This window comes from Spermophilus citellus, assembly GCF_964194105.1.
Source record: "Spermophilus citellus genome assembly, chromosome: 9".
Taxonomy (NCBI): domain Eukaryota; kingdom Metazoa; phylum Chordata; class Mammalia; order Rodentia; family Sciuridae; genus Spermophilus; species Spermophilus citellus.
Window position 1 is genome coordinate 29,464,959 of NC_138191.1, and position 288,358 is coordinate 29,753,316.

The 288,358-nt window shown below is 40.3% G+C and overlaps 2 protein-coding genes and 1 long non-coding RNA gene across 3 annotated transcripts; all 3 read left to right on the forward strand.

The window, feature by feature from the left end:
• Positions 1-46,424: 46,424 nt before the first annotated feature.
• On the forward strand, positions 46,425-197,649 carry LOC308656940 (myomegalin-like). Its single transcript, XM_081308319.1, is given in 47 exon segments — positions 46,425-46,779; positions 92,306-92,382; positions 94,638-94,761; positions 100,719-100,894; positions 101,187-101,304; positions 128,349-128,483; positions 129,221-129,340; positions 129,571-129,663; positions 129,792-130,004; positions 131,234-131,392; positions 132,594-132,707; positions 132,892-133,029; positions 134,153-134,332; positions 135,230-135,424; positions 137,449-137,616; positions 137,789-137,870; positions 140,566-140,657; positions 145,418-145,534; positions 145,765-145,902; positions 146,877-146,989; positions 148,504-148,646; positions 159,740-159,828; positions 165,980-166,212; positions 168,886-169,318; positions 170,142-170,334; positions 171,237-171,353; positions 172,430-172,949; positions 174,515-174,750; positions 175,767-175,818; positions 176,828-177,051; positions 177,688-177,840; positions 179,718-179,903; positions 181,143-181,205; positions 181,872-182,123; positions 183,549-183,680; positions 184,174-184,293; positions 185,683-185,872; positions 186,463-186,587; positions 188,764-189,003; positions 191,287-191,403; positions 191,951-192,177; positions 193,160-193,300; positions 194,332-194,470; positions 194,767-194,813; positions 195,928-195,961; positions 195,964-195,978; positions 196,591-197,649. Coding segments are annotated over 47 exon segments (7,260 nt in total). The 5' UTR covers positions 46,425-46,638; the 3' UTR covers positions 196,737-197,649.
• On the forward strand, positions 73,002-75,205 carry LOC308656957. Its single transcript, XR_014023814.1, has 3 exons — positions 73,002-73,130; positions 73,612-73,641; positions 75,020-75,205. It is a non-coding gene; the product is annotated as an uncharacterized lncRNA (long non-coding RNA).
• On the forward strand, positions 118,812-127,442 carry LOC308656944 (uncharacterized protein). Its single transcript, XM_081308322.1, has 2 exons — positions 118,812-122,839; positions 123,730-127,442. The coding sequence occupies exon 1, from the start codon at positions 120,036-120,038 to the stop codon at positions 121,188-121,190; it is 1,155 nt and encodes a 384-aa protein (XP_081164448.1). The 5' UTR covers positions 118,812-120,035; the 3' UTR covers positions 121,191-122,839; positions 123,730-127,442.
• Positions 197,650-288,358: the final 90,709 nt, after the last annotated feature.

Here is a 288,358-nt window from a genome sequence, read left to right on the forward strand (position 1 = left end):
CTGAACTCTTAAATGCTTTGTTGTCCTATCCTCCCCACCCCTACTTTATATTGGTAATTATTAGGAGAACTAAAATAGGAAATGGGAGGCAAGATGACAGTTTGCCCAAGAATACAGACTCCTTACAGTCCTGCAAATATTCAGGCATGCCAGAGGCTTTTCTGAGTCAAACTCTTAGGATGCCAGAGAGAATAGATTCATTACCTTTTTGGTCATATCTGGAAATTCAGAGAACAGTGCCTCTGGAGCCATGCTAAAGAGAGGAGAACCTGTATCAGAGTCTCAGCAGAGACTTTGAGCTTTCTTAGCTTCAAACTTATCATCTGTAAGCAAGTATAACTAAATCAACATTGCCACATGTAGGCATTATAACGCTTTTTGCAAATTAAAAAAAAGGTCAGTGGTAATTGCAAATAATAACAGTGATTGTGTCATTTAATAATAAAAAAGATTTTATTTCAGAGCTAGAAAGGAGCTTCAGGCTATAAATGTCTAATTATGGCATGTCTGCCTTGTTTAAACCTTGATATATATAAGTAGATGGTTCAGTGTCTGAGGCAGTGTCACCTCAGAAAGACCTTTTCCGTGATCTTAAAACAGCCCCAGGGGGAGATTTGAGCTCCTGATTGCTACTGTCTTAAAGTTTGTCTAATGTTTTCTGGGATGTCCAGAAACCCTCTATCTCCTTGGAGCTCATGATATAGCCCAGTTGCTGTGGAAAACGACAAGAAAGGAGGTAGAATACCACAGAATCAAGGAATGTTTGAGATGAAGGTAGCTAATAAGGGAAAGACGCTTCCTTTTCTGAGGGAGATTTCTGTCCCTAGCTTGTGGTGAGTCATATCTCTAGGAAAATAACTCATGTTCTGTGACCAGCTAATGCATACCTCTGCGTTCAGGCAGGATTGCACTGGAACCTTCCTAGACTCCATCTCCGGCTGGTTACCTGTGGGTGGGTGATGCAGTCGTGTACGTGGGAGGACCTCCTCTCCAGATTTTCCCTATAGTTGGTTGGTTTTATTCAGAGCCTCTCATTGGGATGAATGCGGGATAGAAGGTGTGGGAAAGCGTCCTCTAAGCCCCCTCCCCCGTTGCCAACATCATTTCTTTGAGTCTGTGAGAGGCGGTGAAGACCCAGGGATGTGTTCAGGCATCGTGTAACCTGGGCGGATTCAGCCAGGAGCACACTGGCTGTCGGGAGCCCCGCCTCCCTCCTCGCGGTTGACAGCTCAGCTGGTGTGGAGCAACTCGTGCCAGCCAGTCGTGTCTCAGCCTGGGAGTGTGTGCGCGCACCGCCCGCGCCCGCTGCCTCTGGCCCCAGCTTCCAAAAACAGCTCCAGCGCAGCTCCGCTCAGCGTCCAGCTTGCTCCTGAGAACAGTCCCTCCCTTGTGCCCGTCGCACCGCACCGCACCGTTAGCTGGAGGTTCAGCCACGTCAAACTGGTTTTCTGAAAAAGCAGGTCGAGTTCTCTCTTTGCCTCCGACGCCGGAAGAAGGAGCTGGGGAGGAAAAAGCTGGGGCTTTTTGCACTGGAGATTCCTGAGCAAGGCTTCTCATTTTCCCAGGCTGCTTCCACTCCCGGGTGAGGAGCGCCCTGAGAGTAAGGAAAGAGCCTGGAAAATGGAGCAGACGTGGGCGAGGTACGTGAGCTGCTTCTTTCTAGCTGCATCAGGGAATTAGTGGCCCTCCTCTGTCCCCTCCCCCAGTGCCCTTAGGAAGAGGTCGCCCCTCACCCCTTGGGGCCTTTGACCGGTTCTCTTTTTTATCTGTTCGCCCTCTCTGATTCCCAGTCCATCTTTCCTGGTCCTCCTGCACATGTTCTGTTCTCTGGTGCTTCCCTTGCTTAATGAATCTTCCTTCCACATACTCTAGACATTAAAAATACCCAATGAGGTTGCCTGGAAGTTTGTGTAGAAATGTATGTCTTTCCCTGACTTGGTGTCCTCCTTTTCCATAGACTAGAGGGACCCCACTTGGTTTTTCTTTAGAGATACCTTTAATTTTTAGCACTTTGAACAATATCGGATTCATTTGCACCCTGCCACGTTTTCCTTCTCAACCTCACCCTGCGCTAGTCACACAAAGGCAAAAGACTGAGTGAGCAGAGCCCAGCAACTGCTCTTCTATCTTCAGAGCCTCTAGTTGGAGCTGACTTTCCCCAAGAAAATAAGACAAAGAGTTCAGGGTACCCTGCATTGCTCAGGCTGGAGCCAGGGCAACAGTCTGCTTTTAAGTCAGACTTTGGAGATATTTGGTGGAATTCTGTTTTCTCCAACCTCCACTCCCAACTCCTTCCCCTACATATTCTTTAAGATGGAACTCCTTCCAGGGAGGGGTAAGGATAAGGGACCCTCTGTTGAGACAAAGACTTAATTTTTGTTTTTAGGGGAAGTGTAGGTGGGGAGACTATATGTCAGAAGTGTTTCCATCATAGACACATCTACAGGGTTTGACTTTGGAGAAGTGAGGTGGGGCCAATGAACATTATGATTTCTGAGAGAGTGAAGACTAAAACTACAGAAGGTAAATTGTGGGTTTAACAGTACTTATACAAAAGACCTGGTGGTGGTGGTGTGTGTGTGTGGGGGGAGTTAGTTGATTGTTAAGCTCAACAAGAGTAAATAGTTTAATGTGAATATTAAAGAAAGGGCAAAATGAAGCATGGGGTCTATTGCCAGACAAATTGTAGATTCTAGATTTTTAATTGTTGTTCCTACTTTTCGTGTTTCTCTGCTCTTTCTACTCAAGCATTTCCTGTCCTAGAAGAGTGTGCTCTTTAGGGAATCACTAGATTAAAAAAGTGCAAAGAGACAGGAGGGGACTAAAAGCCATGCCTTCAGGGGTACCCAAAAAACCTGAAGCTCTTTAGTCTGGAGAAGTACAGACTGGAACAGGGGAAGGATGTGGTTGTTCTCTTCAAAGTTCTGAAGAGCAGTTGTTGATGGAGGGATTAGATTAATTTAGAATCTCTTAGGAGGATGGAACAACTGATGGGAGCAATTTGTGGGGAGGCAAGTAATGACTTAGTATAAGGGAAGACCTTGCTAAACAGCTACCTGAGCAGTACAGAGATCCCTGACCTTCAAGTTATTTAAGCAAAGGCTCTATGACCTCTTGATGGTAATGATAGTGAGTGTATCAGAGATTCTTTCCATCAGTGTTTTTCATACCTTAAACCAAAAGTAATCATGTGAAAGGTTTGATACCTAGCATTGCAAAAAAAAAAAAAAGTATTATTTGTTAACTTTCAGAAGAATCACAAATTATATGTTTATAATCCAATTTTCATGAACTGAGCATATGCACACTATGGTGAGCACTCAGATAAAAAATGAGAACATAGCCTGCACCCCTGAAAGCCTTCTTATGAGTCCTAGAATAACCATGACCCTTATATTGAACACCATAGATTCGTGTTGCCTAATCACCTAAGCACCGCCAGGTGCTCTGCCACCGAGCCGCACAGCCTGCCCTTTATTTTTTATTTTGAGACCGATCTTGCCAAATGGCCTCCAACTCATGATCCTCCTGCCTCACCCTCCTCAGTAGCTGGGATTACATTCGTGTGCCACCACACCCAACTTGCCCCTTTTTTTGTCCTTGGGCGGGGAGGGGACTGTGACCCTCTCTCTGTTTCCACAGAGTGCCTGGCGTCTAGGCACTTCCATTTACAGAAATGAAGTCATACATTTTTTACTTTTTATCCAGCTTCTTTCACTCAATCTTATGCTTTTGGGATTCTTCTACATTATTGTGCTCAGTTATTGTTCATTTGTTCTTGCTTCTAAATAAGATCTGTTGTGTGTAAATATGTCAGTTTGTTTATCCCTTCTATTGTTAATAGGCATTTGAGCAATTTCCAGTTTGGGTCTATTAAAATAGTGTTTCTATGAACATTTCTGTACATGTCTTTTGTGACCATATGTACACATTTCTGTTGGGTAAATAAATAGAAATAGAATCACTGGATGACAGAAAATGAATGTTCAGCTTTAGTAAATACTGCCAATTTGTTTTCTAAAGTAGTTACGAAAGAGGTTTCTAAAGAGAGTGTCCAAAGGGTAGTGACAGTGAAAAGGTGCTCTACATCACTCATCATGAGGGAAATAAAAATTAGAACCACAGTTTCATATCACTACATACACATTGAATTGCTGAAATTAAAAAGTTAGAAAAGAACTGAGGGTGTATGTTAGTGATAGAGTGCTCGCCTAGAGTGCAAGAGGCCTTGGGTTTAATCTCTAGCACTGCCAAACAAAACAAAACAAAAACAGAGAGAGAGAGAGAGAGAGAGAGAGAGAGAGAGAGAGAATATACCAAATGTTGGCAAGACGAAACCCTTAGAATATTCACACTTTTTTTTTACCCTACCCACAGTAAGAAATATCATTTACATTGTCACCAAGTTCACTTACAAATGTAAAAAACTGAAAGTTTCATGTAACAGTACTTAAACTTACTATGTGTTTTATACTCTGATATTTTCTATTCTGTTCTTCTTTAGAAAACAAATGCTGGTTATGACTCAATTTATTTCACCACCTAATTGGTCACAGTTGGAAAAATTGTATAATTATAGCTGTGGTTAGTGTCTCAGATCCTTCTTAACTTACAGATCAGATCAGTTCATAAGTATTTATTACAAATGCAAGAACCCATAGCCAGTCACATTGGTGCATGCCTGTAATTCCAGTGACTTGGGAGACTGAGGCAGGAGATCATAAGTTTGAGTCCAGCCTCTGCAATTTAGTGAGGCCCTATGCAACTCAGTGAGACCCTGTCTTAAAATTTAAAACAAAAAAGGACTGGGAAGATAGCTCAGTGGTAAAGTGCCCCTGGGTTCAATTCCCAGTAGAGAATGAACAAAAAACCCCAAACAGGCCCCTCTGCTCGATGCTAAGCACAAAACAATGAATGAGACTGATTCTCTGCCTTAGAGGGTTTATATTCTTATCTATAATTTTTAAATGAGGCTAAGGCAGAGAGGTATATTGACTTCTCTGAGAGAACAGTGGAAAAATACAACCTAGGGGGTTCTGAGAATAGAAATTATCTTTAATTCCTACCATTTATTAGACTTTTGTTGGGTGCTAATCCCTTTGCATGCTTTATTTCACCTAATGTTCAGAATCCCATGAGGTAAGTATTTATATTCTTCAGATAAAGAAATTGAACTTAATAGAGAACAAATAATTTCCCCAGGGTAACGCATACAACAAAGAAAGAAATGAAACCTAAAACTATTTAATTCTAAAACTTGTGCTCTTTTTAATTTTTTTACTTGAATTTTGTAGGTAATTCAGTTTCTGAGTTGATTCTGAAACTGGCTACTTGTATTGACTCCTCTTAAATTTATGAATAAGCCTAAGACTGTGATTCTATCCCCAAATTTCATTCTGGGAAGCTCTGGAAAGTCTCTTCTCCGAGAGGTACTTCAGCTGACCCACCACAATCATATTCTGCTCAGTCTCCCCACAGAAGACAAAGTACTAGGGATTTGAGTTCTGAAAATTGCCTTAGCTGGGCATGGTGGCACACACATGTAATCTCAGCAACTCTAGAGGCTAAGGCAGGAGGATCATAAGTTGGAGGCAGGCTTTAGCACCTTTGTCTCAAAAAAAAAAGGCTGGGGGTGTTGTGGATGTGCTTCAGTAGTAGAATGCCCCTAGGTTCAATTTCTAGTACTGAAAAAATAATTTAGATATCTAGAAGTAAAGGATATCTAAATTGTTTTAGATGAGAATGTTTCCCCACCTTCGCAAGGGGCTGTTGCCTGAATGTTGCCAGACTCTGGTTAAATCAGTGGGGAGAGTGTGGTTGGTTCTAGAACAGCAAATTTCCCATGGATATGCCAACCTTACAAAAAGCTGGTTTGGTTACTAACTAATCAAATTGAAATCCATAAATAGGGTAAAAGTTGTCAAAGGAATAAGTTCACGGAGATGATGAAGAACTTGACTACCCAGGTAGTTTTCCTTACCTCACGGATCTAGTATCAATCAGGAAAGCTTCTACTGCTCTTGAGTTTTTAGCTTCTACTTATCTAGACTAGCAACTCCCTGTGTCTTCTGCTTTAGAGACTGTGGATATTTCAGAGTCAGTATTTGTATTAATTTCCTATTGTTGCTGTAACATCGTACCACAAATTAATGGCTTACAACAGCAGAAATTAGGGCTGGGGATGTGGCTCAAGCGGTAGCGCGCTCGCCTGGCATGCGTGCGGCCCGGGTTCGATCCTCAGCACCACGTACAAACAAAGATGTTGTGTCCACCGAGAACTAAAAAATAAATATTAAAAAAAAATTCTCTCTCTCTCTCTCTCTCCTCTCTCACTCTCTCTTTAAAAAAAAAAAAAAACAGCAGAAATTATTACCTTGCAGTTCTAGAGGTCAGAAGTCTAAAAATTGGTCTTTGAGGCTAAAATCAAGACATTTAAATAAATGTTTGTGAACTGGTCTGATCTGTGAGTTAAGAAGTGTCTTGAAACATTGGCAGGACTGTGTTGCTTCTGGATGCTCCAAGAGAGAATCTATCCCTTACCTTTTTTAGCTTTTAGAGGCTACCCACATTCCAGGCTCCGTAGCCTCTGTTCAGCAATGTCATCACTCTGGGCTCTGCTTCCATTATCACATCTCCTTCACTCATTTTGACCCTGATGTGTCCTCTTACAAAGACCCCTGTGTTTACATTGGGACCAACCAGATAAACCAGAATAATCTCACCCCAAATCCTTCATCCCTTTTACCAAGTCCCTTTTGCCATGTAAAGTGGCATATTCAGAAGTTCTGGGAATTAAGTACATGGACGTCCTCGGAGTGCCATTTAGCCTGCCACAATTGCTACATGCTGGAAAAGTCATTGCTAATTCTCTTCCACTTTCTGTAAATAATATTGGAAATCTGAATAAAAGTCAAATCCTATGTTAACCTTATACTACTTCTCTGAATCAAAAATAGCAACAAAGGGACTGGGGTTGTGGCTCTGTAGTAGAGCAATTGCTTGGCATGTGTTAGGCCCTGGGTTTGATCCTTAGCACCACATATAAATAAACGAATAAAATGAAAAATCTATTGGCAACTACAGAAAAAAAAAGCAACAAAAAAGTGAACTTGAAATATTTAAGGGCAGCCTGTAAGCCTGAAGTTTAGGAAAAGAAAGCAAATTAATTATCCTTTTTTGTTTTGTTTCATTTGATTTAGTGAAATGCAAACATTAATTGTATTTGCCTGTTATGTCTGTGACAATTTTGGAGAAGGGAAGTAACATTCAAGAAAAATAATGGTCCCATTTCAGAATTTGATTTTTTTTTCTCTTTCTGTAACACAAGATATTCATTTGATAAAGCTGTATCATACTTAACAGATCCCCATTGATAAATTATTTGTATTTATTCTGCTCCATGTTAATACTTAGCTAAAGAGGAATGGGAGACATTTATATTTTTTTGAATTGATGATGAATTAGTACAGAGTCCTGTTTACAAAAACATAGTTATGGCCAGAGATGGCAATTTGCCCCATATTACAGATGAATATGCTGAGGCTAGGGAGGTTATGTGATATTCTAGTGTTCTCAACTAGTATGTGTTAGGTCTGGGTAATGATGATGTCTTTACTTACTATGATGATGGTATTTTTTGTATAGCATTTTGTATTCGGAAAATGCTTTTTTCATATTTCTATTTCTCAAACATGCTTGGATGTTGAATTTCCTGTTTAATATTCTGCTGTGCTGGTGATTAGTTTATTGGGTTTTGAAAAGGAAAGTCTGAATTGGCAACTATGGTCTACCTTGACATAGTTCAGAAGTTGGATTTTGACTGGGGGAATTTGTCTCAATCAGTGCTTTCACTCCTTGCTTATTTCCCACAAACCAGATCTATGTAGACCCTACCCCAACCCCTTTTTTTGGACTGTGTGCTCATGGTGGATTTAAAGTACTGGATGATTGGGAAGGGGTTACTTTTCTTTGGAAATGTGAGGAGACTGGGCTTTATCACAGTGCCTTTTCCATCCTGGGTGGCTGGCCTGACTGTGGCTAAGGGATTGTTGGTGCAAGACTATGTTCGCCATCCATCCATTCAGTGGATGCCCAGAGACAACACTCCCATTGAAATTGTCCCAATTTTATAAATAAAATTCTAAACTGAGTGCAGAACATTCCACGAGTTGTTTCAGGCAAAAGTTCAAATTATATTTAAAGTTACAAGAAAGTTCACAATAAAGGAGATGTCATAATGACCCAAGATGGCTCTTTCCGATTCTATTTTAAAACATTCAGATGCACTGAGGACTTGTTGTCCTCTGAGAGCATCTTCTGAGTTCTGTGGTTAGCAAGACAAGCAGGATCTGATTTTTTTCCCCTTGAGTCTTTCTAGCTAAAGCATGGTCTACCTTGAAATGGTTCTGGGCTCTATAAATAGTCACAGACTATTTATAATGAATTTTATAATATAAATAATAACTTGTATTTTAATAACACTTTAATAGTCTGTGATACATTTTCCCTTAACCTGTCTTATTATTTCTGGTCCTTTCCTGCTTGTTACATTTTGCAGAAATTTCTTTCTTTTTTGGCTTTTCCAAGGCCAGATAGGGAAGAGGTATCCTTCTATTAGTTTCTTCTCATCGTGTTCAGGGTGACAGGGGTACACAGAAGCAATAATTGGGAAGCATTGATGACAAAGGAAATTGAATAATTTCTAGCATTTCATGCAATTTAAAATTATATTTATTTTCAATTTCATAATGTGGTATATTATTATTCATAACATAGGAGAGCAGTTATGTGGAATTACTGTACATTACTTAATCATTCCCTATGCTGAGGCCTGTAGTTCTCCAATTTTTACCTATGATAAACAATTGATAAACATATAAGTGTATAAAGCATTGTCTTCTATGGAATTATTTTTGAATGATAGATATTCAGAAGCAGAATAACTGTGTCAAACATTTCCAGTTCTTTTTTTTTTTATTTTTTTAATCGGTAGATGGACTCAATACCTTTATTTTATTTTTATGTGGTCCTGAAGATCGAACCCAGTGCCTCACACATGCCAGGCAAATGTTCTACCACTGAGCCACAACCCAGCCCAAAACATTTCCAATTCTTGAAAACATATTGCAACATATTTTGTTCAACTTAAAAATCTTTTTCAAGACTGGAATCCCTTTATTGCAGAGAAAGAAACTGAGACACACTGACATAAAGAGGTGATTCCTGCTTTTTAAGTTTTATTCATTTTAATTTTTGGAACTTTTTTATTCCTAGGTGAATCAAGTAACACTCCCAACTTTTACCCTTCTCAAGGGTAAACTGCTTCATTGTTGCTATCAATCTTCATTAGTATCTCAAAGTATTCACTGAAATGATAATAAATTTTTCATCTAAGAAAATAAAAGTATATTTAAGTTACATAAAAATTATGCATATATATTAAGATGTCCATTTCGAGGAAAGAGGAAAAAATATGTGCTGTATATGCTTGTGGAATTGTGGGCAAAAGTCAATATTATGTTTTTATAGCAGGAAGAAATTTACATTGTGTTCACTAAGTGACAGCATATAAGTTTTAGAACTGAGTTTGTTTTAGAAACATACTTAGATATTTTTAGGTTATTGTCACCATGAGAACAGCATTATTGCCAGCAGATGTAGGGAGCTTGTTATAGAGTGATGGTCACTCTACTTACCCTGAGCTATAATTATGATGTGTGGACCTTAATATACCGGATGTTCCCACCCATGCACGTAGCCTTGCTTGCTAGGATAACTTTGTTCATCCTTCGAAGTTAGTTTCATCATTACTGCCTTTTGGAATTATTTTTGAATGCTAATTCTGGATATTTGCTGTATCCTACTCTGTTATAGCTTGTACCTACTAGGTTTATTTAACATTTTCCATGATCAAAATTTAATGAAAAAAAATTTAATGAAAGAATGAACTGTTATTTGTCTCTACATCTTCAGCATCTAACATTGTTTATAGCACTTAGCAGATCCTCTGTGAAGATAACATTCCCTGAAAGGCTGATGTGAATATCTGTGGAATTTTTTCCCCATGATTCCACAGATATTCACATCAGCCTTTCATTCATATATATATATATATAATTGTTTAAGACATATACATCAAGCTCCTTTTATGATTTAGACTTATTAAATACTCAGTATATGATAGGGAATGGCATATAAACCCTTTCTTCAAAGAGCTGATGTTCTAGAGGGATCCTTAGGCAGGAGCATGTATTGGTGTTATGCCTTGACCTCCAGTTCCTTAACTTGACTTTACTTCAGTTTGCTATAAGCACAGGCATCCTTTGTCTCTTCTTTGCACCAGATTCCCCACCTTCAAAATCCTTAACTCTAAAATTATATTCCATGACCACAGATCATCTCCCCCATTTTGCTGTTCTTTCTGAATGTTCAGTTTACTGCATCACTGAATTCTGTTCCTCAGCTCCTCCATTTGCTCATGCCCTCCCTACTGAGCCTAGATTCAGGGTCAGCTATTTGAATCATGTTCTCAGCACTGCTTTAGAATCTCTGACATGTTTATAATCCCCAATTCTTGGCCTTTTTCAATTGTGTTATCCTCTAGACTCCTATAAGCGTTGTCTTAGTAATTATGAAACCATATGGAGAAAGAAGTCTCTAGGTTCATTCTTTTTAATCTCAGATTGATCTGTAATGCAAGAAATTCTCCTTCTCCTCTCTCCTACCTCTCCCTGCTTCCTTGCTATACCCTTCCTCCCTGGACTTTTCCTTTAAAAAAACATTCCTTACAACCTTTGGTTTCAGTAGTGTAAATGAAAGCAAATGATCTGTTCAACATCATTTCTTTTTTGTAGAATTCACATAAGCAAAACTAAAGAATAATTTAAATAACTAAAATCATTTTCAATGTTGTCTTTAGGTGATAACATTTTAAAAATTATTCTGATTTTTCTCTGTAAACCTTTCTCCTTTCTAAAATTTGTATAAGTAGCAGGTAGTTCTTTTAAAGTCACTAAAAATAGATAAAAAGTAAATAAATGATGAAAGATGATGTGAATGAAAAGGTAGATGGAAATGGGGAAAATCACCTATGATTTTTCACCATACCCCACTTTTTCACCATACCCCAGTGCCTTGGAACTATTAGTTGTTAGTGGAAACTGAGGACTGCAGAATGCATTGCCAGTACCAAAAGTAAAGAGTAAAATATAAATTCTAGAAGCAGGTGGGGAGACCATACACCACTGGTGAACTGACAAAACCAAAGTAGATTATTTTCATGTCTCTTTTGAAAAAGTGATATCTGAGGATAGATAGAGGGGAATTTATTAGGTATTTGTATGTCTATTGACTTCATTAACCAAAATGAGAAAAATAATTACAGAAACAGCCTTTATCTTTTTATAGTATTAAGTGATTTCTATGAACAATGATGGAAAGTACCAAGAAAAATAGTTTCCTTTAGGATGAAGACTTATAAACAAAATGAAGATGAAGAAAAAGAAAGGAAAGAAAAAAAAAGAACCTAAACAGATGAACAATGATGTTGCAGCTCCCTGCAGCTATTGTGAATTAGAGCGATAACTACCACTCAGAGTTCTGTTTGGTTGTGGTCACTCTCAGTGAATAGTCTGTGTTGAGTGAAGGGTGTAATTGCAGCCTGTACAGTAGAAAAGTGGATGTTTCTGGATCAGTGCCAAGTTAGTCCACCCTTAGCATATGGAGGGAAGCTCAAAGGGATGCTCTCTCTGTGCTGAGGGTCTTTGCCAATTCAGCATCCTTGCTTGCAGAGGTTATAATGATAGGTTTTGAGATGAGAAAAAATGATAACCTCACTGTATTTATTATATGTAATAGTTCTGTGCTCTGCATCTGTGACTTCTATCCTATTTGCATTTGAATATGTGTTTTTGCAATTCTGGTGCCAAATGGGAGGTATTTGGCAACATTTTGAACATAGAAGATATATTCACTGTCACTCTTGGCAAGAGAAGAAAAGATCTGAGAAGGAGAAGTTTCAGAGCATGTTCATAAATTGTCTTTTGTACTTTGATTGTGTCTGTTTCCATCACCTCTCTTGCCTTTCAGTTTATTCCCGTATCCATTGGGACAATGACCGTTGTTATCACAGAAGGAGTTCGGGGAAGATGTGAATATTTTAGAGAAATTTAGTTAGAGATGGGGAAGTTTAAAGTAATGGCTGACTAACTTTTTCAGGATAGGACCTATATAAGTAGTCATACCAGCTACTTCCCTTTTAGGATTTTAATTTATCATATGGCATCTGTAACCTGAATACTCAAAGATTCAAGTGCATGATGTATTCATCAAGGATAAGTTGGTATCCCAAGAAAACAAATTTGTTTTAAATCTAGATCTCCTGTAGATTACCCACCCTTCCTTTCTTCTTGGTTTCTCAGGTGCCATTTCCCTGGACTCAAGGCAGATATGAAGGAGGCTCTCACTATATGTATAGATAAAAATAGGACATATTGGGAAGAAAAAAGGTTTGGAGTCAGGCAGGATACCATTGTCAAATTCAAGCTCTGACACCAACCAGCTGTGTGATCTTGGGCAAATTATTTCATTCATCCAGGCTTCTTGCTTCCTCTTCTGTAAAATAGTGATGACAGTGCCTAAACTTCAGAATTTTATGAGGATTGAAGGATTCCTGGACACTCAATAAGTTATGGAGGCAGCATTGGTGGTGGGTGGTGATGGTTGTCCATAATAATAATGATGATCATTGATTAGTGTTGAGAAGAATAATAATGTATGAAAACATTGTTGAGCTGTAAGGTTATGCATAGGAGGAATAGAAATTATTACCTGTAGATGTCTTTGTGTTTAATGTGATACTATTTGTGAAATCCTACAATTTACAAATTGTCAGGGCCAGAGCATGACATATATAAAAAAAAAGTAGGCCAAAGTTCTTTTATTCTAACCCTTTTTAATGTGCCAAGATTGGGTGTGGATATAATTTTAGGGATGTGAAAAATGGACCTTTGAAATATTTCTTTCATTTGAATGAACATTTAGCAACTCACAACAGATGAGCTTTAAGATGATAGGAATTAGAGCAGGATGTGTGCTTGGTTCTGTGCTTCCATACTTAATACTGTGGAGACTTTGATAAACAATAAACTTCAATCTTCTTGTCATGCAACATACTTTTTTTGATAAGATCACGGTGAGCCTTATCCCTTACATATTTCATTTTTTTATCTAGGTGATTAATTAGAATGAACAATATAGTTAAATAAAAATACATTCTCCAATTTAAAAAAATAGGAATCATTGTGTAAAAATAGGGGGGAAACTCACCTGTATTTTCTCTCTCTCTCCCTCTCTCTCTCCCTCTCTCTCTCTCTCTCTCTCTATCTATATATGTGTATATAGATAGATATATGTGTGTGTGTATTTATGTGTATATATAAATATGTATATATAAGTATATATAAATAAAAACATGTTTTAGATGTTGATGGACCTTTATTTTTTTATTTTATTTTATTTTATTGGTTGCTGAAAACATTACAGCAGAATACAGCAGACACTAGTATGGCAGTATGTATAAAAATGGACCTTTATTTTATTCCTGTATTTATATGCAGTGCTGAGAATCGAACCCAGTGCCTCACACATGATAGGCAGGTGCTCTACCACTGAGCTACAACCCCAGCCCCTCACCTGCATTTTCTTCCACTCCAAACCCTCAGCCTTTTTACTTCTCCAGGTTCTTTTCTGGTCTGTACCTATAGGCGTCTTTGTAGTAGTGCAAATCTTAGTCCTGACCTTTTTTTTTTTTTTTTCAGTTTAGTGGGGGAAATCCTTGTTTTATTATTTGGCCTCCCCTTTTTCTCTTAGAGATAGCAGTCTCTCTCTGCTCCTTCCCCGTTTAATAACCACCATTTAAAGGAATCACTGCTCCCTTCCCCACATATTGTCCCATGGCAGGGAAATCCTTTCCTGGAGCCAAGAGAAGTATAGGATGGCAAGGGCAGCTTTTACTCCACACATGGTGGCAGGGAGGCGGGCGCTGGCAATGGCTGCATGTTTTCTATTGCTTCCTGGCCATCCCCCTAACCCTCTTCGGTTTCGCTCCTCCACTGAGACGACTCCTGACTCTTTCTTCGGACATTATTATTAAATCACTTTTGGGGTTTGTGTTAGATTTCTATCACTGTATCATACACTTCAGATAAATGAACTTAAAAGGTAGAAAAGTGTATTTGGATCACAGTTTCAAGAACCTCTGCAATTTTAAACATTCTCCTTCTCTAACCAAAATTGTCAAGTTTTTCTTTTTGAGCTGCTTTCAGCTCTCAATTCTCACTGTAAATTTGGCTCAAAGAGCCAGCAATACTCATACTAGCCTGAATATGGAGTTGCCTTGAAATTTCCTCCACCAGATTAATTAATTCATTACCTTTAAACTCAGCCTAGCACAAAGTCTCAGGTAATGGGTAAAATGTAGACAAATTGATGAGTTCTTTTTCTTTTTCTTCTCTTTTCTTTCTTTCTTTTTCTCCCAGAACATAACATAGGTAGCCTCTAGTCCACTTCCCTGTAGAATCCCCATTTCATTCTGGAACCTCATGAGCAAAGAGCCTTTACTGTCCACATTTCTATCAGCATTCTGAGTTGAAGCTCTTACCAGAAACAACCACTAAGCTCCACTTACTGCATTCTAGACTTTTCCTAACCTGCCTCTCCAAACTTCCAAATTTGTCCTACAAACCAATTCCATCAGCTTCTGAACCATATGGTTAGGTTTAGTCATAGCAACCTCCCTAATCCTATTACCAATTTTCTGTGTTAGCTTTTTGCTGCTGTGACAAATACCTGAGATAAACAAAAGAAAAGGTTTATTTTGGCTCACTTTCAGAAGTTTCAGTCCATGCTTTCTTGGCCCTGTGACTTTGGGCCTGTGGCAACACAGTACATCTTGGCAGAAGCACATAGTGGAGGAAAACTGCTCACCTCATGCTGGTTGGGAAGGAGAGGGCAGGGGGTGGGGGGATACAGAGACAGACAGACAGACAAGAGACAGAAGGGACTGGAATCTCAGTACTTCATTCAACGACTTGCTCCCAGTGATCTAACTTCCTTCCATTAGGCTCCAACTCCTACCAATTCTACCATCTCCTGGTAGTATCACAGGCTAGTGATCAAGCCTTTAGCGCATGGGCTTTGGGGGGCATTTAAGATCTAAACCATAACATTGTTTTAAGTAGTTAGATGACCATTCAGACCTGGGGAGCAAAATGGAAGCACTGAACACAGCCTTCATTATCCTGTTTTTGTCATGTTTCCTGTGTATTTATAGCTATGCTTGAAAAACCAGATATAGTCTTCTCTGTTTTCTGGAGATTTCCTACAACCCCTACCTGCCAGGCCAAAATTAATTATTATCTCACTTATGTTCTAAAATCATTGTTAAATCTGATATTGTCTCTTTGAATCATGTATCTGCCTCCCACAATAGATAGATTGTGAGTACTTTTATGACAGATATATGCATTTGTATTTCCAGGGCCTGCTATGTAAACAACTTCTCAATAAATATTTGTGAAATGGAATTTAAAAATCTATAAATGAAAATGCATTCTACTGTCACGTATAAACAATTAGAACAAATAAAAAATTAAAAATCTATAAATGGCATTCAGTGCCATAACTTTTGCTCTAAGTACTGCTTAGAGCAAATAATAATAAATAGCATGTTGTTTTTCTTCTTCTGAGTTTTTGTTTATAATAAGAGAACTATATCAAAAGAAACTGGAAAGATAGAAAATGCCTCCAGGAGCTAGCCTTTGTTCCCTGACTTGAAGATGCTAAGTGATGATGATGGTAAGTGATGAAGTGAAGCCTAAACAACCTAAGTGTGTGTGATTGGCTTAGGGAGGGCACCCACTTTGGGAGTTTGCACACCCATATGGGGAACAATAACTGGGTTAATTATTTTAAGACTAAAGAGAAGAAAGCAGTGGAGAGTAGACATACATCAGCACTTTAGAAATGGTTTTATGATCTAGGCTGGGGTTGTGGCTCAGTGGTAGAATGCTTGCCTACCATGTGCGAGGCCCTGGGTTCGATCCTTGTCACCACATATAAATAAAGGTATTGTGTGCAACTACAACTAAAAAGTAAATAAATATTTAAAAAACAAATGACTTTATAGTCATTTTGTTCCTGAGATAGAACTCTCTCATATAATTCAGAGACTCGTTACAGAGCCTGATTTGTAATGGTGACTGCTGCTTTCTCATGGTTGTGAATAACATGATGTGTGCCTCCGCTTAGTCCATAAATTAAGCAGGCCAAAATAGGACAATGACATCAAATATGCAAGGAAGGTCTTATACCTGACTTACAGAAAATATTTCACTGCAGGTTCTGTTGTGGTGTTCCTCTTTGCTAAGGAAGAAGGAGCTCAACTCTTTACCTACTGCCACTACCAAAGTTATGAGAGATCAGACTAGTGGGACTAGGGAGATACTCAGATCTTAAAGGAGCCATATTACTAGATATTTCAAGCCAAGAAAAATTGATTGCCTTGGATATTCCTTGCCATAAATGAAACTAACATTCTTTTAAAATTACAGAAAGGAGCCACGTGGTGGCACAAGCCTGTAATTCTGGAGGCTTGGAAGGCTAAGGCTTGAGGATCGAGAGTTCAAAGCCAGTCTCAGTATAAATGAAGCACTAAGTAACTCAGTGAGACACTGTCTCTAAATAAAATCAGGCTGGGGATGTGATTCAGTGGCCCAGTGCCCCTGAGTTCAATCCCAGGTTACCCTCCCCCTCAAATTACTGGAAGGAATCATCATGCACAGTTTGACAGTATCAGAATATCAGGGGGTAGCAGAAGGCTTTCAGAGAGGAGCAATTATTTTTCTGATCATTCCCAACCTAATCACCCTGGAATACATTAGGAAAAGATAATGTGATATTAAATTTTGAAGTATTGATTCTAATATCTTAGCTACTTATCAGCTAGTTAAGAAAATATGGGGTTGTATAATATGCAGAAATCAAAAAATGAACAGCTTGTGGGTGTGTTGTGCTTGGAAAATGGTTGGTTCTTCCAATTAAGCAGAATAGTGTCTTGGTAAGAACATTCATTTGTATGAGTTTAGTGAAACTGGTATTAGTATTGACAGATTGATGAGGTAGGGAGAATGAGAAAGAACACTTATAACTCATTTATACAAGGAAAGCAAAATTGAAAGTCAAAGCATCTTGGGGAAAAGATTATATATGGACATGTATGTAAGAAAGCTGTAAGGTCCTAGACCATGTAAAAAAAGAAAAAGGGGCAAGCTATATGGACATGCTATCTGAACATGAGTTATTTATGGACTGATGTTAAGGAAAGCTAGAAACACTTGACTTTGAGAAAGAGTATGCAATTTTTGTTCTGGACTTGGGTAATATGGAAGAATTTACCAATATATCTTGCTGGTTTGGGGGGGGGGGGCGCTGGAAGTGGGAAAATTTGGAGTCTGTCTCTACCATACCCCAAATTCTCTTTGCACTTTGGTTTATCAGATGTTGTCATAAATTGCAATCCCCTAGGTATATGCTCTGTGTTTCTTCACTTATGAACCCCTTCCCTTGGGGGCATCAAATTCCTTCCCAACCTTTTGGAGCAGCTGAGTGACCCCCACTGCCTGGCAATAAGAGAGGGAACTTGAGCTGTTAATAGAGCTAAAGTGGTTTTTAAAAAATCTCCTGAGAGATTACAAGTATGCCTTTTTTTTTTTATTGGTTGTTCACAACATTACAAAGCTCTTGACATATCATATTTCATACATTAGATTGAAGTGGGCCTTTTAACTCAGTGCTTGTCTAAAGTAACCTCTCTGTCCTTCCAGTTATTAATTCACACTAGACAGGCAGCAAGCTCAGAATGGCTGTTGGTTGGGAGAAGGTGAGGTATCTGGGAGGGCTGATCCTCATTGCCTTGTTATAACATGCTCTGATCTGTAATATGGGATCTGCAGACAATGAGGACTAAGTGAGATCATGTCTGGAAAGTAGCCCAGATCCTTAGAAAGTATTAAAATGGGTTTTATGGTTAAGTATCTATTAGACTAGAATTGCGTACTGCCATTACTACAAGGACCTTAGAAATTCATGTCCTTCTTTTACAAATATTTGAGGAAACTGGATCCCAGATAGGTAAAACTAGTTAGTAGCTTGTCACCACAAACTAATGAATTGTGTGTTGAAGCAAGTAAGTTTCTTAAGATTATGTCTTAAAACATGATCAAATTCTGTCCACATTTGGTCTGTACTTATAGCCTTAGAAGTCTGCAGGGAGCTTGTTGGGCACCATAAGTAAGTGAGCAAGCTGGAACTGCCAGGACAGGGAGTGGCAGGGACTGTAGCAAACTTTGTGTAAAGGAGACAAGTTGTCTCTGAATATGCAGACGGAGTGTTTTGGGACTCTCTCATTCTCTAGGGGAAATTAGAATTGGCTTCACCTGGCATGAACTAAATAAAACATGTTGGATGGGCCGGATTTGGCCTGAGGTTGACCTTGTTCCCAAAGGTATCAGATGCATGTTCACTTTTGTGGATGCTCAGTGATTAACAACAGCTAAGTATAAGTTTTTCCTCTACATCAAGACATTGTTTTTGATGAATAGTTTTGACATCCTTCCCCTGCTTTACCTCAACAGAGGGAAATCCATAACCAGTATACTCCTCTCATGTTCTTTACTGTCAGGGAAACTTTTTAATGAGAAGGAGAAAGGAAAGGTATAGGACTAGAAAGAATCACAAGCTGCTGATCTACTTTTGATTAAAGAAGAATTACCAGTTGTGTTCAGTCCAGTGTGTCTGTCAATACTTACTTTTTTTTTTTTAGGAGCATCCAGGAAATTTAAAAAATGTTTTTATTAGTGGAGTATAGTTATACATAATAGTGCAGTTCATTTTGACATAATCATACATGCATGGACTGCCTGGTACTTTCACGTCCATCTGGGGCTTAACAGTGAAGATTTATGCCAAGATCCAGTCCTGAGACAAGGAAAAAAGAACACTAACTTCCAAACAAACACTAGATTCTTCTCTGTCACTGTGCAAATATCATCTGCCCTTTAAAAAGAGAAGCCTTCTAAGTCTCTGTCTACAGAATTCTTTTTAGCTATGACTGACTGGGAGTACCCAAAAGCTTTAAAAAATAAGTTAAATGTCAAAAACATTTCTCTGTAGAATTACTGCAGTCATCTCAGTTTCTTTCTTACCCACCCACCCAGTCTATTGTCAAAACAGTAATCAGCCATCTTAAAACATTGGTCATTGGGTTCATGTCTCTCTTTGATTTACAAGACTCCAGTTGCTAAGGGCCTCTCAATGTCCTGAAAGGCTTTATATAGTTGGTGCCCCCTGCACAGCCCTCCCATTACATCACTGACCTCACCTCCTCCTACTGCTCAGCTATTTAGACCTCCTTACTGCTCTGTACACTCTAGAATGCTTCCTCCTAGGAGTCTTTGAATTTGATGTTGTCAGTTTAGAAGACTCTTTCCCCAGATACCCCATACTTATTCTGTTGCTTCTCAGAGAAGCCTTGTATACTAAAAATTGTAATCTCCTCTGCCTCTTCTAAGCCCTGAATTTCCTATCCATACTCCCTATTTCCCTTCTCTCTCCTTCTTCCTTTCCTCCTTTCCCCCCTTCCTTTCTTCCTCCCCTCCCCATCTATCTTTCTTTCTGGTACTGGGGATTGAATCCAGTGGTGCTCCACTACTGAACTACATCCCCAGTCCTTTTTATTTTGAGATAGGGTGTCACTAAGTTGCCAAGGCTGGTCTTGAACTTCCAATCCTCCTGCCTCAGCCTCCCAAGTCACTGGGATTGCAGGTGTGTGCTACCATTCCTAGCTTCAAATAGGAATCAACAATTTTATTTATTTGTTTGTTTGTTTATTTATATTTTGTAATGCCCTCCAACATGGTAGGCAAGCACTGTACCACTAAGCTCCATTCCCAGCTTCTCTCCCCCTTTTTTATAAATAGTTATAATAGTTGTCCCCAACTGCTATGGCACATTTTACTTACTTGTATTTCCTTATTTTAAGTTCCATGAGTGTAGGAGGTTTGTCTGTCTTGTTCACTGCTACATTTGTAGAGCTTAAAACAGAACTGAGGAGCACAGTAGGTGCTTGACAAGTATTTGTAGGATGCATTTTGAAGATTTTTAAGTTAAGGATGGTGGTGTTTGCTGAGCTTGGTCAATAAACCTCTTGCTACTGGATCGTGGTGTAACTAGCATTTCCATTGAATAGATTTTGTCTCTTTTTCAAGTTTTCTGTGTCAATTCTATCTCCTAAACATATCTTGGATTTTTTTGACTTTTCTGTATCTCCACTGTTTTTACCTTAGTTAAAACCATCGTGAGCTCTTGCTTGGAATATAGCCTCTCACTGTCTTCTTTTGCCCACTCCAGACAGTCTCACTCAGTAGCCGGATGAGCTATCTAAAATCTAAATCTCTGGTCCTTTGGCATTCATTCCCTAGTTTGAAATCCTTCAGTGATTTCTCATCCCACTCACATAAACCTCAATATCCTTAACCTATCCCACAGGGGATGGTGTGGTCTGGTGACAACAGTGACTTTCTCTGTTCCTCTAATAGGCCAAGGTCCTTCCTTTTTGACTTAGGATCTTTGCTGTTTTCTCCCTTTCCTTTGTTGTTTGCCCCCTTCTTACTCTGGTTGACATTCCCCTTTTCTGGAAATGTCCTTTCTCCGAGTCCTTATCCTACTTAAGTTCCCTTTATTTGCCACAATGATAATGAATACTTGCAAAATTATTTGTTTAATGGCTGGCTGTATATGTAGCTAGAGCTTAATGAATATTTTTTTTTGTGGAGCAATAAATGAAAACAGCATATAGATGTTGTGTCCCCCAGGGACTGGGGGCCTTTTGAAATGATATCTTATTAATTAATGAAATGTTTCTCTCCACAGAGATTATTTCACAGACGATGATGGAGAGATGGTACCCAGGACAAGTAATGCAGCAGGTAAGGATGCCATGGACTTTGTCTTGTTACATTCTTTTTAAAAAAAAATTTTTTTTTTTTTAGTTGTGGTTGGACACAATACCTTTATTTTATTTATTTATTTTTATGTGGTGCTGAGGATTAAACCCAGTGCCTCGCATGTGCTAGGTGAGCCCCGAGCCTTGTTACATTCTTGGTTTCCTGTTAATCATCATTCTTTTGAATTTGGGGTCTTTTAAGTTCATTATGACAGACTCCTCAGACTTCTGTGAAGTTCCAAATTTGCACATACCACTGCAGCAGTGGGAATTATATAATCTCCACTGGGGAATTATGTGCTGCATAAAATTATATGTGCTAGGAAGCAGCACAATGCAGTAAATCATAATTGAAATACTTATGTGAATGCTTTGCACTTTTAATGATTCTATAATTGCCAGATTAAAGTCACTTGTAAAATGATTAAAATAAATTCTGCCACTAAAAGGAAATCTCTACCCTAATACACCATTAAAATGGTTATAATAATATTGTCAATCTTGGGGATAAGATTAAATGACAAAAAGCCCTTGGTATAGAGACTGTCAAGGAACAAGCACTCTGTAAATCTTATTATTGTTATTAAAGTAGTCATAACAATAGCACAATCATTACTGCTGTAATATTAGCCAGAGATCTACTTGAATTATCAAACCAAAGTGAGAGACAGCTCTCTCTTTGGGGACCATTTTTCTCAAAACCTTACTCCATATTGAGGGTTTTACTTACTTGTTAAGTGATTGGCCTTTTGCTTAGTAGCCTTGAAGCATTGATGGTTCATGTGTATCACATGGAATGAAGGTTTAATTGGAACCAAGTAAGGATTTGAGAGTTATTGAAAATTAGTATTTGAACCTGTGTATGTTAAATTCAGAAATTCCAAAGGTTATGATACTCAACATTTTGAATGTCTGGGTCCTGCATTTTGAGGAGAATATCAAAGAATTAGGGCAAAAAAGGAAGGGGAATGGATGAAATGCCCACTACCAACAGACATTTGGTGAGATGTTTTTATTTACCATTCATAATACATGTACGAGCTTTGTGAGGACATATTATTATCCCCATTTTTATAGAGGCAATGAAGCTTAACAAATTAAGAGATTTGCTTAAATTCTCACAACAGCAAGTGGTCAGGATTCAAATCCCAGCTCCTTATGATCTGCTCTTTCCATCATGTCTCACTAATCTCCATGTAATATATCTGTTATTTATTTATTTTTGTGGTACCAAGGGTTGAACCCAAGGGTGCTTAACCACTGGGAAACATACCCAGCCCTTTAAAAAAAATTTTTTTTAGTTGTTGATGGACCTCTATGTTATTTATTTTATTTTATATGTGCTGAGAATTGAACCCCGTGCCTCACACATGCTGGGCAAGTGCTCTGCTACAGAGTCCCAGCCCCAGCTCCTACCCAGTCCTTTTTTTATTTTTTATTTTGAAACAAGGTCTCACTAAGATGCTTAGAGCCTCACTAAGTTGCTGAGCTTGGCTTTGAACCTGTGATCCTCTAGCCTCAGCCTCCAGAGCCACTAGGATTACAGGCGTGCACCACTGTGCCCTGCTTTCACTCAGTAGGCTATTTAATTTCACCTAAATGTGAAAGAAATCCTTTTTTTTATATTAAAAAAGAGGCATTTGCTTAGAAACATTCAGTATGTCAACGGGACAAATGCAACAAAACACCACCATCATCATCATATGTTGTTGTTATTTAAAATCAGAGTGTTATACAATTAACAGAACAACTATTTTGTGTAAAAATAATTGAAATCAAAACATCAAAAACAATTGAAAATGACTAGAAATATCATCTCCACGTAAAACTAATTTGTGCTGTGCACCAATAAAATCTGCTTTAAATTTCTGAGCTAAAGTTACTTAAAATTAGTATTTGAACCTGTGTATGTTAAATTCAGAAATTCCAAAGGTTATAATACTCAACATACCAGGCAAGGTTAGCAGCTATTGACAATGCCCTTAATAAGGACAGGGCTCTCTAAAGACACACTTAATACTGTGTTAATTTTATAAAAGTTAAAAGACACTGCACAGTATTCAGTGTTGAAACAAATCATTTAGTCTTAAGTTTCAGAATTCTTTTTACAGTCAGTGATTTAAATACTTTAGGGCAAGGAAAAAACTGTCCTGGAACCACTTTATTGAACATCATCATTTTCTTTCATCATCTTTCTCGTCACCAGCATCTTTTGGATCCTTCTTTTTCCTTTTGTTCCTTTTCTTTTTCGACCTCAAAAAAACCCCACCCTGCATCAGACTGTCTTTTGTCCCAGAATATAGAAAAAGCCTTTTTATATTTTCCTTTATCTTAAAATCTGTACTTCCCTTAAGGCTGTATATTATCTGCAACAATTACTCCTGTTTATTTTAGTTTCCTGACATCACTAATGGATAGGCCAGAATGTGACTTGCAGTGGGGTTGGGGACAATTTTCAGAATCAAACAAGAAAAAGGCTGAAGGAGATCTCTTTGGTGCATGGGGCCCTTAAAGCTCTCTCTTTCCCCCTGCCCTTTTGCAAGGGGGAATATATGTTTTAATTTCTCCATCAAAATTGACCTTGTTCAACTTTATTTTATCTTCAAAATTTTTCTTTCTCTTTAGTAGACAAGAATTTCCATCTTTTTTGAGCATTTTTTAAAATTATGAGATTGACTGAACCACGTGGTTGCTTTTTCTTGTGCTCTATGTTAGTCAACTTTTTGTCACTGTGGCAAAATACCTAAGAAAATCAACTTGAAAGGAGTAAAGATTTATTTTGGCTTACAGTTTCATTTCATAGTTGCTTGGCTGTATTGCTTTTGGGCCTGTGATGAGGGTACATTGTGGCTGGAGTACATAGTGGAGGAAATCAGTTCACCTCATGGTGGCAGAGAAACGAAGAGAGAGGGAAAGGGGCCAGGGCCCCCAAAAATCTCCTTTGATGGCATACCTCCAATGATCTAACATCCTTTCACTAGGCCCCACATTCTAAAAGTTCCACCACCTCCCATTAGTACCATAGGCTGATAGCCAAGCCTTTAGCATCTGAGCATTTGGGTGACATTTAAGATCCAAACCAGAACATGCTCCTTCTGCCAAGTTTGCAAAAAGAAAGAGAGAGGGAAGGAGAGAAGGAAGAAAGAAAAAGAGCATATATTCTTTTTCCTTAGGATCCCCTTTGCCCCTGTGTCTAGCTAATTTTTTATTGAGATGTAGGGTGGTCAGGGCCTGTTTGTTCTCACTTGCTCTGATGCTATCTGTAGAACTCAGTGTATTGCCATAGCTTTTATTCTTTCTAATGTAAAAAAAAAATAATTCAGTCATAAATGCTCATTTTTCTCTCCTCTCAGCCAAGAAACAATATATTTTCTATGTCTTTTATCTTTTACCATAACCCCTGCCCTCCCTGAGTCTCAGATCCTCTTGTGTTCCATGCTAGACCATGACCCTTATTTTTTCACAGTGTCACTGCTCAGAACCAGGCATAGGGTTCACAGGCCCTCCAAGAACAATACTTCTGTTGATTAATGGAATGGTTGAAATTTGACCCCTTTGTCTCATTCCTCCTGAGTCTTAGACTTAACACAGTATTAGCATACTGCTAAGAGAGATGGGTGGAAAGAACATGGGATTGGTTTTGGGCAAGCAAACTTTCTGATCCTTTATTTACTCAGGAGTAAAATGAATTCAGTAATCACATTGGTGTATTTCACTAGTTGCTGTGACTCTATAAATGCATTAATTCATGGGAAATTATTTTGTAACCTATAGTGCTGTATGAAGATATTGGTTGCTACAATTATTATTCCTAAATAGTATCCTGAAAAACTCTCATACAGAGATTTGTAGAAATACTTCTTAGCTAGTAGCTTTTTTCTTTCCTTTTTTAAAAAGTTAAATTTTTTTTCCACAATACCTTTATGCTATTTTTTTTAATTTTAAATGATGCTGAGGATTGAACCCAGGGCCTCATATGTACTAGGCAAGCACTCTACTGCTGAACTATAGCCCCAGCCCTTTTCTTTCCTTTTAAAGACTAGTTTGGTTATTTTTTGTCATGTAACAAACTACCCCAAACTTAGTGGCTTGAAACAGGAATGGGTCCTGCAGATGCGGTGTAATCTGTAATCTCAGTGACTTGGGAGGCTGAGGCAGGAGAATCTCAAGTTTAAAGCCAGCCTCAGCAATTTATAGAGGCCCTTTCTCAAAGTAAAAAATAGAAAGGGCTGGGGTGTTGCTCAATGGTTAAGCACCCTTGGGTTTAATCCTGGGTACAAAAAAAAAAAAAAAAAAAGAAAAGAAAGAAAGAAAAGATTGTCAGCAGGGCTGGGATTGTAGCTCAGTGGAGCACTTGCCTCGCACGTGTGAAGCCCTGGGTTCCATCCTCAGCACCATATAAAAATAAATAAATAAAAATAAAGCTATTAAAAAATATTGTCAGCAAACTTCAGCCCATAGACCAATATCCATTTTTTTGTAAATAAAATTTCAGTTACCTAGTCCTGCTTATTCGCTTATGTATTGTCTGTGTCTGCTTTGAGCTACATGGGCAGAACTGAGTAGTTATGACAGAGACTGTGAAGCCCATAAGCCTAAAATCCTTTCTGGCCCTTTAAGAATAAGTTTGCTTACCCTTGGCTTAAAACAATACTGTATTATTTCTCACAGTTCTCTGTTGGCAAACTGGGCATTTTTTTTTCTGCTGTTCTCATGTGGGATCACTGAAATGACTAATCTAACAGCTTGCCTGGGCCTGAGGGTCCAAGATACCCTTGCTCACATGTCTGGCATTTGGTGACTGGGTATCAGCTGGGGCATCTTAATTTCCTGGAACGTGGCCTTTCCTTTTCCAGTAGGTAAACTGGGCTTTATAGCACTGTGGTCTTGAGGTGCTAAAAAGGCAGGAGCAGAAAAAAGCTTCTTACTATGAATCATAGTTTCTGGGATTCATACAATATCATTTTCATCATGTTTTGTTATTCAGAGCAAATCACTGGGCCACCCCAGATTTGAGGGCTGGAGAAATAGATTCTACTTAATTGGAGGAGTCGGAACACCATATTGCAAAGGAGCATGAACACAAACCATGTAGTTTTTCTACTAAGAACCATTATTAATATGATCTACCTCAGGCTACTTTATATGAATTCTTTCTATGTGGTCCAGAATGGAAATGCTTTTTGTGGAAACCATAATCTTCTGAAATGTGCCACCTAGAATGATCAAGGTGCCTTTATTATATAAATTTCATTGTTGTTCTTTTTCACTGACAGCTTTTCTTAGTGACACTAAAGATAGAGGCCCACCAATGCAGTCACAGACTTGGAGAAATGGTGAAAAGGTCCCCTTTGGACAGACACATTTCTTGAGAGCATTTGAGAAGCCCCCTCAGGTGCAGACCCAGGCTCTTCGAGACTTTGAGAAGGTAAGTCACACGATAGCTCTAATCCCAATTAAAAACAGTATGATGGAATAGTGATGTCTTTTAAAAATATGATGTGTACATTAGCTGGGGTTATAAGCATAGTCATCATAATGGTGTTTGAAGAGCCTATGTCCCATAAGCATATGCTCTGTTAGCTGTGTGCTGGTGGCTGTGGTTTATGGATATTTGCCTGTACCAATAAATTTTTGTTTTACTGTTTGTGGTTTTTTTTAAGTATTTATTTTTTAGTGGTAGTTGGACACATACCTTTATTTTATTTATTTATTTTTATGTGGTGCTGAAAATTGTACCTAGGACCTCGCACGTGCGAGGTGAGTGCTTTACCACTGAGCCACAACCCCAGCCCCACCATTTGTGTTCTTGTTTACTTCTCAGATGAAGTCAGGAAGTTTAAGTAGCACCCTGAGATTCTGTAGCTGCGACATAGTAAGCCCAGGAGTCCCAGTCCAGTCAGCTGTCATTATATTCTCTATTACTGTCTTGGACCATTCCAGAGATCTGAGTATTGTTTGCTCTATGAGGTTTCTCAGAACCATTTGTATCTCATCAAGCATCTAGCCATGTTGCTTGATATTCCTTGCTTGTCCTTAGATTTGATCAAGAGCAATGACTGATAGTGTAATATAGACCCCCAGCTCTCCTGGAGCTGGGTTGATCCCAGGAAATCTATACAATAGGACCTGTCTGCTGGGGTCATAGGGCCCAGAAAGAGGCACCCATAATGTCTTTTACCCATGTTCTAAAAAAAGAAACAGCTCTTTAGTGCCCTCTGGGGGTTACCCAATGGGCAGGCCTCACATGAGTACTGCGTAATTAGATCCTTAGATCCTGTGGTTTTCTTTTACTCTGGAATTGATCACTTTGGTCATAAAACAATAAAACTCCATTTTTCAAAAAAGTTTTGTGTTGAAATGGTTTATCCTGTCTTTTCTCATCTTGTAGTTATAAATGTTTTCCTGGGACTTCAGTTATTTGTACTAGATACTGCCATGGCAGTAATGTTCCATATAACATGTTAGGAATTGAACAACTTACTCTTGGTCTTCTTGATCAGAGTTGTTTGTCATGGACACTAATTTTTTTAAAAATCAAAGAATTCTCAGGAATATTAAGTGACTTTAAAGACTGGGCCTCTGAAAGCTGTGTGTCTGGTTGTGGGAGTGGGGTAGTAACTCAGGCCCCTCCTTTTCCCCCACCTTTTGGATCTGCTACTGCAGAAGGGCTGAGAGCTCCTTGTTTGGGGAGCCTTGATAGGCAGTCTTCCCATGTGTTCCTTGTGGCTGAGAAGTGACTGGGAACACAGACATGATGGGTGTTGCCTCCACTGAAAGTTTGAATGGCTGGATGCTGTGGGGCTGAGCAGGGCTTAGCTGACTTTCAGATATAAAGTCCTGAGTCCTTTTCTCTTAGAGTTCAGATCTAATATCATGGATTTGTCCTTATTTCTTAATTTGGGGAATCACTGACAGAAACCAAGTTAGGATGCAGAGAAAAGGCCAATAAGAGATAGTTAAATCTCTCTCCTCTGTACATCAAGTAATAAGTAAAAAACGAGACTAAAACACTTCTTTGTCAGAAACTCATTGCCAGTCCACCATGCTGTGTTGTGCTCATGTATGTGTTCATTCTTATATTCATTCATTTAGTAGATTAGTACCTGCATGAGAGGACTTGAAAATTGGAGGAAACCTTAGTTAGAAAAAAATATAGGAAGGGTCAGGTTACATTACAATGTTCCATCCTTAAAGTGACAGAACACTATGACATTTTTTTGTAAGATTTTAACTGTGCATTCTGGAGTCTTGGGATAAAGGATGGGTGATTGTACTGTAAAACAGGAAGTAACATGTTAAAGGTTTTGTGTCAGAAAAGGGTTAATTCCTCCACAGCTTGAAGAAGATGTCAAAGGAATGCAATCTGAGATGAGCAGCCAGGAATCTGTATTTCATCTATTCTTATTTAATCTATCCATGCAACAAATGTTTGATCACTTTAAGAAATTGTTCCTGCTCTTCAAATAGGTACTGTTTATTAGGAATTTCAGACATTATGTTACTTAAAGGTGCTGTCATGGAGATAAGAACACTGTACTCTGAAATTTGGGAGAACATATCTAATTTTATTAAAGGAATGGTGAAGGGCCTTCTACCAGTGATTATCTCTTATGGCTATACAATGAAAGAGGTTTCCAAAATTGTGTTATATTTTGCTAGTCAGAGAGAGAGAAAGTGCAATACTCTAGACAGTGAGAACATTTTTGGAGAAGAAAGAGATATACTTGTGAGTGAGCCAATGAGAGACTGGATTATATGGAGATAAGAAAGGAGAGCTTAAACAAGGAGAGAAGTAAAAAATTAATGCATCAGTAAGTTGATTGTTTCTAAAATACTTGCTGCTTTAGGAAATTTGGGAAAATGCCTTTGATTCCAGAGTAAAAGTTATAGACTAAAAGTGAAAAAACGGATACATTATGTAACCAAAAGATAATTGATCAGTTAACAAGCGAAAATGATAAGGGACAGTTATGTCAATGCAGGGGAAAGGGATAAGAAGGGCAAAACTTTGAAGATATGATGATTTCTCTTTCCTTCTCTACCCTCAGTGAACAGCAGGACTGGGGTGAAGAATAATGGGGAGGGAAAGAAGAGCAATGCCTTGGGCCCTGCTTTGATTCACCTTTCTAGGTGTCAGTTAAATTGTAACTCCCAGCTCTGTTTGTCAGGTTGAGACCAATAGATGTTGTTTCACAGGATGAAAGGAGAGCATCACTTAGTATATAGCCTTCATTTGTGTCTTTGAATGTGTGAGTGATTTAATTAATTTTAAAGCCTTGTCAGCTTTGTTATAAAGAGTTTGCACTGATAAAGGGATCTCTTTTCTTTCCAGATCTGTATATTAGATCAGTGGGTTATGTGCTTAAGTTGCCTTAGTTTGTCTTTATAAGACTTGAAACAAGCATCATTGTCCTCATTTTCCAAAATAGAACCAGGGCTCACAGAAACAGTGACTTTTTCTGAGTTCTAGAGTTTATTATATATCACAGTCATCAATCCTGACAGATTATTAGGTCAGATATAAATTTTAAAGTTGAATATAGTGGTGCTTGTCTTTATTACCAGCGACTTGGGAGGCTGAGGCAAGAGGATTGCAAATTTGAGGGCAACTCAGTAACTTAGTGAAACCCTGTCTCAAAAAAAAAAAAAAAAAAAAAAAAAGGCTGGGGCCATAGCTCAGTGGTAGAGAGCTCTACTGAGCTCAACCCCAGGACTATAAAAAAAGAATTAATTTTTATATACAAATGGACATGGTCAGTAGTTGAGAAAAAAAATCCTTGTATGCTAAGGAATGGTCATAGCACCCATCCCAGCTCCTGCATCTAGTGATCACTTTCTACATGTCAAGTAGTGTTCTAAGTATGTGATAGTGTTACTTCATTTAATATTTACAATAACTCTGTGGAAAAGGCATTACAATTATTCCCATTTACAAACAAGGAACTACAGGCACAAAGAATAACAAAGAAATTTGTCTGATATTTCATGACAAGAGCCTGAAAATAATACCTGTCCCTTGTTCGACCTAAAATAGTGAGTTTTTTGAGGCAGTGGGGAGCTCACTTGGTGAAGTATGGTACTAATGAAGGTGTTGGCTCATCTGGAAAAGGAATCGTAAGCTCCTTCTATGGAGAGTGATGTAGATGAGAATTCCACCAGAGTTCTCTAGGTAAACTGTAAATCCACTTTTAGCGCTCAGTTTTCTCTCTCACAGAAAACTCCATTAATTACTCCATTATTCTGACCTACTTGTAATTCAAAGCTGTTTTATACTTCCATGTCTTTGTTACTACTGGAAAACCTTCTCTCATACTTCCCCTCGTTAAAGCCTTCTCACTCTTTGAGTTTCAGCTGTAGTGTCCCCTGCTTTTTTTAGGATGCTTTCTGTAACACTCTAATGATAGAATATATACCCAGACTATAAGCTTCTTGAGGACAGAGAACACCTCTTGCTTATTATTTTCTATTCTCTAGAATCTGGCATAATTTAGTATGTAATAAGCACTCAGTAAATGTTCATCAATTAAACTTATGGAAAAGTTCTGAAGATTGGGTATTCCACTGGATTTGTATTTCTCTTGCCACTACTTGGTATTCACAATAAGTGAATGGTTCTAAAGTGGGTATTGGTGGTAGAATGGAAAACCAAGAAATGTACATTTATTTCAGTTTAAACTGGTCATATTAGAAATGTAAAGGAAGGAAAAAATGTAGACTTCTTGAAATAATATTTCACAGAACTTATTAAGAGGATCATAATAGTAGCTAATAATAATAAACACTGTTTATTGAGTGATTTTGTACACCAGACACTTTTCTAAATATTTATTTTATTTCAGCAAATTTTGAGTTCATCTTTCTATAAGATTGTTATTATTATGACATCCATTAAACTATAAAGAGAACAAGGATCAAATAACTTGCCCTAATTTATAAAGTGGAGAAGCCAGGATAACTCCAATGATTTCAAGGTTCTTGGGGAAATGAGAGGATCATCTGGGGAAGGAGAGGTTCCATTGGTGGAATGTGTGCAGTTTTGGTTTATGGCAGAAGCCACAGAAGAGCCCTGAAGGGTAGGGGTCTTTGTTAAATCAAGAGGAGGCCTCCACTGCTCCATTCTGTTTACACATTTTCTAATAATGTTGTCTTTAACATGAAAATGCTAGTCAAACCAGCTGTAGCATTCTAACTGTAGACTGAAGCCAGCTTTCCCTGGTAGTCTCAATCTAACCACAGTGAGTCAGCCTGTTGAGATCCCACCCAACCTGGCAAACTTTTCCACTTGGGTCTTGGGTGGGGGGAGAAAGAAGAAAAAAGTGCTAAAATGGAGAGGCTTTTAAACTTTTTACCTTTATGGAACGCTGATTTATCAGAGTCTGGATATGCTTTGCTAATTAGGTGAATCTGGGTCATGTCAGTGCTGCCTTTATGTTCTGCAGTTTCAGTGTTTTTGAGTGTTTCTCTGTAATTATAGTCTTGGAAATGAATGCTACCAGTGAACTGCATTTTAATTTTAAAAATGGCATTTATATTTCTGTAACCACAGTGTCCCAAGCATACTAGTTTTGTTTCCACTTGTGTCCTAAGATACTCATAAAGTTATTAGATGAGAAGGAGGGAGATTCTAAACTTTCCGTGTTCATAAGCATAGCGCTTCTCCCTGTTAAACATGACTCCTCAAAGGCCTTCTACAGAACTTTAGTGACATTTGTTTCCTGAGCAACATTGCCAGAGATAGGTAACACATCAACCATGTTTTTCCTTAAGTACTACAGGAATGACTGAGACATATGCAAGTTACCATTCACAGAGTATAAAACCTGATGAGTGGCATCAGAAATTTAAATTATAAAATATTTTATTTAAACAATTTTAAAGCAGCAGAGGATGAGATATTTCAAGATTGGAATAATTGATGAATGAAAATATGTCTTTAAGACCATTTTTTTTTGTCCTAACTATCAGGACAAAACATTTCTCTAGTTTTTTGTGTATGTATATACATGCATATAGAAACACACATATTAGCTCACATTTGGTTGTAAAATTAATAAAGTAAATTTATCAAAAAGAATAAATCATAAAAATTGAACAATTTGTGTAAGGTATGGCTAGCAACACAGAAAAGAGAGCAACCACTTCCACAGCGAATAAGGCTTTAAATTAGAATAATTCTTCATTTTTGTAAATTTAATCTCATTACTCTGTCCTCATTTCTTTTCTTCACCATATGAAGAGAGCTCTATTGGGGCTGGAGATATGGCTTAGTGGTAAAGTGCATGCGAGGCTCTGGGTTCGATCCTCAGCACCACATAAAAGTAAATAAATAAAATAAAGGTATTGTGTCCAACTACAACTAAAAAAAATATTTAAAAAAGCCCTATCTTCCTTCCTGTGGACCCTGTGGAATTTCCGTTGTTATCATAATTTCTATTCCAATAATAAAATTTAAAAATAACAATAAAAAGGATACTAATTAATATCTATTGAGTGCTTACCATGTGTCCACCTCTATGGATGCATTTGCCTTGCATTATCTTATTGGGTTCTCCTAACAGGCCTTTAAAGTTGTTACTATCATTATCTTCACTTGGACACAAAGATTCACTGAAGATAGGAAATGACTAGGAAGTACTGGAGCTGAATATGAATATAAGTATACTGATTACAAAGTCTGACCTCTTAGTCATAGTTTTATTATGTTTCTCTGTGGACAGCTGATTCCCTTATACATTTATGGGTTAACTCATTTATCCACTCAGTATGTGAGTATGTGCTACATGTCAGCCCCTGTCCTGGCTGTTAATCCCACAGTGATCAGGTGTGAATGTATGCAGTGATGTGTGTTTAAGGGTGAATGTTATCCAGCATTGTTTTCTTTCTTTCTTTTTTTTGGCCTGATCTTATATGTTACTCTTTTTTTTTAATTTATTTTTTGTAGTTATAGTTGGACACAACACCTTTACTTTATTTATTTATTTATTAATTTTTATGTGTTGCTAAGGATCAAACCCAGGGCCATGCACATGAGAGGTGGGTACTCTACTGCGGAGCCATAACCCCAGCCCCAACTCTTAAAAATTATTGGTTTTGATTAGATTCTGACTTTTAGACTTAGATGCTCTCAGAGAGGGCTTGGCTTGGCAATGTATTCCTGATTTTTTTTTACCTCTTCCATTCTCTTGGACAAAAGTTTAGCATATTCTATAGTCTCTTCCTTATTATTATTATTTTTTTTAGTATGTTGTTTCCCTAGGGCAAAGCTGACATTTGTGTGGTTGGACATATGGAATAACAAGACACTGAATCTTGGGTGATCTGATCCTGAGTTTATTAACTTCTTAGTGTAAGGGCTTTCTAATAACATATTGGTGGATTTCATTTTCTTTAGAGAGGTTGAGAAATTTGCATATTCTGCCAGTTCTTGGGCCCCAGGTGATGAGGCATTGTGGTATGAGTCAGTCCAGGAATATCTTTCTCTGCTTTTTTTTTTTTTTTAAATAATACTCAATTTGAAAAGTTGATTTACTTTAACAGGAAGAAGAATAAACCACTAACATGGGATGGGAGAGCGAGAATAAGCAATGTTCCATGTAGAAGAAACAATATGAATCAAGATGCATATGAGAGAAAGAACTATAATTAGTCAATATCCTTAGAACATGGGAGACAAGCAATGTGGAAAAAAAAATTAAGACTGGAGAATAAGAGAGAGAGGATAAGAGAGAGAAGCCAGTACATGTGGCCTTATAAGTTCTGTAAAGGCTTTACATTTTATTCAGGCTCAATGGGAAGTACTTAAAGGTTTTAAACAGGCAGTCAACATAATCATATTTGCTTTTTAGAAAGGTCTCTTTGGCTTCTGCATGGACTCTGGATAGGAGGACTAAAGCCTTGAGGCAGAGAGAATGGTTAGGAGGCTCAACATCCAAGGCAAAAGTTGATGATGATGCCAGCAGAGGAATGAGATAAATGAACAGATGAAAGAGAGATTTCAAAGGCATAATTGACAGAACTAAGTTATTGATTTGGGTGTGAAGGAATCAGTGAAGGCCAAGGATGACCTACCACCAAGTTATCTCCCCATACCTATCTGAAACTTAGTTGTTACTCTGCTGTAAATTTCCAGAGTACCTTGAACTTTCCTTTTAATACTATGAATTATCTATGGTTTAATAGTATAAATGCTATAGTTAATCTTTCCTGTTAGAATCTGAGCTCCATAATATCAGATACACAATGTCTTTTCACTACTAACTATAATGATTAGCAGAGTTCGGGGTACATAGTTAACATTACCTGCCTCCCTTTCTTTTCTTTTCTTTTCTTTTTGTTGTTGTTGTACTTTGCCGTGTCAAGCTTTCTTGACATCATCAAATTGCTTGAGCAACTGCTAATTTATGCCATTCATTGGGAGAAAAGAGAACAGCTGGAACAAACACAGTATTTTTATGATCATTAAAACAACAGTACAAACCAATAAATCAATGAAGTGATTTTCATTTTGGGGAGAAAAGTAAAGATCTTTCCTGCTCTTCAGGAGCTCTAAGTGTATTTGGGGAGACAGCCAATATTAGATAATCCTAATAGATTGTGGTAAAAACCACAATAAGAATAGGTGCATAATGCTGTGAAAGCACTCAGGAGGAGACCCTTGTCTAGCCTTAGGGTCCAGTAGCCTTCTTTAATATCTAAGTTAATTACTTAACATCTGAGCTGAATGAGGAGTAAAGAGGAGGGACATTGCATGCTAATGCTGCTACCCCTGCAAAGTCCTAGAGGCAGCAGAAAAATAGTTCAGAAATAAGAAGATTTTTGTCATGGCTGGAGCACTAGAGTGTTGATTTGGGATCATATTGGCGGTGTCTCTCTCAACTCACCCTCTACTTTCGGTTAGTGTTTTGCTGCTGACCAGTCTATGGTAGTTCATGTACCACTGTGAACTCTTAGCTCTTACGACCACAGCAGATCCTAGTCATGCCTTCAAAACTGCCTTCATGTCTTGAGAAGGATTGAAAAAGGATTATTGAAAATCTTGAGAAAAAAGTTGAGGCCATTGATTGGCATTTCCCCCTGAATTCTAGTAGCTCAACAGATAGTCTTTCTGAGTTGAACCAGGTGGACAAACATCATCTCCTGCAGGTATTGGTTGGGCTAAGGTGAGGGAAAATCTAGTTTGGAGCCTAAAAGTCCATGGAAGCTCCAGGCAATGCTGCAGCTCAAATGTCATTTCTACCATGCAGTTCATTTAGTTGTCTCTGGCCACACTATTTCTGTCTGGGCTGTCTATTTTTGGTGGTCAGGGAAGTTGTTATTTGTTTTGTTTTGTTTTTATATAGTTCACAGTGCTCTGGTGTGGTGCTGATGACGACATCTTGCTATTCCAGGATTGGGGGTGGTGTGGTTGTCTATCTGTGGTGGGGAGAGGCAGCAGGAACATCATCTGAACCCTCATCCTTTATGCTCATACTAAAGCTGTCTAAGATAGGGTTTGTTAATCAACCTGTTGTTAGCTCTCCTGTCATCAGTCCAGTTATTTTAAGAAAAAGCTGTGTAGAGGATGTGCTCTGAGTTTTAGGGGAGAAAATGAAATGGTATTAATAGTTTAGCATATAAAAGACTCTGAAACTTTAGAACTTATGTAGAAATTTCAGAAATAGAGTTTTAAAAGATAAATTTGTTTATTGTGCAATCTGAAAAAAAAAAGTGAAGTCTTTGTAGCATCCCCAGTCTTTCTGAGGCAGGTATCAGTAGTTGGTTTCTGGAACAGTAAGCAGAAATCTCTGTGTTAGAGTAAAAGAATTGATGAGTGGAAGACTGAGTTGAATGACTTTGATTTACATTTTCCTTGTTAGAATGTGATATGCAAATGTTATAAATATTCATTAGGACAGCCTAATGGGAATGTTTTCCTTGTATCAAAATATAGAATAGATTATATATTTGAATGGATAACATATTTGAATTTGTTTTATCTGGAATTATAATAAAACTTTAGCTATGAATAATCATTATTGAAGGCCATTAAGAGGATATTCCATGTAGCCTTTCTGTTAGTGCCCCACAATTTAAATAGGATTAACATGCAAAATATTTAGACATGATCAGTTCTTTTGGGGGGCATACTGAGGATTGAACTTAGGGGCATTCAACCACTGAACCACATCCCCAGCCCTATTTTGAATTATATTTAGAGACAGGGTCTCAATGAGTTGCTTAGTGCCTCACTGTTGCCGAGGCTGCTCTTGATCCTCCTGTCTCAGCCTCCCAACCTGCTGGAATTTCAGGCATGCGCCACCATACCCAGACTAGACATGATCAATTCTAAGCCTTTAACTTTAACTAAGTTGAATTGAATTTAAATGTACAACTAAATCTTTTTTATAGAAAACCTTTATAAAGGGAAAATGATTGAGGAAGTTATTTCTCCTAGCTTTCGATTCTTTTTTTTAAAAACAATAGTTTTATTGAAATATAATTGATATCCCTCACAACTCACCCTTCTACAGTCTGTAATTCAGAGTTGTACAATCATCACCAGTGTCTTTATCCAGAACACTTTCTTCACCTCCAGAAAGAAACCTCATTCCATTATTAATCACTCCCTATTTCTCCTTCTCTCTAGCTTAGCTCCTGGGAACAACAAATCTACTTTCTCTCTCCATATATTTGTGTATTCTGAATATTTCATATAGACAGGATTATATACTATATGACCTTTTGTGCCCTTCTACTTTTTTAAAATTTTATTTTTATTTGTTTAATTAGTTCCACAAGGCAGTGTGCCCATTTACTTTATTTTTTATTTATTTATTTTTTAGAGAGAGTGAGAGAGGAGAGAGAGAGAGAGAGAGAGAGAGAGAGAGAGAGAGAGAATTTTTAATATTTATTTTTTAGTTCTCGGCGGACACAACATCTTTGTTGGTATGTGGTGCTGAGGATCGAACCCGGGCCGCACGCATGCCAGGCGAGCGCGCTACCGCTTGAGCCACATCCCCAGCCCCCCATTTACTTTAATAATAAAATGCCATTGTGTTTTCAGGGTTCCTCCATGTTGTAGCATGTATGGGTACTTCATTCCTTCTTATATTTGGATAATATTCCAGCATTTGGATATACTAAATTTTATGCATTCATTCATCAGCCCAAGGACACTTGGGATATTTTCACTTGGGTCTATCAAGAATAATTCTGCTATGAATATTTGTGTATAGGTTGTTATAGGGTCATATAGCTTTAATTCTTCTGAGTGTGAAACTAGAGGAGGAATTGTTGGGTCATATGGTAACTGTTATGTTTAACCTTTTGAGGGTCATCTTTGGTTTACTCATCTTGAAAGTGGAGAAAGTGATTTTTTATATAGGCTCAGATGGTCAGGTCCTCCAAGGACAGAGGGATAATTATTTACAGTTCAGGATGCTTTTTGGTAAGATGTTGGAGACCTGAGGTACACGGGCATGTTAGTCAACTTTCCAGTACTGTGACCAAAACACTGACCAGACAACTTAGAGGAGGAGAAGTTTATTTGGGGCTCACAGTTTCAGAGGTGCAGTCCATGGTCAGTTGACTCCATTTCTCTGGGGGCCAAGGTAAGGCAGAATATCATGGCAGAAGAGTAGAACAGAGGAAAGCTGCTCACCTCATGCAGGCTGGGAGGAAGAGAGAGAGAGAAAGGGAAAGTGGACATAGGAAAGATGAATCCTTCCCAGGCATGTCTCCAGGCATGTCTTCCACCTCTTCAAGCCACATCCTACCTGCCTGTTACCACCCAGTTAGTCCAAACTAGGATAGTCTGATTAGGTTACATCTCTCATAATCTTATTGTTTCATCTTTGGATATTTCTGCATTAACACAGGAGCTTCTGGGGGATCGTTCCATATCTAAATCATAAAAAAGGGGAAATACTGTTTTAGTCACAGGTCAATCTTAGGCTCACAGGGGATATATAGTCTCATGACCGAAACCCTGATGAGTGTGCAATATGGAGTCCAACTGGGAAGTTGTAGTCTGTACTCTTCCTCTTCATGAGCAAGTCAGCTAAGGCTCTTGATGTCTCTTTTTCCTAAGTAGGGAAATGGGGATAATGATATCTAATTTGTGTACTCCAAAAATTAAAGTGAAGGTACAATGAAATAATATACGTTGAAGTGTTGTATACATCATCAAATCTCATGTCAGTGGTTGTTGTGGAAAAGACAGTATAATTGAATCCAGCTAATTTTATAATATAAGTCTAAATCATTAAAAAACAACCAGGAATTAAATTAAGTACTCTTGCAATTCAGATTTTATCAGAACAATGTAGAAATTCTAAGATACATATATGTATTATGAATTTCTACATATATGTATATTATATATACATATTTGCATTATGAATAAAATCCCTTCATCTGCCCCAACTCTTCCTATCTGCCTCTCTCCCTCAATCCAAGACAAATTGGCTTCCTAGGTTATATTGACTGGATTCTGAAATATAGAAAATACTTCCTAGCCATTTGTGAGCCTTTGTTATAGAGCTATCTTGAAAATAAGACAGTAAGAAAAGTTAAAAGTTTAAACAGTCTATTGGAGATCATCTTTGGGTTACTGCTTTTGTTTTGGAAATATGGTATCCCTTACACTTACTTACCTCTTCTTGTAGCAAAAGGCAATCAGAGCACTCAGTATGAGTAGATAGACTCTTATTACCTTTTTAGTGCTATAGGAGAGCTCATGGGTATTCTGAGACTACTCAAAAAAGGATAGCTCTCTCAGTAGAGAACATCTTTGGTAGAGTTGTTTCTAGGAGAAAGTATGTGTCAAACATAGATTCTCGGGATGGCCAAAGATCTTAAAAGTTCTCTCTAGCTGAGATGTGAAGACTCTTAACAATATCACTGACGAGTGGTTCTTCAGTTTTAGTTAAGTCCCTTTTGTGGCAGGTATATTGTTCTTTCTTAAAAGTAAGTACCTGGCTAGGGTTTTGGCTCAGTGGTAGAGAGCTCGCCTAGGATGTGTAAGGCCCTGGGTTCGATCCTCAGCACCACATGAAAATAAGAAAATAAAATCAAGGTATTGCATCCAACTACAACTAAAAAATAAAAATTTTTAAAAAGTTTTTTTTAAAGCAAGTACCTACTAAAGATTTGATATTTAAATATATGAAAGGAATTTGGCAATAAATTCAGTACATTCAACTCTACTATAGAGAATTTATCCTTATATCTAGTTGATAACTGTCTACTTAAAAAATTCCTCATTTCATTCTCTTTAAAATAATTAATTTTTTAAGAAAAATTATGAGCTATTTTGTTACTTTCAGGAAAAAATGTATAATATATACTGATTCTCACTTTTTTTTTTATCATGCCAGACAACTGAGTTAAGGATATGTTAGTACCACACATTCTGAACAGTATGAAAGATGGCCATTAATTTTCAAAATGCCTTTCATAATGATAAATATGAAAACATTCTCTGGTTTACTCAAAAAAATTATGAGCTGTTTCACAAATGTCAGGAATATACAAATAATAATGAATACTTGTCAGTGTATCTATTATCTAAATATGAGCAACCATTCTTTTCACTCTGTGTGTCTCAGGTGGAAAAACAAAACAGCAGCATTACAGATATAGTTACAACCCTCTTGGTGACCTGTCTAGATCCCAATCTCCTGATTGCAATCCTACTATAAACTATTATTCTGTAATTGTCCACAAATTGCACAATTAGAAAATAACAGAACCAGAAGTTGAACCTAGATCTCTTTGGTTCAAAAGCTATTGCACATTCCACAATTCTATACCACCCCACCTAGATAAATGTGCATAATATGATCACAATTGCTATCTACTTGTAAATGTATAATAAAATGTTGAGGTTACTTTAAACACTACTCTCATGCTCCTTGTTTACTATATTAACTTATTTTAAATATTTTTATTTTTAAGGAACGTAAAGATATGAATTAACACGGATATCAAAGTAGCAGAGTTTGAATTGTGGAAGTTTTATTATATTTGAAAAGAATGTGTCTATCATGGTGATTAATCATTTCTAGTGAAGTGGAACTTTATTTTTAGGAGATTGGTAAGAGATTTATATGTTTTCAAGCAATTCCATTATAAGAGCTATATGGGGGGTCTGAATATGATTAAGCAAATGTGGAGTTGGGTTTTTTAAAGGCTGACTTGACAGTTGGTGATGTTAATGGAGCATGACATACAACAGCTGGGTTGTAATCCTCCTACTATTGTTGGCATTGATGGAGTCATTATTACAGTATTATTTCCAGTCTTGGCTAATACATTATGGAAGAGGTAGAAAGAAGAAATTAAGAAAGGAGCAGGGTCAAGCCATTCATGTTTGAAAAAATCGTTTTGAGAGAAAAGTATAGAAATGAGATTTACTGAGAGAGAAAAAACAAAAGTATAAACACTGTACAAGTCCCAGAGCCTGCAGTGTTTTATTGTCTAAATAATATGGAGCTTCTGAAAATACACTGGCCTGGGAGACCTGATTTGGTAGGTTGAGTGTACAGTCCAAGTATGTGTGGTATTGTTTGGTAAAGCTACAGAAAGCGAAGTAATAAGACAAAGCATAATCAGTAAACAAAGAAACAGAACAATCTTGCTTGTAAGCAGTTCCCAGTTCTTCTTACCCCCACTGCCTTTCTCCTTACCTGTTTTAGTACGATTTGCATTGCTATGATCAAAAGACCTGACAAGAACAATTTAGAAGAGGGAAAGTTTATTTTGACACATGGCTTCAGTGGGTCAAACCATGGTTGGCCAACTTCATAACATGGGGCCCAAGATGAGGCAGAACATCATGGTTGGAAGGTGTGGCAGAAGAAAGCTGCTCAGTTCCCATCAACCAGAAAGCAGAGAGACATCTCTGTTTACCAGAGAGAAAATATAAACCCCGTAGGCATGCCCCCAGTGAGCTATTTCTTCTAGCCACATCTTAACCACCCAGTTAATCCATATCAGTGTGTTAACCCACTAGTTAGGTGGCAGCTGTCATAATCTTATCACTTCACCTCTGAACATTCCTGCATTTTCTCACACATAAGTTTTTTGGGGATACCTCATATCTAAACCATAACTTTGTCCACATTGAGAACCAGGACCTGCCTCAAGGAGCAAAGTCAAGGCTCTTCACCCTGACTTTCAAGATTTCCCCAATGTAGTTCTTCACGCCCTGTAGTCTCTGGCCCCTTATTCCAAGATGGTGTGTACCCTTTGCTTCACTCCAGTTGGCCCTCTGTACCTTCACTTATATTCTACATACCTGGATTGCTTATAACCTCTCCCCAGATTACCCAAACCCGATTTAATCCTTTAATGGGCAATAAGACACCAATTTTCTATGGAATCTTCTCTGGCAATCTCTCTTTCCTAATTTCTATTGTTATGGTTTTTTCTGTGTTATACAGTTTGTATTGTCCTTTGCTTACAAATTTAATACATTATTCTCTATTTTTTCCAGAACTCTTATAGAAAGACCAGATTCTGCATTGCATTTTAACATTAGTTTGTTAGAATAATTTGTTTATAAAATACCCCTTTTAAAAGGAGGAGTGTCTTTAGGTATGCCCTTTATCCTAAAATGTCTTCTTAATCTTGTGTTCAGATTGGGTTTTATTATAATTAAATCCAGGGAGGACAAAGAAATCAGCAGTTTAATTTTCATGCATTCTTTTATTCAACAAGTATTTATTGAGTACCTATTGTGTAGCAGGCACCATTCCTAGCACTGGTGATAGAGAAAAAATAGGTCAAATTCAGCTCTCTCATGGCATTTACATGCTAGGGGGAGACAAGATATGTAAAGCTAGTAAATGTAATATTTTAGAAGGTGGTGATACTATAGAATTAAAAAAAATAATGAAGGGGGATATGGAAGGCTGACAAGAAGCATGGGTGGGTTATAGTTTTAAATAGGGAAGTCACCTATTTGAGAGGGTAGCATTTGTGGTTTATTTATTTATTTATTGCAGTATTGGGGATTGAACTGGGGCCTAGAGAAGGTGACATTTGATCCAAGATGAAGGAGAGGAAGAAGATCCTGTAGCTTTCTAAAGAAAGAGCATAGCAGGCAGACGGATCAGTTATCTCAGAGACCCCGAGGAGGAAGGGTGCTTACAGTTTTTGAGAAAGAGCCAGGGGAACCACTATGGCTGGAGCCGGATGTATAGGGAGAGAGTGACAAGAAGAGTACAAGAGGGAATCTGAGATGAGGAGAGAGGCTCCTGATCATGCAGGGCCCTGGGGCCTTATGGGCTGATGAACCAGTATCAGCCTTTACTCTGAGGTAGACAACAGGGGTTTCTCATGGATGAGTAACCTGACATTTTAAATGAGTTACTCTGGTTCTGTGTTCAGAATAGACTGTAGGGGAATTAGGGTTGATGCAGGGGAACCAGTAGAGGAGGCTATTCAAATAATTTGGGGTAAAGATGATGGCATCTTGGAGCATAGTGGCAGAAATTCCAGTGGCAGTGGTGCTACATGGAACGTGTGTGTGTGTGTGTGTGTGTGTGTACTCAAACATACTGTATATGAAACAATAAGACTCAGACAGATGAGGTGATGTATAAGAAAGAGAATGAGCCAAGGAAAACTTAAAAGAATTTGGCCCAAACAACTATAAACTCTATAAAAACTATAAACATTGAATTGATACAAACTGAAATAGGGTCCAATGAGGGAAGATCATGTTTGCTGGGAAGAAAGAGGATTCCATTTTAGATATCACAAGTATGAGATGTCTATATTCAGATGGAGATTTCTACTAAGAAGTTAGGTATAAATTGGAGTTCAGGGAAAAGGTGAGGGTGGGCATACAATCTGAGAAATTTAGGTGACAAAACATCATTTTTCTACAATTACCATTTTCACAAATGTATTTTCTTTGTAACTATTAATACAAACTTTTTACATTATAAGAATAATCCAGGCAAAACATAATATTTATGGGATACTTATCCATTCATCAATTCCACAATACTTGGGAGTGCTTTATAAATACTGAGGAGTATAAATACTCCTTGCCAATCTTTAAAATCTTTGAGGTGACTTTAAACAGGGTGTGGCAGCACAGTGGTGTGACTGTTACTGCAGATGTGGTTTTAGGGTGTTGTGGAAGCTGTAGGAACAGATGAAGACATGTAATCATTGACACTTTCCTTGGGTGGCTTTGACTAGTAGGGAGTTCAAACACATGAAAAATTAAATACCTCTAAACAGTATAAATAACCTTCCAAGATAATAAAAGCAATATCAAAAGGCATCACATGAACCACTTGCTGATGTTAATATTTTTGCCTTAGGGAGGTGTTCAAGAGAGGAAGAAACTAGAGTAGGAGGCAAAGTTTTATTTGGATGGAATTTGAAACAGGATTTGAAGGAAAAAAAAAGAGGTGAATGTCTTAAAGACATGTGGTGGTATTTTCCCTTTAATCTAAAAGTGATGAGATGACTGTGAAGAGTTTTAATTAAGAGATATGGCAGGATATATTTGAGTCTTGAAAACATTATTTTGGCTCTAATATGGAGATGGCTGAAGTAGAAAGGGACTACCACAAAAGTATTTGCTATGAAGTTTGTGTTGAGTATGTGACATTCAAGTTGAGCTATCTAGCAAAGAGTTGGACGTATAGGACTAGATCCAGAAGGCTGATTGGAGATTTAGGAGTTATTTGGGAGGTAAAAGTTATGGAACTAAAAGTGGATAAAATCTCTAAGGGAGAGAGTGTGAAAACAAAACAACAACAAAAAAGCAAAAGGCTAAGGACTTACTATCATTTAAGCACCAATTTTAAGGGGCTGCCCCCCTAAAAAAATACACACAGAAAAGGGAGCAGAGAAATAGGCACAGGAGAAAACAGGCATAGATGTCCAGAAATATATAGGTTGAATAAGAATAGCCTGAATTCTTACAGTTTTATTTCCCAAAAATCTTTTATTAATTTTTTTCTTACATGATAAAAGAATCCAAATTGATAGCCAAAGCTTGATTAAACACTAATCTAGGGTCTGGCAGCATGGCTTTCTTTGAACAAAATGGAAGTGATAATAATAGGTTATCCCTCTAAGAACTTAAAGTAGTAAAGGGCCTTAAAAATCACTCCATTCCCAACCATATCATTTTATATATAAAGACAGCTGGGCCTCTAGAAAAGTACACTCTTAAGCCCAGTTAGTTACAGAACTGGGACCAGAGAAGGTATTTTAAAATTTTATTTATTTATCTAAGATGGGGTCCCACTATGTTGTCCAGCCTAGGCTGAACTCCTAGGCTTAAGTGATCCTCCTGCCTCAATCTCCCAAGTATCTGGGACTACAGGGTGCACCACTACAACCTCAGAAAAGTATTTTTTGAATTTTAATTTAGATTTTGCTCCTCATGGTCTGTAAGCCCAACATATTAATTTATTCCAAAATTTCAGATTTAATGAAAATAGTTAAATAAATTTTAAGTGTGTAGGTTTTTTCAAAAGGGTGGAATATTTTGGCTTAAATTATCAACTCTCCGTGAAGAAATGTGTTGCCTACTTATAATCCTAATCTATTTGGAAGAATGCACAGTTCTAATTCTGCCCTGCTGAGGTCACTTAATTCATTCAATCTTTTTCTTTCAAAAGCAAAGTTCTAGTTCAAGTGCTAGCAAAGCTTTTCCTAGTATCACTTCAGTAAGAACTGATCATTCTTTCTTCTATTTTTCCATAAAGTCAATGATTTTTTTTTTTTAAAGTACGGGTTGAGATTTATCAGCTGCTCATGAAATCAACTTAGCAGGTCACTCAGAAAGAGAAAAAGAAGAGAAATATTAGAGCATATCATGCATAATGATAGTAACAATTACTTTGTGAAATATTTATTTCAGTTAAGTGTGTGTGTGCGTGCGCCCGTGTGTGCGTGCGCGCGCTGCATTGCAGTTTGAAAAACACAGTCTTGGAGAATTGTAGTGTAAAGCATATCTTAACATGTACTGATCAGCTAGCTCTTTGATGGTTGAGACTGTCTTCATCAATCTGGTGGGTACTCAGGAGATATAGACTTGAATCATTTTACGGAAGTTTGAGAAAGAATTGAAAATATGAGAAGCAAGTAGGTTGGGAAAGTGAGTGGTTGACATATGCATAAACTTGTTTCCTTTACTTGGATGTTAATATTCATTTTTAAAAAATGTATTATTATTGAACAAAGAACCTGTGTTTGATATTTGTGCTGTGAGGTTGTCTCCTAGTCACCTTCAATGTCCCTGTGATGTGGCATAAATAATACTTCCTGCTAATGTTGCAGCTGTCACTCAAAGATCTTAAATTGCTTTATGAGCAGGATCTGGTGAGGAGTACTTGGCTCCACTTGGCAGTTGCCTGAGTTAAGAGCCAGTGACTGGCTGAAATCAACAGGCTCCAGGAGAGTGGCTCCCTCCCTCTGCTCCTCCTACATTCTCTTCTCCCCATCCCTTCTTCCCTAGAGGGAGGTGTCCTTGACCCTCTCTCTGTGTGAGCTCCTGTAACTAGTAAACAGTTTGCAAAGATCCCACTCAACTAGAAGATTCACTTTCTTTGGAGGTGCCTGGAGGTGGGAGAAGCAGGGAATAAAGGCTATTAATGTAACTGCTCAGGGATTGAAAATCAGGAGAAAAACTGAAAGGAACTGATCAGAGGTGAGCTCTGGATCACCTAAAGGAATTAGAGACTCCTTTGGTTTGTAGCTCCTTTAAAATTTGCACCTAATGGGCTGGGGATGTGGCTCAAGTAGCGCACTCAGCTGGCATGCGTGCAGCCCGGTTCGATCCTCAGCACCACATACAAACAAAGATGTTGTGTCCGCCAAAAACTAAAAAATAAATATTAATATTCTCTCTCTCCCTCTCTCACTCTATCTTTAAAAAAAAAATTGCACCTAAAAGGATATTTGCAATGTGGTCACCTTTTTGTGGGCCATTTTGTGTACATGTGCTCTTCTCCATAGAAATCTTGTTTCTGGCCACACTTTCTTTTTAAATTATTTTATTTTATTTTAATTTTATTTTTTTGGTACAAATCAGCCACCAAGAGCTTAAAGTAAGTAGCCCCTCCCCAGCACTCCACACCCTTTTATTTTCTTCTCTTCTTTGCAAGCCCTCCGCCACAGTCACATTGAATTACTCCCCCTTCCCATTTCCTGGAAGCATCTGGGGGTCAGCCCCTCTTTTCTCCTGGAAACTGTTAACTGCCTACACTTGGGCCTGGGAGGCTCCAGGAGGGTGACAGCCTAGTCCTGGCCTGGAGTCGGGTTACACCACTTGTGTCTGAGTTCACACAGCATGTTCCTCTGTCAGGGATTCCGCAAATATCTCCCTGAGGTAAAAAAGGAAAGTGCATTGCGCTCCAGCACCCAGAGCAGGGAACCCAGTCCCAAATCCTGGAGCAAGCGCCCGCGTCCGGGGCCATGTCGCCGTAGCCCCGGCCTCCCTTGGGGTCCCACAACCTCAGCAGCGTCCCAGCCGGCTCCATTCATGCTGTGGTGCAGCTGCACCATGTTCCTGGGGTGAGGGGGTGATCGGGCATGCTCCTCCTCATGGGTTGCCCACCATGTCTAATGGATATCGCACTCTGTCCCAGCACCTCAATGACCTGAAGAAGGAGAACTTCAGCCTCAAGCTGCGCATCTACTTCCTGGAGGAGCGCATGCAACAGAAGTATGAGGCCAGCCGGGAGGACGTCTACAAGCGGGTGAGTGCAGGGGCAGCGGGAGCCGCGGGCTAGTAGACCTGTTGCTATCTTAGGCCATTCCTAGCTGGTTCTGTGCTTGTCAGTGAGAAAGACAGGATTCAGTCCAGATCTGATCACCTAAACACCGTGTGACCTTGGACAAGCTTATTTCACTTCTCTTGTTCCTGTTCTCTACTTTCCTTTTGTGTAAAGGAAGGGGGCTGCATTAAACCAGAAGGAACTCTCAAACCCTGTTGTGGAACAGCCCAGAACAGTCATCCTGGAACAGATTTAAAATGTAGATTTCATGCTTCACTCCAGGGATTCTGATTTAGTAAATCAGGAGGAAAACTTGCATTTTTAGGCCAGCACAGGCAGTGACTCAGGCAGGTGGATTACATACAGGCCACACATTCTGCTATTGAAAGGTCCCTTCTAGCTCTGGATCAGTGGGGCATAGGATGATGCTGTGGAGGAAAGGGAGGCGCTGAGGACAGTTCTTTCCTTGAGAAATTCATGTTTGTTTTTGAAGATGATTAGGCTTTTGAGACAGGATCTTGGGCACTTTTAGTCCTAGGAATAGTTCACCTTAGAATGAAGGAGAGAATACCCATGGGATAGTGGTGGGCTGACAGGTGGGGTAGAAGAGAGAATGGGCTTTCCTTTGCAGGGAGGGCTGTCTTGATTGATGGGTCAGAATGTGTTGGCTGAGTTCAGAGTGAGATGAGACAGCACCTTACTTAGAGGTGATGGGTTACAGGGATTAAGATTCCTAGCTGGTTACCACAACATTGATTTCTTTAGACCTCTCAATGTCTGGGCAGGTGGATCTGAAGTGGCCTGAATAACCTGGGGCTGGTTACTTCTGACCATATCAGATATTATAAACTCCTGCTTTTTATGGCAGAAGACTACCCAGACATTGCCTGTCATTTTATTTGTGTGTCTTATCCTATCCAGAAGAAGGCTGGGAAGCATTACAGACTGCTGAATAACATCTTAGATCTGGAAAATAACTGATGTCTTTGAGACCTAAAGGATAATTTAGTAAATTCAGTTAACATGGACTACTAAATCTGAGGAAGTTAGCACTATTTCCTATTTTTCCTGAATTTCCATGTTTAACCTGAATTTTTCTGAAATTCACCTAGGTTCACCTTTCATCTTTTATGTGGCATATAGTGAGTGTTCTTCTTGGAGCTGCCAGAGGTCAGGAAGGCTGGTAACTCAGAGATGGAGACAGGGGAGCATAAGTGGCAGTATATGCTTCAGGGTAGGAAGGTAGGAATGGTAAATAAATTTGTTCCCTGTGCAGAGGGAGAAAGTTTTCCCATCAATCCAAAGCAAGACAGAAGAGGCAATTTTTTACGATTATTTGAGACAAAGGATTTTCTTTTAGCTTGAATAAAACTATTGCTTGAATAATTTTGCCTTATCCTCTGCCCTGCACTAGCTAAAGAGACCATCTTCAGGGAATACGTTGGGTGGGGTGTGAGAGGGCACCATTTCTCTCCTGGAAAATGTGGTTGATGAGATAATAGGAGCTACAGAGGGTATAGGGGTAGTGAGTCACAGCACATTGTCACATGTAGAGGTGACAACCTTTTTACTCCACTCTAGTCTAGCCCCTGGGTCTCATGCAGAAAGTAGGTATTGCCCTATCTCTACCTTATCTTAAGTTTCAAGTAGAGTGGTCAGGCAGTATTGTACTGTATGATTTGAAGGATTTCAAACTCCTGTGTCCTCTCCTTTCCTATCACACCAAATCTTTTTCAATCTGCCTGTCACATTACTCTTCTCATCTGACTGGTTATTTGAAAAATGCTACAGGTTTAGGTTGTAATGCTGTTATTATTTGAGAAGCAGAACGTATACAATCACTTTCAGTTATTAACATCACAGTTGAAATTGGTCTATTATACTAGGAAATGATAAGGGATTGATAGAAACCAGGATAGTTCTGTTTTGATGGAAGGACCAGAGATTAGGAAACACTTGAGTTAGGACTCATGGAGAACCAGGGGACCTAGGCAAGCCACTTAACCTCTCTGAGCCTGTTCTAACATCTATAATATGAATAAGACCACAGGCACAGAAATTTATTCATTGTATGAATAAATAGCACCATGATTGATGAAATAGAACTTGTGTCAAAGTACTTTGTAAACTTAGTGTCATATTAGAAGATAGTAGTTGTATTTTTAGAAATAGTTATTCTGATATTTAAAAATGAAGTTGAGGTTTGACTCCTTGTAATCTCACCCTCATATATATTCCCATGAATGCATCTTATGTTCATGCTTGTTATTTACATCATGATTCCACAAGGTTAGAAGGATTAATGATCAGCAATGTTGGTGAAGAGACCTCAAGGGTAACATGCCCAGCCTTACATGGTAAGTCAGATGGTTCAGATGAGAATTAATTTAGAGTACTGTTCTGTTATCAGAGTTATCTTGATTTTTATTTGGTTGTTGGAAGGATGTTTCTTTAAAAGTAAATATGTAAAAACATTAAATCATATTCAGTTGAATTAGAATCTGCAAAAACTTGAATACTGTTTACATAATTCTTTTTTTTTTTTTTTTTTGATACCAGGGTTTGAACCCAGGGGCCCGTAACCACTGAGCCACATCCTCATCCTTCTTTTTATTTAAAAAAAAAAAAGTTTTTTTTTAGTTGTAAATGGATCTTTTATTATTTATTTATTTATATGTGGTACTGAGGATTGAACCCAGAGCCTCACACATGCCAGGCAAGTGCTCTACCACTGAGCCACAACTTCAGCCCCTCAGCCTTTTCTGTTTTGAATAGGGTCTTGCTAAGTTACTTGGGGTCTCACTTAGTTGCTGAGGCTGGCTTTGAAATTGCAATCCTCCTACTTCAGCCTCCCGAACTGCTGAGATTGCAGGTATGTACCATATTTGCATAATTCTTTAAAGAAGACCAATGCTTATACAACATAAAAGTAGTGCAAATCTGGGCTGGGATTGGGGCTCAGCAGTAGAGCGCTTGCCTAGCACGTGTGAGGCCCTAGGTTCAATCCTCAGCACCACATAAAAATAAATAAATAAAATAAAGATATTGTATCCAACCATAACTAAAATATAAATATTAAAAAAGTAGTGCAAATCTATTGTGAATATTAATTATTAATGATTAATATTGACATTAATTATTTTATTGTTTCTGTTGAGATATTGGTACTGTCTTGGTGAGAGGTTGCAAAACACTCCACCATAACTTCAGAGAAACTTTGGGAGAAGAGGCCTGGAGAGAGGGTGCTGTTCTTTTCTTTCCAACTATCAAGTCTTCCTTCAGGTGTTTGAGAAAGAGATTAAAATGGATATAATTCTTAATTGTGAAGGTAGCTAAATAGATTTTTATTTGTAAGAGAAATTGTAAAACCTAGAGTGCTAGCTAAAAACCTAGAAGTATCAAATTCAAAGCAAGTTAACAGATGAAGACTTAAGGGTTTCTCTTTTTTTGGCTCTTCAGAGAATTGAGAGAAAACTCTTTAGATTCATACTATCCGTGGATTGATAAATAGTATTAAATTATAATTAAAAGTTGGTTCTTTGAGATTGGCTACTTTTCTGTTGAGTGTTTAGGTTATCCTTGAAGCTTCAATTTTTATAAATATTAAATACATATGTATGTTTATGCATGTAAAGGATGAGTCGGCTTACCCTCATTATACGTAAACTGGGACTTATGCCTACATGATTAGGTCCCACTGCTCCTTTCTTGGTAGCAAACAGTAATTGTAGGTTCAGTTTTTTTGGGGAAGACAATTTTGAATCTATAAAGCAAGCTAAGAAGTAATCATTGTAGCACATATATAGCTCCCAATTCTGGAGTAAAGGAAAGTGAGAAAATTCTGTGAGTGGTTCACAGCTGAGTATGGCCCACTCCTAGGGAGACTGGCTTGTTAGCATTTCTGAACTGCAGCTGCTGTGGTAAATAATTTCTGGGTGGCAACTTGGCTGACTTCCTCGTTGTTATTACCTAATCCTTCATCTTCTCATGTTAGCAGAGTGTGCCACCACCAGAAACATGTTTGACCCTGGAATTTATAAAATTCACTGCTGTGTGGTCAACACCCAATCTTTAGATTGCACACAAAACCACCATCCTCTCTTTTGCTTCATGAGGATAACTTACTTGTTCAACTTATGTGTACTTTTTTATTACCCAGAGTTGCTTTTTAAGAGAGTGAAGATTCCATTCTAAGAATCAAATTTAAAATGTGATAGGGCCATATCCAATAGCAGAAAGGTCAAAAGAAATGGAATGTTGTCATCCTGGACCAGATAGAATCAATGTTTAAATACGGTAAAATTGATATAAAGTTAATTTGGCCTTTAGATAGGAGTTGAGAGTTGTGTTGTATAGTTTTATGGGTCTTCAACTGCCTGACTTCTTTGAGAAACCACTCCTTTTGAAACCACTTTAGTTTTCTTACCCTTTAGATTAGCTGATCCTTTTCCTGAGCAATCTTTGAAGTTTGTACATAGCATACTTCTACAGCTATGTTGAACAGCTTACTGATTTTACCTTGTACCAAATTGTCATTGTTTCTACTTTTCTGCCATCACTTCCTGTGTTAACGTGGGCAGATACAGCCATGTTCCACATATTGATATTTTGATCAATGAATACCACACACATGAGGGTGGACTCATAAAATTTTAAAGGAGCTGAAAAATTCCCATAGCCTGGTAATGGTGTAGCCATTGCCACAGTGTTTATAGTGATGCTGGTATAAACAAACCTATTATGCTGCCAGTTGCATAACAGTATAGCACATACCATTATGCACAGTACATAATACTTGATGATGATAATAAGCAACCATGTTACTAGTTTATGCATTTATAGTACCATACTCTTATTAGTATTTTAGAGTATATTCCTCTCATTTATAAAAAACATTAACTATAAAACAACCTTATATGGTCCTTTAAGAGGGGTTTCAGAAGAAAACATTATTATCAGAAGAGGTGACAGCTCCATGTGTATTACTGCTCTGAAGGCTGTCCAGTGGGACAAGATGTAGAGATGGCAGACAATGATAATGATTGATCTTGACCCTGGGTAGGCCTAGGCTATTGTGTGTTTGTGTCTTAGTTTTTAACAAAAAGGTTTTAAAATAAAAAACAATGTGGAAAATTTTAAAAATAAGAAAAAAGCTGCTAGGTCTGGTGGCACTCCTATCAACTCGGGCGGCTAAGGCAGGAGGATTGCAAGTTCAAGGCCAGACTCAGTAACTTAGTGAGACCCTGTCTCAAAATTAACTTAAAAAATGGGAGGGGGATGTAGCTTAGTGGTAAAATGCCTCTAGGTTAAATCCCCAATATCATACACACACAAAAAAGCTTGTAGAATAAGGATATAAAGAAAAAATATTTTTGTACATCTGTACAATGTTTGTGTTTTAAGTTATACATGAATCAAAAGTTTAAAGTTTATAAAGTACAAAAGTTACCATAAGATGATTGTTATTGAAGAAATAATTTTAAAAATAAATTTAATGTAGCCTAAGAGTACAGTGTTACAGTGTTTATAAAGTCAACAGCAGTGCAAGCAGTGTACAGTAACATCTTAGGCCTGCACATTCTTCACACTCACTCACAGATTCACTTAGAGCAACTTCCAGTCGTGCAAGCTCCATCTGTGGTTAAGTGCCTTATATAGGTGTACCATTTTTTAAAAAAAATCATTCACAACACATTTTTACTGTATCATTTCTATGTTTAGACATGTTTAGGTATAAAATACTATTACATTCCACTTGCCTACAGTATTCAGTACATGCTGTATAGGTAACCTAGGTGTGCACTAACTAGGCTATACCATCTAGGTTTGTGTAAGTATACTCTATGATGTTCACACAGCAGAGAAATTGTCTAATGATACATTTCTCAGAATGTATCCCTATCATTAAGGGAAACATGACTGCACTATAATTTCTCTGTGCTGAGGTAGGTGCAGTAATAACACCTGATTTATAGAGATTGGGGGAAGATTAAATGGGCCAGTTAGTTGAATGTGGCCTATCACACAAAGACCTCAATAAATATTTGCCATTACTGTGACAAATTAGAGATGGCACAAGTATCCAGGTAAGTCTGATCATTGTTCTGGATCATTTTTTATTTCAAATGAGTTTCATTTTCCTCAGTAGTAGATTTGGGACTGTTTGTCTTGTTTAACTCAATTCTCTATCTTAATTTGCTGGATATAAATGACGAAATAATTCCACTGTCCCTATTGCAGCAAATTAACCCTGACATCCTCAGATACAAAGAGAATAAATAAGAAAGGCTGAGTTTGTCAAATTTCTCTTTGGCTCACTGATGGATCTAGTTAAGCCTGATTTAAAAAAAAAAATATGCTCAGCAATATGGTAACAGTATATATGTAGACTTTCTATACTAAGCACTGAAAAGTTGAGGGAAGTTCAGGAACTCCATCAAGCTGTAAGATTTATAAACATTTATGTGAACCAATGGAAGCTGTTTAAGAAGGATGAGTACCTTTGAGATTATCAAATTGTAGGTATGCAAGTTTTGTACTAAATAAGGACACTTAAATTCTTTTTTGTACCAGGGATTGGACCCAGAGGTATTTTACCATTAAGCCACATCCCCAGCCTTTTTTTTAAAAAAATATATATTTTAGTTGTAGTTGGACACAATACCTTTATTTTATTTATTTATTTTTATGTGGTGCTGAGGATCGAACCCAGTGCCTCACACCTGCTAGGTGAGCACTCTACCACTGAGCCATAACCCCAGCCCCATCTCCAGCCCTTTTTATATTTTATTTAGAGACAGGGTCTTGCTCAGTTGCTTAGGGCCTCGCTAAATTGCTGAGATGGCTTTGAACTTGTGATCCTCCTGCCTCTGCCTCTGAAGCCACTGGGATTATAGGTATATGCCACTGCACCTGGAAGAACACCTAAATTCTTAATTCATCTTTTCTTAGCTCCCTGGTATTTGGCCAAGTCACTTAACTTGAGCATGAGTTTCCTAACTTGGAGGTACAGATTCTTGTCACACTGTCTTTTCCCATTTGTAAACATTCTGCCATGTATTAGATGTTAAATAAAAATTATTACTATCTTGTGCACCAGAGACACATGCCATCGAGTGCACACATTCTCTAATTATTGTCTAAACTGACCATTGTCGCTGCCAGTTTATTTAGGTTTGTAAAGTTTTCTTATTATATTTAGCAGAGTTGTTCTTTCTTTTTCACAGTTGGATGTCTTGGTTAATTACAGACTAAGTTTTTCCTTCTATTTTACTTACATATACTGTAAGAAAATGTGTATGGTGGAAAATGGAGGAACATAAGTAAAGAGGAAGAAAATATTACATTAGCCAAACTAGTTGTATGTTGGTGGGTTGGGTACTGGGGATTGAACTCAGGGGCTCTCTACCACTGAGCTACAGCCCTTTTTATTTTTTATTTTGAGACAGGGGCTCTCTGAGTTGCCTGGGCTGGCCTTGAATTTAGTGATTCTCCTGTTTTAGCCTCTGAGTTGCTGGGATTATAAGTGCATACCACTGTACGCAACTATTTTAAATAGTTCTAAAATGAACATGCTCCTGTATATGTACTCTATGTATTAAATCCCCATTCTCAGCTTTCTTAGGTTTGTAAAGACATGGTTATTCATTTCTTCTTCTTTTTGGGAATGGAAGTCAGAAAAAAAAAGTAGGGAAGTTCTATTCCCTTAAATATTTATGACAAATATTTGTGTTCTTGGTTGAAATTTTTCTGAACTCCATACCCATTAGAATGGTGTGTGTGTGTGTGTGTGTGTGTGTGTGTGTTTATATATATCAGAAAATAACAAGTGTTCATGAAGATTGGAGAAATTAGAACCCATGCATGTATTGATCTGGAAAATGGTATGAAAATTCCTCTAAAAATTAAACACAGAATTACTATATAATCCAGCAAATTCACTCTGGGTATATACCCCAAAGAAGTGAAAACTGGGACTCAAACAGATATCTGCACTTTTATGTTCCTAGGAGCATTATTTACGAGATGCCAAAGTGTGAAAACATTGACAGATGAATGGATAAACAAACTGTGGAATATACATACAATGGACTATTATGTAGCCTTAAAAAAGAAAGAAAATTCTGACATGTACTATAACATGGACAAACCTTGAGGACATTGTTAGGTGAAGCCAATCACAAAAGGACAAATATATAATTCCACTTATATGAGGGAGTATTCATATAATAAAGACAGAAAGTAGAATGAAGATTTCCAGGGGTTAAAGGGAGGAGAGAATGGGGAGTTAGTTTTTAACAAATTTTTAGTTAGGAAATAAGTTCTAGAGATGGATGGTGGTGAATGTTGCCCAGTAATGTGAATGTAGTTAATACCACAGAACTGTATACTTAAAATGGATAAAATGACAGATTTAATGTTGTGCATATTTTACAACCATAATTTTTTTAAAAAGTGACTTTTTCATGAGTGTCATAGTTAATTTAAAAAATAGTGGAGGGGCTGGGGTTGTGGCTCAGCAATGGAACACTTACCTAGCATATGTGATGCATTGGGTTCGATCCTCAGCACCACATAAAAATAAAATAAATAAAATAAAGGCATTATGTCCATCTACAATTAAATTAAAAAAAAATAAAATAAAAAATAGTGGAACCCTTAGCCAAAATCAATTTTGTTTTCCGTTTTTTGTTTAAGTTGTCTCATTTTTATAAGCGCTTTTAGTTAGAATACATGATATGTTCTTGTTGAGAAAAGGAAGGATTTCTTTTTTCTTTTGAATACTTATGAGTTTTTCCTCTAACTACTGGGAAAAATTCCAAATTAGGTTTTGAAAATTTAATTCTAATACACTTTCAGTTATCCCCTTAATGATATCTACATAATTTGCACTTTCACCTAAACTTATTACAAAGACACTTCTTCCTATTAGTTGTGTTCATCCAGTTTATGCACCAATAGAAGTAGAATGTTAGAGTTTAAAGAATAGGCATTCGAAATTTCTGTCTCGAATGTTTCCCTTACTTACAATATCACTGTGATCATTCGTTTACCCATTTACATATATACATTAATGTATTCAATCAAACATCTATTGTTTATATATCCTATGCTGGCTGCTTTTGTAGATGCTGGTGGAGAAAGACATCAACACATAAATAAAAGTGGTATAATAAGGGCTACTATAGAGATATGTCCAGGTCTACTATAGTATTAGAAATAAAATCCATCAAGAAAGGCCTTGCTGAATGTGTGGAGTTTAAATTGAGTCTTAAAAGGTAATATAACAAGAAATGGGGAAAAGCATTTCAGACCAAAGAAACAGAATATAGAAAGGCACAGAGTCATGATGGAGTAGTGTGTGCCCTTCACTCTCTGGCCATTGGGGATGGCTGGAATATGTGGTGTTAAGGGCTTGTGGTGACTAAGGAGAGACTGGAAAGGTAAGCAGGGGACAGGTCATGGAGAGATTTAGAATTATCCATTCACTCATTAATAAACATTCACTTGGTACCTGTAGTACTTCCAGTACTAGATTGTAAGTCTAGACCTCAGAGACAAGTAAAATACAAGTGGTAGAGTATGGTAAAAAAGCAGTAATAGAGAAATGTACAAAGAATGTGGAAACTCATAGGAGGCTTCCTTATCCCAAATGAATAGAGCAGATGGAAGAAAAATCTACAACTGATTCTTTGCAGAGATGACCCTTTTTTGTCTTCAAGGGGAATAATGGGGGAGAAAAAGAGAGTTTTGCCATAAGCAAAAGCCCAGAGGCAAGAAACCACAGGTATGTGTGCAGAATCATAAGCGGTTTTATGCTGCTAGATTTAAGTATGGAATGTGGCATGAAAGAGGCTGAAGGGGTATACAGGTACAGTTTATTTTTTTTTTTTGTACCATTTCAAAGAGTGCAGACTTTGTCCTCAGAATGATAAGGAGCCATTGATGGGCTTTAAGCAGCTGGGAACATGCTGGATCCTTCTGGTGGGTTGGGGAAAATGGATTTGAAGAGATAAGGAAGGAAGTCAGGAGGTCAAACCCGATGAGCAAAAGAAAATAAGGGCTTAAGTGAGGGTGTAGCAATGGGAATTGAGGGGAAGGATCTAATCTTTGAAATATTTAGGAGGTAAAATATCTGTACAACTTGATAAGTGATTGGGATGAGAGAATTGAGGGAAAGGAATTTAGAAGACTGACGGATTTTTCCAGGCCCCCAATTCTCTGTGTTTGAAAAGTGTGGAAGGGACCAGGATTGACACAAATATCCCTCACATCTCTGAAGTTCTGTGATCCTGGGCAGCCTTTTTATGTGTTCTCACCTAGCATGTGTAGTTGCTTTGCCTCTCCCAGTCTGTCACCCTTTCTGTTGGCTTCTCAGGATCAGAGGTGCCAGCAGAGCTGAGTTGGCTTTAGAACTGCCAGCCAATGTCAGGGAAGTCAAGTGCTGTTACCAGGTAGCTGCAGTTATAATTAGCACAGTTACTAGGGAAAAGTTGATTCTGCAAGCATGGACTGCCAGAGACAACTTGCCCCTATGAGATGAATTTACTTGCTTGCAGAAACAAAATAGGTACAGATGAAATATTTTAATGTGGTTTTGGAAAATTCATTTTTTGCCCCGGGTACAGGATATGTTAAAAAGCAGAAAGTGGGTTTGTACTAATCAACATCTTGTCTGAGACAAGAGTGGGGCAAAATTCTACTTTGATATATTTGACTAGCTAGAAAAAGACTTACTTTCATCTGAAGGGGGATAAATAAGAACATGGAATCACTGTTTAGAGCTGGTGAGGGTCTTGAAAATCTCTATAATCCATTCACTTTTTGAGAAAACTATTTATTTTGGCTGGGGCTGTGGCTCCTTGGTAGAGTATTTGCCTAGCATGTGTGAGGCACTGGGTTCGATCCTCAGGAATACATAAAATAAAAAAATAGAATAAAGGTCCATCTATAACTAAAAAAAAAAATTTAAAAGCTTTTAAAAAAGAAAACTATTTATTTTATAATAATTTTATGCTTACAGCAAAGTTACAAAAATAGTGCTGACGGTTGCTATGTGCCACACACTTAGCTTCTCCTAATGGATAAATCTTTCATTTTTTAAGGATAAGGAGATGGAGGCCCAAAATAGTAATTTGTCTCAGTTCACACAGAAAATGAATGGTCTAGCTAAGACTAGAATCTAGGATGCCTTATTGCAAGATGGCCAGCACCCCAACAGATCAGGTTCCTGTCCAGGAGGTGTGAGCTGCCTGGGAAAATAAAAAGTCTGAAACAATCAGTAAGAAGGGGAGGTGGGTGGTGGGTGGTAGTGTGCTGTAGAGCACTTACCTAGCACCTGCGAGGCCCTGGGTTCGATCCTCAGCCCCACATAAAAATAAATAAATAAATAAATAAATAAAGGTATTGACAACTACAACTAAAAAATAAATATTAAAAAAAGAGACATAAAGACAGAGCCAAAAATTAGATATAAAAAGAGGAGCCCCTGATGTATCTTCCAGTCCTGATAGGAGCCAGATCTGAACAACTGGAAAAAGGCCCCATTCTTTATGTAAGGGGGAGTACATCAAAGGCAGGGATAAGGTTTCTGCAGGAGGAGTCTTGTGGTGCTTGCTTTTTGCTATGGCAGGGGTCTTGCAATGAACAGGTTGATTGGCATTTTGGCAAGCCACACCCATCTCTGGGAGGCTGTGTTAGAACTTGAGCCTGAACTAGGCAGAGTACCACCTGAATCAGGTATTCTTGAACCAATGGGTTCCTCCTGGGAGTTCCTGATACTGGGCTTCCCTGCCTAATGGCTTGAACATTGCCCAGTCTACACACTGTTCGCAGATGGCTCCCTGCAGTTCCTAACTAATCTTTCCAGGCTGGTTAAAATGACCTTGTTCTCCAACCAAAAATATAAGAAATTTATTTGCTGGTGAGAAGTTAGATTTTCTTTGCCTTTGCATTAATGGGCTAAAATAGAACAAACACAGCAGGAGCTTGAGTAATTCACAGTTAGATTCTCTTAACTGCTGTCAAAAGAAAATATTTAGTTCCTCAGTCTACATATCCCCTCCCCAGGAGTATTATTCATATGTTTTCAAAAGTCACTATTGATATTTTCTGTTTTCTTCTGCTTCTTGCTCTGGCCTTTGCCATCTCCTCCGAGCAAGTTCAACTACACAGAGAAATGAGGCTTTATTACACAGGGAGAAGACACAGAGTGGGAGCTGGTGCAAACTGGAAAGGGGCCTACCCTATCATGTTAAATAGCAGCTAATCCACCCACACACTGAAGGACAGACTTAGTACATGCCATACTGGGAAGAGCTAAGTAATAGTCAGATGGCTTTTTGCCACACTGGGCAGCTATCATCCCTGCTATTTGGAAACTTGGTTTGAAGAGGTTAGGAGTGAATGAAAGGCACTGGCTGGCTTGTAATGCCAGTTTTTCATCTTCCATGCTTATGGAAGCCCTGCTGTCACGAGGAGCTAGCAGCCTCCTCTTGAGGCACACAGGGCCTCAGATAGGCGAGAGAGGGCTTGGGGAGAGGAGCCTCCTCTAAGTGGGGTGTAGCTGACTGCTGGAAGACTGTGACCTGAGCTGCAAAAGGAGAATCTGGGCTGGTGGAGAGCCTGAAGTAATCTAGTCCTTCTGGGTCACTTTTTCTTAGAAGGTCCCTGCTCTTCTTTCTGAAGCCACATAGGTAGTTGCCTTTTACGTACTCTAGCAGACCTCCCTCTCAGGGAACTCTGCTGTAAACTGAATATCTGTGCAATACAAATGGATATCTAGTCTTGTCTATCCAGCACAACTTACTTAATATAACAGGAACACAGTATCAGCAATCTGGTCCAAAATCAAGAACTTCTGGGTCCAGATCTGAATCCCAGTGCTTCCTGACACTGAAGTCAAGTGAAAGTAGTGAACCTCTGGGGCTCAGAGAAGATAGATCCCTTAAGGTTTAGTATACCTTCTAAGCCTTATTATTTCTCTCTGATCCCTTCCAGTCTGTGAGATCTTGGGGAAGCCCAGGTTGTTGCCAAACCATTTGGATCCTCAGAGGACTGAGTCAGGATGGTAGTTAATAACCCCAACCATCTTCTGCAAACTTGGAGTGAGAGCAGAGGGGTTCCTTTAGCTATGTGAAAGCTGGGCCCTCTGGGGGCAACGTAAAGAGGCCTGCAGCAAAATTGCTACAGTTTGAAGATGGTGTTATCAATTAGGAGTGAAACTCTGCCTTGGGCTTTCAGATTTGGTCCTCAACTACTTCCTAATTTTTCTGTCTTCTCTTTTTTCTCCTTTCTCCCTCCTTAAGGGCCCAGAGTCTTTGACCAGTATCTATAGGTCTTGATATAAAATGAAAGAAAATAAATGCTCATGAGGAAAACAGCCTGAGGACTCTTTATCTCTTGTAGTATCTTATCTCCAGGAGAAGTTTCTAGACTGAGGTCTTGTCCCAACTCCTGGTATTAGTAGTCCTCCCACTTTTAGGTCCATTCTATCCTTCTTTGCCCCATATCTCTCTCCTTTTCTCCTTTTCCCTTATACACAAGAAAGTAAATGCTAAATGCTTTGCATTTTTATCCTATCAGGGAACAAATCCATTTAGTGTTTACTATGTACCAGGTTGTATTTTATGCACTTTGCACATTTAATCTCAACCACAAAATAGCCCTATGAAGGAGATGTCTTTTCCCTATTTTTCACATGACCAAATTTGCCATCTATAGTCTCAGGGAGTGTACCTGGTGTACTGGCAGCCATTTGGCCTAATTCTACACTAATAAGTAGGTGTTGGCAAGTTCTTTAGGATTTAAAGTTGGTCCTTTTTCAAATGCAAATGATGTTTTTCAGTGAATGACTCTACATGGTTTAAGGTCTGGCCAAAGAGAAAGAAAAAGCTTCACAGTGGCTTTTGCCATGGCTGTAGCAGGAAGAGGTAGATTGTCTCATTGGTGTGTCGGTAGTAAAAGGTGGCATTGACCTCATTTTTACCTGCAAAACAGGTACAAATTTCCAGTAATAGAATCAGGGCTGCCCTGTCAAACTGTGCTGAGTCTGGTATAAACTCCACAAATTCAGAGGAAATATAAAATTGTTCAAACAAAAAAAATTAGAAAATAATGTATATAAACTGGGCAGGAAGTGAGGTGTACCCTGTAGTCCCAGCTACTCAGGAGACTGGGCAGGAATTTCCTTGATCTAGGAGTTCGAGTCCAGCCTCAGTAACATAGCAAGAACAAAATTCAGTCAATAAAAGGCTTATAAGTAAAGGACAATGGAATTGAGATTTTTTACACGTTGGGAAAGTACAGAGTTAGAGGTATTCTAATAATGGACTTGAGGTTTATTAAGTCTCGGTATGTGACAGGATATACATAACACTGGAAAGTGAAAGTGCTCTTGGGAGAAAAAGAAAAGGAAAAAATTAGACCGAGGTAAAATAGTCCCTGTTTTGTTACTATAATGAAATACTCAAGGATGGGTAACATAACAAAAGGGTTTATTTATTTTACAGTTTTAGAGGCTGAAAGTCCAAACATGCTGCTGGCCCTGGTGAGGGCTTCCCCTGGATACATAACATTATGGTGGATGGTATAAGTGAGAAGGTGTGTGAGAGGGAAAAATTACATGGTGAGACCCAAAGCCAGAGAGGAGGAAAGAAAGTTTTGCTTTTTTTTTTTTTTTTTTTAAATAACAAATCACTCTCATGATAACCGTGTAATCCCTTCTGAAGGTAGTATCCCAATGACCTCCCCCTGGGCTCTACCTTTTAAAATTTCCACTACCTCTTAATGTCTGTCAATAAAGCTTCCAGCATATGACCCTTGGGGAATAAACCACATCTAAACCCTAGCAAAGTCAAAAAGAACAAGAATGGAGAGCAGGTTGCAGTATGGAAAAGCAGTCAGGGAAGCCCATATTTAGACAGTGGTATAAAACACATAGACAAACACATACAATCTTACAGTCTACATAGGTCAGGAGTCTTGGCATGGCTTAGCTGGGTTCTTTGATTAGGATCCCACTAGGCTAAAGCCAAGGTATTGATCATACTGTATTCTCATCTAGAGGCTTATGTAGGCAAGAATCTAATTCAGAGCTCATGGAGGTTGTCAGCAGAATCCATTCCTGTGGCAGTATGACTGAGGCCATTGACTTTTTGTTGGATTTTGGCTAGAGCTACCCAGAGTTCCCTGAAGCTACCTACCGTTCCCTGCCCTGTGGGTTTTTTCCATCTAGCCACTTTCTTCAAGTCAGCAAGGAAATGCTATCCAACAAATCTGCAGGAAGACAGTCTTGAAACAATATAATCACAGAAGTAATATTCTATCACTTTTGCCATATTCTGTTGTTCTAACCAGGTCCTGCCTATGTCCAAAGTGGGGAGATGAGAGTGTGGACATAAGAGCCTGAACACAAGGAGGGCAGGGGTTATAGGGAGCCACATTATAGTCTTCCACTTCTGATTTTACAGAGATGGGATGGAAATGGAAGTAAATGTACATGAGAGTGACCAATGGAGGAGTATTTGTTTTGGGGTTTACTTTCACAGCATTTATATCCCTCTCACCTGACCTGAGGTAATGAGAGCATCCTAGATTGGCAGTCTCCATGCTGAGCTCCTTTATCACCCTTTGTAGGTGTCCAATTGCACTTATTTTATCATTTTAATTTTTCTTTTCATCTTTTTTTTCAAGTCAACTTCATTAAGTGTATGGTTTAATGAATCTTAACAATCAAGATGAAATATTTCTATCACCTAAAACAGTGTTGCTGTATGTCCCAGTGATGCCAATCCTCTAACACTTCTGACTGCAGGAAACCATTGATCTGCTTTCTATCTATACAGAAGTTTTGTCTGTTCTAGAATTTTATGTGTATAGAGACAGATAGTACAGAATTTGGTGTCTGGCTTTTTCCACTTAGCATAATGATTTTGTGGTTCATCTATATTATTTGTATCAGTAGCACATTCTTTTTTATTGCTGAATAGTAGCTCAACATATAAATAAAATACAATTTGTTTATCCATTCATTTGTTGATGAACATATGAGTTGTGTCCAATGATTGGCTTTTAGGAATAAAGCTTCTATGAATATTCGTGTAGAAGTCTTTGTTTTATTTCTCTTGGGTAAATGTGCAGTAGTGAAACTATTAAGCCACATAATATTCGTATTTTCAATTTATAAGATACTGCCAAACTGTTTCTAAAGTTGCTAAACCATAGAAAGTGATTTAAAAAAATTTTTTTTTGTAGTTGTAGATGGACAGAATACCTTTACTTTATTTATTTATTTTTATGTGGTACTGAGGATGGAACCTAGTGCCTCACAAATCTAGGCAAGTGCTCTGCCGCTGAGCTACAGCCCTTAGAAAGTGATTTTTAAATGTGACTTAAAGGAGATGAGGGATTTAGCAACCAGATGACTGGGGGAAGACTATTCCAGGCAAAGAAAAAACAGAAAAGCCATTGTGGGCTGAAGCAGCACGAGATAGGGAAAGAATGCTGGGAGATGAGGCCCCAGAGGTTGTGGAGCTGGTGCAGATCAGGTAGGCTCTTGTTGACAGTATTTAAGACTTCAGCTTGGGTTGTAGCTCACCTGTAGAGCACTTGCCTAGCATGTGGGAGGCCCTGGATTTGATGCTCAACACCACATAAAATAAATAAACAAAATAAAGGTATTGTGTCTAACCAAAAACAAATAAATAAAAAAAAAGACTTCAGCTTTTACTCTTAGTCACATAGGGAGTCATTGGAGGGTTTTGAGCAGAGGATTGATCTATCAAATGGAAGTCCCATTTGACTTTTGAAAAAATCAAATCTGGTTATTGTACTGTAAACTGACCACAGAAAGGCAAGGATAGAAGGCAGGAGGACTATTAAGAAGCCATGCAGTTATCCACGAAATGGGTGATGATGATCAGACTAAGGTAATGGCAATGATCATGGGGAGAAGTGGTGAAGACAGTGAATCCAATGAGACTTGCTCATGGATTGGCTGTGGAATGTGAGAGAAAGAAGGGAATCGAGGTTTTTGGGCCTAAGCAACAAGAAGGCTGGTGTTGCCATAATTGAGGCAAGGAAGGCTATGGATGAAGTACATTTGAAGGTGGGAGAATAGGAGTTCAATTTTGGTCATTTTGTGTTTGAGGTTTTGGTTAGACATTCATGTGACAATATCAAGTAAGCAGTTGTGTATATGTGAGAAGTTATGGGAAAAGGGTTAGGATGGAGATGGAAATTTGGGACTCATCAGCACGTAGATGATATGTAAAGCCATGGGACTAGATCAGATCACCAACCTGGTTAGACCTACCAAAAGGGAAGAGAAAAGGACTAAAAGATTAAGCCCTGTGTCATTCTGACATTAACAGTTTGGAGAAAAGAGGAAGAACCAGAAAGGGGACAGAGGAAGTACAAACTGGTGAAGTAGAGGAAAACCCAAAGTATCTGGAGTTCTGGAAGTCAAATCGTTACAGTTTAGATGTGGTGTCCCCCAAAAGCTCATGTCTGAGACAATGCAAGAAGGTTTAAAGGAGAAATGATTGGGTTGTGAGAGTCTTAACCCAATCAGTGAATTAATCTTCTGATGGGGATTAACTGAATTCTAATTGATGTGGTACCCTGTGGCTGGAGGAGGTGGGAAAATTGGGCGTGGCTTTGGGGTTTATATTTGTATCTGGAGAGGGGAGTGTCTGTCTGTCTGTATGTCTCTCCCTCTCTCTCTCTCTCTTTCCTGACCTCCACATGAGCTGCTTCCCTCTGCCATACTCTTCTGCCCATGATGTTCAGCCTCACCTCTAGCCCCAAGGAATGGAGCCAGCCTTCTATGAACTAAGACCTCTGAAATTGTGACCCCTCAAACTTTTCCTTCTGTAAAATTGTTCTGGTTGGGTTCTTTAGTCACTGCAACGAAACAACTGACTAAAACAGATATGAAGAAGTATATCTGTAATGCTGCTGATAGCTTGAGTGACAGGCTGACTAAGAACTGATCTTTGGATTTGCCACATGAATGTCATTAGTGATCTTATTTAGTTTTGGTGGAATGGTGGAAGCATCAGCCTGATGGTAGTGGACTTAAGAAAAAATGGGAGGAGAGGAATTAGATTCAGTGAACATGAATGATTGCATTAAAGAGTTTTGGTTCATAGAAGAACAAAGAAATGGGAGGTAAGGGTATGAATTTTTTAAAAAGACAGATGAACTCCATGTACACATATGAATAGGATTTTTCAGTAGAAAGCAAAATAACGATGGAAGAGGAAGAGAAGACTTTCTGAATGTTGTTGTTAACAGGTAGAGAAAATGGGACTTAATGTGCAATTGGAAAGTTTGGCTTTAGATAGGAGTCTGGATAGTGAATCTGTGGTCACAACTGGACAGACATGGTATATGAACAAGGGTGTTAGTAGATGGACAGATATGGTGGGAGGAGACTTCCAAATGTTTTGTTGTTGTTATTGTTGTTTTGGTGAGGTAGGAAACAAGTTTATTTTTCCACTTATATGTATTTTCAATCACATTCCTAGAATGAGTTACTCTCCCTCATGTGTGTTCATTCCTGTTGCTCATGTGTGCTTACATCCTTATTTTTTGGTGCAGTGGATTGAACTGAAGGGTGCTTAACCACTGAGCCAAATCCCCAATCCTTTCAAAAATTTTATATTTTGAGACAAGACCTTTATAAATTGCTTAGGGCCTCGCCAAGTTGCCCAGACTGGCCTCAGACTTGTAATCCTCCTGCTTTAGGAATTATAGGAATGTACCACTGTGCCTGGCTAACACATCCTTGTCCACACCTGGAGTATCTGTACATTTTCTTTCTGCATATCCAAATCCTACTTGTTTTTCTGAGTCCAACTCAGTTCCACCTGTTCTGGTGGGCCTTTCCTTATCACCATTGCCTGAAATCCTTTCTTTTTCTGTGCTCTTACAGTTCAGATACACTGATATATATTATTTAATCTCTGGTTGGCAATTATCTTTCTGTATATATATTTAAAAGATCTACTTCTAGGGGGCTGGGGTTGTGGCTCAGTAGTAGAGTGCTTACCTAGCACATGTGAGGCCCTGGGTTTGATCCTCAGCATCACATATGAAATAAATAAAATAAAGGTATTGTGTCCAACTACAACTAAAAGATAAATATTAAAAAAGGAGAAAAGTCTACTTCTAGATTATGAACATGTTATAGGCTGGACTGATTTCAAATATCCTCCATAACTTTCAACATAAACATTGTTGAGTTCATTACAGAAATTTAGAAAATTCATGAGTTGCTTGCAAATACCCTAGAAGTTGCAGATGAGTCTCATCTGTACAGAAAAGGTGGGTAAGAAACTCACCTTTCTATCCTTTCCTATCTCCTTCTCCTGAGTCACATGGTTGCTGTCTTCAGAGAACTCTAGTTGAACTGTTGACTCTTCCTGAAACTGAGCAGTCTCTCCAAGAGAGGGGTTGGTATGTTGGGAAGCAAATACACTAAGAGAAGGTCCGAGTAAGCAGAGCATATTCTTGAAGATTAGGATTTTTTTAAAATGGATTGTGTATTTTTTTATTTACTTACTTCTTCTTCTTTTTCTTCTTCTTCTTCTTCTTCTTCTTCTTCTTCTTCTTATTATTATTATTATTATTATTATTATTATTATTATTTTGGTACCAGGGATTGAACCCAGGGGCACTAACCACCAAGTTACATGCCCAGTTCTTTTTTAAAAAAATTTTATTTCGAGACAGTTGCTCTAAGTTGCTTAGGGCCTTGCTAAGTTGCTGAGGCTGGCTTTCTTTTTTTTTTTTTTTTTCAAAGTTCTTTTTTTTTATTGATTGTTCAAAACATTACAGAGCTCATGATATATCATCTTTCATACATTAGACTCAATTGGGTTTTGAACTCCCATTTTTACCCCAAATACAGATTGCAGAATCACAACTGTTACATACTCACATTATTACATAATGGCATATTAGTGACTGTTGTATTCTGCTACCTTTCCTATCCCCTACTATCCCCCCCTCCCCTCCCCTCCCCTCCCATCTTCCCTCTCTATCTCCTCTGCTGTTGTTCAATTCTCTCCCCTTTTTCCCCCCTCCCCCTTGCCCCTCATAACCTCTTATAATTTTGTGTATCATTGAAGGTCTCCTACCATTTCCATATGCTTTTCCTTTTCTCTCCCTTTCTCTCCCCCCATTCGTCTTTGTTTACTGTTAGTCTTTTCCTCATGCTCTTCCTTCCTGTTCTGTTCTTATTTGCTCTCTTTATATCAAAGAAGACATTTGGCATTTGTTTTTTAGGGCTTGGCTAGCTTCACTTAGCATAGTCTGCTCTAATGCCATCCATTTCCCTGCAAATTCTATGATTTTGTCATTTCTTAGTGCTGCATAATACTCCATTGTGTATAGATGCCACATTTTTTTTATCCATTCATCTATTGAAGGGCATTTAGGTTGGTTCCACAGTCTAGCTATTGTGAATTGTGTCGCTATAATCATTGATGTGGCCGTATCCCTATAGTGCGCTCTTTTAAGGTCCTCAGGGAATAGTCCAAGAAGGGCGATAGCTGGGTCAAATGGTGGATCCATTCCCATCTTTCCCAGGAATCTCCATACTGCTTTCCAAATTGGCCTCACCATTTTGCAGTCCCACCAGCAGTGTACAAGTGTACCCTTTTCCCCACATCCCCGCCAACACTTATTGTTGTTTGACTTCATATCCCTGCCAATCTTACTGGAGTGAGATGGTATCTTAGGGTGGTTTTGATTTGCATTTCTCTGATTGCTAGAGATGGTGAGCATTTTTTCATGTACTTGTTGATTGATTGTATGTCCTCCTCTGAGAAGTGTCTGTTCAGGTCCTTGGCCCGTTTGTTGATTGGGTTATTTGCTATCTTATTGTTTAATTTTTTGAGTTCTTTATACATTCTGGATATTAGGGCTCTATCTGAAGTGTGAGGGGTAAAAATTTGTTCCCAGGATGTAGGCTCTCTATTTACCTCTTTTATTGTTTCTCTTGCTGAGAAAAAACTTTTTAGTTTAAGTAAGTCCCATTTGTTTATTCTTGTTATTAACTCTTGGGCTATGGGCGTCCTATTAAGGAATTTGGAGCCCGACCCCACTATATGTAGATTGGAGCCAACTTTTTCTTCTATCAGACGCAGAGTCTCTGATTTGATATCTAGCTCCTTGATCCATTTTGAGTTAACTTTTGTGCATGGCGAGAGAAAGGGATTCAGTTTCATTTTGTTGCATATGGATTTCCAATTTTCCCAGCACCATTTGTTGAAGATGCTATCCTTCCTCCATTGCTTGCTTTTAGCCCCTTTATCAAATATAAGATAGTTGTAACTTTGTGGATTAGTCTCTGTGTCTTCTATTCTGTACCATTGGTCCACCTGCCTGTTTTGGTACCAGTACCATGCTGTTTTTGTTACTATTGCTTTGTAGTACAGTTTGACCTCTGGTATCGCTATACCTCCAGATTCACACTTCCTGCTTAGAATTGCTTTTGCTATTCTGGGTCTTTTGTTTTTCCATATGAATTTCATGATTGCTTTGTCTATTTCTACAAGAAATGCCGTTGGGATTTTGATTGGCATCGCATTAAACCTGTAGAGAACTTTGGGTAATATCGCCATTTTGATGATGTTAGTTCTGCCTATCCATGAACAGGGTACATTTTTCCATCTTCTGAGATCTTCTTCTATCTCTCTCTTTAGGGTTCTGTAGTTTTCATTGTATAAATCTTTCACCTCTTTTGTTAGGTTGATTCCCAAGTATCTTATTTTCTTTGAGGATATTGTGAATGGAGTGGTTTTCCTTATTTCCATTTCAGAGGTTTTGTTGCTGATATACAGGAATGCCTTTGATTTATGCGTGTTGATTTTATAACCTGCCACTTTGCTGAATTCATTTATTAACTCTAGCAGCTTCTTTGTAGACCCTTTTGGGTCTGTTAAGTATATTATCATGCCATCCACAAATAGCGATAATTTAATTTCTTCTTTTCCTATTTTTATGCCTTTAATTTCTTTTGTCTGTCTAATTGCTCTGACTAGTACTTCGAGAACGAAATTGAATTGAAGTGGTGATAGAGGGCATCCCTGTCTTGTTCCAGATTTTAGACGGAATGCCTTCAGTTTTTCTCCGTTTAGGATGATGCTAGCCTGAGGTTTAGCATATATAGCTTTTACAATGTTGAGGTAAGTTCCTGTTATCCCTAGTTTTTCTAGTGTTTTGAACATAAAGGGATGCTGTACTTTGTCAAATGCTTTTTCTGCATCTATCGAGATGATTATATGGTTCTTGTCTTTAAGTCTATTGATGTGGTGAATAGCATTTATTGATTTCCGTATATTGAACCAGCCTTGCATCCCAGGGATGAATCCTACTTGATCATGGTGCACAAGTTTTTTGATATGTTTTCGTATTCGATTCGCCAGAATTTTATTGAGAATTTTTGCATCCAAGTTCATTAGAGATATTGGTCTGTAGTTTTCTTTCTTTGAAGTGTCTTTGTCTGGTTTTGGGATCAGAGTGATGTTGGCCTCATAGAAAAAATTTGGAAGAGCTCCTTCTTTTTCTATTTCTTGAAATAGCTTGAAAAGTATTGGTATTAATTCTTCTTTGAAGGTTTTGTAGAACTCCGCTGTATACCCATCCGGTCCAGGGCTTTTCTTGGTTGGTAGTCTTTTGATAGCTTCTATTTCTTCCTTTGTTATTGGTCTGTTTAAATTGTGTGTGTCTTCCTTTCTCAATCTGGGCAGATCATATGCCTTAAGAAATTTATCGATATCTTCACTATCTTCTATTTTATTGGAATATAGGGTTTCAAAATTCTTTCTAATTATCTTCTGTATTTCTGTAGTATCTGTTGTGATATTGCCTTTTTCACCCCGTATGTTGGTAATTTGAGTTTTCTCTCTTCTTCTCTTCGTTAGCATGGCTAAGGGCCTGTCTATCTTATTTATTTTTTCAAAGAACCAACTTTTAGTTTTGTCAATTTTTTCAATGTTTTTTTTCGTTTCAATTTCGTTGATTTCTGCTCTAATTTTAATTATTTCTTGTCTTCTACTACATTTGCTGTTGTTTAGCTCTTCCTTTTCTAGGTTTTTGAAGTGTAGTGTGAGTTCATTTATTTGTTGTGTTTTTCTTTTTTTGAGGAAAGAACTCCAAGAAATGAATTTCCCTCTTAAAACTGCTTTCATTGTGTCCCATAGATTCCGGTATGTTGTGTCTGTATTATCATTTGTCTCTAAGAATTTTTTCATCTCCTCCTTTGTGTCTTCTGTAACCCATTGATCATTCAGTAACATATTGTTCATTTTCCATGTGATGTAGGATTTTTCCTTCCTTCTTTTATCATTGATTTCCAATTTCATTCCATTGTGATCAGATATGGTGCATGGTATTATCTCCACGCCTTTATACTTACTAAGAGTTGCCTTGTGGCATAATATATGGTCTATCTTTGAGTAGGATCCATGTGCTGCTGAGAGGAACGTGTATCCACTTGATGATGGTTGATATATTCTATATATGTCGGGTAAGTCTAGGTTATTGATTGTGCTGTTGAGTTCTATAGTTTCTTTATTCAGTTTTTGTCTAGAGGATCTGTCTAATGGCGAGAGCGGTATGTTGAAGTCACCCATAATTATTGTGTTGTCGTCTATTTGACTCTTGAACTTGAGGAGAGTTTGTTTTATGAATGTTGCAGCTCCATTGTTTGGTGCATACAAATTGATAATTGTTATTTCTTGTTGGTGGATGGTTCCTTTTAACAGTATATAGTGTCCTTCTTTATCCTTTTTGATTAACTTAGGTTTAAAGTTGATTTTATTCTATATGAGTATGGCCACTCCTGCTTGCTTCCGAGGGCCATGTGAGTGGTATGATTTTTCTCAACCTTTTACCTTCAGCCTGTGTATGTCTTTTCCTATCATATGAGTCTCTTGGAGGCAGCATATTGTTGGATTTATTTTTTTGATCCAGGTTACTAGCCTATGTCTCTTGATTGGTGAGTTTAGGCCATTAACATTTAAGGTTACAATTGAGATATGATTTGTACTTCCAGTCATGCTTCTTTATTTATTTATTTTAGTTTGGCTGGTTTTACTTTTTGGTTATTTTCCTCCCCCTTTACTGAGATACCTCCTGCTGTTAGTTTTGGGCACTATTTTTGAGTTCCTCTTCTTGTAGTATTTTGCTCAAAATGCTTTGCAGTGCTGGTTTTCTTGCTGCGAATTCTTTTAGCTTTTGTTTATCGTGAAAGATTTTAATTTCATTGCCAAATTTGAAGCTCAGTTTTGCTGGATATAGTATTCTTGGTTGGAATCCATTATTTTTCAGCGTTTGAAATACATTGTTCCAGGATCTTCTCGCTTTCATAGTCTGTGATGAGAAATCAGTCATTAAACTAATTGGTTTACCCCTGAATGTAATCTGCCTCCTTTCTCTCGTAGCTTTTAATATTCTCTCCTTGTTCTGTACGTTGGCTATCTTCATAATTATATGTCTTGGAGTTGGTCTATTATGGTTTTGAATGTTTGGGGTCCTGTAGGCTTCCAGGATTTGGCAGTCCATTTCATCTTTCATCTCTGGGAAGTTTTCTAGAATTATTTCATTTAATATGCTGTCCATTCCTTTGATTTGAGTCTCTGTGCCTTCTTTTATCCCGATGACCCTCAAATTTGGTTTTTTTATGACATCCCATATCTCTTGAATAGATTGCTCATGGGATTTAAGCATCTTTTCTGTGTTGACTATATTCTTTTCAAGTTGATAAACCTTGTCTTCATTATCTGATGTTCTGACTTCTACTTGATCAAGTCTGTTTGTAATATTCTCATTTGAGTTTTTAATTTGGTTTATATTTTCCTGCAATTCTAGGATTATTGTTTGATTTTTTTTAATATCTCTATCTCCTGGTAGAGCTCGTTCTTTGCCATTTGAATTTGTTTGTTTAATTCATTTTCAAAATATACTTTTATTGCTTGGACTTGCTGTCTCATGTCTTCCCTAATATTCCTTTCCATTCGAGTTAGGTATGCCTTGAGTTCTTTCTGTATCCCTGCTTCTGATGTTTCTATGTCCTCCTGTAGAATTAAGTTGTCCTGCATTGTTTGTACTCCTTTTTTCCCTTGTTTTCTCATGTTGTCCACGTTACTTTCTAGCTCCATTTGATTGCCATGTTTCTGCTCTCTTCTATAGATTTGTTTTGGTTCTGTATTACTCTGTTGTTTCTTCTTTGTGTTGTTAAACTGTGCCTGCTAACGTGGATTCTGCTGGGAAGGAATTCCGACGGCCGAGCTCCAGTGACGTCACTACTCTGCTATGACGGGCCCCAGGCTCCTTGCTGGGGTGTCCTAATGGAGCTGTGTGACTGGACTGTCTCTGTTTGGTTTCAGCTCCCCGTGGAGGCAGGCGGGCAGTCTCCAGCCGCCCAGTATCTCAGGCAGCGGGCGGGTGATTGGTCGTGGCGGGGGAGTGGACTCTGGCCGCCCAGTCGCGCGGGCAGTGGGCTAACTGTCGCCGGCGGGCCTGCGGTTTCCAGCCGCCCAGTAGCGAGGGCCTGGCCTCTAGTCCCCTAGTTTCTCCTGCTAGTCTTGGTTTCTCCTGCTAGACCAGATTTCCCCTGAGTGATGGCTCTCGGCAGTTCAAACTGTACTCTGGACCTGCCGTTTGTTGGGTGTGGAGGGTGTCTATTTGGGACCCCAGTACTCTATTGTTTTGTTTCCGTTGTGGGGGATAGAACTGTACCGCTTCCTCCCCCCTCTGAAATCCCGCACTCAGCCCCCGGGTCAGTGCGGGCTCATCCGGCAGGATTCCACAGAATTGCAGCCACTTTTCTCCCTGCTTGCTAATTAATCACTTCTCTGTGGCGCCCCGCCTTCTGTAGCCACGGGGAAGGCCGGGCGAATCAGTCAGCCCGGATCCCTGGGGTCGCACAATTGGCTATTGGGATCCCTGGCACTCTATCGTTTTGATTTTTTGTGCTTGCCCCTCCCCCAGTGCTGGCTAGACGGGTTTCGTTTTGGCTGCTGATGGGAGGGGGAGTTGAAGGTCAGGTGTCTCTAGTTTTCCCCTAGTCTTTATGCAGGCTCACTCTGATACTCCCTCCCCCGGAAAGCCTAGGAGAGGTTTTATGCGGATTCCCCGATGTATGGGGGATGGGCTGAGCGACACAGACCTGTTTTATTGTTGCAGTCTGTCGCAGAGTGGCGGTAGATACTTCAGCTCTCCAAGATGGTGGCCGCTGATTGCCTTGGTGGAGTTTCTATTGTGGGGGACGGGACTGTATCGCTTCCTTCCCCGTCTGAAATCCCGTACTCAGCCTGGGGGTCAGTGCGGGCTTGGCCGGCGGGGTTCCACCGAATGGCAGCCACTTTCCTCCCTGCTTGCTAATTAATCGCTTCTCTGCGGCGTCCTGCCTTCTGTAGCCACGGGGCAGGCCGCGGGGATCAGTCAGCCCGGATCTTGAGGCTGGCTTTCTATCCTCCTGTATCAGCCTCCTGAGCCTCTGGGATTTTAATCATGTACCACCATGCCCGGCTTGTATATTTATCTTGAACAACATTCATTGGTTTGATAAATATATAATCACCTTCTATATATAGCTTTTGCTACCAAAGTGGATAGAATGATGAGAGGATAGAGGGAGTCTCTGCTGTCATTAACTTAAGAGTTTAATCGCCTGAGCTATGACGCTGACCTCTGTTCAGTGTAGTTCTGCTGTCACCCTCCTCAGTGGTTTTTTTTATCACTCTTAATTAGCTGAAGTAATTTCTGTGTTTTTTTTTATTTTATTTTTTGTGATGCTAGGGATTGAACCCAGAGCCTTATGTTTTCGAGGTAAGTACTTTACCAACTGAGCTATATCCCCAGCCCTCATTTCTGTGTTTTGATGATTGATAAATGCCATAATCCCATAAAACTTTTTAAGGTGTGATTAGATCATAGGATTAACTGTGAAGTCAGAACATTTCTTCACATGACATACGTAAAGCTAGTACATCTTTTTCCTAACATCTTGTAAATATTAGGAAATATAATGCAAACTGTACATGTAATTTTATTTAAAATATTTTTATTTTTTAGTTGTAGTTGGACACAATACCTTTATTTTATTTATTTATTCTTATGTGGTCCTGAGGATCTAACCCAGGGTCTTGCATGTGCTAGACGAGTGCTCTACCGCTGAGCCACAACCCCAGCCCGTTCATGTAATCATGTAATTTTAAATTCTTTGGTGACCATGTTAAAAAATAAATAAAAAGAAACATGTGAAACTAATGTTAATAATATAGTTAAAATATTATCATTTCAACATGAAATCAACATTTAAAAATTATTAGAGATTTTACATTATTGTAGTAAGTTTTTGAAATCTGATGTGTACTATCTCTGAAATACTCATAGCACATTTCAGTTTGAACTAGTCACATCTCCAGGATTCAGTAACCCACATTTGGCTCATACCAGTCATCCAGGATAGCACAGCTCTAATATCTGTAGGGTAAGTGCTATCCCTGGTCTGGAGCAGAAGTCTAAGTTCAAAAGAGTTGCCTTGCTTTAGGAAATAGGCTTTCAAAAAGGAAGTGACTGCCAGCTGTTAGAGTTCAGTTTTTATATAAGCTTCAATGTAAGAAAAATGGTCCCGGACTTTTCAGTGTGCCTAAGTGGCTTTATCCTTCTTGAAGAATAAATCAAAACAAGTGTCAATCCAAAATTGAAAGCTGAATTTGGGGATAAATATCAGATTATGTTAGATGCCACAGATAACTTAAAAATATTTAGCAGGCCGTAAGTTTCCTATGTACCAATTTATCTATAGAAAAGTCAATGTAGTTTCTATACTTTGAAATGAATTCCGTACCTGGTACCTAAAGAGTACATTTGTCTAAGAAACCAAGGAAAGCAAAGGATGTTTCCTGTGAAATCCAGTTTTCCAATAGCTGAGAGAAACAAATCATTGTGAACATTCCTTTTAGCCTCTCAATAGGACTGGGTTCCTGTCTCCACATAAGGTGTCCTGGGCGACTGCAGGGGTTCCAGCCTCACCCCTGGCTTTCACAGGGGGCCTTGACTTTGCTAAATTAAGCCCAGCCAGTCCTATTTGTGAAAACAGACTCCTGCCAAGAGAGAGACTTGTCCTGCTAAGGAATGTACTGGGGAGGGGAGAGAATCACTGAGATCATTTGTATTTATGTGTGTGTTCTCTCATTGCCAGCTCAGTTGTGCCAGATCTACAGAGGCTTCTGGGATTCAACCAAGATTTTAACAGAGTGACCATAGAGAATGAATAGCTCATGACACATGGGGAAGGGTTTAATTGGAGGTCAATGTGAACAACAAGGCAATGAGTATCTTAGGACCTCTGTGTTCAGAGTCTAAATAAAACAGGCAACATACCTCATGTTTTTCTCATTTGTCTCCTTAAGAAAATAGAATAAATTTTATGTTTTGTAGTGGTTTTAGGTTCACAGAAATATTGAGCAGAAGATAGATTTCCCATATATTCTGTACGGTGTACGCATCCACATATGTATAGCCTCTCCCAGTGGCAAAATCCAAAGACATCTCATTTGAATCTGTTTTTCTTGGGTTCCTGAACTCAGTGTTGACCCAAATTGACTACCCCTTCTATGATTCATGCTTCTGACTACCTTTGGGGAAACTACATTTATCAAATACCTGCTATATGTCAGGTGTTTTCACTTAAATCTTCTTATTTAATTGTTGCAATGTCCCTGACATGAACACTTAATGGAATTGAAACAGGTTAAAGAGATTTGCCTTTAGAATAAAGAGGATGAACTGTAAAAAATATCTGCAGTTTCATGTGGTTCAATAGAATGCAACCTAGCTGGTGTTTGAACCCAGGCCTATTTAGTTTTAAGGCCTATATTTTGTATTGCCTCTGCCCAAGTACTAGATTCTTAATTTTCTCTTGGCAGTGCTATAGTTCATATTTATATACCTGCCATCTCTAGAAGACCAGGGTTGCTGAGAGTAAAAGCAACCCAAGATATGATATGTCTTGAATGGTGTCTAGGTGTGTTTCTTTGGAAGCTAAATCCAGTAGTTACATAACAGACCTGCTTTAACTTGTATATCTGTTGCTATTTATATCTGCCACCTGTGCATATTTTCATGCAGCTGATTGTGTTTTCTTCTGTTTATTATATTTTACTATAAAGTAACTATTTAGTTGATAAAACATAGGCCATAAATTCTCTGAGGACTGTGCTTTGTGTCTTTCTCTAATACCTATTAGAATGCCTTATAAATTAAATATATTAATTAATTAATTAATTAATTTGATGGTGCTGGAGATGAAACCTAGGGCCTCACACATGCTAGGTAAATGCTCTACTACTGATATACATCCCCAGCAGTACATTAAATATTTGATGAAAAAACAAGTGAATAAAAAAAAAATGCTGCCATATCACAAGTCAGTTACCTATCTTCTGGCCAAAGAGTATTTTCTCTCTCTCTCTCTGTTTCTCTACCTCTTATACACATACGCACATGGGCATGCACACATGAACTAAGCCCTATCTGTGTTTGTCTAAATACCTGATCTCCTTAGAACTTTGGCCTCATGCTTACTCAAGTGTGGATGTCTGTCTAATGAAGGTCAACCAGGCTAGGAAAGAAAGAGTATTGTTTTCAGGCCCCTACTAAGGACTAACATAGGTTAGACTTGAAAACAATGACCTGAACAGAGTTTTGCCATTTGGTTATGAATCCTTGTACAAACTCAAAACTTTTCTGCTAATTTTTTTTCCATCTCTTTGGGAGACTGGATAATAACGCAGGCAATAGAAGGAGAGTGCCCTAAACTTGCATAGTCGGCTGGTTATTGAGGCCATGGACACTACCTTGCTGTCCTTTCCCTGGCAATGAAGGACACTTGTCAGATGTTGGGGCAACCGCTGTGTCTAATTTGGGCCTTAATTTCACTAGTGAAAGAAATTGAATATGAAATCTGTAGAAAGGCAGGGAATTGTATTTCTAAATCAAAGCTTTCCTCCACTGTGTGTTAAAATCTAAAAACTTCATGTTTTGCACTAGAATACCTTCTGGCTAGGTGCCTTATGTCAATGTAAAAGATTATGAGAGCAGATAGTGACAGTTCTTATGGGTAAGAGGGAAAGCTCTAATTTAAGATAATTGTATAAAAACAAATCTTTGGGAGTGACTGGTCTAAAGTCACAGAGTTAATGACAGAGCAGATAGATCTAGACCCATTAGGGTTCTATTTTTGCTCTAAGACTTAATTAATGGAAAGAAAATTCATTTATAAAATAACTCCTCTGGAAATTACTAAATATATTTCAGGGATCCAAGGACTAGTCCCTTGTCTCTTGTCCAAGACAGAAAATATTCCTCAAGAAAATACTCTATGCTTCACTGTATTATATAATAATGACCTTTCCCCAGGGATATTGGAGAAGCCTAAAAATAAAAAAGAAGTTCATTCTGTGTACAAAAATATTTGTGAACTCTTGTTTTCCTAGAAGGAATATTATTCTTTTCAAAAAGAAAAGATTTTAAAATCCAACTCACTCACTAATAGTTTCTTTCCACTTTGGGTGAATAATCAGGAGTTTGTGAGGGTCCACTCACAAAATTTTGTGACTCTTCTTCCTGCTAAGCCATTTGTTTTTGGATTTCTTTCCTTTACAGAATTGATTAGAGTGGAATTTGGCCGTATTTATTTTTGTCCCAGATAAAGACTCCTTTGTGGAAGGCCTGCCTTCTCTGGCTTTTTCCTATGTCTTGCAAAGGTGTAATGCCATCTCTTGTATTCATTGACCCCTAACCTGCCTCTTACTACACAAAGAACTTCTTGAGGTCAAGTACTATAAAGCCAAGAAATACTTTTATTTTGGAACTTTAATATCCAGTAAATATTTTACTCACTGATTAGACATGCTATCAAGCTTCTTTCTACCTTTCTTTTCAGGGGTATGAAAAATAGCATAAGACATGGTCCTGTCATCAGGGAGTTTACAGATTAGTGGATACACACACGAATGCAGGGAAGTGAAGTTAAATATAAAACAAAAATATATATCAGCAATTTCAAGACAGATGATAATGTTTTTTTTTATTTTATTGTTGGTTGTTCAAAACATTACATAGTTCTTAATATACCATATTTCACAGATTGATTCAAGTGGATTATGAACTCCCATTTTTACCCTGTATACAGATTGCTGTGTCACATCAGTTACATTTCCATTGATTTACAAATTGCTTTTCTAGTGACTGATGTATTCTGCTGTCTATCCCATTCTCCACTATCCCCCCTCCCCTCCCCTCCCCTCCCCACCCCTTCTCTCTCTCCACCCCCTCTACTATAAATCGTTTCTTCCACTTGTATAATTTTTCTCCTACCCCTCCTTTCCTCTTATATGTAATTGTGTATAACCCTGAGGCTCACCTTCCAATTCCATGCAGTTTCCCTTCTCTCTCCCTTTCCCTCCCACCTATCATCCCTGTTTAATGTTAATCTTCTTTTTTTTTTAACTTATTTTTTTTAATTTTTTTTTTATTGGATGTTCACAACATTACAAAGCTCATGACAAATCATATTTCATAGATTAGAATCAATTGGGTTATGAACTCCCATTTTTACCCCAAATACAGATTGCAGAATCACATCGGTTACACATCACATTTTTACATACTGCCATATTAGTGACTGTTGTATTCTGCTACCTTTCCTATCCTCTACTATCCCCCCTCCCCTCCCCTCCCATCTTCTCTCTACCCCATCTACTGTAATTCATTTCCCTCCATGTTTGTTATCCCCTTCCCCTCGTAAACTCTTATATGTTATTTTGTATAACTATGAGGGTCTCCCTCCATTTCCGTGTGATTTCCCTTTTTTTTTCTCCCTTTCCCTCCCGCCTCATGTCTCTGTTTAATGCTAATCTTTTCTTCCTGCTCATCCTCCCTGTTTTGTTCTTAGTTGCTCTCATTATATCAAAGAAGACATTTGGTGTTTGTTTTTTAGGGATTGGCTAGCTTCACTAAGCATAATCTGCTCTAGTGCCATCCATTTCCCTGCAAATTCCGTGATTTTGTCATTTTTTAGTACTGCGTAATACTCCATGGTGTATAAATGCCACATTTTTTTTATCCATTCATCTATTGAAGGGCCTCTGGGTTGATTCCACAGTCTAGCAATTGTGAATTGTGCTGCTATGAACATCGATGTGGCAGTATCCCTGTAGTGTGCTCTTTTAAGGTCTTCAGGAAATAGTCCGAGTAGGGCAATAGCTGGGTCAAATGGTGGTTCCATTCCCAGCTTTCCCAGGAATCTCCATACTGCTTTCCAAATTGGCCGCACCCGTTTGCAGTCCCACCAGCAGTGTACAAGAGTACCCTTTTCCCCACATCCTCGCCAGCACTTGTTGTTGTTTGACTTCATATCCCTGCCAATCTTACTGGAGTGAGATGGTATCTTAGGGTGGTTTTGATTTGCATTTCTCTGACTGCTAGAGATGGTGAGCATTTTTTCATGTACTTGTTGATTGATTGTATGTCCTCCTCTGTGAAGTGTTTGTTCATGTCCTTGGCCCATTTGTTGATTGGTTTGCCCCTAAATGTAATCTGCTTTCTTTCTCTTGTAGCTTTTAAAATTCTCTCCTTATTCTGTATGTTGGGCATCTTCATTATAATGTGTCTAGGTGTGGATCTCTTATGATTTTGCACTTTCGGCGTCCTGTAGGCTTCTAGGATATGGGATTCTGTTTCATTCTTCAAGTCTGGGAAGTTTTCTCGTATTATTTCATTGAATAGATTGTTTATTCCTTTGGTTTGGAGCTCTGTGCCTTCCTGTATCCCAATGACTCTTTAAGTTTGGTCTTTTAATGTTATCCCGTAATTCTTGAATGTTCTGTTCATGGTTTCTTAGCAGTCTTGCTGAGCTGTCTATGTTCTTTTCAAGTTGAAATACTTTGTCTTCATTGTCTGATGTTCTATCTTCTAAGTGATCTATTCTGCTGGTAGTATTGTCAGTTGAGGTTTTAAGTTGGTTTATTGCTTCCTGCATTTCTAGGATTTCTATTTGTTTGTTTTTTATTACTTCTAACTCCCTGTGAAATTGATCTTTTACTTCCTGGATTTGTTTCTGTAGTTCCTTGTCAATGTGATCTTTCATTGTCTGATTTTGCTGTCTCATGTCTTCCTTGAGACTCCAGATCATCTGAAGCATGTATATCCTGAACTCTTTATCTGACATTCCATCTGTTGCAGCTATTACCTCTTCTATAGTTGAGTTGACCTGCATTGCTTGTGGTCCTTTCTTCCCTGTCGTTTCATACTGCTTACATTTCTTTCTGCTTGGTGAAACTGTTGTGTTTTTGAAATTTTCCCCCTATTTATTTATATTGCTCTTGTATAGTTGGGAGATCTCTCTTGTAGGGCGGGTAGTGGCTGTGCTCCTCCTCTAATTAGGGTGATCTATCTACCACGCTGGTTGGTTGTAGGTCTGCCCACCCTGCGGGCGCGGGTGGCTGCTCTACTCTGCCCCCACTCCAATTGTGGTGACGTACCTACCACGTCCTCCGATCGTTGGTCCTGATCCGGATGTGGGCGGCAGCTCTGCTCCACCCCTACTCCAATTGGTGTGACGTGTCTACCACGCTGGTCGGCCTCTAAGCCTGTTCCGCCGGTGGGTCTCAGATCTGCCTACCTTGCGGGCTTGGGCGGCAGTTCTGCTCAGCCCCCACTCCCAGTGGGGGTACCTAACTGCCTCTCCAACGGGTCGCTGGGCCTTTTCCGGACACTGGCGGCGGCTCTGTTCCACCTCCACTCCAACCAGTGTGACGTGACTGCCTCGATGCTACTTGTCCACCACACTGGCAGGCTGCCGAGCCTGTCCTGCCAGTGGGATGCAGGTCTGCCTACCTTGCAGGATCAGACGGCGGCTCTTCACGGCCTCCACTCCAAATGGGGTGACTTGGCTACCCTGCCGTCGGGTCGCTGGTCCTGTTCCAGGCGTGGGCGGCTACTCTCCTCGGCCCCAGCTGCAGTTGGGGTGTCATGATACCACACCGGCGGGTCCCTTAGCCTGCTCTGGGCGCAGGTGGCAGCTCTGCTCTGCCCCCCAGGCCCCCGCAGCACCCAGCAGGACCCGGACCAAGAAGCAGTCCCTGTCCAAAGCAGCTTCGGGAGCCAGGATCCGGCCTCTCCGATCCCAGCCACGTTCTTCTAGGAGCAGGCTCCACAGAGCAACCGCCGCGGGTTCCCCAACCCCAGGCCAAAGCAGCCCCAGGAGCTGGCCGCACCAGACTCTCCCTGCTCGGTGCACGGTCCGCTAGGAGCAGAGTCAAAGACGCAGTTCCCGCGGGCTCCCCAGCCCCGGGCCAAAACTCTTCCGGGAGTCAGAGCCCCGCTGCCCCTCGGCGCACGTTTCACGTGTAGCTGGCCTCAGCTCGCAGTCCCCGCAGGTTCCCCGGCCCTGGGCTCAAGCAGCTACGGGAGCCAGAACCCAGCCTCTCCGATCCCTGCCACACTCTGCTAGAAGCAGGCTCCACAGAGGTACCCCAGCCTCAGGCCCAAGCAGCCCCGGGAGCCCGAGCCTGGCCGCTCCAAACTCTCCCAGCTCAGTGTACGCTCCGCCAGGGGCAGGGTCAAAGACGCGGGCGGGCTCCCTAGCCCCGGGCCAAAACTCTTCCGGGAGTCAGAGCCACACCGCCCCTCAGCGCACAATCCACTTGTAACTGGCCTCAGCCCGGAGTCCCCGAAGGATCCCCCACCCTGGGCCAAAGCAACCCAGGGAGCTAGAATCTGGCCGCTCAAAGTCTGGCGCCCGCCTTGCCAGGGGCGAGCCCCGAAGAGTATTCTCCTCAGGTTCTCCAGTCCCGAGCCTGAGCGATCTGTCTGCCAGACGCAGGCAAATACCAGCCTGGAATCACCTGTTCCATAGTTGAATGAGCTGAGATCAGTAGAAAACAGGGATGCTTGCATCAGCTCTCCAAGATGGCGGCTGCTGTCCTCCTCCGTGTTCCGACCGGTGTCAGGAATCGAACTGGACCGGTTCTCTCCTCTGTCTCAAAGCTGGAACTCAGCACTAAGCGCGGCCAGTGCGCCGATGGCAGGAGCCTCCAGAATCCGCTTCGCTGTAATCCCGCTCTGGTACCTTGCCGCTAACTAACTAGCGTGCGCCCCAGACTTCATCCGCGGGGCGTTCCGCCGACCAGGAACTGCTACCTTCCGTGCGGAGAAATTGCCCGCGACCGAGCCCCCGCAGCCGAATCCCGCGCGCTGGAAATCTGTCCTCTAGATTCTGGAGCACCTCAATTTCACTGGGAATTCCCAACAAGGTAGCCTTCAGCCGTTTCACCTCTTCTTTCTCCCGCACAGTGACGCGGCGCACTGTGGTGCTGCACTCCCATCGCCGCCATCTTCTCTTCTCCAGATGATAATGTTTATTCCCTAAGCTTATACTGATGGTTACTGAAGGCAAAGTACTTTTCTAAAACCCAGATGGAGATCCAGGCATTTAAAAATCACTGATACCAGGCAGAATGAGGTGAGTGCAATACCAGAGATACACTTCTGATGAAAGCCTTGATTTTTGCCTGTTGCCCTGGTATAACTACTCATTTTTTACTTTAAGAAGATTGTGGTATGAATGTTAAATTATAGTCATACTGAGTTAGAGAAAGTTTCCTAGAGGGAAAGAAGTTTGAGATGACTCTTAGTGAAAACAAGTTTAGAAAGAGAAGATGGAGAGAAGCCATCTCAGACTGACAGCAGCTCAGGCAGAGCCTTGGTGGCATTCAAGGGCACTTATGATTGGTTTCTTCAAGTAATAAAAGACCTTGTGTTTAGAGGAGGGTGGCCAAGAGGTCTTAGATACTATCTCTCTGTATACTATCATCACTCAGAATTCCTGTTATCAGAAAGGTGGCTGCTAGATAATGATTGATGTCATGTGATCCCGTGTTAGACTAGCGGATATGGGTCAGGCTAGGTGGTGCCAGCAGGTGAAAAGGAGAGAAAGAGAGTAAGTGAGACCCTGTGAGAGTTGGAGAGACTAAAGGATGATACAATATAAAGTGAGAGAACATGCTTTTATTAGTTTAGTCTGATCAATTAAAGAGGTTGCATATTCCTCTTTAAACACATCTTGTTTGTAGTTTATTTCTGCATCTTGTCTTTCCTGCCTACAATCCACGCTCAGTGGGTTCTGAGTTTCTCAAATTTGAGAGGCAATCTAGAGGCAGGTTCATTCTCTTTATTCCTAATATTGGGAAACAGACTCAACACCACTGTTTTATGCAAGTCTGGTGGCTAAAAAAGCTGTTGTAGGGAGCCATACATTCTTTGCTACAAATGACCTTAGTTTAGGTAATTCCAGAAATGAAAATGAAAAAATAAAAAGCACGTAGATGCTTATCTTTTGTGATGAAAATGCCCCCCCTTGACTTTTAATTTTGAAAAGATTTAAATGCACAGAAATATAAAAAGAATATTACCTGCCATGTACCCGTCCCATGAACTGGGGACCCATGTCTCTACTTGAACAGCACCCGACATTCTCCTGTTCTTTTTTTTATATATATGTATTTTTTAGTTGTAGATGGACACAATACCTTTATTTATTTATCTTTATGTGGTGCTGAAGATTGAACCCAGTGCCTCACCTGTGCTAGGTGAGCACTCTACTACTGAGCCACAACCCAGCCCTCTCCTGTTCTTTTAGTTGATCTCTCTGCAATGTTCTTTTTCTATCCTTCTCTCCTTATGGCAACTCTCAGACATCATATGACTTACCTGGGAAGACATGAGAATGTAACTTTAAGAGATTTATGTTTTAAACATAACCACTATAATATTATTATACAAAGAGTTTACAGATGATTTCTTAATACCACCTAATACTCAGTTCATACTCAGTTTTTCCCTCTGGAACATTCATTTTCAGATCTGGAGATCTTTATCTCTGAGTTTTAATGTAGTGCACAGGAAGAGAACAGCCCTTTTAGAAGGGAGAAGGGGGAGGAAGCTGTAAAACTAAATTGCATTCAACTGTTCTTCAGTAGGGTAGTAGTTTACCTCTTAGAGGCTCTTCTCAGCTTCCAATGGAGAAAAATCTTTTCAAGATTTCAGATAAAAAAAAGTTTTTTAGATGAAATCTTAGAGTGACTTTGATTTGCATTTCTCTAATTGCTAGTGATGATCAACATTTTTTCATGTATTTGTTGATTGATTGTATGTCACCTTCTGAGAAGTGTCTGTAATGGCAGCTATTATGCATACAAACAACAATAAGTGTTGGCAAGGATGTGAGGGAAAAGGTACACTCATACACTGCTAGTGGTATACTGCAAATTGGTACAGCCAATATGGAAAGCAGTATGGAGATTTCTTGGAAAATTGGGAATGGAACCACCATTTGACCTAGCTATCCCTCTCCTTGGTCTATACTCAAAGGACTTAAAAACAGCATACTACAGGGTCACAGCCATATCAATGTTTATAGCAGCACAATTCACAATAGGTAGACTATGAAGCCATCCTAGATGCCCTTCAATACATCTGGATAAAAAAAAATGTGGCATGTATACACAATGTAATATTACTCAGCAATAAAAGAGAATAAAATCATGGCATTTTCAGGTAAATGGATGGAGTTAATGCTAAGTGAGAAGTTAGCCAATCCCCCAAAATCCAATGCCAAATGTTTTCTTTGATAAAAGGAAGCTGATTCATAGTGGGATAGGGAGAGGGAGCATGGGAGGAATAGACGAACTCTAGATAGGGCAGAGGGGTGGGAAAGGAAGGGTGGTGGCATGGGGTAATAAATGATGGTGGAATATGATGATCATTATTATCCAAAGTACATGTATGGCAACGTGAATTTGTGTGAATATACTTTATATAAACCAGAGATATGAAAAGTTGTGCTCTATATGTGTAATAAGAATTGTAATGCATTCCACTGTCATATATAAGTAAAAAATTTTTAAAAAGTTGTTCACACAGTCTCACAGCATTATTCTATCCCTTTTCACTTACTCAGCAAACATCGTTGTCACCCCACTTCCTCTGCCTCTTGTCCATCTTTTCCTTGCAAGTTTATTCATTTGTTGGTTCATTCATTCAAAGCTTTTACTACACACATAGATGTGAGGCACTGGGCCTTGGATGACTCACAGTGGCCAGCCACTTAAATCAGACATTGTGCTGGGTACTTTACATAGGCTCACTTATTCCTAACTATATCCCTTAAGGTAATTTTTTAAATTCCTATTTTATAAATAAGGAAATTAGGTTCTTAAACATTAGGTTACTTACACAAAATAAGGTTTCCCAGCTAGGAAATGGCAGGAAGGCATTTGGACCTAGATGTATCTATCCTGAAATTCCTGTCCCAACTTCACAGAATGAGGGGCAGATGCTTAATAATCAGTATACTTGGCTAGTTCCACCATATCATCATTTACTCTGTCTTTAGAAAGCTTATAATTCAAAAGGGTAAATAAGTCATAGAAAAATATGCATCCTATGGCATGTCAATGTTGAAGGACAAGGAGTTATTAAAACTCATATTATCAAAGGTAAAGTAAATTAATTTTAACTGGGAGAGAGATGAAGTAAGGCTTCATAAGGAATATGGCATTTAATGATGAAGCTGAAGGAAGAACAATGATGTGGCACCATGGAAGCCTAGGGTGTGTTCTGGAAATCTAGTTAGGCTGGTGGATAATGATGGAGATCAAGCTGGGTAATAGATTGAGATCAAATTTAAATACAGTCTGTCATGTGAAATTTCACTGCTGTACAGTTTAAAATCATGAAAGACTTTTTGAGAACAGGGAATGGAATAATCAGAGTTATACTTTAGGAAAAAATGTAAATAGAGGAGAAACCAAGGTTGGAGAGACCAGATATAAGATTATTTACTCTGATACTGGTGAGGCTCAGGGAGTGCCTAATAAGGTGGTATTAAGGAAGGCTAGAGGGGAGGGCAAGATTGGAAAGAGATTCAGGAATACCAGATGATTACTTCCATTGGAGAAGCTCAAAGAGAATGTATAGCTTTGTTCTGTAGTTCAGATATAGTAATAGTATTCCTATGTACCACACTCTGTGGCAAGTGCATTTGCAACAATGTTTATCATTTAACTACTGAAAACTTTCTAGGGCTTTTTGAAACATTTTTATAATGACTTTAGTGAGATATTCAAAAAATAACAGTAGGGTTCTCTCATTTGAAGTGTACACACCAGTGTTTCCAAAGATTTTCATTCATTCAGCCTTCATCATAATCAGTTTTAGAACATTTCATCACTCTATAAAGAAACCTTTACTCATGAACCATCACTGATTTCCCTATCTCCCCTAGGCCTAGTCAATCATCAATTTACTTTCTATCATTATAGATTTGCCTAATTTGGACTTTTCATGTACATGGAATCATAACATAGTTTTTTTGTGTGTGACTGATTTCATTTTACACAATGCTTTCAAAGTTCATCCATGTTGAAGCATTTATCGTTCTTTTATATGCCTAAATAATATTCCCTTGTATGGCTCTACCCCACAGTTTATGGGTGGAAATTTGTAATTGTTCTATAACTTTCCCCTATCAAATATTCATGCTTGGAGTAAGTGAGCTACTAAAATGCAATTGTATATTTGGGATGTATAGCAGTTTCTATTTTAATAACCATATTTCCTCATCTGTAATGACCTTCTTCACTTCTGTGTATCTTACCTAATAAACCTTATGTGGCAACTCCAGTCATATTTATATTGCCTCACCAATTATCACCTTTACCATTTTAAGCTTTATCTTGGATTTTGATCTTATCTCTTCAACTGAGTTGCAGGCATACTGAGAATAAGAAATACCTGTTTGTTGCCATATTTCCCGTGAGACCTTTAAAGTCCCATTCAACACTAAGAGATATAGAAGACCTGACTTAGAAGAGGTGGAGTGGACATGTCAACACTCCTGGCTATAACTGTACTTTTTCAATTTTAACTTCTCCCTTGCCTGCTCATAGAAATGGCTCATGGAATATTATTGTTATGTGGGAAACAATGTGTAAACTATTGACCTATGATAAAAAGAAGGACACATTTTTGGATTAAGATTGTTTAATTGATAAGGCAAAGCCATTTCTCTTTGTTTTTTTTAAAAAGTAGGATTTTAGGATTTAGTATGCCATGGCTTTATTACAGAAGAATTTGAAAATATTCTTTTTAAAAGAGATAGGCACATTATGAATTATAAGAACAATGGATAATTTAAAGAGTTAAAATTGAAGACTTGGAAGGAGTCCAGTAATTAGTTATGCTATTTGCTTTTAACTTGATACTGTGTTTAACTCTGGTACCAGTGTAGAAATCATTTCAGTGGGATCCTATGTTTAACATTGATTGCTTTAAGACTCTGACCCAGTGGTGTTTCCCAAAACAAAACAAGCTGCAGACTTGGAGAAAGTCTAATTAAACATGATTGATCCACAAACTTTTTATTAGCCCTGTCCTTTAGTCTAGATACTAACATTATAATGAAAAATTTGAAAATTTGTTGTTGTTCCTATTTAATTTGAGCTTCACTACTGAAACCTCTCCTTGAGTTAGTTGGGTGAATACTAATTTGGAGACATGGAAAGAGAGGAGCTCTCCTTCCAGCCCCCCCTTTCTTGAATATATAAATATCCCTAGATATCTTGAGGAAGAGCTGATGAAATTTGGTGATAAATAAGCAGATGTGGTTAATTTGGGATTCATTTAAGTTATACTTAGAATTTAATGATTTATGCATGCATATTCACTCGTGGAGAACAAATAAATGTGATAAACAATGTAGTGATTTTTCTACAGAAAAGAGGTTGCAAAAGGGTTAGACTTTGGAATTGTAAATTGGTTTGTATTTGCATTACCATGTGGTAAGATTTTGTAGGACCCACGAAATTACTTTGGTCTACTAGAATAATTGATTACAAGATTTGTATCTAATCTTGTGGAGATAGAGCTATTTTAGCACTTTGGTATGAGATTCATAAACCTATCGTCTATTTGAATAGACATGATGCTAAAGTCTAAGGAATTCATTTTACTTCTTGTCTTTCCTCTTTTTCCTTTCCCTCGTTTTCGTTTCTCTTTGCTATTTATCTCAAAATGAGAAAGCTAAAGTGAAAGTAGTTCTGATTGGGTGTGTATTCATCTGCAGGTGCCTGGGGCATCCCACTTTTTGTGTAGTAATTATTTATCCCTTTCTATGACATAGTGTTGGTTTAATATGTGATTATGGCTAAGAAATCCAGCTATCCTGGTCAGAGATGACAAATTGTTGTTTTTGTAGGCAATAATAACTAATATTTTTTGAATGGTTACTGCATGCTAGGCAATATGCTTTCTGTGCATTATTTCATTTAATCTTCTTGACATCCATATGAAATTGGTACCATTACAGCCCCCCTGATAGATAAAGAGATCAAGTGTTTTAGGCCACGTGACTTGACAGCCCTCTTCTTGCCTTTAGGACCTATGCTCTTTACCATCATACCCCCTCTATATGTTCCTTCAAGGACTAAATACAACATGTTCTCTAATTTTATAACACCACATTCTACTATCAGGCACAGCTGGACATTATCTTCTGAGCTGGTTTCTCTGGCTGAAATGTTGAAGCCAAAGTGGAATACTGGATTCAATTGGATTTCAATTTTTCTGTTTAAAATGAGAGACTTGGAGCAGATAAATGCTAAGGTATTTTATATATGTGAGTCTATGGCCAAATTAATTCAAGAACTAGCTCTATTTTCTTATCTAGGATTTAGAATGGATGGACCTTTATAATTTATACCTTCAATTTTTCTTCCCTTTAAATTTAAATATTTTTCCTACTGGGCCTGAAGTCTCTGATTGACATTTAATTCTCACCATGTACCTGAAGGAAGGAACTAGGGCTGGTTATGTAGCTCAGAGGTAGAGTTCTTGCCTAGCATATGTGAGGCCCTGGATTTGATACTCAGTGTGCATGCACGCACACACACACACACACAGCAGCTCCATAAGACCTATGAGAAAACTGAGGTTCAGAGGGATTAGATAACCTGTCTAAGGTCACCTAACAGGAAAGTGCTAGAGCCACCATTGGAACCTACTTCTTTCTAGTTCTAAATCAGTACTCTTCACTCTTTCACAGTGCCTCCCACACTGTTTGTATGTTTGCTTTTATTTAGGTGCTCAAGGATTTCTTATGAAAAAAAGTTGCAGTATGGATCAGTTTATATGTGATAGAGATTTCCTGTATTACATCATGAGATTGAGAACTAATCAAAGTCATTTATGTAGCTCTGGTCATTTGAAATCTCAAGTTTTTTCAGAATTGAGGTTTTTAAAAAATCTGCTGAAGCTTGAGCAATCTGAGATGGCTCACCAAATATCTGGCTTTATGATTTAATCAGTTAGCCAGGTATAAGGAACACCATTGATAATAACTCTTCATCAATATACATTACATTTTCTTTCACATGACATTTTAATTATTTTTTACTCATTCTGTGTCATTTTCCAGGTAAAGAAACTTCAGCAGATTATTACCCAGGGTTAACAAATGAATCAGTTGGTGGCAGAAATAATAAACATAGGATTCATCTTTCTCAGCATCGCATTCTGAGTACTGAATTCATTTGAAATACAATGGTCTCACAGAAATCTGCTGCTGTCCCTGGATGATAATACTGCCATTGTTGTTGTTGGGATGATGATAATAATAATTTTTATATTTATGTTCAAAAACACTGTTCTAAGTCTTTTACATGTCCTTAATATATTTATGTCTCATAACCCTCTATGACAGGTTATAAATGAGGAAGGAACTTATCTCCATGTAACAGATGATGGAATATGACAGAATTCATGTCACTTCTATGGAGGGTCTGTAGCTTAGGAACCATTTCTTATGATTATATTTGTATTTCTCTTACTATTGAGCATAGAGTTTAAGACGAAGTAGCTACTTATTAAATCTTTTGCTTCATTGATTTATCAATTAGAATAGATGAATAGTTCTTCCAGTGCTAAGTCATGGAATTGATATAGGAATCTTGGATCTTTTCCTGATACAAAATTGAAATATTCTTTGCTACTAGTTGTTTATTTAGGGGGAGTTAGCATTGTGAGTTATCCATCTTTTGGTGTGAACAAGATGCTGAATTAAATATGAATTTCAGATCAATAACAAAGAATATTTTAACTAAGTATGTCCCAAATATGACAAAGAACATTTAACAATAAAAATTTATTACTTATCTGAAGTTCAAATTGAAATGGACATCCCATATTTTAAATTTCTAAGTCCAGTAACCCTAGTGTTCAGAAAATAACTTTAGAGAATATTCTGAAAAGAGCAGGCCATTACTTTCTTCTTAAATGCTATGAGCCATGAGGCAATTAAGATACTCTAATTTTATCTGCTCTCACTGTATGTTCTATAAACCAAGCCAAAAGTACATGTTTTCTTAGGAGATCAGCTAGCACTCTTTTCAATAGATCAGACTAGAAAGTTACTAGCAATATGATCAAAAACAGGGCTGGAGATGTGGCTCAGCGGTAGCGCGCTCGCCTGGCATGCGTGCGGCCCAGGTTCGATCCTCAGCACCACATACAAACAAAGATGTTGTGTCCGCCGATAACTAAAAAATAAAATATTAAAATTCTCTCTCTCTCTCTCTCTCTCTCTCTCTCCCTCTCCCTCTCTCTTAAAAAAAAAATGATCAAAAACACCTTGGGTCTAACTGCCGTCCAGCTCCAAAATTCTTTAATTCTCAGTGACTTTCTAATATCAAAGAGGTGTCTATTGTTCCCATCTAGTATTGTTGCTTCCTCTATGAGAAGGTGTTATGAAGTCCCTCCCAAAAGTAAGTGATACCCTAGCTTGGCATATTCCCTTGGACTCAAAGAAACCTAGGTATTGGTGGTTGTTATATGTTCCAGTATCCACGATGTGCCTTTCAATGCTCCAGCCACTGTGTCACTTTGTCAACCTATGATGTAAAGGCTTCTTTCTCTCTTAGTCACATCCTTTTTGCTTAATCCTGTGCCATGGCCTTTAGCAGGGAAAGGATTAAATCACCTCTGTACCCTCATCTGTAAGATGAGATAAAGTAGTTTTCCAACCAACATTTGCAAACTCCCTCTTAGGTTCCGCCCGACACTTGCTCCTCTGTTTTCTGTTTCCTATTTTAGTTAAAGAGTATATCACTAAGCATGTGCTAGAAATCTTTGCATCATCTTTGCTCCACCTTCTAGTCTAATTTGAATCTCACAAGTCAGGAAGCCCTATGGAATCTGCCTCTTAAATGTCTTTTGGGTCTTTTTTCTCTGTACTGGTGTGGCCGCAGACAGTTCCCATTCATCTGGCCACTCACCTATCTTCACATCTATCACAAGTTCCTTCCTCAACAGACCTGAATGTGGTGATTTTTTGCCTAAACCTCCTTGATCTCTTTTGGCATGACTTTTTCCAAACTAAGCTTCAAACTTTTGAGAGTAGTGTTCGGGGATTAAACCCAGGGACACTCTATCACTGAGCTATATCCCTAGCCTTTTTATCATTTTGTTTTGAGATAGGGTCTCACTGGGTTGTCTAGGCTGGCCTCAAACTTGGAATCCTCCTGCCTCAGACTCTTGAGTTGCTGGGATTATAGGTGTGCATCACTGCATCTGGCTTCAAACTATTTTCTCTACTGATTCTCCCACTCCTTGCCACTCACCAAGTCACTTAACCTGCACTGGATGCATCATGTGCATTTCATCAAATCTTTGTTCATACTTGGGATGTTTTTATTTTCTTTTTCTGTTTCCCAGAATCTTACTTGTTGCTGCTTTACCTCAAAAAAAAAAAATTAACTGTTTCCTGCATAGATTTAACATCAGAGTCCCCTTTTATCTTAATTTATGAAAGTCAAATTCATGGTAAAGGCAAAGAAAGTATTGTTTTAAAAAATTCTCACAATAAAATAATTAAATCTAAAATATAACTCTGCAGACAGCATTTTTTTAGTTGCAGATGGACACAATACTTTTATTTTATTTATTTATTTATTTTATTTATTTTTTATGTCTTGCTGAGGATTAAATGAAGTGCCTTACACATGCTACACAAGTGCTCTACCACTGAGCCACAATCCCAGCCCCAGCAATTTGGTTTTAAGGAGCAAACTTACATTAGTAAGAAAAAATTGTTTTAATATACACTTTGATATCTAATGTTTTAAAGAGCAAATAGTCTTGGGCAGTGTTCATCATCCAGGGACAGTGATGAACAGGCTGAGAACAAATAAGGAGTACAGGGGAAATCTTGAAGCTGTACAGTCCATTGTTCTTGACTAAATTACCGATTCATCTGAATTCCCATTTAAGTGGAGGGTTATGAAAGGGCTCAGATGAGATGAGAAACTATGAAACAAGTCCAGACCCAAGTATGGTAGTTAATGATGGTAAATGCCTGTTTGCTTTTCAGAACATCGAGCTGAAGGTTGAAGTGGAGAGCCTGAAAAGAGAACTTCAGGACAAGAAACAGCATCTGGATAAATCATGGTGAGGTGCAGTTGGAACAAGGAGCAGAGCAGTGTGAACAGAGGAACTCTATTCCTTTCTCAGAATCCAGTTCCCTAATTTGGGAGCAATCAATTTGGATCAAATTCCTTTACTTTATCCCTGGCATTTGAATGTTATGTCCAGTTCAGGAACTAAAACCATGGATGTTTATGTACTTTCTTTCCCTTGGATTTTCTGTCTATTACTTGGTAAAACAGACATTGCTGCAGAATGGTACCTCCACCAGACTTAAATTTATGAAGTTCCTATTAAACAGTAAGGAATAAATCAGGGAATAGTGAATACTTCCACTTTTAGTTGAAAGAGACAAATGCAAATAACCTTTGTCAGAGATTATCTACCAATCGGATAACATCAAAGGCTGACACAATGATTGGGGAAAATGGACATGCCCATATGCTTCTGATGAGAGAATTGTGGCTGCATTTTGATATGTGTTGCTATCTATCAAAATCAAAAAGAAACATTTCCTTTGCTCAATTAATCCCTAGAATTATTCTGTTTCTCATAAATAAAGGCACTCCTGTGAAAGGTTAAATGTATAAGGGTATTTGTGGATCATTATTTGTAACAGCAAAACAAACGAACAAAAATCTCCAACTATCCATCAATAGGACAATGATTGAAAAAAAAATTCAAGAAAACTATCCTGTGGACTGTTATTCAGTTATTAAAAAGAATGAGTTGCCTCTATATTATTGTCCTGGTAGAAAGTTCTCAATAAACTAAGTAAGGGGGAAAAGTGCTAAGTGATGTGTACACTGCTAGCCCCTTTGGGTAAAGATATATGAATGTATTTGCTTGATTATGCCTAGAAAAAAAATGGAGGGTTGCCACCAAGATCTTTTGCTTTCAAAAAATTTTAAGTCATTTCATTTTGGTGACAAAATCCTGTTTTAAAAACTGAGAGAACCAGGGTATAGAGAGTTGAAGTCATCTTAAGTTACTGGTGGAGCCAACATCTGGCATCAAGTTGAAGGACCTTCTGGCTTCACAAAAACTATAATTTCTTAAATCAGGCATTCCTGGCTGAGTTACTCAGAAAATGTGTAGCTTTCATTCGTTAGAGATTTTCATTGATTGTCTACTGTGTTTTATTAAGGACTGTGGAGTCAAAGTAAAACTTGATTTCCGAGTTCTGCCTAGTTCGGGGGTCTTCAGTCATTCCCTTGGCTTTTGTCCAGGTATAGTCAAGGCCTTCATACTCCCCAAAAGCTGTATAATGATAAAACAACTCAAAGTAAGTGTACCCTCTGGAATGGTGCAGAGTAATATTCACTTCAGCCAAGGAATCCTGTAATCTTCAGGGAAGCCAAATTTGGGCTCCATGGACACAACTTCCTAAGCCAAACATTGAAGTATCACTGTGCTTGGTGATACTTTACGAGCCTGTAAATATTCAATATGGTTCTCTGCTCTCAGAATAAGAAGATGGTATGTGGTTCTTAATAAATGGCTTAGAACAGGAATAAAAGCCAACCGGAATTAAGATCAGTCAGCACCTGATACTGCCCTGAAAAATTCTAATGCTCAGATATCCAAGGACAGCTGTTGTTGGCTATAAATAAACTGGTGATACCTTACCCACTTCATGTTAGAGCTTGGATATTAATTCCTCGGGATATGAGAGAAGCAAAGCTCAGCCAAAACGCTGAGCTCCCATAGATTAAATATCTGCTCTCTGTGAGAGACCATGGAAAACTGGATAGAAATCTGCGTAGGTAGCCCAGATTAAGGACAGTCTACTATGCATTCCCAGCTATAAATGCAGAGGACATTTCTGTGGTGGTCTAGGTTGACACCCTGTCCCAGTATTCTGAACAGAAGGAACACTTTAAGTTTAAACAACTGGAAGGGCAAGAAATTAGCAAAGCCATCTAGAAAAAGCAGTCTAAATGGGAAAGTTCAGGGACAGATGGTAGTGAACATGGGTGCTGACTAGCTGCCTTCTGAAAGAAGTTTCCTCCTCCTGAAGTTACAGCTCTTTGAAGTCTCTAGGAAGCCAGGCATAGCATGCTTGTCAAGCAACAAAAAATTAGAATTCCTGAGAGATTGCCTGAGAAAGTTGGACAAAGCAGTTCCACAGATAATTGCAGGCAAAAAAAAAAAAAAAAAAAAAAAGTTGCTTCTTTTTCTTTTCCTCGGTGTGACTCTGGATTGCTGGAACAACCTCAGTGAGTTCTCTGGTGAAATTAAGTGTCTGGCTTTCACTGGCTAATGCTCCATGTTTCTAGGGCTGACGTGGAAAATCTCAACAGCCAGAATGAAGCTGAGCTCCGGCGCCAGTTTGAGGAGCGACAGCAGGAGACGGAGCATGTTTATGAGCTCTTAGAGAATAAGATCCAGCTGCTGCAGGAGGTGAGCAGGAGTCTTCAAGGCCCATGGCGAGGGGTCCTCTTTGAATCTCTTCCTGCTGTCCTGTTTTCTGGCTTCCATTTTTCACCTCTGTACTGTGTCATAGAGCTCCTCACCTAGGTGGGACTTGGCAACCTCTGTTTTCATTCTTTTTTAAAAAAAATTTATTTATTTTAATTAGGTATATATGACAGCAGAATTCATTTTGATTGATTGTACACAATTGCAGCACAAATTTTCATTTTTCTGCGCACAATGTAGGGTTGCACCATATGAGAAGTCATACATGTACCTAGAGTAATAATGTCTATCACCTTCCACCTTGTTTCCTGCCCTCATATGCCCTCCTGTCCTCTCCCTCCCCTTTGCCCCATCAAGTTTCCTCCATTTTCCCCATGCCTACCCCCATTATGGATCAGCATTCACTTATCAGGGAGAACATTTGGCCTTTGAATTTTGGGGATTGGCTAACTTCGATTAGCATGACATTCTCCAACTCCATCCATTTATGTGCAAATGCCACAATTTTATTCTCTTTTAATGATGAGTAATATTCTACTGTGTGTATATATATAAATCACAGTTTCTTTATCCATTCATCTATTGAAGGGCATTTAGGTTTTTTCCACAGTTTAGCTATTAATGAATTGAGCTGCTATAAACATTAATGTGTTTGCGTTACTATATTATGCAGATTTTAAGTCCTTTGGGTATAGACTGTGGAGTGGGATAGCTGGGTCAAATGTGGTTCTACTCCCAATTTTCTAAGGAATCTCCATACTGCTTTCCAGAGTGGTTGCACCAATTTGTAGTCCCACCAGCAATGTATGAGTATGCCTTTTCCCCCACAGCCTCACCAACACTTATTGTTGTTTGTATTCTTGATAACTGCCATTCTGATTGATATGAAATCTTAGAGTAGTTTTCATTTTCATTTCTCTAATTACTGGAGATGTTGAACAGTTTCTCATATATTTGTTGATCAATTGTATATTCTGAGAAGTGTCTGTTCGCTCCTTAGCCCATTTATTGATTGGGCTGTTTTTTTTTTTTTTTTTTGGTTTTAAGTTTCCTGAGTTCTTTATATATCCTGGAGATTAGTATTCTATATGACGTGTGTGTGGCAAAAATTTTACTCCCAAAATGTAGGCTCTCTCTTTACCTCATTGATTGTTTCTTTTGCCAAGAAGAAGCTTTTTAGTTTGAATCCATCCCATTTATTAATTCTTGATTTTATTTCTTGTGCTTTCGGAGTCTTACTAAGGAAGTCAGAGCCTAATCTGACGTGATGAAGATTTGGACCTGTTTTTTCCTCTGTTAGGTGCAGAGTCTCTTCCTAGGTCCTTGATCCACTTTGAGTTGAGTTTTGTGTATGGTGAGAGATAGAGGTTTAATTTCATTTTGCTGCATATGGATTTCCAGTTCTCCCCACACCATTTGTTGAAGAGGCTTATCCTCAGCATTCATTTTCCAATGTATATTTTCGGCTCCTTTGTCTAGTATGAGATAAATGTATTCATGTGGGTTTGTCTCTGTGTCTTCTGTTCTATACCCTTGGTCTACATATCTATTTTGGTGCCATTTTTGTTACTATAGCTTTGTAGTATAGTTTAAGTTCTGGTATTATGATGCTTCCTGCTTTACTATTCTTGCTAAGGATTGCTTTGGCTATTCTGGGTCTCTTATTTTTCCAAATGAGTTTCATGATTGCCTTTTCTATTTCTATAAGGAATGACATTAGGATTTTAATTGGAATCACATTGAATCTGTATAATGCTTTGGGTAGAATGGCCATTTTGACAATACTAATTTTACCTATCTAAGAGCATGGGAGATCTTTCCATCTTCTAAGATGTTCTTTAATTTCGTTCTTTAGTGTTTTGTAGTTTTCATTGTAGAGGTCTTTCACCTCTTTTGTTAAGTTGATGACCAAGTATTTTTTTTTTTGACGCTATTGTTAATGGGGTAGTTTTCCTAATTTCTTTTCTAGAGGATTCATCACTGATATATAGAAATGCATTTGATTTATGGGTATTGATTTTATATCCTGCTACTTTGCTGAATTCATTTATTAACTCTAGAAGTTTTCTGATAAAGTTTTTTTGGTCCTCTAAGTATAAAATCATGTCATCAGCAAATAATGATACTTTGAGTTCTTCTTTTCCTATTTGTATCCCTTTAACTTCTTTCATCTGTCCAATTGCTCTGACTAGAGTTTCAAGAACTTTGTTGAATAGAAGTGGTAAAAGAGGGCATCCCTGTCTTGTTCCAGTTTTTAGAGGAAATGCTTCCAATTTTACTCCATTTAGAATGATGTTGGCCTTGGGTTTAGCATAGTAGCTTTTACAATGTTGAGGTATGTTCCTACTATCTCTAGTTTTTTAGTGTTTTGAATATGAAAGAGTGCTGTATTTTGTCAAATGCTTTGTTTGCATCAATTGATATAATCACATGATTCTTTAAGCCTGTTGACGTTATGAATTATATTTATTGATTTCCTTATGTTGAATCAACCTTGCATCCCTGGAATGAACCCTACTTGATCATGGTGCACTATTTTTTAAATATGTTTTTGTATGCAGTTTGCCAGAATTTTATTGAGAATTTTTGCATCAATGTTTATCAGAGATAATGGTCTAAAATTTTCTTTCCTTGATGTGTCTCTGCCTGGTTTTGGTATCAGGATGATACTAGCTTCATAGAATGAATTTGGAAGCTTTCCTCCTTTTCTATTTCATGGAATAATTTGAGGATGTTGGTATTAATTCTTCTTTGTAGGTCTTGTAGAACTTAGCTGTGAATCCATCTGGTCTTGGGCTTTTCTTGGTTGGTGGGCTTTTGATGGTGTCTTCTATTTCCTTGCTTGAAATTGGTTTTATATTTCCCTTCAACTCAGTTTGGGTTGATCATATGGCTCTAGAAATTTGTTGGTGTATTTGAGGTTTTCTGTTTTATTAGAGTGTAATTTTTCAAAATAGTTTCTAATTGTCTTCTGTATTTTAATAGTGTCTGTCATGATAGTTTCTTTTTCATCGTGAATTTTTATAATTTTTGAGTTTTCTCTCTCCTTTTCATTTGGGTGGCTAAGGGTTTGTCAATTTTATTTATTTTTTCAAAGAACCAGCTTTTTGTTTTGTAAATTTTTTGGATTGTTTCTTTTGTTTCAGTTTCATTGATTTCTGCCTTGATTTTAGTTATTTCCTGTCTTCTACTACTTTGGATGTTGGTTTGTTCCTCTTTTTTCTAGGACTTTGAGCTGTAATGTCAGTTCGTTTATTGACTTTTTCTTCTTTTAATGAATGAACTCCATGCAATGAACTTTCCTTTTAGCACTGCCTTCATAGTGTCCTACAGATTTTGACAAGTTGTATCACAGTTCTCATTTACCTCTAAGATTTTTTTATCTCCTTCCTGATGTCTTCTGTTACCCATATGTCATTCAGTAGTATATTGTTTAGTCTCTGGGTGTTGGGTAGCTTCTGTTTTTAATTTTGATTTCTATTCATATTTGATTTCTGTTCAATCAATAATTTAATTGATTTCTAATTTCATTCCATCATGGTCAGATAGAATGCAGAGTAGTATCTCTGTGTTTTTGTATTTGCTAATACTTGCTTTGTGGCATAACATATGGTCTATTTTGGAGAAGGATCCATGTGCTGCTGAGAAGAAAGTGTATTCCCTCTATGATGGATGGAATAGTCTATATATGTCTGTTAACTTACTGATTGTATTATTGAGCTCAATAGTTTCTTTGTTTAGTTTTGTTTGGAAGAGCTATCCAGTGGTTAGAGAGGTTTATTACAGTCACCCAGTATTATTGTGTTGTGGTCTTTGATTATTGTAGTTGAGAAGGATTTGTTTGGTATATGTAACTGCCCCATTGTTTGGGGCATAGATATTTATGATTGTTATGTCTTGTTGATGTATGAATCCCTTAAGCAGTATGAAATGTCCTTCTTTATCCCTTTTCACCAGCTTTGATATGAGGATGGAAACCCCTGCTTGTCTACGTGGTTCATGTGAGTGGTATTTTTTTTTCTACTCTTTCACATTAAGTCTATGGATGACTTTTCCTGTGAGATGAGTCTCTTGGAGGTCTTTTTAAAAAAATCATAGAATTATGGGATAACATCAATTGTGGCTTTCAATTGATGAGTTTGGGCCATTTACATTCAGGGTTATTATTGAGACATGATTTGTATTCCTGGTCATTTTGGTTTCTTTTTGGTTTTTTAACTTGACTTTGTTTCTCCTTTGATTGGCCTTTCCTTTAGTATAGTTCCTTTCTTTGCTGATTTTCCTTGTTGTTGTTCATTTACTCCTCCTGGAATATTTTGCTGAGAGTGCTCTGTAGTGCAGGCTTTCTCGCTATAAATTCTTTTAATTTTTGTCTATCATGAAAGGTATTAATTTTGTCATCATATCTGAAGCTTAATTTTGCTGGATATAAGATTCTTGGTTGGCATCCATTTTCTTTTAGAGCTTGGTATATGTTGTTCCAGGATCCCTTGACTTTGAGGGTCTGGATTGAAAAATCTGCTGAGATCCAAATTGTTCTCCCCCTATATGGGATCTGATTCCCCTCTCTTATGGTCTTTAAGATTCTATCCTTATTCTGTATGCTAGGCATTTTCATTATAATGTGCCTCGGTGTAGATCTGTTGAAATTTTATACATTTGGTGTCCTGTAAGCCTCTTGCATTTGGTTTTCCAATTCATTCTTCAAGTTTGGGAAGTTTTCTGATATTATTTAATTAAAGAGATTGTGCATTCTTTTTGTTTGCATCTCTGTGCCTTCCTCTATCCCAATGAATCTTATATTTGGTCTTTTGATGTTATCCCATAATTCTTAGATCTTCTGTTCATGGTTTCTTCTTTCATTGTGTGGTCAGAATGTACTTTATTTTCAAGATTATATATTTTGTCTTCATTATCTGACATTCTGTCTTCCAAATGATCTAGTCTGTTGGTGATACTTTCTGTTTTTTTTTTTTTTTATTTGGTTTATTGTTTCTTTCATTTCAAGGATTTCTGATTATTTTTTGGGGTGGGGATCGGGGATTGAACTCAGGGGCACTTGACCACTAAGCCACATTCCCTATTTTGTATATCATTTAGAGACAGGTTCTCACTGAGTTTCTTAGTGCCTCACTTTTGCTGAGGCTGGCTTTGAACTCGAGATCCTCCTGCTTCAGCCTCCCGAGCCACTGGGATTACAGGCATGCGCCATCACTCCCAGCTGATTTTTTTTGTTGTTTTTTAGAATCTTTATCTCTTTCTTGAAGTAATATTTTGCTACCTGTATTTGTTCCCTTATCTCTTTGTTGGAATTATCAACTTTTGCCTGTATTTGCTCACTTAGGTCATTCTTTAATTCATAGATCATTTTAATTATGTACATTCTGAACTCCTTCTCTGACGTTTCATCAACTGTGCTGTCAGTGGATTGTATTATTGTAGTATCTTGATTTGTTTGGGGCACTTTCCTCCCTTGTTTTTTTCATGTTGTCTATATGTCTTCCTTTCTTGCAGTGTGGATCTGGGGTTTTATAGTTTCTATCCTATAATCTTGTAGTGTCCCTGAAGATTACCTATACCTCACCTTGGTGTTGGGCTTCTAGACCCTTGCCCATGTCCCACGATAAATGCTATTGCAACTAAAGGTGGTGGTGGCAATAGCAGAGCTAACTCAAGATAACAGTGAGGGTATCCCAAGATGGATGGGCTGAAAGGATGGGCTGCCTGTTTGGAGATGCAACAGTTGTCCCCAGGTAGAGGCTACTGTGTGGGGAGGGCTATGGTGTTGATGCAGTGTCCCTAATGGAGGTGGGGTAGGCCTGGGCTCTGGTGTGGGTCTGCTGGTCAGCAGGTGGTCCTGGGCCTAGGCCTGGGTTCTGGTGTGGGTCTGACAATTGGCCAGCCCCTAAAGTCTTAACCTGTTTTCATTCTTTTTTCAGGAATCCAGGCTAGCAAAGAATGAAGCTGCACGCATGGCAGCTCTGATGGAAGCAGAGAAAGAGTGTAACCTGGAGCTCTCAGAAAAACTGAAGGGAGTCACTAAGGACAGGGAAGATGTACAGGGAGACCAGGTCAAGCCTGACCAGTACACTGAGGCCCTGGACCAGAGGGACAAGTATGTGCCTTTGGTGCTCTTTGCTTGACTTTGCCTATTCTCCGGGCCATCAGAATGTTCAATAGCCACACTGTTCTCTGTTAGGACTGATGGTGGAGTGGCAGAACCTTCACCATTTCCAAGACTTTCTGGTCCCACAACCCAAGATTTTCTTTTCAGGGTTGAGTCTTCAACAGCATCCATTAAAAAAACTCACTTCTTACCAGTCACGAGGCCAAGTATGAATAGTAAATCAACAAAGTGGTCCAGTGGTGGTAAACAAGAGATTGGGTCTTTCTTCTCTTTGCTGCAGGAGAATCGAAGAACTGAGTCAGAGCCTGGCTGCCCAAGAGAGGCTTGTAGAACAACTCTCTCAGGAGAAACAGCAACTGCTACATCTGCTGGAAGAGCCCACGAGCATGGAAGTGCAGGTAGGGTTTGGGCTGTATGTCCCAGGGCACTGGCTTCATGCTATCATGACCTTTACCTTTATTATCTATTTCTGTGTAACAAATTGCTACAGACTTAGCAGTTTTTTTTTTTAAATTTAGTTGTAGATGGACACAATATCTTTATTTATTTCATTTATTTATTTTATGTCATGCTGAGGATCAAACCCAGTGCCTTACGTGTGCTAGGCAAGTGTTTTACCACTGAGCCACAACTCCAGCCCCAGACTTAGCAGTTTAAAACCACACGTGTGTGTTATCTCAGTTTATGTGAGTCAGAAGTCTAGACGTGCCTTAATTGGGTTCTCAGTTCAGGGTCTCATAACTCTGAAATGGAGGTGTGGATGGGATTTTCTTCATCTGGAGGTGAAATAAGGGAAAGATCTGTCTCTAAGCTCCCTCTCTGTATGGTTGTAGAAGTAGGATCTTGTTTCTTCACAGCCAGTAGTGGAGAAAAGACTGTTGCTTCTCTAATATTTAGAACCTCTTTTAAGGTTCACCTGATTAGGTCAGGCTCACCAGTGTGCTGTCCCTAATTGTTAACTTAAAGTCAACTGATTGGGAGCCTTAATTACACCTGAAAAATTTCACTTTTGCTACATAATAGTATAATTGTGTAGTGAACTTTACCTTTGCCATGCTCTATTGATTAGAAGCAAATTAAAAGTCTTTCCAATATTCAAGTGATGGGGATTACACAAAAGTGGGAATTATAGGGACCAGCTTGGATTTTTGCCAACCATGCTGAGTGATTTATAACTATATAGATAGAACATTGAATGTGGTTTTAATATTGAAGAGATCACACTTGCTATGGTGAAAATAACTGTATCTTTATCTATATCATTGCTCTTGGAAGTGAGCCCAGAGGGAACTCCCTTCTCCACTTGACATTTAATTTACCAAAAATAACTTTCTAAATAAACCTTAGAATATATTGGAGCTCAAGTAACATAATAATTCCCAGGTATTCTTATAATGATAAAACAAAATGTGTGATTTAACATATTGATTCACATATACAAAGGTTGGAGTCAGGATAAAGAACAGTGGTAAGAATTAGTTTAACCCAGTGCTTCCCAGCCTTTTCCATGTCTTGGTACGTACAACAAATGGTAACATTAGCAAGGTATAGGTGTAAATAGATGAAGCTTCTCAGTAGGAGGTGACTAGTCTGGGTGTGTAGGCCACAGTGAGGACAAAAGAAATTATTGTTCTGGCCATACTTGTGAGCTATTTAGACTATAGACCCATTTTGGTTGGTAAGATTTGGTTAATAAATTCAAGAAGTGATGTGTGTGTATGTAATTTGACCGCTATGAATAAAAATTAAAATTCATAGGCTTTTTGTAAGATACATGTTGAAATACTTGAAGTTTCTTCAGGAACTCTTGAAAAGATTTCATAACACATTTTCATTAGAAAAAACTTGACTAGGAATGAGGATTTAAATTCTCTCCTCATTACTAGCTGTATGACTATGACTAGATCACTACTCTGCTTTCATATGTGTAAAATGGGAAGATTAGCCCAGATAATCTCTTAAATTTATAATGCAAACATTTTATTATAATTCCAGAATCACTAGAAAAAAGTATATATTCCCTAACATGAGTGTTTTGAAGGAAATAATTCTTATGTATAAATTCCAAAATAAGATCACTCTCATTGCTCATTTTATATTTATAAATACTGATATATTTACGTATGTATACTTATTTTCATCATCATTGGCAAGCACTTAAGTAGGTATATGTAGTTCATTATTTGTGATGCTAATGAGAGATTGTATCAGTTTTCAGAACAGATTTAAAGAACAGAAATATAATTTCAAAGAGACTAAATTATCTATATTGTATTTTAAAGAATGCTTATATCAAGGATTAATATACAGATGATAATGTTGCATAATTTTGCAGAAAAAAGAAAGGCATTAAGTCAACTAAATTGTACAAAATTGATATGCTTTTAAAATGTTGCTTGTTATTTATAGAATGTATTGTTATTGTGATTATGCAACACTTTGTACATTGAGAAACATGATCACTTTGTGCTGTTAATTCTCTAAGACAGTGTTTCCCTTTTTCGTAGAAAACTTATTTGCATAGGAAATTATCATACATCTATGGTATACTGAAATAAGTGACTGTGTTAGTCAGTTTGTTTGTAATTATGACCAAAAGACCTGATGAGAACAATGTAGAAGAGGAAATGGTTTCAGAGAGCTCAGTTCATACTTAGATGGCTGACTCTATAGTTCTGGGCCCAAGGTGAGGCAGAATATTAAGGTAGAAGAGTGTGGAGAAGGAAAGCAGCTCAGGGCATGGTACCAGGAGGCAGAGACAGCTTTGCTCACCAGGGACAAAAATATAAACCCCAAAGGCACTGCCCCCAGTGACTTACCTCTTCTAGCCATACCCAACCTGCTTACATTTATAGCTTAGTTAATCCATAACAGTGGATTAGTGCACTGATTAGGTTAAGGTTTTCATAACCCAGTAATTGCACCTCTAAACTTTCTTGCATTGCCTCACACATGAGCTTTTTGGGGAAACCTCATATCTAAACCATAACAGTGACTGAGGCTGCTTATGGTTGGAGGGGACTGGCCATGGCCATTTTAGGATCCATCTACTATCCTGAGAGATGAGGGGGCTGGCATCTCTGCACAGTGGTGGGCTATCTTGGGGCACACTGTGCTGAACACCCAAGTTGGGAAGCTCTATCACAGGGGTCTTTGAGTAGGTCCTCCCAGGTGTGGAGGACAGAAAGTGTCCCACAGCTCACTTCCTAATTTCTCCCTTTGATTCTGTGACTTATGGGGAAAAAACAGTCAGGATTATTTTATATTATTGTTTCTGAGACAGCCCAGAGTGACCTGGACAGATAAAGCAGCCTTTTAGCAAGCATATAGATAATCTTTTGAAAACTTCCTTTTCCCAACTTGTGTTTAGAATCCAAAGAAAAGTTTTGGTCACTGTGCTTCTATTTTATACTATGTGGCCTAGCCAGAATAAAATTTTGATTTTTATAATATCTTGTGAATTTCAGCCATACTCTAGTGGTTCAGATTAACTTATGAAAGGACACAAGTGCAAGTTCAGAGAAGGAATCTTGCTTTTTCTATAGCTGATTTAGTGTGAAGTATTTTTAACTAGGGCAGCAGAATAATATGAAAGAATGAACTTAGGTTTTGGAATTTGAATACTAGCATTACCAGTTTTAGATGTATGCCCTTGGACAAGTTAAACAACCCCTTCAAACACAATTTCCTCTTCTATAAAACAGGGATTAAAAACCCTAGTGTTTAGCCATAAGTATTGGAGATAATATATATAAAGTGTCTTGCATATTGCTCAGAACATAGTAACCACATCATCCATATTATCAATCTGAAAGATAGGATGACTTTTCTAAAACTGAGTAGCAGGTAAAAAGATATATTCAATAAATCACATATTCAAAACTTCATTCACATTATAACTATCTCTGTCCTGTAAGAGACATAGATAAAATTAATAAATATAGCAATTATTTGTTAGGAGATTAATGATTACAATTATCCCTCTGGACCTGTTAGTCACCCACATAAAAAACTGTTATAGGCAAAGACTTAACTCAAAGGTGCTAGTTTATGTTTACCATTGCTTAGGAGGACCATAAGTATAAATGGTTCAGGGAAAATCAGTCAAAATGATTATTATACTCACTTGTTAGACAAAGAGAAATATTAAAGTACTTTCTATAACATCTTGGAAACATTTAGTCATAATCAAATGGTTCAGATTGCTGTAATACAAAAATCTAGAAGCAAATTGATAGGATTTCTTAAATACATATTCCATGAGTAGTTTAAATATTTATGCATTAATATCCAATGACTCTTCTGTAGTAATAATATCAGCACAACATCATTTCCTATGTGCCAGGTGCTTTTCTAAATATTTTATGTATTAACTCAAATTAACTGAAAACAAGTGTGATTAGACATAAAAGAGCCATAAAAAGAGAATAATTTATAATAGGAAATGTTTATTTTCATATGCAAGTTCTGATTCAAAACTATATGAAAAGACAAAAGCAGTCAGGTGCTTATACCTGTATAGAAAGTCACCATGAATGTCAAGAGCTTCAAATTCAAGTGTATATTATCTTGGCAGGTGTACTATCAGGTATATTATCTTGGCATTCAAAAACAGCAAGTGTCTTTGCCAAAAATAACAAGTGGAAAATTTCCAAACAAAAGCCAATCTTAAATTAATAATAATAAATTAAGCCTTAATTTATATAATAGTTTAATTCATGGGAAATTCATTGTGTTCATTATGTTCATATGTGTGTATGTGTGCATGTGTGTATATATACACATATGTACATATACATCAGAATTTAATTCTAGATTCAGATGATTATCAGCTGTTTTATTACCTCCATCAGTGCCCAGTGGAAGTCTTGAAAGTCATTTTGAATTTGGGAGAATCCTTTGTCCTGCCCATTGTGAGTTATGTAGCAACCTTGATACCCATTGTTCTGAGAATAAAACCAAGCACATCCCTCAATGAATTTCCAAAATGCACTCTAGGAGATAGTACATTTGTTCTAGCTTTCAAAGGGCTCATAGTCCAATGAATTATTGGCATGCAGCAGTATGATAAATAAATATAGAAGTATATGCATAGTGCATAGTGGACCCACTGATACAAGGGATTAACTCTACCTTTGGAATTCAGATAGGGACTCACACTTGAGCTGGGTCTTAAAGGCTGAATACACCAGGCAGAAAATAGGGGGAAGGTCATTCTAGGCAGGGAGGACTCCACATACAGTGGTATGGAACATATTTAAGGAATTGAATTAAGAATAATTGGTGTTACCAAACATTTGATAAGTCTGGACAGTGATGAAATGTACAACTGTGAAGTTACATAAGTCAAGGTAATAACTTCATATTGTAAGAAAGGGAGAATTTTTTAAAAAAATTAAGCAGGGGGAATAAAAGCATATGATTTGCATTTTAGAAAAGCAAACCTGATGGTTGCAACTAAGAATTACTTGAAGAGCAAATAGTTGATATCACCTCTTGAGTGAAAAATTGTGGTTTGATGTGGCCATTAACTGCTACATCAAGTCCATTCTGTGCATTAGATAGGTAAAAAGAATGTTGTAAAAGATTATAAAGCATTTTATCTCTCTGTATAAGGTAATGTTTAATGGGCCCTGCTGTTTGTGACAGCTGATGTTTGTGCTGTGGGTATTATCTTTGTCTGTTAACAGTGGGAGTGTCTTAGCTCTGCTGCATTATACCTGAACTTTTGTCTGCTGTGCCTTTCTCACCACAGGGGCCATGCCCTTAGGAGGTGGAAGGCATTTAATTTCTAAGCATCTAGGCTGGCTCCCCAGAGAGTAAAGAATCTCCTCCTCTCCCAGAAAACCATTCTGGAATCTGACTGATGCTGGAGGACAAAAGGGTTTTAGTCCTGAGGACTGAATTCCCTCCCCTCACCTCTCTTTACTCCTCACAATCTAGAATACCACAGTTGAGCCTGAGATGGAAAGAGAGCTCACAGATTTTGCACTTCTAGGTTTAAATATTCCAAGCAAAGAACACTCATTTACCCCATATCCTATAGATGAGTATGTGTCATGTAATCCCAGTACAAAAATGTGGATTGGGTATAATCTCTAAGTATAGAAGTTTCACCTCAGAGCCTTCATTCCTTCAAACAAGACAGATACTTTCAATATAGATTATTTGAATTGCTTTTACTCTTTCCATATTTGCCATTACCCATTCTACCAAAACATTCTACAGTATCTGTTTTTAGTGGGAGTGTGTTTGCAAAATATATACGAATTTATGTAAGTAACTTTGTATATAAACAACCCCCCAAAATGCCATGAGTTTGACATGCCAATGGTTGATCTCACTCCAGGTTTGCTTCCAGTCCTTCCAGTCCTTTTCAATGTCCATTCAAGTCAGTAACATGTTATGATTACAGTGCTCTGAAGCTTTTTGATTTAGCTGTCATGTTGCAGCTACTTGTCCACATCTTTTCCCCCAGGGAGTCAGGAAAGCTAATAGAGCTTACAAAGTGTTTTTCTCTGTGACTTTATCCACAAAGTTGTAGGGGAAAGTTAGCGGTTGTTTCAGTTGTTGATTTATTCCTCTTTACAAAATGGTGGCAGCTTCATCTCAAAGCTTTGAAATGAAACTGGAAATAGGAAGTGTGAAAGCAGGGGAAATGATGGGTTTGCAAAGAAAGGTTCCTAGGAATTCTTGCTTTGTGTCTTTTTTTCCCCCTCTACATTTTTTCTCTAGTCTAAGATAAGCAAAATTTATTAACATGTAATTTCACTGTGATTGATTTTAAAATGACAGGGTAATATCATTAGGGAGGGGCACACATTAATCCAGCAGGACCTTGCCATGCACACTAATCAGCAGGCACTAAAGCCATGGCATTTAGCCTTGTTTGGAACCTAATGTAAATAGTACTGCAAGCAATGAGGCATATTTCCTAAAATAGCAAACATTCCAGTGTTGCCATGGAGAGATTTGATGTGGAGGTTAAGGCAAGAATGTGCTCTAAATGCTCAAGACAGAAACTAAAAATTTTGCAGGGATTAGTAGCTCTGGCAGCTCCAGATAACTTCATTTAATGAGATAGAGTAGTTTTTCAGTATCTTCTTCTTAAGATGATGAATATTGGAGCTGGAGACTCATTTATAAATCCTCACTCAATATTGCTATCTCCTGGACATAACTTTCCTGAGTAACAAGTCTCAGAAGAAGCAGGACTTACCAGCTAAAGTAATCATAGCTTTGGTCCTTTGGCATGGCAAAAGAGATAGAAAATGAGGGGCCTTCTTTACAGTTTTATCAAGAATATTTATTGAATCAACTCAAAATGGATCAAAACCTAGGAATCAGAATAGAAACTATGCAACTCTGGAAGAAAACATAGGGTCAAAATTTCAGTATAGAGGCCCAGGCAATGACTTTCTCAACAGGACCCTTAGAGCTCAGGAAATAATGTCATGATGGGATGGCATCAAATTAAAAAGCTTCTCCAAAGTAAATGCAACAATTAGGAAAGAGAACCTACAGAATGGGAGAACATCTTTGCTAGCTACTCTTCTGACAGAAGATTAATATGTAGAATACATACACCAAAAAAAAAAAAGAAAGAACCCAATTAATAAATATAAACATGCAAATGAGTTAAACGAAGAAGAAATACAAATGGCCAACATTGCTAATGTTCAACATCATTAGCACTTAGGGAACTGCAAAGCAAATCTACACTGAGATTTCATCTCACACCAATCAGAATGGCAGCTATAAAGAATACAAACAATAATAAATGCTAGAGAGGACATAGAGAAAAAGGAACACTTTTACTCTGTTGGTAGAATTGTAAATTAGTATGACGACTATGGAAATCAGTATGGAGGTTCCTCAAAAGGCTAGGCATGGAATTACTATATGACCCAGCTATACTACTCCTCAATATTTATCTTAAAGAATTAAAAGTTCATAGCAGCATAGTTCATAAAAGCCAAACTGTGGAACCAGCCTAGGTATCCATCAATGGATGAGTGGATTAAAAAAATGTGGTATATATAGAAATGGAGTTTTATTTGGCTATAAAGAAAAAATAAATTATGTTATTTGCAGGAAAATAGATGATTAAAGACCATTATGTTAAGCAAAATAAGTCAAAATCTGAAGGTCAAGTGTCAAATGTTTTCTCTCAGATGTGGAAGCTCAAGAGGAAAAAGAAAAAGATGGGAGGTGGAGATCTCATGAAAAACAAAAGGAGAGCAGTAAGAGAGAGGAGGCAGTGCTGAGGAGTGATATGGCCAAATTATATTATTAATTGTGTGCATGTGTGAAAGTAACAACAGATCCCACCATTATGTACAATTACAATGCACTAACAAAAATGTGGAGAAAAACACATTTATTGAGCACTTATAATGCTCCAGGTACTGTTAGTTGAAGGAAAAGAAACATAAAGATGTATAAGGTTTAGTCTCTGTCTTCAAGAGATTACAATCTAAGAAAGTCACTGATTTAAAAATATAGGTAGCAGAGAAAGGAAAAAGTCATCATGGGATAGGCAGTAAAGATTCTGGTCTGTAAGGAATGAACAGGGTTTTAATAAAGTAGATATGCAAAGAAAGAGTGTTTATTTATTTATTTTTCAATGATTGTTGATTCAGATTTAAGAAGCTACCATTCTAAGCACTCCAGAAGTAGTGCCTTCATCCATGTAGCTTCTAGGTAGCTTATTGGTAGCTTATAAATAATAGAAATTTATTTCTCAAAGTATTGGAAGTTGGGAGGTCCAAGACTAATGAGAGGGTAGCATATTCTATTAAAACACTAGATAAAGGATTGAATCACAACCCAGGTGGGACAAATGGGACAACATGAGATTTTATCACGCTACTCAGAATGAACTTTGGTTTACAACCCATAACTTGTTTATTTCTGGCATTTTCCATTTTATATTTTCCTGACCACATCTGATTGTAGGTAACTGAAACTGGAGTAGCAAAATGTGGATATGGGTGGACTATTGTGTAGAGCTCAGTCTTTCCTATGGTAATTTTTTTTATTTTTAAACTTTTTTTAGACATTGATGGACCTTTATTTTGTTCATTTATTTATATGCAGTGCTGAGAACCAAACCCAGGGCCTCACACATGCTAGTCAAGCGCTCTACCACTGAGTCACAACCCCAGCTCCTCCTATGGTAATTTGAGATATCTTTAACACATATTTTTAAGCAAATATTAAATAGGTAGTTGACTATTTGAGAGTAGAACCCTAGTATTAAGAGAGAATTCTAGAATAAAGGTATAAATTGGAAGCCACTGGAAAAAAGATGGGAAAGGATGAGATGACATGAGCACCAATGAACACCTGCAAAAGGTTTGTAATGGAGTATAACTCTTAATTCACAAATTCAGGTGTGCAAGAAATATCACATTACTTTTTAAAAATAAATTTAATACTACCCTAAATACCTATCTTAATCAGACTGGTGGGAAATTCAATTCCATCCATTTGGTATTTCCTTCCCTCCCTACTCTCAGTAATATAAAGGTTGAAAGTACCTTGGTTTTATCAGATGCCAAAGCATCAGGCAGATTACTCTGACCATCAGTCCATCACTGAAATACCCCTACCCAGCAAGCTTGGTTCTGCCAACCCAACAGCTTGTTATACTGGAATCTTTTCTGGAGACGGAATTCCTTATCTAGCCTCTCTAAGTTATCCCACTGCCTTCCCCTCTGGGCGCTGATATGGAATGGAGGTGGGTTCTTGTTATTCTTTGACCTCTACTCTCTTTTCAATCTGCGTGAGATATCACCCTCTCTCCTCTTTTGTTGAACATTTCTCTCTTTTTCACCATTGGAACACTAGACTCAAATCATCTCCATGAGTTTAGAAGTGTATAAAGCTATAAAAACAATTTGACTTCAAACAGCCTTTGCTCTTTGCTCTGAAAGAATTCCTGGGTAAACTGCATCTAGGGGCTGCTTCAGATTAGAAAAAAAGGGAAGTAGGAATATATGGGTAACAAAAATTTACCTTATCACTATTTAGTTAGGGAAGAAGTATGAGATGAAGCTAGAAGGGGAGTAGATTAGGGTCTTTTGGTAGAGATAATGAAATGTCAGGTATTATGGTTTAGAGAAACTCTGAGAATATCCCCTATTGTAATTTTGAGATATCTCCTGGGTTTGTGTGTGGGAGTTTAGACCCTAGTGAACAGTGCTGAGAGTGGTGGGAATGTTAAGAGGAGGGGAAGTTATTAGGTTATAGCAGAATCTGCCCTCAGAAGGATTAAGGTAGCTTTCATGGGACCTCTGAGTTCTCATGAGAACAAGTTGTAATAAAAGTGAGCCCAGTTGGGTCCAGTGGTGCACACTGGTAATCCCAGTAACTCATCAGCCTGAAGCAGGGGATCACAAGTTCAAGGCCAGCCTCAGCAACTTAGGAAGACCCTATCTTAAAAAATAACAACAACAACAACAACAAAAAAAAAAGGGTTGGGGATGTAACTCAATCCTTAGTTTAAAAAAAAGAAAAAGAAAAAGAGTAAGCCTAATTCCTGAATCACTGTTTGGCTTCCTCTTTTTCCATGTGCTTTTTTGCTTGTCATAAGACCATCTGTTATCCCATTGGCAAAGGCCAAATCAATGGAACCATCCAATCTTGGCCTTTCAGCCTCTAAAATTGAGCCAGATAAACCACTTTATCTTATAAAGTTAGCTAGCCTCAGGTCTTTTAATATAACAGAAAACAGACCAATTACTAGACTAAAGGTTTTAGACTTCATCTGATAGATAGCAGACAATGATGCAATTTTACTGCAGATGTCTAAAAATAATATGCAGAATGATTAGAGATAATCTAAGGCTGGCATGATTATTGTACTGATGTTAGGTTTTAAGAACCCAAAGTGGAAAGTATAGTGAAAATGTGAAGCAAGACACATGCTAGAGATATTCAGAAAAAGAATTAAGAATCTAGCATTTGGCTTGATCGGGATGGATTCTGTGGAGTTAAAGATAATAACTGAAATTTTCATTTTCACCTGATTTATAGATCTACCCGATTAGCACTCAGTCATATCAGGAAATGTTATGCCTGACTTCATTTATCCTGCAAATTTCTCTTTGGCTTTTAAAAGTGTTCAAAATTTCTCTCATTTTTGAAACTCTCCTTTTTTTCACTTGTGCTTGGATTTTGAGAGAACTACACATAGTCTTCTATTTCATTTTCTCAGTTACCTAAAAAATTAGCATGTCCCCAAATAAAAATTTCAATATTTATTTTCAAATGGGTTAGTGTAAGCCATTCTTTTACTAGTCTTCTGGACCCCAAACCTTATTTTCACCTTTAATCTTTCTTTTCATCCTGTGTGTGTATATATGTGTATGTATATGTATACACACATATTATCACTGAGTGTTGTGTGTATATGTATACATGTATATATACACACATCATCATCAAATGTTGTCATTCATTCCTTGAAGAAGGTTTTCATATTTAGCATTTTCTTTCTATTTCTACATGTGATCTCATTTCATCATGTTTTAGTCAGCTTTTATTTTGTTTTATTGGTTCTTTTTAATTATACATGACAATAAAATTCACTTTGACCTAATTATAAAGCCTGGAATATAATTTGTTCTAATTCAGTTCCCAGTACTGCCCCTGCCCCTCCCTTCCTCCAACCCCGTTTCCTTCCTTCTTTTCTACTGATCTTTCCATTTTTTACTTAGTTTTTTTTTAATAAGTAGTGTCTTATGGATGTACCTGATAGTGAGATTCACTGTGGTATATTCATATATGTACAAAGGAATGTTAGGTCAGATTTTTTCCACTGTCTTTCCCTATCTCATCCTTTTCTCCTTCCCTTCATTCCCCTTTGTCTACTCTATATTCTTTCTTTTTTTAAAAAAAATGCCTTCCCTATTTTGGATTAGTTTCCACATATCAGAAAACATTCATTAGTCAGCTGTTCTATCACTGTGATCAAAAGACCTGCCTGTAATCCCAGCGGCTTGGGAGGCTGAGGCAGGAGTATCTCAAAGTTCAAAGCCAACCTCAGCAATGGCGTTTTGCTTAGCAACTCAGTGAGACCCTATTACTAAGTAAAGTACAAAATAGGGCTGGGGTGTGGCTCAGTGGCTGAGTGCCCCTGAGTTCAATTCTAGGAACCCACCCCTTTCCCCCCCAAAAAAAAAACAATATAGAGGAGGAAAAGTTTATTTGGGACTCACAGTTTCAAAGTTCTCAGTTCATAGACAACCAATTCTATTGCTCTGGACTCAAAGCAGAACACCAAAGCAGACAGGCATGGTGAAGGACCAGGCAACAAGGAAGCAAACAGCTCTATTCACCAGGAACAAAATATAACCCCAAAAGCATGCCCCTGGGGACCTATTTCCTCACCCTACCTACCATACCCTACCGACTGTACCCACCTACCTACCTACCTACAGTTAGTTCATTCAAATGAATTAATGCACTGATTAGGTTAAGGCTCTCATAACCCAATCATTCACCTCTAAACTTTCTTGCATTGTCTCACATATGACCTTTTGAGGGATGCTTCATATCTAAACCATAATACCCCACAGATGAGTAACTGCAATGGCTTTTTGGCACATTTTCCTGTTACCATCATATAATGTCTCCCTGAAACTACAGTCCATCCTATTACCTGGTTAGTCTTCCTAATATAGTTTTTGTCATGCCATTCTCTGCTCCAGACTATGACATTTAAATACAGATTCTTTTGTTTTTGTCAAAATACTGTAATCAGATTCTTCTTACCAAGTTTCTTGATACTGTAGTATCTGGCTTATAGTTGGCCCTTGATATATGTTCTTTTAATGAACAATTGTAGCTTAGGTGTATGTAAGAATAAACCTGGACACTAAAAAATTCTGTTTACCCCAGCTTCCAAGTCTTTTGATGATTTGGGGTGGGGGGTGGGGGCGCTGGAGTCCTTTCCTTATCTTCCATTTTTAGTGCCTCTTCTGTCCCGTTCAACTATATCAGATCATCCTAATCTCCACTGTTTTTTTGCACTCTCACTGAATTTAAAGTCAATACTGTTTAGTTTACCAATCATACTAATTATAGCATGCACTTTTATAACTACATTGAAACTTGCTGAGACAAAATACATTTGATTTTGCATAAATTCTTGCAGATTGACAGATTTAACACATAATTAAAAATTTACTTAATAAGCTATGGATATTTAATAACCTAACTTGAAAAACTCTAATGTTTATTATTTTAAGATGGATTTTGCTGAAAATCTTCTTGCTACAATCTGTTGATATCCTGGAAATCTCTTGGTTTTAAACTGTATTACCAAATGCTCTATTAATTGATGCAAAGCATGACTGTATCTGACTTCTTAAATATTTTCTGCTAGCACAGGAAATCTTGTAGTGTTACCACAAAGCCTAACTGGCTTTACTTTGACATTCTTACATTTCCCTTATTTGCCTCAGCTTTTATGTTAGAATCACTTTCGGAGGGGGGGGGGCAATTTTGGTAATTGTTGGTAATTTCCAATGTCATAACTAGGGCAATGAAACCTAATACACCTGGTTGGGGAAATAGGAATCTTCCATCTCTGCTTCTCTTGGAAACTCCCTCCCAGCCCAGAATCAGGTCTTGGAAACACTGTAATTCTGTTACCACACAGTGAGTACAGAAGTGACTATGGTTTTAAGAGATACTTCTCAGACCCCCAAATCTAGAGATCAAAAGAGATGGTACAGAAGACCCATAGCACAGTAATACTTCAGAATCTTGTTTCAGATGTGGATACAAGTCTCTAAATTCAACAAAGATCTTGTCAAGTTTTTAATTTAATAGTTTTTCCCATTTGTCTTCAGCACTTTTGATCTTTTGATTGAGATTTTTCTGAACACAGCTTAGGATAGTTCTAGGTCAGTGGTTTTCAAAGTGTGATTTCCAGACAGCAGCATCAGCAAGATCTGGGAATTTGTCAAGAATGCAAATACTTGGGTCCCACCCCAGACTTATTTACTGAATCAAAAGCTCTAGGGGTAGGTTCTAGCAGTCTGTGTTTTAACAAACTCTTCAGCTTATTCTGATGCATGCCAAAGTTTGAAAACTGCTACTTAAAGTCAACATTTTTGTAATGTAGATTAGGAAATTAAAGACCAGATATAAATGACTTCACCTGGTTCACAGAGTTAGTGAAGTGCTTGTGAATATATTTATCAATACATTTTGAGACCTAACTGCTAAAAAATCAGTAATTCATGATATGAAACCTATTCTCAGTAAATTTTTCCTTTATTATGTCTTCAATAAATTTTAGAAATAATCATCCTATATTAAATTATCACAAAAGTCCTGTGTCACCATTCCTTGATTTGATCATAAATATATGATGTGCAAATGTATATAAAATAGTATTTTTCAAAGCTCATATGCATAGGAACTACTGAGTTTTTACTCTGCAGTTTGGCCTCTTAACAGATTTTCTTCTGGGCTATATATTACCTTTCCTTTTTTTTTTTTGGTACCGGGAATTGAAATCTGAGCCACATTCTCAGTGCTATTTTGTATTTTAGTTAGAGACAGGCTCTCCCTGAGTTTCTTAGCACCTCCCTTTTGCTGAGGCTGGCTTTGAACTCAAAATCCTCCTGCCTCAGCCTCCCGAGCCACAGGGATTACAGGCGTGCAACACTGCACCCAGTTATCTTTCCAATTTTCAGATTGATTCTTTTATTGAAGTGGTGGTAACATTCTTCTAAAGAAACCCCTCAGATTAAAAGTATTTGGATAATACATATTTTAAATTTATTTATTACTTTTTAATCCTTTTAATCGAAATATACCAAAATATATAAAATCTACAAATCTAAGTTCTTAGTTCAATAAGCTTTGATAATTGTACATACCCATATAACTGTCATAAAAAACGAGATGAAGAAAATCTTCTTAACCCCAGAAAATTCCTTTGTGCCCCTCTGCAAATCAATTAATTTCTTATCTGGAAGCTACTTCCTGAGTTCCCTCCCTATAGATGTGTGTGTGGGGGGGGAGGTTAATATTTATATTTTTTAGCTATAGTTGGACACAATACCTTTATTTTATTTATTTATTTTTATGTGATGCTGAGGATCGAACCTAGCACCTCACATGTGCTAGGCAAGCGTTCTATTGCTGAGCCACAACCCCAGCCCCTATTGGTGTGTTTTTCCTGTTTTTAAATGTTGAATAAATGGAATCATACTTGATATACTCATTTGTTTATGTCTTGTTTCACTTACCATGTTTTTGAGATTCATTCATGTTGCATGAATCAGAGTTCACTCTTTTTAATTTCTGGTTAGTATGGCATTGTATGAATATACCATATGTGTTTATCCTAACTTTTTCTTAGTACAAATATTTCTTTCTTATCCCAAAAGCAACATGTACTTATTGTGAAAAATTATAGAATATGAATATTAAAAATAATCACAATTCCACTCTATAAATAATCACTAACTTAGAACCTTTGTATATATAAGTTGTCCATATAATACATGTGTATTATACATATTATAAAAAATTATTATTTTAGGTTCAAGTTTTATCACTTTGAACCTAATGTTAGTGTGGTAAATTGGCATCATCCTTAGAATTTTAACTTTAGAATCTTTTCTAAATTTAAAAGAAAGCATAAGACCTGATAACTATTGCCCACAATGCAAATGATACACAGTATACACAATCAAAAGAAAATGTTGTTTAATTCCTATCCTCCAATTTTGCTTGCCTCCCCAGTGTTAACCACAAAATCTTAACCACAATCATATGGATAATGTCTATGAAGTGCTGAATTTATTATCACAATTTTTCTTCTAAATTTTATTTTTAAATTTTTATTTTCAAATTTGTTATCTATACACCAATGACTTTAGTTTTGATTATATTATAACACCAGTGAACATGTAAGGACTAATTCTAATATAATAGCTTATTAGCCACCTTAAGATAACAGGTTTTAAGTAATTTCTCTAGGTGTATAAAATACTACCTTCAAATTTTCTGATTGTTGAGTTGGAAGCCTAGTTTTATGTTTTCTCAATATATTGATTTTTTACTTATCACAAATATACCCTTCAATAGTAAATTGTCTTTTCATTATAAACCAAGTTATTTACATATTGTCATTAAAGTTTGGATATCAGTCAGATGCAAAGTCCTACTAAGGAACAGAAAATAATATAGAGTATTATTTAGGGTTTGCTTCCTAAGGGTACTTTGTTTCATTGGAGACCTTGATTAATGTCTTAATTTGCAATTTTATGGACTTTCAAGTCCTTGGTGCTGTTTGGAACAAGAAGGGGCATGTCCTGGCAAGCAGTCTGTCCATTAATCAGGGCAGTCCAGAAACTCCTTGCCTTTCCATTGATCAGTATATATTCCAAAGACTGTTGCTTTATTTCTTATGATTTTAAAGCTCACATACCTAGAGGCAGGCAAAAAATGCAGGTAGAGCTTTACTCTGAACTGTTTTACAGTTTTGGTTTTGAAGTGAGAATATGCAGTGTGTTAGCTTTCCATCCTTGGGACAAGACACCTGAGAAAGATAACTTAAGAGGAGGAAAGATATATTTTGGCTCACATTTTAGTTCATGGTTGGCTGGTTTTATTGCTCTGGGTCTGAAGGTGAAGGAAAGCTGCTGACCTCATGGCAGCCAGGAAGCAGAAAGAGTGAGGAAGGGGTCACTGGGGGCAAGAAATACATTTCCAGGACATACCCCTAGTGATGTGCTTCTTCCAACTTGGCGCCACATCCTACCTGAGAATCTACCATCTCTCAATAATGCTATCAGCTACTCAAGCATCAGTGTCTTATTCCATTGATGAATTAATCCACTGATAAAGTCAGAGACCTCATGATACAATCATTTTCCAAGACTCAATCCCCCAACACTGTTGTATTGAGGACTAAGTCTTCAATGAGCCTTTGGGGGACATTCCAGGTCCAAATCATAACATTTATTACTTAGATGAAATTACATATGCAAAGTAAATGGCTTACTAAGCCCAAAGCTCTAAGTCCTGTTCCCTTATGGAGCTACAAGAGATTTTGTTTTGGTGACTAGAACAATACAATCATGTGTGCAGGGCCCTATGGTTTTAAATTATTTTAAAATATTCCCATTACATTAAAACGACAACACTGGTCATTATTTAATGACCTAAACACTGTTAAAGCATTTTCCCCAAATCATCCCATTTAATCCTAATTAAGGAGTTTGGGGCTTATTATGAGTTCTTAATAATAGCATTTGGATATCTCCAGGCTCAGATGTATGGGCTTTGTCCTAGAAATAAAGTTCAGAAATGCTTAGACTATTTCTGGCTTTATCTCAGAAGGTAAGCATTACTATAAATGGAAAATGTCCTGCTCTGAAAGACTAGGAGTGATTGCTGAGGTTACTGTTTCTCCTCTCAAGCCAGGAAGGGAATTATTATTATTTGATTGGTGATAACTTTCATTCTATTGAGTCCAAGCTCATTACCTCATCTTTGTGTGCATTCCAAGTTCTGTACCCAAGGGTAGAGAGATTTAGAATTGTATATTGTTAAATAAGGAATTGCATATTGTTAAGAAATAATAGAACTTTGTATTGTTAAATATTAAGTGAAGTCATTGAAATTCCAAGCCCTAATTCAACAGGACTGCAGAACACTCTGGATTCTTGCTCAGTCTATCTGCCTTCCCAGTCACGAAAGAAACGTCCTCCACCTGAGCTGGAAAGTCAATTTGGTGATGATAATGTACATTAGGGTGACTACATTCATGAAAAAACCTATTTCCTCATCTATTATCTTAAGAATATTGTTTAACCAGATGCACTCTTTCTAAAATGACTGCTTCTTGCCCTCTCTTTTGATTTTTTTTATGGTTTTTTTTTTAAATTTAGTTTTATTTATTTATTTTTTTATTGGTTGTTCACAACATTACAAAACTCTTGACATATCATATTTCATACATTAGATTGAAGTGGGTTATGAACTCCCAATTTTACCCCAAATGTAGATTGCAGATTTTTTTCTTTTGATTTTTTTTCCCCCTAAATACAGGACAAATCACTGAGCATTGCTAACCCTACCACCTCCTCCCCTTCACCCTCCCCAAGCATCGAAGGGAGAAAGGCTCATCCTGTTTTCTGCGTACGCCCAATAGTTGGGGGAAGGGTTGAACTTGGTCTCCTAAAACCCGCTCTACTTGCTCCCTCAGGTTATCAACCTTTCCTCGTCCACCTCTGCAGCCAGGAACCTTCAGACCTAGGCAATAGTCTCGGTAGGGAGAGGCGGTGGTACTTTGGCGGAAGGAGTTGGCGCGCAGCGGTACCTAGTGGCGCTGCCAGGCTGCTCCAGAGTACGTGGCAGAGCCCACAGAGGGGCGGGGAGGAGGTTTGGCCTGCTCCTCCCCTGAAGGAGCCTTGGGGCTTCCTGCAAAGTCAGGGCGATCCTTAAGTGGATCGGAGCATCTTTTTGGTGAGATCTGGGCAGATAAAAGTGTATGCAGCAGTCAGCGTCCTCCTCTACGTTCTGTACCCACCGAAAGCCTAGTCAGCGTTTGGCCGTCAGCAACGGTAACCGGATTTGGGGCGAGGGGACGCCCTCCCTAGTCCGCATGCGCTGAGTAGGGAGCCTGCTGGCACGACTACAACTCCCAGAGGAACCTCGCCGAGCCGCAGGCGCCAGGCCGCCAGCGCCATCTTGAAATCTGATGCTCAATCGGCCTGGCTTTGCGTCAGCACTAGGCGGCTGCTAGAGTCCCGGATCCCAGTCTGCTAACCCGGGAGGACGTGGAGGACGCGGCGGCGGGAGAAACAGCTGTGCGAGACTTGGCAAGGTTGGACCGGGACCCGCGCTGCTGTCAATCAGCATCCCCCTGCGGCGTTTCCACTCCTGCCCGGCTTCCCCAGGGGCGGGGCCGACCACTGTGGTACCCAGAGCGGAGCGCGGTGCTGAGGTTCCCCCCTGCGGGGTGGGGACCTCCACAAAACGGTACCATGCCAGCTAGATACCTCCGAGGCCGGAGACGGAACGCAACCCGGGGATAGTGAGCGATCACTCTGTAGCCGCCGCAGGAAAAGCTCGGCACCCGCTAGGAGCGAAGATGAAGGAGGTTTGCAGGATTTGTGCCCGGGAGCTGTGTGGAAACCAGCGGCGCTGGATCTTCCACACGGCGTCCAAGCTTAACCTCCAGGTTCTGCTTTCGCACGTCCTGGGCAAGGATGTCTGTCGCGATGGCAAAGCCGAGTTTGCTTGCAGCAAATGTGCTTTCATGCTTGATCGTATTTATAGATTCGATACCGTTATTGCCCGGATCGAAGCCCTTTCTATTGAGCGCCTGCAGAAGCTGCTGCTGGAGAAGGATCGCCTCAAGTCCTGCATTGCCAGTATGTATCGGAAGAATAATGATGACTCTGGCGCGGACACTAAGGCAGGGAGTGGGACCGTTGACATTTCCGGCTTACCCGATGTGAGATACTCTGCCCTGCTCCAGGAAGACTTTGCCTATTCTGGGTTTGAGTGCTGGGTAGAAAATGAAGATCAGGTTCAAGAGTCACACAGTTGTCATGCGTCGGAAGGCCCTGGAAACCGACCCAGGAGATGCCGTGGTTGTGCAGCTTTGCGAGTTGCAGATTCTGACTATGAAGCCATTTGTAAGGTGCCTCGAAAAGTGGCCAGAAGTATTTCTTATGGCCCCTCTAGGTGGTCTACCAGCATTTGCACTGAAGAACCTGCTTTGTCAGAGGTTGGGCCACCCGATTTATCAAGCACAAAGGTGCCCCCAGATGGGGAAAGCATGGAGGAAGGGACACCAGGTTCCTCTGTAGAATCTTTGGATGCTAGTGTCCAGGCTAGTCCTCCACAACAGAAGGATGAGGAAACTGAGAGAAGTGCAAAGGAACTTGTAAAGTGTGACTGTTGTTCAGATGAACAGGCTCCACAGCATATCTATAATCACAAACTGGAGCTAGCTCTTAGCATGATTAAAGGTCTTGATTATAAGCCCATCCAGAGCCCCCGAGGGAGCAAGCTTCCTATTCCACTGAAATCTAGCCCATCTGGAGCCAAGCCTGGCCATATCATGACAGATGGAGTTAGTTCCAGTTTCATTAACAGGTCTTTGAAACCCCTTTACAAGACAACTATGAATTATCCCTTGGAGATTTCAGACTTGCAGGAGCTGTGGGATGATCTCTGTGAAGAGTATTTGCCACTCCCTGTCCAGGTATACAAAATGGCTTCAAAAGTGTCTGAGTAGAGCTATCTGGCTTCAGGCTTTACATGATTTCTGTCTAGTAAGTAGAGATTAAGGATATTCTAGACTTGAGAAAATTAATCATTGAGCCCATTTTGGATACACCTTTTTTTTTTTTTTTAAAATGTCCCAGTTAGTGAAAGTGATTTACACTCAGATAATTTGCTTTTCATAGTCCTTTTTAGAATATAACTTGTTGATATCTTCCCATTAATTATAAAGATTGCATATCTGTTGAGACAAAAAGAAAGATTTCCTATTTCATTTTTATCCTACAAAAAGAAGACAATGTCATTTCTATCACTAGAACTTTTACCTCCTTTTCTTCTTTTTGTTTATTGATTCATAAATGTTTTCTTCCATTGGCATTCTATAAGGGAGAACTTTAGTTAGTGCTCCCTGGAGCATTTAGCCTGTCATCCCCAAGACACCTCAAATAATTAGAGCAGAGGGTAAAATTTGGGGGAAACATTAATCCACTAGTAAAGTATTATAACATTAGGCATGATTATTATTATTATTATTATTAATGGATCATTTGAGGATTAATCACTACCTTCATAGAAGAGGCTTGGGAATTCAAATATTGTCAGTGTCTCAATGTGCAAATTGCACAGTTGGCTTTTCTACTGACCTCTACTAGATGATATTTGGTATTAAGAAAGGAGTTACCCATTATATTATTTTGACTTTCTTAATTACTAAAGAATGGCAGTTGATCTTTGAGCTATTCATGTTTACCCAGTTGATTTCATATCACACTGTAAAATTCAGCTATATACAGGGAACTGACAGATGGTATTTTGTTTCTATAGCAACAGGAAACACTAGATTCAGTTAACTTTGTGAAACATTCTGGCATGTTTCATCTGATTAAAATTCCTTAGTGGTACTAAAACAAAAGTGGACAATCTAGAAGGCATTTCCAGGAAGCCTGGTACATAACACAATTCCAGAAATTTAGGACTTGATAACATGATACTGTTAATTGTCACATGAAATTTTTGAAAGTTAGTTCAATTGTATATAAAGCTTGTATTACAATAAGAACTCAAGCAGAAATAGGAGTAAAGTTTTCAAATTTACACAAAATTATCAGATAAAACATGGAAATGTTAAGAAAAAGTAAAAAGAAATGTGTTTTCATTTGTATAAAATGTTAAGTACTGTAGGCCTAATGTTTGTGTACTTATTTTCTATTGCTTTTTCTTTCAATGGAGACTCATGGCTAAATTTGGGCTTAACACTATTTCTGTAAACAGACTTAGATGTTACAGATTAAACTTGGTATTCTCATATTTGGATCTAAAAAAGTAGATGAGGCTTGGTGGATGATGGGAAGTAAGTCACTTTCCTCTCTCAAATATGGTCTTTACTGTAGAAAGGTGAAAATCTAGAAAATGAAGGGTAAAGCAAGAGGAAAAATTTTCTCCATGTTTAATTAAAAATACTATTTTTTAGCGCCTGGACTCAGCAAATTTTGGAGTTGGGAAGGATTTTAAAGAACATCTCAGCAGTCTCTCATTTTAGAGTTGGAAAGTTCGTGGTTTAAATAATTTAGCTCATGCAGAGCCAAAGTTTCCTGATCATTTTTAGTCAAGATATTTGAATTCAATACATAAAATCATGTTTCCTGAAGTACATTAACTCAAGTAAGTACTTATTTTAAACCAAGAGCCCTCTGTCTGTAACCTAAGTATCCCAGGAGAATTCTTTAGGGATCCCCTGAAGCAAACTGTCATAGGAATAAGCATATGTAAACTATGGTAACTGTATCTTTAGGTCAGGTGCCTTTACATTTTTTTCTTCCTATGAACTAAAATGAGACCGATCAAAGAAATTTACATCATATTTGTTCATAGAAATAGACAAAAATAGTCTGCCTTTGGCCTACCTAGCTCTGGTTTGCCCTAAAGCAAAACAGCCCTTAAGGAGCTTAGAAGTTTTTAAAATAGTAGGGTGTGACCTTTCTGGTTTACAGTCTTTACTGTTTGTAGAATAACAAAACATTGGGGAGGAAGAAAATAACATTCAGCTTCAAGAAACTTGGTGTTTAATTACTATTATTTTCACTAATTAAGAATGTAAAGGAAAATAAATGGGGCTCAAAGTATTTGTAAGTAAGTATGTATTTTATTCTGGACACTTGATCTATCTATCTATCATTTAAGCCTGATAAGATTGTAAGCTCCTTAAGGGCTGTTTTGCTTTAGGGAAAAACCAGAGCTAGGTGGGACAAAGGCAGACTGTTTTTGTCTATTTCTGTGAACAAATACAATGTAAATTTTCATTGATAGTTCTCATTTTAGTTTGTAGGAAGAAAAAAAAATTGTTAAGCAAAACATTTTCCTTTAGTTTAATCTGATAGATCTAGGAAGAAAACCAGCAAAATTGTTCTGTTAAGGTCATTTTAATTCCTTTGTTTAGTCCTCCACTTACCTCCCGTTATATGCACTATTAAACATCAACATTAGGATTCTCCTGATTAATTTTTTTTCTTTTTCTCTCTCTCCTTTTCTTTCCTTCTTTTTCTGTATTAAAGAAAAACAGCAACAGCGTGTTTCTCCTGCTTACCGATTTTCTGATATTATGCAAAATAATTTCTTTGCCTTCTGTGGAATTCATGCCTGAAGACCTAAGGTTCTTCAGATATCTAAAGAAAGGTTTTAAGCCTTATTCTAGCTGGTAATTTTCTCCTTTGTTGTCTAGCTCTGAAGTAGAAAAGCTATCATAGGAGGGGTGTGGTTTCTTAAAAAAACAACAATTCAGAGAACCCTGGCCCTTTTTATGTAAATTCAAAGAGATCTTTGCTTCAAACCTTACAAAGGCAAAATCTTCTCCTTTGTGACTATGATAAATTATCTCACTCAGCTTAGCTCTATTAAATAGATCAGGCCCTTTGAAAAGCGTAGACTGTTAGATACTGGTCAAAGATTAGGCCTTTAATTTTATGCTAGATGATGGTTTTTGTCTGTTTCCTATTATGAATGATAGGATAGAAAATTAGTTTGAGATCTATGATTCATTATTTTGAGGACTAGAAAGTGCCAAGAAAATTGCTGTTAACCCAATAGACTTAAAATGCCTTTTAGCCTAATGGTCTTACATTATGCAACATGAGGCAATCCTTTTTATGATGCTAGAAAGGATTTGTACTAATTCTGTGTCAAAAGTGACTTAATTTAAGGGACTGGGGTGTGGCTCAGTGGTAGAGCGCTCACCTAGCATGTGCAAGGCACTGGGTTCCATCCTTAGTACCACATATCAATCAATCAATAAAATAAAGGTATTGTGTCCAATTACACCTAAAAAATATTTTTTAAAAAGTGACTTAATTTAAAATTGCATTATCATTACAACATGATCTTAATAACTGAAAGTCTGGGAACAACACTAATTCTGACAATTTAAGGATTTCTGATCTCAGACTCTAGTGTTTGGAGTGATGGGTTTATGCACTTGAATTCATTATGAGTTCTTTACTCAGCAGCACTTACCAAGTACTCTTTTGCCAGATTGTTATCTGAAAGGACATTTTCCTGAGATATAAAAGAAAAAGTCATTATGAACAAAAAGACAATTATCTTCAAGCTTTTAAATCACTACCTTATATTTATAGAATTATAGTTTTCCTGTGAGTATTCATGCCAATGTGAGTTCAAATGAGATCCAGATTCATTATATACTTTTCTATGACAATCTTTGGTTTACAGTTGCTGTTCGTGTGTGTGTGTGTGTGTGTGTGTGTGTGTGTGTACATATTAAAATATATATATATATATGGTCTTCTTTCTAAGAGAGCCACTGAAGGATTAGAACTCTGAACTTGGAACTAGGAAAAAGGCCTGTTTTTGTTTGTCCTAATATTTGTTCATTTATTAAATAAAAATTTTTGATTGCTTATATATATTCCCAGCATTAGTATCAAATATCTAAATTTTTCTAGGAGTCATATCCTACTTCTTTTCGCAAATCCTGTTAACTGTACTTTCAGAATTGTCCAAACCCACTCATTTACCCCCCCATCCCACCTCAATCAAGGCCACTATAATCCTAGCCACTATTGCATTTGTACACTAGTCTCCTGTCTCTTCTCTCCACTTCTGCTGGTGCTCCCCAACAGTCCATCACCACAGAGCAGCTAGAGTGGTCTTTTGAAAACTTAAATATGATTACTTTCTGTTAAAAATACTGTATTGCATTTCTTTTCAATTGGTGTGAAATCCAGCTTTATTAGCTCTGCTGTTCTAGGAGAACTGTCTGATTGGGCCCCTGCCTACCTTTTCAGTTGATTGTGTTACTCTGCCCTTTGCCCATTACGCTCCAGTCCTGAGCTATCCAGTAAGCTAGCCACTGGCCTTGAGTAGCTGCTGAACACTTGAAACTTGTCTATTCTGACTGAGATGTGCTGTAGTGTAAAATCTACTTCCAACTTCAAATACTTAATAAGAATAAAATCATGTAAAGCTTCTCAGTAGTTTTTATACTGATTATATGTTTATATTAATATTTTGGCCGTATTTGCTTAAATATCAAAATAAACTTCACTTATTCAGTGAAGTTACTAGAAAGTTAAAAATTACATACCTGGCTCATGTTATATTTCTGTTGGAAAGTAACCCTTTAGCCACATAGGCCTTTCTCTTTCCTAGGCTTCTATTTCACTGGCTCTTTCCTCTGCTGATATTTGAAGGACTGGCTCTTTTTCATTTAGATTTCCATTTAAGTGCTGCTTCATTAAATGCCTTCTTCCGAACAGTAGAGTAACTTAACCACCAACTCTCTACCATGCTTTCCGATTTTACTGCAAAGAGCTTGTCACTAGCTGATATTTTGTATTTGTTTGTTTATTATGCTACTCCAGCCCTGCAAAATATATTTGAATGAGGCAGTGACTTTGTCCTATAGTACTTGATCTCTAGGACCTGTGCCTACCATTAGGTACTCAACATGTATGTGTTGCAAGAGAGAATACATTAAATTAATGGATCCTTCACTGGTAACTGATATTTGGTAGGCATTAGAAAATCCAGTGAGTGGGTCAGTTTCTCATTTTTGTCTAAATAAGCATTGAGATCTAGCTTCTAAAAAATGATGTCATAAGTTTAGATTCTTTTGTGAGATGCCCCCACTAACTTGTTAAAACCTATGTGATTATTTTTAGTTCCCATCATCTATTTATAATTAAAAATATTTCTTGATATCTCTTTGGTTTCGTGTCTTTTAGAATTTTGAAATTTTGACTTCCTAAATAATGAAATGGAGGGAGGTTAATGGACTTTACTAGCTGTTCAGAAATAGCTCTAGACTTTTAAATAGGATAACATGTTTGCTCAGGATAGGCCCTGGTTATACCTGTTATGCTGATATAATTATTAATTGTATCCTTTCTAAAGGGTGAAATTACATGAGCACTAAAATGGTAAAGGAAGTCACAATTTGTATCCATTAGCTCCACACTTCCCTCACTTTCCTGTTTCTGTTGCTCTGAGATGCCCTGTGAAGATTCTACCCCTCCTTAGATCCAGGATTTTTTTTTTTGGGAGGGGGTGGTTTCTGGGGATGGGACACAGGGTTTCACACATGCTAAGTAAGCACTCTGCCACTGGTCTACAACCCCAGTCCCTATGCAGGGTAAAATTTTGTCTGCTTGAAGAGCCTTTCCTACATTTCCCATTGAAATGAATGTATTTCTCTGTATTTATGATAGGAAATACCTCTTCAGTAAACCTAGTAGACTGTTTAGTTAAAACTATGCATTAGCATTATATTCCCCACAATTCCTCACAGGGTACTGTGCAGGTTATAGTACTTAACTGAAATTCGAGAAAGAGATAAATGGCACAGAAATGATAGAAAAGATCTTCATACTTCTAAACAGGAAGGGATATGAGGTAAGCTCTACTGCCTGGAAGGTGCTAATCAAGTGCAAAGGAAAGAAAAAAATGAATAACAGTTGCTTGTTTTTTGTCTTCCTTGTGATTTTATATTCCTAACTGGAGTGACAGGTATGTGAGGGAAAATGTTATTTAATGCCACAGTGTGTCCTTAAATTTTATTTTAACATCTTTAACGCATGATGATTATAAGGCACAGTTTAATTAGTTTATCTTAGACTGATCAGTCATCCCATATGTACATAATGCATTTTTTTCTTCCTGAATATTTTTAGTGAATTGATATCCTCATAAGTCATACTTCCTTCCCATACCACTGTAGATTATTTATCCAGGATGTACTGTATACCTGACTTTAATTAGGCATATATATATATATATATATATATATATATATATATATATATATACACATATAAAAATACACACATATATATTTAAGTATATATGTATATGTAAATATACATAATTATTTTTTAATGTACCTGTAATTTCTTCCTTTTTGTTTTGAAAAAAATTCAAATTTACGGAGACATTGTAAGAAAAGAACAAAGAACTCCCATTTACTCCTTACTTGGATTTACCACTTGGTGATATTTTGCCACATTTGTTTTATCCCTATCCTTGTATAGGCTCATTATTTTTAAAAAATTCCTGAAATGTGTGAGGATTGGTTGTAGATATTATGTCACTTAACCTTAAATACTTCTGCATGTATTTCCTAAGAACAAGGAGATCTTTTACAGCTGTAGTGCAGTTAACAAATTTAGAAAGTTTAGGTTTATAAAAGAGTATTTTCTAATATTTAGTTCATATTCAAATGTGCCAGTTTTTCCAATAATGTAAACAGGACTGTTGTAAGAAAGGTAATTATAATAAAACTTTTCTTCTTAGGAATGGCATAAGATTCATCCATATAGCTTTTCAATTCCCTGATTAAAAATAGAATAAAGCAAACATTTGGTCACCATAAGTATTTCCTTTTTAAAATCCCCCTTCTCTTTAAACTGAATTATTTGCCTCACCTCACCTAGTTATGTAGTCTGTGTGAGTGGGTGGGAAGGCTGGAGAGCATAGAAAGGATGGAGGTGAATCACTGCTCTTAACAAGGACCAGGATTGTCTTCAGGAAGTCTTACTGGTAATTCATGTAATAACTCTGGTGTTCCCAATCTGTGGAAAAACATGCCACAGATATTTGAACATAAAAGTAAAATTTATTATTGGCTGCATTTAACTCATCTTGTCTTGCTGCTTCATCCTAGTCCGTGCCTGAAGATTTGGTACTCAAACAACAAAAGAGGAACTCAGATGAGACCACTGTAACTCAGCAGTCTATATCTGATTCCCATGTGGCAGAACTTCAGGAAAAACTCCAGCAAACAGAGGCCACCAACAAGGTATGATTAGTCCTGTGCTCCTGGAGAGCACAGGATTTTCCTGAGGAAGTGATTGGCTGTAGCCCAAGTCTTTTGACCCGAGTAGGACTTGAGAGGTGAATTCTGTGGTCTTCTGATGCTCTAGGGAACTTTCACTTATAAGTTTAGTCCTTTCCTTTATTTCTCATCAAGATTTTAGCGAGGTCTGCCCAGATTCCAATATCTGGTAACGTTTAGGAATGCAATTAAAACTTGCACCCAACCTTTAACAGTGTGAGGTATCACTTTTTGATCTTTGTGCTTTTGATCTTAGCTTAACTTCACTTCTTTTTAGCTCATAGATTTTCATGTCTGTTAGAAAAACAATGCCACAATCTAGGATGCTGAGTTTCTTGCCTGCTGAGTCTTTGTAGTATCCCGTCCTATATAAAGATAGCAGAAGCTCCTTGGTCTTAGGTGAGGGATCCACAGTGACTCATGTGGACAAGTGCCTACTATAGCTACCATTATGGAGAAAGCATGGTGCATGAGAATTGAGGCAACTGAGTATTGAAGGAAGTATTTCACATTTATTTCTATTTTCTTGTGTTGATTGGCTTTAAACTTTAGTGGTTACTGTATGTGAGAAAAATAAGAAAGTACTATTCTGTAAAAAATTCTTCAGAACCTGGTTTTGAGGAAGTACTTTGGTTGCGTTAAAGCTTACAGATATCCTTGACCTAACAAACTAGCAAACTATTTTTTTTTTTTTAATTCAGACTCTTCAAGAGAAACTAAATGAAATGAGCTCTGAACTAAAGTCTGCTCAGGAGTTATCTCAGAAGCAAGATGGTACAGTTCAAAGCCTCAAGGAAACTCTGAAAAGCAGAGAAAATGAGGTAAAATATTTAGTAATCAAGAACCTGTGAGAAACCAATTTGTCCCATCAAAGTAGACAGTATTCTATGTTTTGTAGAAATGTGTATTATCAGACTAACAAATCTTAACCTGGAAAAATTGTATCTTATCCTAAATTGGTGTTTTGTAAGAATCCTGTTACTATACAGGCAAGATAATTGAATTTATATTTAGTTTGTTAACATGTTTGGCACTTCTCTCTCATTTTCAGACTGAGGAGTTATACCAGGTGATTGAAGGTCAAAATGACACAATGGCAAAGCTTCGAGAAATGCTGCACCAAAGCCAGCTTGGACAGCTTCAGGTATGTAAACGTCATAGGGAGAGACTTCAGTTGGGCATGTGCCATTGGTTTTATGTTTTGTCTTTACAGTCTTCTCAGGTATTCAATGCTTGCCCTCCTCGTGAGGATAATTTCTTCTCTTTCTTCAGAGCTCTGAGGGTACTTCCCCAGCTCAGCAACAGGTGGCTCTGCTTGATCTTCAGAGTGCTTTATTCTGCAGCCAGCTTGAAATACAGAAGCTTCAGAGGGTGGTACGACAGAAGGAACGCCAACTTGCTGATGCCAAGAGATGTGTGCAATTTGCGGAAGCTGCAGCAAACAAGAGTGAACAGCAGAAAGAAGCTTCTTGGAAACATAACCAGGTAAATCATTAACCACTTTGTAGCCCCAAATGCTGACTTTGCCCTGATAGTAACTTTTTAGCAGGACTGTGTATGTTGAACCTTAACCTTAACCTTAACCATTTTTTTAATCTGAGTAATTCAGTTTAACATTTGTTGCCCATGTGTCATGTACCAGATATTGAACTACATTGTAGAAGTATAATGGCGAATACCACAGGCTCCTTCCTCTTAACTTACTTATAATTTAGTGTGAGAAAAGCACATGAACAGAATATAAGTATTGTTAATACTGCAGAGGAGCCATGTATGGATTTTTATAAGAATATGTAGGAGGGGCTGAAGAGGGAGTCAGGAAAGCTTGATGAAATATGAGGTGTTCTGGAAGCAGGGGGAGGTGTGAAAGTGAGCCAAATAGAAAAGTGGGGAAGAATGTCCAAGGTCTAAGGAATGGAAAATACAATTAGTCGTGTAATTTGAAAAATGTCTAATACATAACTCTTAAATGAATTTCTTTTTCTTCTTGGTTTAGAGTATATTCTTTCTCACTCTCTCAGTCTGTCTTGTTTGAAGATCTTAAGATCTTTTTTGTGCTAGCTTCTCTTAGACTCCCTGACACTCAGATTTAAAAGTATAGTTTTTGAAGCATCTTCCTGGTTTAGTACTTTGGAGAATAAATATGAGACCTGAATTTCCTTTAGAAGTATTAAAATTCAGTTGTCTTGATAGTTTGGGGGTAATGGTAGAAGGATAGGGATGGAAATAATTCTCAACTTTTTATTATGCACACAAAGGAAACATATCCTGAGTTTTGTTTAATTGTTATATAGAGCTCCCTTTCTTTTTTTACAGTATGTTGCATATATACCTATTATTTGTAAATATCTGCACACATATTTATATAAATGTGTAGACTATAAACATGCAAAGTATTCACTTATAACTCATGGGTGTGTGAAAAAAAGAACATTCACTTATTACTTATAATTCTGTATTATTTACATCCCTTCTGATGGGAATTTATACATGAAATATTTAAATTTAGTATTGAACTCTAATATCAAGTTTATTTCCTACTACCCCCACAGTTTTTTCACAATTTTTCATATCCTATTTGATCCAAATTTCTATAGCAATATTAATAATAGCACTTTCTGCTATTGTATATTTCATTATATATCATTATATATCTTGAAAATGACCATGTAAAAACTTTAGATTGCTTTAAGAAGGGAATATATTTAATTCAGGAATTGCGGAAAGCTTTGCAGCAGCTACAAGGAGAATTGCAGAATAAGAGCCAACAGCTTCGTACCCTGGAGGCTGAAAAATACAATGAGATTCGAACCCAGGAACAAAACATTCAACACCTAAACCATAGTCTAAGTCACAAGGAGCAGCTACTTCAGGTGAGTGTTTATGACTTCAATGAAACTGTACTCATAGAGCTCTGAAATTCTTGTTCCTGTAATATGAAGGTATTAATCATCTGTGTTGAGATCCTGCTGTAAGTAGAATATTAAGTTGTGGGAATCAGGAAGATTTAAAATAAGTAGAAAATACAATCTAAATAAAGATGCTAATCATCAAGTAAGAAACATCTGCATAGACCTGAAAGACTTAACCAGTATTTAGCAAATGGTAAGCACCTCTGTGAGTTAGACACTATGCCAGGGGTTGGGAAAACGAAGAGATTTGGCTACTGTCTCAATCTAATAGGAGAAGACATCTGTACATAAATTTCCTGAAAGTTAAATGACAGAATGAAAGTTTTAAAGAAAAATGTGATATTAAGAAGAGTGATCAGACCAGGCGCAATAGCACACACTTGTAATCCTAGTGGCTCAGGAGGCTGAGACAGGAGGATTGCGAATTCAAAGTGGCGCTAAGCAACTCAGTGAGACCCTATCTCTAAGCAAAATACAAAATAGGGTTGGGGGTGTGGCTCAGTGGTTAAGTGCCCCTGAATTCAATCCCCATTACCACAAAAAAAAAGAGAGAGAGAGAGAGAGAAAGGAGAGTGATCAGTTCTGCCATCTACTCTAAGCTTCACTCACATTGAATCGCTTATATTTCACTGAGTATCTGATTTTTTTCATTGTATGCATATATTGTGTATAAAAGTGTTTTTTTTTTTTTTTTCTTATGAATGTACCCCTAGGACCTCTTCATTTAAGAAATCCTAGTCTTTTGTGGTGCTGGGGATTGAACCCAGGGCCTTGTGCATGCAGGGCAAGCACTCTATCAACTGAGCAATATTCCCAGCCCAGAAATCCTAGTCTTTTATCAGTGCAAATCGTTCCTCCTTTGTTAGATCTTTATTGCACCATTAGGCAGAGAGTCAAGCAATATACCCGGTGTTCCCCTACTAGTTAGCTGTCAAGCATGCTAGTATGTTTATATGTTGAAGATTGGTTATCAGTTCTATGTATTATGTATGTTGTATGTTGCAGAATTGTTAACAATTTACATGAATGCTATCTCTGCTAAATTTTTCCCCCTGCGAAGAATGATCATGTTTTTTATCTTAAATGACAGATTACTTAGCAAAATGTAGGAATACAGTTAATAATAGATAAGTGAATAAAGGAATGTCTTTTGTCACATTAGGAATTTCAGGAGCTCCTACGGTATCGAGATAATTCAGAAAAAACCCCTGAAGCAAATGAAATGTTGCTTGAGAAACTTCGGCAACGGACACATGATAGAGCTGTTGCTCTAGAGGTACATGTTGTGGTTTTGCTTATTGGGCTATAGGTTATTCTATGTACATGAGTATCATAGAAATTTATGTCTACTTAATTTGCTCCTTTGGGGTTTTGGTTTTCTATTCTCTCATATTTTGAAGCTCATTGAGTAATCAAGATAATGAACTTTGTAGAATTAGGAGCTTTACTTTTTGTTACAGCGGGCTATAGATGAAAAGTTCTCTGCTCTAGAAGAAAAAGACAAAGAACTGCGCCAGCTTCATCTTGCTGTGAGAGAGCGAGATCATGACATAGAGAGACTGTGCAGTGTCCTCTCTTCTAATGAAGCTACCATGCATGTAAGAGCAAAATCTGTCTTGACTTGGTATTCCTCTCCCACTTGCATTCTAAGCCTGAAGCATCAGCCTCCTCCATCATTTTCTGAAAACCAGAGTATTTGCTTTATAAAGTATATGGATATGTGTGTGTGTGTGTGTGTGTGTGTGTGAATACACACGTATATTATTTTTATTTATACATACACATATATATAAAAACAAAAATAGCACTTACTAGTTCCATCATTATAGACTAGAAAGTCAGAAATTAGGGCTGGGGTTGTAGTTCAGTGATAGAATACTTGCCTAGCACACATGAGGAACGGAATTCTATGCTCAGCATCACATAAAATAGACATTATTATTGCTGTATGTATATAGGTGACTGTATGACCAATGTGATTCTGCAACCTGTACAATCAGAAAAATGAGAAATTATACCCCATTTGATTCAAATGTATGAATTGTCAAGATCATTGTACTGTCATGTGTAGCTAATTAAAAAAAAAACAAGAAAAACAAAGGTATTGTGTCTAACTTAAAAATTAGAAAAAAGAAACTGTGAGAAATTACAGCACTTCTGTTTTTGTAGATGAAATCAGTGAATATAGGTTTCTATTTACATGGTTCTAATTTATTTTTCATCTTTGGAAATGGGATTTGGATATAGATACATACACACCCTTCCCCACACATATACACTTTTACGTAAGCATTTCCAGGGTATAACTTTTGTTCATCTCGTTAATATTACATACACGTCCCTGTATTCCCACAATTAGAACACTTGTTTATTTTACTAACATTTACCATGAGCTTTTTATTTACGTACTTATTTTAAAGCTTATATAACTAACCATCTGTCACTTTTTAAAGGAGTCATTTACTTTCTCTTCAGAGAAATTACTTCCTCTATAATGTTTCCGTTTTATCATGGGCCTAGTATTTCTCTCTCCACAAACTAGTTAAGAATTTCTAAAAACAAAAAATAAATTAGTATGGCATTGTTAGATTAGTTACTTAGTTTTCTCCTCTTGCAAAAAAGTCAATAGGTGCTAATTTGAAGGTGGATCTAATTTCTCATTTATCATGAGAAGTATAGAATAGCTCTTTTAACTTATGATTGCTCTCTTTGTGACTATAGAGCATGGAGAGTCTCCTGAGGGCCAAAGGCCTAGAAGTTGAACAGTTAACTGCTACCTGTCACAACCTCCAGTGGCTACAAGAAGAAATGGAAACCAAATTTAGCCATTGGCAGAAGGAACAAGAGAGTATCGTTCAGCAGTTACAGACATCTCTTCATGACAGGAACAAAGAAGTGGAGGCAAGACCTCAGTTAGCTTAAAAGCAGTTGGCTTAGTGGTTACTTGATTTCAGTCTTGACTTAGGACTCTAGAAGTCTGGGAAGCAAGTTATACAAGTCTTTAATTTCATTTTCTGGGCAAGTAATTGGCTTTCCCTAAGACTTGTTCCCCATATCTGTAAACTTAAGATGATGTTTATCTTTCTCAAAGAAGTTATGTGAGAATTAATGTGATCGAAAATATGCATCTATAATATGATAACTAACCTTTATTAGTTATGGTGCTCATGCCAGGTCAGGTACTATTTTAAGAGCTTAATGGGCAATAACTTATTGAATCCTCACAAATATATGAGGGACATAATATTATCCCTTTTTTACAGACAAGGAAAAGACTTCTGAAGTTAACTTATCCAGGTAACAGCTAGTTAAGTGTCAGAGCCAGTATTCAACCCAGGCAGTATGGCTTCACAGTTTTAACCACCAATATAGAGATAGGAATTGCATCAGCCTGCTTATTAAAACAGTTTTTATCATTCCTTTTTAACTTTCTGTTTGATGCTCCCCCTAAAAGTTTTTGCTGGGGAGAAAATAAACACTTTGGCTGAGTGTCCATTTGTTCTCATCTAACATTAATTATTATGTTCCCTGAGCAAATAAGAGAAGAATTTATTTCAGAGAATAATATGTAAGTTGTCACTCTATATATTTTATATTGTTAGTGTTTGTTCACTGAGCATGTCTAGCCTTCTGATTCATAGGCCTTTCCTAAATGTGGGGAAACAAAAGTGGATAAAACATGATGCTTATTCTCAAGAACCTCAAAGCTCTTTCTTCCATGACAGTTCTTATAAGCATTTCAATATGTGTTAGAAAGAACTTTTTTTCCAAAATCTTACACCATTCCTTCTGCATTAGGATCTTAGTGCAACATTGCTCTGCAAACTGGGACCGGGACAGAGTGAAATAGCTGAGGAGCTCTGCCAGCGTTTACAGCGAAAAGAAAGGATGCTGCAGGACCTCCTAAGTGATCGGAACAAACAAGCTTTGGAACATGAAATGGAGGTTCAGGCTCTGCTTCAGTCTGTGAGCACCAGGGAGCAGGAGAGCCAGGTAAGGACTAGTGCGGAGACCAGAAAAATATCATTTGTAACATGTGTATATCATTTTACATGATATACGGAGAAACTCTATAGTTTCTCTCCTGCTGTTTATTAAATAGATTTCAGTTTTACATCAATCATCCAAGTGTTAAACTGTGTTATAAACACCACATTTGGAAATGTGCCAAAAACACGTGTTCATTAACTGCATTATCTACACTGATTTTTTCTTAATGCTTTGATCATATTAAGAGAACAAGGTATGGAGTTTTGGAGTGTTTTGATTTTAATTCTAAACTATCAAGACTTGAGTGACATTTTATATTTCCATTTGAGGTATGGAAAAACTTACAATCAAATGTATTTTCTTTCGCTGGGCACAGTGGTGTACACCTGTAATCTCAGTGGCTCGAGAGGCTGAAGCAGGAGGATCTCGAGTTCAAAGCCAGCCTCAGCAAAAGTGAAGTGCTAAGCAATGCAGTGAGACCTTGTCTCTGAATAAAATACAAAATAGGGCTGGGGATGTGGCTTAGTGATCGAGTGCCTCTGAGTGCAGTCCTTGGTACTCACCCCCAAAAAGGTATTTCTTTCCTATCTCAGGAGGAAAAAAAAATGATTGGTTTTGAAAGGACATGAAGAGAATACATTCCCATACTCAATATTGAGTGTTAATCTCAAAATAATGGTATACAACTATTTCAGAAATAATTTTTTTATTTTTCCCTTCATTTTTATCTTTTTCCTTAAGGGCAAAGACTACTAGTTGACTTATGCTGCATATTAAGGACCAATAGCTCAGAATCAGTTTTTGAAGGAAGCTGCATTCTTACTTGCCTTGTTATGTTACCACAATATTTTCTGATGCTTTCTTGTAACATGGGATAGTGATATTCTACTCTTCTAATTCTCTGGCCTACTGAAGTAAATTCACATTTTGTTAGAAACATCCTGCCACATACTTCAATGATCACTTCTAGAAGAGACCTAACAAAATTATTGTGAATCATTTAAGTCTTTGACAAGAGGCTACTAAGTCTTTGAAGTTTCTTTTTAACCTCTGTTATTTGAAAGAATTAGTCTTATTATACATCTTTTTACTACACAGCAGATAATAAAATAATGGAACCTTGGAGCTAATGGAAATGACTGAAGATTTTAAATTCAGCAACAGTATTAGTTATATTCTTCTGCATTCTCAAGTTTTACATGCAGAAGAATCACCTAAATGGCTTTTTAAAAAAAATACTTTTTTAGTTGTAGATGGATACAATGTCTTAGGAAACAGTTATTTCCTATGTGTGAATCCGTAATGAGGACATTAAAGATCTACTCTCTTAGCAAATAGAGGTAAACAATATAACATTATTACCAGTAGTCGCTGTGTTGTACATTAGATCCCTAGAACTTACTCATACCTGAATATTTGTGCCTTGTGACTCACAAGATTGTTGTTTTAGACAGGATACTCAGGGAAGGCCAATCTGATAAGGTGACATTTGGCAAAGACCTGAAGGGAGCAAACCATCCAGATATATAGGTGAAGAGTAATCCAGGGCAAAGAAACAAGTAAGAGTAAAGACAGTCATCTGTTACACCAATTCAAACCAGAACCTTAACACCTTAGTCCAATAGAGTTCTAGCAGAATCTACTTCAGTTTCTCTTATCTGTAATAAATGTGTTATTTTTTTTTCAACATTTTGCCTATGAGCAACTTTTTTTTCCTACTCACTTGACTGTTTTTCTTTATAAACTGATAGCAAGGAAACTATTTCTTAGGGTCCCAGTAGCTTTTTTTTTTTTTTTTTAATTTTTTTTTAGTTGTTGATGGACCTTTATTTATACGTGGTGCTGAGAATTGAACCCAGTGCCTCACACATGCTAGGCAAGTGCTCTACCACTGAGCCACAAACCCAGCCCCCCCCCCCAATAGCTTTTTCTAAATGGTTGGCCTTTAAGCAATTACACTTGAAAACAAATTGTGTTTATTTTACTGCAATATCTTTCTAATGTTATTTGTGACTTCTTCTCACTAGGCTGCTGCAGAGAAGATGGTGCAAGCCCTAATGGAAAGAAATTTAGAATTACAGGCTGTACGCCAGCATTTAGGAGGGAAAGACTTAATGATGACTCAAACACTCATCTCTAACCAACAAGCTAAAGCTACTTCCATGAGCCCCAATCTGGGAGAGCAAACTGACCAAGTAAGAACTGTAGACTTATGTAGACTTCAAGTCAGCAGCATTTCTTGCTTACATTTCACGCATATAAGTTTAATAACTTTTAATATGAAACTGTATGAGAATATTGCAAGTCCTGCCATTGTGATCATAGTTCCTGTGTCTTCCTAAATTCCCCAACTCTTCCAATTTTTAGGCATCAATGCAAATACCCTCCAGAAATGATAGCACTTCCTTGCCTGCTAAAGAGGATGCCAGCATTCCCAGGTCCACATTCGGTAAGTATCAAATTTTGTTTCATGAAAAGATCTTTTGTTTTCCTTCCTGTATCTCTATATTAATAGGTTTGGCCACAACTCTTTCTTTTAACAGAAAAAAATGTTTGGATTCCTCTGAAAGGCTGGAGACATGTCAGTTCTGAGAAGAAATGCCCATAATTTATGCTGATAAGAGTTCACAGTTGGGGCTGGGGTTGTGGCTCAGTGGTAGAGTGCTCGCTCAGCACAGGCTAGGCCCTGGGTTTGATCCTCAGCACCACATAAAAATACATTAATTAATTAAAGATATTGTATCCAACTGCAACTACAATATTGTATCCAACTACAATAAATATTTAAAAAAAAAAAAAAAGAGTTCACAGTTTACTCCAGGGAAACTGAATCCTAATTCTCCTTTTGAGAGAGTTTTGCAGGGATTCGGAAATGCCAGAGTAGTGTTTCCAAACCTGCACAGCAGGTCCAATGGAACTGATACATTCTACTGGATATCTTTCAATAATGGGGTGCTCATAGTAACTTGACAACACTTACATTAAAGTATTAGGAGGGACAATATACTTGAATTATTTTCCAAGCTTAACCTTATTCAAGGAATGGCTGTAGGGCTTGAACTCCCCAAAGACAATCACATTCTAAGCATGGTGGGAGCAAAACTCAAGTAGAAACCTTGGATTGGAGTTTCTGCATTTACAGAGCAAAAGGTTGGTATTTAGGGTAGCGTTAAGGAACTATTTCCCAGAGAATTACAGAAGTAGCTACTGGTGATGATTAATGAGGTAGGGATTATAATGCTGGAACCAGAAAGGGTGTAAACTTAAACAATTAACTTGTGATTTCTTTTGTCACCAAGAATGTAAAAAGTTTGTGCCTGTATTATAGTGTATGGTATTAGATGATTCTGTGGGAAAAATTGCACAAGTTTCATTATCTAACAAGAAACCTTTACATTGCCCCAAAAGTAATGAATACTAGATTTGTGTAATTTACTTTATATTTGCCTTTTTCTTTTTAAAATTTATTTATTTATTTTAATTAGGTATAGATGATAGCAGGAAAAAAAACATATTTGCCCCAACTTTTTATTCTGGAAATTTCAAACCTACAGAAAAGTGGCAACAATAGTGTAGTGAATACCCATATACATTTTTATTAGGATTCATCGATTGTTAACATTTGCCACATTTGCATTATTTCTTTCCTTCCGTGTGCACAACATATATAGATATAATGCTTTTTTTTCTAAATTCTTATAAACATCATGACATTTGATCTGTAAATATTTCAGCAAGTATTTTCTAAGGACAAAGGCATTCTCCTACATGTTTACAATGTAATTATCATGTTTAGGAAATTTGACCTTAATGTATTTTTACTATCTAAATATATAATCCATATTTAGAATTCTCATTGTCTCAATAACATTTTCTGTAGTTGCTTCTTCTTGCCACCAAGGGTCATGCATTGTGCTTAGATGTCCTGTCTTCAGTCTACTTTAATCTAGAACAGTTTTCCAACCTTTTTCCTCCTGTCTTTTACAACATTAGGATTTTTGAAGAATTCAGAGCACTGTCTATCATTGTTTCCTCATGGTTAGGTTCAGGTTAAACATTTTTGTCAAGAATCCTATGAGTGATGTCTTTCTGGGTGTATCCCATTAGTGCATATTGGTCAGTTTGCATCAAGTTGAATAATTGGATATACAGGAATAAGTATCAGATCATCAAATGTGGAAAAATTTTTACGTAGTGGTAACAAATTTTATCCTTTGGTTAAGGTTGTAATGTGTGCCAGATCTCTCCATTGTAAAGGTTCATTTTCCCCTTTGTAATTAGTAAGTGCTCTACAGGCTGATAGCTTGAGATGCTGACAGTTGTGTTTCCCAATAGTCAGTGGCTTTAGCATTCTTTAAACCTTGCTTGAACTTTTAAAAATTAATTTCCTAGTTCTTAAATTTTTTCTCTTATCTGTTATGAAATTCTTTTACAAAAAAGAGTTATCTTGCCCTTATCTTCGCACTCCATTTGTTGTGTAAGTGGATTGTGTCTTTTAAAAAATTATTATAATATCTACTTCTGTATTCCATAATTTTAGATTTTTATGTCCTATTATTGTCAAACTAACTTACACAATCAAAATTTAACATTAACACAGTTAAAAAGTCAAGTATATGAAAAAAATATTCTCAGAAGTCCCCTCTGCTTTCCAATCTTTTCTCTCATGTTTCTTTTCATTCTTTGAAGGTAAATTGTTAAATTCTGTGTTATCCTTAATGAAATATCTTTTTGCAAAAATAAACAGATGAATCATGTGCATACATAATTTATATGTGTGTGTCACATATTTCCCCCTTTTCCAGATAGAAGTATTCTTTTGAACATAGCTTCTTTCACTTAACGTTTCCTTGAAATTGCTCCATATAAGTTCATGAACTTCCTCATTCTTTTTTATAGCTGTATATATATAGTCCTTAGTGTGAATACACTGTAGCTGATTCCGTCTTTTCTCATGTAGAGTGATTGCAATATTTTGCTATTATAAATAATGCTATAAAAAAACCTGTCTGTGTGTGTGTGTGTGTGTGTGTTTATTTTTTCTTAATTGCTGGAATACATATTCCAAGTAAATTTCTCAAAAATGAGGCAGCAGAGATTACATGTTTTTAGTGATTAAAACTGGCACTATGTGTTCATTTTAGGAGACTTGGACACAGTTGCAGGACTGGAGAAAGAACTGAGTAATGCTAAAGAGGAACTTGTACTTATGACTAAAAAAGAAAGAGAAAGTCAGGTGAGTTTTATAGTCAAGGCTAATTTCTAAATTCCTATTTTTTTCCCCCCAGAGTACGATTCTTTAAGTATAATATCTAAGTTCAAATATAAGGTATACCTTTTTTCTTTTTGGAAAAAAATATAAATCATTTTATATGTGTGTGTGTGTGTGTTTATATGTAAAAGATGTATATGTAAGATATAGATAATATATAACATTGTATATAATATAAAGATATATGTAAATAAGATATATATAATATATATGCATACATATATATATATATATATATATATATATATATATTATCCAATAAGATCCTCTTATTTTTATAATGGGGATTTTTAAAGCTTTTTAACTACTGAAATAATGAAGTTTTTTCTACCCGTTAATAACTGTAATAAAATAATTGTAAAACACTTGTGAAAAGAGGAAATGCTATGTTATTGCTGCTTAGAATTATGACATTAGACTCATGAAATTAGAGTTTAGAAGCATTAAACAAGAGAAATTTGAGTATGAGCAATAATATTTGAGTACTCTTATATGCATTAGACTGTGCTGAATTCTTAAATTAATGCCAGTGTTCACCACTCTACACAAAATAGATGATATTGGACTTATTTTATAGATGGAAAAGCTGAAACACTAATTTATTTATTTTTAATGGGGCAGGGATTAGTCCTAACTAATAAATGCCAAAGCTAAGATTTAGACTCAAAGTCTTTTGTGTCTCCAAATACTTTCTTTCTAAGAAGTCATTTCTTGGAATAGATACTCTTCCCCATCTTATGCATGAACTCTTTCTATCAGTAATTTTCATCCATTTTCTTAGAAGAAACCTGTCAGTCTTATAGAAATCCTTCCTCTGTCTTCCCCATACAGCCAGTTGTATGTCCAGCTATGATGTAGAAGAAATGTTAGGGCTACAACATAGCATTACAGACAAAAACTAAACACATGTTGCTATGGCATCTATTTTAAAAGGTCAGTCAGGGGCTGGAGTTGTATGTAGTTCAGTGGTAGAGTGCTTGCCTCATATGTGTGAGACACTGGGTTTGATTCCTAGCACCACCTATAGATAAGCAAATAAAATAGATGTCCATCAATAACCAAATAATATTTTTCAAAAAAGTCAGTGTCATGGGTTTCTAAGTTAGCTAGCTCAGTTCCTAGTTTTTTCTACCTTTTTTGCTGTAATTTGATCTATAATATAAAATCTGTTTATGTTTATGATGAAATTGTCTTATTATACCTTTTGATTTTATTACCATATTTTTGCTTATAAACCAATTCATGCATGGCATTTTAAAAAATTAGTTTTTAAATCCCCTAGTCCTTTCCCTTTTTTCCTTTACTTTAGCCATTGATTGATTATTCATGTCAGATATTTTAATTTTCACATACTATTTCTGTTTTTCTCATATGTACCAAATTAAGAGTAATGTTACTTTTTGATTCTGTTCTGTTTTCGTGATCATAAAATTATAATGCTTATGAATGAATATTTTGAATGAGTGATATTTAGCCATTGCTTAACTTCATGAATCCTTAATCCATTACCCTCTTTTAAGTCCAATAACATATAAATGTATTACCACATTCCATCTAACATGAGGTATTTACCAAAAGCTATGTCGATTTTCCCCATATTTCCTGTTTCGATATTATAGTAGTATATAGATGCAGCAGTAGTTACTTCATTAATTCCCTGTAATGTGCCAAGTATTTGTAAAACATTTTCTGTGTTTCTTATGTAGCCCTGAAAAGTAGCTATATTATTCCCATTTTACACTTGAGGAAATCATTAGTTTAAATGCCTTGTAAAGGAGTTGATGCCAGGATTTAAAACCTGTGTCAGTCTTACCTGCAGACCTTTTATCATGCTGTAAAAATGTTTTCTTCTTCATGTTTTCATTTTTCTTCAATGGAATCGAGTACCTGGATGTCTTGTCTCTATCTATCTATCTATCTATCTATCTATCTATCTCTTTGAAGAGGATCTGATAAATAGCACCCTTTTTTCATACCCAACCCTGAACAAATTGAGAAATAAAACAAATTGGTGGCAGATATCCTGAAGCTTTATCAGATTTAATACTGACAGAGTCTTAGAAAACTTAATGTAAGAACCGATGTTGGACCTGGATTGGGTAATTGACCTGCTCAGTCACAGGCAGCATTGGCCTGGCAGACTATTCTGTGGTGGGCAACAAACTGCCTTTGGAGAAGCAGCGATAAGAAATAGTCTTCCTTTAGGCCAGTGTCTTCTAAGGAGAGGAAGTGGGGGTGTGAGCCAAGCAGGCCTGGTTTATTCTTCCACTGTGTACAGATAAGTCAAGTCCCTCCCCCTGATTGGGGGCAAAGAAATGTCAAGAGTTGCACTAACTAAGCTCCTTCAGCATGGAAGGAAAATAAAGGTAGTTAAAACTATCAAATAACTGTTACTAAATCATTATGAGCCACACAGTAATACTGCAAGCATTGCTGGAATTAGAAGATACACAAATAAAATTTTTCTTACTTTTGACTTAAATTTTATGTGCTTAAGGAAGAAGTGTTGCTTCCTTTAGGAAGCTTAATTATACCTTAAATTGGCTTCTCTACCATCTCTCTTCACTTGTTCCACTGAATTTTTAAAGATTATCTTAAAATAGTTCTATAAAATATTTATTTAAAATAACTTGCCATTGCTGTAAAGATTTTTTTTCTTTTCAAGTATAATTTTCTTTTTATCAAACAACATCCATATGCTTTAATTTCTCATGCAAGTACCAGTGAGAAGTTATACAAATACAAGGAGATAATCTTAAAGAGATTACATACAAAAGATGATCATCACTATGTTTTTTTTTTTTTTGGGTTTTGGGTTTTTCTTTTTTTTTTTTTAATTGTTGGTCGTTCAAAACATTACATAGTTCTTGATATATCATACTTCACAGTTTGATTCAAGTGGGTTATGAACTCCCATTTTTACCCCGTATACAGATTGCTGAATCACATCATTTACACTTCCATTGATTTACACATTGCCATTCTAGTGTCTGTTGTATTCTGCTGCCTTTCCTATCCTCTACTATCCCCCCCTCCCCTCCCCTCCCCTCTTCTCTCTCTACCCCCTCTACTGTAAATCATTTCTTCCACTTGTATTATTCTTCCCTTACCCCTCACTTCCTCTTGTATGTAATTTTGTATAACCCTGAGGATCACCTTCCATTTCCATGCAATTTCCCTTCTCTCTCCCTTTCCCTCCCACCTCTCATCCCTGTTTAATGTTAATCTTCTTCTCATGCTCTTCGTCCCTACTCTGTCCTTAGTTACTCCCCTTATATCAAAGAAGACATTTGGCATTTGTTTTTTAGGGATTGGCTAGCTTCACTAAGCATAAAGATTATATGGAATATGATACCTACAGGAAAGACATTATGCCTAGTGAATCAAGTTTGCTTCCACAAGTTCATACTCTGGATCTTCCACTTACTAGCTCTGTGATTTTTGAATTGGTTCCTTAATTTCTGTCTCAATCACCTCATCTGTAACTTGAGGTGTAGAAGTCACCTTATCTGTAAATTGAAAAGTAGTTGCCCCATAGGATTTCTGTGAGGATTCATTTGTTCACTTGTTCATTCATTCATATATGGGATACTTTCTGTAAGCTAGTGCAGGGCTGAGGTAGTGAGCAATATCAACAATGTCCCATTCTGGTTCTGTGTAATTTCTACTAGAGAGATAAAAGACAAGAAACATGTTATATTATAAATTATAATATGTTATAATAATTATGCCATTAGATATTATAAATTATAAACATAAGATTTCCTTGATATATTTGCTAATATAAGCATTAAAAAATATTATGATATTATAATTGAAGATTAAAATGAGTGATACAAAAAAAATGTGATAGAAAGTAACATGGATGGGGGACCACCTTAACTGGAGTGGTCAAAGAAGACTTCTTTGAGCAGATGACACTAGGGTCCTGAGGATGGGAAGGAAGCATCCTTGGAAAAGATATTTCAGGCAGACCGAGTAATAGGTAGAACAGAAAAAGTCTTGTATTCCTAGAAAGTGAAGAATAAGGATAAAAGTGGCCGATATTGAAGGACAAGAAGTAGATTAGCCAGATCGCTAAGTCTGTGAGACCAACTCAGCTATGGTTATTATCATAATTTTTAATGAATTTGTTATAACGATGTTTATCATTTTCTGATGAGGAGGGAAGGAAAATACAACACTGAAAGTTTAGGGCCTACAGTGCTAACTATGTGTAAGATTCCATTGTAGGTGGTAGCATGTTTAGTAGGAAGCATGTAATATTTAGTGATCTCTGATGTTAGCAGCTATTTTTGTTTGAGCCTTATTTATTAATTCATTAAGTTTTGCATAATGGAGGTGTTCTGTAATGTTTTAATCTATTAGCTAAGGAACTTATATGAAGAAGAACTTCATCTTTTACTTCTGCTAAAGATAACCAGTTTTTAGGTGTCATAATAAATATGGTTAAATTAAATAAATTTGATGGTTTTATACTGCTAACTCAAGTAAAGGAACACCATTAAAAACAACCATTACAACTTCCCATGAAACAACATTTGGTACCATGCTGTGTGGTTTATTTATTTGTTCCAGTAGAGCTTTATTCATGTTCTTGTTTTCTTTTGCATTATTGGCTGATAGTGATGTGATATGAAAAGCAGTTGCCTCATTGTTAAAATGTAAATGTGACAGCTGTTGTTTCCTCTACCTGCTGACTCCAGTGTTTCTTCTGTCCCCAGATGGAACTTTCTGCTCTACAGTCTATGATGGCTGTACAAGAGGAAGAGCTACAGGTGCAGGCTGCTGATCTGGAGTCCCTGACCAGGAACATACAGATAAAAGAAGACCTCATAAAGGTCTTTCAAAGCTTTTTAAAGACCATTGGAAGTGTTGGAAACTCAGATTACCTGTAGGGCATCTTCAAACAATATGTGGATACATTTGGTCCCTTGGCCAGTGCTTATCAATATCCCACTTGAAAGTATAGTAGATTATTTCAAGAATATCTGTTCCCTTGCTCCTCTGCTAGAACAGCTTTTATTACTATATTAATATCTATGCTTATTACTTGTTTTTTAATTTCTAGGACCTGCAAATGCAACTGGTTGATCCTGAAGACATACCAGCTATGGAACGCCTGACACAAGAAGTCTTACTTCTTCGAGAAAAAGTTGCTTCAGTAGAATCCCAGGGTCAAGAAATTTCAGGAAACCGAAGACAACAGGTAAATTATTGAAATGCAGACTTTATTTTTTTATTTGAAATAAGCAATAGAAAGACTGTCAATCTCAACTACTTTTGAAAAAAAATCTAGGTCAGTTGATGGTATTTCATAGAGAATCCATACTCCACAGTACCTTGCTCAGTAGCAGTCATACATGCCTATTTCTAACCTTTATAGTTCTGAAAGGAGTAGCAGACATCCTGTCAGTTATCCTTAACTCGGAAACATAAGTCACTTCTCTCTCAATTAACTCTTTCTCATCTGCCTGCATTTAGCCATGTTCAGACAACTCCCAATTTAAAAAAGGAAGAGAGGAAACAACCCTGCCTTTGCCTTGAGTTTCTCTGTAGCTCTACTTTATGCTTGACCTTTTCGATGCCAATTTTTTTCAAAAAGATTTGTTTACCTATGTTCTACATCCATTACCATTACTCTCACTAACTGTTCTTATCATCCCCGCCCCCAGCTTTAATTTTAGCTTAAACATCTCTGCTATTTACACATTATCATAGCCCATTATTTTTATGTCATGTAGTATATCTCACAGGACATATGTATGATTGATGGATGTCTTTTCCTCCCACTAGATAGTAAGCTTTTCCAGAATTAGAACAGAGTCTGTCACATTAAAAGGTGCTCAGTAAATGTTTATTGCATGAACATTGAAAACTAGAAAGTCCTATTGTATGTTTCCCTCTTTCCTATCCTTTCTCACTGTTTTTTTGGCTTCTTTCCTATGCTTCTGACTTTTGTCTCCTTTTTTTTCTTTCTTGTGCTCATATCTGAATTCAGCTAAGATATAAAATGATATTGTGTCATTGATTAAAACTGTAAGATACTACAGAGATCTTAAATAATAAAACACTGGGACTTTTTGGTCAGAGTATGTGCAAATACATTTTTCTTTTTTTCAGGATAAACTTGGCCTCACGCCTCACTTTTCCATTTGTATGTTGCTTCTTTTCTTTCTTCAGTTGTTGCTGATGCTAGAAGGACTAGTAGACGAAAAGAGTCGACTCAATGAGGCCTTACAAGCTGAGAGACAGCTCTATAGCAGCTTGGTGAAGTTCCATGCCCATCCAGAGAGGTAAGAGATTAACTTTTCCCTTTACTAAATTATTATTATTATTTTTTATTATTATTGAGACAGGATCTCACTAAGTTGCTGAAGCTGGCCTTGAATTTGTGATCCTCCTGCCTCAGTCTCCCAAGTCACTGAGATTATAGGCATGTGCTGTCATGCCCAACTTTGTTTTTCCCTTTTTTTTTTTAAAAAAATTCCTTTTATTCTTTTCATTTCTTTTATTTCTTCTGTTCTTTATTAAGTGCAGATGCTAATAATACCAAAGAAGCGAGAAAAAGAAAGCTGTCCACTTTGTTATTTGTTGCGTAGATGGCTCCAAGCCTCAGTGTCTAAATCTTGTCAGGAATAGTGTGTTTCACATAGTTACTGTGAGGATTAAATGAGAAGACAGCTTAGGCATCTAAACAGTGCTTTGCATATGGTAAGCATTTGGTGTATGTTCCTTTCTTTTCTCTGCTCCATGTCCTGTTGAAGGCTGTTCTGTTATAAAAGTATAGCTACAAAGGTCTCAGATATTAGTTAAGTATCATTGAATATCATTGAAGGTAATATAGTCATTGCAATACCTAATATTACCTCAGAATCATCGATAATCATCATGATGATTATATTTTCTTGTATTTTTCTCTTGATTTTTGGTCATGTATATTTTATCTTTTGTGTTTATTTTATATTACCCTCCCCCCGCCTCATTTCGCTTTCTCTCCCAGTCCTTTTTTCTCTTTCACAGTTTTAAATTTTTATTATTCCCATTTCTTCTAATTTCTTGTTGGGCTTAAAAATATTTTCTTTTTACTCAGGAAAATGAAAGCAGGGGAAAGGTATGATAGGACCACTTGCTTGTGTTATTTTTTAAAGAACCCCTGGATCTTTAGTCTTCATGAACTGGATTTATTTTCAGAACACTGTCCATTTTGGTAAAAAATAGCTATCTTCAGCAATTCTACTTGGTTCAGTCTTGCTTCACAGGGTCTTCTGAATTACTCTACCTTTGTCGGACATTTTTCAGCATTACAATAATTTTGGGTAAACATGGAAGCAAGTTTACTTTTTTTTTTTTTTTTTTTTTTTTTTTTTTGTGGTGCTAGGGATTGAATCTAGGGCCTGTGCATATGAGGCAAGCACTCTACCAACTGAGCTATATCCCCATGCCTTTCAGTTTACATTTAATTTTTCCTGGGTTTTAGTTTTTCAGAAACTAAAGCTTTTAATAATGAAATTTCTTTTATGGGGCCTGTAGGAGGGTAAGAGCAATCATAAGACTATAATTTTATTTGAGATTTGCCCAGAATCTGGCCTAAAGGGGCAGGCTTTGAAGAAAGAACAGGCCTTGCAAATCTATCAGTAGTGACTACATGTGCTGCACCAAAGAGCTCATTCATTTATGATGTCCTGGAGAACATTACTTTAGAAAATCTCACAGTCTAGAGTAGCATTGATGGCTCTTTGGAAACATATGTGAACTTGTTACAGTTGATGGCTAATCCATTTTCCTTCCATGTGGCATGTTCAATCAGCTCTGAGAGAGATCGAACTCTGCAGGTGGAACTCGAAGGGGCCCAGGTATTACGCAGTCGGCTAGAAGAAATTCTTGGAAGAAGTCTGGAGCGCTTAAGCAGACTGGAGACCCTGGCCGCCGTTGGAGGTGGGGAACTGGAAGGTGTGCAAGTTCGTCACAAGCATGCCTTCTGAGCACTGGCGGGTCACACTGCATCGCAGGATGGAAAACCTGTTTACACTAACCAGAGGGAGCCTTGTCTGATGTGGCAGAATTAAATGGTGACTTACTAATAATAGAGCTGGTACAAGTAGCATCAACTACAAAGTGAAACTTACTTTAGCTTCCTGTATCTTATGTACATACCTACTTCTCCATTGATTGTTGGAGGTTACAAAGTGTATTTGCACATTTAAATCATTCAGTTTTAGTTTCCCCACACATACTCATTCTTTTTCCCAGCCCTTCCTTCTTGTTCCCTCATCCCTTCTATGGGCCAATAAAGTTTATTCCTTCCCCACTTTCACAGTCCATTTCATATGTTCCATATCATGTCATAAATGCATGTGTGTGTATTATTTTTGCCATTCAATCAACTCCTGCTCTTTGAGAGCATTTTTAAAATCCAATAAAAGATGAGAAAGAGAAAGATTGAGTTTATAAGAATGACTTTGCAAAAGTGATAATCCATATCAGAAGGTAATCAAAATCAGGAGAGTAGTCTTAGGCCAACTTAAGGAACAGAGGCAAAACCTGTTAAAGTGTTTATAATAAACTTTTGGCTCTAATATTGTTTCAGAGTTGACTGTTGATCAACAGAGGTGAAATTAGATAGTTAAATATTAAATTCTATTTAAAACTTTGTTGATCCCTTTAGGTTTTCTTTTAAGCCAGGGACCTGCCATTTAGTTTAGAAAAGTCTTCCATTGTCAGAATTCTCTGTGTACAAAGATAATTGTTAATGTAATATCCCTGTTTAAAATCAGTATTTTGCCAAATAATTCGTAGAAAAGAGTATCACTTCTGTATTTCTACTTGGTAGTGGCACTAGTTGGAGTCCTTTATTTTTCACTATCTAGTATGCATACACTTCTCTATATTAAGTAATGGGCTCTAGGCTTTTAAGTGCTCAAATAGTTTAGAATGAAATGTCACTGATCTGTATTCATAGGTTTTAGTCAGTGTCTTGGTGATCTCGTGTGGCAACATGACAGGTGTAAGGAAAAGGCACTCGGGATTGTATTTCTGGTATTTTAAATGTCAAGAGTATAAAAAGTAACCAAGATTACTGTGGAGTTTTGTGGATTCAGCACTAGGAGGTTTCTTATTTCTGTGGATATTTGTTTCCTAGATTAGAAGCAGAGATTTCAGTTGCTTTAAACATGGTAGGTAATAAGTGAGCAGGGATTTAGGGTTTTAGTACCCTAAACATGTCTGAGTTTCTTTTCTAAGCTAGATGGAACATAATTTTTCTTTTTATTTCTGTTTTTCACATGACACTGTTTCTTTCATATTTTAAAAAAATTTTTTTAGTTGTAGATGACATGATACCTTTATTTTATATGGTGCTGAGTATCAAACCTTGTGCCTCATACATGCTAGGCAGGCACTCTGCCGCTGAGCTTCAGCCCCAGCCCTTTTCTTTCACATTTGTATGCTGACATGGCTTACATTACGGTCTAATATTAATCAAGGATTCTGTAACCTTAGCTGTGCCTGTAACAGTGTCAATTGATGTAACATGGACAGGGAGGACGTATTCTACCAGAGAAACACCTGGAATATTTTGATTATGTGGTTTTGCAAAGATTGGTCGCCATAAACCTTTCTCTTAACGGAGATGCCATTTCACTTTTAATGGCCTTGAGAGGAAAAAGGAGTCAATGGGAAAGAGAGAGGAAGTATAAGCATAACCACTCACTATTCTTAGTTTCCCGGTTGTAAGAGATACTTTCCTGTACAAAACTTTATGTAGCTTTCTCCAAGTAAGAAAGCAGATAGTGGAGTTGAGCATAGAAATGTCAACCTGGGCTGGGGTTGTGGCTCAGTGGTAGAGCTCTCGCCTAGCATGCACGAGGCACTGGGTTCGATCCTCATCACCACATAAATGTAAAATAAAGATATTGTGTCCACCTAAAACTTAAAAAAATAAAAAAAAAGAAATGTCAACCTATTGAAGAGTAGTCTCTCATGTTATTACAACAAGGCATTTAGGAAAATTTTTCTCTTAATTTTACTAATAGCCCAAGGAAGCTTTCTAAGTCTACTGTTTTTTTGTTTTTTTTTTTAATTGGTTGTTCACAACATTACAAAGCTCTTGACATATTCTAAGTCTACTGTTAAGTTTTAACTGTGAGTGATTCTTCGGTTCCAATGGCTCATAGTTATTATAGTAATTTATGTTAATAATCACTGCTTCTATCAACCTCCAGTGAGAGTGGATTGATAGAATACATTGAATTTGATTTTGATACCATAAATGTAACTAAAATCTAATACTAACTTTGTAGTTTTGATTGGGTTGAGGCTTGCAAATAGTGCTACTTAGAAAGAGCTTGCTGTCTGAGGATATTTGTTTCCTAGATTAGAAGCAGAGATTTTAGTTGCTTTAAACATGGTTAAGAAGTGAGTAGGGATTTAGTACCCTAAACATGTCTGAGTTTCTTTTCTAAGCTAGATGGAACATAATTTTTCTTTTATACTTCTGTTTTTCACATGATACTGTTTCTTTCACATTTTTTAAAAATATTTTTTTAGTCGTAGATGACATGATAATTTGACATATTATGATTAGAGAACACAATTCTGATGAACATTTTTGTGTAACTCATAGATAGCTGTGATTGGACACATCATTCATATTGTCATTTAGCATTATATAATGTGCTTCTTTTCTCTCTTTAGGAACACAGGGTCTTCTGAATTACTCTACCTTTGTCAGGCATTTTTCAGCATTACAATAATTTTAGGTAAACATGGAGTGCCGTGTGTGTGTGTGTGTGTGTGTGTGTGTGTGTGTGTGTATGTTTGTGTGTTTTACTCTGGGGATCAAGCCCAGGGCCTTGAGTATGCTAGGCAAGCACGGTACCACTGAGCTAAATCCCCAGCCCACTTAGGCCATTTTTAATCAGAAACAGAACTTAAATTTAGAAAAATCCATACTGATAGGTTTCATTGGTCTTACATTTTCTTTTGAATAATGCAAGTCCACAAAGTAATGGTTAAAAGGGATCAGGGTAGATAAAGTCTATAGTTTTTAGGACTGTAGAGTTAAAAAGGACTTCTAAGGGTTTTTTTTAATGAGTGAAATGGAAGTCCTTATGACATGTTTAAACTCTTATGAAAGTTTTGTTAGTTTGTTTTTTGAGGGGTTATTTTATTTGTTTAGGTTTTGTTTTTGTTTTTGTTTTGGTGCAGGGATTGACTATAGAGCTTCATACATGCTAGGCAAGTGCTGTGTGACTGAGCTACCTACCTAGCCACTCTACTGCAGGTTTAAATCATTGAAATCTAATGATTATTAGAGATTAGTATACGTCAACATTTGTCTGATGGTCTTTTTTTTTTTTTTAAAGCTATTTAGTTATTTACTTTGAGAGGGTATACTCTTATCCCCTGTTTCCTTTACCCTCAACCCATCCATTGCCACAGCAACTTTTCTTCACTCAGTTGTAGATAGCAGCAATATTTTTAGTACCTCTGTATCTTAGTACATTTTTCTTGTTCATAATTCTAAAATATTTTTAATTATATCATATTTGGGTAAAAATATCTATTAAAGTTGAAGAAAATCTAAACCCATATAGGATCTCAGCCACAAAAAGTAGCTTCCTTATAAGATTCTTTAATATATTTTACTTAGTTTATACAGAGTGACTTATGCCTAAAAGACCTATCACTTCTATGCTAATTTATGCTCCTAGTTTAGTGTGTGGGTTGTAAGAAGTTGAGTCATAGTTTCGAAACAGTTCAGTTTTCATTTTGTTAATTTCAGTTTTTCTTTGAGTTTTGAGTTGCTTCTGGAATCTTCTGATTAGGGAAAGAAGCAGCAGGTCACATTATACTAAAATTATTCCTTTTTAAAGAAGTAAAGGTTGATTGGCTTACCTAAAAGTTATAGTCTTAGAACACTTTTAGTACTTTTGCTTTCCTTGAGCTCGTAATAGAAGTCTCTAGATCCAATTGTTTGGGTAAAGGCATTGTTTTCTGGTCTTTTTACAAAAGAGCCACATAATCTTCACACTTGAAATAGTTGTCTCTTTAATACTAGCTGGCCTCATATTCAACAAGTCTGTAGCCAGTATCCTCCAGATAAGGGACAAAATGTCTATGAAGTTGGGAAAAAAAATCAGTAACTCACACACTTGAAATCCATTTTTCATCTTACATTGAAATATTATACAAAAGGTAGAATAAGTGAAATGAATTTTCTTTTTCAAATACAAACATCTTGTGAGATAGAAGCACATATTTCTTCCTTGCTCTTAAGTTAAAGCTTGGGATGCTTTTCTCCTTTGGGTAGTATAGAACCACTTGTACTCAGGAAAAAAAAAAAAAAAAACAGCTGAAAAAATGGAGCTCATTTATGGTAACTAATAAAAAAAAAGAGAAGGGACAAATCAATAGGTAGTGTGCTGGACAGATTTCTATAGGGTAGTTTCTGAGTCTTAATGCATTTTGAAATATTTAAGCCACTCCTTCACCATTTATAGGTTTATTAAAACATTTTATTATGATTAGAAAATAAAGTAATACTTTTACATAGTCTTGAGTATTGATAGAAGGTAAGTTCTTAGCTTTTTTCTGTGTAATCACATGAGCCAGGATGAGTGTCCCAAATAAAGAATTAGCATTATCATTTGCCTCCAACAGGGAAATGGAAGGGAAACCCAAAGCTTTGTCAGATTTCAAGTAAGAACACTTAAACTTATAAAGTGATAAACTCATTATTTTTGTGTTACTTGCCTTTTGTTGTTTAAAATCAAATTCCAGAAATAAAAATCTTTATTATACTGTTTTCCTTTGCTAGAGCTGAAAGAATAAAACAGAAAGTTCAGCAGCATCAGAAAATGTTTGGTCTAAAATATTAAGAGTGGGACTAAGTACTTGAACCAAATTAACTTTTTTTCCCTGGAGAATGTCTAATTGTATGGCAAATTCTTGTAGATTTGCTTTTTAGTACTTGAGTCTGAGGTGCTGCTTTTTGTAGTTATAAAGTCATGATTCTAAGATATTTATCTCTCAATTTATAAACTTTAGAGGTGTGTATATATACATGCAAGTATATTTTATAACTCGTGAATTCCCATCACTGTCCATGGAGCATAATTAGCTTAATTTTTTTAAAAGCAAAGTTTTGTTTGCTTTTATCACTTTAAATTTTGTGGGCTTAAAGTGATTCATAACTTCAGATGAAAAAGAAAATGACGTGTTAAATGATCATAAACTTGGCATTAAATTATCTTTAGAACTTTCCCCACCAAATTAAGCTGTATATTTTTCTTTGAAAGTTAATTTCTTCATAGATCTGTGGTGTTGATCTGTATTAATATTTGTGTTAAAATGGAGAGTGTACTTTTTATATATAAGTGTTAGAATTTCAGCTTACTTTAGTTGAGACACAACAAATTGTTATTGATCTAATAAAAATATCAAAGGCCAACAGAAACTATTTGGTTTTGTTCTTAAAAGATTTATGAGAAAAGAAATAGAGGATACTTATCTTTTTTTCTTTTCCTTTATAGGAAAATCAGTCTATTGATCATTGTACTAAAATTCCAAGTTAAAGTAAGGCTCTTTGGAATGAGTACTTTACTAAAGGAAGGAAGAAGAAACCTGAATTTTTCTCCTCCCAACGAAGTGAGACTAAAGAGACAGTGTTACACTTTTCTCCAGAAAACTGAAACTGGCTGCTTTACCTTAAAAATCCTCTCTTAATTCTCCTTGCTGAAGTAGATTAGGAGAAAGCAGGACAGATTTGAGGATCCACTGTTATGGTGGCTGGTGCTGTCTCTTTCAATCTTCCTAGAAAAGCCTTGTGTTCTTTAAAGAAGAGACCATAAGCGGGAGGAAATCCTCAACATTACAGAATTACATTTACAGAATAAGTACAGTGAGCATATCTTCTCTCCAGGACGTCCTAATTTACACATGTACTGGTCATCCTAAGGATAAGTGACTAGTTTATTGAATAATCACCCTTTTGAAAAAGTAAAAATGTTTTCCAAGACCCTGTTGATATTTCATATCCTGAAAAGTGATTTGGATTTTAATTTAGTTTTGTAAAGCCACTTAAAAACAGTGCTTTCTGAATACTGTATGGGTCAGGGGCCTCCAGGTTGCATGAGATGTGTTGCAATTTAAAGACAAAGGTATTCCACAAAGGGGCTTGACTTGCAGACAGCAGCTTTCTGTTGTTCCAAAACAAGCATCTGTTTAGGTAAAGAATTTTATTTCTCAGTAGAGGCTATGGAGAGCTATATAGAATATTGACTTTTTCTTATGGCTCTGAAGGGAATGGATGCGGATAAAATTGATAGAAGAATGTTCTCCTTTGGCTCTTGCTAGCATCATAATATTAAGTCAGTGATGGTTGGTTCATGACATGAAGTATGAGAGTTCTGCTAATGAGCACACAGCAGAGTGTCCAGGAATGAAAGAGATGGATGGAAAGGACCTGGCACTGAGGGAAAGAACACTGGGCACTGCAAACTTAACTCATGCTGTCAAGTACTAGCTTTTAAAATCTTCTTTCAGGATTAGTAAAATATGAACACTGCTATGTTCTTGGTTTAGTTCTTAAAGATTTATGAGCAAAGTAGAGAACATATCTTTTTTTCTTTTCCACAGGGGAATCAATCTATTGATTGTTGTACTAAAATAAATGTCTTATCTCTTTGCTGTTGATCCCATATAAATAGCTTATAGGGGAAATAATGATTATAGAGTAGGGGGAATGATCTTGACCCCACCCAGATTGGACTCCTTACTAAGAATTAAAATTAAACTTTGTGAATTTTCCTGTAAAGCTTATTTTGCATGGTGGAGTTTCAAGACAGTTATAATTTACTGCTGGTGAATCCTGTTTGTATGGCACCTTTCCAAAAGAGTTCATCCTATTTCGCTAATGACTCTATTCTTTTTCAACTGTCCTGGAAAGCAGAAAGAGCACAAAGTATTATTTCAAGCATCTTGCTGAGAAAAACCGATCTTCATAAGTGAAGAAGTACAGGTAGAATCAATCAAGATCATCCAGTTAATAACATCAGGTCTAGAATTTCCTTCTTCTGCTTACATTTAGATTCTGTGGCCTTCAGTTTAGTTAGCCCTAGTCCAAGGACCACTTCAGTTGATAGAAAATTATTTTCTAGATCTAAATAATGGACATTTTAGTGTCACCTCTGTTTTGTGTGGTTCAGAGCCTAGAATCTTGTAAGAACCACAACTCCATCAAAACCATAAATAAAAGTTTATCAGCAGCAACAACAATAACAAACAGCAATACTGTCTGAGGGTAAGCTTTACTGAGGACATACTGTACTAAGCACTGTTCTAAGCACTTTAAAATTAGCAAACCCTTTGAAGTTCACAACAGCTGCATGGAATGGATATTATTAACCCTAATTAACAAATGAGGATACTGAGTTAGACAGGTTATGACTTGCTTAAAGTCAAGACTAGTGACAAAAGAATAATTCAAACCTCGACTGGCTCCAAAGTCCACATTCTCAATATGCAATTTATCTTCAATTTAAAAAGATTTATAAAAGTAAGAATTTTTTCCTTGGTCAAAGAAGACCTTATGGTTGCAGGATGCTTAAACTGTTGCCAAAGGATTTTATCATGTTACATTTTAGAGGGTTATTTAAAAAATATTTTTTAGTTCTAGTTGGACACAATACCTTTATTGTATTGATTTATATGTGGTGCTGAGGATCGAACCCAGGGCCTCGTATGTGCTGGCAAGGCAAGCGCTGTACCACTGAGCCACAACCCCAGCCCCGATTTTTTAAAAATATATATTTCTCTTAGTTGTAATTGGACACAATACCTTTATTTTTATTTATTTTTTATTTTTATGTGGTGCTGGGGATTGAACCCAGTTCCTTGCACGTGGTAGGTGAGCGCTGTACCACTGAGCCACAACCCCAGCCCTTTTAGAGGGTTATTTTGTTTATTTTGTAGAACTGAGTAGATGGTAGAAGATAATTTTCAAGATCTAGATAATGGACATTTTGTTGTCACCTCTATTTTGTGTAGTTCAGAGCCTAGAATATTATAAGAACCACAATTCTATCAAAACCTCAAATAAAAGTATTTAAGATTGCAGGCATGTTTTCATGTTAACATGAAACATGTAAAACTTAATCTTGGAGAATTGAGTCAACTTATGAATGAATAGATTCTTAGATTTTGGAGACTCTCAAAGTGACAGACCAGTTTATTTTATATTTTTATCCTTAAAAGCAGAAGACTCATCAGTATAAAAAGTTTTAGAACCTTTCATTTAAATTAGAAATTTAAAGAAGTCCAAGATAATTCTCAAGATAGACTTCTGTTGCCATTTAAAAAGCTTAGAAAAGGGGATTCCCCACAAAAGAGGTTCTTTATTTTCACTCATTTAAAAAAAATGTAAATTATAACAGAAAGATGGATGACTAATGTACACTTAGATATGATATATAAGATATCTTCATTTTATTCCAACATTTTCTATAAAATATTTTCAGCTTTATTCTAGTCCTCAAACCAACCAACAAACAAACAGTTGTTTTCAGCTTTCTAATCCAAGGTGGTAAAAGGTAAGCAACTTTAAAACTGCCGTAAAGTAACTACAGCAGATTGAATGAACTCTGGGGGGTAAGGAGGAAAGAAAAATAAAATCCCTGTGTGGTAGAGTGTTGAGGTAAGATGGGCATTCTTCCTTTTTCTCTAATTTCTGATGAAGTCAGAACCAACACATCCTGTCCTCCCCCCAGTGAATTAAAAAGGAACATTATCTAGAAATGTAAATGTGGCATCAGAAAGGACCACAAAGGTAAGTGGAGGGCAAAAAGTGTCAGATAAAAAACTTCAAAACTCGTGACAGTCACCTTTCCTAATTCCACTTGAGGAACCTGATAAAGGAATCATCCTGGGATGTGGACTTAGCATAGGCTGTGCAAGCCACCAAGAATGGTACGGGACAAAGATCTGGATCTAACAGAGCTGAGCTTCCTTGAACTACAGGATCATTCTCTGGCTCAGTGTTCTAAAGGAAAACAATGGAAAAATATGCTTTCTTAATCTTTCACTGAGTAGGACAATTAATTTGTGTGCATGTGCACACACACAGGAAAAATAAGATTATGATCTCTTTCATTGTACAGGGAAAGATTCTCCAAAGTAAGCATAATATATATGTCCTTCAGTGAATTATCATTTAGTGTTTTGAAGCAGTCAGAGCATTCACCTCTGAGTAGAAGTGAATATGTTCTCCTCTATTCAGTCAGTGCCTTGAGTGAGAGAGTTCTGGGGCCAGTTTGAAATAATAAGTATTGGAAATCCCTGCTGTACACTGTCTGCCACAGATTAAGATGCTCATTGTTAGAGGTTTATCTTTGTGGAGGGATTTGCTGAATAGGATCCTGCCTTGGTCCACAATAAATAACGTTCACCAAAAGATCAGGGAAATTAAACTGTTAGAACAGCATGCCTAATTTCCTTTATACCTTGATGAGGTCAGCATGAGCCATTGCAAATCTCTGGCATGAACTTGCAAATGCCAAGAAATGGAATCTAAATACAAATTTCCCCTGTTCAACTCATCTGCAGGATGGGGAGTAAGAATTCAGGCTTAAGAAAGAATAGGTGAGAGGGCTAACCACTCGGACAGTGAATGCTCATTATTCATGTAGAACCTTTCATTTATGGAAATCTGAGCTCAGGAGGAAGCTCCTTGGATTGGGAAGAAGAAGCAAAAATAAAGTTCTGATTTATCACCTGAAGAAACAATGAATGGATCCTAAGAGTACAGACACTTCTTGACATAGGTCTTGTCAGGATTAGTTGGGTAACCTTGGATAAGCCACTTAATCTCTTTAAGGCCAGGGTTATTGAGTGGAATGAAGAGGACTTTAACAGATTGGTTGCTGAGTCCAGGGTCAGAACTAGATCTTGAGATTCTCTAACCTGGGTAGGTTCTGTAAGATACAGGGTGGCACAGGAGATATTCTTTGGTATTTTGATAAAATAAAACTATAACGTGGGCACAGTTGTTGATCTAAAGTAGTATGGACAGTCTTTTATTCTAACAAAAGTAAAAAAGAAATTCTCTAGATCTGTTCATTATTTTAGTCACTAGCTATATGTGGCTATACCAATACAAATTAATTTAAGTAAAATAATTAATCCAGTTTCTAAGTCACACTAGCCACATTTCAAGTGCTTAATAGCCACATGTGACAAGTGTCTACTTATTGGGTACTGTAGACAAAGAACAGTGCCATCATCAAAGAAGGTTCTGTGGTCAGCACTGTCCTAGACCACTGGCAGTGATTTGTCCTTTAGAGCAGGGTGTGGATGTTTGTGCTGTGGGGTGACTGTGTACGTGGTGACTGTGTACATTGGGGAACGAACGAATAGATTAATCCTTATTTGAACAAAGTATAAAAAATCCTCCATTCAAAGGATGTTGTCGTTGAACAGAGTTTGAGAGACATGGGGAAGAGGGAAAGAGGAGGGAATTAGGAAATAGTATCATTCTGTGTCTGAAATCTGGACTAGACCTGAGTCTTCCCCAGGACACAGGACCCCCAGATGGGAGAACCTCAGAGATGTCATCAGTCTCTGCATAGCTGATCACAACAATGGAAAAGTGGGAAAGGAACTGGGTTGCCTTAATCCCTAGGAAATGAGGGAAACTCTTAGCATTTGTTGGGGGGAAAAAGATTAGTTATGTTTGGCCCATGCTACAGAAGAAAAAGTTGCTACATAGCCAGGATGGGGAATCATTTAGAATTTTAAAAAATAGATAAGAGGGTGATCATTCTTGACAGTCAAGCTTTTTGGTTATAGATCTGTACAAGCTTGAGTGTTAGTAAAATATTACTGCAAATACACTGAGAAGGATTGTTTCTGCTTTCCCTAATGGCTAGGATTCCAGGCACTTGGGGAAAGAAAGAAATCAGAGGTGGATGGCAAAGAGTGTAATTTTACCTGCTGTCCGGAAGCCATCTGTGAAGGGTCTCACCTTTCTCTTCTGAACTTACTTCCAGGTGCAGCGGCAGGGGATGACACTGAAGATGCCAGCACTGAATTCACTGACAGTATTGAGGAGGAGGCTGCACACAACAGCCACCAGCAAGTAAGTCAGTGTCAGGTCCTGGGGTTCCCTGGGTGGAAGGTACACAGCCCTTCTGGGGTCTGATGGTCTCCCACAGCCTTTGTGCTCCTAAAGTGAGAAGACATCATTCTATATAAACCACTTTCCAGTCTGCTGCTTATCCTCCCTGAGCATCCCAGTTGCCTCTCCAACCCACATTGTCAGTTTCTCTAATAGACCCTTTTGTTTTTACTACTTCTGTGTTTGTCTTCTGCTTCCTGCCTCTTCCTACCCACCTTTGCCTTTATTTACTGTCTGTAGCTATAGCTTCAGAAGAATTTTTACTTACAAGACAATGGATACTTCCCCTCTTGGGCTTTTGTAACTGAAACACACCACAGAAGACAGGGAGACATCGAAGGGCTACTTGGGGAGGTGGCAGGGCTTAGGACCTGCATGGGGAGAATGCTGAGAAACTCCAAGAGGATCAGAATGTCTCCATAGCAGGGATCTTTCTCAGTGGAGTCTCATATAGAAGAGAACTTGTCAGTGCAACCTGACAGACTACCCAGGTTGTGACTAAGTCAATGACCAGCAGATGGCCCTTCAACAGCAAGCCCCTATCAAGCCTCAACTTGGTATCCAAGGCTGAAACACAGTCCCCACCCACTATCAGAGAAAGCCACGTTCTCAAGTCCAAGAGTGAACGTCCTGGACCTCAGAGATTATCACTGATAGTGAGCCCACAACACTTGTTGGAACTCCTAAGTGTCTCCGCCTTGCCCAGTGACACGTAACAGTTGCATCTTCTAGATGGACGATGCCTGAAACTAAGTTATTGCAGAGAAAGTAGATCCCTGATAGAAATCCTTCTGCAAAAGCAGCCGGGCTCCCCCAGTGATGGCTTCCTTAGGACTATGAGGAAACCTGTAGGAGAAATGAGGACGCCTGGGTCTGTCTATATACCACCTGCATAAGAAAAAGAGGAAAAATTTAATAAACCAGTGAAAGGAGCCCAAGTGAACAGTCCCCAAATCTTACAGGATATGGCATAATACGTCCTCAAGAATTTCTCTTCTACCAAGAGTCCCTTTTTGTTGCTTTAACCATAGCTAACCTTCACTTCTCCCTTGAGTTTTTGCATCAGCTCCACTACTTTTGCTTGAATATCTTTTTCTGAGTCCTTCTCACCAAAGGTTGTAAATTTAATTGTGCAAACCACTGCCCCTCAGTACAGATGCTTCTGCCCTTCACTCCCTGATTTCACTGAGGATCTTCGGTAAGAGAAAGGAACCTGCAGAATGAACAGATATTCACTTTAAGACAACTAGTTTGGGATGGCAGCTGGACACTGATGGTTAGTGACTGGGATGGGATTAACTTAGAATAAATAAGCAGGAAGCACAGCTGTAAGGAGATTCAGATTCTGATTTGCATGGTATAAATTATTTTTGGTAGTACAAGTCCTATAGGAAAACTGAAAGTCATTTCTTCCATAGCTTTTTTTTTTTTTTTTGTAGCCTAACATGGAGAATACAACCAAACCCTATTTTGATGAGGTCAGTCCAGCTGGGAAATGGACTTTTACATTGGGGCATATTGCAGTGCTTGCAATATTACTTGGCATAGGAGATGCCTAATATAATTTTAAATTGACAGACTTCTGGATTAGGGCTTGACTCTTGATAAAGTGTATACCTGTTGGATGAAGAGTCTCTTGGGTAAGCACCATTTTCCTTTTTATCACCTTTTCTTAAAAAACCAATCTTCAGCTTTGGGGAGGAGGACCCTTCGTATGTGAAGTCATTGTAAGTTTACTTCATTTTTCTGGAGTTTACAGTTGTGATTCTCTTTCTTTCAATTAAATAAAGCTTGCTTTGCCATAACTGTGTTTTGTGTCCAGATTCTCAAAAAAAAAAAATCATTTGCTTTTTTTCTAGGAAAATGGTTCCTTATTTATTAGGTTGTGTTCTCCTTGTTGGAAACTAAGACTTATTCTTGACACCAAAATCCCTTCTTCACTCAAGCATCCATATACTTCCCCTGATACACATATCCAACTTTGGGTTCCTGGGCAAGAATCACCTTTTAGCCAAAGAAAGTTTTTTTCCTCCTTATTTTTTTGACTCACCTACTTAAGCAAGCTTCAGGTCTGGCTGTGATGATAATTTCTCCTAGATATCTCCCCCAAAATCCCAATCTCAAATAGATTAAGATCTACAGTAAACATCTAGGAAATTTCCATTAAAGAAACTAGAGTAATCAATCATTGCTTTCTTCATTTTAACTTTGCAATGGAGAAAAGTTAATCAAGAATTGAGATTCAAATGCAAAGGAGAGAAGTCAGTAGACTAAGTGTGATGTTTTAGGAACAGCTATTTAAAAAACTAATGTTATATTTATTGTCCAATCATGATTATGTACATTTATGGGGTACAAAGTGATGTTTTACTATATAAATAAAATGTGAAATAATTACATCAAGATAATAAATATATCCATCACCTCACCTCACTCTGGTTTCTTATGGTGAGACATTTGAAATTTATTCTTAGTTCTTTGGAATTATACATTATTAGTGACTGTAGTCATCTTGCTGTGTAATAAATCTCAAAACCTATTCCTTAAGTCTATCCAAAACTTTGTACCCTTTAATAAACAACTTCCTGATGTATCCCCCCTCACTCTATTCCTTACTTCTGTTAGTTCAACTTTATTATAGATTCCACTTTTCAGTCCTATAAGTGAGATCAGGATATATATGTCTTTGTCTGCCATGCTTATTTCTCTTAGCCTGAAGGACTTCAGAATCTTCCAAGTGACAGGATTTCTCCCCTTTTTAAAGGCTGACAAATATGAGGCTGAGCATCATATTTTCTTTATTTACTTACTTCTCTGTTGAGAATTGACCTCTTATCATGGCTATTGTAAAATGATGCAGTAGACATGGAATGCTGACATCCTTTGACAATATGATTTCAGTTCCTTTGTAAATATATATCCCAAAATGGAATTACTGGATCATATGGGTAGTTCTATTTTTAGTTTTTGGAGGAGTCACCATACCATTTTTCACAGTAGCTATACTAAAGTTCATTCCTACCAACAATGTACAGGTTCCCCTTTCTTGGCATCTTAATGCTTGATATCTTTTTTTCTTTCCTAAGTTTGTATAAAAACCAATCTAACAGGTGTGAGGAGATATCTCATTGCAGTTTTATTTTGCATTTCCCTAAAGATTAGTGATGTTGTGCATCTGGGGAAAGCTAGTTTTTAATGCACTTATTGCTGCCTGGGAACTGACTTACATTGTGAGAGGTATGAAGCAGTAGGGAAAAACAGAACAACTCTATTCAAGCAAAAGAGAAGATCCTGCACTAAACCTCTGCAGGGCAAATAGGAACTCAGCACCCAAAAAGTTGAATTGTATGGAAACAATAGCACAAGTGAATTAGGTAATGTTGAAGAAGATATCTATGAGAAAGACATAGCTAAAATAGATTTAATGGATTCATACTACTGCCACACATAGTGGAAGTCTCAGGGTTTGTTTGAAGGAAGGAGCAGAAATATTTGCTTTTCATTAATGATTAAAAACTAATGAAAAGGCTAGTTTCTGAGTCACTTTTCATACATTGACATTTAAATTATATTTATATTTAAATTTTAAGTTTAGTCAATGTAAGCCATCTTTGAGATAGAACTATGAAAACCCAAATTAGCATAAGCAAAAATTAGATCTCGAGTCATTGTTTTTTCTTTAACAAAATAGGTGTATTGAAACCAATAGAGTAAGGTATCATACATACAGATGGTACTTGAAAATAATTAAACTTGTTTGGCATGGTGACACATACCAGAAATCCCACTTACTGGGGAAGCCAAGGCAAGAGGATTGCAAGTTTGAGGCCTGCCTTGGCAACTTTGTGACACTCTATCTCAAAATAAAAAATAAAAAGAGCTGGGGATGTAGTTCAGTGGTAGAGCACCCCTGTACCATACACACACAAAATGGGTAGATTTATAAAGTTGGACATTATTTTTAAGCAAAAGGAATCCTTGGGTTTTAGAAAATAATAAATATTGTACCCATATTCAAGACTAATGGTGATGTTTTAGTTATGTTAATTGGAAAGGGTTTACATTGAAAGATAACACAGTTAAATGAAAGGTAGAGCCATAAATTTTGCAAAGTGGTTTTATCCAGTACCATGTCCTTTATTTTGTCACAAATGGTTGGTGGCATATGTGGAGATGACCCCCAAACTGACTAAGCTGATCAGCAGAGTTATAGAGAGAAAATTGTCAAGAGCCTGCCAGATATCAAGCTCACAGAACCCATGTACAATTGGATACCTAGAGATGGTGTCCTTTGTGTGTGGATCTCTTTCTTTGACATAGGTGCACATCTCCTTACTAAATACCACTTGCATGTTATGAGTTACCTCCACCACAAACCTGTGGCTTAGATTTTATCATGGTTTCTTAAGGGAAGTAGCAAAAGTCAATTGCTTTTTGCCAACCCAAGCAGCTCCAATCATTGATCCATGTAAGGTACCCTGGATCTTATTCTGTTAACATATTGGTAACTTAAATGAAGGTTTAAAGCATATAACTAATTCAACAAATCATCCCTACTTGGGTAACCACTACACGTTATAGAGATGCACAGCAAATATGTTGATGGTTTTGATAATTAGGAAATGGTTCTGTATATCTAGAATGAATTTATAAGTGATAAGTACAAATAACAGATTTATAGATATAAAAGAAAGAGAGAGAGAAAAAAAGAACATGACCCAGACAAAGCTGTGGGAGAGAGGTGGGAAACTGAGAATTAGAATTGACCTGGAGGTAAGTAACTCTCAAATGCTTCCACTGAGATAAAAATAAAAATCAATGTGACATTGAGATATATTGAAATTAATTTAGACAGGCAAGAAATCCTTGTTCTAAAATAATAGTCATACTCTAAGTATATACTTGTGTTTTGATTTCCACACTTTAAAAAGCATGAAAAACAACTAGAGACGAGTGCAAATGAACAGAAAGAAAGTCTAAAACTTCGCTAATTCCCATTTGAGGAAACACTGTAAGATTTGCTTTAATTGAAACTTGAAGAGGATTTTTAAGAAAAAGAAAGGTATTGAGAAATTGTTTCTACCTTGATTTCTTTTTACATGCTTAAATTCGTAAAGAGAATTTGCCTGACAATATTGGCACAAGTGAAATAACCAAAAAGGAATAGAGGCTTTTGAACAGGGCTTCACCTCAGCTTCTCAGTAGTTTAGGATGTGATTCCCCTGCTGTCAATGAAATAAAGCTTACTCTGTAGCTCCACCATTATTCTAATTTTGTGAGGACTGCTGCTGTTTCCTGAGTACCCTGAGCCCTCCTGCTCATCTTCTCTTTGGAATCTAAGTTCTAGGTAGGGCCTTTGGCATTGAGCCCTGCAATTTTGAGCCATCATCTTCTGATTCAAGGATTCCAGTGTTGTGAAGCTTCATGACTTGTGAGAAGACTCTGGGGAACTCTGACCTCTCAGAAATAGGAATCACCCCATCCACAGACACCAGACTTATTTAAAACTTGTTTGTTTACGTGTGTGTGTGTGTGTGTGTGTGTGAAAGAGAGAGAGAGCACTTTTTGTGTTTTCCTCACCCTTCTGTGTATTCTCCTCTTCCCCTTTGTAACAACTCTGCTCACTAGATGTGTCCTCCTTGCCCAAACCACTCTCCAAGAACCTTTTTTTTTTTTTAAATTAACTTTGAGAACATTTTATTTAACCCAATACATCTTTTTTTTTAAAGAGAGAGGAGAGGGGGAGAGAGAGAGAGAGAGAGAGAGAGAGAGAGAGAGAGAGAGAGAGAGAGAATTTATTTATTTATTTATTTATTTATTTAAGTTCTCGGTGGACACAACATCTTTGTTTGTATGTGGTGCTGAGGATCGAACCCGGGCCGCACGCATGCCAGGCGAGCGCGTTACCGCTTGAGCCACATCCCCAGTCCTCTCCAAGACCCTTATGACTGAGAAAATCCTTAGAAGGGAGTTCATTTTAGCTTTGTCTTCTTGTTGTTGCTTCCATTGAAGGATGTCCTTGTGATCTCATGTTTCTCTTGGGTCCTCTTTAATTACCTAACATCATTTTATGTATGTGACCTGATTTCTTTAAACCATTATTTTGTTTCAGCTTACCAAGGTGGCTTTGGAGAAAAGCTCGGCAACCGTGGAGACCCAGAACACATCTCTTTCCCCTCCATCCCCAGTAGGAGGGGACAGTAACAGGTGTCTTCAGGAGGAAATGCTCCACCTGAGGGCTGAGATCCACCAGCACTTAGAGGAGAAGAGAAAAGCTGAAGGGGAACTCAAGGAGCTAAAGGCTCAAATTGAGGAAGCGGGATTCTCCTCTGTGTCCCACATCAGGTAGGACATTTTCTCCAGGGAAGGGGAGCCTACAGACCACAAGTCCTTACCACCACAGCCAGGGCCTTGCCTTGCTGCAACCAAGATGTTTGTGTTGCTACATGACTATGGGATCCACATTCCAGGATCCATGCATTGATGTTTCTATGAGTTCTTTACAGAAAAGTCAATGGATAATGGTGATCACTTTTGTTATTGATTGGAATGTATAAGGGATCTTCTGCCCCCAAAGTTTAACTGCTGTATGCAGAACCACAGCAGTTCACAAGATAGGGGTATTTATATAGAAGCCCCTGCATCTCCAACTCAGTTCCCTGGCAGAAGCAATGAGTAATCGAATCATGGAATTGCAATTTTAATAATCTCTGCTGCTTTATTAACTTGATGAAAAATGATAAATATCTGATTCATTGACTAGATTGGCTACTCTGTCTTTAGCAGCTTTTTGTCAAAAGATGCCCAGAGAATATTTTGATATAGGGATAATCCACTTAATCATTCACCCCTGAGGACTCTTGTTAAGAGTACAGCTATAAGATGTACAAATTTTAATTCATGTCCTGTGTTTTCCCTATATATTACACATCACTTAAACTTCCTTGAATAACATTAACATTTGAAGAGGACCTTGATATCCAGCCCATTGTCCATGTTTATAGTTAAGGAAACTCAGGCCTAGGAAGTTCTTGAGGGACTTACTCAAGATTGCATAATGGTCCATAGCCAGACCCCTGGCTCCTGATTTTTAAATCTGCTCCTTTCTTCTGTTATGTATTTTTTCAAATAATTTTTTAAAACTTCGGTGATCATTCTAAATGTTAGTTCTTTCACACTGAATTATAATAATTCTTTAGTTAAGTTCTACTTAAGTTAAAGCACAAGTTTTGCTTAACTTTTGCATGTGTGAATTTAGTTGAGATGTTACAAACAGAACAATTCTTTTTGATTCTACACACCATGCCTATGTATCCTTGTGGATTATTTTCCTTTTTCCTCAGAGTTAGTGTTCTGAAACTGATTTTTTCTCTCCACCAGACCTCAAAAAACACTGATGTTGTAGAAGATAGAATCTAATACCTAGCCACTCCTTTCAAGATTTTTGTTGAGCATGCTTTCATTACTTCGTACTGTGAAAACATTCGTGTTTACCCCAAAATGTAGTTATAATATTAAATATTATTTTCTATATTATATGTGTGTCCCCCTCTCTCCCTCCTTCATCCCAATTTTGGTAACATCCTGTACCTTTTTATCCATTGAAAAACTGTCTCATGGATGCTCTGAATTCTATGTCCTAAAGTATTTTCTTCCCTAAATGACACCAGAGTAATTCTGCTTGAAGGCCCAAGACTTCAGGATTCTGAGAAATCTAGTTGAGGGACATAGCCAACTACTGATCCTTCAGGCCATGAATTACCTTGTTTTTTTTCCTCTTCAAGCTCAGCACTCTCAGTGCTTAAGAATCACCTGTGGAACTTAAGTAAAATTCAAATTCATAGGCCTTAGCTTAAGAGCCTTTTAAACAAGGACCTGGTGGGATTTTGATGTTAATATTCCTCAGGTCTGCAGCTAGTTGCAACAGCATCGAATGACTCCTCTGTTGTGGATTCTGAGCTAACCACATCCTGTAATTTCATTAGTATCTACTAATGTTATAATTCTTATTTTTCATAAAAAGTGTCATAATTTTTATTTTATATAAAAGGAAACTGAGACTCCAAGAGGTTAAGTGAATTATTTTGTGAAAGCCATGTTTTTTATAGCTTCCATTCAACCCCAGAAAATGGTTTATTAGGGATAAGGGAAAAGCTAGAATATCTTGGTGAAAATTAGTTTAGTCAATTTTATTTTGTCGACAGTGTGAATGAATGTTTTACATGGCAGGCACCTGTGGAGACCCTGGGATACAGGGCAAACAGTACAGATATGGTTTCTGCTCTCATGAAAGTTATCTCCTATTACATGAGCCAGACATATAGCAAATAATTATATGTTTATGTTTTATCTAATTAGTATTGTTTCTTTCTTATGTGTTCCTAGATGCCAATTATGGTGGGGTTTTGTTGTTGTTGTTGTTACTGGAGATTGAATTCAGGGGTGCTTACTGAGCCACCTCCCCAGCCCTTTTTTATTTTTTATTAAGGCTGGCTTTGAACTTCCAATCCTCCTGCCTCAGCCCCCCAAGTCACTGGGATTATAGGTGTGAGCCACTGTGCCCAGCTCCTAGATCCCAATTAATCATTCAATGGTTTAAAATGGATGATAAATAATAGAACTGTAGAATCCATAATAATAAATTTGTCATAGGCCATTTCCTTCTAATGTTTTACTGAATAGTATAAGTACCTCTGTGTTTTCCAGAGGTCACTGAGAATTAGAAAACAGGCTATTTGGCCAAGTAAAGAAAAATAGACTGTAGATCTTGATACCGAGATTTTAGTGATGGCGCTGCCATCAGACAGCTGTTAGAAGTATTTGGTGTGGGGCTGTCTCTCACCCTTCCTAACTCTGGGTATTCCAATGTGTAAAATAAAGATGTTGTTGTAGGTTTTTGAGGTTGCTTCATGCCCTGGCATGTCCCTGAGTCTATCATGGACTGAGATGTGGGTGAAAGGGGCTATAAAGATCTGTGGCCAAGATCAGATCTGTTCTCTGAATGTATATTTTCTGTAGGAATACCATGTTGAGCCTTTGCCTTGAGAATGCAGAGCTGAAAGAGCAGATGGGAGAAGCAATGTCTGATGGATGGGAGATGGAGGAAGACAAGGAGAAAGGCGAGGTGATGGTGGAGACTGTGGTCGCCAAAGGGGATCTGAATGAGAGTACCCTTCAGGCTGAGTTCAGAAAGCTCCAGGGAAAACTGAAGAATGCTCACAACATCATCAACCTCCTCAAAGAACACTTGGTACTAAGCAGCAAGGAAGGGAATAATAAACTTACTCCAGAGCTCCTTGCACACTTGACCAGGGAGATTGACAGAATGAACACAAACCTGGTTTGTTCTCCTGGGAAGAACCAATGCCAAGAGGAGGAGTTGACCACAAGGCCCTACCCCAGACCCCAGAGCCTTGATCCTGGGGCCGCCTTGGCAGTGGATACCCACCAAGTAAGCAAGGGCATGGGTGAAATGAAAAATGCTTGGTAAAGAATGGAGATATTAGTTTTTATCTTAAACTGTCTATCAGGAGGTAATAAAGGAAGGGCAGCTTTGTTCCACAGGGAGGGAGATGGTAATAATAAAAGTACCCATTCAGTTTTAGAAAGGTTTTTACATTATCTCATGAGTATCTCCTATGTTGTTAGTTTTCTAGGTAACATCTCAGCAGTAGCAGTGGGTAATAAGACCTCATTTCTGCCCTTGACATAATACGGTGGGGAAAAATGGCCATATCATTTTAATAGGATGTAACTGCCATAATAGTGGGATCCATCAGATTTTGAGGTATCCCAAATGGTGTGTAATGACATCTCTTTCTTATCAACTACTGTTTTCATCACAGTTCATTACAGGTGTCTGTGATCACAAGGGGTTGTTGGGATTCTCTTAAGGGAATTAGCTTTGCTGAGGATTCAGTCAATGGACAATACAGAGGATTCTGAGAGGACCACTGGAATAGGAATGCAAGGAGGGCTGAGTGGAGGTTTCTACCTCTTCCCTTCAATCACTGAGCAAACATTTTCTGAGAGCTCTCCTATATACTTGATTAGCACTCTGCTGTGTGCTATAAATACAGAGATGAATAAAACATTTTAGAAACACTCTAGGAGCTCTGTCTAAAGCAAGTAACTACTGAATGGTGTGACAAGTACTCTGACAGACACATGAGTATAACCCACAGTGTTCAAAGGGGGAAGTGGCTATCACTGTGTGTGTGGGTAGGGGGGATGGCCTCAGGCTGTCCTGATCCTTGTATTGGTCCCTTTTACAGTTGGATAACCAGTCTCAGGCCCAGGATGCTAGGCCTCAATCAGAATTTAGCCTGCGTGGTTCTACCAAGCACCTGCGCTCTCAGCTAGCTCAGTGCAGACAATGCTATCAAGACCTTCAGGAGAAGCTGCTGATCTCAGAAGCAACCGTCTTTGCCCAGGCAAACCAGCTGGAGAAGTACAGAGCCATATTTAGTAAGTATTGGAAGCTCACCATCACAGTGTCTTTGTTCTTCCTAAGAAAAGATAGGTTTTGCAGATTTTACTCACCCCCCCCCCAGTCTCAAAACAAATTCAGTCCTGACCATAGAGCTAGAACTGTGGAAATGGATATTTTACTTCAATTTGAAGATGGCAGAGAAAAAAGGAAGAAAGCAAAATTTCAAGGTTGCAATGGGCGTATAGAAAACTCATCTAGGTTTGCTAATTTCTGGTATAGTGAGTAAACTGCCTTCCTCTCTCAGTGTAATTGGTTCTCTTTTATTTTCTTTGCACTATAACAGATTCTTTAAAAATGTATAAAAATTATTGGTTTAGATTAGCACTGTCTAATATTAACTTTTTTGCAGTGGTAGGAAAGTAGAAAACATATATATATATATATATATATATATATATCTGTCTCATATGACTATTGAACATATAAAATATGGCTAATGCAATTTGGAAATTTTAGGTTTTACTTGATTTTAATTAACTTAATATAAAATAGCCACTGTATTAGCCAATACAGGTCTAGATGTCTTGGGACTCTACATTAGCTCAGCCCCATTTAAACATTTACTGAACTCCTGTGGATAAAGGACTTGCAAGTCTCACTGCAGCTTCCAGAGATGATAGTATTGAATATCCAACTTACAAGTTTCTAGTCCCAACCTACGTTGTCAGAAGTGAGATTATCAGTGAAAAACAAGCTCATCCTCAAAGAAATCCTGCCTGGAGCAGGTGATTTCTTCTCCTGCCCCCAATCAAAAGAACATATATTCCACACTTGATCTGACCTCCCTGCCCCTAAAGTTCAGGGTGTATGCCCCAGAAGTTCAGGGAACATGTGAGAAATTCAGATACTCTGTAATACTTTGTTACTTCCTGAGCAGGTGAATCCCTGGTGAAGCAGGACAGCAAGCAGGTCCAGGTGGATCTCCAGGACCTGGGCTATGAGACTTGTGGTCGAAGTGAAAATGAGGCTGAACGTGAGGAGACCACCAGCCCTGGTAAGATCATAGGGTATAGGACTCACCTGCCTGCCCCAGGGTCAGCTGTCACATTTGGTTGCCATTCTAGGACCACTGGAACAGGAATGCAAGGAGGGCTGAATGGAGGTTTCTATCTCTTCCCTTCAATCACTGAGCAAACATTTTCTGAGAGCACTCCTATAAAGAGAGCTATATGCATTCCTGTTCCATTGGTCCTAGGCTATTCCCATACCTTATTGATTAGTAGGGGTTGGGGAGTTGTGATTGAAAGGGACCCAGGACCAGAAAAGGATAGGAAATGTGGAGAACTCTGCTTCAAAATGAGTCTGAATATGAGTTTCACCTTCTATAATTAACTTTTAGCATACTTCTCTTAACAAAATAACATTCTATCCATATCACTATTATAGAAAAAAATACCAAGGACTACTTAAGAAAGAAGAGAATAGATGAGCTCTTGGGGTTATGTAAGCAATACATTTTTAAAAAAATATTTTGTTTTGCCTTATAAAAGACAATAGTCATGGGGCCCCTACCTAATTAATACTGAGAAAAGGAGAAAAACACTTTCCATCTCTTTTCCCTTGAGGCAGAGTAGTGTGGCAGATAAGAGCAGAAATCCTGGGGCAAGCCTAGTTGGTTCAAATTTCAGTTTATGAATTTCTCTGTGCTTCAGTTTCCTCAACTGCTAAAATAGTTATTCAATAAAACTACTATCATTATTAAATGGCTATTTAATAAAGGCCCAAGTTAATGTCATACTTAAGAGGCAGCAATGTGTACGGGACGTACACATGACATTGGAGGATTTGAATTATGGCTTTGCCATGTGCTAGTCTGAATGATCTAGAGCTAGTTAGTTTATCTCTGAGTCAGTAAAATGGAAGGCGTCCATACCTAACTTGCAGGGCTGTTGGGAGGATATAAAATATTAGGTTTGAATACTGGTACAGAACCAGGTTGAATTGAGTACTGCTTCAATTTTGCTCCACTAATTATTATTCCTATGGCTAAACCTATTCCCTGAAAAGGGAATGACCACAATAGCATGTCCAGTCTGTATTCAGGAAGATGTCTTTGTCTCTGTCTTTCAGAATGTGAGGAGCACAACAGCCTGGTACTCATGGAAGGGCTGTGCTCTGAGCAAGGGCACCTGGGCCCAGCCCTCACACACCCTCCTGGGAAGAAGCCTTCAGAGAGCCGGCTAGGGAAGCAGGAAGAGTCCCAGGCATATGGAAAGTCAGAAAACATCTCTGTTCTACAAAAGGACATTAAAGATCTGAAAGCCCAGCTGCAGAATGCCAACAAGGTCATTCAGAACCTCAAGAGCCGTGTCCGGTCTCTCTCGGTTACAAGTGATTATTCATCTAGTCTGGAAAGACCCCGGAAGTTGAGGGCTATTGGCACCCTTGAGGGGTCTTCACCCCATAGTGTCACTGATGAGGATGAGGGGTGGCTGTCTGATGGCACTGGGGCTTTCTACCCTCCAGGCCTTCAGGCCAAAAAGGATCTGGAGAGTCTTGTCCAGAGAGTATCCCAGCTGGAGGCTCAGCTCCCAAAAACCGGAATAGAAGGGAAGCTGGCCGAGGAGCTGAGATCAGCCTCGTGGCCTGGGTAAGGAGTGCACTATTTGATTGATGATGTCTAAGTTTGTGCTTGGAATTGAGTGACCTAGGTAGTTTGAATGAAGAACATACCAACATAGTAAGAAGGCACTTATTTAAGGGGTGGTAAGTCTGAGAAGATACTTATTATCAGTGATCATTAGTACATTGTATGATGGCCCAGTGTCTGGGAGATGCCAGGTTGCTGGGATTTTCTTTTAGGAATATATTTAAAGTATCTGTCTGTCTGTCTATCAACTGTAATCTATCTAGTATGAGATAGTAGAAAGCTAGATTCAGACTACCTGGGTTTAACTCCTAGCTTTGTCACTTATTAGTTGTACAATTTGCCTAACTTTTCTGAACCTATTTGCTTACCTATTAAATGAAGATAATAAGAGAGGCCAACTCGAAGGATGGTTAGTAGCTTTCAGTGAATTAATGCAAGAGCTTAAAATAGTGTCTGACATGCATTAAGTTCAGTGCTATTTGCATAATTGTTATTGTTTCTGAAACTTCATTTTGAAAAACACTGAATGGACATCCATCTTGGTATCTGTCATATTTATCTATTGCTAAATAATCACTTTACAACATAGTAGCTTTATCATTTCTCGTGGTTTTGTGGGTTTACCGGGCTCAGCAGGGCCCCTGGGTGGCTGCCATCAAATGGTAGCTAAGGCTGGAATAATCAGAAAGACTTCACTGGGCTGGACACAATTTCTTTATCTACATGTCTAGTGAGTCAGTGCTCCCTGGCTTCTCTTTCTCCACAGGGCTTCCTAATGTCCAGGGCTTTCCTTCTGTCTTTGGCTTCTCATAGTGTGGTGTTCTCAGAGTGCTTTCTCTGTGAAAGCTGAGATCTCAGGCAGGAAGTAAAAGTTGCCAGGTCAGTTAAGAGTTAGTCCCAGAATTGGCACAATGTTACTTCCACTGTATTATCTTGGTTAAAATGGTCATAGAGCCTTCCAAGATTTAAGAAAGTAGAGAATAACCTCTAAATGCTGATGAAGAAGTGGCAAAGCCATATTGTACCAGAGCATATGGGACTGGAGGTCGTATAATGGCCATCTTTGTAAATTACAGTCTGCCACAGTATCATAGCACAGAAGAAATAAAAGACATGAAAAGTCCTATGTAACTTAGGATTAAGTGATTTTAAGTGTTTATTGAGTATCTATTGTGAGCCTACATTATACTGGTGCTGTATGAGATGTACCATATGGTATTGTCTTTACTTTCACAGAATTTATGATTTAGTTTTGGACATATGGCTAATATATATGAGACAGTTGAAGAACAGTGGCATACTAATTTTTTATGCAGTAGTTTCTCAGAATAGCATTTATTCTTAAATACCTCCTATGGATTATATGAATTTCTCTTGGGGGAGTTCCTTAGGTATATTCTCTCTGAAATCTCTAAGGAAGCCCCTATAACTTTAATTCATTTTTTTCCCATATTCATTCTCTCTCTCTCTCTCTCTCTCTCTCTCTCTCTCTCTCTCTCTCTCTCTCTCTCTCTCTCCTCTTCTCTTCTCTTCTCTTCTCTTCTCTTCTCTTCTCTTCCCTGTAGAAAATATGATTCCCTGATTCAGGATCAGGCCCGAGAACTATCCTACCTACGGCAAAAAATACGAGAAGGGAGGGGTATTTGTTATCTTCTTACCCAGCATGCAAAAGATACAGTCAAATCTTTTGAGGATCTCCTAAGGAGCAATGATATTGACTACTACCTGGGTCAGAGCTTCCGGGAGCAACTTGCCCAGGGAAGTCAGCTGACTGAGAGACTTACCAGCAAACTCAGCACCAGTAAGTAGGCCATGGGACTTTGGAATACTCTCAGTCACTCTCACAGTTCAGGCCCAGGTAACCACCACACCTCCACTGCACAATTTTATCCCAGGGTCCAATTTTACTTCATCTCCTGTGGGCCATTACAGGATAATGACTGGCTAGCAAGGAGTACCAAGAGGAACATACATGGTTGGAGATGCCATGGTTACAACTGCAGAGAATTCATCACATATTGAATGTGACCTTTCAGGCAGGAGGTAGCATCCATCTAATGTTAGAGAGAGGGAGATGAAAGGGCTCTGTTACAATGAAGAGTCCTGAATTAAGAACTGAAAGATGCAAGTTCATCCTAGGTGCTGCCATCAACCTGCTTTGAGCAAATTACTTTTCCTTTTATCATCTGTTTCTTAATTGATTGCAATACACACACACACACACACACACACACATACATGTATTTCAAATATAAATAAAGCCATTTTGGACATAATGAAGGTAGTGGCTATGGTAGTTCAAGGGATATGTTGGTTATTATAGAACCTGTTACATAGAATTTCCTAGGACTATAGCAGGCTCAGACTTGGGGGACAAACCAGTCCTTCTACTGGTGACAGGTGCAAAGATGGAACAGGGCTGTCATTTCCTCAGAGACAAGAGTAGGTTCTACATGAGAGCAGTAATGGGACACATAGCTGTGTATTTGGGAGGAAGTCTATGGCAGGACATAAAGGCTGGAGTATTTGAGAGGGCACCTAGGAGGTATCTTGTGATCAAGGAGGCAAAAGATATTTTGAAGTTTTGCCATGATTTAAGGCAGACAAAGTCACAATGGTTAGGGAGTTTGCCTAGCAAACTCAGTTGAGTCTGCCACCTCACTTCTACAAAGACACAACTGAGGTCCTCAAAATAATTATTCTGGACACACATGTAGAGTAATCACTATTCTGTGTCTGAATAGGCCCCTGAGTTTATGATGTGTGAAATGAGATGTGTTTAATTTCTTACTATTTCTTTCTGAATTTGGTTTGCAGAGGATCATAAAAATGAGAAAGAACAAGCTGAACTTGAGCCGCTGGCCCTCAGGTAATTCAGAAAATAATCTTATAAAGGCATCTGGACTAGGGCCCAAGGGGTCAAATGTGCTGCAACTTCATAAATTGGGGGGGGGCTGAATGTAATCAATTAATTTATTCACTGAACATCTTAACATTATTTTTAACCAAATCCTTTCTTGTCTTTTGATATAATTCCATGGACACATTAATTCTCTAAGGTTCGTAACTTAGAATTAGCATGACTTACAAGTGAATTAAATAGGTTTCAGGAGTCTTCTCACCTTTTCCAGGGGCCTTCCCTGCTTTCCCCCTGTGTATTTAATGACCAGGGTTAAGATTTTTACAAGGTTGGCTTGCCCTAAGTTGGATTGACAGCTTGCTTAATGGCCACCCAATTTTCTTGGAGAAGAAGGAGTCATAATACCGTATCTAGTGAAAGAGGCCCAGTGAAAGAGGCTGGATGCCCTGGGAAGCCACGATGCCTCAGGAACCATTTTTTAATGTGTCACTTCTTATAATGCTGTATAAGATATGTGCTAAAGGTAAGTTATAGCCACTAGTTTGAGCTGTCTGTGTTACAACTGTGCCTCAAAATAACTGTGGTGTCAAGGTATTTGGATTTTTATTTCTAATCTATCACAGACATTTCAGTCAACTAGATGATTCTGCCTAATGTAGTCCTAGATATTGGGACAATTTTTTTAATGCTTTTAAATGCTCAATTTCAATATTTTATACTGGTCTAATTGGAGATAAGAAACAGTCCTTGGGCTGCAGTTGTTCAGAGATCATATCATACCTAGATAACTGTCTCCTCGGTCCTGAGCATACTATGTAGCCAGTGTGCTGGGTAACTATTGTTCACTCTTCATCTGTCCCCTACCTGTCCTCCAGCCCCAATTAGAAATGAGTTATGTCAATTGTGCTATGCAGAATGGTCCCCCTGGCTTATGTGACTTTTTCTCATATGCCTTAGTAAGGACTTGCTGGACTGTGTGAACTTGGTTTCACCGGTTGTCTACCTCTCTTCCCACCAGGCTCAGCAGGGAGCTGCAGGAGAAGGAAAAAGTGATTGAAGTCCTGCAGGCCAAGCTGGATGCCCGGTCTCTTTCGCCCCCCAGCAGCCATGCCTTGTCTGACTTCCACCGCTCTCCCAGCAGCACCTCCTTCTTATCTGATGAGCTGGAAGCCTGCTCTGACATGGACATAGCCAGCGAGTATACACACTGTGAAGGGAAGAAAGCTTCACCTGGTCACTCAGGTAGTCTGTACTTTCTGAGAGGTGCCCTTCTATTTAGACTGAGCAGAGACCTAGGAAACCAGGCCTTATAGCTCTGCCTTGGTGTGTATCAGGCTGAACATGGTTTTGGGACCAAGTGCCAAGCACAGGCTCCCATGGGCTAGGGACTTTGCTCCTGACTCTGCAATTTACTATGTCACCCTATTACCCATCAGCATATATTGCTGTTGGACTCAAGGCAATCTGTAGTGCACAGAATGAGAAGATGGTGGGAAGAGTTTTCTTCTTCACTGAATCTGATAGACATCTTTCTTTAAGATTGAACATCTCGTCTCTCTTGTAGTGATCTTGCTGCAGTTCCTGAGCAGTATCTCCTGAGTATCTGTGGGTGTCCACAGTTGCTGCTGCCAGTCTTCCCTGATATTTTTAGAGGTAGAGATTTCATCATTTCAGGGCTCTGAGCCCCACTATAACCCCTGAAGTTGATACCTCACTAAAAGAACTATTTGCAAGCAAGAAAATGAACACTGCAAAAGTGCCTGTGCTTGGAGCTTTTTCTGACAGCAAGACCCCAGCCCTGGTACCCCTAGTTAAATATAAGGCCAGGATTCCAGTTCTCTGTGGAACATCATTTTCTTTCATTCATGGGTTTTATAGATTCCATCCATCATTCAAGTCTTTCTGCTGTATTGTCTTCTAAACCATCAGTAACCAGTGCTTCACAGGGGGTTAAGGCCGAGTCCAGCAGCAACCCCATCAGCTTGCCAACTCCCCTGAATGCCCCCAAGGAGGCCAACCAGGCCCATCCAGGTATGCAGTAGCTTCATCTCCTCTTCGTCAGCTGCCCGTTGGACTTTCCTTCAGGGACAAAGGTGTGAATATAGAAACCATTGGTGCATCACATCCTAGAAAAAAATCAAGATACCACTTTAATGCACCAATTGTGTCTGATTAAAAAAAAAAAATTAGAACATAAGTAATCCATGACAAGTTTTGATCAGCATACCAATTTTGACCAATAGTTAGCTAATAATTTTAAATAAACATTTTTATTTCTTTCTTTTATTTAGCCTGGGGAACAAAGAGGCAAAATTTTCTTACAGGATTACAATCAAAGAACGGAAAGAAATTCCCATTTACTGATCCTGCATACATGTTACCCATGTATTCTTCACAGTGGCCCTGTGTAATGGGTGGTATGGCTTACTTTGTGACTAAATTCTGTTTATTTTATACTATCATTCCTGGATTTGTGAATGTATTACTAGGCCTTGATGTATATATGTGGGGTATATATCCTGGGGGCAACTAGATGGGTACATTTCACTTCTGTGTCTCAGCATAGTTGCCAGAGGCTACATTGTTCACTCACAGCTCTACACAAGAGTTGGCAGGGAAAGGGCCAGCCTTGTCTTTACCTCCTGCCCCACACACCTGGATGGCTGCCTTCAGTGTAGTCTGACATGGATAGGGATTCTCCCAGGAAGCACAGTGCTTTCTTTTGCCACCCTCCTCTCTTCTGAGGAAGAAAGGTGTCCCTAACCTGAGACTGGGCACAGAGTTTCTGAGCCAGAGTATGTACCAGCTAGACCAAGAGATCATGGGGAAAACTTTTTGCCCAGAACTATAGATATCTGCTTAAATGCTCAGTTCACAGAGCAGAAAGCCAGGGGTTTTAAGAATCAGAAGACTTTTTCCGTAAGAGGCCTGAGCTGTGCTACTTGGCAGTTTGGGTGTCTTTGCAGTATTACTCTGTCATGATGTCAGCCTCGTGGGGCAGTGAATGAGTTTTAGAATGTAACCATTGTCTTGTCTTCTACATTAGATATTCTCTACAGGGCAGTCTTAATTTCTGGTCCTTCCATTGGATACCTGCCCTCTACCTATTTTTAGTAAAGAAGAAACAGAGGCAAACATTGGAACTTCCCAGGGTTCACAAAAATCAGGCTATCAATGGGCGGCATAAAGATCACCTGGAGATTTCTCAAAAGTGAAAATTTCCAAACCCTGCTCTCAAGAGTTCATGATTCTGTAGCTCTGCATTAAGGACAGAAGAATCTGCATGTATTATGAGTTTGTCCTAAGTAGTTCTAGTGCCCAGACAAGTTTGTAAGCCACTGAATAAAGGCTTCTGTTTTTCCTCTGGTGAAAGAAGATGCTGATTTGGGTTTCTGACATTTGTTTCCATCAAAATCTTGAATTCCATGTACTAGTAATGCAAATTTCCTGACAGCCCTATCAACTCCTGCCTTCCTCAAGATGGACCCTGATGCTTTCAGAAGAGGAAGTGTAGGTGTAGGAAGAATCACTCCCAGAGTCAAGGACTGATACATGCTGGGAGTAACACCCAGTGGCCCTTGAGGTCATTGGGGCACAGCCATTTTGACATGGGTGAGGGTCAGTAATGACCCCTTGCCTTCTGTAGCCAATTGATTTCAAGATGAGCAAAAAACATATATATAAGACAGCCCTGGCAGGGGGGAAGGAGGAGAGGTCAGCCGGGTCAACCTCTCTGGAGCAAAGGTCACTCTTGGCTGGCTCAGCCTGCACCTCATTAAGTGTAAGCCACTCTACCAGTTGGTATCTGGTCAGGGAATTATTTCACCTTCTCAATCTTTTACCCATGCTTTTCTCTCACTTTCTCTCTAATGATATTGTCTCCTTTCTCCCTAACTTTCTGTTTCTAGGCTTTCATTTTAACTCCATACCCAAGCCGGTTAGCCTCCCCCAGGCTCCATTGCCCTCAGCTCCATCCAGTTTCCTGCCCTTCAGCTCCCTTGGTCCTCCCTTCCTTGGCTGCTGTGAGACACCAGTGGTGTCCTTGGCTGAGGCTCAACAGGAGCTGCAGATGCTGCAGAAGCAGTTGGGAGAAAGTGAGCACAACTGCTGCCCTTGTGTGCTTGCGAGCGGCAGTCTCACATTGTGTTGCTCTGCATGGCTTTGGCTTGATGGTGAAGATGGAAAACAAACAGTGGCACATGCTATAAATGGAAGAGGGAGGGAAGGCTCTGCTTGCTTATTTTGATATGCATTTGCTTTTGTCTTTCTGGTGTGTGTGTCTCATCAGTTATAGGATATGTTCAGGAAGCTCTAGACCTAGTGCTCACACACTTTTGACAGGTTGGGTACCACCAAGTGTGCAGAATGTGGACAGATGGGAGAAGTATTTACTGGTAGGGAATGGAAGAAAGATTTTGTTTTGTCCACTTAGGATTACATGACTATAAAAAAAAAAGGTGGCCACATATATGGATGGACTCCTTTGTGGGGCTCTTATATTCTGCTGTGAAATGATTTTAATCAAGTTTAGTTCTTGACATTATGAGCTCAAGGAAAAAGGGTGGTGGTAGAAGAATTCAGAAGCAGAAGTAACAGAGGCCCTTTTTTGTTGCACAAGGTTCATGTCCACCCCAGGACAGGACAGCTGGAATCATAAACACAGGTCATGATGTCTGATTGTGAATTCTGTCCTCTGACTCCCAAAGATAGTTCATCTTATATAGTCACATAATTTATAGGCTGTGTACAGTCATCTTTTAGAAAATAGTTTGATACATTTATGGGCTGGATACCTCATCATAAATTTTATTTGTGTGTGTGTGTGTGTGTGTGTGTGTGTGTGTGTGTGTGTGTCTGTGTGTGTGTTTCCTAAACCCAAATCATACTTTGGGTTTAGGAAAAAAGAGGGGAAAAAAACCCTTCATATGATGAATTTACTCACTAATAGTGCTTTAAAGAACAACTAGAAAAATTGGGGGTAAAACTGGCAAGTGATAATTGCATTAACCCCTCTTAGAAGTTTGGATTGATTGAAGGAAATGATGAACTCACTCCTGTTTGTTTAGGGGAAGATGCATGTCTGTTCTGCTGCCCATGTTGATAATCCTTGGAAGAAAGCAGTCTTCTGAATTTTCTAAATTATGGCCCTGCCCACGTTTTCTCCCCTCTTTCCCATGTCAAACTTTTTATTTTATTTCTTTTTTTAAACACAGAAGCAAAGATGAAACTCAAAGGGTCTTCTCTTCAGAAGCTCCCTAATTATGGCTAGAAACAGGTGATATAGGCAGAATTTTACAGTTTTTAGTCACCCAACTTCTTACTTCTGCTTCAAGGGCTCAAGTGGAAGCCCTGTGGTTTCATAGGACATATGGAGACATCAGTCCATGCAATACAAGGTCAGGCCTCCCTCCTTGGAATGGGTTCAGTGGTCTTTGGGCAGATATGGTGACACCTTTCAGTTCCTTGAATCATGTTGGAGGGGATCCAAATCACAACTTGCCTTACATAGGGCTTTCTCAGGCTCAGAATAGGGTTCTTTAGTCTAGAGGAATTGAGTTGCCTTGTCTTGCTGGATTTTGTGTCCTCTTTCTCCTCTGAAAACTCCAAAGGAGGAATAGAAAGATTTACTGGTTAGCAGGGACAGCAAATATTCATAGGCAAACATTCCTGTTCTCAGGGATGTTCAATCCTACATCCCATCATGCTCTGACCCCTAACATTGGGAGTAAGTCCTATTTCTGGAACTTCTCGGGAAACTTCCTAGACTCTGTCATGAAGAATTATAGTAGGATCCAGGAATAGGGTCACTGGACTTTTCCTTGTATACGAAGGTGATTCAGCTTACTTTATCCATCCTTTTCTATTGGTGTCTCATGCTAAGAAGTACAAAAGGTGCAAGTTATCCCCTCTAGGTCTTTATGCCATTGGTGTCTCACAGTGGATGTGACCTCTGAAGACCCACATGGCCCCTGGTAATCTTCATTCTTAGTAATCACAGAATTCCTTGCTGATCCTTCCCTTCTGACACCCTGTTGGTTTCTCACTCATGTTTCTTTCTGCAGGTGTCAGCAGTGTTCCTCCAGCTTCCACAGCCACGTTGCCAGGCAGCCATTCAGAAACCAGCTCTTCCCACTACCTCAACCCTGCCCAGTCCCACTCTCCAATGAGGAGTGCCATGGAATTGGGAAGAATCCTGGATCCTGGGTACCTGGGTAGCAATGGCCAGTGGGATGTCATGAGACCTCAGAAAGGGAGTGTCTCTGGGGACATCTCTTCAGGTTCTTCAGTGTATCAGCTTAACTCCAAACCCACAGGTAAACACAAAGCTGAGAGTCTTGGCCTTTGAAAGGAATAGCATTTGGTTTGCTCCTCTCCTACCTGGGCAGGGCTTCTTCACTCCTCCCCAATCCCTGGCTCCCAGAGTAGGAATATGATCAAAGAGCAGTCTTAGTACCACATCCTTTCTAAGTGCACCCTTTCTTTCTCCCTGCAGAGGGTTTTGGTGCTCTGCAGGGCTGTAGAAAAGTCAGTGACCTGTCCCCTGTGCTTTCACACATGTTGTTCTCCTTCATTGAACCTGACCTCTTTGCAGCCCACTCTTTTAGACCCTTCTAGATGGCCAGGCAGATGTTCACAGGGATTTTCTTCTGTCAGTCATGAATTTTATGAAATCCCCACCCACACATATGTATTGTACACAAAAAAACAATCACATCAAGTGGAGGGGTATAACTAAGCAGGTGGATACAGGAACACAGCTCAGTTCCAACAGTAAGATGTTATAATTCTCAGAAAAAGATTGAGCCCCAAACAAAATGGTATAGTTGATGCGGTCTATTCTTAGCATCTCTTCCACTTTTCTTTTGTGCATCCTTTTTCTTTCCTTGGGGTTGCTCCTTTCTCCTCTCTAATCCATCTTCAGATCTCTCAATCTATGCAGGCTATCCTGCTTTTCCCACCATATTAAAAGCAATTTGAGGGAAGTTTTTAGTTTGGGTCATTAACCACATGGGATAAATTGAAGGTCATGTGCTTTTAATTTAGGTCTTCTCTCTAAGGATTGGAGGACTATGCTAAAAATTGTTCAGTTATAATATCAGTAAGAAGAAAGGCATTAGAAGAAAGTCAGAGTGAGGACTTTTCTATCATCCTCAAAGCCACACCAGGCGGTGGCCAGGCCTTTCCCGATGGTAGGCAAGCTCTAACCAGAGTTGTCAGTTATTTTTCTAAATCGTGGAACTTTACCAGGCCTCTGTGTGAGAGAGAGCCCATGGGGTTTCCTTAGTAAAGGACCATTCTGCGTTTGAAAGCCCATTTACTCTTGGTAGAGAGAGAAGATGGGAGGGGAAGGGAGGGGGGATAGTAGGGGATAGGAAAGGTAGCAGAATACAACAATTACTAATAGGGCATTATGTAAAATTGTGGATGTGTAACCGATGTGATTCTGCAATCTGCATTTGGGGTAAAATTGGGGGTTCATAACCCACTTCAATCTAATGTATGAAATATGATATGTCAAGAGCTTTGTAATGTTGTGAACAACCAATAAAAAAAAAAGAAAGCCCATTTACTCTTAAATAAAGTTACCTGTGTCCCCTCAGTGCCCGTGTGAGAGAAGGAAGTTAGCAGAAGGATGGTGATTTTTAGGGGTCATGCTGAGGCTGATCCATCTCCCATTCTTCCTAGTAACCAGGACTCTCATTTCCCACTTCTCTCCATGTCCTGGTGGTATGATGCAGGGGCTGACCTACTGGAAGAGCATCTTGGTGAAATCCGGAACCTGCGCCAGCGGCTGGAAGAGTCCATCTGCATCAATGACCGCCTGCGGGAGCAGCTGGAACACCGGCTCAGTTCCACTGCCCGTGATAGTGGTAGGGAAGGCCCAGCTCTTCCTGTTTCTGGATGTATTTAGGGAACTTTTGAAGAAAAGGCCCTTTGGCAGAGTTTCAGTTTTCAAACCCTTTGGTATACTTTCCTTCAGTAGCTCCCTACAGACTGTCCAGCAAGGGAGATGGTTAAGCGTTATTATCCTACTTCATGAATGTATCTGAGCTTAGAGAATAACTTTCCTCCAGGCTGAACTAGGTCTAGTCCCCAGAGTCTACTTATTTCTCACATCATACTTAATCTCCTTTACATGCTGCCTACTGATTCTGTGTGTCCTTGTGATTGGCATGTGGTAAAACCTGATCTATAAAGGCCTTCCCCCACTATTTCTTCTCTCTCCCCGTGCTCTTCCTCTGAGCTGCTGGCACTTAGAGTTTTGGGAGCTTTCTGCTAGGTTGGGACAAAAGATCTCTGGGAGATACAAAATGGCAAACTTTTGGAAGTATCTGTAACTCAAATGTATATTTCCCTGGACAGGATCCACCTCTCACTTCTACAGTCAGAGCCTGGAATCTATGCCTCAGCTCTACAATGAGAACAGAGCCCTCAGGGAAGAAAACCGGAGCCTTCAAGCTCAGCTGAGTCACGTTTCCAGAGGTAGGTGGACAAAAATCACAAACTGGTAACACCCATGTCTCTTTCTTCCCTGGCCACAGCAGTCACCAATTGGAGAAGCAAAGAAAAGAAGGCCAAGATAACAGCTATTAAGCTGTTAATCTACCAATTCAAGATTCTCGTAGCCATTCTCACTCTACAAAGGGCTGCTTCCTAAGAGGTCCCAACCATGGCCCTCCCAAGAAGTCCATCACTTCTGTGAAGTCCACCTACAGAGGTCCAGAGTCACTAACTTTCAAACTGGTTATCAGTATGAGATTTACTCTACCTCCTCCCATTCACAGCTGGTTTGGACCCTTGAAAGGAAGAAATGTGTGTGTGTGTGTGTGTGTGTGTGTGTGTGTGTGTGTGTATTTCCTGTCACATTTCTCCACACTGAACTGCAGCAGTGTGTCCCTCATCTGTTCTTCTGTCACCTCACCACATCCCCTCACTATACATTTCACACTGCTCTCTGATAGGTAGTCCTACACTTCTGTGTCAGGAGGTACTAGCAAATGTTCTCCATAACTCTCCCAACTGTATTTGATAGGCATCTATGGGTAAGTATCATTTCTCATGTGACCTGGGAGGCACCTGATTTAGAGTTAATTGACCCAATCAAATCAATGTATAACCATCACAAATTCCTTTTGTTTACAGATATTTGTTAAATATCTACAAAAAGGCTAAGGATAGTTTCTGAGAGGAATAAATCCAGAATGAGGAAATGCTTGAGGAAGCCAAAGGCTTCAAGAGATAATTCCTTAATTAGTCACTCTGAAGCATACTTCAGAGGAAAGGTTCCTGCTTGGGGAAGATAACAAAAGTTAATAGTTAAGAGAGAAGGAAGAGTGACTAAACTATCATTGCATATTTGGAAAGAATAGAACAGACCTTACTGGTGAGAAGAGAGTAGAGATTTAAATGAGTACTGTTTGCTAGGCCCAGGCAAGTTCCACTTCAGAGGACTGACTGAACATCCAGCCTTATTCTCAAGGTTCCTATCAATCATATTTGAAAACTTGTGATCAGAGAGATGCTGCTAGCCCTGGCAAAAACAAATGTCCCAATTTTCAAAATGATGAAAAAATATATTCTAAAAACCATGGTCAAGAAATCTTGATGTTGATCTTTGGCAAATTTGAGATAGATTGTTGAACAAACAATAAATGGTAAGCTTTAGATACCAGAATGTCTTCTTTCAGAGTGAGGGAGGCCATACTAAATGAGAGAATCAGGCACTACAAAAATGGAGGTATACCGGACTTTAGCATATATGGGTACAGTAAGCCAAACTCTGTCCCTATGCCTTACCTTGGTTTTGATTGGTGCACTTTGGCTCATCTCCCTACTGAGCTTTTACCCCATACCTGTTGTTCTGCCCACTAGGGCACTCACAGGAAACAGAATGCCTGAGGGAGGCTCTGTTCTCCTCTCGATCCCGCCTTCAAGAGCTGGAAAAGGAGCTGGAGCAGCAAAAGGTGGAGCGGCAGCAGCTTCTAGAAGACCTACAGGAGAAGCAACAGGAGATCTTGCACTTCAGGGAGGAACGTCTGTCCCTCCAGGAAAATGACTCCAGGTAAGGGCAAGGGAGCCCCATGTTCAGATTTATAAGGTACATTGGCAAGACAGTAGTGTCCTCTTTGGGAAGCCTGGTTTCCCATCTGCTATTCCTGCTTCCTGGGTGAATTTGAGCAGAGGAGGGCCTCTCTAGGGATACCTTTTGCACTCCAAAGTGGAGTTACGTAAGACTTGCATGTACCAGAGACTGGAGAAAGACCATTCCCATGCTGTCAATTAGATATAGGACATTACTTTCACCTTTACCTGGAAGCTGCCTCAGCAGCACAAGTTTGAGTGATGTTCATCCAAAGCACAAGCTCCACAATTACCTGTCAGCATGAAGAGCACTGGGGGTCCAGTGAAGACACTATGCTGGTGTGTCTGTCCTGGTCCTAGCTTAGGTAACTAATGCTGCTTCACACCAACTTACTTTACCTGTCTCAGGCTCTGCTTCTACATCTGTAAAGTAAAGGAGATGGTCTTCCTGATCCCTGAGGGGATGTCTAGAGCTAAAACTCTAGGAAGCAAAGGTTGGCTTATAGTGTATTGCCCAAGTATGGCTGAGCAGCCCTGCCAGCTCAGTGGGCCCTTGCTTCTCCCTGACAGACTGCAACACAAGCTGGCCCTCCTGCAGCAGCAGTGTGAAGAGAAACAGCAGCTCTTCCATTCCCTGCAGTCAGAGCTACAGATCTATGAGGCACTTTATGGAAATTCTAAAAAAGGACTAAAAGGTATGTTTTCCTTCTCCCTCTCCTCTTAAAGCGCAAGCATGAGACATTAGTGGCATGGGCAAGATTCAGTCTGGGTGCCCTAACAATAGGCCACAAGAATCAAACTTCACCTACTTAGGTAGCTAGAAACAAATTAATCAACGTGAGATTATACCATGTTTTTAATGCAAAGAACTATTCTGGTGCTATCATCATTTGTGAAGGTCTTAAATATTATAAATAATATATAATGACAGCCATGCAGCCATCCTACTTTACCTTAATCCTGACCCCCCAACTCACCATGGGAAAATTAAGAGATATAAAACAAAAGTTATTGTGTCCATCTGCAACTAAAAAAATTTTTTTAAAGTATACATATATATGTATATAATTGGCTTTTAAAAATACCTTCGAAAGCTTAAAATTTCAAGCCTGATTTTAAATATTAGCATTTTTATTGAGGACTTTTGCCACCTGCTGAAATAATAATCTAGTATTTGAGAATTTTGGTATATTTCCCTATTTGTCTTCTTTAGATGAAGAAGGCACATTTGAATTTACTTAAAACTGGATTTAGTTTCCTAGTTTACTAAAAAGGGAAAATGAACTAGAACTTGAAGCATAGGGGCCTTACCAGGCTGAGAGAATAGCAAATGTACAAAGCCAATGTGAATTTTGGGTCAGGGGAGAGACCAGCCTGTCTATAGGAGAAGTTTGATTGGAGGAGTGAGAAATCAGATCACTGGAATGAAAGACACCAGTGCATAGAAAACTCATAATTCAGCATAGAGGTTTATATACAATGGAAATAACTATGGTTTTTTCTTTTTCAATGAAAGAAAGTATGTAATGAAAACAGAATTTTAAGATGTTAAGTCTGGTGGGACATTTTAGAGACATTAGAATCTAAAAAACCTCTTGGATGGCTAAATAATTTGGGGAGCTTTAAAAAGTGAGAGCTTAATATAAGGTGCTTGGGAAGATAAAGAAGGACACATGAAAAATGTTTCATAAAAAAATACCGACAATAAGCAAAACTTAGTGGGAATTTGGATCTAGGGAGAGAAAGGGAGGAGTGTGATAGAAACTTTGGATTAGTTTCTGAAGCCACTTGATCCTAAACCACTTCCCCTTTCATTCCATTCCTCCTGTTCATGGGTCTTTTAGGATTTATTACAAAGCTGTTGCCACTACAACTCCAAAATTCCTTATTTTTAATTCCAAAATCCAATAAGAATTAAAATTGAATTAAAAGCTTTTTCATATACTCTTTAACTGAGTGACAAGAGGACATTTATAGTCTTCAAATAATCACTTGATGGGTAAATAGCTGTGGGCCAGATGCAATTTGGTGCAAGTAATTCAAGGCACCCTCTTGCATGGTATATGCACCCTCTTGCCTTGCTAGAAATCAAAACCAATTCAGTCTTTTAAAATATATTTGGCTTTGGGTTTGGGTTGTGGCTTAGTGGTAGAGTGCTTGCCTAGCATGCGTTAAGCCTGGGTTTCGATCCCCAGCACCATATAAAAATAAACAAATAAAATAAAGTTATTGTGTCCATCTGCAACTAAAAAAAATTTTTAAAAAGTATACATATATATGTATATATTTGGCTTTAAGGTAAAATATTTCTGAGATCTTTTCATTATAGTATGTACAAATATGTGTGGTAAGTAGAAATGAAAACCATAGAGAAGCTGAAAAATTCACTTTGTTAGGACCCTTGTCTAAAGTACTTGACTCCCATTTTTACATGTTACCAAAAGTCCTGGTGCATTCCTCCTCTCCCTCTTTGATTTCTGAGTGCAGAGGTGATCAAATCTTCTCCCTCAGCCCCTACCCTTCTCTAGTTGAGTGCTGACCTCCTGCCTTGGAGGATCCTGCTCTCCAGCCTGCAGAACTAAGGTTAATAAGGAGATGAGATAACAGATTTGTTATTGCCTGCCAATCAAATGCCTTTAAGTACATGGTGGTAATTTTGAACCTCGGAAAATTCCAAACTGAAAATGTGTCACCTTGGTGTGTCCCAGGGGCTACACAGGAATGATTAACATCTCTACCACAGATTTGCTGCCCAAGTCCCTGAGACTACAGTAAGGTCCTTGGCAGAAAGGAATGTCACAGAACAGTATTCTCACAAGTGCTTGTAAAAAATGGGCCAATGCAACCAAACCCTCTTCTCTCTTCTTTTAGCTTTCAGCCTGGATGGCTGTCACCAAGTTCCTTTGAACAGTGACTTGAACCACCTGGTGGCAGAGATACGAGCTCTGAGAGAGCAACTAGAACAGAGCATTCAGGTGAACAATTGTCTGCGGCTACAGTTGGAGCAGCAGTTAGATGGTGGTACTGGCAAAGGCAGCCTCAGCCCCTCCACTGTGAGCCAGAACTTCCCAACCAACCCTGACCCTGGAAATAAGCAGTCACACTTTCAAGGTAGGAAGGATAAAGAATCAAGAAGCCCTTAGCCAGTGGGGTGATACCAATATGTGTGCAGTGGAAGGGGTACTAGGTTACTTAGGGTCAAGTTCTCAAATTGGAGAGGCTTTAATATGGTGTCCTGAGAACATGGGATTTAGAGTCAGACCTGTCTCCAGATTCTGTGTTTACCATTATAGGTGGTTTGCTTTGGGCAATGTGTTTAAACAATGAAGTGTTGAAGCCTTGGTTTCCTCAACTTGCAGATGGTAATAATATAAAATATATACCATGTATGGTTATTTGGAGCATTGAATTAAATCATTTTCAAGTGTCTGGCACAATAAGAATTGCTCAATAATTATCAGCTATATATGTTAACATCTATTCCTTGTATTTGTGTAGTCCCTTACAATTTACCAAGCATTTTCAAATATTTAATTTCCTCTGAAGTACATGAGAAAACTGGGGCATTGAGATATTAATGGACAAGCTAGGGTTTATACAACTTAGGGACAAAATCAGGTTAGGACCAGATATTTTGATTCCCAATCTGTATCTTTTTTCACCTTACCAGACTCTATCTCAGTATCACAGACCTTGCCACACTCTCTAGAGTGGCCCTTTCCTTCATCTGGGGGAACTTGGCATTTGGCAAGATACTCCTATCCCTAAGAAAACCAGGGCTATGGGAAAGTACTGGGTGGCAAGCGCGATCATTCCAGGTGACAGACATCCACTTCTGCCCGATCCTCTTGCCTGCATGTAAATACACATGTTCATCAGATCTGTATTACTCTCTTCAATATCTAGTCTCAGTTTTGCTTTCCTCACTTTAATTAAAAGTTAACAGATCTCTCATACCTAAGCTCTTGACACATTATTCAACTTCTACATCTTCTTCTGTTTTTACTTTTGATGTATCATTTAACCCACTCTCTCCACTCACCTGCATGGCCATATCTCCAATTTTATTCTAATCAAGAATCATTGATGCTCAGGTTTCCAAAAGGCTGAGCTTTCAAACTCTCCTGTCTGATGTTACTGAGTCAATTTAATCCTTATTTTTTCCTTTTTTGCTGAATACTCATTTATGAAAGTATGACCTCAATTGTCAAATGAAAGGGACAATTACATGGACTTATGTGGCCATCAAGTAAGAAATACCTATGGACTGCTAAGTACCATACTCAGTTGGCATCAACTTCTCAGCATTTATTGAATGTCTGTTTCACCCTTATGGGGCTGTCATGATGGGCATGGTCTTGAGTCATGGGAAAGTACTGGGTGGCAGGCATGTTCATTCTAGGTGACAGACATCCACTTCTGCCCCATCCTCTTGCTTCTAACCAAGTTTCCCCTCTTAGTGTTTTTCCTTGTACCAGCTGAGATGCAGCCCCATGGTTTAGTCCCTTCTTCCTCCCAGTCCCCAGAGACCTGAGCTGGAAACCTCACTCTGACCCACATTTCCCCTAGCAGTACCTTCCTGTCTTTTTTTTTGATATTTCACGTTTTTTATCAACTTTATTTATTTATTTTTTTTTTGCAGTACTAGGGAACCAAACCCAGGGCCTTGGGGCTGGGGATATAGCTCAGTTGGTAGAGTGCTTGCCTTGCATGCACAAGGCCCTGGGGTTGATCCCCAGCACCAAACAACAACAACAACAACAACAACAACAACAAGGAGGCTGTAGCTGTAGATCAGTGATAGAACGCTTGCCTCACAAGTGTGAGGCATTGGGTTCAATTCTCAGTACGCATAAAAATAAACAAATTAAAAAAATTTAAAAAAACAATAAACCCAGGGCCTTGTGCATAATACGCAAGCAGTCTATCACTAAGTTGTACCACTACCTTTGATTAACATTTTAACATATGTATGCATACATTTATGCATTATACAAAAAAGCGTATACAAAATTCTACTCAGGTTTGGGTTTATAAAATGATATCTAACAATGGGCTGGGGGTATGGCTCAGTGGCAGAGTGTTTGCCTAGCATGTGTGAGGCACTGGGTTCAATTCTCAGCACCACATATAAATAAGTAAAATAAATATTTTTTAAAAAATTATATCTAACAAGTTTTTAAATGGGAAGTTACACTTTTTTTCCGGAATAATGGAAACATACCAAGCGAACTGATTGTTGGCTTTTGCTTTTCATTGTGGCATATGGATGCTAATGTTGTGAAAGGGGAGGCCTGTCAACTTAGACTTGGGTGGTAAAGATTAGGCTGTGCATGATTTGGGGTGCAGAATGTTCAAGGGGTTCTGAAAATTGTGATTGTCTTTACTCCCTAGATTCAGTTACTTCCCCTCCAGTTCGTGATGTTGGCATGAATTCTCCTGCTCTGGTCCTTCCCAGCTCTTCTTCCTCTTCTCCTGGCTCAGACACTGCCATTGTCACCAGGAAAAATGGTAAATATGGCAACTAAATGGCTCATACACCATGATGGAAAATTATTAATGCAAATAACTGTTGGTTCTCTGTAAGTACAATATCTGAATTTAGAAAATTTTCTCTGCATGCCACAAAACCTTCAGTCCTATTCATTGAATCTTCTGTGGCTGCCTTTCTTTTCATTCTTCTTCTTCCCACAGTTGTCCTGTTGTTCTGTTTGCATCATTGCCCTGTAATCTCTACGTTCATATATGTGCTGCGTCCCGCTGATTTACTTGTCTGTGCCTTTTCTATCCATAAATGTTTCATGTTTATAATACTATTTGTCCTGAATAGTCCACTTGTCAATAAAGATAAAATCTGTCTTCTAGCAAGTTTATTATGTAACAATGTAAGAAAGAGTATAAAAATAAAGAAACCAGAAGGTCTCTATGGACTTGACCCATCCTGCATTTTTGAAGGCTGCCTTTCTTGATCCTTTCACTGTCTCTTTGCATTGGCTGGAACTGAGGATATCATTATGAATAACAACAGATCCTATATTATCGTGGTTTTCTTTTACAGAGCTGGAATCAGATGCTCCTCCAGGAATGAAGAACTCTCCCAAGCTGGAGGGTGATGCTACGGATGGCTCCTTTGCCAACAAAAATGGCCGCCATGTCATAGGCCACATCGATGACTATACTGCTCTCAGGGAGCAGATTGAGGAGGGAAAACAGCTGGTGCAAAAGATCCTGTCTCTCCTGAGGCCCACATGCAACTTCCTGGGCCTTGAATCTCAAAGCTCAGAGGTAGTCACACCTATAGCTCCTGGGTTCACCCTTTCTTTGTGTCCTTTGTCGTTAGTTCTACTTCCTTCTCCACTATTTATTTTTGTGGCCTGCATCTCCCAATGACAGAGAAATCATCTTCCAGTTATTCTAGCCAGGCCCTTGCTTCCCTTTCTCTTGATTCATTCTAAGTTCTACTCTGTTGTAGAGAAGGCCAACTAGATATTCCTCCTTAGAGCCCCAGAGAAGTCTGTGCAACGTTGTCACCATCCTCAGTAGTGCATTTGTTAAGTATTGACATCCATGTGATGTTGCGTTGAACTCAGCACCCTCTGGTAGTTATTACCTGTTAAATCATGGTGGCCCATGCTGGCCCACTTAAAATCAATCAGATGGACAGATGCTGAGGGATTTGCGTCCATAAGGACCTTGTGTGTGGACAGGGTAAGAAGTGGGACACTATGGTATTTGTTGAGACAGAGCAAAGGCTGGGAAGCAGTGCTTCTCAGAGTACTTTACTGTTGAGAGAAACCAAGGATCAGTGACTATGCCGAGCCACCAGAGACCCATAGATGAATAGACACAGCCCTGCCTCCAGAGAGCCTGGACTCAAGGGCAAGACATAGACCTCTTTTGATAAGCAAACTAAGGTGCCAAGAGCACAATGTGAGAAGCCACCTCTTGTGCCTTGAATGGACCAATGCAGAAGGGTCTTTTGTTGCAGGAAAGGAAGGTAACAGGTCTATAGAGGACATGACATGGGAATGTGCTTTGACAGCCTTATAGGGTGTCCAGGTGGAGGAGGCATTCCAGGTAAAGGGAGCAGCACTTCAGTCCTGGGACCACACAGGGATGAACCAGGGTTTTATAGGTTCAAGCATCCCATGTTTTGTGCCTCACTTAAAAGGAAGCAAGCTTAAGACCTATACAGGCCTGCGATATCCTGAGCCTTGAGATATCTCAGCTTGAATGTTGTCCATGGTTCCCTTCCCCCTTTCCACAGGCACCAGGCAACAAAGGAGTCCGTGAGCTACGCAGTCTCAGTGTCCTGCACCACACCCTAGAAGAGTCAGCCTCCCTCCTAACCATGTTCTGGCGAGCGGCCCTGCCAAGTTCTCAAGGCCCCGCACTGCCTGGCAAAGCAGTAAGAGACTAATGTCTTCTTCCATTTCAAATACTGCTCTTCTGTTTCTGGTATGGTTCTGTCTCCTTAGTCCCACAGCTTTCCGAGGGTCAGGAACCACATGGGAAATTAGTATGGACACGACCTTAGGGGAGCATCCTGGAGAGAAACCCCTGATCCATGGCAGCTGCTTTCATGGCAGCTCTGATTACCTTACCTCCTCCTTATACTCCAGCCTCCAAGATCAGAAATCAAAGAGGAGAAAGAAAAAAAAAATGGAGGAACTATAACTGAAGTTTGAGTGAACTGAAATTCAGGGGCCTTTTGAAGTTTCTCTCCTCCTCAAGTCTCCTTGGTCAAAAGATCAGAGGATATCACCATGAGCCTGAAGCTTCTTATGGTCATGCTCCTAGAATCCCAACATATCTTTTTAAATTATCATCTCTGTGCCAAGGTCCCCCCAGCCCCCAACCCCCAACCCCAGGATCTGCTGTGATCTCAGGCTGGCTCTTATTGCTAAGCCTGGAGTGGTCCCGCATCTGGATCCCCTTCCCAGATATTCGAGTTCCAGACAAATATTGCTGTTATCTTTTGGGAGCTAACTGCTAATTCCAGGGAAGGTGCTTTACCATCTTCACATTTGTACAGATATTTAGAGACTTACACACTGTCTTCAGGGCAGCCCTGTGTCCCATACATCATATATCTGAAATGTATGGATGGGGGAAGGATGAGATGGAACTTTTACAAGGACTGAATTGGAGGTCTTATTCACAATTGGGAGTTTTCTGCCAGTCTGGGGTCAGGGTCTCCTTGGCCACAGAACAGTAGACCTGTGCTAGTCTGGGGGCTTTCATGTTTTCAACATTCTTACCTATGACCTCTTCCTCAACTATCCTGAACTGGAGGATCAAGAGGCTGTAATGGAGAGAACATACTCCAGAGAGTGTTGAGAAGATTATAGAGTTCTGCTTCCAATTGGTAGGAACCACAAAGCACTGGATGCTTTTGGTCTCCATACTGTTGTCTGAGAGCCTATCCTTCTTCCCCAGGATGAATCAATGGAAAGGGAGCTACTGGATCTGCGAGCCCAAGTATCCAAACAGGAGAAGCTCCTTCAGACCACAGCTGAGCGTCTGAAGACTGCCAACCAGCAGAAGGAGAACATGGAGCAGTTCATCGTCAATCAGTGTAGGTGCCCCTGAGCAGTGGAGCAGCAGAGGAACGGGGTGGTCTTACAGATGCCCCACTTGTGCTGCAGATGAACAGTGACCACAGAGGCACTGGAATGTTGGGAGGGGAGAGTCAGATGCACTGGGCCCAAACCTCCTGTGCCATGAGGAATTGTGGGTGCAGAGGGAGGGAAGGAAGGAATCAGCAAGAGGCCATGATTGAGGGGTCAAAAGAAAATGCTTTAGAAAACACATGCCCAGCAAGTAGGGCCCAGCTGGTAATTCCTGCTTTGTGGGGCTGTTTTGTTGTTTCAGTGACCAGGACACATGATGTTTTGAAGAAGGCAAGGACTAATTTGGAGGTAAGGAAACGATTACACCTGTCAGAGCCAAAGAACCTGCCTCTAACACACCACTGTCTATCATCAGGTCTGTAGGTGACCCTGACCTTCTTTCTCCTTCCAGAGGAGATACCTGATCCACGTGACTGGTCCTAGCTCCTAGTTAGCCTCCTGTTAGGATTCCATCCTATCACTTCTCCCCACTCAGTTCCCTTCCCTGCCCTTGTTTTTCTCTTGTCATCATCTCTCATTTTTCATTTCATTTTTTCCTCCTTGATGTCAATTAAACAAGGAGCCAGGAGAAATGCAGTTCAGTTGGTTCTTGAGGACAGAGACATTTGCAGGTTTTCTGAGAATTAGTTATCTGTACAGGGGTCTCTGGGCCATTTGGGCATTCTGGACTTTCCTAAACTACTTTATGATAAAGCAGAGTAAGGCACAACCTTATAAATTGACTTTAGTGCAAAATATTATGTTAAGAACAGCAATTTGATTTTGACACATTTTTTCTTTAAAAAAAACATGATAAAAAATCCACTTGGTCTCATTGATCTAAAATAAAATAAAATTTGATAATAAATAAACACTGAATCTTAAGGCAAGAGATTTTTTTAAAAAATATATATATATGTATCTATCTATCTATCTATATATATAGATATATAGATATATATATATATATATACATGCTAGACATTCTCTACATTTACTTAAATGCTAAGTGCTTATTACTTAGTACTTTGAAGAAAAACTTGATGTGCACTAATTGGTTTAAAACTCAGAAACTAAACTTTTAAACTTAGACATTAAACTTCGCCAGAGAAGTTGAACATATTCCTAGAAATATTCCTAAATTGGGGCTGGGGTTATAGCTTAGTGGTAGAACACTTGCCTAACACATATGAGGCACTGAGTTTGATCCTCAGCACCACATATAAATAAATAATATAAAGGTATTTATTTGTCCATCTTCAAATAAAATAATTTTTTAAAAAGGAAATATTTCCTTAGTTATATTCCAAAAGGGTTGACTCCCACACTGTGACTGAGGGTGGGCCATGGTTTAACCAGCTCTTGTTTTTTAATTCCCTTTGGTTCTTCTCTGATGATTCCTTTCTTTCCTGAGCTTCTTTAGCACAACACTTACAAGATTGCCTCTGTACAGCCTTATCCTGTCCCAGCCAAGGTAACCCAGCAGCCTCCAGATCCCACTGGCTATCTCCAGTGTGCAGGCCTCCCTTTCTACTTCCTGATGCCTGGGCTCTAACTCCAGGCTTGTCACTAACTGGCTGTGTGCCTTTGGCTGGCCCCCTTGCCTCTGTGAACTGCTGCCCCCTCATCTGTTAAGAGTAGACTAGATGGTCTCATCCCTGCCCCTTTGAATTCTCCTCAAGAAAACTGGGATACACACTTCCCCCAACATGTTTTCTCCTTCCTACCACGGGCTTTTTCTACATGTGCATGTTTCATGCTTGGCACTATTTTTCCTAGAAGATGGCAAACCTCCCCACTTTTTTGTTTTTCTTCAGACCATATAACTTGTAGCATGAACTGGCTCATCCAGAGGAAATGGTAGGATCTGACCACATAGAGTATAGTGGGGCAGTGGCTGGGGCAGCAGGAATTTGGGTGCACAGGGAGGCTTTTCCTCTAAGCTGGGACCTGGAAGCTCATCCTCTTAATCCCCTCCTGCCATGTTCTGGCTTCCTGCATGCTTTGCCCTCATTCCAGCCCCTGGGTGCCGTCAGCAGGGTCTGACAGTTCCATCTGAACAGGATTGTTTTATGTTTGCTTGCAGGTGAAATCTCTAAGGGCCCTGCTGTGCGCTCCAGCCTTGTGACCCTTGCCTTCCAGGAGTCCCGCAAGAAGCAAAGCCACCACAGGTCCTTAAAGCATCAGGAAGAACGGGCCTGCCCCTCTTTTGCACAACTACCTGTCTGCTGAGGAGAATCTGGGATTGATTCCTCTAAATCTGCTGGAGGTCTGAAGATGCAGTCAGAGATGTGTCCTTGTGGGGTAGGCAGAAAGGTAGAATGACTTCCTGGCAGTGATGGAATAACAGTAGACAAATCCCCCTGGGCCCAGCAGTGAGCAAAGCGCGCGTGAGATTGCGTAGTAGCACTTGTGACACTGCTTCTGAAAAGCCTCAGTGGCATAGCACCTGCCAGAGCATGGTTCTCATCTCAACAGCTGTCCTCAGATGGTCAAAGCGAAGGAAATAGTTGCCTTCTACACATGGGACATGTGATCCCCATGCTGAAGCTCCTCCACAGTTATAGAAGCACACTACTGAGCAGCAGTGCCCTGCTGGACAGTGTCAGTGGGCTTCAGCGAGCACTGCTCACAGATCCACACCTAACCAGGTAGCTCCTCTGGGCCAAGTCAGGCTGGGCTTCATGCTGTACCACCAGTTCTGAGAGCTTTGATTCTGTGTGGGGAATTGGTGACTTGTTAGATGCCCTGTCATGCTTAGCCTAGCATGATCTTCTTCATTTCTTACATGTTCTCCAAACTGTATTGTCCCTACCCCCATTAGGTATGTTATCCCTTTGTCATCCTAACTTCCCTCAGGTGAATTGGGAACTGATGGCCATACCAAGCCTATGGAAAGTCTTGCATATAGCAGCCCTCTGCTTGTTTTTAAGTGGTCTGGGCAAGGCCCTAGTTGTACTGAAGCCTAGTCTGTGTCTTCAGAGTGCTCCTAGGATGTGGGTATGTGTGTATAAATGTATGATAGAGATTTATTTATGTTGCTGTAGCAATATGTTGAAGGCCAACATAACTCATGGATGGGGAGGATGAGAGGAAACAACAATCTTTTTTTGGTGGCTATTAAAGAAATATGTGTATAAGGAAATAGTTTTTCTTTGTTTTGTTTTGCATTTCTACACCATTTCCCAGAACAAGTGTATCAGAATAGGAAAGACAAACTGTCATGAAAAAATAATAGTCTAATCCATAAAGTCTAAGTTTAAAAATTCATTTTTCCTCTATTTTACGAAAATTTCCAATATACATGATAGAGTGATCCTTAAATTTGATTTGCCTTACAGTTTTCACAGGGAAGGACATATTTTGCTGTTTGATGTGTTCCATTAAAACTCAGGAGTTAGGATGGCAAGGGAAATAAAGGTTTCTTGCAATGATGGATTTGAGCAAGATAGAGAACATTTTCTTTCTCAACTCTCCATCGTTTGTGACTCAGGAGCATGGAAAGCTTTTATAAGAGTTATGGGGTGCAGTAGGACGAAAGGAAGGAAATATCCATGTGTATATTTAGCTAGGCTGTGTTAATCAGAAACATGTCTCAGACTCAGTTCCTCTGGGCAGTGCCCTCAGGTCCAGGGAAGTCCCTCAGACTCCATTTTCAGCTTAAGGAAAGTCAGAAGTTAAAAGGCTTTGGAGCTGTTAATTTCAAATGCAGTTTGTTTCACAAATCAGTTCTGAAGATTGTGGGAGCAATTTCCTGGGATGAAATGCCAAGAACTTTTGTGGGTGTGGGACCCTAGGGTTGCATTTAAATATAAGCATCCCAGGTGATTCTGATGCAGGTGGGCTACCGACCACAGTTTAACACACATTGTTTTATATCATTGAGTCAAAACATTAAATAAATTTATTTAAGAACCATAGTTGAAAATTATGTCATTCTGATACCAGTCTTGGAGATCAGGAATGGGTCTTTGTTCCCCTGATGTTTAGGATTAAACACCCTGAGAAACACCCAGGCAAGTGTAGAAAGCATATTTTATATAAGAAAGAGACAGGGACAGCAGACTTCTCTGAAGAGAATTGGTACCGCTGGTTATCTATCAGTGACTAGTCCTGCTTCCTCACCTGTTGAAGTTTGAAGCATGCCAAGGCATGCATATAAAGCAGGGTTTATTTAAAAGGGGATAACATAGACTTCTCCTAGGAGGGAGGAGGGGGCCAGAGCTGGTTTCCTGGTATCCCTAGAAGTGAGGTGTTCTGCCCTTTTTATATGTCCTAGGCTTCCTTTGTTCTCCTGCCTCTTCCCCTTATCTTTCTCCTTCCTGAGGTATGGGACTAGGCCTAGGCAGTGACTAGACCTAGGAAATGCTTAGTGGGATGGCCAAAAGGTGGGAAACAGGTGGGCTGAAGTGGGAAGGGCAGGATGGTGCAGCCCACATTAATTAACAACCTTATAGCTCCCTGTAGGGAGCTATTCCTGGGACTGGTTACCTTAGCAACAGGTTGGAGCAGGGGCGGTTCTTGGGTGGAGGAAGGGCTCTGAAGGAATTAACTCAGGGGACAGTCTCCAACTAGCCAGACTCACTCAAAATTGGCCTCCTTAAACCCACTTTCCACCATGCGGCCAGCGCACTGGTTTCATTAATGAGGTTCTTGGCATAAAAGTTAGCTAGCAGAGATCGAAATAAAACACACAGACTCAGTTACCTTTTTCTATGACCAGGTCCGAGACGGCTCCCCTCTCTGGCTCCCACCTCAAACCACCCGTAGGGCAGCAAGGATTACTCAGGGCTAGCAGGAGAGAGAGAGAGGGAGCACGCCAGGGAGTAGCCTTTTATTGGGGAACAAGAAATTCAGGGGAGGGCTGGGGATGTGGCTCAAGCGGTAGCGCGCTCGGCCTGGTATGCGTGCAGCCCGGGTTCGATCCTCAGCACCACATACAAACAAAGATGTTGTGTCCGCCCAGAACTAAAAAATAAATATTAAAAATTCTCTCTCTCTCTCCTCTCTCACTCTCTCTTTAAAAAAAAAAAAAAGAAATTCAGGGGAGAATTCCATCCAATGAAGGTTGAGGGGGGGCTGCACTCCAAGGTCAGGGTCAATGATTGGCCCCCGGGTTCAGTGGTCAGTCACACCCCCCCCCACGGACAGGTTCTCTCATCAGGAGAGGGCCGGGAAAGATTAGCCAGAGCACCTCAGACCCAAACCGGGAGTTGCCCAGTCACGTGTGAGAATGGCTCTCCACACCACCTGATTTGATTGACCTGTTTATACTGACTGTCTCTCTAGTTCTGGCTTCAGAAGTGGGCAAAGAGCTGGGTGTCAGTAGGAGTGGGTGTGTCTTGCTGTTTTATAGACCCCAGAACCCCCCACCACCTTTTTCTTCTTTGTGCATATGCCTAAGGGTAAGAAGGAGCTGGAACACTTGGGATAATCAATAGCAGCTCATTGTGCTGGGAAGTGTGATCCCCAGGTTAGCTGTTAGCAACCCACCTGTCTTTTCTTTGATAACCAGCCCTTATTTTCTCAACCCCCATCATTTATTACCTACACTGACTGCCAGACCTTCTTACCCGAGTCAGTTTGCTGAGGAATGTGACATATCCTGTCCCCTCAGGCCAGGTGGGGCTGCAGACAGATTAACTCACCATCCTCATTTATCTGTCCTCTTATACTTCCATAAATGTTGAAATAAGAATCTTAAAAGATTCCTTCAGAAAAATTATTGTATTCTTTTGCCTTCTAGAATTAAAATTAAGCTATCACTCTATAATTATTTCCTAGAAATAGTTAAAAATGAAATCCTGTGAGGGGAAATAGAATTTAAGTCCTATAAAGGGGGCTGGAAGGGAAAACAGAACAGGTACCACTTAAAATATGTAATAGTATCTCTTGACCTGTCAACCTAGGCCTTCAGAATATGCAGAGTTCATCACGTCCTTCAGATCTCGTCACTGGTGAAGTGAATTAGAGAGGTACTTGTGTTGATTTTCTGTTGTTGCTGTAACCAGTTCCCATAAACATCGTGTGAGAACACCCCAAACTCATTTTCTTAGAGTTCTGTAGGTTAGGAGTCCACCAAGGGTCCCAACAGGCCTAAAATTGATAGGTCAATCCTTGGCTGGTAGCTGTTTCCTCCACCTTCACAACCAGCAACGGCAGGCAGAGTGCTTGATCCATCACCCTGACCTCTTTCTCTGCCTCTTCTTCCATGTTAAAGACCCATGGAATTATTTGGATGCTATGGATTACCCTGTGCCATTCAGCATGGTCTCCCCATCTCAGAATCCTTAACATAAGCCCATCTGCAAGTCCCTTGCTAGATAATGAATGAAGCCTGTTCACAGGTTCCAAGGATTAGGAAGAGGATCTCCTGGGGAGGCCATTATTCTGCCTGCCACATATTCTTAATTCATGTGCTGACTAATGTTGGAATTAAAATAAAACACTAAATCAAATTAGTAAAATTAAGACACTACCTTGAGCTCTGGAAATGCTCCATTGATGACCTTAGGATTTTACAAGTGTTGAGATTATTTTAGATATGGCCCTTATTTTCTCAAAGGCTGGCTTTGGGTGCAGAAATCTCATCTGAGGCTAAGAGGACACAAGGAAGCAGGGGGGGAGAGGCAGATTCTGTATACCTGGGAGCCTGCTGACTTTGGCTCAGTACCCTTGGCTCATTCTAAATGGGGCAGTTGGATGGTTTTCTTTGGTCAGGATTTTCCTGCTGCTTGTAGCCCCTAGCACCATGGGGATCTCTATGTGCCCTATGAAGGCCATGAGGTGATGCTAGAAAAGGGCCTAGGGTATTCAAGTCCCTCAAGACGAGGGCCAGATTCTAGCCATGAGGAACAGGAAATGGAATAGCCGTGGTTGAAATTCAGCTTTAAGGTACAGCCATCTTCTTTGGTCTCCTCATAAACTGAGCTTGACCAGAAACAATGTGATTGTTTTTGATTTTTCTTCTTATACAAAATATTCCTTCGTCTTCATCTCACATGAGGGCAACCCCTTCCTGTGTTGGCCTGTATGGTGTGTATGTGGGAGGGATAGAGGGTATGTGGGCAGGAGGAGCAAGAAGAGGAATGGGGAGTGGAACAACAAGGCAGGCCAGGAGGACAGAAAGGAGAGAGGGATGGAGGTGGGGCAAGATGTGCAGGAGGTGGTGAGAAGGAGCTGAGCTTGAACTCTCAGGCCCAGAAGGAACTCAGCTTGTAACCAAAAGCTTGGTCCTTGTCCCCAGTGCCAATGAATGCCTATTAATAATGAGGACACAGTTTTGAGAAAAAAGGAAAAAGTTGTTTTATTGCTTTGCTGACAAAGGAGAAACACAGGGGACTCCTGTCCCTGAGGCTGTGATTCTGCCCATCAGAAGGAACAGGGGGATTCTAAAGGAGCTCCTTAAGGGCTACATTCCAAATGTGCCCTGACAGGGAGTCCAGGGGCTTTGATGGAGTGTTAGGATTCACTTGTTATTTGTCACTTCCAAGATCCTCTTACAGACATCTCCTTCCTGTGGAACACAGATAACTCAGGGTAATCTGGTCTCCAGGTTAGGGAGAGTGAGGGGGAGAAAAGGAAAAGGGAAAAAATGTCCCTTTGAAAAATAAGCCTCAGAACTATATTCAAAAGGTGAAGTGGACCCCTGTTACAAGCTGTTGATGGATTGGTACTCAAAAGTTTATTTGGGGGCTGGGGTTGTGGCTCAGTGGTAGAGCGCCTGCCTTGCATGAGTGAGGCACTGGGTTCCATTCTCAGCACTGTATATAAATAAATGAATAAAATAAAGATCCATCAAAAACTAAAACTATATATATATATAGTTTTATATTTTTAATATATATTTATATATATGTGTGTGTGTATATATGTGTGTGTGTGTGTGTGTGTGTGTGTGTGTGTGTGTGTGTATTAAGTTTATTTGGGACAATCTACTCACTATCCACAAAGACAGGAAGTAGGGAATCCTCTGGTATCTGGCTGGACAGAATCCAATGACAACAAAATTAAATGCACCCAAATTGGAGGCCACATTTCCAACACATCACACCATGATTTTAGAGGGTACTCAGGACTTCCAGTGCTGTGTGGCAGATTGGTTCAGTCACCTCTCAAAAGACCTCCAATCCCAGGGGAATAGCCCCTCAATGCCAAACCACCTTTTGAGAGGTAACCCTGACAGATGCACAGATACAAATAGCTTCTCCTTCCCAAAGCCAGGTGGCAGCAGTGCCCTCCCCCCCCCCCCCCCCCAATGCTCAGGATTGACCTGGATACCACAGCATCTGGCATCTTCACTGAAAAGGAGTGTTCATGACATCGAGCAATTTGGACAGCAACAGTAAGATATTTACAATAGTATAGTTCCATCTCACCCAGACAGCCTGATGGCTTATTGAGTTTCTGTGTTTGTCAGCACAGACAGCTTTTGCTAGACTATGTCTTCTGCTATGTCTCCTGTATATGAGGAAAGGACCTATTATAGCCCAGTGTACCATAGGCCAAACCAAAGAAACATGGAGCTCCAAGGATGGCAGGTGGCTCTCTATCACACCAGTTCAGGTGTTGGAATCTATAAAAGACTTCCAGCCAACAGAATGAGCTTCCATACCAAACAAATAATTATGCTCTAAACACAACAGCTACCTACACCCAGCTCTACAGGCCAATATAATATCAAGTACAATAGTTCAATTATAACAGGCTTCAGTAGGCAGCTCTGGCTGATGATGGCACCACAAGATCCCCATCAATAGACAATGTGATGGGGTGACCAGCACCCCGACATATCAGGTTCCTGCTCAGGAGGTGAGAGCTGCCTGGAAAAATAAAAAAGTCTAAAATAATCAGTAAGAAGTAAGACAAAGCCAAAGATTAGATTTAAATAGAGGAGTTTCTGGTGGGTCTTCCAGTCCTGATAGGAACTGGAACTGAACATCTGGAAAAGGCCCTGATTTTTTATTTAAGGGGGAATACATCAAAGGCAGGGATAAGGTTTCAGTGGGAGGAGTCTTGCTTGGGTGCTTATTCCTTGGTATGACAGGAGTCTTGCAGTAAACAGGTTGATTGGTGTTTGGCAGGCTACACCCATCTCTCTCTCTCTGAGACTGTGCTTGAACTTGAGCTGTGAGCTAGAACAGGGTGCCAACGTGAATTGGGCATTCTAGCATCAGGAGGTTCTGTTTGGGAGTTCCCAAAACCAGTCTTCCCTGCCTAATGGTTCGAATGTCACTCAGTTCACACACAGCTCATAGATGGCCTCCCCTGGGACAGCATCCAAAAAGACCCCAGGAAGTTTGCCTGGCACAATCCCAAGCTGCCCAAAATCATTCATATGCTGCAGCACCAGTTGCACTCCATACTAGCAAACACAGCAGCCTATCTTCAGCACCTGGGTTTTGGCAACAACAAAGTGAAATTGGAGGTATATAGGCTAGGGCAAATCAAGCGTCTGTTTGATTTTTTAGACCATAGAATTTTGAAAGTTCAGAAGGATACTTGTGCCCTCTGAAACCTTGTCTTTGGCAAGTCCACAGATGAAAATCAAATAGCCATGAAAAATGTTGGTGGGATACCTGCCATCTCACATCTGTGAGAAAAACTATTGATGCAGAAGTAATGGAGCTTGTTACAGGAGTTATTTGCTATTCATCTTCATGTGATGCCTTAAAGAAGACATCAATCATCTGAAATGCCCTCTCAACCTGAACAAACACTGTGATTGTTCCTGTTCTGGGTGGAATGCTCTTCTTTTGTTGGTGATTATAAAATTAAATTTCTGACTTCACTAGTTCTGCATAACATGACAGGGTGCCTGAGCGACCTCAACTCTGCAGGGAATGAAGCAAGGAAGAAAATACAGTCCTGTGAGAGGCTGGTTGACTCACGGTTTTAAGTGATCTGTAGGTGTGAACACATCTGATTATAACAGCAAGATGGTGGAGAATTGTGCACCGTGAGGAACTTGTCCTATTGGCTGGAACTGAAGGTCCCTTAGGCTTGACTGCTGGGACTGACGAGTTGGATGACTTACTAGGTAGGAAAAGAATCTCCCAGCAAAGGCTCCAAGCCAAGCCGCTGGAGAAAGAAGAAAAAGAAAAAGAGAAGTCCACAAGAGGATCAATGGGATGGAGTTTGTCCTATCCCAGCACTGCTGAATTCCTCCAAAGGACCCAACATGCTCTCGTATCTGTCAGTGATAAAACTACATCTGGGGCTGGGATTGTGTCTCAGTATCAGAGCATATTGCCTCTCTCACTTCCCAGACACTATGGTGTGAACACCTTTGCTTTACCACAGGACTCACACTGTGATGTTCAGCCTCACCAAAGGCCCACAACAATGAGACCAAGTGACCATGGACTGAAACTTCTCAGATTATGAGAAAAACTAATTTGTACCTTCTTTTAAGTTGTTTCTTTTTTTCAGGTATTTTATCACAGTGTCACAAATATGAATAATAAATCATAAAAATAAGTCTTGAAAATATCTTAAAGATTTTATTCAGAGTATTCTTTAACCACAACAAAGTTAGATTGTTAGTCAACAATATAACAAATCTGAAAACTAACCAAATGTTTTGAAATTAGGCAATCTATTTCTTTTAAAATTACTTATGTGTTAAAGAAAAAAAAATTACCAGGGAAATAGGAAGCTTTTGAACTGATGAATAATTGAAATGCAAAAATATCAAGAGTGATGGGATGCAGCTGAAGAAGTTCTTAAGGGAGTGTCTCCCTCTAACTCTCCAACTTCTTACACTAGAAAAGAACACAAGGACAAAATCAGTGTTCTGTCTGTGCTTCCACCTTGAGAAGGACACTTAAATTATTTTATTCATATTTATTGCCATCATTATCATCATCATTATTACTAATTTTATAGTGCTGGTGATCAAACCCAGGGCCTCTTCAGCTGGCATTCTACCACTGAGCTAAGACCCCCATCCACACAAGGACATTTTAAGGTAAGCAAACTAAAAACTATCATTTCTAATGAACACAGATACAATAAACACCACAAGATATTGGGAAAGTACATGTAAAAACATTGTAAAACTAGGCGAGAAGTCACTGTGACCCTGGGAGACACTTACATGGCATTCCTGGGGACCCAGAGGACCTCGGGACCATGGCGGCTGGAAGGATTGTGTCCCTGTGTGTCCTGTGCCTTCCCCTAAGGTGGCACCACATCAGCTAACCCTGCTGCTGTTCCTGGCCACATTGTTCATGGTCTTTCTGCTGATGGTGCAGTTGGTGTTTTGTGTGGCATATCTTTTGTGTTTTAAGTTTCTACCGGGACTAGTGGGAAACCCAGGATCCCAGCAGGGAGGTCATGGGCCTTTCTGGATCCTAAACAGAAGCAGACCCTTTATGCTCTGCAGGCAGGATAAGATCACCTCCCTGAAGGAGAGCACATGATGATGAAGGTTGTTTTAGTTAGCTTTTTTGCTGCTGTGACTAGAAGATCTAACCAGAACAATTTTAGGAAGAAAAGTTTATTTGAGTGCTCACAGTTTCAGCAGGCTATATTCCTCAGGGATTAAGATAAGGCTGAACATCATGGTAGAAGAGTGTGGCACAGGAAGCAGCTCACAGGAAGCAGAGAGATATTTCACTCTCCAGGTATAAAATATATATGTATATATATCCCATAGATGTGTCTCCAGTGAACCACTTCCTCTAGCTACACCCCTCTTACCTCCAGTCCCCACCCAGTTAATCCCATCAGGGATTAATTCATGGTTAGGTTAAGAATATAATTGGATCATTTCTCCTCAAAACCTTCTCACATTGTCTCACACATGAGTTTTGGGGGACACCACATTTAAACCATAACAAAAGTCATTGACCCCACACATGGTCCTTTATCAGTGAATGGTGGAATATAATTGTGAACCTCTCTCTCTTTAGTGACTTGACTTTGAAATTTATTAAATGACTGAAGAATGTTTGTATTTGGATTTATATGAGGTTCAAAAAAGTTAAATGTAAGCCATAACAAAGGGAATTAAAACCAATTGGACCACTGCTAATTTTATCTTAAAGACAATATTTCGATTCACTAACTTTTTACTTAGCCCACTTATTCCTTGGCTCATGGAGTCTTTGTTTGCTTGTTTGTTGGCACTGGTGTGAATCTGGTGATCATTCTAAACTCGAAAAAAAACCCCATATTTTAATAGTCATAAAATATAAGTTTTTCTTCACATTTTAGCTTGTTTGAAATTGGAATGCATCTCAGTACTGCCAACCAGTTGATAATCACAGAATTATCCTAACTTGTGCCTGTGTGAATTACAGCATATAAATGGCATCCTCTAATTGACCTGTGTATTGTTAATACCAAAAATGTCAGTTTTTGATTGGCATTTTAAAATGCCTTCAGAAAAATTATGCTATGACTCAGCATTGAAACACAAAGTTATTGTATATGCAGAAAAGCATGAAAACAGAGAGGCAGGGCAGAAATTTGATATTAGAAAAGCAAATACTCATTGTTGGAAATTCCATATTTTCTTGCAAAGCACCCACAAAATATTTTACATAACCTAACATCAGAAGATACCCACAAATAGATGAAACGGAACTATATTTTGTCAGTGAGGCACTTGCAAAGGGATTGCCTATCACACACCAAGCATTGAAGTCAAAGGCAGAGGAAATTGCCCAGACTCTTGGAATCACTGAAAACAATATTCAAAGCAATAAGAGGCTGGTGTGAGGGATTCATGGGCAGAGCTGGACTAAGATGAAGGCATCAGACATTGTTTTGTCTAAAGCTTCCCACTAGCATCAACAGAAGATGGGCTGGAGCCTTCTTTCAAGAGGAGGAATAATCAGTTCTCTGGAAGACACCTAGGACTCTGTTCTGTGGGCAAATGCAGGCAGTGGGGACAGTGACGTAAAAAGTGACTCAAAAGAGTTGGGTTCAGAATATGAAGTTAAAGTTAAAATTTAACCAGTTTATTTCCCACATCCTTTACATACATACAAGATAGATGTGATAAAAATTTTAACAATAAATATAATATAATAAATATAAAATAAACATTTTTTCATGATAAAATACTATAAAATAGTTAATACATCATGATCAAAAGGATGTCTCAAGAATGTTAAACTATTTTTATCAATAGAAAATTAAGCAGTGCAGTTAATTACATTGACAAAATTAATCAACATGTTAATAAATGAAAAAATGGTAGTTCAAAAAATTCAACACCCATGATGGAGAGTTGGGCCTACTTTTTCTTCTGGTAGGCATAGTGTCTCTGGTCTAATATCTAGGTCTTGATCTACTTTGAGTTGAGTTTTGTGCAGGGTGAGATATAGGGGTTCAATTCCTAGAAGAAAAAGTGGGCCCAATGCTACACCATGTCAGTTTAGGAACCAACTTCCTCAATGAGATTCCTAGAGCACAAGAAGTAAAATCAAGAATTAATAAATGGAATGGTATCAAGCTTCTTCACAGCAACGGAAACAATAATGCCAAGAGAGGGCCTACAGAATGGGAAAAAATCTTTACCACCTGCACCTCAGACAGAGCATTAATCTTCAGGATATACAAAGAACTCAAAAAAACTTAACACCAAAACCTCCAAATATTCCAATCACTAAATGGACAAAGGAACTGAACAGGAATGTCACAGAAGAAAAAAATATGAATGTCAAAAAATATAGGAAGAAATGTTCAACATCTCTAGCAATTAGAAAGATTCAAATTAAAACTACATTGAGATTCCATCTCACTCCAGTTACTGATAAACCCAGCCTAATTCCATCTTAAGATTGGGAGCCATTTCATCACAAAGTCATGGAAACTTAATTTCTGACTGCAATTTCTAAACTTGTTTGGAATTCCTGCCCATGCTCTGAACTCACCCATATCTGGCTCTCCTTGACTAGATAACAACCCTCTCTAAAACCTTAGTGGCACCTCATAAATCCTGGCTCACCCTAACAATCCTCTCTGAAACCTCAGCAGAGCCACATAAATCCTCTGGGATCTGAATTTACTCCCTACCTTGAAATATCATGCCATGTAGATCATTAACCCACTATTTGCCTTTGTATTATGCTTGTCAAAATCCTGTTATCTGTAAGTTCCCAAGACACTCCCCTTTGCAACTTTTTGTGCTATAAAACCATGTTCCTGGAGAGCTGGGGTACTGATCCCTAGCCTGTCCAGCTCCTGTGTACACAAAGACAAGCTTGCTTTAATTTGATTCAAAATTGGAGCCGGTGGTCTTTTCTTTGCATCGTAGTTTAACATCACAATGGCAAGTATCAAGAATGCAAGTAACAATAAATGTTGGTGAGGATGTGGAAAAAAGGTTTACTCATACATTGCTGGTGGGACTGCAAATTAGTGCAACGACTATGGAAAGTAGTATGGAGATCCCTTGGAAAACTTGAAATGGAACCACCATTTGACCCAGTTATCCCACTCCTTGGCTTATACGTAAAGGACTTAAAAACAACATACTACGATGATGAAGCCACATCAATGTTATAGCATCTCAATTCACAATAGCCAAGCTATGGAACCAGCCTAGGTGTCCTTCAATAGATGAATGGATAAAGAAAATGTGATAATGTATACACAATGGAATATTACTCAGCCATAAAGAAAAAAATTATGGCATTTGCTAGTAAAGGGAAGGAACAGGAGAATATCATACTAAGTGAAATAAGGCAAACCCCCCCCCCAAAAAAAAAACCCAAAGGCCAAATGTTCTCTCTGATAAGTGGATGCTAACCCATAATGAGAAATGGTAGGGAGGGGAAGAATAGAAGTTCATTGGATTTGACAAAGGGAAATGAAGGAAAGAGGGGGGCAGGATGGGGTTAGGAAAGAATGAATCTGACATAACTTTTCTGGGCTCATACATGAATATACTACCAGTGTAACTCCTCATTATGTAAAACAACAAGAATGGGATCCTGATTGGAATGGGTTTCACTCCATGTATGTATAATATGTCAAAATATACCCTACTGTCATGTATATCTAAAACCAACAAGTTAAAAAAGAAAGAAATAAAGCAAGCCAAGGAAAGAGGCCTCAGAATGAACCTACTAACCCTACTGACATCTTGATGTTGGACTTCCAGCTTCCAGAATGGTGAGAAAATAAATTTCTATTGCTTAAGCCTTAAATAATAATAATAGTAATAGTAATAATAATAATGATGATGATAAAATAATTGCTGAAAGTAAGATGCAATCCTGTTGCCTGCAGAGGGAAAGAAAGAACACTTTGAGCACTTTCAATGGCTGTAGCATCCTTTTGTTTGGTTTTTCTATGAAAACCCTTGGAAGCTGTTGGAATATGCCTAAGAGCCTAGGAACCATGTAGTCTTTTGACATATGGTTAACTAGATAACTAGTTAGTCAGAAGATTGTTAGTTAAGAGCACACATAACACCACCAGCACTCCTTGCACTGAGATGGAAGTAATTATCATTAGGAGGAATGATCATCAAATATTTTGTCAAAAGAGTTTGTTCCTTGTCAAGTTATAATTTTAAGAAATGTCTGTTTCAAACAGTATAGTCCTAGGATCAATATTAAAGAAGCAGGGCTGGGGTTGTAGCTCAGTGGTAGAGTGCTTACCCCTCACATGTGAGGTCCTGGGTTCGATTCTCAGCACCACATAAAAAAAATAAAGATATTGTGTCCACCTACAACTTAAAAAGATATTAAAGAAGCATAATTGTAGCGAAGAAAATTATGGCTTATTTTTCCTTTCTGACATTCCATATAGAATATTTACTAGTGATGAGACAGCAAATTATTTCTTAAAAACTGTCAAGGTTGGCTTTCATCCGAGGCACTCACAACCTTTCAGTTCAAACTATTTTGAGTCCTGTGTTTCTCCATCATGAGGTGTAAGATTTATAACGTATGTTCTCAGCTGTTAGAGAACTGATGAGACAAAGCACCAGCCCACAAAAGATGTCTAATGTGTAAGAACAACATAAAGGATATTTTAAAATAAAGATAGTGTAGGAAGTGCTCAAGGAATGATTTAGACAGTAAATGTTGAATTAAAAAAAATCAACACCCAGTCATGTTCTAATTTCTAAACAATGAGGAATAGAAGGAAAACACCTCGTCCTGAGAAAAAGTCCTTATAACCTACAGCTGATTTCATACAAAATAGGGAAAGCCTGAATAGAACCCACAAACACTGGGGAAAAGACAAGGCAAGAAAACTGTAGGCAGAAGATTTAAAAGGAAGAAGAAGTAGAGCTGTCTTAAATTGCAAATTACTGACCATGTAGCTAGATAATACTAAGGAGTTCACCAGAAAACTGACAAAATTAATTGGTGACTTAAGAAAGTTGCTAGAAGTGCACATAAGGGGGCTGAGGGAGAAATTGCAGGACAATGGGAATCTGCCTCTACAAAGAGAGGTGGAGGGTGGGGTGAGGCTGCTGAGGGATTTGTCCCAGCTAGAGCGATTTTGATGGAAAGGAGAAGAGAAGGGATTGGTTCCCCAGTTTAGCTATTTTGAATTGTGCTGCTATAAACATTGATGTGGATGTGTCCCTGTAGTATGCTGTTTTTAAGTCCTTTGGGTATCCACCGAGGGGAGGCACAGCTGGGTCAAATGGTGGTTCCATTCCCAATTTTCTGAGAAATCTCCATACTGCTTTCTATATTGGCTGCACCAATTTGCAGTCCCACCAGCAGTGTATGAGTGTGCCTTTTTCCCCACATCCTCACCAACACCTATTGCTGTTTGTCTTCATAATAGCTGCCATTCTGACTGGAGTGAGATGAAATCTTAGAGTGCTTTCAATTTGCATTTCTCTAATTGCTAGTGATGATGAACATTATTTCATGTATTTGTTGATTGACTGTATATCATCTTCTGAGAAGTGTCTGTTCAGATCTTTGGCCCATTTATTGATTGGGTTATTTGTTTTTTTGGGTGCTTAGCTTTTTAAGTTCATTTTTTAGATGAAATAATAATATATGGAAGATCATAAGCCAATGTTGGGTCTGGCTTGTGAAATTAGAGGCTGTTTTCAAATTTGTTTAAAGTTACATTGAGTTAAATCTACATAGTTCAAGCCTCCTGGGATATCCCCCACCTCTTGTCACACCCCCACATAGAGCACTATCTACAATCCCTTACTCTAATTTTTAGAGTGTCACCAAATATGTCAATACATGTATGTACATATGCAGAGATATACATTATGTAATACTTTGTTCCTTTTAGCCTGCTTTGGAACCTCCTGAAAATAAAATCTCTCATTCTTACGAACATTCTTTTGCAGCTTTCCCTCCTTAATTTGTACCTCTTAAGCTGAGCATCAGGAAGAAGGAAACACCAGAGAAACTCAAAGATATGAAGGACACCAACCCTGCTCAAGTCACTCTGGAAGCTGACTAGCCTGAATGTGCCCAAAGCTTGAGGAAACATCAGCCCTGCTTCAGCCACTCTGGGTTGGATGTACAAAGTGAAAGATATACTAACCAAAAGGAAAATGGACTGTTTCACTCTTTAAGACAGCTCTTATACTGTCATTGCCACCCCTTACTTCTGTCATATACAGAGTCCTTTGTTTTGTCTTGACCCTAGGACTGATAACAATCAAACACATAGTTAATAATATCAGAAAACAAACATATGTACCAGTTCAGTCCTGAAAGGGCATTGCAGTTGAGATCCAAGCTCACTATTTGGAGGATGGTTTCCTTTTCTTGGTGGATTCAAAAGCTTAATTGACATAGCATGGATTATGCTATGAACTTTTTTATTGATTCCATGTTTGTTTCCTCTTTACATTAAAACTAGTGGTTCTACAATAGAAGCAGGTTTCTTTTTTAAAAAAGAGAAACAACTACTATGATATTACATTATATAAAGCTTTAAGCCAAGAAGATAATAATGCCCTTTGACTTAGAGGATTAAATAATGAGCATCAAAGGGGGTAATGCTGTAGTTCCCAAAAGACTCCCACCTTAATTGTAACACACAAGTCTCTCTCCTAATCAAGAAGAGATTATTTTAAGAAGTCAGCAAATATAGAATATACCACCCAACATCAAGCAGTTACACTTTTTTTCTCAGCAGCACATGGATCCTTCTCAAAAATAGATCATATATTATGTCACAGGGCAACTCTTAGACAATATAAAGGAGTAGAGATAATACCATGCATCTTATCTGATCATAATGGAATGAAACTGAAAATCAACAATAAAAGAAGGAAGGAAAAATTATGCATCACTTGGAGAATGAACAATAGGTTACTGAATGATCAATGGGTTATAGAAGACATCAAGGAGGAAATTAAAAAATTCTTAGAGATAAATGAAAACACAGACACAACATATCGGAATCTATGGGACACATTGAAAGCAGTTCTAAGAGGAAAATTCATTGCTTGGAGTTCATTCCTTAAAAAAAGAAAAAACCAACAAATAAATGATCTCATACTTCATCTCAAAATCCTAGAAAAAGAAGAGCAAAACAACAGCAAAAGAAGTAGAAGGCAAGAAATAATTAAAATCAGAGCTGAAATTAATGAAATCGAAACAAAAGAAACAATTGAAAAAATTGATAAAACTAAAAGTTGGTTCTTTGAAAAAATAAATAAGATTGACAGACCCTTAGCCATGCTAATGAAGAGAAGAAGAGAGAGAACTCAAATTACTAGCATACAGGATGAAAAAGGCAATATCACAACAGACACTTCAGAAATACAGAAGATAATCAGAAATTATTTTGAATCCTTATACTCAAATAAAATAGAAGATAGTGAAGACATCGATAAATTTCTTAAGTCATATGATTTGCCCAGACTGAGTCAAGAGGATACACACAATTTGAACAGACCAATATCAATGGATGAAATTGAAGAAGCCACCAAAAGACTACCAACCAAGAAAAGCCCAGGACCGGATGGGTATACAGCGGAGTTTTACAAAACCTTTAAAGAAGAATTAATACCAATACTTTTCAAGTTATTTCAGGAAATAGAAAAGGGAGCTCTTCCAAATTCATTCTATGAGGCCAACATCACCCTGATTCCGAAACCAGACAAAGACACTTCAAAGAAAGAAAACTACAGACCAATATCTCTAATGAACCTAGATGCAAAAATCCTCAATAAAATTATGGCGAATTGGATACAAAAACATATCAAAAAAATTGTGCACCATGATCAAGTAGGATTCATCCCTGGGATGCAAGGCTGGTTCAATATACGGAAATCAATAAATGTTATTCACCACATCAATAGACTTAAAAATAAGAACCATATGATCATCTCGATAGATGCAGAAAAAGCATTTGACAAAGTACAGCATCCCTTTATGTTCAAAACATTAGAAAAACTAGGGATAACAGGAACATACCTCAACATTGTAAAAGCAATCTATGCTAAGCCTCAGGTTAGCATCATTCTGAGTGGAGAAAAATTGAAGGCATTCCATCTAAAATCTGGAAGAAGACAGGGATGCCCTCTCTCACCACTCTGTTCAACATAGTTCTTGAAACACTGGCCAGAGCAATTAGACAGATGAAAGAAATTAAAGGCATAAAAATAGGAAAAGAAGAACTTAAATTATCACTATTTTCAGATGACATGATTCTATACCTAGCAGACCCAAAAGGGTCTACAAAGAAACTATTAGAGCTAATAAACGAATTCAGCAAAGTGGCAGGATATAAAATCAACACGCATAAATTAAAGGCATTCCTGTATATCAGCGACAAATCCTCTGAAATGGAAATGAGGTCAACCACTCCATTCACAATATCCTCAAAAATAATAAAATACTTGGGAATCAACCTAACAAAAGAGGTGAAAGACTTATACAATGAAAACTACAGAACCCTAAAGAGAGAAATTGAAGAAGATCTTAGAAGATGGAAAAATATACCCTGTTCATGGATAGGCAGAACTAACATCATCAAAATGGCGATATTACCAAAAGTTCTCTATAGGTTTAATGCAATGCCAATCAAAATCCCAATGGCATTTCTTGTAGAAATAGAGAAAGCAATCATGAAATTCATATGGAAAAATAAAAGACCCAGAATAGCAAAAGCAATTCTAAGCAGGAAGTGTGAATCAGGTGGAATAGCGGTACCAGACTTCAAACTATACTACAGAGCAATAGTAACAAAAACAGCATGGTACTGGTACCAAAACAGGCGGGTGGACCAATGGTACAGAATAGAGGACACAGAAACCAACCCACAAAACTACAACTTTTTTATATTCGATAAAGGGGCTAAAAGCATGCAATGGAGGAAGGATAGCATCTTCAACAAATGGTGCTGGGAAAACTGGAAATCCATATGCAACAAAATGAAACTGAATCCCTTTCTCTCGCCATGCACAAATGTTAACTCAAAATGGATCAAGGAGCTTGATATCAAATCAGAGACTCTGCGTCTGATAGAAGAAAAAGTTGGCTCCGATCTACATATTGTGGGGTCAGGCTCCAAATTCCTTAATAGGACACCCATAGCACAAGAGTTAATAACAAGAATCAACAAATGGGACTTACTTAAACTAAAAAGTTTTTTTCTCAGCAAGAGAAACAATAAGAGAGGTAAACAGGGAGCCTACATACTGGGAACAAACTTTTACTCCTCACACTTCAGATAGAGCCCTAATATCCAGAGTATATAAAGAACTCAAAAAATTAGACAATAAGATAACAAATAACCCAATCAACAAATGGGCCAAGGACCTGAACAGACACTTCTCAGAGGAGGATATACAATCAACAAGTACATGAAAAAATGCTCACCATCTCTAGCAGTCAGAGAAATGCAAATCAAAACCACCCTAAGATACCATCTCACTCCAGTAAGATTGGCAGCCATTATGAAGTCAAACAACAACAAGAGCTGGTGAGGATGTGGGGAAAAGGGTACACTTGAACATTGTTGGTGGGACTGCAAATTGGTGCAGCCAATTTGGAAAGCAGTATGGAGATTTCTTGGAAAGCTGGGAATGGAACCACCATTTGACCCAGCTATTCCCCTTCTGGGTCTATTCCCTAAATACCTAAAAAGAGCATGCTACAGGGACACTGCTACATCGATGTTCATAGCAGCACAATTCACAATAGAAAGACTGTGGAAGCAACCTAGATGCCCTTCAATAGACGAATGGATAAAAAAAAATGTGGCATTTATACACAATGGAGTATTACTCTGCATTAAAAAATGACAAAATCATAGAATTTGGAGGGAAATGGATGGCATTAGAGCAGATTATGCTAAGTGAAGCTAGCCAATCCCTAAAAAACAAATGCCAAATGTCTTCTTTTATATAAGGAGAGTAAGAACAGAGTAGGGAAGAAGAGCATGAGAAGAAGACAATCAAGTTTGTTGATGTGCGGACATTTCTGTTTTCTGTGTAACAAATTGTGAAACCTCTGTCCAACCTATGAATGTGGAACAAAATTAAGTTATATTAAACATTGTGCTGTGTAACCACCCACTGAAATCTTAGAGAATTTCCAGGCCTGGGGTCCAGAGCTTGTTTGGTGTTAGCCCCTCTGGATTGCTGCAGCTTAAATAAATCTGCTTCCTCCAAATTCCTCAGGTGTCCAGACTCATCTTTCCTGCATCAATGCCTTCTTCAAATGCTAGAATGTCCTAATTCTTGAAGGGCCTGAAGAGACAGTCTCTCAGACTGTCACAGTATGAATTCTAGGAAAAGTAATTCATCACGATGAAACTATATTCAGGTTTCATTATAGGGACTTCCTGGATGTAATATCAAAGTTGCATGATAAAACTTGTATACGTCTATTGGGTTGCCATAATATACCCCAAAAAGATATATAAATGATATATTTGAAAAAAATTAATCTGGGGGAAAATACGTTTTGTGAGAAATCTAAAGCCATGCTTGCATTTTGTGTTGTTTTAAATATTATGCTGTAATAATCTTATATTTTATTATTACATTTTTAAATCTGAAAATCACATCAGAATTTTGTACCATAATATTGTGAAAAAGGGAAAATTTTATTGATTATAACATGCGCTTTCCTGTTTTTAGAACTAACAGTTGAATTAAAGTTTTTTACCAGACACCAACTCCATCAGAACCTCAGTCTGGTGAAACCACATCTTGGTGCCTGCCCAGGCCAGTGCCCATGTGTGCCTGGCTCTTTGCCACCCAATAGATATGAGCCCTGAATTAGGGTGGTGGGACCTGAATTCCACCCCCCTTAGTGCTTATGTTTGGCTCACTTCGATAGCTGTGTTCTGCTTTAATTTCTTCTTTGTGAGGTCTTGTGTCCAATCTGCCCATGGGGCTGTTGAAGATCAGTGAAGAACTTAACCAAGTTTTAGGAAGCCTGGTTGCTGTACAGTGTGAGGAGTTACATCCTGACAAAGGTAGCTTTGTGACTGACCCCTACCCTCTACCTGCTTTCTTTCATGGTCTTGTGGAAGGCAGGGGGATTTTGTTCATCTGCCATGTGGCCTGCCAGCACCAAGGCAAAGGGACCCTCCTCTGACCTCTACCTGCCAAACCAAAGAAGGCCATTGTCAGTTCTCTCAGTGGGTGAGAGATGTTAGATTGCAGTTAGTAGTGAGCACTGAAATGCAAACAAATAACAGCCAATGTCATGGGTATTTTTTATGTTGCTCTTAAGGCTTTCTTTAAATTACTTTTAAGGCAAGTGGGTAGACAGAGAATGCAGAAAAACAACAGGTACACAAATAATCAGAACAAAGAGAGTCAATTAAGAAATACACCAAGAAAGATTAATGGGGCTATTACTAACTCTTGTCAGCGTCATTTGGGGTCATTGTGAAGCTAGAATTTATGGTCATAAATGTCTCAATAAATTTCAGATGAGAAATTTTCTTAGCATTACAAGAGAAAAAAGTTAAGTTCTTTCTGGTCATTGACCCCAATACTCACACTAACATAGTATTTACTTGTAAATGAATCCCCCCACTTAATACGATGGCCAATATGACAGTTCTGGAGAAGAACAACTAAGTAAAAACTCTACCCCGTGACATGAAGGAGTTGAACACCTGATTGTCTAAAAGTGGTGAATGTGGACCCAGTTCTCAGGGCAACCATAAAATACCAATGAATTTGGAGACAGCACTTTTTCCTTCATTGTTCTCTGCTGGGAGTGAACTACTGTTTGGAGAATGCTCTTTATTTGAGCCTTACTTTATTTTTACTTTAAGAAAAAGTTATCTTGCATTATCTTTGGTTTCCAACTTCAAATTTTCTTTCTTTGGAACACAAGATCTGAAGTTTGGAGTTTCAACTCCCTACTCTCCAGCGACATCTAATCAAGTGCTTTGAATCAGATTGACAGCCATCTACAGGAAGGAATTTAAACTTCACCTTATTCCTCTCCTAGCTTTGGTTGAGATTATGTATAACTAAGCCTCTGATATCTTACAGTTTGCTTTAGTTTCTCTGTCTAAATTTTCCTCTGCTGAAACCTCTTCCATATGTCACACCCCTGCTTTGTCTAATGTCATTTATGTTGTCACTGTTCATCTTTTTTTTCCTCTTAATAACAGTGACATTTTTTTTCCTGCTGACATATAGATGTACACTTTTTCTTGCTTTTTCTGGCATTCTTTTGAGCAAGGCCATCAGAGAGGCAATGAGGCTCCACTGTTATGGCTGTTGCCTTATGGTGTCCCCCTGTCTCTCTTCAGTAATGGGCATCACACCACCATTTTTATAGGTTACTTCCAGAATCTGGAGGGCAATGAGTTAACCACCTTTATCTACTTACAGATCTTCTCATGGGGCACTAGTAGAAGATCCCTCATAGCTAAGAAATATATTCTCAGTTGGTATCTTTTCTTCACCAAAGTGGTAGTTATGGTCCTTATTCTATAGTGCCTTTGCATGGACCCCATGTCCCCTCACATTTATTATTCCAAAGGAAAGCCAAGGAATACAATGATCCTTGCTCTTTTCTATGTCAGTAATCCTGTTGTTATTTTTGGACTATCTATGTTTCCAATAGAGTGACACAAAAACTCTTGCTCCCCTCCCCCACTTTTCAATATCATGCCCATCCTGCTCTTAAAATTCTCTGCAAAAGGATTAAGTTTCACTGCCCCAAGTTATATCAACTGGATGGCATAAAGTTATTAACTATTCAATAATGATTATAGGTAACAGAGAGTTTAGCAAATGAGGCATGAGTTGAAAAATTTGGACAGGCATTCTACACGGAATTTTCGGGAACCACACAGGGATGCCTCCTGGTTCTGGGTTTAACATGGAATGATTGAGAGGGACACATTCATATATTTATTTCTCTTCCCTGTCAGTACTACTGAGGGACTCCTGGGGTATTGATAGACTATCTTCAGGAAGTCAAAACTAAAATACTCTTTCCCCATTAAACTCATGTTGCAGAAAGGAAGAAAAATGGCCAGAAGTCCCCTATATACAGGCTTTCTTTTTACTAAGGGGTCAAAAAATTATGTGCAGCACTGATGAGGCCTTTCTAGCAATGAGTCAAAGTGTTACTGGCCTAGGGACCCCCTAACCACACCTTCCTTCCTCTCAACAATGCACCTAACACTCTGATCTGTCAAAATCAAATTCTCCCACTCTCCTCTGTACCCACCATTACCTGATCCCATTCCCGCAACCCTGGTTTCCCTCATCAGGATTCTGTCCCTATTTAGCCTACTACCAGTTTATACACATTAAAGGGGTGAATTGGGGAATATTGACTGGTAAGAATGCAGCTACCTTTTTCTATGCAAGATCTAAAACAGGACCAACAGGATATAGGAAGATTTGCTGATGACCCTGATAAAAACATAGAGGGATTCAAACTCAGGCCTTGAGGTAATCTGGAGAGATATAACAGTAATTTTGAGTCACACTCTAACATAGATCTCAGTTTGCTAAGGTTTGGAGGATGATTTACATCTTCCTAACACTTTATACCTTGTGGGCCCTTCTGCTGTTCAAACTGAGCATCCTCATTTGAGTTATGATGAATCACTTTGAAGGTGATACAGAGATCACCTGATAATTTGTCTCAAGGCAGCACTTAAAAATTATAGGATGAAACCTATTCTATGACATTGGCATCAATTGATCAGGAGTTGGGGTGAAATCCCAGGACTTTTGTAGAAATATTGAAGGAAGGCTTAGTAAATATACATTCTTAGATTCTGCATCTCTTGAAAGGCAACTTATTTTCAAAGATAAATTTATTCTTCAATTTACCCCAGATATTAGAAATTACAAAATTGGTAGCAGGACTTGGGACTTCCCTTAAAGTTAGCCATGCAGGTCTTTTATGATCAAGCCAGGAGGAACCATGAAGGCACCTAAGAAAGGAGAAAAGAGGGCCAAGAGACCAATACAATTATTGACTGCAGCTCTTCATGGCCACCCTCTTTTCTTCCCCACAGAACCCTTGAGCCTCTGTAGGTGTCTGTCATCATTACAGAAAGTGAGGGCACTAGAAGAAAATCTGCCCAATTAAGGGCAGGCTTCCAAAGACTTTTTGCCCTGTATGTGGCAGGAGAAGCCACTGGAAAGTGAAGCACATGTCTGAACCCCAGTGGCTGGGGAGGCTCAGGCAGGAAGATTGTAAGTACAAAGCCAGCCTCAGCAAAGTAGCAAGGCCCCAAGCAATTCAGGAAGACCCTGTCTTTGAATAAAATATAAAAATGGTTGGGGATGTTGCTTAGTGGTGAGTTTCCCCTGACTTAAGTCTCTGGTAACCCCTACCATAAAAACCAGATTTGCATTCCCCAAAAGATGCTCTGTCCTCACCACCCTTGCCATGGAGACAAGTTTTTACTTGGGGGTTTTCTTTTTTTTTTTTTTTTTTAAAGAGAGAGTGAGAGAGGAGAGAGAGAGAGAGAGAGAGAGAGAGAGAGAGAGAGAGAGAGAGAGAATTTTTAATATTTATTTTTTAGTTCTCGGCGGACACAACATCTTTGTTGGTATGTGGTGCTGAGGATCGAACCCGGGCCGCACGCATGCCAGGCGAGCGCGCTATCGCTTGAGCCACATCCCCAGCCCAACTTGGGGGTTTTCTAGCACTTTCTGGTGGAGGAAATTTCTGGTTTTTGGAACAGCTCAATGTATCTAATATTTCTCTGTCTCTTGATATATCAATTTTATGGTGATAGTTGTATCTTGTTGTTTTTCTCATAGGGCATTTGACTTTAAGATGATTTTCTCTATTTTAGATATTGAGGGCCCCTGGATAGTGCTTAACTCATAATCAAGAACATTTCACTGTCAGCAAGAATGGGAGATTCCTACCCTTATCAGCAGAAAGTAGGTATTAGTCACCCTTGCCACAGAAATGATTTAGGGTCTTGAACCTTGGCAGGGATTATTAGGTAGCAGTTAGTAGTGACCAGTGAAATGCAAACCAATAACATGGCAAGGTCATGGGTTTTCTTTAAAGTTACTTTTATGGTTTTCTTTACATTACTTTTAAGGCAAATTGGCAAACAGATAACTTACAGAAAAACAACAGGTGTGGGGATTCCAACATGGCGGCGGGCGTGGAGAGATCAAGTCTCTGACCTCTTCAGCTGTGCGGGCATAGGGAGTCATAAACAATCTAAATTCTGTTTGCTCAGGATCACTAGGCAATGCTGAACTCACGTGGATCTGGGGCGAACAGTCTGGGCCTCTCAGAACACACACTGAGCCCGGATCAGCTGAATTCAAGCTCCCATTCGCCTGCTTCCCGCAGACAAACAGCTGTGACTCAGCACTGATCCATCCTGCTGAAACAACTGGTCGGCCCCTCTGTTCCTACGGAGGTAAATGCCAACGGAGCCTTCATAGGTAGTGGCCACAGGTTTGAAACGGGGCTTGGGAGAGACAGTAAGGACCCACCCGTTGCATTGGTCACCCGGCAAAGGGAAACGAACTGTCGCCATTTGCAAGAGATACCACCATGGCAGAGAACTGACATGACCAGACTGTGGCGGAGGAGATAACTTCATTGAAACCTGCGGCTACAGGTGTGTAATTCCCTAGCCTTCCCTCTCCACACATCAGGGAAAACTTAAGGGCCCCTCCCAGCTCTCCCATGAGCGCGATAGCCAGACCAAGGGAATTAGACGTGGCGCGGTACCTGCGGTGGGGAACTCCCGGCTACTGCTCCCACCAGTGTTGACAACTGAGGTCTCTTGCACCAGCTACGGGGGGGGGGCGTGGCTACCGGAGGGCAAGTAAAATTCACTGAGGATTCTCAGCCCCAAGCTCTACAAACTTAGGGTCTGAGGGAATGGCAAACTGAGAGAGTGTACCCAGTCATTCATGAAAACAGGGCTCCCAGGAGCAGCAGACATGGCATATAGCCAGTATTGTGGTGAGCAGCACCCGTGAGAGGGGCCTGGCTAGAGGAAAAGTGGGGAAGTGACTAGACACAAGAGGAGGCCCTAGGCACTCAGGATTGGAGACTCGCCCAGTCTGGGAGGAGGAGCTGCTGCACAGTGATTGGTTCCCGTGTATTGACAGGAGAAACTTGGCCTGGTGGGCACAGTGCCACCTGCTGGAAGAGAAGTTAATCAAACTCTAAGACTGCATTTATTAGTTTTTTTTTCTCTTTTTTTGATTTGGGTTTTTTTCTTTCATTTTCATTTTTCTTTCTTGTTGTTTTTACATTATTTTTACAATTTAAAAATTTTTTTTTCTTCTAATTTTAATTTTAATTTTTTTATTATTATTTTTCAAAAAAAATTTTTTTTCTTTTTTATTTCCTATTTTTTTCTTCTTTTGTCTTTTCATTTCTTTTCAATTTTCTTATTCCCCCTTCCTTGAATTCTACCTGCTTACTCTCATTCTCTTTAATGACTTCTTCCCTTCCCTTCTAATACCTTTCCTCCCAAGCATCTAATAAATTTATAGGAGTAAACAGTAACTCAGCAAACAGAACAAGAAGTAACATGAGCAACTTGAAAAAGCAAGGAAGAAAAAAAGTACAAACAATGCAGGACAGCCTAAATATTCAGGAGGACCTAGAGTCATCAGAAAAATGGTCATATAAAGAACTCAAGGAACACCTTAGACAGATGGAATGGAACCTTAAAGAGGATGCGAGACAGCAAATTCAAGCAGTGAAAGAACACATTGAGAATGAATTACATAAACAGTTAAAAGAAGAAGTTAAGCATCTTTATCAGGAGATAGAGATTATAAAAAATAATCAAACAATAATTCTAGAAATGAAGGAAACGATAAACCAAATTAAAAACACAATTGAGAGTATCACTAACAGAGTGGAGCAAGTAGAAGCCAGAACATCAGATAATGAAGACAAAATATATCATCTTGAAAAGAGTCTAGCCAACTCAGAAAGGCTGGTAAAAAATCACGAGAAAAACATCCAAGAGTTATGGGATAACATAAAAAAACCAAACTTACGAGTCATCGGGATAGAAGAAGGTACAGAGATTCAAACCAAGGGAATGAGTAACCTGCTGAATGAAATAATTACAGAAAACTTTCCAGAAATAAAAAAGGAAACAGATATACAAATTGAAGATGCATACAGGACACCGAGCACACAAAATCACAGTAGACAAACGCCAAGACACATTGTTATGAAGATATCCAATATACAGAACAAAGAGAAAATATGAAAAGCTACAAGAGAAAGGAGACAGATTACATTCAGGGGTAAACCAATAAGGTTAACAACGTATTTTTCATCACAGAGGCTGAAAGCAAGAAGGTCATGGAACAATGTATTTCAAACACTGAAAGACAATGGATGCCAACCAAGAATTCTGTATCCAGCAAAATTAAGCTTCAGGTATGACAACGAAATAAAAATCTTTCATGATAAACAAAAGTTAAAAGAATTTGCAGCCAGAAAACCAGCATTGCAAAGCATTTTGAGCAAAACACTACATGAGGAAGAAATGAAAAACAATAACCAAAACCATCAGTGGGAAGTGCCCCGGTAAAGACAGAGGGCGAGGGGAAAGATAATCATGGAGAAACAAACTAAATTTTTTAAAAAAAGGATAAATAATCAAACATGGATGGAAGTACAAACCATATATCAATAGTAACTCTGAATGTTAATGGCTTAAACTCTCCAATAAAGCAACATAGGCTGGTATCATGGATTAAAAAAACAAATCCAACAATATGCTGCCTCCAGGAGACACATCTGATTGGAAAAGACATACACAGGCTGAAGGTGAAAGGATGGGAAAAAATATACCACGCACACGGTCCTCGTAAGCAAGCAGGGGTGGCCATCCTCATATCGAATAAAATCGACTTCAAGACTAAGTTAATCAAAAGGGATAAGGAAGGAAATTATATACTGTTAAAAGGAACCATTCACCAACAAGACATAACAATTATCAATATTTATGCACCAAATAATGGTGCTGTGACATTCATAAAACAAATTCTCCTCAAGTTCAAGAATCAAATAGACCACAACACAATAATTATGGGTGACTTCAACACACCTCTCTCACCATTGGACAGATCCTCCAAACAAAAGTTGAATAAAGAAACTACAAAACTCAATACCACAATCAATTACCTAGACTTAACTGACATATATAGAATATATCAACCATCATCAAATGGATATACTTTTTTCTCAGCAGCACATGGATCCTTCTCAAAAATAAACCATATATTATGCCATAGGGCAACCCTCAGTAAATATAAAGGGGTGGAGATAATACCTTGCATTTTATCTGATCATAATGGAATGAAACTGGAAATCAATGATTAAAGAAGGAAGGAAAAATCCTACATCACATGGAAAATGAACAATATGTTACTGACTGATCAATGGGTTACAGAAGACATAAAGGAGGAAATAAAAAAATTCTTAGAGATAAATGAAAATACAGACACAACATATTGGAATCTATGGGACACAATGAAAGCAGTTTTAAGAGGGAAATTCATCGCCTGGTGGTCATTCCTCAAAAAAAGAAAAAACCAACAAATAAATGAGCTCACACTTCATCTCAATGCCCTAGAAAAGGAAGAGCAAATAAACAGCAAATGTAGCAGAGGGCAAGAAATAATTAAAATCAGAGCAGAAATCAATGAAATGGAAACAAAAGAAACTATTGAAAAAATTAACAAAACTAAAAGTTGGTTCTTCGAAAAAATAAATAAGATCGACAGACCTTTAGCCATGCTAATGAAGAGAAGAAGAGAGAGAACTCAAATTACTAACACATGGGATGAAAAAGGCAATATCACAACAGATGCTACAGAAATACAGAGGACAATTAGAAATTATTTTGAAACCATATATTCCAATAAAATAGAAGATAGTGAAGACATCGATAAATTTCTTAAGTCATATGATTTGCCCAGACTGAGTCAGGAGGATACACACAATGTGAACAGACCAATATCAATGGATGAAATTGAAGAAGCAATCAAAAGACTACTAACCAAGAAAAGCCCAGGACCGGATGGGTATACAGCGGAGTTTTACAAAACCTTTAAAGAAGAATTAATACCAATACTTTTCAAGTTATTTCAGGAAATAGAAAAAGAGGGAGCTCTTCCAAATTCATTCTATGAGGCCAACATCACCCTGATTCCGAAACCAGACAAAGACACTTCAAAGAAAGAAAACTACAGACCAATATCTCTAATGAACCTAGATGCAAAAATCCTCAATAAAATTCTGGTGAATGGAATACAAAAACACATCAAAAAAATTGTGCACCATGATCAAGTAGGATTCATTCCTGGGATGCAAGGATGGTTCAATATACGGAAATCAATAAATGTTATTCACTACATCAATAGACTTAAAGATAAGAACCATATGATCATCTCGATAGATGCAGAGAAAGCATTTGACAAAGTACAGCATCCCTTTATGTTCAAAACATTAGAAAAACTAGGGATAACAGGAACTTACCTTGACATTGTAAAAGCTATCTATGCTAAGCCTCAGGCTAGCATCATTCTGAATAGACAAAAGTTGAAGGCATTCCCTCTAAAATCTGGAACAAGACAGGGATGCCGTCTATCACCACTTCTATTTAATTTAGTCCTTGAAATACTAGCCAGAGCAATTAGACAGACGAAATAAATTAAAGGCATAAAAATAAGAAAAGAAGAACTTAAATTATCACTATTTGCGGACGATATGATTCTATACCTAGAAGACCCAGAAGGATCTACAAAGAAACTACTAGAACTAATAAATGAATTCAGCAAAGTGGCAGGATATAAAATCAACACGCATAAATCAAAGGCATTTCTGTATATCAGCAACAAAACTTCTGAAACGGAGGCTGGGGATGTGGCTCAAGTGGTAGCGCGCTCACCAGGCATGCGTGCGGCCCGGGTTCGATCCTCAGCACCACATACAAAGATGTTGTGTCTGCTGAAAACTAATAAATAAATATTAAAAAAAAACTTCTGAAACGGAAAGGAGGAAAAACACTCCATTCACAATATCCTCAAAAAAAAAATAAATAAAATTCTTGGGAATCAACTTAACAAAAGAGGTGAAAGATTTATACAATGAAAACTACAGAACAATAAAGAGAGAAGTAGAAGAAGATCTTAGAAGATGGAAAAATATACCCTGTTCATGGATAGGCAGAACTAATATTATCAAAATGGTGATATTACCAAAAGTTCTCTATAGGTTTAATGCAATGCCAATCAAAATCCCAACGGCATTTCTTGTAGAAATAGATAAAGCAATCATGAAATTCATATGGAAAAATAAAAGACCCAGAATAGCAAAAGCAATTCTAAGCAGGAAGTGTGAATCAGGTGGTATAGCGATACCAGATTTCAAACTATATTACAGAGCAATAGTGACAAAAACAGCATGGTACTGGTACCAAAACAGGCGGGTGGACCAATGGTATAGAATAGAGGACACAGAGACTAATCCACAAAGTTACAACTATCTTATATTTGATAAAGGGGCTAAAAGCATACAATGTAGGAAGGATAGCATCTTCGACAAATCGTGTTGGGAAAACTGGAAATCCATATGCAACAAAATGAAACTGAATCCCTTTCTCTCACCATGCACAAAAGTTAACTCAAAATGGATCAAGGAGCTTGATATCAAATCAGAGACTCTGCGTCTGATAGAAGAAAAAGTTGGCTCCGATCTACATATTGTGGGGTCAGGCTCCAAATTCCTTAATAGGACACCCATAGCACAAGAGTTAATAACAAGAATCAACAAATGGGACTTACTTAAACTAAAAAGTTTTTTTCTCAGCAAGAGAAACAATAAGAGAGGTAAACAGGGAGCCTACATACTGGGAACAAACTTTTACTCCTCACACTTCAGATAGAGCCCTAATATCCAGAGTATATAAAGAACTCAAAAAATTAGACAATAAGATAACAAATAACCCAATCAACAAATGGGCCAAGGACCTGAACAGACACTTCTCAGAGGAGGATATACAATCAATCAACAAGTACATGAAAAAATGCTCACCATCTCTAGCAGTCAGAGAAATGCAAATCAAAACCACCCTAAGATACCATCTCACTCCAGTAAGATTGGCAGCCACTATGAAGTCAAACAACAAGTGCTGGCGAGGATGTGGAGAAAAGGGTACACTTGTACATTGCTGGTGGGACTGCAAATTGGTGCGGCCAATTTGGAAAGCAGTTTGGAGATTCCTGGGAAAGCTGGGAATGGAACCACCATTTGACCCTGCTATTGCCCTTCTCAGACTATTCCCTGATTTGATATCAAGCTCCTTGATCCATTTTGAGTTAAGTTTTGTGCATGGCGAGAGAAAGGGATTCAGTTTCATTTTGTTGCATATGGATTTCCAGTTTTCCCAGAACTGTTTGTTGAAGATGCTATCCTTCCTCCATTGCATGCTTTTAGCCCGTTTATCAAATATAAGATAGTTGTAACTTTGTGGATTAGTCTCTGTGTCCTCTATTCTATACCATTGGTCCACCCGCCTGTTTTGGTACCAGTACCATGCTGTTTTTGTCACTATTGCTCTGTAATATAGTTTGAAATCTGGTATCGCTATACCACCTGATTCACACTTCCTGCTTAGAATTGCTTTTGCTATTCTGGGTCTTTTATTTTTCCATATGAATTTCATGATTGCTTTATCTATTTCTACAAGAAATGCCGTTGGGATTTTGATTGGCATTGCATTAAACCTATAGAGAACTTTTGGTAATATCGCCATTTTGAAGATGTTAGTTCTGCCTATCCATGAACAGGGTATATTTTTCCATCTTCTAAGATCTTCTTCTACTTCTCTCTTTAGGGTTCTGTAGTTTTCATTGTATAAATCTTTCACCTCTTTTGTTAGGTTGATTCCCAAGTATTTTATTTTTTTTGAGGATATTGTGAATGGAGTGTTTTTCCTCATTTCCGTTTCAGAAGTTTTGTCTGGTTTCGGAATCAGGGTGATGTTGGCCTCATAGAATGAATTTGGAAGAGCTCCCTCTTTTTCTATTTCCTGAAATAACTTGAAAAGTATTGGTATTAATTCTTCTTTAAAGGCTTTGTAAAACTCCGCTGTATACCCATCCGGTCCTGGGCTTTTCTTGGTTGGTAGTCTTTTGGTGGCTTCTTCTGTTTCATCCATTGATATTGGTCTGTTCAAATTGTGTGTATCCTCCTGACTCAGTCTGGGCAAATCATATGACTTAAGAAATTTATCGATGTCTTCACTATCTTCTATTTTATTGGAATATAGGTTTTCAAAATAATTTCTTATTGTCTTCTGTATTTCTGTAGCATCTGTTGTGATATTGCCTTTTTCATCCTGTATACTAGTAATTTGAGTTCTCTCTCTTCTTCTCTTCGTTAGCATGGCTAAAGGTCTGTCGATCATATTTATTTTTTCGAAGAACCAACTTTTAGTTTTGTTAATTTTTTCAATAGTTTCTTTTGTTTCAATTTCATTGATTTCCACTCTGATCTTAATTATTTCTTGCCTTCTGCGATTTCTCAAGGATCAAAACACACCACTGATGCAAGACACTCCTGAGCACGCTGTACAGCTCCTGGTGCCTCATAAAGCTTTCTGTTTTGACTGGTGGGAACTGCGCTGTATGCTCCGGGTTCCTCCTCAGTGAGAGCATGCACTGTCTGTACCCCTTTGGATGGTTGTTCCCTGGCCTTGGGTAGTGTCTCCTTAGCCAGAACAAATGAGGAGACCTCTGTAAATCTCAAGTGCTCCCTCTCCCTCTCTGCCCCACCGCATCCATCTTCTCAACCGGAAGGACTTCAGGTTTCCTGGGCTCCCCGCTCGGCTAGCACCTGGAGTTCCCCCCCCCCAACACACACACAGTAAGCCTGGACAGGTGCAGGCTCATCTTACTTGTTCCATCTCTCAGAAACACAGCTTGGCATTGCCTCAAAAACCATCATTTTCTGCATTGTGCTTGCTTTTCCTGGTTGTTGTGTGAGGGAGGGTGAATTTAGTCTTTATTACTCCCTCTTGGCTACATGTGGAAGCCTGTAGTCATCTCACTAAATACTGAATTGAACTACACCAGAATGAATTAAAATCCAAATATCAAAGATAAACAACATAAAATAAATTCCTAAATAAATGGTACTCCAAAACCGTATCAGAGTATAACAAAAGAAAAGAAAAATTAGTGCTTCATGAGGTCATTTAGGATCTTTCTGGGACTACATTAATCCCATTTTGTGGCTGTTATCTTCTTAGTTGTCTCTAATCAATCATACTTCCAGCCAAATATTTGATATTCTCTTATTAAACAGAAAATGGGGACACTGAAACAGGTGGCAATAAAGATTTGGGGCCATATACATTTAAAAAAATGATTTAAATTAGATTCTATTCATAGCTTATTTTTTACAAAATAAAAAACATAGTTGAAATTATTTTAGAATCTGAGGAGTAATAAAAAATTCTTCAACATTATAATAATTACCATATTGAAAGTTTTTTTATTGATCTGCATTCATTTCTCCCTTCAGTCTAACACTAAACTTCTTTATTATTTACCTAAAATTTTATAAACATTTATTTTTAAATAGACAATGCTCTAGGGTGAATTTTCTATCTTTATTCTGTTGTGGTTTTTTTTTTGTTTGTTTGTTTGTTTGTTTTTTAATGAGGAAAGTCTCAGAATTCTTGAGCTCCTGTCATCTCTCTATGCCCTACTGTACACTATCCTTTATGAATTCTGCAGACCTGGTGACTTATCAACTAACCCCTCCTCACTTCGTCCTGGAGAAAGTGAATCAGACAGCTGAACTTAGTGAGGCTGAAGTGGGCCCACCCCTCCCAATCAGCTGGATGAATTACAGTCCAGGAAGGTTATACATGTAGCTGTCAGTCTAGAGAAGAGAACAGCTTAAAAGACACAAGCTGAGCAGGTAGAAAGGAGAGTGCTGTGACAGTGCCAACTCCAGACCCAACCTGGCTTTCCTCTTAGGTAATCAAGACAACCTCCTTGTGGACTTGCTGGAAGCAGGATTTGCTTCTCTGCCAGCTCCATCTTTTAGTACCCAAGGATCCCCTCTGCTCAATTCCATCCCCTCCTACATTCAAAGAAGAGTTGGTCTTTCTTATTTTATAAACGTTTCCAGAGGCTTAGAGTCTTTTTGTTTTTTGTTTGTTTGGTTGGTAGGTTTTGTTTTTTTTTAATATCTTGGATATCCATTTCATGCAAAGCCACAAATTCCCACATTTTAATCTTTTAACCATAGAATATGTGAGAGAAGTAGTTCTCCTTTAAATAAAAAGGAGTTTAAGACAAAGAAGGACACTTGTAAATTTTCTGTTCTCCCTCAAACATCTGAAGCATATATTGGTCAGAATATAGCCATAGCAAGACTCCCCATGGACACCTGTGAAGAATCTCTCTTTGAGGCTGAATTGAGGGGGAGTCTTGGCTCCAGAATCAACCTGGATCTCTGTCAAAAGCATATGACTTTCAAAAGACATTTTCCCAGAGTGTTGTTGTGTTCCATAGGAGGCAAAAGACTTGAAAGCAAGCTATTTATTGTCTCTCTGTAGTGTGGGTTGGGGAGGCACCAGGGGGACATTGGAGACTCTCAGGCTATTAGAAGCTTGACTTCTCACAGGCAAGAGTACAATCTAAGTAGTTTGTGCAGCAAACTACTGCACTGGAATAAATTTTTACACTTATTGATGCAGTCTGGGGAAGCCAAAAGAGAAGACATTTTGAAATTTGTAGCTGAGAAAATATTTTCCTTCTATGGGTAGATTCAAGTTTTCCTTAGCTGAGATCTTGGATGACAAATAAAGCATAGTCACCCTCTTATTGGGAGTTTCAGGAGCAGCAGAGGGAGTAAGTCTTCTTACCACTGAATTCAGGCCTGATGATCAGCCTCAAACTCTTGTGATGTGACATTTCTTGTCCTCTGAGCAGGAGCTCAGACTATTGAGACTATTGTGTAAGAAAGCTGTGTGTCAGCTCTGTGCTTGAGGTCAGTTTTTGGTGTCTTTATATTACAAAAACCCTAGGGCCTCTTCCCCTTTGATTTTACTTGCTTCTACCACACAACCAGAATTACTTTTACCTATTAGTGCAAGAAGGCAAATGAGCCAGTTGCCCTGAACACCATATGCCTCTGGGGAAACTTGTAACCTCTTGGATTCTCCATCTCCACACCATAAGGCAGGGGTGAACATAAAGCAGCTCTTCAACAATTATTTACCTAACTATTCAGCAGAGGTCTGTGTCATATCTGGAGATATGACAGCCCATAAACAGAGAAGTCTCCTGCTCTAGGACTTGCTAATTTAGTCAAGTATGCCCTTTGTAATTCTCAAATGCCAAGACAGGTAGAAAACTCTTCCCAGAATTCCTGGCACACAATATTTGCATGTTATGTTTGCAGTTTCATTTTTGTTTGGTGTTGATGTCAGCAGCAGCATTACCAACGTTTTCTTGCAGTTTGTCTTTAAGTTAGCTACTTATATAATATGATTGCAGGAGTCTCAGCGAGACCCATAAAAAGTGTTCACTCTTATTCACTTTACTTGAGTCTTTAACAAAAGTACCCAAATCTAAGATTACCTGTGGGCAGCAACTTATCCTGGGGAATAGGGAGCTATGTAAATGAGGGAAGGTGCCTGGATTTGGGAGGAAACAGAGACTTATGGATTTTTACAAAGTGAAACACTATTGGAACTGGGAGGTCTGTGTTAAAATATGGACAAACTTATATAATATTATTTGGATTTGAGTTGTGGAAGTATTTCAAGCTTATTCTAAAGCTTGAAAGACTAGAGAGACTAAAGCTCAGGCTGATTCCAAATATTAGAAATTTTACTAAGGCTTTTTTGTATACTCCAAATAAAGATCATTATTTTGGAGTATGCTAAGGATAAAACACACTAAGTTCATTTCAATTGATTCTTTGTGTATTTTAACCATAAATGTAGTTAATAGCAAACTATTGCTTCTTCCCACTTGTCATGTTCTAGAACTTTCCTCAATCATCTGAAGTTTGTTTCCTAAGCTCAAAAGACAAATGGCCAAGGGGATTACATTTAAGATACTTCATTGCTGCTGCATAGAGATAATAGGTGTGCCCTTTTCTCTTTAGGCTGAACACAACAGAGAAATCAACATCACAGAGGCAGAACACAGTCAAGTTTGAGGGGTTTTTGTCTATTTACTGGGTTGAAAGTCTAGCTTTCTTGTATTTATTATTTATTAATTAATTAATTTATTTATTTTAGTTATAGATGGACACAGTACATTTATTTTATTTTTTTGTGGTGCTGAGGATTAACCCATTGCCTCACACATACTGGGCGACTGTTCTACCACTGAGCCCAACCCCAGCCCCTAGAGTCTAGCTTTCCTATAAGCACACTGAAGGGATTTATAAGACAGAAACTGAATAGACAAGTATTTTTTCCCTCCAGTAAATTGCTTAGCTTCCCTTTAATTAAAACAGATTCTTTTTTAAAGGAAGAAACATATTTCTGATTTTATATTTTCCTGCATCCAAGAAGGGACTCATAATATTTGGCTTCCACAGGAGAAGCATAAACAGAGAAGTAAACATGGCAAAGTTTTACATCTCAGCCCTTGGGATGAATTGAGCAATGCCTGAGTGAGAAGGTCAATCATTTAGAGGCTGCAGCCGCTCAGGAATTATATCCTATGTAAGCAGCTCCCTGCCTGATGTGAGGGAAGGGTATGATGAGTCATTCCTGATGATTAATTCTTAAGAATCCTTGTCCAGTAGTCAAACACTTCCATGTGGGGAAAATGTGCTTATGACAGTTCTTTTTAAGTCCTTCAGCTTGATTAGACCTGAGGGAGATACAGTGCACTCAATCAGTGACTTCTCCATGTTCTGTGTGGTGAAGGGCTTCCTTCCTTCCATGGAGAATCACATCAGAATTTAGAAAGGAGATGGAGATAGAGCATAGAAAAGCACCCCGAACTTTATGGACCAGTGAAGTAGGAACAATATACCACAGTCTATTGACAGTCCCATGAAATTACACCAGAAGTCTCAGGGAGGAAAGTGCCACATGATACAGCGATCCCACCTCTAAGTTATAAATCACTAACTTATAATATACAACACCCACACCCCCATGTTTATTGGGGAGTTATTCACAATAGTCAAGTTATGAAAGTAACTTAAGTTCATCAACAGATGCATGAATAAAAAATGCATGCATATGTATGTATAGGCACACATAATTATGAAAATTATTCTCCCTTAAAAAGGAGGAAATCCTGCCAATTGTTACAGCATGAACAAACCTGGACATAAACCAGACTCAGAAAGACAAATACTGTATGATCTCATCAATGTAAGGAATCTAAAAAAAAAAAAAAAAAACTGCCATAGCCATTATCACAGAGAGCAAAACGGTGGTTACAAGGAGTTAGGGCTTGGGGTATGAGAAAGGCAAGATACTGTCAAAGGATGCAAACCTTCAGTTACAAGGTGAATATATGCCAGAGGCCTAATGTACCACATGGAGACTACTCAGAATAATTTATTACTTGTCTGAAATTTGCCAAGGAAGTAGATCAAGTGTTCTTACCACATGAAATGGTTAACTATATGAGGTGGTGGATAAGCTACTTAGCTTGACTATTGCTGTGCTCCAGTGTCCTCCCAAGGTTGATGTGTTATGAACCTGATTCTTAGTGCAAATGTATTAGGACATAGGACCCTGAAGAGGTGTGCAAGTCCTGAAGGAATTAATGCCTTTTCTACAGGAATAGCTTCTTAATAAATGGAGATTTTCTTCCACTCTATGCCACCCAATTCTCTCTGCGGACCCCTGTTTCATTCTGTCCTCCCTCACTGCCCCTACTATCCATGAAATGACAAAGAAAGATGTGGCCCCTTTATCTTGGTCTTCCTAGCCTCCAGAACATGAGTCAAATACATTTCTGTTCATTATCTATCACCCAGTCTGTGGTGTTCTATTATAGCAGCATAGAATGGACTAAGACAATTTTGGTAAATATATAAAGAGATCAAATAATTTATACCCTACTCTGTGCCATTGGTCTACATGTCTATTTTGATGCCAATACCATGCCATTTTTGTTACCATAGCTTTGTGCTATAGTTTAAGTTCTGGTATTGTGATGCCTCCTGCTTCACTTTTCTTGTTAAGGATTGCTTTGGCTATTCTGGGTCTCTTATTTTTCCAAATGAATTTTATTATTGCTTTTTATATTTCTCTAAGAAATGACATCGAATTATTAATTGGTATCACGTTGAATATATATAGTGCTTTGGGTAATATGGCCATTTTGACAATATTAATTTTGCCTATCCATGGGATTTCTTTCTGTCTTCTAATGTCTTCTTCATTTTCTTTCTTTAGTGTTCTGTAGTTTTCATTGTAGAGGTCTTTCACCTCTTTTGTTAAGTTGATTCCTAGTATTTATTTTTTTGAGGCTATTGTGAATGAGGTAGTTTTCCTAATTTCTCTTTCAGAGAGTTCATCACTGATGTATATAAATGCACTTGATTCATAGGTATTGATTTTATACCCTGCTACTTTGCTGAATTATTAATTAATTCTAGAAGTTTTCTGGTGGAATTTTTTTGATCCTCTAAGTATAGAATCATGTTGTCAGCAAATAATGATAGTTTGAGTTCTCCTTTTCATATTTGTATTCCTTTAATAAGACACAGAGACAACCCCACATAAATAGAGTTATCTCATATCAGACAAAGGTGCCAAAAACATACATTGGAGAAAATATAGCCTCTTCAATAAGTGGTGCAGGAGAATTGGAAATTCATATGCAGCAAAATGAAAACAAACCCCTATCTCTCACCATGCACAAAATTCAACCCAAAGTGAATCAAGGACTTAAGAATTAATACAGAAACCCTGTGCTTAATAGAGGGAAAAAGTAATCCCAAATCTTTATCATGTCGATTAGGCCCTGACTTCCTTAACAAGACTCCTAAAGCACAAGAAATAAAATCAAGAATCAATAAGTGGGAAGGACTCAAACTAAAAAACTTCTTCTCAGAAAAAGAAACAACCAATGAAATGAACAGAGAGCCTACAGTTTGGGAGCCACACACACATTTTTGCCACATACACACACATCAGATAGAGCACTAATCTCCAGGACATATAAAGAACTCAAAAATCTTAACACCAAAAAAAAAAACCAATCAATAAATGGACTAAGGAGCTGGACAGACATTTGATCAACAAATATATGAAAAAATGTTCAACATCTCTAGTAATTAGAAAAATGCAAATCAAGACTACTCTAAGATTTCATCTCATGCCAGCCAGAATGGCAGTTATCAAGAACACAGATCACAATAAACATTGGTGAGGATATAGGCAGAAAGGTACACTCATACATTGCTGGTGGGACTGCAAATCAGTGCAACAAATCTGGAAAGCAGTATTGAGATTCCTTACAAAATTTGGAATGAAACGACCATTTGACCTAGCTATTCCACTCCTCAGTCTATACCCAAAAGATTTAAAATCAGCACACTATAGTAATGCAGTCACATCAACGTTCATAGCAGCTCAATTCACAATAGCTGAACTGTGGAAGCAACCTAGATGCCCTTCAATAGATGAATGGATAAAGAAATTGTGGTATGTATACACAATGGAATATTATTCAGCATTAAAAAAAGAATAAAATCATGGAATTTGCAGGTAAGTGGATGGAGCTGGAGAATATAATTCTAAATGAAGTAAGCCAATTCCAAATAACCAAAGGCCTAATGTTCTCTGTGATAAGTGGATGCTGATCCAAAACAGGGAGCTGGGAGGCATGGGGAAAATGAAGGAACTTTGATTGACAAAGGGGAGGGAAGGTGGGGAGAGTGCAGGGGGACAGGAAAGATGGTGGAATGAGATGGACATCATTACCCTAGGTACATGTAAGATTGCACCTAGGGTGTGACACTATATCGTATACAACCAGAGAAATGAAAAGTTGTGCTGCACCTTCAATAGATGAATGGATTAAAAAAATGTGGCATCTATACACAATGGAGTACTATGCAGCAATAAAAAATGACAAAATCATAGAATTTTCAGGGAAATGGATGGCACTAGAGCAGATTATGCTTAGTGAAGCTAGCCAATCCTTAAAAAACAAATACAAAATGACTTCCTTGATATAATGAGAGCAATTAAGATTAGAGAAGGGAGGAAGAGCAGGAAGAAAAGTCTAGCAATAAACAGAGACATGAAGGGGGAGGGAAAGGGAAAGAAAATGGGAATTACATGGAAATGGAGGGAGAGCCGCATTGTTATACAAAAATACATATAAGAGGCTGTGAGGGGAATGGGAAAATTAATAAGGAGAGAAATAAACTACAGTGGATGGGGTAGATAGAGAGGATGGGAGGGGAGGGGAGGGGAGGGGGGATAGTATAGGACAGGAAAGGTAGCAGAATACAACAGTTACTAATATGGCATTTTGTAAAAATGGGGATATTTAAATGATTTGATTTTGAAATCTGCGTTGGGGGTAAATATGGGAGTTCATAACTCACTCAAAGCTTATGTAAGAAATATGCTATGTCAAGAGCTGTGTAATGTTTTGAACAACCAATAAAAAAAAAAAAAAAAAAAAAAAAAAAAAAAAAAAAAAAAAAGAAAAGTTGTGCTGCAATTGTGTACTATCCATTATAATGCATTCTGCTATCATATATACCTAATTAAAATAAATTTTTGAAAAAGCATTTTATATAAAATATAAACAAATAATGTATAGCCTAAATATCTATTTTTATTTGTCTATCATGTACAAAGCTAGGGGATGGAAAGAATGTGGTGATACAGTCCAGGAGGTGAGCTAACCATTCCCTTTAAGAGAAGTGTGTCAAGTCTTAGTCTCTAAACAGAAATGTTTCATAATGATGATATACAAACCCTTAAAATTAGGTTATGATAGAAATGGAAAGTCCATGAGGACCTTAGGTACCAGAATGGAAACCTGAGGAGGAGAAAGGGATCAGTGTGGAAAGCCCAGATCTTCTTCCAAATTGTCGGGTGTAGACTAGCACAGTGGGGTCAAGAGAGAAGCTGTCAATGAGCCCAAGAAGTGCCTGAAGGCACAGGCTATGAGCTTAAACCCACAACCCTGCCTACCAATGCCTTTTGTGGCTTTTGGTAAGTTGCCCAATCCTTATAAACCTGTTTCCTCACCTCTCCAATGTGGACACTAAACCTTCTTCACATAGTTGAAAGAAGTGACCTCTTATAAAGCTGTGAGCAAAGGCTGGGGCTTAACCAGCTCTTAGTTAATGTTAATTGTCCTCATTATTGTTAATGGTAGGAGAAAAACGAGTCACTCACCAGATATGCATGATGTAGCTCTAATGAAAGGGCAGTTTCCTTTTCAATATTTCTGAGCCCTCCCCATGTGGTAGTCTTCCAAGAAACTCATATTTAGAGAAGTGGCTATGAGCCTGTGGGCCAGCTCAGATTAGGAAGGATGGTGACCCCAGAGGTGTATGTGCTCAGCTCCTCTCTTTGTCCATAGGTACACCATCAAGATATGCCACCAGAAAGAAAATATCCACGACATCATAGAAGTATTCAAAGCTTTGATCTCTTTCATTCAATTCAAAAAATGTATTTAATGCTTCTTTAATGGCATAACTAAACAACACTTCAAATTGACCCAGATATTGAAAACTAAGAATGTACCATATGATCTTCTTACAGATTTAAATGTTTCTCTCCTCTTCTCTTACTTGAAAATAAGATGAGTGAAAAAAATTACTGAAATGTGCAAAATTTAAGCATTCAACATTCAAAAATGTGCAATAATGGGGCAATAATCTTATGATATACACTCTAATCATATTAAATGTATTTCAAAATAAAGATAACATACCAATCTAAAAATTGGAATTATATAATTTTTTCAGTATCATGCTTTAAAAGTGTTAGTTTTTAAAGTAAATTTGAAACTACAAATTTACATGCTGTTTGATCTCATGCATCTACAACAGAAGAGTCAAAACAACAGTAGGCATTCTTTTGTTCTAACTTTTAATTGATTTTTCCACATTTTTCATGTCTATTCATTTAATAGCATTTTTAATTTTAACCAGTACAATTAGCCTGTGAATGAAAAAAAATTGAAATTTCTCTTCCAAGGACTGTTATAAGGATCCCAGTCACTGTCCAGCATATGAGTCTATAGAGCAGTTATGAAAATTTTATGAGGAAAAGGAATCCAAAATAATGAGATTCGTGTATAAAAAGCAAACCAATGCTAGTCTGTGTATATTAAAATGGGAAAGCCAAATTCCACAAGCTTTTACCCACTGATGCACAGAGTTGTAAATTGCCCTTTGTTAAAATGAAGACAATTGTTTTATGACTTTATGCATATGTCAAAATAACCACAACTATTATGTTTAATTGTAATGCTCTAATAAAGAGATAAAATTTTGATATGTTAGAGATAATGAAACTAATGTTGAATGTCCAGTGATATGCTATGGAGAGCAAACTATGATCAACTTTTAAATGATTGATAAAATGTTTCCCTTTAAGTTTACTTTATTAATTAAAACAGAGATCGATAAATTCTCATGAAAATAATATCAAGTCCTTTGAGTAGTTAAAAATTGATACAGTGAGATATTTAATGATTTAATGAGCATTAGAGTTCCTGAAATAGCCTGATGTGATGACTATGCCATTCAATGATAAAAAGTAAGGTTCTAGATAACAGGAAATCATGGGTGAAGAGAGAGTTTTGATTAAGACAAAGTTTCAGCTTTGTTGTCCTAACACCTAGGACCCTGACAAATTTCAATAAATGTGTGTTATGACAAATCAAATGTGTGACTAATAAAAACAATTGGGTTATTTTAGGGTTTTTTTCAGGGACAATACTAATGAAGCATGGAATGTATTATGTAAGCTGGAATCAGGCCATCTCTCTAAATTCAGATTAAATCTATAGAAGAGAGATAATTAGTTAAGGTACCCTCGGAGATTCTTTTATTCATTTATTCAAATTTTTAAAAAATTATAAAATTCATTCACTTTTCCAGAAAACAATCTCAATTCTGATATTTAACAGCATTTAACTGGCTATTCTTGACTTTCAGGATCTTTTCAGGTCAAAACCTATGTTCACACCACTTGAGCTAATGGTTATCTTGAAAGAGTTGGGTATCAAGATCTCTAAAGCTTCAATCTAGTGTTATTCTTTTCCTAAAACTTCTTAAAAGTTTTTGTTGTTGTTGCTTTGTTAAGATAAAGTTCAAAATTCTTGGCATTGCTCACAGAGCCTTTCTCAACTAGTGCTCTGTGTGTGTTTCTGACCTCAGCTAGCTCTACCTACCTCAGTCCTCTGACACTCTTTGAAAATGCTGCGAAACTTAGTAATTCCTCAAAAGCCTTTGTCCATGATGATCCCTTTGTCTGTAATGCCATTTCCAGTGTTATCCAACATATTATGTTCAACCAGTATGTCAATTCTTCAACTTAGTGTCTCCTTCCCTAGGAAGAGTATATATGTGCATGCACACACAGGAATACACATGAGCCACACCCAAGGCTGAGTCAGTTGCCTGTTTTCAATGCTTATTCTCTGGACTCCTGTGATATTGTGAGTATCTCCATGATACTTCTTTGGAAATCATTAATTGTTTTGCCTCAAATTTCAAGAGGAAACCTCTGTCTTGTGTGATGTTGTGTGAAAGGTGTGTACCATTTTGTCTGTCCATTATTAGCTCTTAAGCAAAAGTACTCTTATTATAATAGATGATAGAGATCATTCTGGAAATGAAGATATTTCAGAGATTCAAATAATTATGCTTTATTTTGCAACTTACATATTCTGGTATGCATTTTAAATTTTTGAGTTAATTATCTCCATAATCCATAAGATATCATACAATTTTGCTTAAATTCAGGAAGACACCAAATATTTACACAAAGGTTTTGGTCCTTGTCTGGTCTTTTGGTCACAGCAACCAAAAAAAAAAGTTGACTCAAACATAATTAGAGGAGGAAATGTTTATTTGTGGCTCACAGTTTCAGAGGCCTCAGTCCACAGATGGCCAACTCCATTGCCTGGGACCCAAGGTGAGAAAAACATCAGGGCAGAAAAAAGTGACAGAGAAAAGTAGTTCAGAACATGGCACCAGGAAGCAGAGAGAGAGTGACCTCAGCTCATCAGCAACAAAATATATACCCCAAAGGCACACCCCCAGTAACCTTCTTGCTCCAGCCACATCCTACCTGCCTAAAGTTACCAGCCAGTTAATTCCTATTAGTGGATTAATCCACTGATTATGTTAAAGCTCTCTCCTACCTCAGTCATCACCTCTAAACTCTCTTGTATCTTGTCATATATGAGCTTTGGGGGGAAACCTCATATCTAAACCATGTCAGTTACCAATTAGGAAAAGTAGAGATTGGATGCTCAATGAATGCTAAAGGCAGTTAGTTCCCCTCTCCTCCATGCTCAGTGAGGAAGGAGTCTTTTAGTGATATTTTTCAGTCAGTTGGACATCCCAAAGAGGTAAGCACAAACATTTCCTACCACCATGACTATACTTCTTCATTTCATAGACCTGATTGAAAAACAGCAAGTTAGAAAGCCTATAGGCATCATGTGGGGAAAGAAAGGTGTTAAGTAATAGAAATTGATTTGACTTTAGATGAACTATTCTTAATATTTCCTTGGTAAATTGCATAATTTCACAGAAATGTTATTAATTGAACAGAGATGATAGTTCTGAAAAAAATTTTCAGCTGTAATAAATGTGGCCCAGAGCTAAATTAAGACATCCTTTCACTTCTCCAGGCATAGCATTTTTTTCCAAATAGCTGGTTTCTGTTAATAGGCATCTCTTTCCTACAGAGCTGGCAAATTTGTAATCCCATCATTCTTGCTGTGTAACCGCCCCAGAGCACATAATCACAGAGCACATTCCCTTTGCTTTACAATGATTTTTTTTCTTTCAAAATTGTACTTTGGGGAGACATACCATCTATTTTGTACCCTTGTTTCATGCCTTTCTTTAATTATAGCATCTAATATTTATGGTGGGGAGAAGATGATAAAGGTGTACAATTGCCAGTTTAAAATATATGTGCTCACAAATCCTCGAAATATAAAAAAGTTCTCTGAGCTGCTAAAGAAACATATTGAAAATTACAGATGCATCCAAGTATATAATTAGGAAATATTAAAAAGTAGACAATGGCCATAATATACTCAGGACCGGAGAAGTACCAAAATGTGTTGCGGGTGATGGCCATGATGTTGTCCCTTCAACCATGTCATTTAAGGTTCACCAGGAATCTTCAGTAATTTGCTGGGATATTTTTAAAGTTTTGTTTTATTTTACATAATGATTCTATTCACAATTTGATTATAGAGAAACAATTATTGAGCTCAGTACTTAATTCAACAAGTAAATGTGTTTCATGGGAGTTTCAGATTGTGGGTTGGTCTACTGTCTGAGCTTATTACTCCAGGAAGGAGGATGCCTAACTTCAACTACATTAATTGAAAATGTGTCATTATTTGGAAGGAGAATAGGTCTAAGATTATCTTTCCACAAAGGAAGAGGACACTCATTTAAATGGAAGTTGAAAGTGAATATTTAACTTACTAGGAGGAAAAATAAAACTGTTTGCTGTCATGCCGGGTTTGTTGGGGCCAATTGCCGGGTTTCTGTTCTCACGGCTAAAAGGCTCAGGGGTCACTCTAGTTAAACTGGGCTAATTGGGCTGCACAAAATAACCACACAAGAGACACAAATACCTTTTTCTTTGGGGTCGCTGTGATGGCTCCTCTGACCTTAAGGGTCTGCAGAAAGAGAGAGAGCGAGAGCACTCACTGACCCCTTTTATTGAGGAGAAGCTATTCAAATGAGGCAAGGGGTCAGGTTTCAGGGGGCTGAGTCTGTCTTCATGATGTCCACTGTCAGAAGGTTGACTGACACCTGGGTAGGCCACACCCAAGGGCACAGTAAGAGAAGGGGACACACACAAGGCACTTCCATGGAAGATTCTATCCTAAACAGGGCAAGGGGTTATATTACAAAGGAACAGGTGAGCATAGCTTCACCCATGGGGCTGTAGCAAGACACACCCATTTCTGTGACTGAGCGCCTCAGCACCCAGCTGGGGAGTTTAACTCAGTCACCCATAAGGTTGGCCTCCCACACTGTCACACAGAAAAAAAAAATTACACAATTTGATTTTTTTAAGCACATAGAAATGGTTCTTTTCAAAATATCTTCAGAGATCATATAGAAAGCTGAGAGCAGTTTTACCTGCCAGTGTAGGAGATATTAGGTAGGAATGATTGCGGGAACCCAGCAGAGTTGCAGGATGGAGGCGGATGGCCAGAAGATGGGTTTACTTCCTACCCACACTGAATGGGTCACTTCCAGAGTGAGGGTGTCCTGAGGCAGGGAGGGACAAATGGCAAGAGCAAGGTTCAAGGGAGTGGATACAGGAATGATATGTCATAGATGCCAACTCTCAGCTTAGAACTCAGAACAGCTCTTACCTCCTTCCACACCATGCTGAGAACATCATTTGCTTGTTCATTGATCCGTTTGTTGCAGAAGAAAACAAGGATGTGTGTTCTTGCCCATACTACTGGGCTATCTGCCTGCCTTCAACTGGATACTAGGTACAAATCTTATTATTTTATGCTCAAACAAACCTATTGAAGCATTGGTGTGTTCATCATATTGTCATGGAATGATCACTCAATTTAAAACATAACCATTACACTTAGGATAATGCAAACTTCCTCATATACTTCACCTACTCTGAAAATATTCATCCAAAAATTTGGAAGCATATTTATAGATGCTTACTGTACTAAAAAAACTATCTTGCACTGGATTTATAATACAGTACTCACCCAGCATGTGCAAAGTCCTGGGTTAAATCCCCAGCACCCAAAAAAAGAAAAAAAAAACATAGGAAGGTAAATATCTCCAGTCTTTGATATTAAGAAGATATTAAGATACTAAGTATACCAATAAACTTGAAAATTTCATGAAATGGAAAAATTTTAAGAAAACATGTTTTACAAAGTCTAGAATAAAGTGAATAGAAAATTATGAAAATTTAATATCTATAGGAGACATTGAATCTATAATTATAAAACTTCCACAAAGAAAACTGAAGGCCAAAATGGTTTTAACCACAGAATTCTACCAGCCTTTCAGAAGAAGAAATTCAGCTCCTGCACAAATTCTTTCCAGAAGAACAAAGATGGAACTACTTAAAAGATTAAGCACAATCTGAACACCAAAGGTAGCATGAATGTATTAGGAATATTAAAGAAAATACCAAATCCTTCCACATAAAAATTATAAGTATGTTAAAGATTGGCTTTGCTCCAGGAGTAATGTTTTTATTTTACAAAAATAAAAACATGATTTTCCATATTATGAGATAAAAAGAAATGTTGCTGGGCATGATGGTACATACCTGTAATCTCAGCAACTCAGGAGACTGAGGAAAGAGCATCACAAGTTCCAGGCTGCCCAAGCATCGTAGTGAGACCCTGTCTCAAAACAAAAAATGGGAAAGGGATGGGGATAAAATTCAGTGGTAGAGCCCAAGAGCTCAGAACCAAAAAAACAAAAACAAAAACAAATCAGAAGAAAATATTACCATCTCAAAAGATGCTGAAAAAATATTTGATAAATTTCAACTGCCATTCTTGTTAAACAGAAACAAAAGTAAACTCTTATTCAACTTCAGAAAAAAGGACATGTCCATACACAGAAATAAATTCCAGGTTGATTTTATAGATATAATTTCAAAATATAAAATGATAAAATTTCCATAACCTGGCATCTAAATGAAACATATCTTCATTCTAAAAGTGTAGGCAAGCTCTTAAAACAAAAAAGTATTAACCAGAAATAAAAGGTTTCATAAACCAAATTATATTAAGAATTTATTCTCATGAAAAGTCATTAGCTAGACAATATAAAAATAATTATGGAATAGGAGAAGATTTTATAAGACAAATAACCTACATTAACTTGTACCCAAGTATGTGTTGACAAGTAAAACAACTTGAATAAATGGAGAAACCCATTAAAACTAGAAACTCACAAAAGAGTCTACTTATTTTTAGAACATTTTAGATGCTCCTCAGATACATGGGTACTTCTTACTCATTTTTGTGGTAGGCACACACTTCCACTCTGCACTTTAACTTTTTATCCAAGTTTATTGAAGGGTCCCTACACTATTCACCCCTCCATTTTCAATCTTCCTTAAAGAGCACTTCTGAAAGAAAACCAGACCACCACACCAGAACCCATGAATAATTCATGCCACACAACTTCAACATGACCCTCACTGGCTCTGGGTGATTTTTCTATTCAACTTGCATTGATTTTATGGAGAAAACCGAGTTCATGTACTCTCCCCTCTTCACATCCAGGAATCAATGTCCCCACCTTTTCTTTAACTTCCAGACTCAGGAAAAGAATAGAACTATTATTATGGAATGCATAGACTTGGAGAACTGAAGGGAACGTTGGAGGTCACGTAGTCAAAGCCTTTCATTTTTAACCCTGATGAAGCAGTAGTCAGGAAATTCAAAGAACCAAGATGTCTATTCAGTCAAAACTCATTCTTTTCCTAAATAAAGAAAAAAAAGAGCTTTGATTTAGTTCTAGCCTTTCCTTTCTTTAATGTAGAGTCATTGTATTCCTTTGAATTGGCAATTTTCTTATTCCTTATGTCACTGTGTCAATCAGGAGTGCATTAAACTATAAGCAAGATACAAATCTGACTGATTTGGTATATTTTATTATATTGCAGGACAACCTGAAGTTAGGGGTGTTATAATTTGGATCTGAAATGTCACCCAAGGGCTCATGTGTTCAATGTTTGGTCCCCATCCACAGTAATGTTCAGAGATAGAAATTTGGGTGGGGGGAGGTGAATAGATCATGAGGGCTCTGACCCATGAGTGGATTAATAATCCACTGAGGAATTCATAGCTGAATGGACCATCGGGAGGTGGTGGAATCTAGGAGGTGGAACCTAGCTAAAGGGAGAGGGTCTTTGGGGCATGTTCTTGGGGACTACATCTGTCTCCAGTCCCTTCCTCCACCTCTGGCTAGGTCCTAGCTACCATGAGCTGAGCAGCTTTCCTCCACCACACACTTCTGCCAAGTTGCTCTGCCTCACCCCAAGCCATAGCGATGAGTCTACTTGACTTTGAGCTGACACCTCTGAAACAATACGCCAGACTGGGAAGATTTGTCATAGCAGTGACTGAAAACCTGGAAACGATGCACTTGGTTTTAGTGATGGAAAGCTGACTATCAGAGGGGTGCCTCCACTGACTCAGGACTCAAGGGTGACAAGATAGGTTTCTCTACAATTCCTTGCATCCAAGGCAGGAGAAAAGGGCCAAAGGCATAGGAAGAGTCACAGTTGTACCTTTTGCAGGTTTTACTCAAATATATTTCCCCTGCTACTGGATGGAAATAAACCACAGAGCTCTCCTGCATGCAAGGAGGCAGGGGATCACCGTGAGTTCTGCTTGTTGGCTCATTTTTTAATAACATTTCTGTCCTCAACAAAATAAGATTTTTTTTCAGTAAGGAAGCAAAGAGAACATATAGTGGGCTGGCATCCAGTAATCATCTCTGCACTCTTGTGCCCACAGCATGGAAGCCACCGTCTTCACCTGGCCCACGGGGACAAGCCCTAAAAAACCTGCCACATACCATGTCACTTTGCCCCTGTGTCCCAGCTACTCAGCCCCTTTCAGTTCTGTCAGCAGGCCAAGCTCTTCTCTTCAGGGCTCTGGGAAGGCTGTTTCCTGTCAGAAGACTCCCTTCTATCTGCTTCCAGGGCTGGCTCATTCCCATTCCTTCTCTTCTGAGACCTTCATTCTTCACTGAAATACCACCTTCTAGGAGGTGATATTTCCTGACCATCCTATTTTTAAAATTTCTTTCTCCATCATTCTTGGTCAGCAATGAGGGATTATTTTCCTCTTAGAAATTGTGCAACTTGAAAATAGTCTCATATTATTTGTTAATGTTTGTTTTTGATCATCTCTTCTACTCGTGTAGCTTGTATTACTCAATTTGTTCATCCATTTGCTACATAATGAGCAACAACTATGTGCCAGGCATTATCCTAGGTGCTAGAGGCAGCAATGAACAATGCAAAAAGACTCTGATCTCATGAAGTTCACATTCTAGTGGGTGTAAAACCCATTAATGATAAGCAATAATAAGCAAATAAAATGAATAACATGTTTCTTCCATTGTGTCTCTAGAATCTATCCACTGTCTGATGTTCAATAAATATTTATTGAAAGAAATAATAAGTAAATATCACTCTCAAAACACCATGTATGCATGAGGGTGCAGCCTTCATCCTTTTGTAGCTACATCTGTAAGTAACTGGAATGCTTTTGACAAAGAACAAGAAGAATCAGGATCTGCACAATCTCTTTAGGCCTGGAAGCATAATTAAAGAAAAGTATCTGCATAAATCACTCACTAAGGCAAAGTTGAATGACTCCATTAGAAATAATCTCCAGGGGCTGGGGATGTGGCTCAAGCGGTAGCGCGCTCGCCTCGCATGCGTGCGGCCCGGGTTCGATCCTCAGCACCACATACCAACAAAGATGTTGTGTCCGCCGAGAACTAAAAAATAAATATTAAAAATTCTCTCTCTCCTCTCTCACTCTCTCTTTAAAAAAAAAAGAAATAATCTCCAACTAATTGGATCAATAACTAAATTATTTGTTTAAAATATTTAGACAAGAGGTTTAATGAGAAAAAATGAATGGCCTGTAATTCTCTAATATTTTTTCATTTAACCAAAGAGAAAATGATAGATGAAGACTCTAAGCTAATCCCAATAAGAACTTTAATGACGTAAAGAACATTAAAAGATGATTTTAGAGCAGATTTTAGTGCTTAACCACTATTTTATTATTTTAAACCAATCCAGGACAAGAAACTCTGGGTCAGATAGACTTTCAGCCCCTTTTGTCCTGTAGGTAAACATTTTTTTTTCCATTTAGACCCATTAGGAAAACCAAAAATGAAATTATACTTATTAGAATAATGGGGATGTGCATGTTATACTTTACAACAGATGATGATACTTTATTACCTGAATGGATAGGGATGGACCAAAAGGAAGAGCCCTGGCTGTGAATTACAAACCATAATGTGCAGTCTAATGTAATGCACCTCAACTCCCTTCTCAATATTCTGCAGGTGTGGGCAGGAGGAAACAGATTTGGACTGCAGACTCATCTCAAGGATAAGCATCAGTTCCTTCATCTGTAATTTTAGTGTGATCACTTATTAGACTACAAGATTGTTTTAATTGACAGTGAGAAAGTGTTTTGCATGCTACAAACAACTAGGCAAGAAATTGTTGATATACACACAAACACCATCTCTTTATAGATACATGCTGTGTGTGTTGAGTGAAATTCTTCAAACTTCTGTTCTCACTTCATAAGAATTTTGCAATTAGTCCTTATGTTTTATTTTTATTCATTTTTTCCCCTCTGGTTATGTCACCTAAGTTACCCTCCAAATTAGAACATAAATTTTGTTAGTTTTTAACATGTTAGATATGCTCCTACTCACTTCAACAGTAACATATATTAAACAAAGACATGAAAAGTTAGAATACATGTTTGCTTAGGTTAACAAAACTGAAAGATCCTTGGGATGAAACATCTTATGTTTTTGTTTCTATAGTCAGTACTAAATAAATGCTGATGGACTGATAAGCTAATAAAATTAGATCTTTCTTAAATTCACAGAAAAATATTTTCATTTGATCCATTTACTTTTTATACAACTTTTTACACAATATTTTTACACAACTTAGGTGTTTTCATTTTTTTTTTTGGTGTTTTCGTTTTTATATAACTCATCCTTGGTAAAAATATTTTCACATAAGAATCTCTTTCATTTAAATTGATAGTGAACACTTACTGTGTGCTTAGCTCTGTGCTAGATAGCAAAAGCAACAGAGTTTGTCACTTGGACTAGTTGTCAAAGCTGTCAGTGATCACACATGAACTGACTTTAAATAAGAGACAATATTTTTACATAATCAGAACTTTTGAAAATATTCACATTCTAAGGTCATAGAAATTTTTGCCTGTGAAAGTTTACTCTACACCACACAATGTGACCTTATGGAAGAAGTGTTCGTAATCAAGTATCTAACAGTCACACTTACTGAGTATAAGTGACTCAGATTTGTTTACACAAGTCCTTTTCCTTTTATTAAAAGAGATGTGGAGGAGGAGCACGAGAAGGGAAAGAAGAGACAGTATCTAAAATAACCACATACTGCATGTGTCAATCCATTGAAAGATTTACAATTTTCAGGAAATTCTGATGATGATGATCAAATCTGTAATTCCTAACACATATAATGAATGTTAAGTGGAAATTTGATTCATCTTCTCTGGTATCACTGTATGAATGATACCATAATTGTCTTTGAGAAAAAACATGCTTCTTCCCTAAAAATATATTCACATCTTTCATTCACATTATAGATGAAGCCATTCATCTGAGCCCATTTCCTCGTCTTCAAGGGAAAAGGAGAGAAAACATCTTTCTTTTATCTCCCAAATGTATGTAGGCATTGAAGGAAATCTATAGATATAGAAGTACACATTTATATATTTTAGTGATTCCTGGCATTTTTCTCTCTACTCACTGTTTAGTTCTGTGTTACCACAAGCTCTCCACCTTCAGGTGCTGCTGGTTTACTGCGTAACATGCTTTACTGACCACACATATGCTCAGTGCTATGCTGTCCCCTGAGTGTCGAGGCTAACCTGTTCATTTAAACCAAGTTAGTGCTGGCAAGGAGCCCAGATTACTGGGACACAGCAGCTACATAAAGCCAGAGACTATTCACAGAGTGTTATTGGGGATAAATATTACAAATATTTGGTACAGAGCTTAGAAGTTCTGTCCTCCCAAATATAGGAGAGCAGTGTTGGGACAACAATCTCCCTCTTCTCAATTCCATCCCTCCGTTTGCAGTTCTGGTCCATGATACTCAATGCCAGGAGCCCTACTTTAATATGAATACAAGAAAAGGACTTTTTTTTTTAATATGAAAAGGACCATAGTCAGAAGTCTCAAGAAACTAATAATCTTTATGTATATGAAGAAATCAACTATTAGGGTTTTGATCTAAAATATCCCCCCAAAGTTCCTGTCCTGAAAACATGGTGTCCAGTGCAGCAATGTCCTGAGGGGGGCTTTTGGGAAGTGATTGGCCCATGAGGGCTTTAACTGCATCAGTGGATTAATCCATCTGATGGATTAATATTTTGAATGGACTTCAGGAAAGAGTTGGAAACTGTAGGCATTTGGGGAATGGTTGGAAGAAGTAAGTCACTGGAGGTGTGTCCTTGGACTATATCCTGTCCCTGGTCCCTTTGTCTCTCTCTCTCTCTCCTTCCTAGCTGCCATGAACTAATAATCAGCTTTCCTCTGCTATGCACTTCTTCCATGATTCTGCCTCATCTCAGTCCCAAAGCATTGGAACTGGCTGACAATGGACTGAAATTTCTGAAAACATAAGCCAAACTAAATATTTCCTTTTTAAATTATATCAGGTACTTTGATCACAGTGACAAAAGCTGACTAATACAGCCACCAAAATGTTTACAGGATGTTTTCTTCCTCCCAAGACTATTATTTATTCCTTAGTGAATCTGTGGGTGCATATACATCAATGTGAGAGTAAAACTTCAGAGGAACACTGATTCTCCCTTCTTAAGACATTTTTAAAAAAAGTATGATATTTCAGATGATGTCCCTTCTACTGACAATTACAAAACAAAACTCAACCTCAAAAGGTAGATTTTTTTCATCCTATTAATTATATTTATTTGAAATAAGTCATCTTTGTTGTCTCACACAATCTCCCATGCAAATAATTTTTAAAAGTCTACAATTTTTTATTCTGAAAATTTTCATAATATTTAACTTGAGTGTTGTTTTGCTTTCTCTGACTTAGGGAAACCAAGGACAGATATCTTCATAATTCACTATTGTATTTTAACTGTTTATACTTAAATTCCATCTAAAGACATACCCACCACAAATATACACATTTTTAATATGCTGAGATGACAGGATAAGCCTGAGATCATATTTTTTTATTATTTCTTTGTACTTTCATTTGATTTCTCAAGATATTGGTTGATGCTGAATGAAGTGACAGACTGTTTTGATTTTACCATTTGGAGAGTTACATTGACTCATTAAAAATAATTCAAAAGGAGGGAAACATAGTGCCATAGAAAGAGACAAAGACAAAACATACAAAACATTAATTTGGCAAATTTCAAAACATACTTCCAAATATTTCATGCAATAAAAAAGTACAACTACATATTTTTAAAATACCGCACTACAAAAATAGTGCTTAAAGAGGATTTTATAGCTTAAATGCTTATATTTTAACCTAAGCAGGCCTTAAAATTAATTAGCTAACTTTCTCAATTTTGAAAGTTTTAATATTTAGAAAGATACAATAAATACAGTGTAAGGAACAAATAATGGATAGAAAGCCAGAAATTAAAGAGACAGAAAATGAAGATTCAACTAAAAAATAAGGCCAAATTTCATTTTTCATATCCATACCACCCAAAGGGATCTATAGATTCAAAGCAATCCCTATCAAATTTCTAATGGCATTGTTTACATAAATAGAAATATCAAAAAATTTATATGGAACCACAAATGACTCCAAAGAAAAAGGTAATTTTGAGAAGGCATTACATTGGAGGCATCACATTGCCTAAAAAGTTATGAAGTTAGATATGCAGATTTAATGTAATACAAAAGAGAAGACTTAGCAAAATAAAGAGGCCACCAATTCATTAACATCAAAGAGTGAAAATGTTAAAATAATTCAAAAAAATTTAGAACAGAGAAACATGGGGAAAAAAACAGAAGGGACAAATAAAAAATAAAATGATAAACCTAAATCCAATTTGTAAAAAGTTGCATTAAAAATTATTAGTCTAAAACACTTTACTTAAAAGGCAGAGATTCACAGCAACGATAGAAAAAAATCAACTGCACACTACCTATGAAGGACATGTCTTAACATACAAATGTGAATAAGTTGAAAGTAAATATATATTAAGATACATAACAAATATACCTATAGACACAAGAAGGCTAGAGTAAGTGTATGAACATTAAATTAAATTAATATAAAGGGTAATACAAGTGATTAAAAATACTTTATGATCACATAAGCTGCAATTTATTGGGAAAAGAGAACATTTATAAATGTGTGTGCTAAATATAAGAGCTCCAAATTATAAGGATCAAAATTAAAGAAATCAAGAAATAGACATTTCTAGAGCCACCAGCAGAAGATTAGCACTGCTCTCCCAGCAATTGACAGGACAATTAGATGAGACATCAGTAAAAATAGATCTGAAAAATATCATCATCTACCTTGATCTAACAGGCTTTTATTGAATGCTTCAACCATCAACTGTAGAATATGCATTCTTTTCAAGAGCCCATAATATATTTACCAATTCAGACCTAAACAGAAAAGAGGAAGGGACATAACCTAAATATTAGAACTTGTCTAAAGCATCACCAAAAAATTGGAGACAAATATTACTCATAAACATAAATGCAAAAACCCTTTTAAAATGTTACAAATTAAATGCAATATTCTATCTATAGTGGATAGTATATTAGGACGAGGATGAATTCCCAGACAATACAAATCTGATGAACTTCATAAAGCTACCAGTGTAAATCATCCTACCAACAGAATAAGAGAAAATGTATATGAATATTTCAATAGATACAGAAAAAGCATTGGACAAATTCAACACCCATTTATGTTAAAAGAAAAAAGCACTCAGCAAATTAGGAATGGAAAGAATCTAACTCAAAATGATAAGCCTACAGTTAACATTACATGTAATGGTAAATAACCAAACTCTTTCTCTCTGAAACTGGGGACAAGAAAAAAGTGTGCACTTGTGCAATGTCCTTTTAACATACTGAGGACAGTTCTAGTAATGCTTTTTGACAATTTTAAAAGGCATAAAATTAAGGAAGAAGAAATAAAACTATGGGTATTTGCAAGTGATAAAGTTGTATACAAAGAAGATGTCAAAGAACCTATAAAACCACAGAAGTATTAACAAGTAAACTCAGCAAAAATCAGTTGTTTTCTTATATTCTAGTAGCACAAACTAGAAAATGTAAAAAAAAAATGTAAAAAAAATCCATTAAATGACATCACTAAACATTAAGTATTAAGAATTGATTAAGTCAAAATCTTTCAAGTAATGGAAGAGGATGCCCTTTCCAACCAGATCTGCAAGTCTAGTATAACCAAAACAGAAAACAGATGGTGACAATTTGAAAAAAGATATCTAAAAGCCTACCTTAATTTTGACATGGTGCAAAATTCCTAAACAGGGTATTAGCACAATGAATTGAGTATATAAAAATAAAATATGTAATGCCCCCCCCAAAATTTAAGGATTTAGGAATAAAAGATCACATGGTTATATCAACATCTATGGAAAACACATTATATGAAATTCAATTAATGTTGTCTCATTATCAAAATAAGTATAGAATAAAACTCCCTTAATTACAAGGAGTATTTTCAAAAACCTATGGTCAATATTGTTTTGATGGGGAAACCTAAAAATTTGGCAGTAGTCTACTCAGTGATTTTGTATAAATTAGAAAAAATAATCTTCCTTGATTGATGGATGGATTAATATTTAATAAAGAACATGCTTAATGATACCTACTACAAGAGTTATAACTCTTGTATAACTCTTGTTATAACACTCTGTATAAATTCAAACCAAATTCTTGAGCAGAATAAATTAGAAATATTCTTCATAATAGTAAGGAATTCAAAAAGTCATTTAAAGTTCTTATTAAATACATTTTTAAAAAGACGTATACTTATTTATTTATTTATTCTAATTAGGTATATATATGACAGCAGAATGCATTTTGATTCATTGTATACAATTGCAGCACAACTTTTCATTTCTCTGATTGAACACAATGTAGCATCGCACCATGCTTACAGTCATACAGGAACCTAAGGTAATAATGTCCATCTCATTCTACCAGCTTTCCTACCACCATGCCCATTCCCCTTTCCTCCCTCCCCTTTGCCCAAAACTCCTCCATTCTCCCCATGCCCTTGCCCATTATGGGTCAGCATCCACTTATCAGAAAGAACATCCAGCCTTTGGTATTGGGGGATTGGCTTACTTCGATTAGCATAATATTTTCTAACATAATCAATTTACCTGCAAATGCCATAATTTTATTCTCTCTTAATGCTGAGTAATATTCCATTGTGTATAAATACAACAATTTTTTTTTATCCATTCATCTGTTGAAGGGCATCTAGGTTGGTTCCACAGTTTAGCTATTGTGGATTGTGCTGCTGTAAACATTGATGTAGCTGCTTACTATAGTGTGCTGTTTTTAAGTCCCTGGGGTATAGAATGAGGAGTGGGATAGCTGGATCTAATAGTGGTTGCATTCCAAGTTAAAAGAAATTTCCATAATACTTTCCAGATTGGTTGCACCAATTTGCAGTCCCACCAGCAATGTATGAGTGTGCCATTTCCCCTACGTCCTTGCTAACACTTATTGTTGTTTGATAAGTACACATCTTGCTCTCATAAAAATAAAATTCTTTGACAATTGCAGTGCTTATTTTCTCCAATATATCATCTCAGATAAAAGCAGTCATTGGATCAATAACTCTTTTGTGTGAAATTATTTAAGTAGGCTTTAATAACTTTCAACATGAGATTATGTTATCCACTTTTTATTAATATTAATAATATTGACAAAGTTAAAAATTGTCTGAAAATAATGAATATATCCAGAAAAGTTTCCAATAAATTTTACTGCAAATATGTCATGAGTTTTGGCATGAGACTCTGGAATTCATTTAGCATAAATATAATATCATTATAAACATTGTTTTAAAAATAATTGTAGTTTCTTCCATTATTTCAATGTTAAAACAAGTACTAAATTTTGGCTTCTGTATCATTTTGTATAAAAGCTTATTAGTTACTATATTATATCTGGCTTTGTAATTAAAATATTGGTAGATTTAAACACTGAATATAATAATGTCATCTTGTTACAGCAAGCAAATATTGAATGATATGCAATTCAACATGAAATTCCAAATTTGGCAAGTACATTACATCAATTTTATCTATTTCCAGTTTAAGACACCAGTTAGAAAGTTATTAAGCAAATATTATTTTACACGTTGTATCACAAAGTGTTATTTAAACAATGTCTTGTCAGAAGTTAGAACAATAAGTATTGACCCCATTTGGAAATGATACTTTATTCCATCATTTAGAAATTATCAAAAAATTCTGATTTTCTTAGAGTAAGACACTTTATTGTTTGTTTTGGAAAAACAATTACAATAATCAGTATATAAATTTCTTACATCTAAAATCAATAAGAACAATTTTAAAAATTAATAATTCCAAGTATTATATATTAGATTAATTATATAGTAAAAAATCAGAACCCTAGAAAATGTGACCCTGATAATACAGCAGAAAAACATAAAAGCCAACTTGTTGGAGATCTAGAATTCAGATTATAAAAAAAATATGATTACCAAGTGGGAATGTTACCTAAGAGGGTTGCTCAAAGAAATAGGTGGAATAAAGGAAATCAAATCTCCATTAAAGTGAGGAAGTTATTACATTTCCCCCAGTTATTTGTATTTCTGTTCAATTTATTCTATATTTGTTATACCACTTATAATATATAGTTTGGGATGAGTCCATCATTTTATATTATTTCAATGAAGATATTATTGTAAATTTACTTCTTTCCTTTTGCTCATCTATATCATCAATTTATTCCACCCCAAAATATGTATTAAGCACCCGTTATGTACCAGACACTATTTGAACCATATATCATGAATGAATTAGATTAAAAATCTCTGCCCTCAAGGAGTTTATATTCCAGTGAGAAACACAGCTACCAGCATATACTCTGTTACTTCAAAATCTCACTGAGTTCGAATAATAGTATCAAAGTGGAAATAAAAATCAATGATGGCCAAATTTAAGCATATAGCATGTCAGCAATTGTCAATAGAGCATTGAAAGAAATATAGTTAAGTACTGTAGCCCGTTACCAAACTGTGTGGGTGTGCAGAATTCTTCTGGCAATATGTGCCTAGTTAAGAAAAAAAAACCAAACAAACAAAAAAACAAACAAACAACAACAAAAAACTTACACAACTGAGGATAAGAGCTGTTATATTTATTGAGCTACATCCTGAATATAACAGTTACTTAAGGACAATGTTCAGTGCCAGGTAAAGCAATCCCTAAATATATGTCAACTAGCAATGTAAAATGGGTTCATTGCACCCTTGAAAATCCTTCATAATAAAAGATGGCGTACAAACCTGAGCTCTTTGCTGGGCTACTAATTTATATTCATGAAGAGGATGCATCCTGCAGTGATCATTTAGTTAACAAATATAGAGCATTCTAGAGAGAAATGATCCTTCCCTTATGCCAAATGTGTCATTCAACATCAGTGTCACTGCTAGGTATCAAGAGTGTCAGATAAATCTTCAGATACCGTATACTCTGTGCAGTGGAAGTAATTTCACTGGGGATAAAACTGACATTGGGCTTAATTACCTCCATGCAGTCTAATTCTGGAAGGTAGGCAGGCACTCTTTTAAGCTTCAATCACCAGAGTGATTTCCCTGGACATGGAATATGTTTCTCTTCAGCATTAAATGCAGTTTAAAACCAAACAATCTTTGGGAAAGAATTTAGAAGGCACTTTAGCTCTCTCAGTTAGTGGGTTTCTTAAAAGCATGCATAACAATGAGGAAGAGTAGTCATTGCACTGTATTACCATCCAGATTTTTAAAACAACCTACAGAGAAGGAGTGATATTTTATCAATGGATTGTGAAATGAGTCATAAGGTCAACAAAGGTTTACAGTGAACATAGACAGATATTCAAAATCCACTAGGACTTGCTCATGTTTACTGTTCATTACCCCATGAATTTTGTGTGTTCCTTAAAACCTCTTTGCATTGAGCTTTCCATTCATACAAAGCACTTTATAATGAAAGAGTTACTTAAAATCATTTAAATTTGTTTTTAGCTCACAGGCAAATGGTAACTTGTTGTTAAAAAAATACAGCAATGTTATTATACCATAAGCACAATATAATGTGAATTTCATTTTTTAAAGAATAATAAGTACTCTTTTGATAAAACAGTTGAATTTTGATAGGCCAAAGAATTCATTCTGCTCTAGGGAACCCCGAAAATCAGATTATTTAATCAATATCTACCAACTTATTTTTATTATCTTGTTCAAATAATTCAAAAATAATGTTTTAATTTTAAGAAAGTAAATTTTTTTTAAAAAAATCTGTTTACAAATGCAACTGTTTGTACATTGAAATTTTATGTTACTACTTTGTTAAAGTATTTAAGAAGTGAAAAAAAGCAAAGGGTGTGAATGGACTTTTAATTATGTCTCGATGTTTGGATTAATTTGTAACTAAATATTTCAAAATACTGAATTTTGAATGTTCATAATATATTGAAGTTTGGTCACCTTTACAAAGAAAATTTTATTTTCCAGAATATGCACAATTTCAAATTGTGTCCAATCTCTGTACAATTATCAATCTGTGTTTTGTTCTTTGGAACTGCTTAAGTTGTAATAAATACCTTTTACACTGAGTGATCTCTTAGTCAATAAGGAAATTCTTAAATATGTAATATGATATTTTTATTTTTTCTAGGGAGAAATTTTAACAGAGAATTAGAAGCTGCTTTTTCTAAAACACTGACTCTCCACTTAGGCCTGCAGATGCCCAATGAGTAACTCAAAGCAGGATGAAAAGCTTGACATCTCTGCCATCATTTTGTCTCTGCCTTTTATCATCTTAGACTCTGGATCACGTCCCTGCTCAGCTCTGTACACAGGGACGTGAACCACTGAAGGATATCTGTGCAAAAATGGGGAATACAAGTTCGACTAGACCTGAATTTACCTAACCTATTTCATCCCCCTTCAAGACAGAGGACACCAAAAGTAAGTTATTTTCGAGATCTGCAGGAACATTCAACTGCTAGCTTTTATAGTGTCCTGTTCTAGCCCCTTGCCCAGGAGAGGTGTCAGAAGTCTCCACTCATTTCCCTAAACCAGCAGTCACCTTCGATTCCACCATCAACGAACCTCACAGACAGATCATGATGAGAGGACCCCCCCCCACCAAGCAGGAATAACAGGAACTGAGGGTGCTCCCCTAAGCAGGGGCAGTCACCTCATGGGAACTGAATTACCCCCTCAAGCAGCAACAGCTTCTCTGGAGCCACTTTGCAAAAGCAGAACTGAGATAATAAACCAAGCCACAGTTGGATCAAGACTACATAATTTCACATACCTCTTGCTCCCTGCCCCAGTTATTTCCCTGTTTAAAGATAAAGCGCATATTGGCACCCCAAAGACAGGGCAGGAAATGCTGGTTCCCGTGTCCTCCCAGTACTGATTAAAGTTGCTTCCCAACCTTCACTGTTACCTATTTCCATTTTTGTGGGGGTAGGGGGACCTGGTTTGTTAGCATCTCTGACATGCACACCCCAGTCAGGCCTCTGGCTTAGGACCCTGGTAACAAGATGGACAAATAACCCTCTCATATGTCCTTTCACACTGTGTGCACATTGTCACCCCAAGTACTTTGCAGCGTAAGTCCAGAGCAAAATCCTCATTCCCTGCATAATCCAGAAGAACAGAGACGTGAGGGGATAAGGCATGATTAGCTAGAAGATAGTTCATTCTAGCTCTTATGGAAAATAAAAGAGTATCTACCTAGCTTCAAAATGATCTCAAATGGAAAAACAAATAAAAGATAAGAGTCCACTTTGATGAACTAAAAAAGAAAAGAATCACAGAAAAATAAAATTTAAAAATTTTTTACTTCCTATTTTTTTTTAGAGAGAGAGAGAGAGAGAGAATCTTTTTCGTAGATGTACACAACACAATGCCTTTTTATTTTTATTTAATGTGGTGCTGAGAATCGAACCCGGGTCCCACGTGTGCTAGGCAAGTGCTCTACCACTGAGCCACAATCCCAGCCCCTTTACTTCCTCTTTTGACTAAATAAATTCAAAACAATCATATTTCATTTGAACTTCATTTCTTTTATATAAAAGATTGATAATGTGCTACTGCTAAGTACATATTTTTTGCAAAGTTTATTCAGGTACACAATAACAAAAAAAGCAACACTTGCAAACTTTACATTGTTTCTAACCTTTATAAATTATTAACAATACCCCTTATGACTTTTACATGCTAACCTTTATTATTCATAAATTATAAGGCATCACCAACATCTATTTGTACTTTTTGAAATCATACCTCACCATTCATCCTCCAGCTAAAAGATACTTTTTCTTTTATCAACTGGCTCCTTCACTGTGTCTCATTTTAATTGCTTTATCTCTTCTGTGGGAAGATAAAACTTACCTAGATTTCTTAGTACTTCTGAACATTGTTCCCTCCCAAGATTACCAACAATGAGAAACAGGTCTGTGTCCATTTGTTTAGTTAATTGTTCTGAGATCTTCTAAGATGGAAGGGAGAATTAAACTTCTCTCACCAACTGGAGACGGTTTCTAGGTGAAGCTCCCCAGCTATCAAGACAAAGGTGCTGCCACAGACTTTCACATTTCTAAGGGTGTTAGGCCTGACCTTGGAGACCTTTACTCCATTTAAGCCAGACATGCCCAACATCATAAAATGTTGGGGTGAGAACCTAGGATTCCTTCTATCTCCCGTCAATGATGCAAAGGGTTTTTCTACCCTTTTTTGAGAAAGAAGGAAGAAGCCATCTAACCCTCAAGTTATTAATCAACAGGAGAGTATGAATCCAATCCTGTTTGAAGAATTCCACTTGTTCCCCTTGAATGGCCAAAGGATAAGGCACAGAGCAATGTAGTGGAATACCTAGTTTGCTGTGATTCCTCAGATTGCTTATCAGACACATAAGCAATCTGTCTGATCTAGAACACCTTAAGTGCACAATTCAACATACAATTAACAGAGAAAAATATTAAAACAACATCTTGAGATTTCTGTAGACAAAACATTCTATGAATAGAAGTGTCTCCCTTCACAGTACCAGGGCATTGGACATGGTGAATGGTTGTTCTGGACAAGATGACATTAGTCAGCAAGGGTTTGTTTGGAGGTTAAGGGTATAAACAAAAGAGCCACTGTCACACAAGTTGGGAGGTGGTGGAGAAGCTCAGTGTTGAGCCTGGACCTTGGTCAGTGTGTAAGTGTTCTGTGGCCTTGGATTAGGTTAACACCAAATGGAGTGTACTATCACACTGCACATGATATAATCCATGTGAGGTGATGGACACAGGTAATGTTGTCTGTGATGTAAGGTTATATTGCATGTCAGGCAAGGTTTGTGTTAGGTAGTGTTGTGGGACCCTGCTCTCCCAGGTAAACTTAAAACTGGGACATTACTGAGAAGGCACTTAAAGAGAAGCCATTCTGTTGGACCTGTGTGTGAATATGGCATTTTCCAGAACAAGAGACTGCAGAAATACCCTGAACTTTCTCCCCAAACCAGCTCTTTTTTTCATCATTAATATAAGCCTTTGAAACAAACACTTGATAGAGGAAAAAAATGCTCATCTGTATCTGGAAGAACATATATTACCTACAGTTATTTATTCATAAGTCAGGAATCTAAAATTTTTAAAATGCACTAAAATTTTTATTTAGCCTTTCAATATATTATTAATTTTTGTCTTGTATAGTGCATTAATGGTTGAAAGAGTTTTGTTGTATTCTTTTCTGTTTTATCTTTCTTTAATATCACAACTGTCAAACAAAAAAGGACAAAGAACATACCAGGCAGAGATCAGCCCTAGGGAGTTTAGGAACAATGGTGCATCTGGGGCATGGAGAAGACCAGGAAGAAGAAAGCCAGGGATGGCTGAGGATGTTGGCAAGAGCCCATCCCACTGATGCTGCTAGGTCATTTCAGGTCTGTGTAGGAGAAAAAGCAGGATATAATTTTTTAAAAAAGAATATTATTCTGGTAATAATTTCAAACTGAAAGTTGCAAGAACAGTACACTCAATACCTACATACTTTTTAATTCAGATTTTACTCATCATTAATATTTTGTCACCTTTTGTTGTTGTTGTTGTTGTTTTCCTGAATCATTCCAGTGGAAGTTGCCTAAATTATTCCCATTACCCCAAAGTCTCTCAGCCCTATACGGTAATGTATTCACAGGTGCTGGGATTAAATAGGATACATCCTTAAGGAGGGATTTTATTCTGCCTGTAATGCAGGATAACAGTCGTGCCAGAGGACACCCTAACAGCCTTGCATGTCCATCATTCCAGAGGCCAGTCTGACCTGTGTCCCAGCAGAACATCCTGAGGTTCCTCCTGGACCCAGAGGCAACGCATAGCCTTGTAACTCTTGTAACTCTTGGCAGCCACAGAGTTATTCCTTATATATGTCCCCCGCTTCATTTCAGCCCAGGACTTTTTACTTCCCCTGCCCCTTATAAAACAGCTGCAGGCTCCTGAGTAAATAAATGTATGCAACTAATTGACACCATCTCCTTGCTGCTCAAGCAAGCCACCGCCTATTCACACTGTTAAATGGTCCCTTCAGCTGGTGTTACTTTGTGGGATGAGGAACATGAACTAACATCATGATGATCTTGTCTACACACCATAAAGAATAAACCACCTGAATCCAATGGACTTCTTGTCTCCTTGGGTCTAGGACCCATCCAGTTTCATGCACTATATTTATTTGCAAAGTCTCCTTACTCTTTGAATCTGAAATAATCCACTAACCTTCCTTTTCCTTTCACCACATTGACATTTCTAAAGAATAGACTTTCAATTTGAGCTTAGCTTTTCCTCTTGATAAGAGTAGGGTGATTATAGGGGATGAAGTACTGAATAATGTGTTTTTCTCTTTGCCACTCATCAGGGTACATGTGATGCCAATGTAACCATTATTATGGATGTTAACTTTGATTGCTAGATTAAAGTAGTACCTAGCAGGTTTCTCCACAACGTTACACGTTTTCCTTTTGTGAGAGATAAATACATTTTTGTAGCAATGTCTTGTTTCTGTGCAAATATTCAATTCAAAATACCCACCCACCAATTTTAGCACCTGTTAAATTCTTTCCTGAATTATAATGGATGGTCACAGAACTGGATTTTTCTAACTTCATCATTCAATATGAGTTCATTTTGAACATTCTATCCAAAGGAAAAGCTGTTCCTTCCTAGTTGGTTAGTTACCTTGTTGTATTTATTATGGAAGAAATAACAAATGCTTATTTGAGACTATTTGATTCAGTTGAGAGTGCTACCTTTTCTTGTGCTTGGTTTTGGTGGAGAATTCACTACAGCTGAAGTGCTCCATTTTCCATTTCACTTTTCTTACAGTAACTTTGTGTGGATTTTTTCCTGTTCCCATTCATCACCTGCACAGAAATGCTTCTGCAAAAATCCCCTGCCCCATTTTCTGTGTAGGCATAACATTCTCTCTTTTCTCTGTAAATGTAGATGTAAGTGCATCTTAATTTTTAGGTAATATGTTTCGTGATAGAGGGTGATTTTATCCTTGTAGTTTTTTCTTCCCTTCCACTGTGTGTTTAGAAGGATGTCTCATTTGCTAGTCCACCTTCTTTGGAAACTTCACTTTTCTGAAACAGCCATTCAGGTACCACACACTTTCAGCCCATTCTCAGTTCTACACCCTCTATGCTAACTCTGTGTTGGGTGATCGTGACTATGTCCTTTGCACCCCAATCCTCCAGTCTCTTTGCTGTCTTCAGCAAGGGAGACAGCATGAAGACTGACAGTGGCACCACAGCTCTGCTGAGAGATCTCTTATTTGTGCAGTAAGTTTTTTTTTTTTTTCTTGGCACACTCCTTGTTAATCTGAAAGGCTTTTTAGGAAAACATGAAAAGAAATGTGAACCAACCTGAACTAACCAGAAATTCACATAAAAACATTTTAAGTAGAGAACATCCAGGATTAAATTTTCATTTTTAAAAAATCTCCAAAGAGATTGGATTGTGAAAGTCAAGAGTGGGCTGAGGAAATGGTTTCAGAGATGGCTATGGTAGTCTACCTAAAAGTCTGCTGTGTTTTGATCAAGGGCTTTGGCAGTCAATTGAAAAGAAGAAAATAGAAACAAGACACGTTGAAGGTTTCAATTGAAAAGACTTTGTGACCCATTAGACAAACCTCAGGTTTGTGGAATGAGCCCAACTTAGGCTCCTATCTTGAAAATCTTGCACGTATTTTCCCACTCTGTAGAATGCATCTCACCATGAGCAGAGATAAGATAATACCCCCCTCCCAAGGATGCCAGTATGTGGATCCCCAAAATCTGTGTATACATTACCTAATAGGGCAAAAGTGTCTTTGCAGCTGTAAATAAGTGAAGGATCTCCAGAGAATCGTGGACCATTCAGGTGAGCCCAATATCATCACAAGGGTTTATATAAAACAGAGGCAAGTAGTCAGCATCGGAGTGTATGCCTGTGATCACAGCAGCTCAGGAGGCTGAGGTAGGAAGATCTCAAGTTCAAAGCTCAGTCTCGGTAACTTAGTACATGTTTAAAGACACAAATGGTGTGACTTCACTTTGTGTACAACCAGGGACATGAGAAGTTGTGCTGCAGTGGGACTCTGTCTCAAAAATAAAACATAAAAAGGGCTGGGATGTGGCTCAGTGGTTAAGCAACTCTGACTTCAGTCCTTTCTACCAAAAAAAAAAAAAAAAAAAAAAAACGGGGGGGGGGGAGCAAGAGGGCCTAAGTCAGGGAAGATGTGTTAACAGAAGCAGGGAGGGAAGGAGGGAGAGGGAAAGGTTTGCTATAGTGCTGGCGTTGGAGATAAGCCAAGGAGTATGGGCAGACCCTAGAAACTAAAAAGATGCAAATCTATCCCAGGGCTTCTAGCAGGAATCCAGGCCTACAGACACCTTGACCTTAGTCCTATAAGAGACACGTGGACTTCCTAGCTTGAAAACTAAGAAATTCATGTTGCTTTGTGCAGCAACAATAGGACGCCAGGAGCCTATCCTTCGAGCTATGGGGGCAGCGGCATGCGGAGCTCTCCCAGACACCCAGTTTGGAGGGGTATCTCACCTGGAGTGGGGAGTCCCTTGACCCTGGATGCTGCAGCCTGTGGAGCTCCTTGCTGCACCCAGGCTGGAGGTGACGCCCCTGGAGAGAGGAGTACCCTGGAACCTGGCTTCTGTGGCTTGTGGATCTCCCCCTGGGACCCAGGTTGGAGGGGTCTCGCCCCTGGCTTCAGCAGCCTGCTGAGCTCCCCCTGGCACCCAGGTGGAGGAGTCCCTCCCCTGAAGAAGGGCATACCCTGGAATCTGGCTGCAGCAGCATGCAGAGCTCCCCCCAGCACCCAGGATGGAGAGGTTTCGCCCATGGAGTGGGGGAGTCCCCTCGAGCCTGGGTGCAGTGGAGTGCAGAGCTCCCCCTGGCCCCCAGGGTGAAGGGATCTTGCCCTTAGAGAAGGGAGTCTTGTGGAGTCTAGCTAAAGCAGCATATAGTGCTCCCTCCTGCACTTAGGGTGGAGGGGTCCTGCCCTTGGATGGAAGAGTACCCTAGACTCTGGCTGCAGCAGAGTTCAGAGCTCCACCTGGCACTCATGAAGGGGTCTCGCCCCGGGAGTGGGGAGTGCCCCAGACACTGGGTGCAGCGGTTTAGGAGCTCCTCCAGGCACCCAGGTTAGAGGGGTCTCTTCCCTGGAGGGAAAAGTGCGCTCAACCCTGACTGCAGCAGAGTGTGCAGCTCCTTCTGGAACCCAGGGTGGATGGGTCCTGCCTGTGGAAAAGGGAGTCTTCTGGAGACTGGCTGCAGCAGCATGCTGAGCTCCCCCCTGCCCCTAGGGTGTAGGGGTTCTGCCCCTGGCGGGGGGGTGGAGTGCCCTTGACCCTGGCTGCAGCATGCAGAGTTCCCCTGGCTACCATGACAGAGGGGTCTTGCCCTTGGAGAGGTAAGTACCCTCTACCCTGGCTGCAGTGGCATGCTGAGCTACCCCAGGCACCTAGGGTGGAAAGGTCTCCCCCATGGAGCAGGGCCTGCCCTTGACCCTGGCTGCAGCAGTGTGTTGAGCTCCCCCTGGCTCCCAGGGTGGAGGTGTTTGGTCCCTAAAGTGGTGAGTGCCCTTGACCCTGGCTGCAGCAGCATGCAGAGCTCCGCCAGGCTCCCAGGGTGAAGTGTCTAGTCCCTAGGGGGGTAGTGCCCTGGGTCCTGGCTGGGGCGGCATATGGAGCTCCCCCTTGCACCCAGGGTGGAGGGTTCTCGCCCCTGGAGGAAGGAGTCAGCAGGACTCACTCTGGCTTCAGCAGCGTGAGGGGCTTTCCCAGGACGCAGGGTGGAGAAGTCTCACCTCTGGAGGGGTAGTCCTCTGAAGCCTGGGTGCATTGTCCTGCGGAGCACCCCCCCCATCCAGGTTGGAGGGGTCTCCTACTTGGAGTGGGGAGTGCCCTCAAGCCTGGCCGCTGCAGCATTTGGAGCTCCCTCTGGCACCCAGGTTGAAGGGGTCTTGCTTCTGGAGGGGGATGTGCCCTCGACCCTGGCTTGGGAGCTTGCGGAGCTGCTTCTGTCACCTAGATTGGAGGGGTCTTGCCCATGGAGAAGGGAGTGCACTCGACCCTGGCTGCCTTTGTGTGCAAAGCTCCCTCAGGCACAAAATGGGGAGGAGTCTTGCCCCTGGATGGGGGGAGTCCCCTCCAGCCTGGTTGCAGCAGCGTGGAGATCTCCCCCCACCCCTGGCTTCCAGGTTAGACAGGTCTCCCCTCTGGAAAGGGGACTGCTCTGGATCCTGGCTGCAGTGGCTTGTAGAGCTTTCCCAGCACCCATGATGGAGGGGTCTCCAGCCTGGAGGTGAAAGTCTCCATAACCCTGGCTGTGGCTGCTTGCTGAGTTCCCTCAGACACCAAGGGTGGAGGGGTCTCGCCCCTTGAGGGCAGAGTCCTGTATACCCTGGTTGCAGCAGCTTGCGGAGCTCCCCTGGCACCTAGGTTGGAAGGGTCTCCCGCCCGGAGGGGAAAGTGCCCTCAACCCTGGCTGCAGTGGCTTGTGGAGCTCCCACAGGAAACCAGGTTGGAGCTCTCTCTCCTCTGGAGGAGGGGAATGCCCTCAACCCTGGCTGCAGCAGCGGGGTTGAGCTCCTCCTGGCTCCCGGGATGGAGGGGTCTCCTCCATAGAGGGAGTAGTGCCCTTGACCCTGGCTGCAGCAGCGTGCTGAGCTCCTGCTGTCTCCCAGGGTGGAGGATTCCCGCCCCTGGAAAAGGGACTTCCCTGGAGTCTGGCTGCAGCAGCCTGCAGAGCTTCCCCCTGCACCTAGGGTGGAGGGGCCATGTCATTGGAGGGGGAATCCCCACGACCCTGGCTGCAGCAGTGTGAGGAGCTCCTCCTGGCACCCAGGGTGGAGGGGTATCACCCCTGGAGGCGGGAGTCCCCTCGACCCTGGCTTCAGGGTTGTGCGGAATTACTCACAGAATCCAGGGTGAAGGGGTCCCGCCCCTGGAGATGGGAGTCCCCTCAAGTCTGGCTGAGACTTCGTGAAGAGCTCTCCCCCCCCCCCCCGCCGCACCTAGGGTGGAGGGGTCTTGTCCCTGGACGGGGGAGTCTCTTCAAGCCTGCCTGCAGCAGCATGCGGAGCTGGCCCTAGCACCCAAGGTATAGGGGCCTCATCCTGGAGTGGGGAAATCTCCTGGAGCATGGGTATTGCATCCTGCGGAGCTTCCCCAGTAACCTAGTGTGGAGGGGTCAAGTCCCTGGAGGGTGGAGTCCACTTGAGCCTGGGTGCAGCATCTTGAGTAGCTCCCCCCTGCAGCCAGGGTGGAGGGGTCCCGCCCCTGGAGAAAGGATTCTCCTCCAGTCTGGCTGTAGCAGAATGCAGAGCTCCCTTGGGCACCTAGGGTGGAAGGGTCTCGCCCCTGAAGGGGGAGTACCCTCCACCCTGACTGCAGCAGCGTGCTGACTTCCTCCTGGCACCCAGGTTGGAGGGATCCTGCCATTGAAGGATTGAGACCCCTTGACCCTGGCTGTGTCTGCGTGTGGAGCTCTTCCCCCCCCCCCCGCCCCCTGCTGCACCCAGGGTGGAGGGATTTCGCACCTTGAGGGGGGATTCTCATAGAGCCTGGGTGCCGCGGCCTGCGGAGCATCCCCCCGCCCCCAGCATTGTGCAGAGCTCCCCTCCACACCTAGGGTGAAGGGGTCCCGCCCTGGAGGGTGCTATCCCTAAAACCCAGGGTGGAGGGGTCTCGCACCTGGAGGAGAAAGTGCCTTCCACCCTGGCTGGGGCGGCATAAGGAGCTCCCCCTGGCACTCAGGATCGAGGGGTCTCGCCTCTGGAGGCAGGAGTTTTCCTAAAGCCTGGCTGCAGTGTCATGCAGAGATCACCCTGACACCCAGGATGGAGGGGACTCGGCCCTTGAGAGGGGAGTCTCCTCGAGCCTGGGAGCAGCGGCCTGTGGATCTCCCTTCTGGCACCCAGGGTGGAGGGGTCCCGCACCTGGAGGAGGGAGTCCCCTGGACCCTGGCTGCGGCTGTGTGCGGAGATCCCCCTGGCACCCAGTATGGGGGGGGTCTTGCCTCTGGAGGGGTCCCGCCCCTGGAGATGGGAGTCCCCTGGAGTCGGGTTTCGGAGGTATGCAGAGCTACCCCTGGCACCCAGGGAAGAGGGGTCTCACCCCTGGAGTGGGGAGTCCCCTCAAACCTGGCTGCAGCAGTGTGGGAAGCTCCCCCTAACACCCAAAGTGGAGGGGTCTTGACCCTGGTATAGGGAGTCTCTTTGATCCTGGAAGCCGAGGCCTGCAGAGCTCCCCCCAGCACCCAGGATGGAGGGGTCCCACACCTCTAGAAGGGAGTCCCCTCGAGTTTGGCTGCGGCAGGATGCAGAGCTCCCCAGGGCACCTAGGGTAGAGGGGTACCCCCCTAGAGGGGGGAGTCCACTGGAACGTGGTTGAGCAGCTGAGAAGCAACCCCAGGCAGCCAGGGTGGAGGGGTCTCACCCCTGGAGGGTGGAGTCCAGTCAAGCCTAGGTGCAGTGGTATGCGGAGCTCCCTGCCCCCCCAGCACTCTAGATGGAGGGGTCTCACGCCTGGAAGGGGGAATTCCTTGGAACCTGGGTGCGACAGCATGAGGAGCTCCCCCAGGTATCTAGGGTGGAGAGGTCCTGCTGCTGGAGCTGCGATTCCCCTTGACCCTGGCTGCAGTGGCATGCAGAGTGACCTCAGGCACCCAGGGTGGAGGAGTCTCACGCCTGAGGGGGATGTTCCCTCGAGTCTGGGTGGTGCAGCGGCGTGGGGAGCTCCTCCAGGCACCTAGTGGAGGGATTTCGCCCTTGATGGGGGGATTCCCCTCGACCCTGGCTGCAGTGTCATGTGGAGCAACCCCAGGCACCCAGGATGGAGGGGTCTCGCCCCTGGAGGGGTGAGTTCCCTCAGCCCTGGCTGCAGCTGTGTGCTGAGCTCCCCCGACACCCAGGGTGGAGGGTTCTTGCCCGTGGAGGGGGAAGACCACTCGACCCTTGCTGCAGTGGCTTATGAGGCTCCTCAGGTACCCAGGTTGGAGGGGTCTCGCTCCTGGAGAAGGACCCTGGCTGCAGCAGCTTGCAGAGCTCCTTCCAGCACCACCGAGGTTGGAGAGGTCTCCACCCTGGATGCAGGAGTCCTATCCACCATGGCTGCAGGCATGCTGAGCTCCCCTGCAACCCAGGTTAGAGGGGTCTTGCCCCTGGAGGGGAAAGTCTCCTCAAGCCTGGTTACAGCAGCGTGAGGAGCTCCCCTGGCACCCAAGGTGGAGGGTTCTAGCCCCTTGAGGGGGGAATCTCCTCGAGCCTGGGTGCAGCACCCTGTGGATCTCATTCTGGCACCCAGGTTGGAGGGGTCTCGCTTCTGGAGGGCGGAGTCCCATCAAGCTTGGCTGGGGCGGCATGCGGATCTCCCCAGGGCACCCAAGGTGGAGGAGTGTCGCCTCTGGAGTGGGTAGTACCCTTGAACATGGCTTGGGCAGAGTAAGGGGCTCCTCCCTGGCACCCAGGGTGGAGGTATCTCCCCCCTTTAGGCGGGAGTCTCCTTGCGCCTGGGTGCTGCGGCCTGCGGAGATCCCCTGGCACCCAGGGTGGTGGGGTCCCACACCTCTAGAAGGAAGTCCCCTGGAGTCTGGCTGTGGCAACATGCAGAACTTCCCAGGGCACCTAGGGTGGAGGGGTACCGCCCCAAGAAGGGGGAGTCCACTCAGTTGAGTTGAGCAGGTGCCAAGCGACCCCAGGCACCCAGGGTGGAGGAGTCTCGCCCCTGGAGGGGGGAGTCTCCTCAAGCCTAGGTGCATCAGCGTGTGGAGCTCCACCCAGTATCCTAGGTGGAGGTGTCTCCCGCCTGGAGGGGGGAGTGCCCTCCAGCCTGGGTGCAGCGGTGTGGGGAGCTACCCCATGCACCTAGGGTGGAGGGTTTCCGCCCCTGGAGGGAGGAGTCCCCTTGACCCTGACTGCTGCAGTATGCTGAGCTCACCTGGGCACCCAGGGTGGAGGGGTCTTGCCCCTTGATGGGGGAGTGCCCTCATCCCTGGGTGCAGCATGCAGAGCTCTCCTGGCTCCCAGCATGGAAGGGTCTCGCCCCTGGAAGAGGGAGTCCCCTTGAGCCTGGGTGCAGCGGCATGTGGAGCTTTCCCTGGCACACAGGTTGAGGGGGTCTTTCCCCTGGTGGGGGTAGTCCCCTCGACCCTGGACCCTGGCTGCACCAGCATGTGGAGCTCCTTCCTGCACCCAGGTTGGAGGGGTGCCGCTACTGGAGAAGGGAATGCCCTTGACCTTGGGTGCAGCAGTATGTTGAGCTCCCCCTGGCACCAAGGGTGGAGGAGTCCAGCCCCTGGAGAAGAAAGTCCCCTGGAATCTGGCTGCAGCAGCATGCAGAGCTCTTGCCAGCACCCAGGGTGGGGAGGTTTCACCCCTGGAGGGGGGGAGTCCCCTGGAGCCTGGGTGCTACAGCCTGTGGAGCTCCCCCCCACCGCCTGGCACCCAGGGTGCAGGGATCTATCCCCTGGATTGGGGAGTGCCCTGGACCCTGGCTGCAGCAGCATGCGGAGCTCCCTCCAGCACGCAGGTTGAAGGGGTCTCGCATCAGGAGGGGGGTGTGCCCTCGACCCTGGCTGCAGGGGCTTGCGGAGCTGCCCCTGGCACCCAGCTTCCAGAGGTCTCACTTCTGGAGAAGAAAGTGCACTAGACCCTGGCTGCTGCAGCATTTGTAGCTCCCCCAGGCTCCCAGGGGGGAGGAGTCTCACCTCTGAAGAGGGAAGTTCCCTGGAGCCTGGCTGCAACAGCCTGAGGAGCTCCCACTGGCACACAGGTTGGAGGGGTCTCGCCCATGGAGAAGGGAGTCTCCTCTAGTCTGTCTGCAGCAGCTTGCGAGCTACCCTAGGGCACCTAGGTTGGAGGGGTCCCGTCCCTGGATGGCGAAGTCCCCTCAACCCCGGCTGCAGCAGCATGCAGAGCTACACCCAGGACACCCAGAGTGGAGGGGTCTTGCTCCTGGAGGAGGGATTCCCCTCATTCCTGGCTGGGGAGGCATGTGGGGCTTGCCCTGGCACCCAGGGTGGAGGGGTGTCGCCGCTGGGGGTAGGAATCCCCTTGAGACTGGCTGCAGCAGCATGTGGAGCTCCTTCGTGCACCCAGGGTGGAGGGGTCCCGCCCCTGGAGAAGGAAGTTCCCTGGACTCTGGCTGCAGCAGCATGCAGAGCTCCTGCCAGCACCCAGAGTTGAGAGGTTTCGCCCCTGGAGGGGGGGGGGGTCCCTCGAGCTTGGGTGCATAGGCATGGGGAGTTCCCCCAGGCACCTATGGTCGACCCTGGCTGCAGTGGGATGCGGAGCGACCCCAGGCACCATGGGTGGAGGAGTCTCGCCCCTGAAGGGGAGAGTCCCCTTGACCCTGGATGAAGCTGCATATGGAGCTCCCCCCCACACCCAGGGTGTAGGGGTCTTGGACATGGAGGGGGAAGACCCCTCGACCCTTGCTGCAGTGGCTTGAGGGCCTGGAGGTGGGAGTTGAGCCTGGATGTGGTGGCGTGCAGAGTTCCCCCTGGCACCAAGGATGGAGGGGTCTCCACCCTGGAGAGGAGAGTGCCCTCCACCCTGGCTGCAGGGGAGCTGAGCTCCTCCAGGTACCCAGGTTGGAGGGGTCTCGCCCCTGGAGAATGGAGTGTCCTGGATCCTGGCTGCAGCAGTATGCAGAGCTCCCCCTGGCACCCAGAGTGGAGGGTCTCCTCCCTAGAGGGTGGAGTGCCCTCGAAACTGGCTGCAGCAGCCTGCAGAGCTCCCCCAGCACCAAGGTTGGAGTGCCCTCCACCCTGGCTGCAGGCGTGCTGAGTTCCCCCATAACCCAGGTTGGAGGGGTCTCGCCCCTGGAGGGGAAAGTCCCCTCAAACCTGGCTGCAGCTTCGTGAGGAGCTCCCTTGGCACCAGGGTGGAGGGGTCTCACCCCTTGAGGGGGGAGTCTCCTCAGTGGAAATGGGAGTCCCCTCCACCCTGGCTGCAGTGGTGTTTGGAGCTCCCCTGGGCACCCAGGGTGGAGTGGTCCTGCACCTGGAGAAGGGGGTGCCCTTGACCCTGGCTGCAGCAGAGTAAGGAGCTCCTCCAGGCACCCAGGGTGGAGGGGTCTCTCCCTGTGGGAAGCCATTCTGACACATGATTGGGTGACTCCCGTTAAGGGCCTGAGGCGCTTTGGCTATGTCAAGCTTTCCAGACCCTTTCCTGATGAGAGAGCCCATCCATGTGGGGGTGTGCCTGACCACTGACCGGGGGGACCCAATCACTGACCCTGACCTTGGAGTGCAGCCCCCCCTCAGCCTTCATTGGATGGAATTCTCCCCTGAATCTCTTGTTCCCCAATAAAAGGCTACTCCCCCGGCGTGTTCACTCTCTCTCTCTCCTGCTAGCCCTGAGTAATCCTTGCTGCCCTGCTGGGCAGTTAGAGGAGGGAACCAGAGAGGGGAGCCGTCTTGGACCTAGCAATATAAATAAGGTAACTGTCTGTGTGTTTTATTTCGATCTCTTCTAACTTTATGCCTAGAACCTCATTAATGAAACCATTGCACAGGTCACGTGGTAGATCTCCCCTGGAGGGGGGAGTCCCCTCGACCCTGGATGCAGCAGTATATGAAGCTCCCCCAGGACCCTAGGGTGGAGGGGTCACCCTCCTGGAGGGGAGGAGTCCTCTGGACCCTGGCTACAGCGGCTTTCTGAGCGACCCCCAGCACCCAGGCTGGAGGAATCTCCCACTTGGAGGGGGGGGGAGTGCCCTCAACCCTGGCTGGAGCAGAGTAAGGAGCTCCTGCGGGCACCCATTGTGGAGGGGTATTGCCCCTGGAGTGGGGAGTCCCCTCGACCCTGGCTGCAGGGTCCAAGGGTGGAGGGGTCTCAACCCTGGAGGGGGCAGTCACCTCGACCAAGGGTGCAGCAGCTCGGGAGCTCCCCGAGCACCCAGGTCTAGGGGTCTCCCCCTTGAGGGGAAAGTACCCTCAACCCTGGCTGCTGAGGGGTGCAGAGCTCCCCCAAGTTGAAAGGGCCTCTCCCTTTGAGGGGGGAGTACCCTAGACCAGGCTGCACCCAGGGTGGAAGGGTCTCCCCCCTGAAGGGGGGAGTCTCCTGGACCCTGGCTGCAGTGGCATGCGGTGCTCCCCCAGGCTTCTAGGGTGGAGGGGTCTCGCCCCTGTAGGGGGAAGTTCCCTTGACCCTGGCTTCAGTGGCATGCAGAGCGACCCCCAGCACCTATGGTGGAAATGTCTCCTTCCTGTGTGGGGGGGAGTCCCATGGACCCTGGCTGAGGCTAAGTGTGGAGAGCTCCCCCTGTTACCCAGGGTGGAGTGGTCTCCCCCCTGCAGGGGGGGAGTGCACTGGACCCTGACTGTGGAGGCATGTGGAGCTCCCCCTGGCATCAAGGGTGGAGGGGTCTCGCCAATGGAGGAGGGAGTGCCCTCGACCCTGGCTGAGGTGGAGTAAGGAGCTCCTCCAGGCACCCAGGGTGGAGGGGTCTCCCCCCTGGAGGGAAGAGTCCCCTGGATGCTGGCTGCCACTGTGTGTAGAGCTCCCCCAGGCACCTAGGGTGGAGAGGTCTCGCTCCTGTAGAGGGGTGTGACCTAGACCCTGGCTGCAGCATCTAGGGGTGCTCCCCCTGGCTCCCAGGGTGGAGGGGTCTCTCCACCGGAGGGGGGAGTGCCCTCGACCCTGGGTTTGATGGCTGCAGAGCTTTCTTGGGAACACAGGAAAGCTCCTAGAGGGGGGAGTGCCCTCCAACCTGGCTGCAGCAGCATGCAGAGCTTCCTAGGCTTCCAGGGTGAAGAGGTCTCAAGCCTGGCGGCGGGGAGTCCCATGGAGCCTGGGATCAGCGGCTCATGGAGCTCCCCAGGCAGCTAGGGAGAAGGGGTCCCGCCAATGGAAGGGGGATTCCTTTCGATCCTAGCTGAAGCAGCACGCAGAGCCAACCCCAGTACCCAGTTTGGAGGAGTCTCCCCTCTGGAGGGGAAAATGCCCTCAACCCTGGCTGCAGTGGCATGCTGAGTTCCCCTTGGCACTCAAGTTGGAGGGTCTCGCCCCTGGTGGGGGTGTCCCCTTGACCCTGGCTGCCGCGGTGTGTGGAGCTTCCCCAGGCACCTAGGGTGGAGGGGTCTTGCCCCTGTAGGGGGGGGGGAATGCCCTGGACCTTGGCTGCAGCAGCGTGGGGTGCTTCCCCTAGCTCCCAGGGTGGAGGGGTCCCGCTCCTGGAGGAGGGAGTTCCCTGGACCCTGGCTCCAGTGGCATATGGACCTTCCCCCACAGCATGCAGGGTGGAGGGATATCCCCTTGGAGGGGGGAGTCCCTTCGACCCTGGGTGTGGCGGCATGCACAGCTTTTCTGGGCACACAGGTTGGAGGGGTCTCGTCCATAGAGGGGAAAGTGCCCTCAACCCTGGCTGCAGTGGCATGCTGAGCTCCCCCTGGCACCCAAGTTGGAGGGTCTCGCCCCTGGAGTGCGCAGCGGTGTTCAGAGATTCCCCCGGCACACAGCGTGGACGGGTCTCACTCCTGAAAGGGGGAGTCTTCTCAAGTCTGGGTGCAGAGGCATGCGGAGCTCCCCCAGCACCCACGGTGGAGGGGTGTCACCCTGAAAGGGGAGTGCCCTAGACCCTGGCTGCAGCATGTAGAGCTCCCCTGGCTCCCATGGTAGAGGGGTCTCACCTCTGGAGGGGGGAGTGCTCTCCACCCTAGCGGGGGAGGTGTATGGAGTTCCCTCCTGCACCCAGGGTGGAAGGGTCTCGCCCTGGAGAGGGGTGCCCTCCACCCAGGCTGGGGCAGCGTAGGGAACTTCCCCTGGCACCCAGGTTGGAGGGATCTCACCCATGGAGGGGGGATTCCACTCAACTCTTACTGAAGCGGCTGCGGAGTGACCCCAGGCACCCAGGGTGTAGGGGTCTTGCCCTGGAGGGGGGAGTGCCCTCGACTTTGGCTGTGGCTGCATGTGGAGCTCTCCCCTGCATCCAGGGTGGAGGGGTTTCCTTCTTGGAGGAGAAAGTGCCCTTCATCCTGGCAGGGCCGTGTACGAAGCTCCCCCTGGCACCCAGGGTGAAGGGGCCTTGCCCCAGGAGAGGGAATGCCCTCAACCCTGGCTGGGGCGGCATGCGGAGTTCCCCCTGACATCCAAGGTGGAGGGGTCTCGCCCCTTGAGGGGGAACCTCCTGGAGCCTGGGTGCTGAGGCCTGCGGAGCTCCCACCCTGCACCCAGGGTGGAGGGGTCCCACACTTGTAGAGGGAGTCCCCTTGAGTCTGGCTGTGGCAGCATGCAGAGCTCTCCAAGGCACCTAGGGTGAAGGGGTTTCACCCCTAGATGGGGGAGTTCACTGGATCCTGGATGAAGTGGCTGTGGAACCACCCCAAGCGCCCAGGGTGGAGGGGTCTAGCCCTAGGAGGAGAGAGTCCCCTGAAGCCTTGGTGAAGCTGCGTGTGGAGCTCCCCCCTTCATCCAGGGTGGAGGGGTCTTGAGTCTGGAGCGGGGAGTCCCCTCCAACCTGGTTGCAGCTGCGTGGGGAGCTCTTCCAGGTACCTAGGGTGAAGAGGTCCCTTCCTGGGAGGGGGCATTCCCCTGGACTCTGGGTGTAGTAGCATACTGACAGATTCCAGGCACCCAGGGTGAAGGGGTCTACCCCCTGGAGGGGAAAGTGCCCTCAACCCTGGCTACAGTGGTGTGTGGAGCTCCCCCTTGCACCCAGGTTGGAGGGGTCTTTCCCCTGGAAGGGAAGTGCCCTGGATCCTTACTGCAGCAGTGTGCAGAGCTCCTTCAGGCACCCAGGGTAGAGGGATCCCGCCCCTGGAAGAGAAAGTGCCCTCCACCCTTGCTGGGGCAGCGAATGGATCTCCCCCCTCCCCGCAACCGCACCCAAGTTGGAGGGGTTTTGCACCTTGAGGGGTGAGTCTCAGAGCCTGGGTACCCAGGCATGCGGAGCTCCCCCAGCCCCCTAACCAGGGTGGATGAGTCCTGCCACAGGAGAATGGAGTCCCCTCAACCCTGGCTGAAGTGGCTGCAGAGCGATCCCAGGCACCCACGGTGGAGGGGCTCTGCTGTGCGACCAGCACGCTAGCTTCATACTAGAGGTTCCAAACATAGAAGTTAACTAGTGAGATCAAAATAAAGACACATAAAACTCAATTTACCTTTTTCTTGCCCAGCTCAGAGAGGCTTCTCCTGGCTCATGCCTGGAGCCACCTGGCGGTAGGGAGGTTTACACAAGAGACCAGCAGGGGAGAGGAAGAAGCACACCAGAGAGTGGGCTTTTATTGGGGAACAAAAAATTCAGGGGAAAATTCCATCCAATGAAGGTGGAGGGAGACAGCATTCCAAAGTCAGGGTCAGTAATTGGTTTCCAGGTCAATGGTCAGCCCCACCCCCACATGGACAAGCCCTTGCACCTGGAAAGGGTGGGGAAAGCTCTGTCGCCACTGGTCTGAGCGCCTCACACCCAATCAGGGAGGTATCTAGTCAGGTGTGAGAATGGCTTCCCACAGGGACCTGGATCCTGGAGGGGGAGTCCCCTGGAGCCTAGTTGTGGCAGCATGCAGAGCTTGCCCTGGCACCTAGGTTGGTAGGGTCCCGCCCCTGAAGGGGAGAGTCCCCTCCACCCTGGCTGCAGCAGAGTGTGGGGGTCCCCCTGGCACTCAAGTTGGAGGAGTCTCCCCCCTGGAGATGGGAGTCCCTTCAACCCTGGCTGCAGTGGTGTTTGGAGCTCCCCCAGGCACCCAGGGTGGAGAGGGATCTCTCACCTGGAGAAGAGAGTGTCCTGGACCCTGGGTGCAGCAACCTGCATACCTCACTAGGCATTCAGGGTGGAGGGGTTTCGACCCTGGAGGGGGAAGTGCCATCGATCCTGGCTGCAGCATGAAGAGCTCCCCTGGCTCCCAGGGTGAAGGGATCTTGCTCCTGGTCTGGGCTGTAAACTCCACCATTGCTGGGATAACATAATAAGCTCCCTCGGGCAACCAGGGTGGAGGGGTCTCGCCCATGGAACAGGGAGTCCCCTCCAGCCTGGGTGCAGTGGCATGCGGAAGCTCTCCCTGACACCCAGGTTAGAAGGGTTTCTCACATGGAGGAGGGAGTCTCCTTGACCCTGGCTACTGCAGCATGTGGAGCTCCTTCCTGCACCCAGGGTGGAGGAGTCCTGCCCCTGGAGAGGAGCGTCCCCTGGAGTCTGGCTGCAGCAGCATGCAGAGCTCCTGCCCCAGCACCCAGGGTAGAGAGGTTTCACCTGTGGAGGTGGGAGTCTCTTTGAGCCTGGGAGCTGCAGCGTGCAAAGTCCCCCCTGGCACCCAGGGGTCTCACCCATGAAGCAGGACGTGCAGGGCTCCCCCACCACTCAGGGTGGAGGGGTCTTGCCCCTGGAGAGGGGAGTCCCCTCAACCCTGGCTACAGAGACTTTCGGAGAGACCCCAGGCCCCCTGGGTGGAAGGGAGTCTCGCCTCTGGAATGGGGAGTCCACTTGAACCTGGTTGCAGTTGGGTGCGAAGCTCCCCCCAACATCCAGGGTGGGGATGTTTCCCTCTAGAGGGGAAAGTGCTCTCAACCCTGCCTACAGTGGCGTGGGGAGCTCCCCCTGGCACCCAGGATTGAGGGGTCTCTACCCTGGAAGGGAGAATGGCCTAGATCCTGGCTGCAGCAGCGTGATGTGGAGCTCCTTCTGGCACCCAGTTTGGAGGGGTCCCGCCCCTGAAGAAGGGAGTCCCCTGGTGTCTGGCTGCAGCATCATAGAGAGTTCCGCCCTGCACCTAGGGTGGAGTGGTCCCGCCTGGACAGAGGAGTCCCCTAGACTCTGGCTGCAATAGAGTGCAGAGCTCTGCCTGGAACCCAGGGTGGAGAGTTCTCGCCCCTGGAGGGGGGAGTCTACTTGACCCTGGGTGCAGAATCCTGCGGAGCTCCCGCCTGGCACCCAGGGTGAAGGGGTCCTACCCCTGGAGAGGTGAGTCTCCTCCAGTCTGGCTGTGACCTCATGCAGAGCGCCCCCTGCACCTAAGCTGGAGGGGTCTCGCCCTTGGAAAGGGGAGTACTCTGGACCCTGGATGTAGTGGCGTGTGGAGCTCCATCTGGCACCCCGGTTGGAGGGGGTCTTACCCCTGGAAAAGAAAGTGCCTTCGACACTGGCTGCAGCAGCGTGCTGAACTCCCCTTGGCACCCAGGGTGAAGGGGTCCCGCCCCTGAAGAAGGGAGTCCCCTGGAGTCTGGCTGCAGCAGCATGCAGAGCTCCCCATTGCACCTAGGGTGGAGGGGTCCAGTGATTGGAGGAGGGAGTCCCCTCTGACCCTGGATGCATCTGCCTGTGGAGCTCCTCCTGCACCCAGGGGGGAGTATTCTCACCCTTGGATGGGGGATTCCCCTGGAGCCTGGGTGCAGCGGCCTGAGGAGCTTTCCCCTGCACCCAAGGTGGAGGGGTATCTCCCCTAGAGTAGGGAGGGCCCTCGGCCCTGGCTGCAGCAGCGTGCAGAGCAACCCCCAGCACCCAGGGTTCAGGGGTCTCGCCCCTGGAGGGGGGAAGTCCACTGAGCCTGGGTGCATAATCATATGGAACTCCCCTCTGGCACCCAGGGTGGAGGGGTCCTGCCCCTGGAGAAGAGAGTCTTCTCCAGTCTGGCTAGGCAGCATACACAGATTCCCTGGGTACATAGGTTGGAGGGGTCCCATGCCTGGGGGGGGGGAGTCCCTTCGACCCTGGCTGCAGAAGCTGCTGAGTTCCCCCTGGCACCCAGGGTGAAGGGGTCTCTCCCCTGGAGGGGGAGGTTCCATGGACCCTGGCTGCAGCATGCAGAGCTCCCTTGGCTCCCAGTGTGAAGGGGCTTGTCCCTGGACTCGGGTGTTCACTCCATCCTGGCTTGGATGATGTAAGAAGCTCCCTCAGGCAACCAGGGTGGAGGGGTCTCACTCCTGGAACAGGGAGTCCCCTGGAGCCTGGGAGCAGGGGCATGTGGAAGCACTCCCTGGCACCCAGATTAGAGGGGTTTCTCAACTGGAGGAGGGAATCCCCTTGACCCTGGCTACTGCAGCATGTGGAGCTCCTTCCTGCACCCAGGGTGGAGGGGACCCGCCCCTGGAGGGAGGAGTACCCTGCACCCTGGCTTCTGTGGTCTGTGGACCTCCTCCTGGGACCCAGGTGAGAAGGGTCTGGAACCTAGAGAAGAGAGTGCCCTTGACCCTGGCTTCAGCAGCGTGCTGAGCTTACCGTGGCACCCAGGGTGGAGGAGTCCTGCCCCTGGAGAATGGTGTCCCCTGGAGTCTGGCTGCAGCAGCATGCAGAGCTCCCCCTAGCCCCCAAGGTGGAGAGGTGTCGCCCATGGAAGGGGGAGTCCCCTGGAGCCTGGTTCAGCATGTGCGGGGCTCCCTAGGGCACCGGGTGAAGGGATCTTGCCCCTGGTGCCCGGAGTGCCCTGGACCCTGACTGCAATGGTGTGCAGGGCTCTCCCATCACTCAGGGTTGAGGGGTCTCGCCCCTGGATGGGGGAGTCCACTGGACCCTGGCTGCAGTGACATGCGGAGCGATCCCCAGGCACGGAAGTTGGAGGGGTCTTGCCACTGGAGGGGGAGTCCCCATAACCCTGGCAGCAGCAGCATGTGGAGCTCCCCTGGAACCCAGAGTGGAGGGGTCTCGACCCTTGATGGGGGAGTCTTCTAGAGCCTGGGTGCAGTGGCCTGTGGAGCGCACCCTGCCACCCAGGATGGAGGGGTTTCGCTGCTGGAGGAGAAAGTCCCCTCAGCCTGGCTGCGCTGCCTGCGGAGCTCCACCAGGCAACCAGGGTGAAGGGGTCTCGCCCCTGGAGGGGGGGAGTACCCTGGAATCTGGCTTGGGAAGAATAAGGAGCTCCTCAAGGCACCTACAGTGATTGCTGAGTTGCCCCAATCACCCAGGGTGGAGAGGGGAGTGCCCCAGACCCTGGCTGGGGCGGAGGAGTAAGGAGCTCATTCCAGCATCAAGGGAGGAGGGGTCATGCCATGGAGGGGGGAGTCCCCTCAACCCTGGATGAAGCTGAGTGTGGAGCTACCCCTGGCACCCAAGGTGGAGGAGACTCACCCCTTGAGAGGAGAGTTTCCTTGAGACTGGGAGTAGCGGCCTGTGGAGCTACCCCCGGGCACCCAGGGTGAAGGGGTCTAGCTCTTGGAGGGGGGAGTCCCCTGGAGCCTGGGTGAAGCATCATGTGGAGCTCCCCCCCCCGCACCCAGGGTGGCGGGGTCCCATTTTTGGAGAAGGCAGTCCCCTTCAGCCAGGGTTCAGCAGCGTGTCTCCAGGGTTGAGGGGTTTCACCCCTAGAGGGGGAAGTCTCCTCGACCCTGGCTGCAGCAGTGTGTGGAGCTCCACCAGGCACCCAGGGTAGAGGGGTGTCCCCTGGAGAGTGGAGTGCCCTCAACCCTGAGTGCAGCAGCATGCAGAGCTACCCCTGGCACTCAGGGTGGAGTGGTCCTGCCCCTGGAGATGGGAGTCCCCTTGAGTCTGCCTGCAGAGGCTTGAGGAGCTTCCCCTGGCACACAGGTGTCTTCTGGCCCCTGGAGAAGGGAGTGCCCTGGACCCTGGCTGCAGCAGCATGCATAGCTTCCCCCTGCATTCAGGGTGGAGGAGTCTCGCCCATGGAGGGGAGAGTCCCCTCTACCTGGGTGCAGTGGTGTGTGGAAGTACTCCTGGCACCCAGGGTGGAGGGATCTCGCCCCTTGACCGGGGAGTTTTCTTGACTGGGTGCAGTGGAGTGTCGAGCTTCCACCTCACCCAGGGTGGAGGGGTCTCGCTCCTGGTGGGGGGAGTCCCCTCAACCCTGGCTGCAGCAGCATGCAGAGTTCCCCTTGGCACCCAGGGTGAAGTGATCCCACCCCTGGAGATGGGAATCCCCTTGAGGCTGGCTGCAGAGGCCTGAGGAGCTTCCCCTGGCACACAGGTTGGAGTCTTCTTGCCCCTGGAGAAGGGAGTGCCCTAGACCCTGGCTGCATCAGCATGAGTAGCTCCCCCCTTCTCCCAGGGTGGAGGGGTCTCCCTCCTGGAGAGGGGGGTCCCTTCCACTCTGGCTGCAGCAGCTTGTGGAGCTGCCTACCTCTGGCACCAAGGGTGGAGGGGGTCTTGCCCCTGGAGGAGGGAGTGCCCTTGACCCTGACTGGGGTGGAGTAAGGAGCTCCTCTGGGCACACAGGCTAGATGAGTCTACCTCCTGAATGGGGAAGTCCCCTGGACCCTGGCTGCAGTGGTGTGTGGAGCTACCCCAGGCACCCAGGGGGGAGGGGTCTCACCGGCTGGATTGGGGAGTGCCCTTGACCCTGGCTAAGGCAGAGTAAGGCGCTCCCCTCAGCATGCAGGGTGGAGGGGTCTTGCACCTAGATGGGGGAGTCCCCTCCACCCTGGTTACATCTGTGTGCGGTGTGCAGTGTGCAGAGCTACCCCTGGCACCCAAGGTGGAGCAGTCTCAGGGCGGGGGCGGGGAGTACCCTGGAATCTGGCTTGGGCAGAGTAAGGGGCTCCTCCTGGAACCCAGCATGGGGGTGTCAGGCCATGGATGGGAGAGTTCCTTTGAACCTGGCTGCAGCAGCGTGGGGAGCTCCCCCTGACACCCAGGTTGGAGGGGTCTCCTTCCTGAAGGGGAGAGTCCCTTGGAGCCTGGGTGCGGCTGCATGCAGAGCTCCCCCCAACACCCAAGGTGCAGGGGTCTAACCCCTGAAGGGTAAAGTGCCCTCAACCCTGGCTGCAGTGGTGTGGAGCTCACCCTGGTACCCAGGTTGGAGGGTTCTCCCCCCTACAGGGGGGAGTGCCCTCAATCTTGGCTGCAGCAGCATGCGGAGCTCCTTCAGGCAACCAGGGTGGAGGGGTCCTGCAGAGCTCCCCCCTGCACCTAGAGAGGAGGGATCCAACCCTGGAGGAGAGAGTGCCCTCCACCCTGGCTGGGGCGAGGAAGGGAGCTCCCCCCAGCAAGGATGGAGGGCTTTCCCCCCTTGAGGGAGGAGTCTCCTCTAGCTTGGGTGCCTTGGCCTGTGGAGCACCCCTTGGCACCCAGGGTGGAGAGGTCTGCCCCTGGAGAAGGGAGTCCCCTCCACCCTGCTGAAATGGCTGCTGAGCGACCCCGGGTACTCAGGGTGGAGGGGTCTCAAGCCTGGAGGGGGGAGTGCCCTTGCAGAGCTTGTGCTGGCACCTAGGTTGGATGGGGTCCTGCCCTGGAGGGGGAAGTCCCCTCGACCCTGGCTGAAGTGGCATGCAGAGCGACCACCAGCACCCGGGTGGAGGGGTCTCGCCCCTGGAGTGGGGAGTCCCCTCGACCCTGGCTGTAGCTGGTGTCGGAGCTACCCCTGGCACCATGGTGGAGGGCTCTTGCACCTGGAGGAAGGAGTCCCCTCGACCCTGGCTGCAGTGGCATGAGGAACTCACCCAGGTAACCAGGGTGGAGGGGTCTGGCCTCTGGAGTGGGGAGTCCCCTCAACCCTGACTTCAGTGGCGTGCAGAGCTCACCCTGGCACTTAGGGTGGAGGGGTCTCGCCCCTGGAGCCCGGAGTGCCCTGGACCCTGGCTGCTGTGGCGTTTTGGGCTCCCCTGGACCCAGGGTGGAAAGATCTCGCCCCTGGAGGGGAGAGTCCCCTCGATCCTGGTTGCAGTGGCATGCTGAGCGACCCCAAGACCCCAGGGTAGAGGGGTCCCGCCCCTGGAGGAGGGAGTCCCCTGGAGCCTGGATGTGATGGCGGCAGCGTGCATGCGGAGCTCCCCCATCACCCAGGGTGGAGGGGTCTCGCCCCTGGAGGGTAGAGTGCCCTCAACCCTGGCTGCAGCAGCTTGAGGAGATCCCCCTGGAACCCAGGGTGCAGAGGTCTGGAACATGGAGCAGGGAGTGCCCTGGACCCTGGCTGCATTGGCGTGAGGTGCTCCCAATAGCGTCTAGGATGGAGGGGTCTCTCCTCTGTATGGGGAAGTCCTCTTGACTCTGGCTGCAGTGGCGTGCGGAGCGACCCCCTGCACCCAAGGAGGAAAGGTCTCGCCCCTGGAGGGGGGAGTCCCCTCGACCCTAGCTGAGGCTATGTTTGGAGCTCCCTCTGTCACCCAGGGTGAAGGGGTCTCCCCTGTGGAGGGGGGAGTGCACCAGACCCTGGCTGTGGAGGCCTGTGCGGAGCTCCAGGGCACCAAGGGTGGAGAGGTCTCCCCAACTGGAGAAGGGAGTGCCCTGGACCCTGGCTGGAGCGGAGTAAGGAGCTCCTCCTGGCACTCAGGGTGGAAGGGTCTCGCCCCTGAAAGGGAAAGTCCCCTTGACTTACTGTGGCTGCAGCTGTGTGCAGAACTACCCCTGGCACCCATGGTGGAGGAGTCTTGCACCTGGAGGGTGGAGTCCCCTCAACCCTGGCTTCAGCAGCGTGTAGAGCTCACCCTGGCACCCAAGGTGGAGAGGTCTCGCCCCTGGAGGGTTGAGTGCCCTTGACCCTGGCTGCAGTGGCTTGCGGTGCTCCCCATGGCTTCTAGGGTGGAGGGATCTAGCCCCTGTAGGGGGAAGTCCCCTTGACCCTGGCTGCAGTGGCCTGTGGAGCAGCCCCCAGCACCTAGGGTGGAAAAGTCTTGCCCCTGGAGAGGGGAGTCCACTTGACTCTAGCTGAGGCTACCTGTGGAGCTCCCCCTGTCACCCAGGGTAAAGGGGTCTTCCCCCTGGAGGGAGGAGTGCACTAGACCCTGGCTATGGAGGCTTGCAGAGCACCCCCTGGCACCAAACATGGAGGGGTCTCGCCAATGGAGAAGGGAGTGCCCTCGACCCTGGCTGAGGTGAAGTAAGGAGCTCCTCCAGGCACCCAGTGTGGAGGGGTATAGCCCCTAGAGGGGCGAGTCCCCTCGACCCTGGCTGCAGGGGCTTGCATAGCTCCCTTTGGCAGCAAGGTTGGAGGGGTCTTGCCCCTGGAGGGGGGAATCTCCTTGACCCTGACTGCTGTGGTGTGCGGAGCTCCCCTTGGCACCCAGGTTGGAGAGGCCTCTCTCTTTGAGGGCGGAGTGCCCTGGACCCTGGCTGCAGCAGCATGCAGAGCTCCCCCCCTGCACCTAGGGTGGAGGTGTCTGGCCCCTGGAGGGAGGAGTACCTTCAACCAAGCCTGCAGCTGCATGAGGAGCTCCCAGACACCCAGGGTGGAGAGGTCTACCTGGAGGGAAAAGTGCCCTCAACCCTGGCTGCAGTGGTGTGCAGAGCTCCTTCAGGCACCGAGGGTGGAGGGGTCCCGCCCCTGGAGAAGGGACTCCCCTGGAATCTTGCTGCAGCAGCTTTCAGAACTCCCCCTGCCCCTAGAGTGGAGGGGTACCGCCCCTGGAGGAGAAAGTGCCCTCCACCCTGGCTGGGGCTGCGAACAGAACTCCCCCTGGCACCCACGGTGGAGGGGTTTTGCCCCTTGAGGGGGGGAATATCCTAGAGCCTGGATGATGAGGCCTGCAGAGCTCCCCCCCATCCCCCCGAAACTCAGGGTGGAGGGGTCTCAAGCCTGGAGGGGGGAGTGCCCTGGAGCCTGGTTGTAGCAGCTTGCAGAGCTTGCCCTGGCACCTAGGTTGGAGGGGTCCCACCCATGGAGTGGGGAGTCCCCTCGACCCTGGCTGCAGCGGTATGTGGAGCCACCCCTAGCACCCAGGGTGGAGAGGGGTCTCGCCCCTGGAGGGGGCAGTGCCCTCCACCCTGGCTGCAGCAGCATACAGAGCTCCTTTGGCTGCCAGGGTGGAGGGGTCTCGTGCCTGGAGGGCAAGTCCCCTCAAGCCTGGGTGCTGCTGCTTGCAGAGCTCCTGGCACCTAGGGTGGAGAGGTCCCACCCCTGGAGAGGGGAGTCCGCTGGACCCTGGCTGCAGCAGCTTGAGGAGCAACCTCCAGGACCCAGGGTGGAGGGATCTCGCTCTTGGATGGGGGAGTGCCCTCAACCCTGGCGGGGCAGAGTAAGGAGCTCCTCAAGGCACCCAATGTGGAGGGGTATCGCCCCTGGAGGGGGAGTCCCCTGGACCTGACTGCAGAGTCATGCAGAACTTCCCCTGGCACCTAGAGTGGAGGGGTCCGGCCCCTGAAAGGGGGATTCCAATCCACCCTGGCTTCGGTGGCTTTCAGGGTGGAAGGGTCTCACCCTTGGAGGAGGCAATCCCCTTGACCCTGGCTGCAGTGGTGTTTGGAGCTCCCCCAGGGCACCCAGGGTGGAGGGGTCTTGCACTTGGTGAAGGGAGTGCCCTTGACATTGGCTGGGGAAGAGTAAGGAACTACTCCTGACACCCAGGGTGGAGAGGTCTTGCCCCTGGAAGGGGGAGTCCCCTCAACCCTGTCTGCAGTGGTGTGCGGAGCTACCCCTGGCACCCAGGGTGGAGGGGTCTCCCTTGACCCTGGCTGGGGTGGAGTATGGAGCTCCTCCTGCCACCCAGTGTGGAGGGGCCCCTAGAAGGGGCAGTCCCCTTGACCCTGGCTTCAGTGGTGTGTGGAGCTCCCCCAGGCACCCAGGGTGGAGGGGTCTTGCACTTGGAGGGGGGAGTGCCCTCTACCCTGGCTTCAGCGGCGTGAGGAGCTCCCCTGGCACCCAGGGTTGGAAGGGTGTCGCCCCTTGAGTGGGGAGTCTCCTCCATCCTGAGTGCGTGAGGAGCTCCCCCTGGCACTCAGAGTTGGGGGGTATCAGCCCTGGAGTGGGGAGTGCCCTAGACCCTGGTTGCAGGGGCTTTTAGCTCCCCCAGGCACCCAAGTTGGAAAGGTCTCGCCCCTGGAGAAGGGAGTGCCCTGGACCCTGACTGCAGCAGTGTGCAGAGCTCCCCCTGGCACCGAGGGTGGAGGGGTCTTGCCCCTGTTAATGGGAGTCCCCTAGAGTTTGCCTGCTGCAGCATGAGGAACTCCTGATGACATGGAAGTTGGAGGTGTCTTGCCCCTGGAGAAGGAAGTGCCCTGTACACTTGCTGCAGCAGCATGTGGAGCTCCCCCTGGCATTTAGGGTGGAGTGGTCTTATGCCTGGAGGAGGGGGGAGTCCCCTTGAGCCTGGGTGGGGCAGTGTGCAGAGCTCTCCTAGGCACCCAGGATGGATGGGTCTCGCCTCTGGAGGGGTGAGTGCCCTCAACCCTGGCTGGGGCGGAGTAAGGAGCTTCTCCCAGCACCCAGGGTGGAGGAGTCTGGACCCTGGAGTGGGGAGTGCCCTGGACCCTGGGTGCAGTGGCATTCGGAGCTTCCCTGGGAACCCAGGTTGGAGGGGTCTCTCCCCTAGAGGGGAAAGTGGCTTTGACCCTGGCTGAGGTGAAGTGCAGAGCTCACCCTGGCACCAGGTTGGAGGGATCTCCCCCCAGGAGTGGAAGTGCCCTCGACCTTTGGCTATGGAGGCTTGTGGAGCTGCCCCCCCTCCCTGCACCCAGGTTGGGGGGTTCTTGCCCATGCAGAAGGGAGTGCCCTCCACCCTGGCTGCTCTGGCGTTGGGAGCTCCTCGTGCACCCAGATTTTAGGGGACTCACCCCTGGAGAAGGGAGTGCCCTACACCCTGGCTGCTGTGGAGTTTGGAACTCCCCCTCCCCATTCCCAGGGTTGAGGGTCTCCCCCCTGGAGGGGGGAGTCTTTTCTACTCTGTGTATGGTGGTATAAGTAGCTTTTCCTGTCCCCCAGTTTGGAGAGGTCTCCCCCTGGAAGGCAGAGTCCCCTCTACCCTTGTTATTGTGGGAGCTTCTCCCCCCCTCCCCCAGACCCAGGGTAGAGGGATCTCTCCCCTGGAAGAGGAAGTCCCCTCTACCCTTGGTGCGATGGTATACAGAGCTCCTCTAGACACCCAGGTTGGAGGGGTCTCCCCCCTTTATAGGGGAGTCCCCTCTACCCTGGGTGCAATGGTATATGGAGCTCCCCCTTACACACTGGATGGAGGAGTCTTCCCTCTGGAGGGGGGACTCCCTTCTACCCTAGGTGCGATGGTATACGGAGCTCCCCCTGATACCCAGGTTAGAGGGGTCTTCACCCTGGAGGGCGGAGGCTTCCCACCCTGGGTGCGGTGGTATACAGAGCTCCTCCAACACCCGGGTTGTTAGAGGGGTCTTCCCCCTGGAGGGGGGGGTTCCCTCTCCCGTTTTTGCCCTGGTATTCGGAGCCCCCCCACTCAGTTTTGCATGGTTCTCCCCCATAGAGTGGGGAGTTCCTTCTACCCTGGGTTTAGTGAAATTCGGAGATCCCCTCCGCCCCCACCCCCCCAGCTCCCAAGTTGGAGGGGTCTCCTGCCTGGAGCAGGGGTTCACCTCTACTCTGGGTGTGGTGGTACATGGAGCTCCCCTGGCAGAGCTCCCTTAGACACCCAGGTTGGCAGAGTCTACCCCTGGAGGGGGGAATCCACTCTACCTGGGTGCTATGATATATGGTGTTCCACCTGACACCCAGGTTGGAGGGGTCTCCCCACTGTTGGGAGGAGTCCCCTCTACCCTGGGTGTGGTGGTATTCGGAGCTCCCCCATACACACAGGTTGGAGGGGTCTCCCCCTGGAAGGGGGAAACCCCTCTACCCTGGGTGCAATGGTATACAGAGCTCCCCCGATACCCAGTTTGGAGGGGTCTCCTTCCTAGAGGTGGGAGTCTCCTCTACCCTGGGTGCGGTGGTATATGGGGCTCCCCCCGCACCTAGGTTGGAGGGGTTTCCCCTTTGTAGGGGGGAATCCCCTCCACCCTGGGTGTGGTGATATACAGGGCTCCCCCAGCACCCAGGTTGGAGGGGTCTCCTCCCTGGATGGGGAGTGTCCTCTACCCTGGGTGCGGTGGTACATGGGGCTCCCCCGCCATCAGGTTGGAAGGGTCTCCAGCGTGGATGGCAGAGTCCACTCTCTACCCTGGGTGCTGTGTTATATGGAGCTTCCCCAGCATCCAGGTTGGAGGGGTGTCCTGCCTGGAGGGCAGAGTCCCCTCTACCCTGGGTGAGGTGGTATAAGGAGCACCCCCCCCCCCCAAACCAGGTTGGATGGGTTTCTCCCCTGGAGGGCGGAGTCCCCTCTACCCAGGGTCTGTTGGTATATGAAGCTCCATCCGCGCCCAGGTTAGAGGGGTGCCCTCTGGAAGGTGGAATCACCCCTATCCTGGGTGTGGTGGTAAGCAGAAGCTCCCCCTGTCACTCACGTTGGAGGGGTCTCCCCCCTGGAGGGGCGAGTCCTCTCTATCCTGGGTGCATTGGTATACAATGCTTCCCCCGACACCCAAGGTAGTGGGGACTCCCCCTGGAGGGCAGAGTCCCCTCTTCCCTGGGTTCGGTGGGGAGCTCCCTGCTACACGCAAGGTAGAGGGGACTCTCGCTGCTGGAGTGGGGAGTCCCCTCTACCCAGTGTGCTGTTTGAGCTTTCCCCTGAAACCCAGGGTACAGGGATCTCTCCCCCAGGCAGGAGCCTGAGGGTGAGGGGTCCCGAAGTTTGGACCTGATGAGCAAAGGAGGGGAGGGTTTAGTGACGAAAAAGGGAAAAACCCAGAGCAAATCAGAGAGACCAGGATTGGGAAGCTCCAGGCAGGAGAGGGAGAGGATACTGGGGGCTCAAGTCCTCTCACTCTGGTTAAGACAACTCCACCTACTGGAAGCAAAAAAAAAAAAAAAAAAAAAAAAAGAAAGAAAAAAAAAAGAAATGGAATTCTAAGAGCTTTTGTTTTTGTTTTTGTTTTTGTTGTTGTTTTCCTTCTTATTCTTCCTCCTCTACCCTTCTATCCTCTGGTCCTCATAACCCCAACATATGTGAAACCAAGAACTTTACATGAAATAGAACTATGAGAACTGAGTCACATGAATAATATAATATAGATGAATTACATAAGGCCCTTGTTTTTTAATTCTCTTTTCTTTTTTCTCTTTCTTCTCTCCCTTTTTTCTTTCTTTCTATCTTTCTTTCTTTCCTTTTTTTCTTCTTTCTTCTTTTTTGCACCCTCCAAATTATATTATTTTAACAGCCTGTAGTTTTCTAAATAGATATATGTGTCTATTTTTATGTACTCTACTGTCCTCCCAAGTACTTGTCTACCCTAAATTACCTCCTGTCTATTTCTTTGTTTCTAACCCTCTTCATTGGAGTTCTCCTTCAAATTTCCTAAAGTATATTAACCCCATACCCTCACATCTTTCCCCCTTAGCATATAGTCCTATGCCCGACCCCAGTTTCATTGCCACAGAAACTATACGCCTTTTATGAAACTACTAATTATATTTTAAATAATAATTGAATCCAACATTTCTGGACATTAGACTACTAAAATGTCTTAATAACAATAATTTGTTCATAGATGATGTACTGTTGATATTGGGATCTGTTAACATTGTCCTTCCCCACAAAGCAGGGATCTTGGAACCATATAAGAGCACTACAAATCTATAGGGTAAAAACAATAACACACCAGTCTAATAGAACTGGAAAAAAAGAAACACGAGCAACATGAAAAGACAAGGGAAGAAATAACCCAAACAACATATGGGCCAAGGACCTCAGTAGACACTTCTCAGAAGAGGATATACAATCAATCAATAAATATATGAAAAAATGCTCATCATCTCTAGCAATCAGAGAAATGCAAATCAAAACCACTCTAAGATATCATCTCACTCCAGTCAGAATGGCAGCTATTATGAAGGCAAACAACTATAAGTGTTGGCAAGGGTGTGCGGAAAAAGGTACACTCATACATTGCTGGTGAGACTGCAAATTGGTGCAGCCAATTTGGAAAGCATTATGGAGATTCTTTGGAAAACTGGATATGGAACCACCAT

What these genes read in the sequence shown, in the direction of transcription:
- LOC308656944 (XM_081308322.1), top strand. Translation starts at nt 120,036, where the DNA reads ATGAAGGAGGTTTGCAGGATTTGTGCCCGGGAGCTGTGTGGAAACCAG.